At 33.4% G+C, this 288,358-nt stretch overlaps 1 protein-coding gene across 4 annotated transcripts; it reads right to left on the bottom strand.

Moving 5' to 3' along the window:
• Positions 1–55,088: 55,088 nt before the first annotated feature.
• LOC149418536 (neurotrimin-like) lies at positions 55,089–260,858 on the bottom strand. 4 transcript variants are annotated; one of them, XM_089638556.1, is made up of 8 exons: positions 260,641–260,858; positions 260,184–260,544; positions 171,982–172,184; positions 157,447–157,563; positions 153,317–153,410; positions 104,165–104,307; positions 64,084–64,252; positions 55,089–56,079 (listed from the first exon to the last, which is right to left on the bottom strand). In XM_089638556.1, the coding sequence occupies exons 2-8, from the start codon at positions 260,224–260,226 to the stop codon at positions 55,979–55,981; spliced, it is 870 nt and encodes a 289-aa protein (XP_089494682.1). In that variant the 5' UTR covers positions 260,227–260,544; positions 260,641–260,858; the 3' UTR covers positions 55,089–55,978. The 4 variants fall into 4 exon arrangements, with proteins under 4 accessions (XP_089494682.1, XP_089494683.1, XP_089494681.1 ...); XM_089638557.1 differs by having other exon boundaries at positions 260,184–260,475; positions 260,659–260,858; XM_089638555.1 differs by having other exon boundaries at positions 260,184–260,858.
• Between the last annotated feature and the right edge of the window lie 27,500 nt (positions 260,859–288,358).

Raw genomic sequence — 288,358 nt, 5'->3', positions numbered from 1 at the left:
TCTATCTGTCATCTCGCTCTTACACATTCAAAAAGCAGGCGTACCACCTAAAACCTTTCTTACACTTTTGATCGTGCCATGTCTTCCTCGGGCGTCCCCGACTTCTGCTACCATTCGCATTTGCATCACATATCCTCCGTACACTCCTTTTTTTGCTCATTCGCTCTACATGCCCAAACCATCTAAGCGTCCCTTTCTTAATCTTACTCATAACGCACATTAGCCTTAAACTACATTTCCAAATATATTTTTTTCCAGTATTACGTAGTGACGCCATTGTTAACAGTCTAATTCTTTTGAACTGTCAGTCGGCTAATTATAAAATATTAGATTACAAACAATATAATATACAAGTTTAATAAATATACCATGAAGTGTTCAACCAATGAGTATAAAGTGATTCTTCCAAGAAAAAGCATCCTCGTCAAACATTTTTTTCATTTTATTTCATAGTTTAGACATCTTTTGGCGTACGATATTAAAGTATGTTGTTAGTTTATATCGTAATATCCGAGGAGCTTATTCTTTATGACAATAAAACTGGCGCAGCCGGCGTACAAATATTTTCAATGAACAATGAAAATACAGATGCTTAGCTAAAATGCGGTACGACCCAGGGCTAATGTATTTTGGATTAACAAATTATTGTTAATTATATCAATGATAGTATTTTGACCGGTCAGTGGTTGAGTGGGCATAGCGCTTGGGTCTCACCCGAGCGTCGCGTGTTCGATTCCTCGGCTGGCTAAGTCCTCCATCACAACACAAGCAACATTTTCGGCTTTCTGTGGTGGTAGTAGGAGATTTTCAAACATTGTTGGGTTATTCGTAACCCGGGAATGTTTGTCTTTCTTTTAAAAAAAAAAAAAAAAAAAATTATTTTAACAACTTGATATTCATATTCAAATAAATATCAATTAAGCACTATTTAATGATGTATCATATACCGGCAATTCATATTTAACACCTTAGCTAAACAAATTAAAGGAAAAGGAAATTATTTTCTTTTCTTTGTTTAAACTTTAAGATCTGAATATTAGGAAATCACTATTCCAACTGTTGGTGAAAGTTCCTACTCAATAGGGTGTATCGATTTTCAACTTTTTTTTGTTTTAAAATTCCAAGTTGATAAAAAGTTGCTACTAGGTACCACAACTTACCACAAAAAGTTTTGGATTTTTAAAAAAATGTATAGGTCTCCCGCACAAGGCCTAAAGTTTTATTTTTTTTCAAAAAATATCCAATTGTTTTAAATTTAAAAAAATAAAATCGTAACTTTTGTGTTTATCCCAAGTTAAAAAACAGTAATATTAGGACATTAAAATAAGTAAGAAACGATTTTTTTTTATAAAAAATGGATTTTATGTCTCCCGCACAAGCCCTAAAGTTTGTTAATTTTGATGAAACTTTGTAATTTTGTGTACATATATGAACCATGTTTTAACCACCGGAATTAATTTTAATTTTCTTACAGAAGGCATAAAATGAGTTCAGAACACAAAAGTTACGATTTTAATTTTTTAAATTTGAATTTTTTTTTTATATTTTTTGAAAAAAATTAAAACTTTAAGCCTTGTGCGGGAGACCTAGACATTTTTTTAAAAATCCAAAACTTTTTGTGGTAAGTTGTGGTACCTAGTAGCAACTTTTTATCAACTTGGAATTTGAAAACAAAAAAAAGTTAAAAATCGATACACCCTACTACTCAATTTGCGTTTTGATTTGTTTTGTTTATTACCTTCCATGTTCATAGGTATATGTATAACATATTTATGATATAAGTGCACTTTTCGGATTTCCAAGCAGTGCCCGTAGCAGCAAAACAAAAAGGAGCTTCAAAGTTATGCGACCTGAGGGTTGGAAGTTAACCAAGAACTCTTCTGTGTTCAAAACATTTTGAAAAACGTTTCGTTAACAAAACATTAATAAGTAACTAGATAGATGAAGCAGTTCCCATAACATTATATGTCGGTATAATTAAGTTTATTAAGTTATGGAGTAAAAAATAAATAGTACGAAAAATTATATATCCACGTTTAGAAAATTGATTATTATCTTGATTTCTTCGACGGCTCTAAGCTTCTCAGAAAAAATATTAAACTTAAATGCAATTTTGTAGGAACAAAAATTAGTTTTATTTAAATGGGATGGGTTATGATAAGAAAGTCATAATTGTTGTTTCCCCCAAATGTCAATCCACTGTATAATAACCATGGAATCTATCTGGAATTGCCGCTTTCTGGGCAGTCATTTTTGTTATACCGTTTAGACAGAGTTTTTTTTATTGGTACGCCAAGTCCTCTCTTGGAGTATTTTCTTTATTCATAGTAATAGATTGGCAAAATATTGATACAATGTTGCAAATTTCATTCAGTTAGGTATTCCAAACTGTCAGATATGGACAGGTGATTGGGTAAGAGAATGCATGAACATACGTTTGTGGAAGATGCATATTTGCCTCAACACTTATTATAACACATGTTTTCCAGATTGAATTGAGATTTCATGAAAATATGGAATTTTTTAAGATATTGAAATTATTTTGTATTCACGAATGAGCAGGTAAATAATAATTATTGGCTTACTGATTTTTTACTGATCTCTCCAAAGAAACCAAAAAGGAGGGATGTGTAAATCGTAAAAGTTTTTGGATAGAGATTCAAAGGAAATCTTATTCAGTGAAATTAAATGCTTACAGAAATGATGAAAAATCACTTTTCGATATTGAGGTGCGTTAATATTGGTTAGAACGTTACAGAACAGGAAAAACGCCTGTGTTTTGTATCTTGTTTTAGTGGTAAACAAGTAAAATCGCGTGCGGTGTGCAGAGATGAGAATCAAGATTTGTTTGTATCAACTGTTTGTAAGCAATTCATAACTATTTTAGAACGGCGAGATTAAACCTACAACCGACTCCATAATCTTCAAGATTCTTGAATAGTTGAAACCTTCGAAAAAAAGTTTCGGTTTTACTTTAATAAATTAAAAAATCAGTGATTCGTTATTGTATTTCAATAAGCAATTCAAAGTTTTTCAGACGGTTTTACCACGACTAAGAAAGGAATATTTCAAGAAATTTTAACAATTCATTAAATTTCAAAGTAATTTTTCAAGTTAAGTGAATGTTCTATTCCAGATATTTTATTATTTCAGTTTTGTGAAGCATCTCGTAATGATATGATAACAGAACTTGAAAAGGGCTTTCACATAACTTGAAAAATGACGTTGAAATTCGATGAATTGTTCAAGTTCTGCGAAACAACCCATCATTAGTACAAAGTTAAGCCTTAACTTCTAGCTAGAGTGCCAAGAAATCCACCGTGGATTAACGATTTTACCGTGGATTTGCAGGAAGTAGCTCACCCATTGATTTTATGGTTTTGACTTTAAAAAATGGTTCTATCGTAGTAAAATATATTTCATTTACTTGGCTAGGAAATTAAATATCTTGTTATTATCCTTCGTACTTATTATATCTATAAAAAAACGTGTAGCAACATTTCGTGTCAAGTGTCATTGTACGGGACGTGTTAGCCTGCACAAGAAAAGACTGTAATTAATAAGCACCAGCACACATTAGTTCTCAACCTGGGTTATGATTTAAGTAAAACACCGTGAGGTGTTCTATCCAAACCATCATAAAAAAAGACGATTCAAATCAAAATTCGCATTTCAATTAGATTTATTGTACTGGTATACAGAACGTACAAAGGGGTGAAGCTTAGAGGTACTACCTATTTCTTACAGCCAACCCAATTCACAAGAAATAGTTATATGTATTTCAATACAACTGGGTTTTAATACACAAATAGAAAATGAAACAATCGGAATTCTTTCAGCAATAATTTAAGATTGGAGCACATTGTGCATCATCGCGCAATACAATACAGCAAATGGCGCAGGCGACTGCTGCTCTAGGTTGTCAGCATCATTGACTAATTCAGTCGGTAGCCAGGTGGAATCAGCCAGCCTCTAGGTTGTCAGCATCAGTGGTTGTCAGTAACAGGGCTGATTCAGTCGGTAGCCAGGAGGAATCGGCCAGCCTCTAGGTTGTCAGCATCAGTGGCTAATTTAGTCGGTAACCAGGAGGAATAAGACAGCCTCTAGGTTGTCAGCATCAATGGTTGTCAGCATTAGTGCTGATTCAGTCGGTAGCCTCTAGGTTGTCAGCATCGATGGCTAGTTCAGTCAGTAGCCAGGAGGAATTGGCCAGCCTCTAGGTTGTCAGCATCAGTGTTGATTCAGTCGGAAGCCAGGAGGAATCGGCCAGCCTCTAGGTTGTCAGCATCAATGGCTAGTTCAGTCAGTAGCCAGTAAGAATTTGCCAGCCTCTAGGTTCAGTCACAGTGGGCAGTTCTGTCCGTAGCCAGCAGGAATTCAGCGGCGGCATGGTCACTTGATTATAAGGGCCGGCACACGGAGACGCCCCATTATTGTAAGGATGACAGATGCGTCTGGCTCAGCTGATAGAGTGCCCGCAGTAAACAGCTCGTTGCATATAGTTGTAATATTTTCAAATGATTGTGCCGTGACGGAGGAACAGAAGCGAATACGGCTTTCAGTTGAAACTCAGGAATTTATAATTTTAAATTATGGCAGATCGCGTTGTAACTGGAGGTGTTCCGTCCACTCGTGGTAATTCTTGAATCCTCTAATTTTTGTTTTTAATGGGCTATATATAATATCTCCTACAAGCCTTTGTGTGACGTCAGCTTGCAAAATTATGTTTACGTTTTCAAAAGTATTGTGGTGCGAATAATATTTCTCCCAGCAACTGGCTTTGTCACTATTTTAATTTTGTTTTAGAAAATAGGGTTATCGAACTGTTTAATGTTCGATCCAGTGTTTTTGCCACCTAGTAACAGATTGATGCATTTTTCAACTGGTAAATATTATATTTGGAAAAAGGGGTCATCAAACTTGAAGGTGTGCAACTTTAGTCACAATTGATATTAAATGCAATAAAATATTTTTTCATGTTCGATACAGTCATAATTTTGATTTTCTAACGTCATAGAAGTATATTAATTTACAAGAAAGCCTCATTTGACTTATTTTTTACGTTAAGAACGATCTTTAGTCTTAAAAAATAATAAAACTCAAGAATGTTTTGGTATTTCTTCATTATAATATATTTTTTATAACATTTGAAAGAAGATAAAAAACATTTCTCTCAACATAAGAAGCTGCCCCGTGGAAACTTCGTATGAAAGATATATACACAAATTACAAAAATATAATTTGAAAAATTATACCGAAAATAGTGTCAGCCGGCTTACGGAGCACTATTGGCATTTAACCCTGGCACACTAAAGATTACAAGTCGCGAGAAGATGGCAATCCAAGGGTTAACATATATTTTATCTTACTGCCTTGGAAGTGTTTATAAGTCAAATGTGTTAATTTTTGAGATTTGTATACATACCTACTTCCATGACTATTTAACAGATCCTTGTCATGTTGCACACTCGCGGTTACACTCACGTTACAGTGCAGAGAGTTATTTACACACACACATACAAATATACACATAAATATATGTATATAAATAACTCTTTTTATTTTTCTTCGAATATTGTTAAACGAGAGAGTGATGTACATTGATTCAGAGAAATATAACGAATGATTCAAATGCGGTGAAGGCAACGAATTGAATAATTTCGCAATAAAATTTATGAGAATAAAAGACGGGAGAGATTTAGTACGAGTACCTACTAACTTTAAATTATTGTGAGCGATTTATCGAGTGTGGGTATATTTTATGTATAATGGTTTTCTTCATGCATGACTTATTGCCTTCTTATAAAATTTAGATGCAAAATGAATATTCTTATATTTGTAAATATAATAAATCCCACTGCACGGCTTCTGGGTAATAAAATGCAATAAAATTATTCACCTGAATATTTTCATAGCTTTAGAAGTCAGCGCCGTTCAACACATTGAGTGGCGTTATGTGGAACTAACATGCAGTTATTTTCTATGGCATTATTAAAGAGTTACCTTAAAAGAGTGCCCCTGCCTGCATTGTTGGGTTAAGGTGAGGGCTGTAGGAAGGGATTTATGAATACGGGTCTTAGAAAGGCCCGGATTATATATGATGGAGGAAAATCAAATGACAGTATTCGTTCCAGATACGTGCCGACTTATACAAAAATGAGTCAAAGAAACGACCTGTTCTGATGAAATAAACATTAACTTCTGTGAACGGGTACTCTGCTCGTATCCTTTGAGTTTTGAGAACGTGCACTGGTATACAGGGGATCAATGCTACTAGCTCCTTGAAGCAGGCTACATTAAAATACCAATGGAACAGATTCGGCATGCCTATATTCCATCTAAGTATTAGAGATGGCAATCGGTCAGTTAACAACGGATTGTCAACCAGACAGACCTCCCTCCTTTGCACAGAATCAAGTGGGTTCATTATTATTTTTTTTTATTTTTTAGTTCATATTTGACAGTGTTAAGAATTAATTATAAGAAATAATTAGTAGCCTGAAATAATACTAATACCTCAGTCAACAATTACTGCTTATTATATTTTTTTCACCTGTAAGCAACAACTAGGAAAAGCTTTGTTAGTGCTAAATTTCCCACTAGATGGCGTCGAGACATATTATATCAACAATTGTTGGTGAAATATTTTGACTTGTCAATTATTATTATTTTTAATGATGAACTAATGTAACATTTATGTCATATTTCAGGCGACTAATTATTGCTTATAATTATTTGTTAACTTTTATGCTATGGATAAAACATTGCCTTATCAACATTAGTTTATCATTAAAAAATAAGTGTCAAGAATTGTTTATACCCCAATAAAATAACGATATATAAAAATAAGACTAAATTTAAAAAAGAAAAAAAACTTAAAAATATAAGAAGTTCTGATAAAATTCAATTACTTAATTTGTTGGAATATTAACTAAGTTAACATTTAAACATTGAGTGGGTATTAATCAGACAAAGAGAGAAAGTATTATTATCCAATTAAATATGCTGTTATTATGCTATTTAAAGTTTTTTTTAAATTCAAACCAAAACGAAAGCAGAACAGGAAAAAAGAAGGATTTGTGATGAAAAAAAGAATATATCAATAAAATAATAAGTTTTCTGAAATATTAATTCAGCAAAGCTGCGTTAGTTCCATGTAGCATTCTATGTTCAATTGAAGTTAATCGTCCTCAATTTTGATGTTCCAAATACATTTTTGTATTTTTTTTTCATGTGATAGTTCACAAGAGCGCCCCTGTCTTTACAGTGAAAAGGCAGGGGACCTATGTATGGAAAACGTCAGAAGTTTATTATTAATATTATAGGGTATTTGCTTATATTAAATGAGACTTAATGAAAACTTTGACATAATCTCTATGGCGCCCTTCATGGCAGCAGGACGCGTCCTAACGCGTCCTCCAACCGCTTTGTATTTTCTTAGTATTTTCAAGGGAAATTAGGCAACATCCCTTTGAAATTATTTTTAAAATCAATCAATCAACATTTTAACTTAAATAAAAATAAACTTAATAACCAGTTATACGAACTTTATAATATGTGATTTGAGTGCAAAGTGAATATTCGGAAATTTTGCTCAAAAATATTGGACATTCGAAACGGACGTCGATCGGTAAATGCACCCCAGATGTTTTCAATGGAATTCTCGGAGTTTTTTTTGTTTGAGAATTCTGAATTTTATTGCGGGCAGAATGCACCACTACAACAATCACCAGGAACAGGATTACATGGAGATGGATGATAGACTTGCCGAACGTCACAGCAGTGCTGCCAGGGTCTATGTGAGATGTCAGCGCTTAATTAACAGCAGACACATACCTGGACGCTGTTGGTGGACGCGGTGGACTCTCTCGCTGCAGCAGCTGGTCCAGTTTCTTGCTGCAGAGTCTCCACCTTCTATTTTCGTCGAACGTCACAGCGGTGCTGCCAAGGTCTGGTATCTGTGAGAGGATAGTGTGTCAGCTCTTTAATAGCAGCAGACCAGACACATACCTGGACGGATGACGAACCTAGTGCTGGCACTGTTGGTGAGCGCGGTGGACCCTTTCGCTGCAGCAGCTGGTTCTTCACCACCTAGAATTCTTGCTGCAGAGTCTCCATCTTCTATCTTCGTGTTACCTGTTCCTATACTTCATTTTACTTAACTTCACTTCACTTTATCAACTTTAAAGCGCCCCTGAGGTGATATCTCACAAAAGCGACGCTATACAAATTATCCAAAAAATAATAATCATAACAAGGTAGGTTGTTCTGTATCTGGCTTCAATACAAATATTAAGGAACAAAACCATTGTTTTTTATGTTTAGTTAGGAAAATAATAAATCAATATCGGGATTCATTTTTATAATAATAGATCTTAGCAGAAGCACCCGCATGCCTTCCACTGAAATTAATTTAAGCTTAAGAAAATATTATTTTAGAGATTAGATAGCTTCGTCTTTTACTGACAGCCGTAATTGATTATTCAGGTGCGAAAACTTTTACTAAAATGTTCATAAATTATATTCACCCGTCCAAATATCACAAAATATTTTTAAGATTTTTTGATTAATGCTTAGCCATATTTCACCTGTTTCAAAGGATACCTCTCACCACCCTACTCAAGACTAGGATACAAAAACGTTTTCTTTGAATCCTAAAGGTTTTTCAAAAAATACTCGACTTCGAACAAAAACTTTCAATTACCACGTCGTACTAGTTTAGCGGCCCCTCATGATAGCAAACAAATTGGGCGCTTTCATAATTTGACAAGGCACGGCAACGGCACGTTACGATATGGAGAAAAATTTATGAGTTTGTATGAAGTGGTTTTTAATTTACTGTCCGTGGAACTGCATGTCGTGGATGTCAACGGCGTACCGTGCCGTTGATGTAGCCCACCTCTGAAAAACGTTGCTGTTTTTTTTTTGAAGTACAGTAGTGTAGTTAAAATAATAATTTTTGATATGTGAGTGAGTCCGAGCCGCCATCCTTGTCCGCTCGCACCGACGAAAGTACCGACACTTGTGTTTGTCGAGCTTTTGAGTCAAATCAAATGCGTGCGGGTGTAAACTAACTTTATCATTGCTGAACAAAAATAATTGAAAAATTAACTGAGTCTTTCTTTGGTTATTCAAATATTAATAATACAATACGATAGTTCTAAGTATTTAACTTATAGCAGCGGATGTTGACAATATTTTCGTCTAAATATTTAAATTTTTCTAGATTCTTTTCTATTAAATTAACGAATGAAGTGGTATCTTGGAACTGAAAACTAACCCACTTCTTGACATCCGATCGAGCTGAAACTCTGCAGATCCGTTGACGATGAACAAGGAATTCTATCATCTTTGTGTGGAATTCATGCGCAATTAATACATAAAAATTTATAGCAGTTAATTTACGAAATAAACGTAGGAATTGGAAATTGGCTTAAGAGGAAGGTTCAATCCTCAGTCAAACAAAAAAATGCAGTGTGTGGCAAGCCTACGCACGACGGAAGTAAAACTTTTAGTATTGTTCTCTCTCTCTTTTCATTTCATATTATTAAAAAAAATCAAAAAAAGAAAAAAAAAATTAGTTAAAGCGGGGATCTAACCTCGGTTCTTCACGACAAGAGTCGGGCGCTCTGCCTCTAGACCGCGAAGCTGAGTTTGGAGTGACCTAAACTAGGTATATAATATTAGCTAGGCTCCTATAGCGAAATGATCACGGTTTTTCGTGACGGTCATGAGTCGGTTTTACTCCGGTCCTCGAAAATGCATAACGCGCGTAAAGAAGTTGCACTTCAAAAAAGTAGTTTTAAATACATCTATTAACTAAAATAGTCGTATAGCAGTAAAAATATGTTTTTTTACGAGTGGTGTTCACGACCACGGCGTAAATTATAAAAACGGTCGACGACACGGCCCGCCCACGGAATGCCGTGACATTTTAAAGTGTCCATTCTTGTAAAAATGTTGCGAAATCTAAGATTCAATCAACAATATTAATTTAATTTTGCAAAAGAAGCAAACACATTGTGACTTGACATTTTAAATAATAAAAAAGAAACCACTTTGTTTAAAGTCACTTTATTGATATTTTAAAGTCTACCGGTTTCGGTACCTCCGTAGATAAGATAAAGAAGATGTTCTTAGCCACTCGGGCGTATATAAAATTAGTTGCAGTGATTGCCCAGCATTCTACATAGGACAAACATCACGCAATGTAGAAACTAGAATAAAAGAACACCTGAGATGTCAAACCAGTTTGGGATTTTCAGAATTTGCAGAACATCTAATTAAAAAAGATCACACTTTTAACCGTGACACAGGTATTAAAGTCCTACACAAAAATGAGATAGGCTTACGACTTAACAATTTGGAAACATTGGAAATAAAAAAAATCAGAGGATTAGAGGAAGATTAATTCAAAGGCTGAAATCATCAATAATCAATTAAATTTAACATTCAGCCCTATAATAAGTATGTTTCCCGCTATCCCAAAATCCCCACCTCCACTTCCTTCCCGCAACTGACACTGTCTCTCTCTGTTTTTTCTATTTCTTTCTCTCTTAACTATTGGTTTATATATATACATATGTGTATTATTCTGCATTTGTTAGTATTTTTATAACAGTCCTGATGATGGTACGGAGGTACCGAAACCGGTAGACTTTAAAATATCAATAAAGTGACTTTAAACAAAGTGTTTTCTTTTTTTATTATTTAATATCAATTTACGCTATAAATCGACAGAGATAAATATTATTTTTATCTTACTCACAGAACTCATTAATTTCAGTTGAGTAATTTATTTTAAACCACATGGTTTTTTCTCCAAAAGCACAAAGCACAACCTGGTTCCAAAAAGATAAATTGATGGAAATTTCTCTAACGTGTTCCTTTTTATTTATTTTTACTTTCAAATTGAGGAACTCCAATCAACATTTTTAAATATGTTTTGAAGTGAAACTTCTTTACGCGCGTTATGCATTTTCGAGGACCGGAGTAAAACCAACTCATGACCGTCATCAAAAACCGTGATCATTTCGCTATAGGAGCCTAGCCAATATTATATACCTACTTTAGGTCGCTTTCCAAACTCAGCTTCGCGGTCTAGAGGCAAAGCGCCCGATTGTCGTCGTGAAGAACCGAGGTTCGATCCCCGCTTTAACTATTTTTTTTTTCTTTTTGTAATTTTTTTAATAATAATTTTTTTTAAAGTGATAAAATGCTCTCGTGCTGCGACTTTTAGATATTTAGACTATATGATATTTTGGTCGAATCCGTAATAACCGCGGTCTAGAGGCAGAGCGTTTGACACTCGTTATGCAGGACCCGGGTTCGAATCCCATATTTTTATAACTTTTAATTTAATTTAATTATCACGTGCTACTTATAAATATGTCAATAGACAGAAAAAAAGAGAGAATGAAATGAAAAGAGAGAGAGAAGAATACTAAAAGCTTCACTTCCGTCGTGCGTAGGCTTGCCACACACTGTATTTTTTTAACAATATTCACCGTCTACCACTAAAAAATAGTTTATTAAAACAGATGCTGAACTTAAAAGCGATGATATTTCTACATAAAATAATAAACAACCTATTGCCAAAAAACTTCAAACAAAATTATATACAACAACGACATTCACAAACATAATACAAAACGTGCAATGAAATTAGGCTACCAAAAAAGACAAAGCCAACACACAAAATACTGTACAAAGGAATTCAATATTATGCTACGTATAAACAGGACAATATTACCACGAGGCGAGTCGCAAATTATGGGAAAGTAACGAAGCAACCGCAGACGGCACGAAACCCGCTTGCGGTTGTTTTGTTCTTTTTCCGTAATTCGTGGATCTGCTCGCAGAAATTTTATAATGTTTATACGCACCCTTGGTTGGTTCAAGCTGTATTGTACAAGCCATATTAATTAAAAGAAAATGTAATTATTAATAAAAATATAACAATTTGCAGTTTATGATTAATTAGATATACTCGTATTTAAATTTGGATATACAAATGGCTAAAATAAAATGAATTAATAAATTAGTATATCTCTCCGCAATGCTACGCAATTAGCAATCAAATTTAATTTTATATTATTTCAAAAAACAAAACCGATTTATCATTTTTTTATATGACAACACAACCTTAAATTTGTCTGTTCATCAACATTTTTCACCGTAGTTCCTTATTGTGTAAAGAGCGGAAGTTACGACTAAACTCAGTATTTACTTTTTCGCAAGCTGGTAAGTTTTTAGATTTTCACGGCCAAAAGCATTTTTGTTGTTTGTTTTTGGGGTGTTATGCCGTGTTGCGCTAACTCCTTCTTTAGCCGAAGTTTCGGACATCGTTGCAGTGAGATCCGGTAGATCCATCGGGGCAGATCCGGTAGATCCGAAGATGTGTTTTCGCAAGCTGTATCAGAAAAAACACCTAGGTATTTTAACGAAGTTTTCGTACGTTGACAACTAGGATGAAATAATTATAGTACATGAAGATCACAGTTTGATCTAATTCTTAAGGCATTTTCCGATTTTAGTAGATAATTTCCCACAAAATGTTACTGAAAAGGTTTTTTTTTTAAATAATTATTTTTATTTGCACAGGAATAGATCCCAAAACCCACACATTCACACTCCATGTTAACCACTTGCGTCCTGAAGTACACTGTATTGTATTATTTTTTTTTCCTGATAATCTCACTATTTTTTTTAAGCTGGCAACACTTTTCATAGACAAATAGTATACATTTCTGCCGCCAGTATTGATCAGTTGTGGTCTTTAAAATTATATAAAATTATATTAATTATATAAAACTTAAAGTCTTGTCAAGTGCATCATATCAAAATGGCGTCTTGTTCTACATCTCACTCGAGAAAGTTAGTGAATTTCTTTTGAAATGTGGAATAAATTAAAGAAATTTAGATTGATTGTAAGTATGAAAGAAACATATTTGTAAAGTAAGACAATTTCACAAAACAATGGTAGGTACTCTGTAGTGTACCTCGAGTCAGTATGGTGACATTTCATATTTGTTTTGTTCTTTCATTTCGGTTTCTGAATTACGAAGATATTTTGAACATACTCTATGAAAGTGATGTTAAAGTGTCTGATGTCTACAAGTCTGATGATGACATGTATTTCTTAGAAATCCCTGAAGCAACCTCTTCATTGCCTCTAAATGTATCACTGGAGGAGCTTTTCGAAGAGGAAGAAAGAATGGATTCGCAGCCCAGACTTTTGCCATGGCTTGTGTTAGTGTAAGGCTATTAGTTATAATAAATGTAGAGTTAATTTGCTAATGTATATATTGTATTCCCATACCATTGACCTAAGTAACACCTTTTATCAATCAAATTTAAAACTCAAGAGTTCAAGCCTTAAGGGTTTTTATTTGTTCCGTCACACTTTATTCAACTATAATTTTGTTTTACTGTTACAGAATGACAGCTATGGGACCAGCCCCATAAGTCTTAATAACCGAAGGATACTCTTCCCAAAATGAATTGCACCTAATTTGCAAGTATTTGGACCTGCAGTTTTGCGAATTAGTAGCGGAGTACACGAATTTATATTTCGTACAAAAATTGCAGCACAGGTCTGGTAATACCAATTCTAGGGTGCTGATTAAATTCCCTGAGGTCCAGGTGCTGATAGGGAGTTTGAAGTTTTCGCAAACTCGGATGTATTGGTCGTTAGATTTAGGTATACCAGTTATAGCAAATTGCATGTCCGGGGATCGATGTTTTGAACTAATTATTAATATGAGTAAGGCTTTGTAAGGCCAGAATTTACCTAAAGCATCTCATTTGTCAAAAGACGAGAAAATAATCCCCTTTTATGGACGTTGCCAGCACCGATAATATGTTCCATCCAAGCCAAACCCTTTAGGCCTGAAAAAAATGTCTCGCTGCAAGGGATGTGCTTGTGTGGGATTTTCATATCTACGTGGGAGCTGGAACGGTCAGCAAAGTTGACGAAAAACTTAAGATCTAGGTGCTGTATTGTACTGTACCTAAGAATATTTAATCAAAGTTTTTAACCAACATCCTGCTGAAGCTTGACTGAAGAAAACCCGGTAGATGTGTGAAAATTAATAAAAACCCGTGGTTATTAAACAAAGTATTTTATTTAAATATAGAATGTCTATTCACAAAGTAATTGCTTCGTACGAAAAAAAAAGTATTATTTACACTGGTAGATTGTTTACAAGCTTGAACCTTGCAGATATGTTATTAGGAGAAAAATATTTAATTATTGAAGACAATATTAGCGATTTCTAAACGAAAATCTGAAACAAAAAAATCAGAAAAGGATACGGTCACATCTAGGACTCGAACCCCGGACTTGCAGAAAAGTCAATAGATGTCGCACATTAAAAATAAAAAATAAAATAAGATAGGTTTATCTAAAAAGACGCTGTATAGATTGCATTTTGTTCGGGTTGAATCTTGCGATCATACATAAAGATAGTTGCCAATAAAAATGTGCGGTGAAAAAATGTAGACAATGTTGGTAGTTCTTATTCGAAGTATGATACAGTTAAAAGTGACCGAGGGGGATAGGGTCCCATTAGCTCAGTTGGTAGAGCAGTGTCCCGGAAAGACAAGGGTCCTGGGTTCGAGTCCTAGATGTGACCGCATCCTTTTCTGATTTTCTGTTTCAGATTTTCGTTTAGAAATCGCTAATATTGTAGGTATTCAATAATTAAATATTACAATTTGAGGTTTTACTCAATAAAGTTATTCGGAAAAATAAATAAAAAAGAAAAAATATTCATTACAGGTACAGAAAGTACCAACAGGATTTGGATGTTGTGAGACAACTGAAACCTGACAAAGGTCTGACGTGGGGAAATTGGGATGCAAAGGTACTTCAAGACGATAAAGTGTGTGTAGTCAAATAGAAAGACAATAAATCTGTACTTTTCCTCTCAACTTCTACGGGGAGCTCCCCATCGGGGGCGTAAACAATGGTCAAAGGAGGAATTTAGAAAAAAAGACGTTCCTCAGCCAGCCACTGTAAAAAATTAAAATACCTAGAATAGAATAACCTAGGGAAGAAATGATCTCTACGATAGGCTCACTGTCACTTACCGTACGGCAATTCGTACGTGAAAATGGCCCGTAAGGTTGCTTAATCACTTTGTAGATTTAGTTATAGTCAATCGTTGGTCGAGATAAGTTGGGATTTTCATCCTCCAGGATGCGAGTAGCCACTGCCATGATCCACTACCAAGGTGGTGATGTACAGTTCACACCACGATCGGGCAGAGGCAGACCTAAAATTGCTTCCCCATCACCTCAATGTGAGCCAAAACCCCAAAAGAAGCACAAAAAGGTTATTCCCTTACCTATTTCATAGATACGTCTTGATAACGTACGACATCTTCCACGTTTTCAATATGAAGCGAATGCCTCAAAATGTTGATTTCTTGGATGTAAATCTAGGTCTAAATTTATTTGAATAAAATGTAATGGTGCGTATACATTTGTATCTCAAATTATGTATTTGCTGTTGCTTCGTTCCTTTCCCATAATTCGAGGCTCAGCTCGCGTTTTGGCTCGAAAATGTATTCGCGCCATTGTATGTTTTTTATGTGTAAAAAATGGTTAGAAAAGTATCATACTGTTAGATTATAATATTTTCACTAATTTTGTTAATGTTGATCCTAGTTTTATGTAGAATTTGTAAATTTTTTTTAAGGAAAGTCAAACATTTCTGAGTTACGAATAATCTGAAAATATTTGAAAATCTCCTACTACCACCACAGTAAGCGGAAAATATTGCTTGTGTTGTGTTGGAGGACTTGTGTTGGAGAGCCAGCCGAGGTATTGAACACACTACGCCTGTGTGCGTCATCTAAACGCGATGTCAACTCAGCATAGGGAATTTTTTTTTCTAGGTTGTGACCTGAGGTGCACTACAATGTACCTTCTGCAATTCAAACTAGGCATGAAAAAAATATTACAAAAATTATTTTTATTTTACCCTTATTATGAAGAATAACAAAATATCTGATGCTTGGTTAAGCCTAACATTTCAAGAGGATGTATATTAAACTTATGTTGTAACTCTGTGATCGTTTTTTCACCAAAAAACGGGATTTACAACAAGTATTATTTTCAATTAATCTTGATTCAATTTATTTCGTAGTTATATAAAATACAGGGTGTTAAAAAATGTAGCCGGCAGACTTTACCCAACGATACCTGAGTTTATTTGTAGCAAAAAAATGTATGGGTAATTTTACATTTCATTTTTCGGAAAGGAGAAAATCTCTTTAAAATATCGCCATTGGTTAAAAACTTTAACATGAATTACTGCCCGCTGCTGTGGGAACGGGACAGTGCATAACCACGTGGTACAAACAGGCTGGCCTAGTGTTTTTCCCGGTGGTGACATGCTTTTTTTAATATCAACGTAGACCAACATATGAACAATTTTTTTTACGCCAATGAGGTCAGGATTTGCTGGTTAAAGTCCATTGGGTACTTTTTAACCCTTAACTGCATAGTGTAACACATCTGATATAATTAGCTTTTTTTATTTTTTTTTCCATTTTGACATCTGTTGGTGGGTTTTGGTATTACAGTATTGTTTTTAAATTATTTCTGCATAATAATGTTGTCGAAAAATTACAGTAGATTACACACAATAATTTGAAATTTTGATTTTAAACTTGAGAGTTGGAGGTTACAGATTGTGTGCATTTTGATGTCCAGTATTATATAAAAATATAGTGTTTTTTCGACGTGTTGGATCGTAATTATATTATTTCACAAATAATAAGGTACGTTTATGTGTTTTAAATATAAATTTTATGTGTATTATGTATTTTGACAGTCTAAATTTTACCAAATCTTATTATATCATATATGTAACACTATGCACTGAGACCATATTTTGACATTTGTATTTAGTCATTACTAATTATAGCATGACGTAGTTTCAAAATGGCAAAGAGGGGTTTATCCGAAAAGGAGTTGGACGAAATAATTAATCGCTTATCTGACAGTGACGATGGAATGGATTTTACGGATGATGACAGTATAGCTGATGAAAATTATTGCGCCATAGAAAATTACGATTCAGGTGATCAAAGTGAACCTGAAGATATCCACTTGGGAGATGGAGACGTTGAGAATCATCTACCAAATAATGTTGACGGTGATAATGTACATAATGTTTTATCTAGTGGCCAAACTTATATTACAACGACAACGCCCGTTTCATCTACTTCAAAAGTTTTGAAATCGTCAATTTTGTGGAGAAAAAAAACCTGCAGCTTGAAGACTCCGACATGGAATTTACAGGAAACAGGCAATTGCCCTTGGATTTGATGGAATTGGAAACCCCATTCGATTTTTTTAAATATATATTTACAGATGCTATTATCAATAAAATACTAGAACAGTCAAATCTCTACGCTCTGCAAAAAGATGTTTCAAGCCTGCAAATAACGGACGGCCGGCATAGTCCAGTGGTAACGCATTGGACTGCCATTCCGAAGGTCGCGGGTTCGAACCCGGCGTGCGCAAATAAATTTTATTTGATTAATTTGTGTTATTTCACAATTAATTAATTAAAATAATATATAGTATATTTGCGGCACGTTCCAGAGTGGAAGATACTACCAGTATCGCCCTGGTGTAAGACCACCATTCAGAATTGAAACGTTGCTCCAAATGGCTTTAGCCGTGTTTAGTGACTAGATCTGAATAGCCAGGTACTTCCCCACCTTCCTCTTTCCCTTCCCCACTTACCTTCGGCCTCACAACATCCCCCAATTGGGGATGCCATAGTCTCACTGGCTCCAGACGGGAACAGTTGGGACTCTTGTGAGGTATTCACTATAAAAAAAAAAAAAATATTAGTACGACTGATTTGCATAGATTTATCGGAATATGTATTTATTCCTCTTTGATGCGTGGACTAAATATTCGATCCAATGGTCGAGTGATTTGTATTTTGAACCAATAGCATCTTTAATTTTGCATTTTTTTAAATTTTAAATTATAAAAAAAATGCAAAAATATATTTTTTTTTTAAATAAAAAAAGTCATGCATTTAAGGGTACATTCCGTCTATCCAGCATACTCTATAAATAAAAACAATGTAACTATGAATAAATTGGGGTTTCGTGTAGGTGTTGTCATTAGTGCTGTGCTTACTTTTTCAAAATTTATCTCCACATCAGATATGATTTTAGATTTTTGCGTCAAATGTATTATCGTGATTAATGTTTGAGTTACTTGCCGTGTTGCGCTTCCTCCTTCTTCCATCGTCAGGGTAAATGTGTAGATTTTTTTTGAATTATGCGTCTTTGTAATACATATAAGTGATACTGTGTTGCAAGCTTTAACCCTTTGAAGTTTTCTGTTTAAAACAATTGATTATGTGTATGAAAAGTCAGCTTCGTAGTAAAACTCTAAAACAACCTATTACGAGGCTCAAGTTTATCATGCCTTTCAAATACCCTTCGCAAATCAATTCACACCCATTAAAAGGATTAACAAGGAGCACTCAAGGTATTTTGTTTGATAACCACCAGAATAATTACGAATTCTTATTTCTTTGTGGCAAACTTGGATCCCTTGTCTCTAATACAACCCTTCTAGCGTGCGAACTTGGTCGCAGTTAAATAATAATAATAATAATAATAATAATTGGATAATTTGTATAGCGCCGTTTTTGTGAAAAATCACCTCAAGGGCGCTGTACAATTTATTTCCTAGGATCTACATTTGTTATTTAGACCAACTGTGCCAGCACGAGGTTCGTCATCCGTTCAGGCATGTGTCTGCCGCCAATATAGCGCTGACATGTATCTGCTGCCAATAAAGAGCGCTGACACAACATCCTCACATAGACAACAAACCTTGGCAGCACCGCTGTGACGCTCGACGAAGACAGAAGATGGAGACTCTGCTGCAAGAGTCCTAGGTAGCGAAGGAACTGTACCAGCTGCTGCAGGGAGAGAGACTACCCCGTCCACCAACTGTGCCAGCACGAGGCTCGTCATCCGTTCAGGCATGTGTCCGCCGCTAATATAGCGCTGACATGTGTCTGCTGCCAATAAAGAGCGCCGACACAATATCTTCACATAGATAACAGACCTTGGCAGCACCGCTGTGCAAAATCACCTCATCCTAGTTTACCTTAGTCTCTCCAGTCACCTCCCAGCCTTTCATGCCACCTAGTGCATCCTCTCGACCCTTTCAGACTCCTTCCTGGCTCCAATACATTCTTTCTATTGTCGTGATCCGACGATTTCACACCTCTGTCTCAGACCCTTAGGGCTCGCTTATCGCAGGCTTTCATAAGCAAAATCTTGAACCAAAGTCAAAGTGAAGTTTATGAGTGTCATCTGTAACAAAATACATAAACAAAAACAGAAAATAAAAACAAAGACAAAAACTTTAAACAAAATATGGCTTATCTGTCCTCCATGCAGACATCCTCGGTTGAAAAGGTCCCGTAATTCCTAACACCACTTGACACTTGAGTCAGGTATAAAATCTTCGACTGCATTGAGAAATCTTCGTTCTAGCTTCACTTTTAAAAATTAATCGGTTTAAAATGCTATAATAATTGCAAATTCCGGCTAAACGGTAGAAGTTACGCACATTTCGTGAAATAAGAAGGTAAGCACTATATAAAACACGGATGCTGAACAATTTTCAGCGATCTCTTAGCAAGGGAAACCTTCTGAAAGGATCAAACAAACCGGAGCGGTTAAAACACGTCCGCAACGAAGAACGGAAGGTCGGGGTCAGATGATTGTAACGACTGTATTCCCTGAAGCCTAAACCTTCGTCTCCATCACTGAAAGCAGTGGTTAGGGTCACATGTGATAGTGATTTGTAGTGCGGGCGGGGATCTGCAATGTCTGCATATTAATAATAGTATGTTATTTAATTTCAATTCATAAAGTTTATTTTATGTTGGTTGAACTAGTTCTATTACCAACCATCTGATAATTTTATCTACAAACATTAATATTACCCCGAATTTTTTTGCTATTTGAGTAAAAACTGTGGCAAAGCGGTAAACTCGTTAGATCAGGCCAGTGACATAAGATGTTCAAATCCTTGCATCTACAAATCATTTATTATTTCAACTTACCATGGCAATAAATAATTTGTTTATGAGAAAGCACTATTCAGAATCTAACTAAATGTGACTTTTTTAAATGCTGCAGCAGGTTTTAGTGCAGATCTGATAAGCCGAGTACGTACACAATCAGACTGAAACTATCTGAGCGGACAATGTCCAAACTCGACCATAAAATGTACTTTAAAGTTTCACGGGAAGTCTAGACTTGAAACACAGTTTTTTTTTAACAAAATACGTTAGGAATATATACAACTGAATTCAAATGTCCTCAAATCTGAATTTAAATACCGAATAAAATGCGTATTTAACCGAATCTACCTGTAAATGTATCCGAAAACTCATTTGAGATATTTCCGGATTGATGAGATTCTTTGGAAAAAACAGGATTTATCTTATTATGGATTCTAATTATTGTAAAACTTATTTTATTTGGTTTTACGCTTAGCCCGGATTTTACATGGATTTGAAAGGAATATACCTTGTGACCTATCGAAAATTATACAAAAAGTTTTTAAAGCATGAAATAACGTTAAACTGATAAACTAAACATTAAACAATATAAGTAAAACATGTAACAGTAACATAAATTCATACAGAAACTAGAACAAAACTACATTTAACCAAATCACTAAAACTACATTACCAACGCCACTATCACACGTAGGATTTATGGGGACTACTTTAACTCGTCCCACATATGATAACACTAAATAATTACTCCGCCGCCTGAAGCCCCGGGAGAGCCAGGTGCGGACGGGAACGCAACTCTCTGCCATTCTAGTTTCAACTTTCGACCAAACCACCACTCTCTACTACCACCGTCTCTGCGTTCACTTAACTTGTAAATTCATTCTCGCAAATAAATTCAACAAAGATCGCAGACCTTTATCTTTCAATCATCAGAATTCCTTGAACACAGATTTACGATACCGGCAGCCATCGTAAATTACGTTTATCCTGCCATACTGGTGATCCCGACTTTACGCCGCCATACTGGTGATCCCGACGTTCACGCTGCCATACTGGTGACCCTCGACATTTGTGGTGATAATAATTTTTAGTGGACACGGTAGGTCGATCGTTGAAGCTGGAATCCTGGACAATCGAGTAAGTAACTTCCAATCTCATTACTTACAATCTCATTTTCAACATTTTCAAGTCCAGTATATTTATTAGAGTCTGATTGTCGAATTATAAAGCACATTTCAAAAAAAAACATTATTGTCCCACCAATTCTAATACTTAAGTATATCAAATATACCCACTAATCTGAACCAAAAAAACTCGTATATTCGAATAGTATAGTGCCAAAAAATCTCAATTTCAGTGAAACACCGCACCAGCAGCTGCAGACCAAGCATCAAATTCACCGCAGAACGCAACAATCTCTGCAGACCAACATCAATTTCATCGCAGATCAAGGATCTACCGGATTTACTACGCAGGCAGAACTTCAGTTCCGGACCTCGTAACATCCATCACAAATCAATGCCCAGTAATCAACACCAAGTAACGAACCATAATTAATCCTATATCCAGTGATTTTACAGTTAAATTTCCGAAAACGAACATTCTAAAATAACTTTAAAAAAAAAAAATTTTTTTTCAAGTGTATAATATTGTTACATGTTTATTAAATTAAGTGACCAGACAAGTTGAACTCGTCACAGTACGTTCACATTATTTACATTGTATGCACTCTAGATTAAGGGATTTTTGAAATTTCCGGATACCATCAATCTAACATTTTTGAATTTTTAAATTTTTTTTCAAAATCTATATTTACTGTCGTCATTGCTTTTGTTTCCTTGCTATTTTTACACATACATCTGCCTATTTTTATACTGCCTATTGCTTGCCGTATTATCAAAACAATATGTCATTCGAGAATAACCAGACATCGAACGAAATCCACGGTAATAATTCCACAATGGACACAACAATAAACTCTGTCTCGGTTAAACTACCCGCGTGCTGGCGCGACAACATTGCACTTTGGTTCGCACAAGCTGAAAGCCAATTTTCTAACTCAAGACTAAAGGATGACCTCACCAAGTACAACATTATTGTTGCCGCTTTGGATATGGAGACCCTCAGGACCGTAAGCGACATCGTCATCAATCCTCCTGCAGCAGACAAGTACACTCATCTCAAATCAGCACTCATCGAGAGATTACAAGATTCTGAAGAAAAGCGACTCACTCGTCTTCTAACCGGACTACAGCTTGAGGACAGGAAACCTTCTGGACTGCTTCGACTCATCCATGAACTCGCTGGTCCCGGGCTATCGGAGAGCCCAATCGTACGCGTACTTTGGCTACAAAGACTCCCGCAACACATTCAGGCCATACTTACCGCACTACCCGACGACAATCTGTTACAACTAGCATCTGCAGCAGATAAAATCTCGGAAGTTTATCAAAAATCTGAATGTGAAACTATGGACAATAATCATCATAATGGCATCCTGAACTCGAATCCAAACATCAGTGCTATATTACAAAACTTACAAGAACAAATTTCGGCACTCACTCTAGAAGTCAGTCGACTTAAAACAACTCGGAGAGATGATCATGGACAGGCAAACATTAATTTCGAAAACCGAAATCCCAGCACCCGCCGCGAATGGCGTCATCCATCGACATCATACCCAAATTCCGCGCACCGACTTCGTTCCAGGTCACGTGGTAGACCGTTACACACTAATAACACTGTACACGGCTACTGCAGTTACCATGCAAAATTCGGTAACAAATCACATAATTGCATCAAACCATGTACTTTTATTAATAATAAGTCAAGAAACGACAATGGAAAACCCGCAGTAGAGACGTGCGATTTTCCTCAAAAAACTTGTCGTCTCTTCATTCACGAACTCGTGACGCGACAGAAATTTTTAATTGACACTGGTGCCGACGTATTTGTTCTCCCAAGATCATGCGGGAACACGACCAATACGGTCACCACAGATACATGCCCCACCACATTATACAGTGCTAGTGAGAAACATATAAAAACATACGGTACAAAAACCATAAATCTCCAATTTGGCCTCCGCCGCGATATGAAGTGGAAGTTCATCATCGCAGACGTCTCGAAAGCCATTTTAGGAGCAGATTTCTTACACTTCTTCAACTTAAGCGTCAACTTGAAGAAAGGAACCCTAACGGACCAGTCAACAGGATTGCAGATTAGAGGAGTTTCGCTGCAAGGACCCTCATCTGGCATTTCAACGCTGCCACACTGGTATGGAAAACCGATCTACACCGATCGCAAACTGATTACGTTTACGTTCAGCAAGAAACAACGTCAAGCATATCTCCGGTCATCTCAACACCGTAGCAGATTCACCGACGTCAAACACATCTCCGGTCATCACAACACCGTAGCAGATACGCTGTCTCGAATAGAAGAGATAAACAGCCCCTTTGTTCCTCGAGACATGAGAGAACAAGCAATAGCCAACGTACACAACGTATGCCACCCAAGCGCCTCCGGCACCTCCAACAGCATACGTCAGAGATTCGTCTGGCCCAAAATGGCAAAGGAAACCAAAACCTTCGTCAAACAGTGCGTCGCTCGCCAGAAAGCAAAAGTACCACGACACACAACTGCACCCACAGCGACGTACGGAAGAACACTTAGGCTACCATCTGAATTCTTCACCACAACCCACCGCGAAGAACCCGACACCTACGTCGGACGCCTACAAAAAAGGTTTAATGAGATGAAACCCACTCCCGCTAGTAACCACAGCGCTGGAAAATTTTTCATCCACAAGGATTTACCGCATTCATCACACGTTTATTCATCAATAGATCGACTGAAACCTGCATTCTTTCAAAGCACAGAAGAAATCCCATCAAGAAAAACCATCACACAGCCTCTAATAACAAAAATGACAACTCGATCCGGAAGACATGTTCACTTCCCGGACAGATATCAAGCGCAGTAATAATTTGGCAATATCATAAGGCACACTAATTAGCAAAAAAACTAACCAGAAACCTTAGATTGACGTATCCATAAATTTCATAAATTAATTGTAACTATCATATCGCAAATGTCAGACAATCTAATAAATTACTGTTACTAAAACAAAAAAAAAACAATATAAAATTTACTATCAATAATACGCATATATAAGCATCCTACAATAAAATCTTTATTATGTAAATATTCACAATACTATGCACTACGTCAAAAGTGCATGAATAAAAACAACAATAGAACTGTCATAACAAGCTATTTTAAATCATCGTAAACAATCATAGTTTACACAGGTAGCTCACTACTACGCTAAGTACATTGCGACTAGCGCTCGCCGTTTATCAATAATTATGTTACCTGTATATCATTTATGTACCTATTTACTACGGCGAATAAAAATTCGTACGGCCACAGCTACTATGCAACGGCGGCATGGAGCCACTATTATTATTACTTTCCTGTCGCTAACCGAGCGCAATATTATCACAACATTATGTACCTTAGATTATAAATGGACTTGTGTTTTTATAAATTATGATTGACATTGTAAAATATTCATTGTTGTTATTATGTACTATATGTTACTATTGTATCGCGTAGAGACGCTGGTGGGGAGGTATATGGGGACTACTTTAACTCGTCCCACATATGATAACACTAAATAATTACTCCGCCGCCTGAAGCCCCGGGAGAGCCAGGCGCGGACGGGAACGCAACTTTCTGCCATTCTAGTTTCAACTTTCGACCAAACCACCACTCTCTACTACCACCGTCTCTGCGTTCACTTAACTTGTAAATTCATTCTCGTAAATAAATTCAACAAAGATCGCAGACCTTTATCTTTCAATCATCAGAATTCCTTGAACACAGATTTACGATACCGGCAGCCATCGTAAATTACGTTTATCCTGCCATACTGGTGATCCCGACTTTACGCCGCCATACTGGTGATCCCGACGTTCACGCTGCCATAGATTCAACAAAGTGCTGGAATATATTACGCTTATTTCTATAAATGGAGCCAGTTAATATATCTATAGTACCGCAAACTTGTTGCCCAGATCATGCATCGTATTGGTTAGTGAGTGTGTCTGAAAGGTGGTTGTGTATGTATTACAGAAAAATGTTACGTTATGTACTTTTTTCCTAGTCGGCATTCAATTTAATAGTGGCGACTATGGCAGGGCTGTCAATTGATTTGTTAATGACTCTGTGTAACACAACTTGGTCTAATGTCTTTATCATTTTATAGGGGATTCAAAATAATACAAATTGCATAAGGAAATTATAATTAGTATTTATATAAATACTTAGATCAAATTTATTAAGAATAGAAAATAAATTAACGAAAGTAAAATATTTAACGAAGGCATTGAAAGACCACTCATTTTGCTTAAATACTTCAAAATTGGATACATCTTTTTTTAATTAGTGTATTCTTAAGAAGTGAAAAGACGTGCAATGAGTTTTATCATTATTATGAATTATTATTGGACATGTACAATTTAAGACGATGAGTTCCTTACCAGTCTAGGATAAGAAAAATATAATGTTAATGAAAAACTTTAATACTTACAATTCAAATTTTAAAAATACTTTCCACCAAAATTAACAATTTTTACAACATTGATAATATAAATTATGAGTTAATTAAACCATATCCTAAATTATGGTATTTTATTTATTCACTGTCCCAAGGTAATGTTAAGTTCCTTGGTAAGATCGGCTTTTGTCGTTTCAAAATAAATGTTCGTCTGGATTTCAGGGTGATAATCCTGTTTCCTCGTTTGATCCTTTCAAAGGAAGTGTCAACCTCCTTTTTTCTTTGAATTGCTTATAAACGTAATGTACTGTGGACTTCCGGGTGACAAAGAGGCTTTTTTTAGAAAAGGAGAAAACAAAACATTTGCGTACAAAAGATCAAACTCGTTGAAAATTTCAAGGAATTTGTTCTTTATATAACAATTTGTTTACCTACTCTTCTTTTATTTCAAGAGAAAAAATATATAATTAAAATAATTATGTTCTATACTATAGTAAGGTAACTACCTATTTTATAAGGTCTGAATTTGAAAGATTTTTTATAATTTTGAAAATTTTTCAAGATATTCATAGATTCCATTTTTGAAAACTTCACGCTCGCACGGGCAGACGGACGGACAAAGGCATTTACAAAGCAAATTATGTTGTTTACTAACTCAAAGATTTGTGATGCTGAAAGTAATCACAAAAATAAATATCTGCCTCAGGATCATTACCTTTCAAAAGACGATCAGAAAAAAAGGACGAATTTTTTTTTTAAGAATACATCTCGAATCAAAACCGTCTTGAAAAATTTCGACATCTGTGAAAAAATATTACAAAAGAAATACACATTTCCAATAAAGAATTATTATTTAAAGCAACATAAAACTGTTATAACGGGGGTTCGATCGACGTTCACATTTTAATTATTTCGATATATTATATATTTCAATATATTAAAAAAAACTCAAATGTTTCTAGAGGGATCCCTACGGGTGTGAGTTAATTAACCGGTTTGACCGGTCAGTGGCTGAGTGGGCATCGCGTTTGGGTCCCACTCAGGCGTAGTGTGTTCAATTCCTTCTCGATCACAACACAAACAACATTTTCCGCTTACTGTGGTATTAGTAGGAGATTTTCAAATATTGTCAAGTTATTCGTAACCCGGGAATTTTTACCTTTCTTAAAAAAAAATACATACAGGGCCGTACCATAAAAATATTTTATGTAAAACGGTTCGAAAATTTTATAAATCGTTTTTAAACTAGAGAATTAGCAGTAAGCAACAGACTTTTCACTTCAATAAAAATTTATCGAGATTTTTTTTCATTTCAGTGATGTTATTGTTAAAAGACAATTTGTCGGAAAAATAACCTTTTGAAACATTTATTTAAAAACGACATGTTTAAACTTGCCGGAAATATTACTTCGACCGATGTTATTCAATTCACGAGAAAATTTTACTGTAGCTTCTAAATAAAATAATCTGAGGAGATATGTTTGTACAGTTTCATTTTACGTATCATTGTAAACTTTTTTAGTTATTAATTATTTTTTTAAGTTTTGTAATTTCAATGATATTATTATGTATGGCTGAAAACTTTTTGGTTTTTTGTGCCTGGCCAGTTTTGCAAAATAAGAGTTCCGTCTCTCGAGACTCTCTTTGGTGAGCTCGGGCACAACCTATTTATAAAGAAAAGAGTTTTTTTTAAATTTAATTCCACTCGCTGCATTACCCTCAAAAAATGGTTGAAATTAGACTATTTTTCCCCGTTGCTAGAGTAGATAAAAAAAATTATTATCTTATCCCGTTGATACAAGTTTTTGAGTTACTTTTTAATGCGTTAACTTTGTTTGTTCTTAGGTCAATAACCTTAATGTAATTAATTACGAATATTTCCACTACTAAAACCATTGGGAAATTGTATTCGACAATTTAAGATAAGCTTGTTTCTCATGAAAACTCTGAACGTTTAAAGTTATTTTGTCAACCGATTAGTATACACAGCTTGACACGCTGAAAAAAACGTAATACAATCATTTTGTATATATTGTATACATCGCTTGACAAGCTGAAAATACACACTATATGTTCTTCCTTTTTTCACATGAAAAACGTCTAAAGTTGCAGTAATTCTTAAGTTCATAATTCGTATAATTTGTGTAATCCAGGCATCTTTTTATCCGAGCACTTAAAAAATAATATGGAACTTTTTTTTTACATAAATCACACACAAGAGGCCCTGAGGAAAAAAATAATTTATATATCATCTTTGGCGACACGCGTTGCGTACTCGGTTTCATAGCAATATTTTCCCTTGTTTCTATAATTTATAGTAGGTAAACAAAAAATGCATGTTGGTGATTTTTTGCATATACTAATTTTACGTCTTAAGGCCCCGTAGTGAGCGTTCAACGATGGTTTGGTAGGTAAATACGATTGTTAGAGGGAGAACGTTAATATATAAAATTTTAAATATATATAGAATTAAGCGAAAATGGTGAAATTATTTATCTAAACACGACTCGTTTGAAATAAAACAAAAACCTATTGACAAATGCTTAAGTTGCATTTAAAGATACACTGTGACTTTTTCATACCTATCAAATATTTAATAACAGAACAAAACGTGTTTTTAATATTTTCGGAGCTAACTTGGTGATTTTTTTATATGGAGGGAATTTCATATAATTACAGTTTCGGCTTTATAATATTCAACTTTACAATCTTCAAAAATGACGTAAAAACTTGAAGTGTTGTTATAAATCGATAGAAATTCGGAATGCGGGGGCTTGAAAAAGGCAGCTGTGGTGAAAGGAAATATCCTAGTAAATTGTCCTTTACAGAGAGGGTTTTTAGGGTTGGGGTTGATACGTGACTACATTTTTTGTCAGAGGTGGTCATAGTTTAATTTGGAGGGAGAGTGAAGGAGGGTTGTGGAATATTTACACAAAAAAATAGTTGGAAAGTATTGATGTTTCTGAACCAAATTTGTTATTGTTTGTGGTGGCTGAAATCTTTATTTTTCACTTTGTAAAAATAATCGTGTTTCGCATAATTTTTCAGGAGACATTTTATTTTTATTTTTAACGAAACAATAAAAATAAAATATTCCAATTTTTGTTTATGATTGTAATAATACAATATAAGAATAAGAATAAAAAACACTCTCTCTATCTCAATGTTATAACCATATTCTGTATAAGCTTGTTAACTTTTTTATATTTTTATGGGAATAACACGCAAGTGCCAATTGTACGACGTCAGCAGAACTATAGCAACCACATTTTGGTTTGTTGTGAGGCTAAATAGAGGGCAGAGAGGAAGAAGATGGAAGATGGTTCTCTCATCATGGTGATACACTACACCTATACCTGTATGGAACGAGCCGTCCATATGATTTGTAGCAATTTATTTGTTATTAAAATATATAGCCATAGATAAAATATATTTTTAATATTATTTTTATAATTATTGTTTTCATTATTTTATTAAAGATAAACTTACGTTTATCAGACATGTTTTTTTATTCATGGCACAACGGATAACAAATATTAAAATCAATAATTAATTGCCAGAAATATCCATACAAATTGAAAATATCTCCCGAGTAAAAATAAATGCTGCTGAGAGGAATTGAGCCCACACCTTCTGACTGCAAGTCAGGTGCTCTGAACCATTAAAAAATATTACAGGTATTACAGGTTTTTTTTTTTTTCTTATTATTTCTGGCTTTCACCCTTCAAGGGTGTTAAAAGGTTAAAAAATATAATTAGCAATAATTTTTGATTGAAATACTAGTACAAATTGAATTATTTGGCCGGTTGCGAATAAGCCGATGTAGCTTAGTGCTTCAGAGCACCTGACCGGCAATCAGTTTTTCAAATCAATATTTTCAATTTGAATGGATTTTTAAGGCGAGTAATTATAGCGTATAATGATTTGTTATTATTATCATATCTACTCCTGTGAGACGGATTCAAAATTATGGAAACAAATTCTCGGAGTTTGTTGATATATTTAGTTCATAAATATAGCAAAAAAAGCTTCATTTAAGACGGTTTTTTTATCTAGTAGAGCTGATTGATTTGATAAAATTGTGTGAGCAAAAGAGCATTAGTTCGGGTGTTAAATTGTATTGATCCTTTTATGTTACTTCCAACTACGTACAAATATTTTTTTCTTGTACAATAGTTTAAAATATGTTTATGTCAGTCATACTTAAAATACGGGAATGTACGCGTAAAAACCTTTTTAACTGGAGGAAATAAATAAATAAATATTTGTCCACTGTAATGTGCTTTGGGTGGGTTTGAAATGATTGCAAAACGAATAGTACCTTCCTATCATAGAAAATATATCGATACATAACGAATGAAAAAAATAAATCTGATATTATTTGACGGCCTCCGTGGTCGAAGATAAGGCTCTCGACTAGCAATTCAAATCCCGGCGTGCGCAAGTAAATTTTATTCGATTAATTTGTGTTATTTTTGAGTGGAAGATACTCTCAGGATCGCCCTGGTGTAAGACTTCCATTCAGATTTGAAACGATCCTTCCGTGCTTTCTGCACCTTCCTCTTCCCTATCTCTTTCCCCTATCCGCTACGTTCAGCTACACAACATGCCCCGATTGGAAATGCCATAGTCTTTATGGCTTCAGATGGTTGAGAGCTGTTGAGAGTCTTGTGCGGTATTTAGGTATATTAAAAAGTCTAAGAGTTTTTGTTTCTTTTTATATTTTTTGTAGATCCATTGAAAAGATTCTTTGTTTCTGACGGCACCCATCCGAAAACCAAGAAAATGTAAGATTTATGCTTTCAACCAAGAAATGGCTTGACTGAATCTCATCTTGAGACAAAATAAATTCTTGACTCGATTAAAACGAATTAAGATCTCGTGGAACTTTATAGTTGAAGTCGTAAAACTTTGTGACTGAAGATTAGTTGCTTTTGGTCTAGTCACACTAAATTTGTTAAGGTTATTGGTCTCTGAAGCACTTGAAATGTGCAATCGATTTTAATCAATCTTCGTCTACGCTAATTCTTATTTATTTTTAGTATCTTGCACTAAGCAATTCTAAATATTTTCAAGAAACAAATAAAGATATTTAATATACGCCGTTAGATCTCATTCCCACAATCTTCAAAAGTGGTGTATTTTTTTACTTAATCCCACAAAGGAAGCCCTGAGCAAAATAATTTCTCTCAGGCGTATGTCATCTTTGAGGATGCTGTTTGAAGGTTCTTTTTAAGGAAATAAAAGAGAGGAAATTAAACTACGAATTATTGTTTTTATTAGTTTTGAATAAAATTAAATAAAGTTGGTACCTACTTTACTACTTGTCTGATATGATTTAACCCTGCGTTATATCAGTTACAAAATTTGAAAATTAAAAGTTTGTTGAACTTCAATAACTTTACGCATTACACAGGGCTTATTTCACAATTCTAATGCACCGACAACCGAAATTATGACCCATGTCATCTTTGGGGATGCTGTGTGAAGGGTTTTTTTTAGGAAAGGAAGGAAATGAAGTTCTGCCGGTTCGGTAGGAATCTAGGGATCAGCGAGTCCAGGTGTGACGGATGATATCCTTCTCACCGCGACACAAGGCAATAGTAATAATAATATTTGGATGATTTCAATTGCGCCGTTTTTATTCAAAATTACCTCAAGGGCGCTGTACAAATGTGTGATACATTTCTACAAATGTTAATATACAGTACCATACTTACCATATTAGAAATTAACATGAAGATGGGTCGAGAGACCAGAGGTCAAAAGGTCTCTCCCCAAACCAGCCCACACACACACACACTCACACATACATTACACACACAACCACATTACACACACACCTACATACTACACACGTCACGTGATAATTAAGGAGTAAACATTCCATAGACATTACAAGGAAACATATTATAGGTACCCAACATGAAGTATCTAATTCCTGTATATTGTTTCATCACTGTAAATCATTTACGGTTTGTTTCTATAATATAAAATTGTGGCGTCGAGAAGAATCCAGATTGACTAATTAATAATAAACCGCTCGACCTACTTAGGTACGTACTTGCAGGTACGTACTGACAGCCGAATGGTAAACAAAGCAACCTATCTGTTACAAGAACCTACTTGCCTATCGGCGACAATACGATCGCGCAGTCGGTCTGGCACATTACGAGAACTCTTTAGAAGGTTCGAGTCTACCGCCTATGCATAATTGCCGCGCCGCCGAAACTTCCCGAAAGGCCCAAACAAAATCAAAATAAAAAAATAACCAATTGAAAGACAACAATACATAATCGAAACGTTGCTTTAAATGGCTTTTGCCATGTTTAGTGACCAAATCTAAATAGCCACATACTTTCCAACCTTCCTCTTATTCATATTTTTCACTTACCGACTCCCCTCAGCCTCGCACCATAACCCAATTGGGGTGTGTACATTGTGAGATCTCGTACAGAGAGCAGCTCGATTCAAATCTTGAACTGAGAATTATAAATTATTTAAACAGATCAAACATTTTCACTTATGTTAACAAAAGATGTTTAGGGCATAGGAATCGAATGGTCATCTCTGGAAATGGTTATTTGGTAAATAATATGTAAATTAAGGGAAGCTTAATGCGATGCATTACGTCGTGTAATATTTTAAATTGAGCCGCTATCAATAACAACCCTTACGTAGATGGCGATAAGGTTTAAATTCCCGCTTAACACCATCCGCCTGTTTTGATTTATGCAAGAAAAAAACATGGCCAAAAAGTGCCTTTTATTTTTTTTGTGGATGTTCAGGCATAATTATTTAATTTTTTTTTCTATCATTTTATAAATAACTTAATTTGCCACATTATATAATAAAATTATAACCGAAAATGGGTTTGTAAGTAGGATATTTTGAACTTTAAAGCAGTTTTCATAGGCCTTATACATTTTTTTTTCTGGGCTTATAAAAAGACTTATTTAAAAAATACTCGATTATTTCAAATGCCAAGATGAATTCTACTCGCAGTATTTAATTAAAGCATCTGAAACATTTCTAGGCGAACAAATTTTCAAACCAAAAACACATGATTTTGCATTACTACGTATGGCATCGCCTTAACTAGATTTCTGTTTTCCTATAATATATTAGCTTCTTTTCAAAGGTGATATACAAAAACGATTTTTAAAACTAACTTTTACCCTTTACCACATAAACAATCCTGAAATGTTTTTTACTTAGATTGAATTGAATAATTTATTTTAGGAAGTTGTTTAATAATAGACGGATTATGCATAGTTTACGAGATGAATTATAAATTATAATGAAAATTCTGAGAAACTTTGACAGCACGTGGCGCTGAATTAAAAATGTACTTATAGGAAATGGTGTTTGCATAAAACCAATTGAGGGTTCACCTTTTATATTTTTTATATCGTTTTCGATATTCTGTGCAAGTTATGAGGATGTAATTAATTCAATATAAGACCCTCACTAGCTTGCCGGCTATATGTTTTTTGTTAGTAGGTATGTGCAACATTTAAATAATTTGAAACGAAAACCTATCAAATCCCTTTGGAAAACAATATTGCGGAGATATGAATTATTTTGTATTCATTGAAAATTACTAGGCTATTTTAACTTTGGTCCTCCCCAATATGAAAAAATCTTTTAACCCTGGAGCCTCTGATATTTTGCAATGTGTTATAATATGTATGGTTTGCTACGTTTGGTGACTTAGGGGTGCCTAGACTGCCTAGGTCTTGGCGGCGAATGTATTTCCTCACCTACTTAGTGGGGGGTGGAATCGAGAGAAACTGGTTAGGAAGACCTTTTGACCTCTCCAGCTGGACTGTCTCTCGAGCCATCGCAGTGGGTGAGATGGATTCATAAGTCTGTTACTCCTAGACACCCAGATTCCTACCCTTCTTACTTTTTTCCTTCTCACAACTTCTTCTCCGTCCTTTCCTTTTAAAGACCCTCCACACAGCATCCCCAAAGATGACACAGGTCGTGAGGGATTTTTTTCCTCTTAGGGACTCCTGTAAGGAGATATTTAAAAAAATGTACTTTTAAGAAAACTTTAATGTTTATTTCGTGGGGAGTATTTTCGCATTACATTCGATTTCAGATAAATTCGTTGTTTTCAAACGTATTTCATATTAAATGCTATTTCTGAAAGCGGATGAAAAGCTTTTCAATTTTTTTAAAATGACAAATCGACATATTTATGCAATTAAAAATATTAAAATTTTTAACGAAAACAAAGATATAGTTTTAAAAGTCGTTTACCAATGGTTTTACCACTTTTTAAAAGTAATTACAAATATGTTTCAAATGCTAAATAATGTTGTTTCGTATAAATTATTTAACTTTTTTCGAGAGTATTTAAAGTAAACCTTAGTATTCAAACTGAAAGCGTCGTGTTCTCTCTGTCTAACACTGTTTGAACCATATATCTCACCCTAGTACAAAATGATATATCGTGAATTTATGAGTCCACATTAAGCTGGGAGAAATGTCTCCCAAAAAGACTACGGTTATGATGCCTGGGAGAAATATCTCGTGAAATTGCTCTGGAACTCTAGGGGTTAATGCGACCAATTAATAGCATACATGCGATATTGTCAATATTTTACATTGGTGTACATTTTAGGTGCCCACATGAAATTTTAGACAGGAATATTGAATTTTGTATAGTACAGGGTTTTCCAATAAGAGGTGTTATTTTGAATAGCCGACTATTTCGGTAGATGTTACTTTTGAAGCTGTCATTTTTTTAAATTTGACAAATAGGAACTACGCCATTAATAAAAAAAGAACGATACACGCTTCAACAACGCATTGAAATTATTAAAATTCACTTGAGTGAATCAAATGCAAATCATCTTGAGTGATGAGGCCCATTTCCACCTCGGTGGCTTGGTCAACAAGCAAAATTGTCGCAACTGGGGCTCGGAAAACCCAAAAATTATTATTGAAAAGCCTCTCTATCCTTAACGTATGACTGTTTGGTGCGGTTTATGGTCCGGCGGAGTCATTGGACCTTACTTTTTCGAAAATGAGGCTGGAGCAACAGTTACGGTGAATGGATTGCGCTATCGAGAGATGATTAATGATTTTTTATGGCCGGATTAATGGAATTGGATGGTATTGATCTGGACAACGTTTAATTTCAACAAGACGCTACGTGCCACACAAGCAACGAAACCATTGATCTTTACGATTGAATATCAAAATAACACCTCTTATTGGAAAACCCTGTATAATTATTTCGTCACGACCGACGTTTAGTCACCGGTAGGTTCGTTCGACTTCCCAGTCAACCATAACCAGAGCTAGGGCTCATGTTTTTAATTGAGCCCGCTCTTGATTTGTACCTAAACGCCACACGGTGTCTTCGTCCCATAGAACCACTGACTAAATACAACTATCAAAGGATAGAACCGATGTGACATCGTGGATTTTTACGATATGTTAAATTAACACCTGTGATTTAAAATATTTTTGATATAATCTTGTTGGAATTCGAATGTAATTTTTTATGCAACCTGCTTGGACGTAGTCGTGGGTCAAGCTTGGATCTATTTGAAGTATTAACGTATTTGTTTTTTTGGGGTATTATGCCGTGTTGGGCTAAACCCTTCTTTAATATTTCCTTCTCTAATAGTCCTTCTTATGATGGACACTGCAACGCTGTCCGAAACGTTGGCTAAAGAAGGGGGTAGCGCAACACGGCATAATACCCCAAAAACAAATCACTATAATACTTCACCTCAAATCATTCCTATTTTAAGTAATTTAAATGTTGATTTCTAAGGACGGGTTGTTTCGGAGAATTTGAACAATTCATCAAATTTCAGCGTTCATTTTCAAGTTCTGTGAGAGATTTTTTCAAGTTCTGGTTTTATTTCAGTTTTGTCAATCAACTAGCCTATAATGATATAATAACAGAACTTGAATTGGACTTTCACAGAACCCAAAAATGAACGTTGAAATTTGATGAATTGTTCAAATTCTCCGAAACAACCCGTCCTAAGGCTCGTATCGATAAGGCGATGCACTACGTCGTGTAATATTTTAAATTCAGCCGCTATCAATAACAACCCTTACGTAGATGGCGATAATGTTTAAATTCCCGCTTAACACCATCCGCCTGTTTTGATTTATGTAAGAAAAAAACATGGCCAAAAAGTGCCTTTTATTTCATTTTGTGGATGTTCAGGCATAAATATTTAATTTTTTTTCGATAATTTTATAAATAACTTAATTTGCTACATTATATAATAAAATCATAACCGAAAATGTGTTCGTAAGTAGGAGATTTTGAACTTTAAAGCAGTTTTCATAGGCCTTATACATTATTTTTTTCTGGGCTTATAAAAATACTTGTTTATTTCAAAGGCCAAGATGTATTCTACTCGCAGTATTTAATTAAAGCATTTGAAACATTTCTAGGCAAACAAATTTTCAAACCAAAAACACATGATTTTGCATTACTACGTATGGCATCGACTTAATATTGATTATTTTCAATTTTCAACATCTTTTGGTTTTTATTATACATATTTTTTTCAACATTTCTAAATATTTTTTTTTTATTTTCTTATTTCACGCTTTATGTATTGTTCATGGTGTCAAAACCGACATTAATTTTTTTAAAAACTAAAATATAGTTTGTCTACCTGGATTCTCTATATCACCTGTGTATAGGAAATATATAATAAACTAGTGAGGTAAGTGGTTTTATTAACTTTACTCTCTTTTGATACATCATTTTTACTATTTACTAGCTGTACCCCGATACGTGCGGCTGTGGCTCAGTATGTCTGTTCAGATAAATCGACATGAAATTGCACCGTATCACAATAATTAATGCTACAAAGAAAGCTCTATTTTTGCCAGCTATTTTCAGTATTTTTTAAATATAAATCATAATTTATTGCGACACATATTGGACAAAGAGAAATTAAAAACTGTCTATTTTGCGTTAGTCCAATCTTGACTTTCTTATAACTAAGTATGCTGGGGATCATGTCTAAAGTCCAATGTTGAACCACTAAATATTACTCAAAAATTGATCCTTAAAGTAATTTACAAAAAAAAATTCTGTTATCCATCCAACCTACTTTATAAGGAATGTAATGTTATGTGTATAAAACAGCTATATATCACTCAAATACTTTGTCGATTTTTTATCAATATTAAATTTGCTGAAAGAACTTTGTGGCTGTACATACTAAAACTTCTTTTGGTCAAAGAAATTATTTATAACAGGCACCACTTATGTTTAATATTCTTCCAAATCATATTAAGTCTACCAATTCCTTAGTTAAATTTTAAAAGTAAATTAAGATTTTTGTATTGACAGACGATTGTCTTAATATTTTTTCATCCTTGTCCTTTCTTAAATGATAAGATTTTATATAAGTCCCATTTACTAAAAACTGAATGTCACCCTACCTGTCTTTATTATCTACTTTGCTTCTTCTTTTGAATAATGATTAATGATTAGTTATGGTTCAAATATTGTTACAATATACTGTCAAATTACCCATCTTGTAGCACATCTAATACTTATTATTTCTTTAATTTTGAAATATTTTGTGTTTGTATGTAGAATTACTTTATGTTTTTCATTACTCTTATGTTTGCTTCACTCAAATGTAAATTGTTAACCTCGATACAGGCTCAGTCCTAGTGTGGTTGATTTTTATCCGAAAAAAAGTGTTTTATGTATAGTGAGATGTAATAAATAAATAAATTGCTTTTCATTTCTTTCATTCAGATTTTCACCCAATCCTTTACAAAAGATGCAGTTGCATTCAAGTACTCATGATTATTTAAATTTGACCATGTTAAAACCATTAGCATGTTTTTTCAAGTATATCTATTTTATTCAAATTATTACCACATAATTCCACGGTAACAATATGAGAATAGTAACAAAAGTTTTCATATTTGGGTTCCTCTCTACCTGAAATCAAAAGCCACGAAGTTGTTTGAAGAGTTGTTAAATTAGTTCTCCTGTTTTGGAATAATATTATCACATGATCACAAAATAAATAGTTGCTCAAAACCAAAGGCAAATACATTTATCAATGTATATTACCTTTGGCACACATTTAAGCATTAACTTATTGTGATGATTACAATATATTCCAGTAATAAAATTGAGGGCGTTATAAAAAATTTCGCGTAATTTACATTTTTTTATTACTATTACTGAAACTGCAATATATTCATCAGTAAAAAGTAAAGATTGCATTGCTGTGTTAAAATCTGTATGTTGGATAAGCATAGAAGTATTTATATGTGGGGTACTAGGAAAAAATACTTGTTTAAGAACTGAACACGAGCTAAACAATAGTCAGTTGTTGTTGTCACCAGCTATTCGCTTCCCCGCCGCGGGTATTATGTACAGAGAGAACACCAAACTCTACCAAAATCTCCTCAAATCAGGCCTGGACACTGCATCAAGCTTTTTTTGTTTGTTTTTAATTTATTAATACAAATTTTTTTTTATGTCTATTGACTACTAGATTAGGAACATACCAGTATTATGGTATTCGATTTTTATATAAAATCCTCTTACTTACGTTTAGTAGTTACGGAAGAATGGCTTATAACCCGGGTTCGAAGTAAATAAATGTAATAATAATAGTTGCGCGTGAGGTTCTAAAATTGAATAGCCTTAAAATGTGTACCCTTCACCCCCCCTTTGCCCCTTGTCCCCTTTCCTTGATCCGAGCCAAAGACAAGGAGCATTGTTATCGTTGCATCTTACCGCGAACATTTGTGTCATCTTGAATACCCGCATATGTTGTTGAACTCCGCTGTGACTGTTTTTTTGGAGCATCACAATCGTCCAGTGAAACGTTTTTTTACCCGCCGCAGTGAATGTCACTGTTTTTGTTTTGTGTTAAGTGAGCGAATGTTAAAAGGGAATTGCAAGCTGAGAAGTGAAAGGAAACCAGCGGCTAAGGAGAACGAGACCAGGGTAAGTCTTTGGCCTTTCCCACTCATTTTCCTCTTGCAAACACTAGGGCAAAATTCAATTCGTTTTTTTTTGTCTTAGCCTTTATCGCACCACCGCATCCAACCCCGCACAGTTGCGAACGAAGGATTTGCGCACCACCAAATAATAATAATTTTATGTTACATAATATAACGGTAATAACGATGTTAAATTATTACTATGATTTTTTTTTTGCCGATCAACTATCGTTTACTATTAAGTTTCTGCGTTTGTTTTTTCGTGTTATTGACGTGTTTTTCACATGTTAGCCTCTACTGTAATACCACGTTCATCAAGTAGAACTTTTTAGCATTATTACGCATGATAGCTGTTTCGACTTCTAGAGGGATGGGCACTTCCAGATGATGTATTTATAATACCACTATACCGGTACTTGCAATGAACAACACAGTGATCTAATTTTTATAACGTATGCTATGGGTAAAATAAGGATATAAAAATCTGAAATTATTAATGGTTAATCATATTAACCCTTTAAAGTTTCCCCAATTATTGTTTTGTTTAAATTTGACTGGAGGTCGTGAAAGTAACGTGTTTCCAAATAATTTCGATGATTTGGTTGTTTCATTTTTTTGCATAATTATTTGCAAACTTTTATTTTTTTCTTCTATGATAAATGAACTCAGTTTAAAAATACCTAGGAATTGCGAGTGAATAATATTTTCTGTTCATTTATCATACTAGCTTTGGGATTATGGGATTTTTTATTACTTTCCTACTGGTCTAAAATATTGAATTTACGGAATTTATTTTTTATGCGCAACGTAGTTGTTTTATTATAATAAAAACATAAGCCATTTATGGTTTTACTTCAAGGTTTTGGTAAGGTAGTTTCAGCAACTTCTGTGACGATATTTTTTAAATTCTGGTCAGTTCTTTGGCTATTTTTATAAATCTTTAAGCCAAGATTTGCTTGAATTAATGATTTTATTAATTGATTTAATTTGTTTGATACTAGGTGGTAGTTTGTTGTATAACCGACTTTACCAAATACACCATTTTACCGCAAAAACATCGGAACATCTTTGCCAAAGGTAGTTCCTATTACACGTAGGTATTATCTATTTGCTTTGTTTTGGTTTTATGTTTTATGATTATGTGAGGTGCTTGCCTTTTTTATTTTTTTTTTATTTATGACAGATTCTTATACGTAGACTATCAATCCATGAGGACCTTTAAAATGATCTTTATGGTATATTTATAATTTGTTTTTATTTATTTAGTGGTTTTATATAATTTGATGTTACAGAGCCCTTTACCACGCTTCCAAATGAGAGTTTCACAATATACTATTTTAATATCTTAGTTGAAAAGATATTTCAAATTTTTTATATGCATTTTAATATCTATTTCCCCCTGGAAAATAATAATGATTACTACTCGCGTAACATTCACACACCACGACAAAGTGTAACAAGGAGTGGGGGTCTTTTTCAAATCACTCAGTATTCTTAGTAAACTCAGTCTCGGCCTTCAGACTCGACGCTCAACGCTTCTACCCTGGACTTGACTGTCACTCCCTTGGACCCCAATTTCTCTTGAATACTCGAGGCAGCAGCGAACTCGCACCCCGTGATCAGGCCCATTTTAAACAGCGGTTATCCCAGGACTGTGTGCAATGTTAGACTACGTGAGAGACGTGAAAACGTCTCTTACAATATTTATATAAATATCGTGGTATTTTTAAACCCGCTTATAACATATTTAAAAACTTATTTATTTATGTTACTTTGAATATGCACATATTTATCTATTTCCTAATACAATTCTTATTTAAGTATTATTAATTTTAATTTTTATAAATATATCCTTCTTATGTTTTCATAATAAAAGTTTATTTGTTTATGTTTTATTTCTTCTGGTAATTTGCCAGATATCTTCACTGCTCCATACATCAACGACTTCAACTTGTTTCTTTTCCTCCTCTCATATGTGTATTTGTGCTGCAGGTTATAAATTATTATTAAGTAGTTTAAAAATAAAGTATTGAAGTAAATAATTCATTTAAATGATAAAATTTTTAAATCCTTCAACATTTCCTTGTTTTTGTTTCTTCGGTTATTTTTCTTCGGTTTATTTCTGTAACTTAACTTTAAATTGAATTCAGTGTCTTGGCCTGTGTTGAGGTAGTTTAGATTCCGCAAGGATGAAAATATATGACTACAGGGGAAAGAAAAAAAACGTTCGGCATTGTCTGTCAAGATAAAAGAGCGTAGAAAAAAGTTTGAAATGGGCTGTGGGTTTTGAAGCATTGAAATAATGGAAGGACATGCATGCGAGTGTTACGTCAATGTATATACGAACATATCAACTGGTATTTTCGAGCAAATAATACATCTTAGTTAAAGTCGCACATTTAGGTTAGGTATTTTTTGTGTTTAAAAATTTATTTTTTAATTTAAAACAAACACAAATGAATCAGTTAATTTGAAAATTTACTATTAACCCTGCTCTTCATACCTTCAATATATTTTTTTTGTTTTTTTCAATCAATTATAATTTGTATATTTTTAGTAAAATAATTCAAACACTTTGTTTTTACCACGATAATCTTTATTTTTTATATAAAGTCAACATTTTTCGAGAACGATGTTCTCTTCATCAGGACAATCAATGTACTAAAAACTAAATTGTCCTAATTTCTATATATTTAAAAATGTCAATAGAAATTTAAATATTATTAATAATCAAACTAATTTTGTGAATAACCCTGTCTTAAACATATTTCCATTGTAATTTTTTGTCTTTGATCTTCTAAGCACCTCCCCTTTCCACCTCTCACCCCTCCCCCCAACCACCCCCCTAACTACTTCCTTTTCTACCCACACCTGTCTCTATATACTTGACAATTTAGTTTTTAGTACATTGATTGTCCTGATGAAGAGAACATCGTTCTCGAAACATGTTGACTTTATATAAAAAATAAAGATTATCGTGGTAAAAACAAAGTGTTTTAATTATTTTATTAATAAAATGGTGCCACAAAGTGAAATTGCAAAATTTGAAGAAGTGTATATTTGTAGTTTTAGTTTTTTCTTTTACATGTATTCAATAGTATTATTTTTAATAAAAAATAAACAGCTCACTTTAAACAAGTTCTGCTGTATAATTATTATAACGCGTGACAGCTGTTTCGCCTTCTGAGGCATAATTAAATCATAAAACTCAAAATAGTTGTCAAGGCGAAACAACTCTCACGCGCAATAACAATACAACATTAGAACTTGTTTACAAAATAACTGTGTTTTATTATTATATAAATTGGATTAAATTATTGAATACATATAATAAACCTTCAAAAAGTATTTTTATCGATTTAAAAATCGACATTTTCTGATTCCCTGTTCTCTTGAAAAACGTGTCAAAGACATAACCGATGCACACGCATATCTCCTCACTAAAATGACTGCCTTTCACACTTCACGCTACAAATACACGCAAACTTATACAGGGTGCATCCGGGCTCACTTACCCCAAAGCCTTGTACCTGATTCACTCCACTGATCTACTGATTCCCGAGTAAAAAATATAGATGACATTTTGCCATCCAATGATATTTTTACAATTACGGACAAAAATATTTTTCTATTACACGTCACCACTGATCACACTGCCACACGTTGTAATGGATCACGGGGTACGTACTCGTTTATACGGTGCTCTAGAACGAGACGGATTGCGTATCACGTGATTAGCCATGTCGAACCTATACTTTTTTCAAAATTATATAAACGTAAATAATGATTTCTTCTTCTTGGCTCCTCTGATAATGCGATTTGCAGCCTGTTTTTTTCAAGAACAAATAGCTTACTGAGCTATGGATGAGAAAACATATTTTCTACCTCGTAAATTATATCTAGATTATTTTGTGATTTGATTCTGTCTAGTTTTCAGTGCAATACAGACCTACCTAATATTATCAACAAACAAACTACTAACCGTTATTTTTCTCAAATCTTCCAACCTCTACTTAAGTCACCCTAACTTTTTTTATAGCAAGATTAAAGTCCCCCGCGTTACCCGGGCTTTACACATAGTTTTTCGAAATCAGATTTGGACAGTATTTTAAGGGTTATTTTGTGCAATAATTAAATTTAAGAAATATGACAAACATCGTTGGCGCGTTTTCACCGCACTGCCAATACGTATACAGACCTTTTTGATATTTTCAAAACCTCACCGTCTTGCATCAAGGCAAAAATACTTGGTTGTGAATGTAACTGATATGTTTGTGAAATGTTAAATGTCTGTTTGTACTGCATCATACTGACTGTTGTGTTCTTCTTTATGTGTAACATATATATGGTGTTCTATACATATACATTCCACATATATACATATATGTGAAATGTATATGTATAGCATCAATAAAAACTGCTTGTGGATGTATTATTTTAATGAAAAATGCTATTTCTAATTGTCAAGTCTCTGACAGCCCTGAACTGTGTACTTATAATCCAATGTTTCACATTACTGTAAAAGCCTTTTATGGCGTTTAATAAATAAATAAATAAATTCTTGGGCTATGAAAAATTTGAAGATAATTTGTAAATCTCCTACTGCCACCCCAGTAAGAGGAAAATGTTGCTTGTGTCGTGATGGAGAACTTAGTCAACCAAGGTCAACGACGCCTGGATGGGACCCAGACGCGATGCCAACCCAGCCCCTGACCAGTCAAGTGTCAGTCATTTCATCAATACGTAAAACAAAAGCGCTGTGATTGATGTTAAGTTTTTTTTAAATTTCATGTTGACAGTGACCTTCCTCCTGTTTTGAAGGTCAAGTGTGCAAAATTTCACCAATCTCGAAATAAAACTGTAGATTTTTTTAGAAACAACCCAAAAAGCCACACCAGGGAAATTTTAAATCTATAATGTACATAGATTTTCGGGACTGTCTTCCCCAGTCGTGATGAGTCAGCCGCGTTGTTCAGGATTTCATCACCGTAAAATCGTAGAAATTCCGCTGACGTACTATTTTTACAAAAAATTCACACTTTGGTGATTGATTGCTTTGAGTTACTTGAACGAATTCAATTAAGAGTGCCAATAATACAAACCATACATAAACACAAGTTAAATATTCCTTAGTGTAACTCCTATTCAAAACAAAATACATTCATTCCTCGCGGTTCATACATTTTTAACATTTTGAATATTGAATTCTTCGGTTTATTTAACGCGACACTAGTGCGGGCCGCTACAAAATGCCGAAACAAGTCTTATTTCAATACGTGCTAGTGATAAAAAGTTGTAATGTCTTTAATGTTAATAACAAATAATAATAATTATTGTTATCATCCTAAAGTTCCCTCAAACGATTGAAAATTAGTTCAAAAAACGATTTTTGTGAATCATTCCCAAGTAGTGAGGAAAGAGTTATAATCACAAATAACAATTTATTTGCTATCAAAAACAGTTTCAACATTTAGAATTGCAGACATAATTAATGAATTAATGAATATATAAATGTGATCAAATATTCCGAAGTGAAATAACGTATTGTTTCAATTTTCCAAGAGTTTATGGTCGAAGTAATAAAACCTTCCCTGATTTTCTTGCCATTCACGTTCTAAAATGCTTCAGTCATAACCTTAACACAACGTTCAACCGATTGTGTATAACAGGGCAACCTGTCAAATTTGATGAATATGGAACTGACTTTTGATATTAGGAATTCCTCTAATTCTTCTTTCGTTACATCTTTCAAAATGGGAGGATATATGATTGGCGTTTCTTTTCCAGAAATCATATCAATGTAGGTTTGTGCATCGAAATTTTAAGACGTCACTTTAAATGTTCTCTCCTGGATAACTAAGCCCGTCGTCCCACTGGTCCGTAAGCAATAGATATAAAATATATGCTGTAAGACCCTGCGCAGAAAAATTCCTCACAAAAAATTCCTCCTCACTACAGACCGTTACCTTACTAAAACGAACTTAATTTTCTGTGCGGGGTCTTACAGCACTCTGTTGCTTACCGGCCCGTGGGACAACGAGCTAATTTTCTGGCTTCCTTCCAATATAGCCTTATCCCAAGTTCTTTGGTGGTAGGCGATTCATCGGTTATGATCGAAATAAAGAGTACATTTTCTGGATGAAAGTAGTAAGTATTGTTGTATTATTACAGATTTGCCGTCAACTTTTACTAAAATATATAAATAAATAAAAGTATTTTGGTTAATCACATGATTAATGTTATTTTTATTTCGTCTGGAACATAGCAATAATAGTTTATCATATTAAAAATATGCCTTGCTCATGACAAATGTTGTTAATGTGACCAAATTTTCTGATGTGTTTACGCTTTCAATACAAAGTTGTAGGATACGACTCGATGGAGAAAGCCACCGTACTTGTGACACCACTCCTGAACTCCTGGATTCCTTATCCACTCGAGTGCTTGCGTCAATAACTGGAATATTAGTTGAATGAAGGACGTTCGAATTGGAAATTTCTCGCACTTATTTAAAAAAAAACATACCTGTGAATTTAAATACGGAGACATATAAACTGAAAGTGCTATATACTCAATGAGTTTACCTATATTTCACCGTTATTTTTTTTATTTTTTAGATTAATAACATAATAGTTTTCCATTATAATTGGCGCTTCAACGTGGTGATCCTGTTGGAATTTTGTAGATATTTTTTTTGTTGAAGCATTTTAGGGGGAGTTCTCAACGGGCGGCCAGCTGAAACGGTCATATTTAGAGACTTCTGGCAGGTGAACTCATGGCGGCGTGGAAATTGTGTTAGTTAAAATTTCAATACTGGACATTGTCCCTAGTTTACTTATAAATTTTGTGAGAGCATTTTGTTTCTCACTGGCGCCCTATTCTCTAACCTAGGTCAGTTATTCATTTATGATAATGTCACTTATACGATTTTTTTGTTTCGCAATATAAATTCCATCACACTGATAATCCTTCGGACCTATTGCATGATCCTGAGATTAATTATTTTCAATATCTTAACTATAGAGTCACTCACGTTTTCTTGTTTACATAATTTGCATATTATAAAATGATCGTTTGGGCGAGTATTGTTAACTTAAGTAACTATGGCATATGAATACAAAAATAAAAAATGTTAGTGGTATCTACCCAAGCTATTGATTTTATTAAACAAGATCTCATAAAAAAACGTCATTTACTGAACCAGAGTATTTTATAAAGACACTGAAAACATCGAAGATTTAGCGTCTTTTCTCTTTCTTCGACCAGACTTCTCAGAAAAGATATTTTTTCTAAACTATTTTGTTTTGATGGTTTAAATTAAAGACAATTTTTTTTTACCAGCACCACATGAAATTCTGAAGATAAAAAATCGGCCCACACTACTCAACACCTCACAACCTCAAACCAAAAATCAACAAATAACATTCATTCAATATGTATTACTCTACGACCAGTGTGGCGGCTTGTGAATTTTAGGTGTATTAGAGTGTTAAAATGACACTGTTAATGTTGTTGTAGCTGAAAACGTTTTTTTTATCGGTTTTTTGTACGAAGATTTTCAGGAAATCAATTCAAAGTGAAATTTCCTGAAAATCTTTTATTCTCCTGAAAATTTAATTTTCTAAAATAAATTAAAACTCATTTTGGACTAAACAACATCCATAACGTCGAATTTTTCAAGCTAAGCACTCTATCACACTCAAAAATCACGAGCCGCCACTGTTTACGACTAGATCCCTTTCCTTCTCTCCCACCATCCTATCCCAAAGCTATTGTGATTTTTTCTCTTTTATATTCACTAACAATTGAAACATCATTGAAAAATTCTTATTGAAAAAATTATTACTGATTCAATTATTTTATTTACTTTGCCATGCATTATAAAATATTATAACTTGTTGGTTTTTCTAAAAAGATAAAATCAAATGTACATAACTTAATTAAAGTTTACCACTTTCCTAAATCAACGGAATGATGTCTTAAATGTATCATTCACGACATTATCTCGAAACAAAACATTCTCATTTCATTCCAGGCCTATTTCACAATCTTCCCGAAAACAAATAACGGTCTAACTCGTCCTCGGAAACGGAAAAAAATAACTTCAACGTCTGACGTGTTAAGTGACTCGAGACCATAAACTATCTCGCTTGGGCGAATTCGCTTCCCCTGGCGATGGCGCCGAGGAACGACAGAATACGACTAAAGCAAGACAAGGGCTCAGTCACACGGGACGATTTTGTCGCTGCTATTATGTGATGTACACTTCTTGTAGATTCTAGTGGATAACATTACTACTGCCAGAGCTACTGGAATATACTTCAGAACAGGGTACACCTAGTGAGGCATATAGTACCTACTAATATTATTTTTTTTTGAATTAAACCGTGAAAAATATTTTTAAATAAACGTCGATTTATCGGGACGCAAATGTACTGATAAGAACTCGAAAACGGGAATAGCGACTAGCTTAACTAAATTGTTCTTATTATCTGCTATTATCACTTTCAGCGAGTACCTTGTCACATAAAGAGATTTTTTGCTACCATTAATTCAAGTAGCAGCGACAAAATCGCCCCGTGTGATCGAGACTCAAATCTCAAAGACAACGGTTTCAATTTCTGTAACGAAATGAAGTCAAACACTCTTTTCTATAAACAAAAACTGTTGATGTTAAATTGGCAAAAAAATAGAACCTCCAGTATTGATTTGTCAACCCTTGATTTTTAGGACTCTTCGGTCGCCACACCTGCGATCGGATCACAAAATCTGAGGAGTTCCAATCGAAGCAGGATGCATACCTTGTTCAAGAGCTCAGATCAGTTGTCATTCTTTTGGCTGGTGACCGATGAATCCGCTCGATTTCGTCATAATTAAATTTAACAAACTGGAGTTTCCTTTCTTGGACGAGGAGAAATCGAAAAGCATCTTCCGATTTTACCACGGGCTTTTGTCTCAGAGACAAGATGATTATTTGCTGCATTGCAGGCCGATCATCTCGTGTGATTGGTGTCATATTTGTAAAGTTACCATATTATTTAATTCATCTCAAAATATAAAATAAATATTGAAACATATGAAACTGCTTACTGCTTTTTAAAGTCAATGAATTCACCTAGATTTCACGGTTTGTCCCATATTTTTAGATTCTATAAATTTGGCACATTATGGCAAGCAAACTTGGCATTATATGACAAATATCGCCAGAGTGGATTTGAGTTGCATGAAATGGCATAAGCCGTGTTTGGTGACCAGATCTGAATAGCCAAGTATTCCCCCATATTTTTATACCTATCTTCTTCCTCTCACCACTACCTTTAGCCTCAAAACATACCCCGATTGGGAGCAGTTGTGATTCTTGTACGGTATTCTATACTATCAAATATATAGCGATTGTGTAATGTAATGAACATATTTTAAATGTATTCTTAGATAAACTGGCTTATTTTCTATGGAAACGTGATCGCACGCAGAATTAAATATATAATATAACACAAACCAACAGCGGCATTTCGTGATTTTTTTCTAATTTATTCTTCTGTATTTAGTAATACCGTCAACACAAAGTATAAGTGGGATATCTTGAAAAAACCTTTTAAGTTTAAAATTAAAAAAAAAAACATTTTCTTTTATTTAAGTTAAATATTTTACTCATTTAATATCATGGCGTTAATTTACCTAAGGGAATCCTCCCACGGATTGGTATGGAATTAACAAAAACAGAACTGTGAGGAGGCGGGTAATGTTTGTTGCATGGTCTCTGCTCACGACAGACAAGCTATGTAGCTTGTAGCTCATTAAGCTTTTTTACATTAATTTCCCTGAGGACCTATGTCATCAGAATGCTGTGTGGAGGGTCTGTTTTAAGGAACGGAAGAATAGGATGTTCTGGCAAAGCAAAATGTAGGAGAGTTGGGTAGGAATCTACGGATCAGTGTGTTCGGGAGTGACGGATTTATGAACATATCCTTACCAATGCATCACAAGGCGATAGGTCGAGTCCAGTTGGAAAATTTAAAGAGTCTCCCCAAACTAGCCTCTCCCGATCGGCACGCCACGTAGCTGGAGGGCAGGTCCATCCTGAACACACCATCATCGGATAAACCTAGACACCCCTGCTAAATTACCAAACATAGCGAACCACTATGAGTAACCTATGGCAGGGGTATTGGTTATCCAATAATTTTTTTTTTTTTAATGTTAACTCCACACAGGAGGCCCTGAAGAAAATAATTTCCCTCAGGGCCTATGTCATCTTTGGGGATGCTGTATGGAGGGTCTTTTTGTGGAGAGGAAGGAGTGAACATGGGTCTTGAAGAGTCCCATGTTGTAGGAGGGAGGAAATACAACAGCCGAGCTGTTGAACTTAAGAACGAATCGTAGAAGCGACCCGTTCTCATGTGACAGATGTCAACCGTGTACAAATGTTGGGCGCGCGTTTGGCGTGTATCCCGACTACGCACCGGTGCCGAAGGGATCAATGACGCTAGTTCCTCAGAGCATCTTCCATTGTAATACCGATAGAACAAGGACAGCATACCTACCTGACGCCTGTGCTCTAAAGATTGCAGTCCGTTTGTTAAGATTAGGGAATCTATCAAACGGATAGCCCGTTTTTGAGTCGAGGATTTTTTTCAGGTATTTAGGGGCTCCGGACCAGAGATGGCTGCCAAATTCGACAGTAGGGCGCACTTGCGATTTGTACAGGGTCAGCAGTTGTGTACTATGGGCCGTTGCCCAGTTATATAGCAGTTGTATCTGCGGGCCCTGTACAGTACGCCTAGCTTCTGAGAGGCCAACTTTACTCTGGCTTCGATGGAGCCGCCGTACCTGAGCTGGTCACTTATAGTTACACCAAGCATATCAATGGAAGGCCTGTTCCCAATGATTCCCTGTACCCCCACCCACCTCCCAAATTAGCTGTCGGTATTGCAGACAGATCGCGAACAAGGCCGAATGTGCTAATTGGCCGTCAACGGTAACAGTAAATTTAAAGCGTCATACGAACATATTTCATACGAACCCATACATTTTGCTTTCCTATTATGCAAGTCATGCAGTGTCTTTCCGTGGCCATCCCGTTGCCATAGTAATTATAAAAGCGCCCATTTTGTTAAAGTAATAATTTACAATGATGTATATATTTTTATTTGCTTTCTAGGTTATTCTATTGTGATTCCTTTATAATTATTTCTGTTAATTTGCATTATTATTACTTAATTGCAGCTTTTGTCATAGTCATTCCAAGTAGCGCAGAAAAGAAACGCCTGCAGGCGTCTTCGATGCGTAGGGTCCCCGCATACATAAACCGACCACCCTGAACCAAACAGGACATTTTTTTATTCTCACTTGACACGGCAGGTTGTGTACTGCACACTCCACACAACCAGGCCATAAATAAAACAAATATGTTGCCATCACGGGACGCCTGGTAGATGTGAAATATCGATATTGTTTTTCACTAAAGGAAGTGAAAAGGTAAGTAAACAAGTCTTCTTATTATTTTTTTTTTAATATACAGAGACAAACAGTAAATGATTTACAGAGATGAAACAATATACAGGAATAAGAAGTACATATACCTATTATTTAATTATTATTTTAATACTACACTTATCAAACAACTTATCAAAATGTTAATTCTCATCCTAATTTGACTGTCCTAAAACGGGAATCCTCCTAGTTGGACAGTTAAAACATTTCTTAAATAATGTATATAAATGTATAATCTTTTACTAAATAAAACAAAATAAAATAAAAAGATTCTTCATGTTGGGTACCTATTATATGTTTCCTTGTAATGTCTGCTAAGTGGTATGTTTATTCCTTAATTACCATATGACGTGTGTAGTATATAAGTGTGTGTGTGTAATTTATGTGTGAGTGTTTGTGTGTGTGTGTGTCTGTATGTATGCGCATTGAACAGTTTAAATTATCGACATGATGATACGTTTGAATTTGGGCAGTGAATCCGAAAAAATGTCAATGTTAAAGTTTAGACAAATATTATTTACAGTTGAAGAGCTCGGTTAATTGGCAAATTAGATGCTGCGTTTGTTTTATAATTAAACGTGTGGAATAGCACTGTATGTCGTGTACGTCTCAAAGATACGTTAAAATTAATAAGGGACAGGAGTTCGGTACAGTCGATGTTATTGTTTAAAATTCTGAGTTAATTAACCATTTGGGTGCCAATCGTCGATTTTCGTCGATTCGTGTTTTAACGAAGATTGCCGATCGTTGATTTCCGTCGATTGCGTCAGTCGTGTTCTGATTCGCGCGTACGTCTGTACGTAAAATTCTCATTTTTTCGAAACGCCTGGACTTCGGGATCCTCCTCCGCGTGATTCTAAACCAATATTCTTTAATAAAACACCGAAAAAATCATCGAAATCCTTGAAAATTCAAAGAATTTATGGGGTTTTAAAAAAATATATAGTTTCATAAAAAATAATGTTTTTTTGGTGGCATTTTACAAGCAACTGTATGAATTTTTTTGGCACTCAAACGGTTAATATTGAGTCAGCTACTACCCATCTTTAAATGTACATTACAAGTTATTGTTGAATTTGGAGGTACTATATTTAATAAATTTGTTTTGGATACGTTCTATACTATATATGTGAATTGATAACATAACAATTATTTTTAAAATATACCTACACAAAGAAATACATTGCAAATTGAAAATTTTACTTAATTGAGAATAAATCCGTTGCTAATTTTAGTGAAAATATAAGCAAATGTAATGCACAGAGTTTTGGCGGCCGGGCGGAATAAGCCACTGAGACACGATACTGGCCAAATGAAGTGTAGTTCCATCCAAAAGCGTCGTCCAATATTTGCCACATTTACTACGCAAGAGTCGGTTTTACCCCCGTTGGAGAGCCAAAAGATGTTTCATATCAAACTATCATTGCTGGATTTTATTTGTTCGATGTAATGGAATCTTTACCCTGACCAAGATCCAGTTCTTTACGATGAACTTGAGGCCTGAGGTATAAAAAGCACGAACACAATTTTTCATTAACAAAACTTTTGGGGTGTTCACCGAGACTTGAATTTACGCAAAAGAATTAGTTTCGTTTTCGGATTCATTTTCAGAGTTTTGTGAAAGCGGCTCAAAATTACAAAGGAAAAGTTATAAATGTTTTTTTACAGTGTGAATTGTTAAATTTTTGGTTCCATGGAAAAAATAACGGGTTTTCAACTTTTAACGCTTACCCGAAATTTCATCCAAAATGGTTTCATATTTTAACTAATATTTTTTTCCTATTACCACCAGCTTTAAACATCAATTATGATAGATAATATTTTTCAGGGTAGTTGAAATGCTTTTATTAAATTTCGACATCATTAAAACTATATGAGATGATGATTTAATTATTATTAAGACAACCTTTGTTTATCTTGTTACGTAGGATATTATGAGAACATTATTAATTAGATAGAAGATCTTATGTGAAGTAAACAAGTTTGTGTGGTTTTAGAACTGATATGCCGTAATTACTAATTACATACAAAGCTAATGGATTTAATATTAATAATTGATTTTGTTACTTCAAATTGGGAGGCGGTTTTGGGTACTACCGCCCCGGGAACCATTTATCGGATAACCAACTCTGCCATAGGTCACCCCAAATGGTTCGCTGCGTTTGGTGATTTCGCAGGGGTGCCCGGGGTTCATCGGGTGATGTGTGTTCAGATTGGGAGAGGCTGATCTGGGGTGACTCTTTGACCTCTCCATCTCCTGTGGGGTGGGAGGGGTATATTCATACGTCCGTCACACCCTGATCCCTAGATTCCTACCCAACCATCATACATTTTACCTTCCCACAACTTTCTCTCCTTTCTTTCCATAAAAAACCCCTTCACACGGCATCCACAAAGATAACATAGGCCATGAGTGAAATTATTTTTTTCAGGGCCTCCTGTGACAGGTTATTGTAAAAATATATTCGCTAGGTAAAATTTTACGAAACAGTTTGATTGTAGAAAATCTGACAGTTTGCAAACAGACTGCTTTTTTTCGAAATGGTTGTCCCCTTTTAGGTCAGCAGGGAATGCGATAAACATTTTTTTCTCTTTGTTTAATGTATTTCGCGACAAATGGGGTAATTTTCATATCCTGTATTTTTGTGCTTCTGTGCGTCGAGAGCAGTGATGTGTTTCACAGTCCTGTGGTTTTTTGAGTTCTGTGCACCAGAATATATCCAAACTGGCATTTTTAATCGATTCTAACATGCACGGGGTGCACGGAATGCAAAGAAAATATATTCAGAGGGTGCTTAAAAAATCTTTTTTTTGTATTGTCTGCATTAATTTTCAAAAACTGAGTTATAAAATATCATTGAAGAAGAAGATAATAACATTAAATCTTAACGAAACATGAAACAGAAAAAAGACAGAAAAATAAAAAAGGTAACGGTCTTAACTGTGAATCGAACCCAAGATCTCTGTCTTACCGGGACAATGCCTCACCCAACTCGACCATTAGGACCTAATTTTCAACGTAACTTGAGTTATAATCTTAATTGATAATATCTTTTGGTGGCTTTTAAATTTAGTCCATTGTTATTTGTGATCGATTCAGCGTAGTATAGTTGGATTAAAAAATAAAAAAAATGTACTCTGGTAAAAACATTCTGAAAAAGCTCATAGCTTATTCTAATGAACTAATATTAAAAACAACGTATATTATTACTACAGTTCTTGGTACGTTGTGTTTACGTCTACCAACAGTCGTATAAATCTTTAAAAACACTAACTTTTTCGCACAGTTTTCTTAGGTATCCATGCAAAGTTTATTTTAATTTTATTTATATTGATAGTAGGCTTTGGTGAAAGTCATTTTCCTCACTATCCTGACTTTCGCCTTCTTTGGGATGCTGTACGAAGTGTCTTCAGGAAAGGAGGGAGTGTACCTTGGTTTTGAAAGTCTAATAGCCTAAGACCCGGGTTTATGTTTGTTATACATTTTTATATCACTTTTAACAAGCCACAAAATCATTTGTATCCAATAATTATTTAGTTTTGGAATAATTTAATGAGTAAAAACTCAAATTGTAATATTTAATTATAGAAGACAATATTTGTGATTACTAAACAAAAATTTGAAACAGTAAAATTAAAAAACGATACGGACATATCCGGGACTTGAACCCAGGACCGTTGGCTTGCCGGGGCACAGCTCTACCATCTGAGCTAATGGGACCCTATCTCCTTCGGTCATATTTAACGGTATCATAATTTGAATAAAAACTACTAACATTGTCTTCATTTTCTCACAGCACATTTTTATTGACTGCTGTCTTTATGTATGATCGCAAAGGTTCCATGCGAACTCAACACACTATTCAACACACCTTTAAAAAGTGATATAAAGTCATTAAAAACGATGGAAAAAAATGTAACCTAACCTAACCTTACCCACTTAACCTAGTTAATAAAGTTTTTGTTTCATTTTTGTAGCTGTGGTTAATAAATGATCAATCCATGTACCTTTGAACACCTTAATGTAAATTCCCGAACTCTTTCTTTTTAGTGAGGTGCATTAGATATATTATGTATTTACAATTACTCGCTAGAAATATATTTTGCGAATGTCTGCAATAAAATAAAATCTGTGAAATGTACCCACTTAGAAATAAGACTTACTCATGTACACATAATCATACAATGTTATAGACATAGACTTAAGATATTTTGATTCGGTGGATCCTGCAGACAAGCTGGCATGTGACAGCTTTGTTGGTCTACCTATTTTGTTAAATAAAAATGTGTTAAAAAAAAAATAAAAAACAAATTAAAAAAAAAAAATTAAAAAAAATAAAAAATCACTTTACATTTAAATAACCTTTTAAAGATGTGATGAATAATCATTTTGATGATTTATCGGATTTATCCGGTCACCGATCGCAAAATATACCTATCTTTTCTGATTTGAAATAATTTCGTTTAGGAATCGGTAATATTGTCTTCAATAATTCAATAATTACTGTAGCAAATAAATTTAAAGCACACATTTAACTAACCTAACAGAAACCAGAACATTTTAGTTCAGCATAATATCATGTTTGAGCTAAAGATTCAGCCTATAAGAGATATTATGTATTTTAAATATTAAGTAAAGCTAAGTTAGGAGATAATTTTCTCTTTTTATATAATTTATGAAATACATGATATTTAATTGACAATTACAAGATACATTGAATCAACAAACTGTTTCATAAAGTGTCAACAATGTAATGTAAGATTTTGAGCTTTACCAATTAAAAAATATGTGGCTTGACAGGAAAAGATTTGTTCGTGAGATTTTTGCGATAAAAATCCGTTTTGAACCTAATACTACAGTAAAACACAAGTAAAATATTTTAATGTTTATTGTACATCAAATATGTTATAATTTATTTACATTGAATCTCAAAATACTTAAACATAATATTAATAACATTCATTTTACTTCGTAACAATAGATACTTAGATTAATTTGATCGTTTTTATAATGTTTTTAATCATTTGAGAAAACGTACAATATATAAATATGTATATACCCTTTACTTCAAAACACAATAATATTTACAGATGTTTGTAGAATTAATACATTTTTACCACTAGACTTATTTTCATCGTTAAACAGTTTCGGAAGAACCATTTTATCTTCAACGAAACGGAATTTTATTAAGGTAAAAAAAAAAAATCTTCAACTTCCACAAAAATGGTGCTGGTTATACTAGAGTTGACACAAACTTTCTACTGGTGCAATGTACCCGACACTTCCGGCAGTGATATTTTTGTTATGCGTCAATGAGAAACAGCATGTCTTTCGTACACTAACTTATTTTTTTTAGGATCTGCAAGTATATATGTTGTTCGAATTCAATGAATTCGAATAACAAATTTGACATTTTATGCTGTATTCAAGCAATGCATATGTGCGAGTACTTTGTGTCAACTCTCGCTGCGATACTTATAATACGAGCATCATTTTTTTTTATTTAAAAGAAACGTCATATTATGATAAATTTAAGTAAAGATGGTGGGTTAATCAATTTTTACATCATATGTATTCAAAATTAGGTAACATTTTGAGGAAAGAAAAATAATTGTTATATAATTCTAAGAATAACCAAAAATATCAATTTTTGTTGTCATCTTTAGAAATCATTCGTCACATTTTTAAAAAGTTTTGAAAACTTGTCAAACTATGATAAATTTGTAGATGATTGGTAAATCATTTTTTAAATCGAATCGTATTCTAATTTTTTTGTGACGTTTTGAGATGGTAAAAAATTCCGTTGTAATTCCATGAATCACCATTAATATGAATTTTACCGGTATTTCGCATTGTCTAAGATTTACCAACCTACCAAAGCTAATACGAGTCCGAATAAAAATATCATTATGGGATGGTCCATTCTCAGCTTCACCCCGTGCTGTATGGCTGCCGGTTGCTCACCTGAAAGAAATAAAAAACTTTTAATATATGGTGAATTTTAAATCCGGCATTCAAAAATAAAGGACAGGCCTGATATTAACCCCTCAAAACAATTTAAAAAAATACTACACCACGAAGTTCCAATCCATTTAGGAAATAAATTTTAAATATGCCTATTTGAATTTCACTACTGCAATAAATGTCGGTCTCATCCAATCGGGATTTGGCTCAGATGGTAGAGCTACTGACTCCAATTACTGAGAGGAAGGATCAATTCTCAGTGAAAGTTTTTTTTTATATTTTAAAAGATATTTGAAAATAGATGTATCGTAAAAAAATGTTTTTTTAATATTTTTATTATTTATTATACTCTTTTTATAATATGAATTATTATTTGACAATGTGAGCCTCACTGGATGCTTTAAATGTAGTAAGTCCCCCATTTTACAGTTTAATATTATATAACCATAGATGATAGAAACTACGGAAATGTGCCATGAACAATTATTATTATTAAACAGCGGGCACAACGCGAGTCGGTAACATCCTTCACAATTACTTACCTACCTACAAAACGGATCTACTTACAGCAGGATCCCCTCATTTTTTCTACTTAAAGGTAATGTATTATAATATTTTTGGTTTCTACCTTATTCTAGAAGCAGTATTTTTTCCAATTTTTAAAATGACCTAGGATGAGTTGTTTCATAGGATTTGAACAATTCCTCAAATTTCAATGTACATTTTCGGGTTCCGTGAGAGTCCTATTCAAGTTCTATTATTATATCATTTTAGTTCAGTTACTTGACAGAACTGAAATAATAATAGAACCTGAAATGAACTTTCACAGAACTTGAAAATTCTGTGAAACGACCCATTCTTAAAGTTTGTATACTCAGTTTTTTTTTCGTTATGTGCCTCGAATTATTTGCGTCAAATAAATTGTCGTCGTAATGATAGGATATTTTTACCGTAGAAGAAAATCAAGAGAGTAATGAAAATTTAACATTTTACTGAGGTTGTTTGTATCGTCACACCGGCAAACATTTGTAGGCGAACCCGGGTTCCGGTAACAGCTGTTTTATTATTATCTGAATAACACAAACATATAGTACATATCTCTCATTTGTTAACATACCCCATAGCGAGCGTTTAATCGTAGGTGTCGAAGCGTAGGCGTTGAAGTGTGGCCGAAGATATTTAGTATCCCAGGTGAGTTTGTTTTATGAGAAGGTCACGCAAGAATTTAAAAAATAGTATTGTGTTATGTTTTCGTGCCACAGTTTTGAAGGGAAAGAAAGAACAAATGGAAAACGAACGTTGGATAAACTTGGTCATCCAGATATGGAAAACGTGCTTAAGTGCGACTGCCAAACGTATTCCATTAAATATAACGCGTGGGTAACTCATTTTATGGTATTGCTGACCGTCGCCCTTTGATGAGGGAGGCTTACAAATAGGTTTTATTACAATGTGAAAATACTAAAAACTATAAACAAAATCGCTTTTGAATTGTTTATTTTGCATTATACCTACATACCTACTTTGTTTTACATGTGCGAATGGGCCACTGAGACACGCGCGCACTCTTAACCAATATTTGTATTTATTTGATAAAACTGTGTAGAGGGTCTTTTTGAGGAGAGGAAGGAGTGAACATGGGTTTTGACCAGTGGCGGCTTGTATTCACAAAAATGGGTAGTTCACTAAAAATATTGCCAATCTATTTCTACCCACTGGAATGATCAGTATGCGAACTGCAAACTAAAGTGGCGCCATCTCACTGAAGATTTTATGAGGCATTGGCGAGCACCGTTCCTGTTTCGGAGAAATTTCAATGAATTATACCTATGAATGTTTTACAAGTTTTCGATGAACATAAGGTTTCCATTATCGTCATTGTATTTTAATTTGATTTAGCGAAGGGAACTTTTGAAGTTGAGTGAATACGGGCTAAAAGAAACCCAGATTTTATAACCTAGAGACTGCTTAATAGTGACGGACCATCGCGTCGTAGCAAGGGGCAACTGAGAACAATAACAAACCCTACCATTAGTTAACTAGACGCAGAATATACACGTGGCGACAATCTCACCCGACATTGAACAATGTCAGTGCGATGATAAGCCACAATGAATAATTATTATCACCCTTCCTATATATAGATGACTGTCAGAGCGATCAAGATAATCATCTGGGCACCACCAAATGAGTCCAAAACAAAGCCTCGAACTTAATTTAGATTAATGAAAAAGTAAAATAGGCGAATACAAAAGACGGTAGACCGTTCCAGGGCCGACCTTTTGAACATGATAAAGAATTTATTGTACCAGCGACCAATATTCAAGTAGCAAATGATTAACGCCTAATGCGCATGATGGTGACATATTTTCAATGCTCCCGGCTACAAAATGGATTACTAGAACATGTGCTTTACTACTAGTCTTGATCACTTAAATATACCCAAATAAAACACACACTTAACAATTATTCCATAGAAAACGCAAGGGATATTTAAGAGGAATTGAACGAGATCAAATTTAAAAATTAAAGATACCTGTAGTAAAAATGGCACGAAAAGTACCTTACCCTTAAATGCATACTTTTTCAAAACTGCAACATACCGTTCAAACCACCTTTAACTCTTTGGTGTATACTAAATGCATGCCGTTTTAAAATTTTCAAGTTCACGGTAATATATTTTATCGAGTGGCATCACCTTTTTTTTCTTTCGCGAATGTCAAATGTTACTTTTTCTTTAACAAACTGAAGACTCTCGAAAATTGGTTGGAGGTTAGAATTACAGTTTTGTTTTGCTCTTATTATTTTGATTTTCTTAAGTAAATACTAATACAATACTTATATGTAATAACTCGTATTTTCCCGGTACACTTATTTATTTTGAGAATTATTTTTAGGTTTTTTATTTTTTTTTTCGTACGTATATTGTTAATATTAATTTTTATTAAATACACGGTGTTGTAAATCTGCAACAATTTTTTTAATCAAATATCATTAAAAAATTACAAAAAAAATAAATTCTTTATATTTACTTGCATATGCATGAAAATATCTACAAAATATTTTTTTTCCAGAAAAATAAATAAATCATGCATTTAAGGGTTAAGTTCGATTTTTATGTGTACCCATCAGCGCTGCTTGTGTTTTTAGGTGGGTCTGTATGTACCCATCACCACTGCTTGTATTTGATTTGTCCCACCAGAGCCGGCGTGTACTGTATATGGCATTGACTTGACTGCAATTCGTCTATTGATGGAACCTATCAAACGCTCGTTATTGCTTTGAGTCAAAGGCTTTATCAACGTGTCTGGGAACCTCAGGCCAAACGTGTCACTAGTCAACTCAGTAGTCACACTTGCAATGTGTAATTTACACAGTTGAAGTTAACATTTGTGCTCCACATGTATTCTAATAGTTATTTGTATTAAACCCTGCTTCTTAGAAGCACACTTTCGTCTGGAAGTCAATAATAATACATCAGCCGTGCACAAGCTGAGATCTAGCGCGGTCGTATCGACAATTACACAGAATAGATTCGACAAACTATCGTTTGCAGGCATTGCCCCCTAGAACGAACACGTCCATAAGGTTTTATCGATTTTCTCGGTGACGTGTTTTCGTTCACAAGCACGACTATAGATCAAACTCATAACAACAATTCACGTTGACTAAATAAATAATTCGCGAACTATCGTGTGTTCGTTGGCTATCCGCAGTTGTGTTCGGAAACGAAAATGGCTTACCGATATAATTTAAATGTTTAAAATTGGTTTCATTAATTCTTATTTCGACGGCTCACACAAAACCGAATGATCAATTTACGACACCAAACATATTTTTATTTTATGCTACGTATACGTACGCGAGCCGAACTGCCGAACTGAACCTCAACTTATGGGAAAGGAACAAAGCAACTGCAAATGGAGCGAAACGCCAATTGCAGTTTCTTCGGTCCTTCCCCGTAATTTTTGGCTCGGTTCAATTGACTTTTTCTGCAAGTCTAGGATGAATATTTAATTTTTGAAATAACTTAATGAGTAAAAACTCTGATTGAGTGAGAGAGTCCTAGATGTGACCGTATATGTATAGATTTTTCTGTTTAAAATTTTCGTTTAAGAAGCGTTAATATTGTCTTCAATAATTAAATATTACAATTTGAGGTTTTACTCATAAAATATTAACAAAAAATTATAATATATATTTAACCTTTTTTATATAACCAATAAGATATTTCTTCAAAGTAGTAAGAAAATGTATTGAAAAACTCTTTTTGAAACACTAGCTGTAGTAATCATTTCAATTTTTTTTTTGCAAAAATATTGTTCGACAAAACATATATTATATCTATATTACGTTAAAATTAATTGCATATTAAAGTACAAACCTGACGCTTCAATAATTTTCTCATTTTAAAATAGGACGAGCCAGTAAATCGAGAGAAGTAATATTGGCATCGCGAAAAATAGACAGTGAGTCAGGAGCAACTAAGTAATATTGGCATTGCGAAAAATAGACAGTGAATCAGGAGCAACTAAGTAATATTGCCATTGCGAAAAATAGACAGTGAATCAGGAGCAATTAAGTAGTGTTGGCATCGCGAAAAATAGACAGTGAATCAGGAGCAACTAAGTAATATTGGCATCGCGAAAAATAGACAGTGAATCAGGAGCAACTAAGTAATATTGGCATCGCGAAAAATAGACAGTGAATCAGGAGCAACTAAGTAATATTGGCATCGCGAAAAATAGACAGTGAATCAGGAGCAACTAAGTAATATTGGGATCGCGAAAAATAGACAGTGAATCAGGAGCAATTAAGTTATATTGGCTTCGCGAAAAATATACAGTGAATCAGGAGCAACTAAGTAGTGTTGGCATCGCGAAAAATAGACAGTGAATCAGGATCAATTAAGTTATATTGGCTTCGCGAAAAATAGACAGTGAATCAGGAGCAACTGAGTAATATTGGCATCGCGAAAAATAGACAGTGAATCAGGAACAACTAAGTAATATTGGCATCGCGAAAAATAGACGGTGAATCAGGAGCAATTAAGTTATATTGGCTTCGCGAAAAATAGACAGTGAATCAGGAGCAACTAAGCAATATTGGCATCGCGATAAATAACTCGAATTTGAACGCATGTGCATACTATCGGGTTGCGTTCACACAATAAATTATTTTAGTTCATTTTGAACTGGTTTATATAGAAAGTTTCAAATGTATTTATGATTAGTTTGAAGACAGTGCTTTTACCTGTTTGGCGCAGTAATTTTCTTTGGCCGTTCTTACGTGCGGCCTTCCACCAAGGAAACACTTGAAAAAATAGCTAGGTATTTAGATTAACTTTTTTAATGCAAGTCTTACTTAAATACTTTAAAAATTAAACGAGGTAGAAAAAATTAATGCCATCCTTATTTCAGATGCTTGCCGTTTTATATATTATACAAAACGAGCTTACAAACGACTCATTTTTATGAAAATGCTCCTGGCATTAAACTTGAACGATATCGTGTTATATTATGTTATTACATTCGATTTCAAATAAGAAAAAAAAAATCGTTTACACCAAAAAAGATTCTTCCAATTTCGCACGTTTTTTTCATACACAGGATGTCTCAAAACTCAACGTTATCTTTTGGACTACTGATAGGTCAATTCATGACAGACCGGAACATCATAATATTGTGATTTTAGTAAAAAGTTGTTAGTTATTGAAAAATTGACACTTACATATATGAATTGCGCGACACCTGAGATCAGTTTTTCGAGTGCCACGACTAATCCCAATTACAGCCCCTTTTGCAGTATATTTTTTAATAAAGTGGCAAATTTTATACCGTTTTATAAACTACATAAAATGAGCATATTTTAAAAATGATTTGCCAAGAGCTTAGAGCATTTTAAAGTGTTTGATCGTTTTAAATTTTTTATATGGTATGAGGAGTCGAAGTTAGCTAAAAAAATATATATATTTATTTTATTTTTGGAATAACTTACTGAGTAAAACCTCAAATTATAATATTTAATTATTGAAGACAATATAAGCGATTATTAAACGAAAATTTGAAAAATAAAAATCAGAAAAAAAGGTACCGTCACATCTAGGACATGAACCCAGGACCCTTGCTTTACCGGGGCGCCGCACTACCAACTGAGCTAATGGGACCTTCGACCATATTTAACTGTATCACACTTAAAGTGATACAGTTAAAGAACAATCATAATCACAAGAGCTAACAATATTGTCTTCATTTCTCACCGCACATTTTTATTGGCTGCTATCTTTAGGTATGATTGCTCAACGATCATACCTAAGATTCAACTCGAACTAAATGCAATCTAGACAGTGTCTTGGATAAATATATACTATTTTTATTTTAATGTGCGACATCTCTTGACTTTTTCTACAAGTCTTGGATGAATATTTTATTTTTGGAATAACTTAATGAGTAAAACCTCAAATTGTAATATTTAATTATTGAAGAAAATATTAGCGATTTCTAAACGAAAATTTGAAACAGAAAAAGATACGGTCACATCTAGGACTTATCTTTTTCTGATTTTTCTGTTTCAAATTTTCATTCATTAATCGCTAATATCGTCTTCAATAATCAAGTAAATATAAGTCGAACTGGACAAACAAATTTTATTTATATTTTCCAAGATATAGCTAAAATTAAATTTATTTTGCACTGCGATCAATGGCAAAGCTATTCAGGGGTGAAGAATTTAAAATAGACTATTTGAATATGAAATTTAGTAGCTGTGACACCTGAAAAACTGAAACTGTAATGTTTAGATTTTCACGAACTCATAAAAGTGCCAATATCTCGAAAACTAACGACCTTTTATTACAGTCATTTTATGATATTCTGGTCGGTCGTGAGTTGGCCTCCAGAAGATAAAGTTGAGTTTTGGGACACCCTTTATACTATGTATTATACATCCAACCCCTACATAATTTGATCACGTTCCGGCCAACAAAGGTATTCAGCTTATATTGACATGCTGGATATATGCCCACCCCTATCGCCCGGTTTCACACCCCCGTGTTTTGAGTGTATTAGAGGGATGGATGCGTTTCAGGAACAAATAGGGGTTGGGTGTGGCGTAGAACATCGGTTGTTTGTATGGCGGCCGACGTAGATTGTGCGAAGTCTGTGTTAGACCGACACTAACCCGCACAAAGCAAATACACCGGAGGTCCAATCAATAGAATTGATTAGTCTTGTATTTGTAGAAATCGACTAATCTTCATTATTGTACCCTGATTAAATGAAATAACTCAAAAATGACCTGCAGTAGTCTTTTTCAAGAATTATGAAATGTGATAAAAAAATATTTGTGGATGTAACATCATCACTCCTCAACCCAGACCTCTAAACCCTGAGTTTCCAGGCCTGGGTTGAGGAGTGATAACCGCTCATTCATATTATTTATAAGACTAGCTGAATCCCGAACGTCGCTTGGGTTTTACACATTTATATGCCATTATCTTTATTCATTCACTCCTTCATTAAAACATTTTATAACGATTTCAACTTGATGTATTGTTCTGGCCTGGATTGTGTTGGTTCTGGTGTAAGATATGACATACCCGACTGACTTTAACCATCGATTCCTGAGCTTACTTACTAGAAAGTAAAAGATTTGCATTAGCACCATCGCTGACTATCCAATGTTGCAGGAAAGGGAACGAGGTACAACAAAATTCCTCAACATGGGCGTTATAATACGTGTGCTTCATACATTCCATTCTTTACTTCATCCAAATTACAGACACTATTAATCTGATTAATTTAAAAACTTTTTTTTTCTAATTATCTTCGAGTTTATTATTTACATTATTTCTAAATTTCAAGGTTTCAAAACAAATTTAGCAAACGACTCAGGATATAATTTTTACAGCAATGGTCAACTTTCTATCTCTGCCATTCATTATGATGATGAGGTGCCACGAGATTACAAACGTGTATTTAATGAGGCTAATGATTAAAGCCTTACCATTGAGCACATGGACCACGACCGTGCGTGGGTTGGCGTTGGATGGACTGCATGTGTACTTGCCCGAATCGGGGCCGCGCGCACGCTGGATCAGAAGGTAGGAGGTTGTGATGTCACCCTTCTCTGTGATGACGCTCACCCCACCGCGGGGCGAGTCGTAGTTTATATCCTGGGGAAGACAAATAAATACAATTAGACGCTTAAAGTTGCAGATAGCTAAAGTGTCTCTTTCTCCGTATCATAGATTGAATCAGAAGGTAGGAGGTTGTGATGTCACCCTTCTCTGTGATGACGCTCACCCCAACGCGGGGTAGTTTATATCCTGGGGAAGACAAATAAATACAATTAGACGCTTTAAGTTGCAGATAGCTAAAGTGTCTCTTTCTCCCTATCATAGATTGAATCAGAAGGTAGGAGGTTGTGATGTCACCCTTCTCTGTGAAGACGCTCACCCCAACGCGGGGTAGTTTATATCCTGGGGAAGACAAATAAATACAATTAGACGCTTTAAGTTGCAGATAGCTAAAGTGTCTCTTTCTCCGTATCATAGATTGAATCAGAAGGTAGGAGGTTGTGATGTCACCCTTGTCTGTGATGACGCTCACCGCAACGCGGGGTAGTTTATATCCTGGGAAAGACAAATAAATACAATTAGACGCTTTAAGTTGCAGATAGCTAAAGTGTCTCTTTCTCCGTATCATAGATTGAATCAGAAGGTAGGAGGTTGTGATGTCACCCTTCTCTGTGATGACGCTCACCTCAATGCGGGGTATTTTATATCCTGGGGAAGGCAAATAAATACAATTACAGGCTTAAAGTTGCATATAGCTAAAAATCTCCATATTGCATCATGTACAGGATAAGCAGGTAGAAGGCAGTGGGAGACCGGATAACTCATGACAATTAATGACAATCAATGACAATTCTACACACATTTAAAAGGTGATATAAAGTGATGAAACAAAAACTAGATTAAATAGGTAAAGTGGGTAAGATTTATATGTTAGATTTTTTTATCACCTTCAATGACTTTATATCACTTTTTAAAGGTGTGTTGAGTTATAAAGTTTTATTTTTCTGCCTTACAATCATATAAAACTATCTATTCATAATTTAATATGTTTTCAACTTTAGAATAGGTTTGAAAGCATAATTGCTTCTAGGGCAAATATTTTCACCGTCGAGAAATATTGGGTGGTAACATTGTGAGGTATTTTGTACAGAAAATTACCATTTTCAGATCTCTATGAGCTTCCAATGAATAATTGCATTACTCGTAGCAAAACAACGCACGTAAATAAATTTGCAAAAGCTCCATAAATTGAAAGTTTCTTCAGAAGTCTCGTCATGTTTTCCCATATTAAATAAACGTCAACATAAACTAACTCTAACGAACGCCCCACGCCTTCATAAAGTGCCGGAAATTTTCATTAGACGTAATCAGCTCTTAACTTATTTAGTCTCATGTTATTTTGCTTTGAGGACTTGGATCCCCATACGAAAAAGTTGAAAGCGCGAACGTAGAAGTAAATTCTTCGCGTGACTGAATGTCACTTCAGTACACTATAAAACATATTAGCATGTATTATGTTAAAGCATGTTAATATGCGAGATGAATTTAGTAGTCCTCCAAACATAATTCACAAAAGCGGGTAAATAAACTATATTTTCAAGGTAACGTAGTTTTTGAATAATTCTTTCCAACCAGTGAACTTTTTGATAAATTTAAGGTCCTACCGGTTGTAAAACTTTTGAAAAAAAATTTATCTTATCAGAGTGAAATTTAACACTTTTTGTCAATGAGATTTTGTTGTAATGTTGTATTTAATGACATATCAAAAGGATGACTTCTTCTTCTTCTTCAATGGCGCTACAGCCCATTTCGAGCCTTGGCCTCCTTTAACATGAGCCTCCACCGCCCTCTGTTCTCGGCCGTCGTCTTCCAATCTGCAACATGGAGTAGTCCTCTGGCATCTTTCCTGACATCGTCCTCCCATCTCAGCCTAGGTCTGCCCGCCTTTCGTTTGCCTCCCGGGTGTCCTGTTAGAACCTTCTTTGGTACACGTGTGCTTGGCATTCGGTGCACATGTCCGGCCCATCTTAGTCTTTGGAGCCGTAAATAAGTAGAGAGTCTGGGAGCTTGGTATATGTCATATAGCTCCTTATTGTGGCGGGTTCTCCATGCCTCTCCCTCTCGCACCGCTCCTAAGATTCTTCGAAGTACCTTTCTTTCGAAGGTGTCCAGCCGTTCCGCAGACTTTGCTGTCAGTGTTCCCGCCTCACATCCATAGGCCAAGACCGTTCTAATAATTGTTTTATACAGGATTATTTTGGTTTTCCTATGGACGTTTCGGGATTTGAACACTGGCAGCAACGCGAAGTAAGTGTTGTTAGCGGCTGTGATGCGCTTTCTTACTTCTACTGGGTCTTCGTTGTCCTGCGTTATTATGGAGCCCAGGTAGGCAAACTCTTCGACCACTTCAAAGTTATAGGAGTTTTTAAAATTCACTTTATCTTTTATTCTGCGGTGTGGGGTTCTGGTTTGCATCATGATTTTAGTTTTCATTGATTTGCGCGCCCACCTCTCTTGCTGCAGTCTCCAAAGGGTCAAACACCTCTCTTACAGCCTGTAAGGATCTTCCGACAATGTTAAGGTCGTCTGCATATCCAACTATTTAATTGCTTTTGTAGCAGATGTTTGAGTCGGTAGCAATCATTGTCTTCCTCACGACGTGCTCCAGAACAATATTGAAAAGAGTGGGAACTAAGCCATCACCTTTTTTCAGCCCCTGGGAGACGTTAAAATCCTCCGTTGATCAAAAGGATGACTAATGAGCGATATATTACAAATAAATAACTGTTGTTGAAATTATCACAAAATTAAATTTAAAAGTTTTTAAAGAATCCAAACTGTCCTCAACGCAAATTGTAGGACCTAGAAGATCAGGGAATATAATATATATACTCGTATGTATCTAAATGCAACACAACAGCGTCACAACACCAGTGCGAGTACTTGGGCCCAAAGCTATTTAACGATTTACCGGATGCAATAATTAAAAGTGAAAAAGCTATTCCAAAACTTAATAAAAAACTATTGTTACGTTTTATCTAAAAGCAAAAGACAGATATTTTTCCGATGATTTTCAGATATATTCTTTTGCTATTCTGTCATTTATTTACTGTCCAGTATTATTAATATTTAAGAAAATACTCTGGTGAAAATTTCATAACTCGATATACCTACTATTTTGTACATACACCATTATTGTTTTTTTTGAAATATGTAAATATACTAGCCCCCCAGTTGGACCCGAGTATATTTCTCCACTGACTCCACTAGTTAAATATAGATGCCATGTGACATTTATAATCAATGTGTATCCTTTCTTAATAATTTCAATAAATAATTTTTTAAATTTACGTATGTTTAACTAAAGAGATTTATTTAAAAAATTATTGTAAGCAATAATTATAAGCCTGAAACACAACTATAAATTGAAAAAATAAATGTCGCCGACGGGAATTAACCCGCACCTTCTAATTGCCGGTCAGGTGCACGGAACCACTGTGCTACTATAATATTGTGTTATCCTTTGTGCTTTGCATAAAACCTTGTCTTATAAACAAATGTTTACCTTCAATAAATATTAATGAGATTTATTTACTTTATTTCAACGGAACGTTAGCACGTTTTAATAAACCGAGAGAAGTGTGTTATCGGGCCGTATATCCAAAGTAAGATCAGTTATTCTCTACTTCTGGTGGAGCCGGTAACTGGTGACAATTGTTTACTTTCTATATTATTGTAGAAAGCAATCACTCTGTGGTTTGACATATTTAATAAAATAAAATAAAATACTTTTGTTTAAAAACCACAAGTTTATAATAATTTTTAGAACCGACCGGTTTCGCTTCACTCAAGCATCTTCAGGGTACATCTTATTACTAGTAATAATTTCTACCCTGAAGATGCTTGAATAAAGCGAAACCGGTCGGTTCTAAAAATTATTAAAAAGTCGTGGTTTTAAAACAAAAAGTATTTTATTTTATTTTATGTTTACTTTCTAATCATTATACTTCTATCTATAATCTGTTCATAGTATCGCACCGGTAAAATAACGTCATTAAGGATACAAACGTTGCTGGAAATGATTTTCGTCGTTTAGTGACTACATCTGAATAGCCAGATTATTCCTACCCTCGTTGGTGATGGCATAATACCCCTGACTTGGGACATCTGGGAGCAGTATTCACATTTAAAAAAAATAGTATGCCCACCAAGTTAAGTAAGTGTGTCAAATTTTCAAATTTCATTACAAAAAAAACAGTTCATTATTCCTTCACCTGTTATGCCTGAATTACACCTCTCGAGTGCTCGGTCAAATATTTCATTCTTCCTTATTTCTCTTTTGCTATTTCCCGATCGAGAAACTTATTGGAGAGTAGAGGTGATCACATGTAGAAGAAACAGTGGGCGAGAATCAGTTCATTAAGATTAGTTTAAAGTTCTATTAACAACAGACGAACACCCTTTAATATTTCTCGATACTTACTCGACCGAGTCATTGGGTCTTGCTTCTATCCACTATCTCGCTTGAATCACTCGCCTACTAGGCCAAGTCCTGACTGTACTGATCACACCAGGATTTTTAATTCAGGCATAAATGTTATTTTTTATTTATTTTTTTATTTAATGCAATAAACAACATAATATATTATAATTTTACTGGTCTTCCATTAAAAGCCTTAGCTTGTGGATGGAAGAAGAGTTAACATTTCACATATTATGTACAAATAAAGTCACGTGTACAGTTAATACAATGCAGTTAATACAGTTAATACATTTCATATAATTACAATTACTATTTACTATAATCATGTATTTCAATATATATGTATGTGTAGGTAATATAGACACATGGCAATCAGACCCGTTAACTAAAATATGTAAACATATATGTATTCAGTAAGAAGAAAAACAAGTAAGATTTTTAGTGTGACATTCTCTAAAATACTTTTTGATGGAGTTCAACAATTGAATTTTGTTCCTAATGCTTCTGATTTCTATTGGTAGGTTATTGAAAAAGAATTTTCCTTGGTGAGTATAATGGTGTTGTGCAAAAGAAGTGTTTAATTTGGGGCACACAAATACATGTTTAAGTCTAGTACGATTTTCAGTTATGAATGCGTATTTATCTTTTTCTTTTATAATTTGTATAATTGAATTTTTTATAAATAAGTTTTTAAATGTTGGAACTTTGAATTCTTCGAATATGCTGTCAGTTGGGAAGTCTGGAGGTTTTTTTAGTATAATTTTTATTATTAGTTTTTGAACAATTTCTATGGGGGTCAGATTAGTTTTGTAAGCTGCTCCCCAACTGATAATGGCATACTGAAGAATAGACTGTACTAATGCGTAGTATATTGAGTATAGGTTTTTCGTTGATAAGAAGTTTCGTATTCGTAAGAATATATGAATTAACTTCCTAACTCTTTTTATTGTATGGTCGATGTGATCTTTCCATTTTAGGTTTTTATCTATGATTATTCCAAGATATGTAATTTTATCCGCTATTTTCAGAAGTGAACATTTTTGTTGGCAGTGATTAGTATCGTGTTGTGCGAGAGAATGATTATGTAAGAATATTTGAAGATTTGGAGGTACAATGTTAGTGTTAATTTCGAAAGGAATGACATATGTTTTATCACTATTTAACGACAAGAGGTTATTGTCAAACCATATTTTTAGATTATTTATGTCTTCTGTAGCTTTTAGATTAATTTTTTCCCAAGTTTTTTCTTTTATTATAAGGACTGTATCATCAGCGTAAGAGATAATTTGGCCATGCAATGGTTGAATAAATATGTCGTTTACATACAAAATGAACAATATTGGTCCAAGCACGGTGCCCTGTGGGATACCAAAATTTGATGTTTCTTGGTCGCTAGTTTGGTCATTTATTTTAACAAATTGTGCACGATTGTTCAAATAACTTTCTATCCATTGGACGGCTTTATCATTGATGTTATTTAATTTCAGTTTTTTGATAAGCTTTGCGTGTGAGATACTATCGAATGCTTTTCTTAGGTCTATGAATATTCCTGCGCATTTATTTCCTTCGTCAAGTGCAGAGTATATAAATGATGTTACATTTGCTATTGCATCTTGTGTGCTTTTTGTTTTTAAGAATCCGAATTGATTGGAATGTAATATTTTATTGTTTTCTAGAAAATCAACAACCCTTTTTTTCACAATCTTTTCAAATATTTTTGCTATATTCGATATTAGTGATATCGGTCGATAATTTGAAACATTTTGCGGGTCGCCGGTTTTAAAGATAGGGGATATTATAGATTTTTTATAATTTGTTGGGAATATGCCTTTAGTCAGACTGAGATTGATAAGGTGGTTTAGTGGTTTCAGTAGATACATTTTCATTTCTTTAAGAATTTTCACAGAAATGTGGTCAAAACCTGGAGAGGATCCGTCTTTCATGCTTTCTATTACAAGTTGTATTTCAGTTTCGGTAGTTTTTTTAAAAGTGGATAGTGTATTTTGTTTTTGGGTATTAGTTGTTATAGTTTTTGGTGTGTGTACAGATTTAGTGATTTTATCAGCGAGATTGTTTCCTACTTTAGAGAAATAAGAATTAAAAATGTTTGCTGTTAGTTTTGGGTCTTTGGATACATCTATGATATTATTTTCATGTTTTAAATATTTTATAGAATTATTTTTTTTCTTATTTTCAATTGCATAATTTACCGTTTTCCAAATAACTTTTAGATTGTTTTCTGAAGTAGAGATTATTTTTTTAAAGGAGTCGTCTTTACTTTTTTTAATTAAAGCTGTTAATTTATTTCTATATTTTTTGAGAACTATCTTAGCATTTTCATCGTGTGGATTTTTAATTGTATTTTTATATAGCCTTTCTTTTTCTCTGATAGATTTTATTAGGCCACAAGTGATCCAAGGTTTTATACGTCTGAATTTTGAATTCGTGTATAATGAGACCTCTGTTGTGGAGGTTTCAATATGATCCATAATTTGTTTTTCAAACATATTTGAGCATTGTTCGACATCGTTAGATTGTAGTATCGTACACCAAGTTTCTGCTTTCAATTTCTTCTCTAAAGTGGCAATATTTGTGGTTTTTTTAATAGTAATTGGAGCCTTAATTTGTGATTTTATTTCATTATTATACAATAATAAGCAAGTGTGGTGGTCAGTAATATTCGTTTGCCAAATCATTGTTTTGATTTTATATAGGTTTTGTAATTTTATGTTTATCCAAATATGATCTAAGCAAGACGATTTTTGTCCGTGCATTTCTCTAGTATTTTTATTTATGCATGATTTAAAATCTAATTCAGTCATACAATTTAGGAACTCATTTTTGAAAATATTTTCTGATTTTTCGTTAATGTTAATATTAAAATCACCCGCGATAAAACAGGTTTTATTTTTAAGCGGTAGTAATATATTTTTCAGTTGAGTTATAAAATGTGAAATATTTGATTCGTGTGTTCTGTAAATGGCAATTATGTGGTAAATATATTTATCGAGTTTAATTTCGATTTGAATACAGTTAGTCAGTAATATTGGGTGTTCTAAAGTCGTGACAATACTGAATTTGGTGTGAACGAATATTGCGATTCCACTATTTTTATTGATATTTATTTTAGTTGGGATGTATGTATAGTTAGGAAGTTGAAAAGCTGGTGACTCATCATTTGTAAATGTCTCTGTTAATATTATACAGTCTGGTTGTAATATTAGATTATTGATTTTAATAATAAATTCATCAAAATTTTGAAACATACTACGAATATTTTGGTGTAATATGAATAAACCGTTAAATTTGTGTGGGAAAAATTCATTACATGTCTCTGTGCTTGCACATTCGTATTCATGGATTCTGTAGAAATTTTCTATTTGGCTAGCTATAAAATCATCCATTAAAAATTAATTTTAATTCATTTAGAGCAATTGATAGCACATACATCCATAAGCTTGCCAAAACTATGAAGAATTAAATTAAAAGAATTACGCTCCGTTATTATAATTATATCGGTATAGTGTCTATTAGTGAATAAAGTGTACTTATATCTGTTGCGAATGTATAACATGAGCATATAAATAATACATAACATAAGCATATAAATAATATAAAATATAAGCATAAAGAGAAAATAAAACATGAGCTTAAAGAGATTAAAAAACATAAGCATATAAAGAAAATAAAACATAAGCATATAAAGTATACCAGTGATATATGGATTTGGTTGTTGCGGATATTTAACATAAGCGTGAAAAGTATGCATAACATTGGCATAAGTATACAGAGTATGCATATAGTTGTTGCGAGTATATATCACGAGCATATAAAGCATAAGCATATAAAGCATATAGAACATAAGTATATAGAGAAAATAAAACATAAGCATAAGCATGTAAAGTACACAGGTGTTATAGGGATTTAGTTGTTGTAAGTATTTTACATAATTATAGCAGGTATATAGTGTAACTATGAATTGAAGATACATAGTACATGATTTATATTGGTTACTGCTAAAACTAAATGTAGTGTTTGGGTAAAGAGATAAAAGAAAACTAGAGAAATACAAATTAAATAATTTAAATTCCCCTGTAACCATATACCTGTGCCCTTCTGTTTCATATAATAGGTTGAGATTAATAGTTAAAATAGTGATGTTAATGAATTTTGAGTAAAGTAAAAAATATTTTATCAACATAAATACAATAGTTACAGTTCTTTTACAAGTTATTGGGTGTGTGAGATAAGATGTGTTTGTTTTTGTCATTGATAATAATGACTGGTGTTCCAATATCTCTACGGACGTACACTTGCCCTCCACGGGTCCAGGCGAATTTATATAATTTTTCCCGTGTAGCCTTACGTGCAAGGAACCACAAGTGTTTCGCACGAAACGTCAGGTGTTCCGAGACGTATATGTGAGAGCGAGGTCCTGCAATTCCGACGAGGGTGGTGTTGAGTTTTTCCTCTCTATTGTTAGCTTGTTTGTTGAACTTTTTTATGTCTGACAGGAAAACATCACGGTCAATACTGGTTTTAAATGATATGATTATGGGCCTACATTGGTCTTTAGGTATTTTTTGGGAGATGCGGTAAGCTGCGTCAATCCTGTTCATTTCCACGTTTGAATTAGTAGTTTTTTGGATGTTGAATATGAGGTTATTTAAGTTTTCCCCATTATTTTCCGGGATCCCCCTGATTTCAGCGTTTTTAGACCTATTTAGCCTGTCTATTTGCTCCATTTGGTTTTCTAATACTTCAATTCTTGCTTCGAGGCCGGTGTTCTTTTTCTCAAGCTTGTTATTAGTGTCCTCAAGCTCGTGGACGCGAAGAAGAATGTCCTCATATTGCTTGCTCATCCCCGCTAGAGTGGCAAGAATTTGCGTGTTTTGTTCGAGTAGTTTGGCGAGTAGTTCACTATCAATAAGTGAACTGCCACTGGGTTTGACAGTCGGTGTGACACAAATGCATTGTTTACATTTTATGAGGGCACGCCGCTCCTTAGAGAGTCGACGGTAGGTACTTTCCGTCACACCTCCACATTGCAGATGGAATGTCTCCTTGCAGGTTACGCACACAAAAATAGACTCGTCTGAAAGTGTTGGTTCGGAACATTTTTGACAGGTATTATTCATGTTGATGATGTATGATATGTTGATGATGTTTCACTGTTATTTTACGTTATTTGTAATAGGCAGTAAAAGTTTTGCTATAAGCAGTCACAGTTCTTAGCACAGATAAACACTGGATTGAACTGTCACTGTCAAATGTCACTTGATCGAAAATTAAGACACTTGTAATCGCTGTAGAATTAATGAATTATAACCAAGTTTGAAGTTTGTACACTAAATGTGACCCAAGGAATCACCTCCAATACATTTAATTTTCAATATGACGGTTTTAAATATAGATTTTATGATTTTATCGGTAGAGCAAATATCGTGGTATACACTGTTTATTGTTGTATTGTTAACTTGATACAATTAGTTATACTTGGCTTCCAGGAGCAAACGAAAAACGCTTAAAAACGGAATAAAATGAAATCAAGCCAAATGTGGAAGGTGTTTACCAGCGCCTGTAGGCAGAAAGGATAATTTAACACTTTATTATATTATTATTGTTTGAGCAATATTATTCTTGTGGCCTTGTTAACACTGTACCGTGGGGTTAATTTACCGTAACCGTGATATTCCCGGCGTTAAGGTCGGGGTTTGAAGTTACCGCGCGGGTTGGTATAGAGGAGAGAGTCACTTTGAAGTTGACAAAGTTGCTTAATTTGATTAAATATCTCGCAGCGCCACCCACTTCATCGCTGAGATCTAAGAAGCAGTGCAATTTTTTAATCAACAGTAGCCTAATCATTTTCTTATCTAGTAAATGAGTTAAGAAAATCGTATCGTTGAAATTACGCTTCGTATTTTCTTTGTTGGTGCCACAGAGTATTGGCATAAGAGTAGAAGAAAACGTACGTAAGTATATTTATGTCCGATCGTTTTTTAACAAAAAATCCATTCTAAATACGTAATCATTATTGTAAACTACAATTAGTTATTACCTCTGAAAATCAAGGAATGTAACTTGACTTACCAAGATGAAAACTGAGAGATTTAATTACTTCAGAATCAAAAATATAAAGCATTTCAAATATACAAGTAGTAAAAATAAATGTTTTTTTATTTATTTTACAATGGAGAAAATACAGAAACAAACGGTTATTTTATAGACAAAACAATATTTTTTATTTAATTTTAATACACATAAAAATATATTTTTTACACACAAAAATAAACTAGGGTTAAAAGATAATTAACAATATTTTTCTTAATTCTCCTCACAAAGGATTCTTGTGCAGAGGCGGAATAGATTTTACTTAAGTATTGTCTGTTTGCTTCTTTCAGATCCTCTGACATGTTTTAAAAGTTCTCTAATTCCTCTTTTTGATTTCTTAAATCCTGGTTTTGAACTGTTTTTAGAAATCATTCGCATTATCTTTTTTTAAATTGTTGTTGGAAGTGAATTATAAAGCTTAGCGTAGGGGTATTTGAAGTTACTTTGTCCAAAAGCAGCTTTAAATTTCGGTATTTGTTTATTTATTTATTTATTATTCATTAACGCCCTATCGGACTTTCACAGAGGAAATTGATAATTTATGTTTGTAAGTGTAACATAATACATGGATAATAGCATAACTATTTACAAAAAAATAAAAATCAAATGCTAATACTAAGATTAACGTCAAATCCAAATAATAACACCTAATATTGTAAATAAAGCAAAATATAAAGTAAGTATGTACATTGTACATTCATAAATGCATATAATTATTCATGTTTGTTGAAAACCAGTATAATCATAATGTATTTTTCTGTATTGTGAAAATATGTTTTGTTCATTTATTTACTGTGCTAAATTTTACACGAAACATAAACTGTAGAACTCACCTCCATCTAAACTAGTTTACACGGAAAATGAGCAGTAAAGATAACTTGACACGTAAATTTATAGGTAACAGAACGTTATTAAAAATCGTGCCATACAGATAGTGTATATTTCATGGGTATTTTATAGCTCGTCTGGATTAGAAAAGATTATTTTAATAATTTGATAATTTTCAGAATACATATGCCAGTTCCTATTTTTAAAACAATGAAGGAAATTATATTGTGTAAAATGTGGATCAATTTTAAAGAATCATTAAAAAACCAACACTTTAAATTGCCTCCGACTTCATGATAAACCGATTGCAGCATCATTGCAAAGCACGTGCAAAGATTGACAAATATTGTGATGTCATTTGATTTAAAATCGTATTGAAGTCATTAACTTCAAATCTCGCCCGTTTTTCGAGCAAAAAATCTATTTCCTCGAGGCTATTACCACGTTAGTTACAAAGTATAATTTTAAGATTTATTTAAAAACATTACCGCTCGGCTTCAATTTCAAATAATTTCGATGTTTTTTTTGTGTGAACTTTTAAATGCAAAGTAAAGTTTTTTTTACATTCATTTTCCTCAGGGCCTATGTCATCTTTGGATGAAATGTGTGGAGGGTTTTTTTAAATGAAAGGAGAGAGAGGAAGATCTAGGAATGAAAAATGTATGAGTGGTGGGTAGGAATCTGGGTGTCGGTGTGTCCAGGAGTGACAGACATCCCTGCCACTGCAGTTCAAAACGATGGGTTGAGAGAGTCTTGCTGGAGAGGTAAACATATCTCCCTCAACCAGTCTCTCCAAATTCGGCCCGCTACACATTAGGTAGGCAGACCCATCCGCCGCCAAGACATAGACAATATTCACTCCATGAACCCAGACTACCTCTGCTAAGTTACCAAACGTAACGAACCTTTGGGGATACATATGACAGAGGTGTTGGTTATCCAATGAATGGTTCCCTGGTCAGTGGTAACCATAACCGTCTCCCAAATTGAGAATGGTATTGAATCTTTTATAAAACTGTTTATACAATAACATGCATGTCTGACCATAATAGGAAAGAAGAATGAACGAATTTCATAGTTTTGGTTGAACGTGTAATTTGGTGGCACATATTATATATGGCACAACCTGACTCAACAGCTACTGATGTTGCGTAACGTAAACGGCACTAAGTGATCCGGCGACGCGCGACGGGTTAAAAACGTATTTAATAATTGAAAAAAGAATTTGAATGGAGTCATTAATATGTCCATTCCAGATCTGGGAAAGTGATTATTATATTTTTGGTAATTATTGATTTTTTGTTATTGGCGAGTATTTCGCTAACCCCAAGATAAGGTATGATAAACGAAGTGTTTTTGCTGGGTTATTCCAGTTAGACACTTATATATTATTTTATATAATTACGTGATGTCAATCACTTAGAAGGTAGCCTTTAAGATCATATTGAATTGGGTACGTTGGACTATTATTGAAGATTAGCTAGATTTTCATTTTAATGTTAATTCAATCACTTAAAAATTTACACAATTTAGTGAGTTACTACTTTTTTTTCATTTACTTACATGTTAGATATGAAAATGCTCCAGAAGAACAAACAACTGTTACGCCTGAAAAAGTAACTGTAGAACTTTGGTATCAAATTTGATTTAAACAATAATCCATGCTTTTATAAATAGAAAAACGTTTTGTTTGTTTTTATAATTATTGAAAACTTTCGAACATGAAATTAATGTTTGCAGATTTTTTCTTTTTGTGGTTTTTGTAGATTGTAAATCTAGACGGAGCTTTCAAATAGTCAATGAACTGTAAAAAGGTTCAACAATATGCTGTATCATTTATACTTTGTTTTCTATTGATCAGAATGAAAAGGGGTGACTGGTGACCACTGAATGTTTAGTTATATATACCAATAGTTCATTATTGCATTACTTGAGTGCTGTCTTACCTGCCCAGAGCCACTGTGACTAAAGAATCCTCAATCGGGTATGTTGTAAGGCTCAAAGGAGTGGGGAGAGGAAGGATATTAGGATATCTGGTCACTAAACAATGGGTAAAGCTATTTCAAGCAACATTCCAATTCTGAATGCTGGTCTTATAAACAGAGCGATATTGAGGGTGTTTGGCAATATGAAATATACCGCAAATACACTTTGTATTACTTTATTTGCGAAAGAGCACAAAGTCATGCTTACCCAGAATTTTTGAATAGTCGCTAATCTGTAGAAAAGTTTAACAAAATGCCATACCGTTTATTCCTTGTTTTCAAAGAGGTTATTTCACAAAGAAACTCCATTCTGGATTGGTAGACACTTTCACCTGATAAAAAAACCACACACAGAATCGAAATAGCAATATCAAAATAGCCTGATAAAAAAATTTCTCTTCCCTATCTTCTCATCCTCATTCGCTTCTGCCTCACCATATATTCGAAATGGGAATGCAATAGTGTCACTGACTCCGGGCAGTTACAATTCAATATTACAGGCAGTACAATATTGACACTACATGTAATATATTTATAAAATAATATGTTACATACAAAAATATATAGATTTACACATAATTTTAAGTAAAATTGAATATTTCTATAATTTTAAGTCGAATAGTATAAAGTGGAATAAATCTAGAATACTTCGACTTATTTTAACTATACTAACTAACAAACCATTACGCCGTTTCCCTGCAGGGATAGGCAAAAGGGACGGTCTTGGCGCACACTCCTTGCCTCATTGACATTCATACATCAGCTGGACTCAAGTATCTGATTAACTTGATCGTGCCATGTCTTCCTCAGGCGTACCCGAATTCTGCTAACTTTCACAAATTCGTCATCCTTACACTCCTTTCTTCTCTCATTCGGTTCTTCATGCCCAAACCATCTAAGCGTCCCTTTCTTAATCTTACTCATTACGCTTGCATCAGCCTTGCATTCTTTGCGGATCTCAACATTTCTCACACGATTATACTTGGTTTTACAGCACATACGCCTCAGGGATCTCATTTCTACAGCTTTCAGTCTTTTACTGTGATAATATAGGATTTTCCAATAAGAGGTGTTATTTTGAATATCCCGCTATTTCGGTAGATGTTACTTTTGAAGCTGTCATTTTTTGACATTTGACAATATAAAACTACGCCATTAATAAAAATGGAACGATACACGCTTCAACAACGCATTGAAATTATTAAAATTCACTCGAGTGAATCAAATGCAAATCATCTTGAGAGATGAGGTCCATTTCCACCTCGGTGGCTTCGTCAACAAGCAAAATTGTCGCATCTGGGGCTCGGAAAACCCAAGAATTATTGTTGAAAAGCCTCTCTATCCTCAACTTGTGACTGTTTGGTACAGTTTATGGTCCGGCGAAGTCATTGGACCTCACTTTTTCGAAAATGAGGCTAGAGCAACAGTTACGGTGAATGGATTGCGCTATCGAGAGACGATTAATGATTTTTTATCTCCGGAATTAGATGGTATTAATTAACGACAACGTTTAATTTCAACAAAACGGTGCTACGTGCCACACAAGCAACGAAACCATCTACTAACTTTCTGGCTCTGAAGGTAGCGTTAAAAATATTTCGTGGATTAAGTAGCTTTAAAAAATATTTAATATGCTCTTCCGTAAATATCTGCTACATCTGCATATTGGTTAGCTAAGCTTTTAAGCTACTATAATGTTTATATTTTTTATTAAAGTTCTTTTTTATTTGGTTTCACTGTTATATTGCTGCATTGTGTTTTGTATTAGATGCTTTTGTGCTGATTATTTTTATTTTAAACGTATTATAAAAATAAAGCTCAATTTTTATCAATTTGAAGCTCAAAGATGTAAATGAATAAGTTATAGGTAATTTTTGTTGTTTGTTTTGGGGGTGTTATGCCGTTTTGCGCTAACTCCTTCTTTAGCCGACGTTTCGGAGAGCGTTGCAGTGTCCATCATCAGGGCAGATCCGGTAGATCCGAAGATGTGTACTCCTGTAATCCTGATGATGGACACTGCAACGCTGTCCGAAACGTCGGCTAAAGAAGGAGTTAGCGCAACACGGCATAGCACCCCAAAAACAAACAACAAAAATGCTTTTGGCCGTGAGAATCTAAAAACTTACCAAGTTATAGGTAATTTTATATTTTTTTATCGTCAAATATGAAGAAGACGTTTGAAGTCGAGTATTACCAAAACACAATTAAAATTTATAAATTTTGTTATTACATTTAGCTTTTTATTGTTATCAAGTTTAAATTGTAGAACTCCATTCTGATTTTTGATTTTTCTTTTATATATTCAATAGTGTATAAGCGTGACAGCTGTTTCGCCCACTGAAGGTATTATAAAACTGTGTTTAATATATTGACAGTTTGATAATGCCTTCATTGGGTAATAATAATTACACAGCAGAACTTGTTTAATAATAAACTGTTTTTTGTAAATTTGATAATAATACTATGATATTTTAATATTGAAACATCTGTTAATGAAAAAATAAGAAAATACACAGATTTAGGAAATGAAATAAAAAGAATTTGACATTCTCAGACTATAAAAATATTACCATTCGTTATTTCGGCTACTGGCATTATACCTAGCTCTCTCATTAAACATTTAGGCGTATTAGATCTATCAAAAAATTTATACATAAAGATGCAAAAGTCGGTCATTTTGAATACATGTAGGATAACGAAAGATTTTTAAATATTTATATTGAGGGATCAGTAGGATTTATAGGCCCTGTTAGAAGTTCTACCGAGCCGAACCCTCTGATATGAAAATATCTGGAGTCGGTGAATTATTTTCCCATTTGATCTCTGGTGAGTTGACGTGTTGTTCTTGTATTGTTTTGTATTTATTTTACTTATATAATGCACTTACATAATGTTGATTGACTAGATGATCATTTGTGGAAAAGTGTGTGGAAGGGTTTAGTTTTTCCTTTGGGGAAGATTTAACCCGGACAGTAAAATCGGAAGTTTATAAAAATACAAACGAATAATAATAAAAAAATCATTTATTACTTCATAAAATTTACATGCATATCTTTGACGCAAATATAAAACTTTAATTAAAACATCAAAGTGGTCCCAAACGTTTGTATTAACACACTAAATAATACAAATTTGTTTATTAAGCTCACGTTTTACAGGGTGGAAATTTCCCACATTCTCAGAATTACGGAGAAAATACTTCCCTTGATCCTAGCAACCCCGACTAAGACACGTTCACAATATACTTCTCATACACCTTTATGTTATACCCACCTCATGATTCGAGTCTGCTTTCATTATATTTACTATGATACAATAAACCCAACATATGAAGAAATAGAATATTCTATTTCACACAAGAAAAGCCTCTTACAGTTTGGAAATAGAGGAACAAATTGGAGAGCGTATGGAAAATCACTGATCACCTAAAAATAGGATCAACCAATTTTCAACTTTTTTTATAAAAAACATTTTTATAAGCAATAATTAGTCGCCTGAAATATCAATACAAATTGAAAATATCTCCCGAGTAAAAATAAATGCCGCCAACAGGAATTGAACCCGTGCCTTCTGATGTTCGGTCAGGTGCTCTGAAACCCCTGAGCTATGTCGGCTTATTTCCAACCCGCCAAATGACTCAATATGTACTAGTACCCCAATCAACAATTACTGCCAATTATATTTTTTCCACCTGTAAACAACCAACTTTATTTTCTTTTTGTATTGATATTTCAGGCGACTAATTATTGCTTATAATCATTCGTTATCCTTTATCCTATACATTATTGTCTTATAAACATTAGCTTATCATTAAAAAATAAATAAAAACATTTGTGTTGTAACTCCACCCTTCCTTAAATTTCCTCAAATCTTCCTTAAATTTTTTTATTCGTTCATTTTAATAATACGCCAATCCCCAGAAAATTTAAATAATGCGAGTATGCAAATATTCATGTAGTTATCCAATCGCCAATCGTTAAAAAATCAATAAATTTTACGATATAAATGACAGGACATTAATAATCGTTGAAGATTTTATTTATTTGATTTCCGCCACTGAAGATATCTGAAAACGGCTTCGCAATCCAACCGGCATTATATTCGAATGTAATCTTAAAATATTTCGTAACATTAAGTCCATTTCCGATCATCAACTACCTTTACCTTTTAAACTTTACTAGAAATAGAATATAAAAGATTTTTCCTTTGTTATTAATAATTCTATTCTTAAAAAGTGTCTTCCATAAGAGATACAGGAATCAGTCTTGATTTTAAATTCATATTTGATGTAAACATTAATGACATTAAGATCAAATCACTTAAAATGATGGGGTTCATTCATAGAATATGTAAACCTTTCAAAGACCCTCAATTAATTTTAACCCTTTTACAATGCCTTAATTAGAAGTCAACTTAAATTTGGAAGCACAATTTATAATCCGAAAATTGTGCTTAAATACGAAATTACAAAACAATTCGGTTAAAAAAGACTAATGTTTTAAATGTGGTCTGCATAACCATCTTGGATCATACGACGTACGTCTTGAATACTTCAAGATTTATACACATAAAATTAAAAGGCAACTGACTGATCTAATATGTTTACACGGAATAATTCACGGCCATCTTGATACTGCATTATGTCTTAGATAATATTGAAATAAATGTTCTTAATTTCCATTGTTTAAGACGTCATAGCATGTTTCACCTGAATATATTAAAAAATAATATCGCCTATTTTAGCCCTCTAACCCAAATTTTTAGACTAAATGATAATATAGAGTGTGCTGAAGTGGACATTTTCGTCGATAATTTGAATGGATTTAGAAAAAACTGTTCTGCGTTTGCTATAAAATATGTTGCGCTGATTATATGAAGTATTACTTATTTTTGTATCTATTTGTTTAACATCGGCCTTATTTGTGTCTCTATTTGTTTAAAATCAGGTAATCCAATATATCTAGTCATGGGTCATGGCTTACAACAAATGAAAAATTCTTTTTATGTTCACACTGCACAAAGGTCCTAACAGTTCGGATCAGGTGTTACTATGTCATCTCCAATAATTGGGGTATGTTGTAAGATTGAAGGGATTGTTGAAGAGATTGGTAAGATAAAGATTGGGAATTACAGTTGTCTCTTGGTATTAAGTCAGCAATTGCACAAAATAGACATTTTAAACGTTGTTTAAAATATATTTTACTTTCATAGGAAGCAATCTCTTTGTGGTTAGATATGGTTATAAGTTAATGAAAAAACCAACTACGTAGTTTCAGTTCAGCCCGAACCTTCATCAGATTTGTATAAATACATTCCTAATGAAGATTTCAGCTGATCTGAAATAAATTGCTTTTATATTCAAATAAAGTGAGATTAAACTTATCATTTTTTTGCTTAAATTATGTTTATAAATTCTTGTGTCGTCAAATATTGTGTTTACCGCATTTAGGCATTAAATGCCTAAATCGTCGGCTCTTTTTTTGTTTTATCTCTTTCTTTGTGAGAATACCACACAAGAGTTTTACCACCTGGATCCAGTAGTGGTACTATGTATGTGTATTACACCCAATTTGGCAATTAGTGTTGAGATGTGAAATAAGTGATAAGGAAACGGAAAAAAAACAGATACTAAAATTCTAAAACCATTGCGGAAAACGTTTCTATTCAAAACAGTGATCTGTCTGTTTATGCGCTTAGTTCTTCCAAACTACGAAACGGATTTTGATAGGGTTTTCAAATCAAGGAAAATATCAACACCAATTTAACTCCACAGTTATAGTGTTTACATACAGTGAACAGAGTATTCTATTTAAAAGTACAAAAACTCCTATACCTCATAAAAACGCTCTTATATTAGGTCCACAGCGATGCCACATGAACACTATAGAATGGCAGAAATGTGGTTTACCACATTTTTATCTGCTGCTGTGGTTAGTAAATAAAATTATACCTGATCAAATTGACAGCGCTATTTCAGCGGATTTTTCGAATAATGAAGATCCAACCCTGTACAAATTTAATAATAAAAAAAAACCAAATGGTCCACGGCCCTGGAGGAGACCTAAATCTTAATTCTTCAAGTGTGCGGAATGGCAAATGTATTAAAAAAATCTAAATCATTCCAGAACCAGACATCTACCAGCGACGACGGATATCATAAATATGGACTATCTGTCGCTGTGCGAAACCATGAAATTGACAACCGGTAGACCGTTCCCTATAACTCAATACTTTTTAAAATTTTCGACGCTCACATCAACGTTGAGTTGTGCAGTTCAATAAAATCAATCCAATACATTATTAAATATATAAATAAAGGTACCGATCAAGCTAAGTTCAGCATACAATCACCAAATGAAGTCAATAAATATCAATATGGTCATTACATATACAGCTCCAAAGCAGTATGGAGGATTTTATCATTCAACGTGGATGACCAAGCACCCACAATTATTCACCTTGCCGTTAATTTATACAATTTTACAGAGTGTTTCTTTCACTGTTGTTAATCCACAAAATACCGTTATGTGCTCAAGACAATTTCACAAAAAGACCGACATATGACGAAGTTCCAAGCTATTATACGTGGAAGTAGACTGCCAAAACCTTCCAACGTAGAAAGCAAAGAACCCCAGTTGACAGCTTTCATGGAGTTAAAAAACGTTTAAAAAAGTTTGGAGGGTTTACGTGGTTCATCTCAACAATAGCCATTGTTTTTACTTGAGAATGTTACTTCATGTTGTAAAAAGCACAACATCTTTGCACACATCAACAAGGTACAAGGAGTTACTTATAACACCTATCAAGCAGCATGCAAAGAAAAAATTCTATTCAAATTCTCGCTAAACATTGCTACTAATGATACTAACAGTTTTTGTGGTATTTCCATGCAATGCAATGTTGGAAAATTGATGCGCGACTGCTCATTAATAGTTTCGGATGAAGCTACCATGTCGAACAAGACTTTGTGGAAGCATTAGACAGAACTATGTTCGATTTGCGCAGCGAAAACTCACCTGGGTGTACAATTTTTTTCTCATGTGACTTTCCTCAAATCTTAACGGGTGTGACGAGCCGTACTTAAATATATTGGATATTAAAACCAAAATCTTTGAAAGTTTCGTTGTCTTCTTGTGAAAACAGGCTTTTTGCAGAGTTTTTGCTGAAAATTGGTAACGAGTAGCTACCACAAGACAGTGGAAGAATTGATCTCGTCAATGAAAACCTTTGCGTTTTGGTAAATTACCTTCAATAATAATTGGTTGTTAATAGGCTGTTCAGTTTCCTACAGAATTCTTCAATTCCTTACAGCCCTCTGTAGAAAGTAGGGAGTTCTATTATTTTATTACGTAATCTCAATCCACCCAAATTTTGCAATGGTACACGTTTGCAGTTAAAACATTGAAAAAAATCATAATAGAGTGTAAAATACTGACCGGATTTGGAACTGGAGAAGGTATTTTAATTCCCAGAATCCTTTAATACCAACGGATTTACCGTTTCAATTTAAACGACTGCAATTTTCAGTAAAATAATGTTTTCAATGACCATTAATAAGTCACTGGATCAAACATTCAATGTTGCAGGTTTAGATTTGAACGTTAAGTGTTTTTCACATGTACAACTATATGTAACCCTTTCGCGTGTAACTTCTAAGAAAATTTGTTTAAGCTGTCTAATAAAAGGACAACTGGAAACATTTTTTTTTTTGTAATTATTTTTTTATTTTTAATAATATGTTTACATGGTTCATAATTCATTTTACATCTTGGGTCTTTTTACTACTCTTCCATTGAAAGCATTTGCTTGTGTATGGAAGAGGAGTGTACATAAATGTTGTTGTTAGTTAGTACTTAAATAATTCATTTTACATAAATGTATGTTTGCTGTAGTATTTTTTTGATAGTAGTGAAGGATAATATATTAATATAATAAATTCAAAAAAAGAAAGGAAGTTATGGAAAACTAAGAATATTTGTGAGATTAATTAAGTGACAGTAGTTTTTTTTTTCAGAATATTTTTTAAGTGTCTCTTGACAGAGAGCAGTATTCGGGTTTTATCATTAATGCTTCTGATTTCTTCTGGTAGACGATTGAAAAAAGTTCTTCCCTGGTAAGTATAATGATGTTGTGGAAAAGACGTATTTAGTTTTGGGCATAGAAAAACATGTCTAAGTCGCGTTCTGTTTTCATTTAAAAATTGATATTTATCTTTTTCTTTTATAATTTGGATTAATGAGTTTTTAATATGAGGTCTTTAAATGTAGGTACTTGAAATTCTTCAAACAGGCGTTCTGTTGGGTAGTCAAAGGATTTTTTAAATATAATTTTAATAATTGTTCTTTGTATAATTTCAATTGGAAGAAGGTTACATTTATACATTACATTGTATATAAAGACATTCTGTAGTGACTAGCAGTATAGTCTGATACAAGATAAAAATTGATATTTACAGCTAATATGTATGTAACCTGCGTGTAACTTCCAATTGAAATTTGTTTGTGCTTTCATATGAAGAGAAAATGAACAAAATGCAAATACTAAAATAAAGCAATGATTATTCTCATTGTTTGTTTTGCAGTATTTGCGTTTTGAACAAGGGCAGAACTATTTGTCTCGGGGGTACCAGTCAGAGCCGCGATGAAGTAAATATTTTTAAAATGTTTTTTCTGTTTCATTATGTGAATGTTATTAATATTTTACTAGTCTTTGTAATGTCTACTAATACTATTTTTGTAACAATTTATTGCGGAATATTATTGCAGGGTTGCTGGTAAGGATGATCGAAAGAGGAAGCGCAACAGAAGGAGGAAGCGCAACACGGTATTATAACTCAAATATAAATAACGATATTACTTTTTGTCATGAAAATCTACAATAATATCAAAAGAAATACGCATTTAAAATAAAGAATTATTAATTAATTACGTAATAAAAATAATTTTTGGACCTACTTTATCGCTTGTCTGAATTGTTCGCACAAACAGATTCAATTTACAGAATGCCACTTAAATTCAAAGCAAATCTAAATTTTAGAGGTCATTGAACCAGAATCAGAATTTATTATTTTTAATTTTTAAAATTTACTTTGAACCTGTGACCTCTAGAATCGGAATCGAGGATCTTAACTGTCAAGGTATAATATCGAAATGAAGTATGTAATTTTTCTATTTTTGAGACCGATTATTCGTGGTGGAATTCCATTATAATATATTATAATAAAACAAATAAAAAACTTTATTCCACTTAATTTTATTTTGACCGTAACCGGTTTCAGCTCGTCAAAGCCATCTTCAGACTGGTACACAAAATTCTTAGTCTACGTTTTATATACACAACATATGGGGGAGAGGGGTAGTTTATAGGGTTTTAATCAATTTTATTTGTTACTAAGTCGTTTAAGATTGTGGAATTTCTAAATATTTTCTTATTATTTAGAAATTCCACAATCTTAAACGACTTAGTAACAAATAAAATTGATTAAAACCCTATAAACTACTCCTCTCTCCTCTCCCCCATATGTTGTGTATATAAACCGTAGACTAAGAATTTTGTGTACCAGTCTGAAGATGGCTTTGACGAGCTGAAACCGGTTACGGTCAAAATAAAATTAAGTGGAATAAAGTTTTTTATTTGTTTTATTATAATATATTAAATATGTAATTGTTCAATAATGGATTATTTTCTATTAAAAGACCTAAAAGCAACTTCCCCCACGCGCGCTAAACACCGTGTAAAGGAGGACTTTGTGTTTCTTATCATCTTGCCAAACTTCGAACCGTCTATGTATGTGGGCTCCGAGGCGCATGTAATAATACCCTTGCTGAGTAAAGGAGCCTGTTGACAGTGGTAGCCAACTGTCGGTAAAGAATATCTACACAAATCTCCAAGAAAATATAGCATTTTATTTATATTTTTTTAATCAACTCCACACAGGAGGTCCTGAAGAAAATAATTTCCCTCAGGGCCTATGTCATCTTTGGGGATGCTGTGTGGAGGGTCTGTTTGTGGAGAGGAAGGAGTGAACATGGGTCTTGAAAAGTCCCATGTTGTAGGAGGGAGGAAACACAGAGGCCGGCAGTTCGTTCCACAGTCAAGCTGTTGAACTTAAGAACGAATCGTAGAAGCGACCCGTTCTCATGTGACAAATGTCAACCGTGTACAAATGTTGGGCGCGCGTTTGGCGTGTATCCCGACTACGCACCGGTGCCGAAGGGATCAATGACGCTAGTTCCTCAGAGCATCTTCCATTGTAATACCGAGAGAACAAGGACAGCATACCTACCTGACGCCTGTGCTCTAAAGATTGCAGTCCGTTTGTTAAGATTGGGAAATCTATCAAACGGACCGCCCGTTTCTGCACAGAGTCAAGGGTTTTTTCAGGTATTTAGGGGCTCCGGACCAGAGATGGCTGCCAAATTCGACAGTAGGGCGCACTTGCGATTTGTACAGGGTCAGCAGTTGTGTACTATTAAAGTATCTTTTTTTTTTATAGTGAATACCTCACAAGAGTCCCAACTGCTCCCGTCTGGAGCCAGTGAGACTATGGCATCCCCAATTGGGGGATGTTGTGAGGCTGAAGGTAAGTGGGGAAGGGAAAGAGGAAGGTGGGGAAGTACCTGGCTATTCAGATCTAGTCACTAAACACGGCTAAAGCCATTTGGAGCAACGTTTCAATTCTGAATGGTGGTCTTACACCAGGGCGATACTGGTAGTATCTTCCACTCTGGAACGTGCCGCAAATATACTATATATTATTTTAATTAATTAATTGTGAAATAACACAAATAATTCAAATAAAATTCATTTGCGCACGCCGGGTTCGAACCCGCGACCTTCGGAATGGCAGTCCAATGCGTTACCACTGGACTATGCCGGCCATCTATCTATCTATCTATCTGCGGGCCCTGTACAGTAAGCCCAGCTTCTGAGAGGCCAACTTTACTCTGGCTTCGATGGAGCCCCCGTACATGAACTGGTCACTTATAGTTACACCAAGCATATAAATGGAAGGCCTGTTCGGAAGATTGCTTCCGTTGAAGGAGACTAGATTAACATTTGGATCCCTTTTAGACGTAATCAGATAGGCTTGGGTCTTTAAAACATTAAATTCGACGAGATTATTTTTACTCCAGGAGGAAATACTCTCGAGATAACCGTCCATTCTCTGCTTCAAAGCCCTCCGAGCCGTTGGAGTTTGTGTGCCCTTTGGGGGCTTGTCAAACAAAAAGCTATCATGAACTGTACTGTCATCCGCGTAACAATGAATCGGTGCACATGTCAAAAGGTCATTGATGTGCAACAAAAACAAAGTCGGAGACAGAACCGATCCCTGTGGGACGCCAGCATTTATGGAGTGTGAGGAAGAGGTGAAACCGTCAGCAACTGCCTGAATCGACCTATCCCTTAAAAAGTCAGCAATCCACGTACACAGGGATGCGGGAAGTCCGAAAGAAGGCAATTTGTTGACAAGTCCTCGGTGCCAGACCCGGTCAAAGGCCTTGGATATGTCTAGTGCGACCGTTTGGGTCTCACCATGACGTCGTTCCAGGCACCGCCCCCAAACATGCGTAACATACGCGAGAAGATTACCGCACGAGTGGTTCCGCCGGAATCCGTATTGACGGTCGTTGATAATTTTGTTCTTCTCGAGGTATGTGAGCAGTTTGTCGTTGATCACACGTTCCATCACTTTGGACAGAACTTATGTGATCGCATGACGTTATACACAAATAATAATTAATTCTAAACAGTGAGGGCGCCAGCAGACGAGAGAGTCGCGGCGACAGTTGGAAACTATTCAAGCCTATTGAAGTGGTTGACAACACTCTGTAGAGAATATCTACACAAGTGGTCAAGAAAATATAGCATGACGTAAGTTTTTTTTTAAAGCGGAGACGGTTTACACGTAGTTGCCGTGAGCACTTAGGCCATAGGCCCATTGTGCTATCTCTCATTTTACCTCAATCCTTTAACAACTACCCAGTCCCTTTAATAAATTTCACCAGGGTTGTCATTGGGAATGTGGCTATGTCTTCTGGTTCTACTGTATGTCTCTCCAGGTATCTGAGCCTAGTTCCCACCAGGGCAGGACATTGGCACCATAGGTGAATTGGAGTCTCTTCATCCTCTTCACATTTCCTGCATCTATTGGTATTTTCCACTCCCAATATCTGCATGTGTCTCCTGAGATGGCAGTGTCCCGTTAGTAGTCCTCCCAGTTCACTCAGCGAGTTTCTGTCTATCGAGTAGTTTCTTGGTTCGTCTAGGGTCTGGTCCTTTTATGAGTACTTTCTATTGTTTCATTCCAGGTGCCCTCTCCCATTCTTTGCGGTGCTGGGATTTGTCCCACCTTTCAATATGTAATTTTGTGTGGCAAGCTGCTACTCCTACGGCCGGCTCAGATCCTACAAGTGGTGCTTTCGCCCATTTACTTGCTAGTTTGTCAGCCCGCCCGTTGGCCTCAATACATTTATGTCCTGTAACATGACGTAATACTTTTTTTAGACGTTGAATTTGATCATGAATGGTTCTAAACCCCTGAAATGTGAGTTCAAACAACATGGTTGTCTTTTAAGGGCATTTCGGCTGTTATGTGCTAACGTTGCTTGCGGAATTTGGAGCATGTCAAATAATACTACCGCCACAGGCAGGCTAGTGCTCTAAACGGAGTAGGAAGAAATGGTTTTGCACTTATTAAATACGCTTTTTTCCGATGGAAGGTTTCGAAGACCTTTGGAGACATGTCGATTGTCAAATATAATGTCTCAGTGTGTAATGATCTGTACTTTTCAAACTTTTCTTTCTGCAATGAATTTTCTTTAAGTTCCATAGGTAGCTTTTCCATAAGGCTTTGATTATGTATATATCCGGGGTAGGAATATCCTCCCTGCTGTCTGTACAAGCCTTTGCTTCCCTCTCTTGATTACACACCCATTCGAGTGTGTGCACCCTAGTTTGTCTACGTGTTTTACGAACTTGAACGTAATTATTTCACGTGACGGTTCAGTATAAAAAAGTTTCACCGAACGTTGTGTTGTTTTTTTGTTTCTTGGTATAGAAACCTAACTATCTATGTATGTGGTATCCCTCGGTTCTTTTGAGATAGAGTGAGTTGAATCCATTACCGATGTGTTTTAAAGCCATTTCATAAACCTTATTTTCTGTCTCGCCTGCTCCCCAACTAGCTACGTGATTCTATCTGTCGTAGGGTGATATGTAGGTATGATAAAGTGTTAGATTTTATATATGTGATATACATACGATAAATTCATGGTGTTAGTTGTCGGCGCCATCCATATGTATATTTTGGAAGGGAAAGGAGAACCGGAAATGAATTTGTTCAAGCTAAATTGGCTCCTCCGCTTACCAAACAAATCTGATGGATGATAATTAGAACAAGGCAATCGATCTCTACGTGTCTGGATATCCGAGCCGGCCGGGTCTCCCCTTGTTCCAAATTGGCAACCTTCACGCCAGAATAAAGAAAACCACGTCTTCATACCAATTTCAAAAATGCCCCAACCTCATTACACCTCCAGGAAAATCTACTTTACTGAATGTAGAAGGGGAAAACCATGACATCCCTTGTCATGAATCTAGTCGTGAAAATGTGACACGTAAGGTCTCAATTTACAAGCCGCCTCCAGAAAACGCTGTAAATTCCACGTCGTCGGAAACTTACATCCCTTTCTAGATCAATAACACAGATAACACACGAAGATCTTGTCGACATTATGTCTGCTTCTATGGATAAGTTGTGTGCTTACCCATTCAGCTAATTATCATGTAAGATATATGTAAGGTTTACTCGAAATGTCAAATTTAGGATGAGGACTGTCTGTTTTTTAATATTTAGTTCCAGTAATTATTTTATGGGGTTACTAGTTCCCTCGTGTATTAGGTATGGGTATCTTCTATTGAATACCTATCCTCTCAGGTAGGTATAAACGGATAATTGGTTTGATTTTGGCATTTAATTTTATGAGGCTGCCTACCTCACGAAAAGGGACCTGTTGAGAAAAGTTGTTCGGTTGGTAGTTTTATTTCGGAGATTACCATCTCCCCTTTTTGACTCTAGATTTGTTCTTTTGTATCCCAATTTGTAAATTAGAAAGTCAAATAACAGATGATAAGTATTCATTTTTGTTCTGTTTGGTTGCATCCGATCGCTTTTATTCGGGCGGTCATACGCTAGCAAAACTCCATCCCTTTCAACTGACTGTACTTTGCGGCTCTTGTCTCGGCCGCATGTCAGGTATTATAAACCTTGTTCCTGTTCCACGGTTGCACCCGTCCTTTAAAAGGTCTTCTGGAATTTAATAAATAATATAAAAAACTCACCCTGTCAGCCATTTTCCCAATCCCAGTATGAAGCTTACTTGGTTCCACCCTACATAGCTAAATCAGTTTAGTTTAACTTCTCCCTCTCGGCATTCCTTCCTCCTTTTAGCGAAGTTCCTACAATTTGCTCAGTTTTATGGTCTCCTCCCTAAGTCTATAGAAGAGTAATTAAATAATTCTGTAAATAAAATTGTACCTCCCTAAAATCTCTGTCAGGATTCGAACCCGCAGTCTTACGATCTATCCCAGAGCTTCATAACTTCTCATTTAATGATTTTTTTAAATTCTTTGGTTTACGGTCCCTGAAGATAGGACGCCATCTCGCTAATTATTTATTCCTCCCTAGCTCGATTAACCGATATGGTAAACACTTCCTGCTGCTAAATACGTTCACTTTATTTTAAAACGCAATTATTATTATTATTATTTCTATGTTTTTAAGATAGGTAATTTAGTTTGAACTGTTTACGAAATCACGTTTAAATTAACACATTTTATAATATAATCGCGATCGCACAACATCTTACTGCATCCTCACTGAGTCCAATCATTTTCACTTCACCGGTACAATAATATTTCACTTTAATTTAATATTTAACAATAATTTTTAACACAGGTTCAATAATATTTCACTTTAATTTAATATTTAACAATAATTTTTAACACCATCTGAATTCACTAACTAAGCGTAATTTCACACATTACTACTGATTTTAATTGATTTCTCGGAGCTCTCTCCATATTCAAATCTAAACACTCACTGTCCGTATTTTCAAACACGCTGCAAGGTCTACAATTCCGTGGTAAAGAACTCATAACTCTGTTCGAAGGGCCTGCCTGTCGTATTTTATGTTGTTAATCTAAACAAAAAAATTTTTTGGAGTACGTTCGTCTCGTTTATATTATGTAAGTGTTCAAACCATCACAAGTCTCAATATGATTGTATTATAATCACAGAACAAATATTCCTTTGAAGTATTATCTACACCAATATGAAAATAATCGCCAATTCCACATTTTTACCCTCCAGATAAAAATAGAATTGATTATATGAACATAATGATGATACAACAAATAGCTTTTCGATATTTGAAAAGGTTTTGCAAGAAAGAACACGGAGAAAACTTGCTGATAAAATATATATGCTCATTTATTAAGAATCTCTTCAAATTATTTGTAGTCCGGTAAAAACGGGATTGCTGGCCATTAACGAATGAATTGATAAGTATCCTGATAAACTTTTAGTAAATTGCCAATATTTTGTCGCGATGTCGGAACACGTGTTCATAAAAATCAAAACGTTTTCGCATTTCGTTATTATATATTATTAAGCCAAACGCAGGTTCATGAACACATGTTCCGATATTAATACGAATTTACTACAAACTTATCTGGATTCAGTCTTATTTTTAACCGGATTACCAGTAATTTGAAGAGATTTAAAAAAAAATCAGCAATACTCTACAATTACCGTGCTCGAAATTACAGTTTTCGGGCACACAAGTAACGTCCACAAAACTATTCTTTTAACTTACGCTTCCGTGGATATGGTGTTATTATTCTTCAGTCAAAGCGTAACAATATTAAAATGAAAGCATTCTAGTTTTCATGTTTCGAGAATTAAAAAATTATTGGACTTCTGATTTTAGTGGCTACGTTTATGGACTGTGCGCGACAAGTTTTTTCGACGCGAGTACAGAATTTTAATTTTTATATATTTAGTGATATTACGTTTCTGAACAATAACAATGATAATTAAAACATATTATCAAAAAAAAACTCATTTCTGGAAAAACAACATTAATTAAACAAGAGAAACTTATTTTTAAATAAGAAAACGAATTTTAAAGGGAGTTCAATGAACAGTGTACATAGATTTTATAAAACAGACTAGACAGACTTAACACAGTTAAATAAATTAAAATAAATAAACATGAAGTTCTTTTGGAGTTCCAACTGCTGAGCAAATAGCTTTTAAGGCACCGTAGTGAGCATTCAACAATGGTTTGAAACGGAGATATTTAAACACGAATGTTAGCTAATATTAAAAAAAACGATTATAACTAAGCGAAAATGGTGATTATTTATAATAAAACATTACTAGTTTGAAATAGACCAAAAATCTCTCGAAACTTTAAATGAACTTAAAGATACACTGGGATTTTTTTCATGCCCATAACATATTAAATAACACAACATGTTTTTAATATTTTTCGGAGCTTACTTTGCGATTTTGTTGTATCGAGGGAATTTAATATAATTACCGTTTTGGCATAGAAAATGTATTATCTTCAAATAATAACAGTTTTTTTTGATATTTCTATTTTTGAGACCGATTTTTTTGATCTTAAGAACTTCAGGAGTGAGTGACAAATATGTTATAAATTGGTAGAAATTGGGTTTGCGTGGGCTTAAAAGAAAGCTACAAGCCAAAAATGTGTATATTCTTGGTATACCTTATATTGTAGGTAATAGGCATTAAAATCGCTTGACAAACGGAGTATAGAAACGTTCGATTTCAAGCACAAAACTGGTTTTTATTTATTTTGTAAATAATTTTAGAAGAAAGCAAAAAAGTCAATCAAGTGAAACTGTCACAAATAATCTTAGCAATAATACTGTATTTTTTAAAGTTGTTTATGTGTTCATACATTTCTATTAAAAAATTTTTTTTTTTGGTAGTTTACATTTATATTTTTTATTAAGTATTTTATTTTTTTATTTGTATTCTACTCAAGCGAAACGATAGGAAAACCTTAAATTTATCTAATGCAAATTTTTTGGTATTCATAATGTACACCGATTCGTTATAAATATTAATCAAAATAGTTATTTGGCATAAAGAGCTTAGCCTTAAAAGAGCTTTTGCCTAATTTTTTTGTTTGTTGCTGGAAGTTTTAGGTTCCTAGGTAATGCGTTGTATTGCTTATATTCAATGTATTGTAAAGAGTTAATTCCAAATTTAGTCGTGTAAGTAGAAAATTACTATGGAAGAAGGGCCTAAATGTAGGGAGAAACACAATGGCAATGAGAAATTTGTTACTGGTTATATACCCAAATATATAATTATTTTAGAACATTTCCCGTAGAAAACCATCACTGTATAAAATAAAGTAATGTAACCCATTTTTATGGATGAATCTCCTAATTTTTTTTTTTACTGAGTTTTAGATAATTTTAGCATCGCCCCGTTGAAAAACCACCGTTCAGAATTGCAAAATATTATTGGAAAAGACTTATTTTTGTAAATAGTTGTGAACAGCCAGGTATTTCTACAGCTTCTCTTTTCCCACCCAACTACTTTTACTCTCACAGCATAATAAGTGAATTGAAGGTCTATTAAATAAAGGAACTATTTGTTATGTCAATCACATTTATTATACAAACCTTTTCCTTTTGTAATGATAAAAGAAAATAACGCTTCAGTCACCAGCTGTTATTTGATTAGTTCGAAAATTTGAAGAGAAAAAATATATAATAAAACAAAGGAAAAATGGTTACTATAGTAAAAAAGGAATCTACTAAATATCGTTGTATTGATATATGGCAGGAACAAAAGATACATCTGTTGACAAAATTAGTTGTTGAAATTCTTGAGCAAATCTTCATATCATAATTATCATTTCGTACATACCCTTAAAAAACAGATACAATAGAACTACTGGCTCTAAATAGTTGAAAGCAGTTGGATTCCATGTACGGTATCCATGTAAAAGTGATTATATTTTTTTTCAACAAATTATTATAAGCATTAATTCCTCTCCTAAAATATCCATACAAATTGTTAATATTTCCCGAGTAAATATAAATGCCACCGACGGGAATTGAACCCGTACCTTCTGATGTCCGGTCAGGTGCTATGGACCACTGAGATACGTCGGTTTATTCCCAACCCGCCAAACAATTCAATATGTAGAAGTACTTCAAACGACAATTGAAAAATGAAATTAACGAGAAATGAAAAATGAATCTGAAATATCCATACAAATTGAAAATTCAATAAGCAGTAATTATCGATTGAAGTAACATATTAAATTATTTGGTGGGTTGGGAATAAGCCGAAGTTGCTCAGTGGTCCAGAGCACCTGAGCGGACTTCAGAAGGTACGGATTCAATTTCCGTCGGCGGCATTTATTTTTACTCGGGAGACATTTTCAATTTGTATGGATATTTCAGGCGACTAATAAATTGTTATCATTTGTTCTCTGCATAAAAACCTTGTCTTAAAAACATTACTTTATCATTAAAAAATTATATTTTTTTAAACTACGAAAATAATTAGCATTAATTACTTCGGTCGGTAATTATTATTTCATGAAAGCGGCTGTGTCGTCCACCATTTTCAGGAAAAAAAACCTTCGTTGTATTCTACAACACGACGTAGATCTATGAGATTATGTCTCTTCTAACAAGATGACTGTGAGAATCAATAAATCACTCCTGGTGAAAGTCAGAGTTATCAATCTAAAGTATTCAAGCCGTCTATTTAGAATGCTTTTGTTTCATGAATTCTTTAAAACTCAAATCTTTATTTTAACCATGGTGATTCTATTAGGACGAGCCTGGACTTGCCTCCCTAAAAGAATACAGGTTACGCCGAATAAATTCAATTAAAAATCAATTTGTCGTCCCTTGTTCGCGTTCATAAGTCAAATTTTGTCGGTTGATTGATGTCAGCTGGGTGTTGGCTGTTAAATAGAAAAGAGAGTTTTGATTACAACCAATGAAAGGAGTACTCGGAAATAGTTGTCCGCAATGGCGAAATTCCTTGGATAATAACTTCACGAAATAATTATTGTTGTTTGAAAATCGGCAACAAGATGTTTCAAATGATTTTTACAACATCTTTAAGTTTCTTTTCAGCGGATTATATTATATGTTTCAACTTTTCCAGGGGTTGAGGATAAAAATCTTTGAGATACTAAAGATAGATGAGACGCAAAAATCCATTTACTTGCTGAGGGACTTCTGCAGTTAAGAATACTAAGCAAAATAATCAACCTGCTAATCTACAAAACGAAAATCAGATCGATTGTTACATTTGGTTGTTAGACATGGGGTGTAATGTAAAATGATGAGAACAAGCTAGCAGTCTTTAAGCGTATAATCTTACGTCCAACGCTGGAAAATTAATCTTACAGTATGATACTGAATCATGAACTTGACAACTTAATATATCGTGATACCATTGTGATGTTCTGACTAACTAATTAACTAACTAACCATCACGCCGTTTCCCCGCAGGGGTAGGCATAGAGGGCGGACCGCCAAACAACTCGGTCTTGGCACACACTTCTTGTCTCATTCACATTCATACATACTCTTCTATTATTCTGACTCTTGACATGGCCCGACTCGATTATCTGATTCACTTGATCGTGCCATGTCTTCCTCGGGCGTCCCCGACTTCTGCTACCATTGGCATTTGCATCATATATCCTCCTTTCACTCCTATCTTCGCTCATTCGCTCTACAGGCCCAAACAATCTAAGCGTCCCTTTTTTAATCTTACTCTTTACGCTTACATCAGCCTTGCACTCTTTGCAGATCTCCACATTCCTCACACGATCAAACATGGTTTTACCACACATGCGCCTCAGGGATCTCATTTCAACAGCATTTAATCTACTTTCATCCTTTCTTTGCCAGTTCCATGCTTCACTTCCATACATCAAGGTAGGTACCAGCACTCCGTTGTGGACTGTTAACTTCGCTTATTTGGACATTTTTTTGTTAGCGCCAACGGCGTTCAGTCCTCCATTAACGGAATTACCTTCATTTAACCTTCTTTCAATATCTTTGTCAGCCTTCCCATCTCTCGTAAACATACTTCCTAAATACACAAACTCATCCACCTACTCCAAGTATTTCTCATTCATGTTCTGTATGTCCCGAAATTGCTATGGGCGGGTCATGTGAAAAGAATGTCAGATTATAGGATGCCAGAAGTAATGACCAAGTTGGTGCTCCAGTGAAAGCGATTCATAGACAGACCAAAGAAGAGATGACTACATAGACTGCGTGGAAGGTTGAATACAGACAGGAAGGACGGGAGTGATGTGGGATTCCACCCGGTGTAAATTATATGTGGTGAAATCAAATCCAATCCCCACCCTGGAAAGTAGCACACATTGGTGATAGTGATGTTGCTAGGTGAGATACCAAAATTGAAAATCGAGTCATCGGTCTCCATAAAATGCATTCACTCCTGCAGTGCTACAGAGTTATAAGCACTCTCAGTATCGTGATGGTGAACCACCATTATGAATCGAAATGTTGGTTGAACTGTTTTTAGCCATGTTAAGTGTTTAGTGACCAGATGAGAAAATCCTGAAACTTCCCAAACTTCTTCTTCTCTACCTTATTTTTCCCTCACACTTCTCGACCCCACAAAATGCCCCAATTGTTCATGAAATATTCCCACTAGCTCAGATCAGTTGGGACTCGTTGGGTCGCTTTTGGTGTGCAATGTTCACATCAAAAGCGACTCTGAGAAAAATCTCTTATGTCCTTATATTAGTATAGGTAAATTGGAGTTTTATTAATATCGAAATGCGTGGATTCATGAAACCTTGGCAGTATAAACGAAGATTGGCCGATTGGATTGAAGTCCGTCCAAATAGTAATAGAGCACCCTCTATGGGTAAAGGGAGAAGGGGAATTTTTGAAAAATTGATTTCTACAAAACAAATTCGTTTACTATGTTTATAAATAAGTCCGAAATATAAAAGAATCTTATTTTGTAGACGGCTTTCTTCCAACCTTGCTCGTATCATATTTCACGGCGCGGTACCAATTTTAAGAATATTCTTATTTAAGACTTTTATAAAACAATAATGATTGGCGTAGCTCGTAGTTGGACATTATCAGCCAGATGCCATTTTTTAAATTACTACAAACGTTATTATCAGGTTCTTCGTCTCAATGATAACCAGTATACATTATCTAGTACCCCTCCTCTGCACCATTAATTCTCCACGGGTACACATCCGTAGATTAGTGCTGGTCCGACGAGTGTTTTATGGAGATTAGTTTTGGTCCTTCTAGGGAGGAGGCTTCGCTTTGAATCGCAAGTATATTTGCAGACCGTAGTGGCATCTATTAGCTAGAGTGAATATTATCTTATGTCAGCCAATATTTGAAGCTTTAGAAATACCGTGCAACAGTTTTTAAATAAGAAAAATCCACGAAAGAAATTTAAATTCATCGTGTGACTGGCTCAAATTAAACAGCCATCTATGCTATCCGTGGATCATTTTTTCGTGAATTCCCTGCAAGAGTTCTGACTGTTTTTCACTGGCGGGAGTCATTAGGAGTGTAGCCGTGTGCCGTCGCCATATCGATTTAATCATTGCGATGCCTATTGTCATCGAGAGGTGGCAACACCGAATCAACGTCAATGATGATAGGTTAATATGACGCTAATTGTCAAATTTCAGACCATAACAGGACTATGGCATCTCAATCGTGGATTGCTTTTGGTCTGAAAGGAGTGGAGAAGAGAAAAGGAAGATTTTAAAGCTCCTGGCTGTTAGATCTATATAGAGCTAGATATGACTATTGCCATTTTAAGAATTTAGAATCTGAAAGGTATACTTTTTATGTATTAAGAGAATTTTGTATTAACAAGAATTAAAAAAAATATATATAATTACGGAATTAAAGGATATCGGCTAAAAAAATAATAAAACAGACGGTTTTTCTAATGTGAAGTTGTGGGTTTTCCCTAAATGATTAAAATGCAATGTTTTTATCTTGATCTCAGATTTTGCCTTTGATTTATATTTTATACACAAGAATATGATACATACATAATGAAATAGTTCCAATTCGAATAGTTAAACAAGATCTGACTGAAGTTACTAATAAACTATCTGAGAATACCCGTCTTTGGAATTAATTTTACGCACCTATGTAATGCTGAGAGTGAAACGTTGCTGGAACTGACTTTAATCATATTAAATGATAATATCTGAATAGCCTGGAATTTTCCAACCTTAATATTTCCCATCTAATTACCCTCCTCAATGTCTTCAGCCCCACAATATACACCAATTGGGGATACTCTAGTCTCACTGGTATCAGACGGTAAGGAGCAGTTGAGGGAATATTGTGTGGTTTTATCATAAGCTTAAAGCTTCTATTGACCTAATTAGATGAACGCATTTGTAATACTCACTCAAACAATACATACATAATTTACACACATACACGCGTCTAAAAAAATTTCCTAAAAAGGACATATCCTTTATGAGTTACATGAACGACTTTTCTATTAGTTTAATTCGTGTCCTGACAAAGGAACAGCACTTTTGAAAAGGCTCGACATTTTAAATACTTGCATATTGGATTTAAACAACGCAATATATCTTATTAAGGAAAACCACAAAGCATCTGTTTAATTGAATTTAACGGTAGCCACATTTATTAGCCTAGCAAACAATTACAAAAAAGCTAATTATCACATTCTCAGTATACATTAATGTTATATGTTATTGTAATGTTTTATATTATATTTTGTTCTTTGTTATTGTTAAATATTATGTTGTTTAAAATGTTTCTTTACGCCATATTCTTCAAAAACTACTTGTATATTTTTTTAAAATTCTTCACTTTTATAACTCTTAGTATAAATTCTAACTCGATAACTTATGTAAAACTTATTTATAATCTATGTAAAAGCCCCTATGGGCGTATAACAACAACAATAAACAATAAACAATAAACAATACATCTAAACGTACCCTCCACACCAAATTATTCTACACATCAAACGCTTCAGAAAACCCACCAATTTCCCCTGATCTCCAAAAATTCGGTAATCTTTGTTCAAACTCAACTTTAATTTATTTTTTTTACTCCTGCCGTAATTTAAGAAAAACATTACTGGTAACTTAATCGGTGCGCACTCACAACGCTTCACCACTCAATAAAATTCAGGCACACATGTACACAAACACCTTCAAATATACACAGTCACATACACTTATTATACATCAAATGTATTTTTTAAATATATCGTTTATCTATTTACTGATCCCGCCAGGAAAAATGTATCACCCCAGATATTTCAAAGAGAGATGTCATAGGTACTGATCCTAGTAATTATTTATAAAACATTTTATACATGTACTGTATGTTTCGAAAATAATGAAAATAAAATAAATGAAACAATTTCCATTCCTTTCCCTCCCTAATTCTCAAGTTGTGGTAATCAACTTAACTTATTGAATTCCATTAAGTCTAAACTAAAATTTTATGGCTTAACTTAACTTAAGTAAGTTTTAATTGTGGAGCTTCTTAATACATAATAAATGAATCATTAGAGACAATATTAACGACCCTCGAACGAAAGATGTGAAGCATAAAAAACAGAAAAAATATTCAGTCCCATCTAGAATTTGAACCAAGTACGTCTTACTTACCTGGGAATTACTCTGATCACTGAGCTAATTCGACCATCTCAAATTATGTCATTTTTAACTGTATCATACTTCGACTGAGAGCTACCAACATTATCTTCATTTTTTTAAAGCATATTTTTGGCTGCCATCTTTTTTCATGATTGTAAGATTCTACCTGAACTAAATGCAATCTAGGTAGTGTTTTGGATAAATTTATAAAAGGACATAACCAATGAAATAGAAAAGCAAACAATACAAATGATATACGCAACATCTGGACTTGAAACCTGATCTGCCGCTTGGCGCGTTCATTTTACGCCACGTTATATCTTGTCAAGAAATCATCCATCATCTTAGTCTACCGTGATGATGGATACTGTAAAGCTGTCCAAAACTGTAGCTCATGAAGAAGGAAGCGCAACACGGCGTAGTGACCCAAAAATTAATCACGATAATAAATACATAATAATATAGAAATAAACTCTATTTGGAAAATAGGAGATGCGGTGTAATTGAGAACACGGCTATAATGTAAACAGTAGCTACGGGTTCAAGTTTAAATAATTAAACAATCCCTTGGGTATTTTGTGCCTTTTAGTATACGGTACCTACATCGATAGCAGTAGAGTATTGTTGTGTACTTTACGGCACAAACTGAGACAGAGTCTTATTTTGTATTATTGTGAGATTATGATTTAGACAGTGATAGAAAGTAGCAATACCACCCCTTGTATTTGCATTTCATAATTTACCATAGACACTTCCTAATAATTGTAATATATTCCAAAAGTCATCGAGCGCCGAAAAGATTACTAAAAATTTGAAATTTTTTTACTGGTGTTTATGTAAAAAATGAACTGACAAAGCCCTTCATAATACGTTTGTGTAAATTAATACTGTTCTTGAGTTACTTAAAACTGGTACTTTTAAAGTTTACGTGAAATAAACAATGGATTTAAAAATTTAATATTTTATGTTGGATATAATTTTTGTTTGTGATATTTATGTCTGAAAGTGAAATACTGTTTTCAAAAGCAGTATTTCATTTTGGGATACGTTCAAAAATGGAGAACCTACTGTAAAATTAGTGTCATCTGGGAATATTTCAAAATAAATAAATCTGTCAGATAATTTTTAAAGTAATTTGACTAAAACTCAAGTAGATATTTTTTTTAGTTTCAATAAAAGGTGACGTGGTGTATTTAGGAACACAGCCACAAGGCAAGCAGTAGATCTTGGTTCAAGTCCGGATGTCACCCCACCTTTTAACTTTTTGCCTTGTTTTTCAATTTGGTTGTATTGATGATATTAAGCCCCTGTTTGCAAATAAATCCAAAATTGATTTCTGACTTTTGTACCCTTCTCGCGTGTGCCCGCGAATCCACCGTGGATTTGCTAGTTGCTCACCGCACTTGTCTCGATTTTATGGTATTTTGAACCTTAAAAAATCCTCCTAGCATACAAAAATATATTGATTTTTCACTTGTAGAAAACACTTTGTGGGTATACATAATTATAATAATTAAAATAAAATAACTTTGTTTGAATACCACTTTATTGTATATATTTATAACCAACCGGTTTCAGTTCAACCCAAACCTTCATCAGGGTTAATAAAAACATATTAAATTAATAACAGAGGTGTATGGGTACTTATAGTTAAGCTGGAAGAGGGAGATAGAACATCAACTTTGGTAGGGGTGGGAGACTAAGGTAGGAGAGAGGGGGTAAGCATAGGTGCAGGGAATGGAAATATATTTAAAATGGGGCTATGAATAAATTTATGAATTTGCAACACATTTAATAGATAAAGATCACTCATTTGATAAACCTTCAGGTATAGATGTATTACATAGAAACGGGATAGGTCTACGCCTCAACAATTTAGAAGCACTCGAGATAAAAAAAATCCCTTACAGTCAATAAAATCAATTTATTAAATAAACAATTAGATTTAACAAACAGCCCCATTTTAAATATATTTCCATTCCCTGCACCTATGTTTACCCCCTCTCTCCTACCTAAGTCTCCCACCCCCACCAAAGTAGATGTTCTCTCTCCCTCTTCCAGCTTAACTATAAGTACCCATACACCTCTGTAATTAATTTAATATGTTTTTATTAACCCTGATGAAGGTTCGGGTTGAACTGAAACCGGTTGGTTATAAATATATACAATAAAGTGGTATTCAAACAAAGTTATTATATTTCAATTATTATAAAATATATTGTATTCGCTTGGCATGGAAATGGTGTAATATATTTATTTTATTAAAAATTTTCTATTTTTTCACTTTCAATTTTTTTTCTGTGAAAAAGCGCGTCGAAAAGTTCCGAATCAAATTTCTAATACTATTCTATACTTTTTTTTTCCAACTTACATTGTAGAATATTTTCTTTTGTGATGTTAAGCTGATTCGGATGTTCTTTCTGTTAAAAATAAGCTGGCCGTGAAATTTAAATTAAGTAAATAAATATTTACAATTTACATTGTATTCATTTACAGGAAAGTCGAATTTGACTTTTTTTATTGTAAAGAACGCTTATTTATCTAGAAAATGTAACAAAATTGTAGAACATTTTCGAATGTCTTCATCATACTATAATCTTTATAACATTAGAAAGAAAGAAAAACATTTCTCTTAATATAATTAGCCATCCTGGAAAAACTAAGCAAGATAGGATAGTATTTACTTTTTTTATAAATACTATTTTGCCAAAAAATAAGTAAGTTACTATGAAAATAGTGTCAGCCGGCGTAAAAATGGCATATACACCAAGGAGTACTATGGCGTTCTAAGGGTTAATACAGTCTCAATCAAAATGAAATGAATTATTCAGAAATGGTAACTAACCGTGGGTTTATTTACCTGGTTGTCATGGGTCCAGAAGATCTGCGGCGGAGGCTCCGGGGAATGCCGGACGATGCAGGTGAGGTTCAGGGTGCTTCCTGTGTTGATGTACAGATCTGGCCCGCCCACAATCATTGTGATGGGCTCTGCAAAAAAACATTTTTCAACTTAGTTTATTAGGTAAACAAAAGTTACATTTGTTTTTTTTTTTTAAATTGCATACCTACTTACTTGGTTGCATAAACCGGTGAAGTGTCGGCACAAGATACATAGAATTACATACAAAAAATAAATAAAGTGGAATTGATAGAAAAAAATCTTAAAATTAGAAAACACAGAATTTAAGTACGTAGATAGATGTGGTAAATTTAAAAACGACATAAAAGTAATACACACATTATAAAATAATAATTTTAATGAAATGATCTAAGATAAACAAAATTAGGAAAGAAAAACAACATAGAGAAAATGATAAATAACAAATATTGAACTCCATCAATTATATTTTAGAGCAATCATTATCAAAACAAATGCTTCTCCTATTTCTTCCCGGAAATCAATTAATTAATCAATAATATTCAATTCATCTTCCATATTTTTTCCCTTCTTCTGTCCTAATATATTTATTTTTATCGATAAAAGTAAGTAAGAACATCAGTAAGTGTATAGAAGATTGAGGGTTAATAAATTAAGAAAATTACACCATGACGGTGTACAACAGTATGTCATTTGAAATGATCTTCATAAGGGTAAGTAAAAAACATAATATGTTCCAAGCTCTTAATTAATACCTCCCTAATTGAGAATAACTCGTGTTTAGTGAGGGAACATAACATAAATATGTATGTCCTTATTTAATAATCATTATTACCATGTAACATTTAAAAAATCTTTAATTCCTTCACAAATGTATACTACTTCACAAAAATACCCATGTAAAAAAATATATTGTTTAACTGTTTTTTTTAAATACCTGCATTTTTTCCGTTTTCAAGGTTTCTTCTTAAAACATTTTAGGCAATTATTGGTGACATACATTTACCATATTATTTGATCAATACCATTCCTCAAAATATTAATTTCAAAACACATCAAACTGCTTGCTGCCGCTTAAAGCCAATGAATTCGTCTAGATTTCGCTATTTATCTCATATTTTTAGGTTCTATACATATGGCACATTATTACAAGCGATCTCTCAAAAACGTTTTTGGTTATTTTGGCTGTGGCATAAGGATACCTCTGTCAGTTGCCTGAAATAAAAGTTAGAAAAGAACCATCTGCCATCGAAATAGATTCTTATTTTTCTTTTAAAAGTTTATTTCTGCCAGACAGTTACTTTTTCCATAGAAAATAATATTGATTTTTACAAATGGTACCCCAGCTTTGTATTCAAATTTATATCTTATAAGTCACATTTGGTATGAATTACAATATCTTCATATTATACACGATAGTCTATTTTTTTCTGATTTTCAGTGCAAGTAGTAAGTTGTTGATGTCGGTGCTTATCGGTTGACGTGATTTGTTAATTTAAATTTAATCAAAATATTTCATGTGATCTAATTGATGCGAGACCGGTTGAAAAACGGCGGGGATACAAAGGTAAGAAAAATATACGTCAAGTTTTTAATGTTTCGAGGTAAAGAAAAGGTACACGTTTGTCGTATTTTTTTATTTTTTTATGGCCACATTTGTTATTAATAATCATAATAATAACACAACATTTATAAAGCGCAGTTAAGTGCGCCTTACCATAGCAAACTTAAAAATTGTGATTTAGTATAAATGGTCATGAACTTAAAATTATTTCTACAGTGCGCCTGACCCAACATAGATCTAATAAAATAACATAAATATCTAAGAAAACAATATAAGATGCAATATGCAATAAAAAAAACCATTACACGCGTGATTAATACATCGGAAATGCGAGGAAAGCGCACTCCAAATAATAAAATATCTTTTGTGACGAAACCAGATATTTTATATCATATTAGATCGTGGAAAGCCATTACTCTAGAAGTCGGTCTTCCAAAAAATATTTTCACTCAGATTTGAATGTGACGAAAATGTTTAAGGCTTATTGCGTTACTTATCGAAAATGTTACCTGTGGGGTATGATGTTTACCTTAATATGTTTCACTCCGAAAGTTTGTGTTTTAAACACGCGTACAATGACATTGTGATGTGTGAAGAGGAGATAAATATTCTTAAGGCTATATGCATGATAGGTATGCCAGTGATGCCTATGAATCTAAAAGAAAAAACCAAGGAAGATTCTCTTGTAGGAGCCAACGAAAATGTATTAGTTATTATTATGACTTTCAGAACAGAATACAAAAAAAGGGTTTTTTCTCCATAATTTTGTTATTCTTTGAATAATTTGATCCAAATAATCCAAAGAAAATTCAATTTTCCGAACTCACCCACCCACACGACGGTCGGCACTATCTTCATACAACTCAAAATGTATTTGTTCTCAAGAATTACTAGCATAAAATTTTATAATTTTTTTTTTATATATTCAATAATATTGTTATTGGGTTTATGAAAAAACTTTATTTTTAAATTAGTTCTGCTGTGTAATTATTATTACGCGTTACAGCTGTTTCGCCCTCTGCAGAATTAGTTTAAAAATAAAATGTTTTTATAAACCCAATAACAATATTATTGAATATATAAAAAATTAAAATTAAAATGGAGTTCTACAAATTAAACTTAATAACAATAAAAAAAAGAAAAAAACATAAAATTTGAATAAGAATATTTTTGTTTGCAAAATTAATATTTACTATAGAAGAATTCGAAAACTACTTGGATTTAGGGAGAAATAATTGAAAACAGTGTTTATTTCGTGAATTACTTAAATATGTATATTGGTTTTTATAAATAACTTACGAGGCATAGATTTGCTTCGTTATTGGCGCAACATAATTGACAGCTTGTAATGATGCCCCTAGCGGTAAATTCCAAGAACATAGGCCAGTACGGTTTAAATATAAGCCCACACGATCATTGTGGGCTGGAATACAGCGGGAAATTCAAAATTATTTTCAGGAAATAGTTTTATAAACGCACTCTCACGATCCGCCAATTGTGAACGGTAACTTGTGATGATATAATTGTAATAAAATTGGATGATATAATTGTGATACAATTCAATGATATAATTTTGATCAACGTACAATTTAACTGTTCACAATTTGGGTACAAATTGATGGTGGAATTTGAAAAATTGCAGACACTTGAAAAATTACCAAACTAATTTGATTGCAAAAGAGCCCATTTGCAATTTCCGGAGTGGTCACCTTGATAGGCCTTTCTGGCCGTGGGTCGTCTTCAAGCGACTCCCGGCCTCGTTTAAAGAGGGTATGCCACTTGTAAACCATAGTTTTACTTGGAAAAGAGTCCCCGTAAATGGATGACATCTCTTCCAGTATGATCTGAACTGATTTTTCTTGCTTGGTAAGGAATTTTATAACAGCGCGAAGCTCGATTTTCTCCATATTAACAATTTTCCCATTGATTGACTTGTTTGGTAGACGATAGCTCAAAGATAAATGATCTAATTACGATAAATAATACCGCGGTATTTATACTAATAATGAGTTGCTCAATCAGTAACTTATTCAGCGATACGCCCACTAATCACCTACCTACCCGTTCCGAGAACTTAAAAACGTTCCCTCGTATTGTCAAAAATCGCCACATTAATTTTGTTTTATTTTAAAGCTTAATATATATCACCTTAAGCGCTATATAAATTAGTTTAAAACTAGATAATTGGCATAGCGTGTCGGTTGGATTACTTGATAGAAATCATATTTTTGCTCTCCCGAACGGTATTGAAATTAACAGATGGTTTCGCCACATAAATACTGAAATGAATATTTTCCGCGGAACCTGTATTCTAAGAGAAATACATTGCAAAATGTCAAAGGCTTTAGGGGTTAAAGTTATAATGTTCAATGAATCGTAGTGGTTTGTCTTTCGCGACTAAAGTATTGGAATGAATCACTTGGTTTTTGTTTGTTTTACGACCTTCTTCAACAACACTGTTATTTCGATGTCTGAGCCAAACAAAAACACAATAACGATCTTACGCCATTGTTGTAAAATTTACACTACATTTTTGAAAACTATAATCATATTTTTATAGACTTTTTATTTGTTACATACTTCCCAGCCCTATAGTAATTTTCTTTCTCGATCGTAAAATATAACACAAAAAACCTTAGTCTGGTAAACATATTACATTATTCATGAAAGGTTAAGTCCTTTCTTACAATCTCGATGAAATTACTTTGACTTCGTAGAACCTACTGCATTGAAAAACTTCTATTTCCAGACTACGAAACCATCACTACGTAGGAATAAGGCTAAAAACATTTTTTGTCGTTGTTAAGTTCTAATTATTTATTTTTATCAAACCCAATCACGCACCAGTCGCCTCAAACACTTCCAGTATTAATACCGTTTATAACTTCTCACGACCTCTATGGTCGAGCAGTGTAGATCCTTGGCTACAATTCAAAAGGTCTAGGGATCGAAACCTCACGGAGAAAAACCACTTCTCACAATTTATTCAGAATCTCTTAAAATTTTTGGAAATCCGATTAAAAACGGGATTGCAGACCATTTCCTTATAAACTTTTAGTATACGCGTAATATTTCGAAACACGTGTTCATGCATCTACATTTGCCTTAATAATTCATAGTGAAAAAATGCGACCATATTGTGATTTTTATGAACCCATATTCCGACATCGTGATAAAACATTCCTCTTTTACTAAAAGTTTAACATGAAATCCATGAATTCATTGGTTGCGGGCTTGCAATACCGTTTTTAACCGGATAATGAATAATTTTAAGAGATTCTTAATAAATTAGCGATATTAATTTTGACACCACTATTTTCGATTAATCTTTAACACCAAAAAATATGCTTCGGATAAATTGTTTTTCCTATCGTGAGTCAAATTGAATTAAAAAATAAATTAAAAAAAAATTGCACTAAAATCGACGTTTCTAGACTCAGCGATTTTTATGCCTATTACTCAAGTTCATGGTGATATAATGCACTTTAAGTTTGTACACGTTTTTGATTTCTATTTTACGTTACATCGTCATAGATTAGATCCTATGGCACCGGCAAAAAGTAAAAAGGTTTTTTGTTTCCAAATCAAATCTTTTTATTCCCAACCAATCCTCGTTAACAGGTACTTCAAAAAATAACAAACAATTGTTTTTAATTGCGAAACAAAACAATAGTATTCGAGGGTTTTTTAATCTCTTGTTTAAAAGAGCATTATTCCCGACCCGTTATAAGTAATATTATTTCAATATAACAAAAAAAATGGTTTTCATTCATAATTGAATAGTTTAACTTCGCCTTGTTCAACAAAGCGGTGAGTTTAAAACAATTTTTAGCCCCAAACCGGGTCGTTCGCATTTTGTAATAATATTCCGATAAAATATGCGTTCATAATTCCAGTCTATTGTATTTTAAGCACTGTGTTCCATACTCGGCCGAATTTATACTGGAATTGCTACTTTGTATGGACGTGCACGATGGCACAAGTACGATCCTAAATGGTAATGTTCCTTCCTTTCAAGCAGTGAGATGGAATACATCAGATGGGTTAACCTATTAAAAATAATATCAAAGGAAGATATGGCATGGAAGCGTGCTGAATGTTCTCGATATACGACTACCAAAACGGCGAATCCAATGAAAGTTATGTGTTTGATGTGGAGGTAAAAATAAAGGCGAGGCGCCGCTATGAATATTCGCCATTTGCAGTAAAGGGTGAACGATGTCGGCCACACGTGTTTTGCGCGTTGTATCTAATAATGGTTCGTGGTCCATCTCTCTTGTTGCTATTTATTATCTGTGAACTAACCTTACCTAATTACACAATAATAACACATGTATACAGGGAGCTAAGAGAAGAACTGACTTTATTTAACCGTTATTTGGAGAAAGATATGTTAAAAAAATTTGATCTACGGCGACATTTTTTTTCTTCTTTGACGGTCACTCTACCAAGCAACCAAACCACCAAATCCTCATTCCGATCTTAAATATCCTTATGATTTTAGTATGTTTTAGTTTAAGAAAATAATAATTAATGACCCCGAAGACCAAAATATCATCTACATTTTTTACTCCAAATAATCCAAAGAATCTCTGGAGAGTCAAATAAATAATATATATCTCCTGTTAATCTTTGTGCATTAGTGAAATGTATTCAAGAAAAGATGTTATTTTACTGTAGAAATTAGAAATGCGATCAATATTTATTGAACAGATTTTAACGGCCCTATTTCTTTCTCCCCAAAAATTTATTCAGCCCCGCAAAATAACACAATTATTGTTGACTCCTGTGGCGAAATTCATAAAATAATAATTTCAAAAGGTTTCAGATTTTTATAATGGGAGTAAGGCGGTAATAAAAATAAAATGGCTAAACATGTCCATGTATTTGGTAACCCGATATAGCGTCTTTCCTATCAATTTTGAATGATTTGTTGTATTTACAACTATTATTTCCGTCGACTTAACAGGTTAGTTGGTAAAAATAGCCACCAGACGATACGCCTGCCAATAATATCATGAATTAATATTTTATTTATTTATAAAATTTAACATTTTATATCTATTATATACCTATTCTAAAACTACTTCAATAATATTCTATTACTCATATTTGGACTTCACAACATTGAGACATAACGCACGAAAAGCTGCAAGACTTTTAACTTCCTTAAAATTTACGGGGAGTTTATTGAATATTTTTAAACCTGTATTATTTTTTAATCTGTATATCTGTACTATTTTTAAATCTGTATATCACTCGAGTGCTTGCGTCAACTGGAATACGAGTTGAGTGATTGGCTTTCGAGATGAAAATTTTTTGCCCTTATTCAAATCATAGCTCTGAATTTTTATACGGAGACATATAAACTGATTATATTGCTATAAAGCTATTGAAAACAAAATATCTATCTAATGCTTCTGTAGAAATTATTTTTTGTTTTCCAACGAATTCACCTATATTTTACCGCTTATCCTATATTTTTAAGATTTATAAATAAATTATTAAAAAATCGTTAATGCGCGAATTTTGCTAGTCAAAAATAGCATATTAAGGCATGCGATCACTCACACGTTTTGAAAACTCATTGCCGAAAATCACTCGAGTGATTAATATTTTTTTATCGATTTCAATAATTTATATATACGCGTCTTGGAAATAATCTCATAAAATTTTTTTTTGTTTAAATTTGCATGGAGAAAAATGGGTACAGCTAATTTATGAAGAATGTCTTCAAATTATTGGTAATCCGGATAAAAACGGAATTGCAAGCCGTTTTCTAGGAAAGGAATGGAGCAACTGCAATCGGCGTTTCGCGCCATTTGCGGTTGCTTCGTTCCTTTCACAATAAGTTGAGGTTAAGCCCGGCAGGTCAGCTCGAGTATGTATACGTAATATATTATATCAAAACACGCGTTTATGCTCTGCATTTGGCTTGATTATATATAATAATGAAATGCGAAAATTTTAGGATTTTTATGAACATGTGTTCCGATATAGAGATTTTGCTAAAAGAAACCTATTAATTCATTCGTAACGGGCCTGCAATCCCGTTTCTATACAGATTACCAATATTTTTTTAATAAATTCTTAACAAATTAGCAATATTAATTTTTCTCCATATATTTTACATTCAATTGGGAACACCTACATTAAGAAACTGAATATGAAAATCGTTGTTTTACTCTTATTAAGAACGGTGACCGGATAAATCATCACAATGATAATTCATCACATATTTATAAAGTTATATAAAGTCATGGAAAGTTATGAAACAAAAACTTTATTTACTGGGTTAAGTAGGTAGGTTAGGTGAGGTTAGGTTTGGTTAAAAATTATATCATCGTTTTTAATGGCTTTTTATCACTTTTTAAAAGTGTGTTGAATTGTCACTGTGTTGAGTTATCATGGAACCATAAAGAACATACCAAACCCTTTTATAAAAGCGTAATGCATTAAATTAATAAAAAAACACCCAATTTCAAACGATCTTACAGTAAGTGGATATTTATCGTTAAGAAACTTTTATCTTATGCTTTTGTAGAAATTTTTTTTTTTTTTTAAATTCTTGTATGTTCGTTTAACGTCGAATAAAATAAAGCAGAGAAAAAGATTAATATCTTTTTACGTCGCATGCTTCGAATAGCAAATATGCTTTTTTACGTCTTACGCCTAAAAGTAATAAATATTATGTCAAAACAAACGGAATAACATATTTTCAACCTAAATTCCTTGCTTTCCCTCACTTGACAGATTATTTACTTTTTTATTGAAGTTTGAACATCAATAAAAGTATTCGCTTGGCTTAAGCTGTGACGAAATTATTTTTTTTTACAAATGGTTTCAAATTCTTATTTTTTTGTAATTTCGTTCAAAGAAAACAATCAAAGTTCACAACAGCAACATCTAAAATACCCAAATGATTAATTTCTACAATTCCCATTTCAAACAAATAAATGATCAAAACCAATCGTTTTTTATTGAGAAAATAAGCCATAAAAATAATTTATTTCCTTGAGGGAGAGTTTCCATTGTATGTCCCCTATTTAAGTATCCTTATAGTGTGTAACTATTGGGTGCCAATCTGGAGGCTGGTTTTCCCTTAAAACTCAAGTTAACTGTAAGCACAGGGTTCTTTCTGTTAAGGCAAATTAAAGCAACGCAACGCAGAGAAATCGGCCAATAGTGTCAAGTTAACATAGGCGACTAAATTAAATAATTATTAATAATAATAATTTGTATTGTTTTTGTATCTATTTTGCTTATATAATGCACTTGCATAATGTTGATTGACAAGATGATCATTTGTGGAAAAGTGTGTGGAAGGGTTTAGTTTTTCCTATGGGGAAGATTTAACCCGGACATAAAATCGGAAAATAACTTATTACAGAATGTATGCAGGGGTAGTGCAATGCAATACATTCCATATTTGAAATAATAAACATAATTAGCTTAAGAAAAAGCGGAATTTAAGTGAAAAAATATAAAATATAAACACAAAAATGAGTGTAAACAGCCGTTTATGGAGGATATTTGCACATCTCCCGTCTCCAGAGGGCCATCAGAGGGGACTCCATCCAGGCAACCATGGCAGTGATGATTTTGTTACTTGATTGGCGTAGTCTGCGCCATAAACTTCCCATGTGATGACGGAGAAGCGCTCTGAAAGGGTGTACTCGTCCCTCCAGGAACATTTCCGTGGCGCTGCAATATCTCAGTATCTCGGTATGCGGAATAGTTGGCGATAAGCATTATTGTAAGCGACTTTTAGCTTATGCCATTGGCATTGTAAAAGTATCCAATATGCAGTTTTTTGCTCTGCGTGTGATATCGTATATTCTTCAAGCTTATGCTCTCTAATAAAACTATGTTTTATCTGATGTGACCTGCCAGGTAAGTATTATTTCTGCCTTTGTTCGCACATAATTAGATAGAGCTAAGGAAGTCACATTTGTACAGCGCACTTGAGGTAACTTTGACAAAAACTTCACAAATATCCAATTGTTATGATTGTGTAATGTTTGCGAAATGAGATACATAATACAATAAAGTATTAAGCTCAAAAAATATCAATGTAGGCAATAGGTACCAATGTACAGGTGTAATGAGAGGTAATTAACCAATTTAAATCAGTGATTCCTGACATTATTTTAAGTCTTCGGTGACAATTTTAATGTTTTATTTTTTTCAAATAAAAATGACAATAACAAAGAATCATTAGTGTGACCAGTGACGGCCTGTGAAAAAATATTTTTTTTAGTTTATGTTTGAAAAAAAAACATTAAAAGTTTCACGGCGACAAAAATTTATATATTTTACTTAAAATAATGTTGATTAAAGTATGTCAAGTAAATATTTAAAAAATATATATTTTCTAGATTACACAAGGAAAACACGGATATCTGGACCACATAACAGATAATTCCACGAAGTGTGATCTGCACGACGTTGAAAGAATCTTTCGTAGAGATTCCTCGGCACCAGGCAGGCAAATGAAATTTATTACCTGTTCGAGAAATAATTTCGATGTTAAAAAATTTATATCAATTTTTCCAGAAGTATGATTCGTGCACACGGGCGGATCCACAGTAAACTTCCATCTGGTTATCTCTTAGTTAATACGTTTTATCAATTTGATGACCTACTTGATTCTAAAGAAAGCAGTATAATTGATAGCAAAATATAAATATTTTATCCATAATATAGCCAGCGAAAGGAAGCGGAGCGGAGGAAGCACGAAATGTAGTGCTGAAGAAAAATACTCAAGATTCCATGAACAGCTAGACGCATACTACAAGAACTAGTCGTCCACTACATACTGTCTGCCTACATCCTACCATTCATAAATCTGAACTTCTTTTCAATGTTTTATAATAAGCCATATTCTCAAACTTCCGCTAATTGTTTGCTTTCGGTTGCCTCCTTGTTTTAATGTCTACTCAGAATATTCTCATTTTTTAGAAAAAACTGCCTCCTGTTTTATATTATGTTTTAGTTTTAATGTTCTTGTTTTGTCCTGTGCTATAATTGCACTGTTATTGTTATTCCTTGTTTCGTCATCGCTTTGTATAAACTGTACATTTAATGTTATATTATTAGATCTGTATTGGATAAGACGCACTGTAGGAATAATTTTAAGAACATGACCACTAATACTCAATTTCCTTTTTAAGTTTGTTGTATTAAAGTGCACTTGAAGTGAAATGAAAAACTGCGCTATGTAATAATAATTATTATTAATATATTTTAAGATACGTTGGACCTGGAGAAACTCATAGTCACTGGCATAGTGGAAGACAGGAGAAGCAGAGGAAGGTAACGCTGGAGTGACCAAGTGTCTCTGGCGTCTGGTACGTCGGTGAACTTGGCTTTCCACGCAGTAAAGAACCGCGATAAGTGGAAAAGCCTTATCCACCATGAAAACTGGAGTAGGAGTCACGATCCTCATCAGCGAGGAAGCGACTTAAGAATAAATGACTTATATTTTTTATTTATCCATTTTATACAGCGTAGTCCTACCTCTCGAAGCCATTACATTGAAGTGACTCTCCTCTCCAACCCTCCACTGCATTGGGTAATCAGGGCTGGTTGGAAATGCCGGGTTCCGTTTTTTCGCACAAAAGAAAAGAAATCGACTACAACCCTGAGACGAGAAAGAGGCGGCACTTAGCTGAGAAAGGAAGCAACAATGTACCTTAGAAGGAGGTATAAACAAGTCGCGACATTTTATTTTCCTCCTTAAGCTTTGATTTATCGCTTTTCTTTAAGTAGCTATCTAAACGCTTCCACGATGGCTTTCAAAGTTAACCCTTATTTCTGTGAATTAGGTATTTTACAAAGCTTAATATGTTTAACATCTTACGAAGTAATTTCGTATAATTTGGCAAAATCGATAACCCATTTCGGCTACCATAACATAGAAAACCCTTTTCCATCGATATCCTCTTCTTAAGGCTGGCCGCATACATACGTTTTCCGTATTCCATTTCCGAATTCGTTTTCCGTATTCGGAATTCCGTGAGACTAGCGCAAACGTTCGTTTTTCTTCATTCGGAATGTATAAACGTCAGTACCAGTGTTGCCAACAAGGGCGATATATCGCCATTTAGGCTACTCAGAGCGAGAATCTAAGTGAAGTAGCTTAAAAGGCGACTGATCGCCAATTAAGCTACTTCAAAAACATCAATTTTAAACGGCGATATTAGGTCAAGATCCGTTGGCAACACTGAATTACGAACGGAAATATCCGTACGTTTGCGTCGGCACAAACAAACTGTATGCAATAGCTGCGTTCCACATGACGTGATTAGGTTTTTTCCATTCGGTTTCTCCGAACGCGCCGGCTCCCATTCGGAACGTGCGTAAGGAATTTGTTCCGTTCGGAACTAAAACGAACGTGTGCGGCAGTTAATGTATTTTCTACTGATTCCGTGCATTCGGATGTCCGAAAACGGAAAACGAATTCGGAAATCGAATACGAAAAACGTATGTATGCGGCCAGCCTTATAAGGTGTAAGAAAGTTTAGAGGTGTTTAGGTTATTCAACCAGTCGACGGCCATTGATTGAAAAAAGATTTTCTGATTGAGCGAAATTCTAACATGACGTGTTTAGAGGATTAAATTTGTCCAAATCACAAAGTTTAGAAGTTCAGAAACTGTATCTGTACCAGACACGGTTATATGAGGTCAACACTTCCGAGGGAGATAGAACCCTGACAGTTTAGTAGTTGGGTCTATCATTGTATTTCCCGCCCGAGGTCTGCCAGAATCGAGTTCGCCGCAAATCTTCACGAGAATTTCGTGACTTGTACCTGATTTTCAAAAGGGTTTCCAAGATTTCAGGCGGTTGGCTGAGAGGTTTACAAGATCGTCGCTAAATGGAATGTTACTATTAATTGCCATTCGTATTTCTAGAGTGTTGCTTTCTCTAATAATATTAATAAATAACGTCATTTTTATATTAATAGTTGAATACCAACAATCATAAAAGTAAATATTTATTTTTAAATTTTTGATTCTGAAGCATCTTGGAAATAATGAAAAACAAATAATGAGATTGCCGTAACAATAAGGAACAGCAGTAAAATATATTATGGCTTAAAATATACATTCATCTAGATCAACAAATGCTGATGTTGAATATATAAGTTTTATTATATACGTAGAATTTATGAATCGTCATTCAAAAACAAATAAAACACCATCCCATTAAAACACGCCGTTTGGTTAATACGACTAAACCTGCATTTTTATCACAATCATAAATATATTATACAGTCGTCGATTACGTGAGTAATATATCTATGCCCTGTAAAATTTATATCAGGGTTGCCACTTCGCGGAAAAAACCCCAAATTGCGGGAATTTCTAAGTCATTTAAAGAATTTGGTTTTTCGAGAACTTTTTAGTAGGGAAAATGCGGGGATTCTGGGTATTATTTTATCCAACTATTTTCCTTCGCAGTAATTTTATTAATTTTTCAAAAAAAAATTATTTTTAAAGCGTGATCGAAAAAGAAAATCCAAAAATAAAAAACAAGGCTAATTTCAATAGAATTTAGTTTCATTTTGGAAGCAAAGGAACTTGTGGGGGAGTGAAAAATCTCCTATATAATGGAAAATATATGTAATAGCAAAATATTTTCATCGAAACGAATTTCATGCAGGTTTTTAAATGCCGGTAAATTGTTTATCAGGTTCGGTCTTGGATGCATTTTTTTAAGATAATTTTTAACCTTTGATTCAAAACGATAGTATTAGTAACGAGATGATCACATTTTACCCAGTGTTCTTCGATATAATCTTAAAAAAAAAACGTCTCAACTCCCAAACAAAATACAGTGCTGGTTGTAGACTTTTTGAGACTTGTCACACGGGTCACGTCCATAGATGAAGTGCGTTTTTTGGAGACCCGAATTAAAACTTCACCGATTTTTAACTTTTAAAAGTAATTATATCAATTAAAAAATATTTTAATATTTAAGTGAAAAGGTTATTTTTGTTTTAATTTTTTTTTAAATGGACTTAATTTCCTTTAATTCCATTCAGTTGAAAACCCTTTTGTATGGAGGTTGATATCTACCTACATAATTTGGTTTCGATAGTAATGTATGTATTACATTTTCCTCCTTGAAGTTCAATTTCTTTAAAATTAATCAAACTATGATCTGAATATCTATAACATGTGAAAATAACGTTATTAGATGAACGATATAGTTATTAAACAATCTGCTTTCACTATTTTGAGTCAGAATAAATTTATTGGCATTACTAAATTAATGCAAGTTTGACATTTCAATTCATCTCCAAAGGTCAAATCGTTGCAAAGGTAAGGAGCAAACGTCGATATGTGCAGGTAGATTTACTGTTGAAATGTCGACTAATGTCAGAGGTTAAATAGCAAAAACCTTTATATGCACTTTAAAGTGCAATTCTCTAAAGTCACTTTTTAACCTTCACGAAATCTGAAGTAGGTGTGTGCGTGGAAATATTCTGGATGTACGGAAGTACATACAACGGAAGTACTCGTATGTTTCCCGTTGTATGTGAAAAAACTGGGTTAAATTTAATTGAATGACATACACAGCCGTCTAGGACGAAAAAGGTTAAATCAGAAAATTCAAACGATGAATGTAATGATATCTATACGTAAAAGAGTACACAAAGCGCTGTGTAATATAGTTTATAAATGGTTGACCCTGGAGCGAGAAAATTCAGTAAACGAGTTTGTTTGGGAAAAACTGGAGATATGGACTGAAAAGAACATTTACAAAAGAGTAAATTCCGACAAATGACAAACTAAGTGTAATGAAATTCGCTTTAAAATCATGTCAAAGGAAACAAAACTCTCAGTCCACGACGGACTTATAATATCAATCCTAATACATAGCAATGAGGCATGATAAATAAAACTAGCAAAGGATGGTAAAACAATGAAAATAGACTAATAGTCGGTATTTCAATATACTTGAGTGGAGCGTTATTGGTCGGATTAGGATATCAGTACTCCTAAAAGAGAGCAAATTGACTAACTTAAGCCGAGCTTAAAAATCAAATGAGATATTAGCCCCTGAATGCAGCAAAAACGATATCTCTAAAACGTGTCAATGGTTTAACTAATTATACACGAAAAAAATTGAGAGGATCATAAAGTAAAGCAGTCTTAAAATGACTAAAATGATTTTTCGGAAAATAAATGTGCGAGTACTCAACTTAACTCGTCGTTGAACAGTGAAAATAATTTAGCAACCAGGCTTACTGATTTAGAATGAAAAATATGAAAAAAGAAACATATTGTCTTCGAAAAAAAGAGGCCCGTATGTCGGGTACCATACTGCCATTTATCGGGTACCCGGTGACAGATATAAAAATTGTTAGTACAGTTATTTGGAAAAAACACAGAAAATTGTTGTAATAAAACGCATTAAATTAAGTTTTCAAAATATTTATTACATTACGATGGGAATGTGTTCAAATTATTTCTTGTGCAATCAAACACAGATAAAGAAATTGCAAATAATTCAATCGCGAGCAATATTGAATTGTTGTGGGTATTCTAAGATAATTATTATGGAGAAAAAATTAGGAATGTTAAGTGTGAGACAGCGAATAATTTACAATACCCTAATATTTAAATTTAAGTTAAAAAATAAGATGCTCCCAAAATACATGTTTAAGAATTTTCATTTTAATTTCGGAATACATGGCTACCCCACGAGAAACTGTGGAAATTTTAGACTTCCAAAAACAAATTTGTCGGGAACTCAAACTAATCTCTATTTTAAAGGATTAAAGATTTTTAATGAATTACCGACAAATGTTAAAGAAACTAAAAGCCTTGCTGCTTTTCGTGGGTTATGCCTAAATACGACAAAGAACAAGTTTTAGATGTATTGTAAAGTGTCCTCAATGTAATAGAAATAAGTAAAAAAAGGTTTATACTAGATATAAAATGTAATTTTATAACTAAATAAAAAACATACAAAAAAATTCTTTACCGAAGACAAATATCACAAATAAAATCTAAGTAATCATTACTACAACATTCTAAGTAAGGCCATTTTTTGTATGCACTATTTTCCTCTGAAATTAGATGAATATGCATATATTCTAAATAAATACGAACTGAATAACTGAAGACTATTATCAGGTACCCGAAGATGAGCAAAGCCCGGTACCCGGTGTTAAGCCCCCGCATATCCAATTTCTACCCATTTATAACAAGTATGCCGAAACGTTGATTATATGAAATTCTCTCGATAAACAAAAATCGCAAAGTAAGCTCCGAAAATTATTAAAAACACGTATTGTTATGTTATATAATATGTTATTGGCATGAAAAAAATCACAGTGTATCTTTAATTGCAACTAAAGCATTTGTCGAGAGATTTTTGCTCTATTTCAAACGAGTTATGTTTTATAAAAGCATTTTCACCATTTTCGCTTAATTATTAAATATCTCACTTTCATACATCTTTGAACGCTTACTGCGGCTTTAAATGCTGGAATATCATCCAATTTCAGAGAAATGCGTATATATCCACGTGTGTATGCGAGGTTACCACCGAAATAGTTTGTCCGAAATCGTAATCTAATAAATATTTGCATTAATTCAATTCACGCGCAATTTAAAAGGTTTTTATTTTAAAAAATTTATGGAAAATTGGTCTTATTTGTGTTTTAAATAATAAAAAACAGGCCGTAAATTGTTCATGATACGAGTAACGGGGCCTTAAGCATAACACAATCCTTTCATACAAGTCGCAACAGAAATGCAACAGAGCGAAGACATGTCAACACAAAACACGTTGTATGATGTTAAAACACCGGTTATTATTCAAAATAATAATATTCCTAAACACTCTAATATTCTATTATTAAAATATGTATTGTAAAGACTACCTTGGTGTAAAGTTATTAGATTTTCCACAAAAATGCCTCCCAGTTGACGAATGTGCGAGTGACGTTCGTCACTTGTCAATCTTCGCCTCGTAATGACTGGTTTCGAGTCATGGGGGTACCTGGCATTGGGCATCCTGGATAATGGCGACTTTACTCTACTGCTAGGAAAATAAAGTATCGAGAAAAAATATAATAAAGCGTTTATGTTACAGAGTGGTGGATAATGTAGACAAGCACCATAACAAATTATTTAAAAACATTCTTATGCTTGCCACATTATTTATCCGATCTGTGGCGGCGCCGCGCAACTCCGCTGATTCTTGACAGTCCTTATCTCATCGTGGTCCCCAACTACAAGACATGGCAATTTGCCAGCATTTAGATTAAAATATTCTAAAGATTGTATATTAATCTGAAATAAACAAGCTAGAAACACTTTCATTATAATCCACTTCTTTACAACCGTCCATTGATGTATTATACTAGATTAGCCCAGTCTAGTTAAATTAATTTTAAAAATAACGCCACGTAGCCTACGTCACAAATATGGAGATGAACTTAACAACCCAACTCTGTTTAAACTCCTTGTACAAGCGTTTAAACTCGTAAGCGAAACCACGAAGAATTTGTTGTCAGAGGTGTTGTAATATGGACATAATTCAAATTTAAATATTTGGAACTCGGTTATTTTTGTTATTGAAAAAATGAACTTGCCCAGCATAGCTGAGAAGCAAAATAGACCAACAAAAGGTAAAACGTAATGCACAATGCCCATTTCGCATTGCGACATAATGCGTGGGCCTTTTCATAAATGTGCATGTGAACCAAACCAAAATTGTGTTGGGGTTATTTTTAAATGAATATGCCGTGTCTAGTCTAATTTAGTCTATGCAACCGTCCCATCGTCGTGGATATGGTACGGACTGTTAAATAAATTGTAAAGGTGCTTGGATACAGTACCTATTCTTATTATCGACATGTTGAAATACCATTATTTAGTGACCAGATCTGAATATATAGCAGATATTTTCCACATTGTTCATTCTTTCTCCCTCCCTTTCCCACTCCTATCATCCTCACAACATACCCCGATTGCGGATGCTATAGCTCCACTAACTTGAAGACGAGTCGAACATAATTAAAATAAGTAGTAGTTCTGTGAAAACTTGACTTCTAATAATGTTATTTATTCCGAATTGAAAGCTTGCGCGATAGAGCGGAATTAAAAGATACTAACAAACACGGCTACCATATTGACAGGATTGGCCGGATCCGAAACACAGAAACAAATTTACAGACAGGCAATTTACAATGCAAAGTAGTCGAGATGAAACAGAACTTTCTACGCTCAGTCAATTATTAATATTATATGTTAAAATCGGAATAAATAGAGATTTAGTTTGAGCACGTGTTTATGTCGATAAAGCAATTATTATTAAGACCATGCATTCCGAATTTCTACCGAATAACACAATCACAATAAGCTCTTAAAAATATAATGTACGTTATTTTATATGGTAACGCTGAGCTGAAAAATAATGTATATCGAATTCCCTCTATAGAAAACAAATCGCAAAGTATGGTTCGAAAATTATATTAAACATGTTTGGATCTGTTATGTAACATGTTAAAGATATGAAAACATGTTTGCATATATTTTTTAACAAGTCATAAATATAAAAATATGTTTGGATTTGTTATTTAACATGTTATAGGTATAAAGACATATTTAACATGTTATTCATATAAAAAATTAGTGTTTCATTAAATGCTACTGAAAACATTTGTCTAGAGATTTTTTTCTATTTTATATGTCATGCTTCATTAAATATTTTCTCTAACGTCTATTAATATACTTTTTTATATTAGCGCGCTTCCTCTAACATTAATATTTACATATCTCAATTTCATGTCATCTTCTTCTTCTTGAACATTTACTACGGAGCCTTAAAGGTGCTAAGAGAGAGTTGTACGTCGTTAGTTAAATGAAATCACTGAATTGTTATATTTTTTTACGCTACTCCTATATTTTGACCTTTAATAAACAAAAGCCGAATGTTGAAATGCTAAAATAAACAGCAAGATTAACGAAAAACGTGATTAAACATTATTTAATTTGTCACTAAGACGTTCGAAGGTAAAACTCGCGACGAACTGTATTTATGTAACTGGGCATATAATTAAATTTTCCTTCGAACCGACAATATTTACCCCGGTTGGTTAAAGGCGTGCTGGGTTTTCCTAGGTAGCAGTAAATTAATTATTATATTTATGAAGGTATAAAGCGTAACTCCAATGTGATTTCTTACTAAGAAATTTAATAAAGTACTCTTTTGGTCAGCTACAAACGAAGGTGGAAGTTGTGTATTATACCTTTAATAACCATCATTAAAATCAAACAAAATTTAGCGGATCTCCACTCTAGCCACCAAATTTTTGGACGAATTTTAACATTCACTAGAAAACGATAGCTATAAATTAAAAATCCAAAAAAAATTCAATATTTTTTTTTACATATTTTATTATTTTTCTTTTCTAACTTACAAAATTTTTTATTTTCAATTTATATTGTTAGTATTACATGGAACTCGTTAGATTGCTCCACTCCCCCGAGATCTGGAATGAAATAGTAAAAAAAAAATGATCATAAAAATCGAAAAAGATCTCTACTGAGAATAAGTTATTTTCCCAAAGCTTTTTTATTTTTTTGTCTATCCCGACGCCTTTGACCACTGTCCGAATACGAGTAACAACTGTCTGAAAGTGGTAGGACTGTAGAATCTCCAATTAAGGAAAGTTGCGAGGCTGAAGGAACTGGGGAGCGGAAGAAGATGATAAGAAGAAGGTTGGGAAGTACGTGGGTATTTAGATATGCTCACTAAAGAGCTTCAAGCAACGTTTCGACTATTATAAATGGTGGTCTTTCTTCAGGACAATATAATGAGTAGATAGATTCTTATCACATTCTCAGGAACTAGCTGCAAACACACTGAATATTATTTTAATTTTAATTAAACAATATGTTATAAAATTACAAATATAAAAAAAAAATATCCCGTAAAAAAACAAAGTTTTGTCGTTATAATACATCTATTTTTAAATGTCTTTCAAAATTTTTTTTTGGTTTGAAGACTGTACCTTCCTTCCAAGAGACTGGAGTAAACCGCGCTAGTAAATGTCGCGTAGATCTGATATTTATTTCAAATTGACTATGAAATTGTATCGACATTCTACATACGAGTCTATCTGCAGAGTTTTACCTTGATCGGATGTCGGGAAGTGGGTTAATTTTTACTTCCAAGATTTGCATTCATTCATTTCAGAAAACAAAAGTGAAAATCAATAGATGTGTTAAAAAAAACAAACAATTCGAATCGGCGACCTCTAAATCCGGAGTCAAGGGTCTAAACCGTTCAACAACGCAGTTCGTTATTTATTACGTAAACTGCTTTTTTTCTTGTGCCAAAAATTTTACAGGTTTTAAGAAATACAAATCATAATTAATAATTAAATATATTCAGAAAAAAAGATTGGCATAAAGCAAATTTTTTTTGGACATACAGAAGTGTTAACTTAGAAATCATCCCATTAGTAAACATATGCTTAAATTTAAGGGTGTGTAACAAACAACATGCGCTGAATTTTATGTTATGCCCAGCCAACACGAATGTGTTCCCAACTCCCAACATTAAGACCGCCATTATTATTTTATCTTTCAACCCACAATACGAAATTACTGTCATGTTTTCTAATGTGTGGAACACTGCTTTTATAGTATGTAATTATAATGTAAGTTTTATCATATTGCGGATAACGGGTCTTACACTAACAACAAAATTCTTGTAACATTGTTACGAATTCTGTGTTTCAATCGAACTTATAAATTGTAAATTACCCAAAAATCGAAACTACAACTGTGCTCCTATCATTAACCTAAAAAAAAAATTATCTTCATCTATAGTATTTTCATTTTATTTTTACTTTGTTATTTTATTTTATCCATTTGTATATCTAAGTTTTTTCCTAGGCTCCCTGATAACAAACAATAACAACACTACAGAGGAGATCCAGAAGCGCATCGTGAATGCAAACCGCTGCTATTTCCGCCTACAAAAACAAATAAAATCCAGACTGCTTTCCAGAACCACCAAGGTATTAGTGTACAAAACACTGATTAGACCAGTGCTTACGTACGCAGCCGAGACGTGGGTTCTAACTAAGAAGAATGAGCGAGCACTGGACGTTTTTGAAAGGAAAATTTTTAGGCGCATCTTCGGACCGGTTCTAGAAAATGGATTTTGGCGCAGACGTTATAACAATTAGCTCTATACTCTGTTTAAGGAGCTAAACGTCACGAAGTTCATAAAACTGGGAAGACTTTGGTGGCTAGGTCATGTGGAGAGAATGACCGAGCATCAAGAACCAAAGTCCCTGCTGAGCTCAAGACCGATAGGGAGAAGGAGCCTGGGAAGGCGAAGGTTAAGATGGAGCGACAACGTCCTCAAAGATTTGTCTGCCCTGGAGTTTCGAAACTGGAGAGAGCTGGCGCGGGACCGAGATGAGTGGAGGAAGACTCTTGAGGAGGCCAAGACCCACCAGGGGTTGTAGAGCCAAAAGTGATGATGATGATGATATCTAAGTTTACAAATGTCTGATTTATTACATTTTCTATTGATTTACATGGCACCTACAATCCAGCAATTTGGGAGGCGTGTTTGGGTACCGTCGCTCAGGTAACCATTTATTGGATAACCAACACCTCTGCCATTGGTCACCCAAAGTAGTTCACTACATTTGATGATTTAGCAGTGGTACCCGGGTTCATTGGGCGAAGTGTGTTAAGGATGCGGCTGCCCACCAGCTACGTGACGTGCCAGATCGAGAGAGCTCGATTGGGGCGCTCCTTTGACCTCTCCAACTGGGTTCTCGACCCATCGCCTTGCGACGCAGGAAGAGGGATATATATACATACATCCGTCACTCCTGGGCAAACTGATCCCTAGATTCAGACCCTATTCATTCCAAAAACTTCTTCTTCTTCCTTTAATCTATGAATTGGCGCAGTCTGCATATTTTCCCGCACCGCATTATAATATTTGATTATTTTGTGTAATAACCTGTTTTGTATATTGGCTTATTCTTTTTTGGCAACCTTATTTCATTGCACGTCCTTGTGTTATATCTGTGCATGTCATTGTTGTATATAGTTTTGTTTGAAAAATTTTTCGGTAACATGTTGTTTATTATTTTATGAAATAATATCATCGCGTTTAAGGTCAGCACTGTTAGCAACATTATTTTATTTTATTCAACAATATTAAAAGTTATTATTCTATGTTTCAAATTTATATTTTCTTTATTGTCATTTTTAACAAATTTAAATCTCAATTATGAGTTTTAAAGTTTACTAACGGTGTTCATTCGAATGATAAAGTTTTGAAGATCTCTAATAATTTTTTTGATGGCGATAATCCTAAGAGAAATATTTTATTAACATTTTTAGCTTTACAAATTCTACAATTAAAATGTCCCGTAATTTTTCTCGGGGCTTCGTTAGTTTGTAATAGTGTTTTCGAATAGTGAAAATGGTTTTAAAGTTTTCGGGAAGTCGGGCATTAACTTCTTTGATTTGGTTTTTTCATAGACTTATTTTTATTTTTGATTATTTTAAAAGCTGAGTAGTAGGTCGTCTCATACAGTATTCCGTATTCTTCTTAGTGTAAGCAAGTAAGCGTATATTATCGTCTCAGTCACACCTGTGATGTAAAATCAGGGAGGAATATGTAATTTGTAGTATTCGACGCAACTTTTAAACGCATTGAAATTGACTAAACGGGTGATTGAGATTTTAGTATAGTTTTATTGGAATGTCTTGGACAGCGTGAATACCCTTCCATTTTATGTCATTTTGCTTATCAAGTCTTAAGGCTACAAATATGTCATACAAATATTAAAGGGGTCACCCAAAAACCCTTTGGGAATAAGGGATAGCTCCGTGGGAACCATCCATAAACACAATACGCTACTGATTTATGAACCTTTTATCTAAGTAAATAAAAATATGTTTTCTTTGTTCCAGTAAGTGCTTGAGAGATTATTTCGGAGAAAAATATTTTTTCTCACTATTTCTTTCAACTATTATATAAAGGTTTACTTCCTGAGATTTTAGATGATTGATAAAATAAAGCTCTTCCACTTACGGCCAATGGAATTTTTAAAATTTTTCTGTAATTTGTCAATAATTAGAAAAATGTGTAGGGGAATTTCTTTCCATTTGCATGTACTCAAAAATCAATTATTCACAATGCTTTTGGCTATCTGAAAACGTTAAACGTCGAATAAACTGAGACAGCGAACGCAGAAACACATAAGTGAATGAAGGACAACCTAATGACAGTTCGTTCGTCGTATTCTACTACTCTGCTCACTCTTTTGTTCGTAGAGAAGTAGAAGGAAAGCTGCTTACTGAAGGGCGAGCATGTCCGCGGCGAGTAGTTTAGGCATGAAGTCACGCAATTTATCCGGCTGACATCCATTCAAAAATGCTAGTCGCTCGCCTATGACGTCATTCTTATCGCGACCATGCTTGCCCGTCAGTGGGCCGCACTGGTGTCGCCAGAAACACATACAGAAACGAGGGGCGCGTTCATAATAATATAACTGTTTCACCCGTACGCATATTCTGTGAAAAGCGATCTCTTTCTAATGCATTCCATTCCATTATGCTATGAATTATTTTCTTAAACTATACGTTATTCTATATCAATCTAGAAACAGTAACGGGATATATTTTTTGTTGGTATAGTATGAACATGATGCGTATCTGTATTTATGTCAATGGATAATGGTAACACTTGTATTCAATTTGATTGGAAAGATTTCATAAAGTTTTACCCACAAAAGTACCTTATATTAATCATTAAAGAAGAATAATAAATATTAATGAAACTAAAAGAAACGTGAAATAAACAATAGACAGAAAAAAATGTACATTCTCATGCGACCGTTATCTTTTTAAATCTTCTGCGTCTTATACTATTTCATGTTTCGTTTCGATTTATTCGTATTATACTATTCTTCAATGAGCAATACAACTTTTTATTTATTTTTATATTGACGAAAAAAATTTCTATAGGTACGTTACGCCGACCGACGTCGGTGACAGTCGTCTTACCAACACCAACCAGTAGCGATATCTATATCATAATGACATTGTAGCCAATTTGAACTTTTGTGGAATGTGGGATCTAAGTTCGTTATTTAAATCAATAATAATAATATTTAAGATTTTTAGTAATTTGTATCAGAAAAATAAGCCTTTATTCTCATATTTATTTTAAATGGTATACATAGTTTGAGAAAATACCCGGTTGCGTTTCGTCCTTTCCCGATTAATGGTAGTTTTCTCAAGTCGGACATAGAGACACGTGCGGCAGTAACACATTAGCCTCAAAATGCCACGGAATATCTACGAGGAGAAGACGGAAAATGGGTGTTTTCCGACCGCACGCGTAAACGGATATCGCTACTACCAGTCCCACCGCGCTCGGGCCAAACCAAAGCCTGATGATACGGCCTGAGTTATGGGAAAATAATAGCGCTCGCGTGTACCTACACAAATATACATACATAAAAAAGGTTTCTTGAAGTAGGTAAAGAGCTTGGCAAACTTCTTGAAGATATTTTTCTTCGTCTCACAACCATCCAGGAAAATTCCATCGATTTTAAATAAAGATTAAAAAAAAAAAATTATGTTAGTACTGAACAAAAGTCCCAACTGCTCACAACCATCTAGAACCTGTGAAACTATAATATCTCAATTTTAGGTGCATTACGAGGCTGAAGGTAGGGTAAGGGGAGAAGAACGGGATTTGAAGAGGAAGGTGCGTAAATATTGAAAAAAAAATTACATTTTTTATTTCATTAGGTCCCAGCTGCTCAACGATAAGAGAAATTTTGTAAGGGAGTAGAAGAAAGAGAGTAGAGAAAAGGAAGAAGATGGGCAAGAAGAAGCTTAATAAGTAAAATGCTACAAAAATAATATTTAACATAAGCTTTAAGCATTCTTTAAGTCTTTTTTGTTATATGTTTTTGGGGTGTTATGCCGTGTTGCGCTAACTCCTTCTTTGTTGGCTAAAGAAGGAGTTAGCGCAACACGGCATAACACCCCAAAAACATATAACAAAAATACTTTTAGCCGTGAAAATCTTAAATCATATTCTTTAAGTCGCTGAGAAAAAAAAATCGATAGAAAAGCTTCGATCAATCGTTCGAATTGTACAAAATGTTTGAGTTTACGTGATCACTAGGTGGAGAAATTATGATTAATTAGTATTAATTACACTGTCCTTCAATGCATCCCAGGTATCATCGGGTAGTACTCCTGCTTCGCCCTATCCATCAACCGCTCTCGAGAAATGATTTATGGTCTTGCCACTGAGAGCTTTTATTATAACCTTTCTTCCGTTACATTTTGCGATGGCAAACCATCATCACATCACCGCGCACCTAAATTGTACTAAATTGCCTTTCCATGTTTCAATTAACATACGAGGAAGAACCAATAAGCAGGAAAAGGAAAATAAATATGAAAAGAAAAAGAACATGCGATATTCCTAATTTGGCGCTGGATTGATATAAGAGTATATATGTTTATCGCATTATTGATCGCATTTTATTTACGCACGAATGGCGATTTAGTGACAATGTATTTAAAGAGTCTGTAAATTTTAATTCGAAAAAGAGGATAGAAAAGGATGAAGTCTTACCTTTAATGGATTGCACATCTCACAATACACATAATACACGATACGATGATATTCAATTTGAGACGTTGGCCAATATCCAATAAAAACGATTGAATATTTTTACACAAAAAGATTTCGAGTGCAACGAGAATAACTATCCATTCTAAGCAATGACAAATGTGTGTAAATAATTTGCCATCTTTCTGGCCGAGTAGGTAGTTAATTTTTCAGTATTTTATTTCCAGGTAATATTTTAAAAGAAAATGAAGAACAAGAGAGATGAAAATATTCTAGACAGGACCTTGGGATATGGAATAATCCCAAAGCCGTTTCAATATTTAATATCCCAACTTCCTATCCCCAGAGTACGTGTTCCGATTCATATCATCAAATAATTGTCCCTGGTATTCCAGTCGCACCGGACAGCCGTAATGTGGTTTACTCATATCGTATCGTAAAGTAATTGTCATAGAAAGCAAATAGTTTCACAGCATATCTCAAACGCTCTACGCCATCTTGAAATCGCTGCTGGTCAATTAGCCAAATTTGATGTACGTACTGATGTATTGCCATTGTCGTAAGGAAAAGAAGGTTACGTTATAACGGATTTAACAACACAACGGAATTCCCATAAATATCGCCTACTTTACTTTGGGAATCTTTGGTCTATCAGCTTATTACTAATGTATTCAAGGGATTTGCGTGTACCAACGTAAATCCCCAAGTTCACCTATAAGACGGATTTTCTTTGGAGCGTCTTAATTTTAATTTGAATGGGAGTTCGAATGAAGTAGGTGGAATTAATGATAGAGAAAACGGGCTAGCTAGGAAATAATGCCCTAATGAATTGGTTCGTGAAAGCTTCTGGGGATTTGGCGTACCATGATATATAAGAAAATCATCCTTTTTTAATGGGCTTGAAATTTCAGGCAGGTTCTTTCTGGTTAAAGTGTTAAAGGAGGATTCTTGCTTATCTCCTTACTAACTAACTAACACATCTGGTCATAACGGAGTCCTTATTTCTTCCACACTCATTGTCCCCTTCTCTTCTGTTATATCTTAAAAGGAACGGCTGCGCGGCTTTTTTGACAAAAAAAATCATTTTTGATTTGAGGACAAAATACAGTCAAAGTAAATAATTAAAAAATTAAAGCAGTAAAAAAAAGCCGTTTTTCAATACAATACATCCACTTTCATTAATAGGTGTATTTAAAATAATATTTTTTATTTCGTTGGACTGAAGATTAAACCTTCCACTTTATTTCGTATATTAAGCCCCCGCATAAACAATTTCAACCGATTTATATAAAGTTTCTCGTCAAATCTTTAAGTTGTTAAATTCCAAAAAAATATATATTGTAGATAATATCCATACATTTGTTATGCCAAAACGTCAATAATATGAAATTCCCTCCATAGAAAAAATTTTCAAAGTAAACTCCGAAAATATTATTAATATGTTATAGGCATGAAAATATTCACAGTGTATCTTTAAATGCAACTAAAGCTTTTTTTTATTTGTCGAGAGAGTTTTGCTCTATTTCAAACGAGTCGTGTTTTACTAAATATTTTCACCATTTTTGCTTAAGTATTATATTTTTTTGTTATTAGCGCGCTCCCTCTAACATTGGTATTTACATATCTTCCTTTTAAACCATCATCCGTGTGTGTATGTGTGATTACCACCAAAATAGTTTGTCCGAAATCAAAATCTAAATGCATTGTCATCGACAACGAGTCTATCTGTCGAGTTTCAGCTCGACCGGATATCGGAATGTGTGTTAATTTCCACTACCAATATTTGCATTAATTCAATTCACGAAAAAATAATCGAAATTCAAATGGATTTATTCAAAAATAAAATTCATAGCAAATTATTATTATTTATGTTTTATTATTAAAAACAGGCGATGAAGAATTCGATTGTTCATGGTTTTAGGGTCATTTTGGCAATTATTTGTGTATCGGATTGTTTTGCTGTGTTTGGCTAGATATAATTTTGCATGACGGCCTTTTACACATTTAAAGATTCCGAAATGCTGGAATAGCAGAATAATATTCAACCACTTTAATTAACACAATTTATCATTCCGGATGACAGGTACTGACGAAAACGGACTGGACAACCTTGCTCACTTTTGCATTTGTACCTACATTGTTGATTGTATTTCTTACTGTACGCTATACAAAAAACCCTCTTCTCAAATAAATTGAGGTATATTATACCGCTTTCAAGAGCAAATTATTTTGAAATCAGAAGCAATTTTTTGCAAAACAATAATATGAACATAAATAATAGCCATTTCTACATTGCCAACATAAGTGAAAAGTTATGTCGGTCAGAATCCAGTAAACCGAACGAAATCTAGAGAAATGTTTGTTTAGTCTGTGAATTCAAGTAGGTAATATAAAACTCTTTGGGTATTTGGGGGAAATGTACTGCAAATAACAGTGTTTACGAAGCCACATGTTTGCTATTGGATATAAAAATCATTTCTGGTGCGTAGTAACAGGTAACTACGTTAGGAAAACATCGAAATCTCATAATTTTGTTTAAGAAACAACCCAAAACTCTGCGAGTAGAATACATAAATATCGACGCGGGAAAGTCAAAAGGGCGTAAGAGACAACTTAGTAAGAATTGAGTTAAGTATACAGTTTTTATAACACAAAAATTCTAATCAAAACTGTATGATTGACTAATTTTTGACCAAGTTGTCGCTTACGCCCTTTTGCATTTCCGGCATCGATATTATTATTTCATGATATTTGTAACTTTTTCGTATTTTTTTGTTACCTTTATTATTATTGGGATGGCCGAATTCGAGACTTTAATTTTTAACACTATGTATTTATTTCGTGTATTGTCGCAAGGGGGAGAGGGATTAGGGATTCTAACCCCTCCCGGAAAATTCGTATGTTTTCGTGCTAAATCGTGCAACAGCGCGCTCTCGCTCGGTTGCTACTTGACATACTTGAAATATTTTCGCCTATGTCATTTTTAGGAATGCTGTGTGGAGGGTATTTTTAAGAAAAGGAAAGAAACGAAGTTCTGTGAAGGAAAAAGGTGTGATGGGTGGGTAGGAATGACAATGTGTCCAGGAGTGACAGACGAATGATCTATCCCTCCCGATGAGGCGTAAGGCGATGGGTCAAGAGAGAACAGTTGGAGAGGTCAAAGGGTCTTCCCAAACCAGCCTCTCCTGATCCGGCACACCCCGCAGCTGATGGGCAGATGCATCCTTAACACACCTCACCCGATGATACCGAGCACCCCTGCTTAATCACCTAAAGTAGCGAACCACTTCGAGTCACCTATGGCAGAGGTTTTGGTTATTCAATACATGGTTCCCAGGGCGGCGGTACCCAAAACTGCTTCCTGAATCCCAACTACCAACTGAGTTCATTATTTGATTGGACGAGGTTATTTTATCATTTTTATTTGTGAATTGTAACATTTAAGTATAATTTTTATCCCCGTGAACAAATTGCAATTATTTTTAACTGTGACATTACTTGCTCTATTAGCGCAGGAAGGAGCACGTAAGTACGGTTCAAAAAGATTCTGACAAATGACAAAATGCATTCATGAAACTTTGGTCATACATTCATCTCGGTAGTATAAATGAAAATCTGCAAAGTCCGTCGAAAAACTTGGTGGAAAAGAGAGGGAGGGGTAATTTTATTAAAAATACATGTTTACAAACTTTGTCAAGTGAGGTATCGTTTACTGAGTTTTCGTTCGTTCTGAATTTAATAAAACCACTCCTAACTCGAATTTATTACGATTTGTTGAGATAGTCTGTATTAAAATATTCGTTTATATTAAAATATTTTATTCGTTTGTATTATTTTGTTTCTTTAAACAAGAAAATAACAAGGTTTAACCTCCAAGAGGTTTGTTCTATCACTTTATTTTGAACAAACTCTGCAGATTTTCATTTCTATTGCAGAATCCAACAGTTTTTTTTAACATTTAATAAAAAATAGAAGAAAAAAAATTCTCCCCACTTGTGCTACGAGTATCCGGACACCGTATGTAATGTAGCCAAAAGGTGTAAATTAGATCTGTTGAACTTGATTTTCAGAAAAAAAAATACAGAAATTGATAGAAAATGTATTTGGTGACATGAAGGTATTATCGCCATGTTTACAATTCATAAAATTTATTGACCAGTTGGTTATAGAGGCCATTGAAGTCAGGCTCACGATTATAATGAAAAGATAAATCACTACTTTTTTCCAAATATAACCGAATTATCTTGGATCAGATCGTTATTTTATTCAAAAAATCATTTATCCCTTTTTAAAAAAATGCAGAGCATTACTGCACGAGAGGTTAAACTCAATCGATTATTCAAAGCATTAATAAAAAGTTTAAATGATCGATGTGACGTCACAGATAATCGCAGCCGTTGACACTGATCGATTTCCCTACGTTTGACCTGAAAATTTCATAAGTCGAATAAATATATACGCACTATGATATTCGAGAAAAAACAATGGTGCATGGGAATCACTTGGTGTTGCGTGGGCTGCTTCACCGAAAATTTGAACCGTGGTCTTGACGCGACCCCGGTTTTTTTATTTTTATTTTTTATTACAAGATAGTACATTACAAAATGATAACAAAGTTATAATGTAATATTCCCAGTGAGTTTATAAAACTCATTTCGGGAAAGACAACATTAGAATGGACAAGGCAAATAAATAAAATACATTAAAATAAATAAACGAGATGTTATTATGGAGTTCCAGAGAAAGATTGTGTTAGTCATTAGTAAAACTGTTGAGGAAATAGCTTTTAAGAGCTTTTGCCAATGTTTTTTTGTTCGTTGCCGAATGTTTTAAATTACTAGGTAATGCGTTGTATTGCTTATGTGCAATGTATTGTAAGGAGATAATTCCAAATTTAGTCGTGTAAGTAGATGACGATTTGTGTATTTGATTTTGTGATCGTGTTTTGTGCTGGTGTATGTCAGAATTAAAAACTGGTTTAGTGTTGGTGTGTCAGGAGTGTTGAATTATTTGTAGAATGGCAGTAGTGGTGTTATACTTTGGCAGGACCGTAAAAGGAAGTATTTGTGTCTGTGAGTATATATCTTTGACATGTGTATCCCATGGCAGATTATATATATTCCGTACGGTTCTATTTTGTATTACTTGTATTTCGGAACTTTTTTTTGGTAATGGTGCCCCAGATACTAACTAGATAACTCAGGTGGGAGTGGATCATAGCATAATATGTTGCACGCAGTTTTCCTTGTAATAAGAATTCCTAAAAACAACCGACAATGATGGTTTGAGGATGAGCCTGTTTCAGAGTGGAAGATACTCTCAGTAACGCCTTGGTTAAAAACCGCCATTCAGACTCATTGCTTGAAATTTCTTTAGCCATGTTTGAAAACATGTTCTTAATAGTTACTTAGTTAATAGGCACTTCTCAACCCTCCTCTTCCCAATTCAATTTTTTTCTCAAAACATACAACGATATGTTCATCGCACACTGGCTCTAACAGTTGGAATTCGTTCAGGACTCTTTGTATTATTATTTTATTTGGGTTAATAATGTAGGTACACAACAGAGGATTAAAAAAACAAGTAATCAATAACAACCATCCAATATCAATGTATATGTAATAACATTAACAATAAGGGCCTAACTAATAAACCTGTTATACATTTTCTTTTCAATATTTTATAATAAGCCATATTTTAAAACTTCCGGTAATTGTTTGGTTTCGGTTGTCTCTTTATTGTACCTTTTTAAAGTGTCTGCTCAGAAAATTCTCATTTCTGAGCATAAACTGCCTCCTGTTTTATATTATGTTTTAATTTTAATATTCGTGTTTTGTCCTGTCCTGCTGTTATTGTTATTCTAAGTTTTGTTATCACTTTGTATAAACAGTGTATTGTTATAATATTAGATCTGTATTTGGGTAAAGCACAATGTAGGAATAATTTTAAGAACCACTAATACTGAATTAACATTTTTTAAAGTTTGTTATACGAGTAGGTAAGCGCACTTAAAGTGAAATGACACTAAACTGCGCTATATAATCGCCATGTTATTATTATTGTTATCAACCCAACTGCTTAAACAATCATTAATGTATGGTAAATGATTGTTCAGCTGTTTTGTAAAATTCAAAACTTGTTAATTAGTAAAGGGGTAAGTACGAAAAAGAAACCAAAATTTGGTAAAATGAAGTCAAATAAAGTCAAGTGAAGTCAAGTGAAGACGGGTGAAGTCAAGTGAAAAAAGATTCGAGGAATTTAGTTAAGTTGAAGGGCAATCGATAAATATGTCCGGGATCTTACAACTAAATTGGATTTTATGTAGTCGGCACATTTGTACAAGAGTTTGTAGGTATTTCCTGTACGGTATTCACATAAATACAAACCATTTCTAATTGGTTGACTGTCAAATCCATGAGAAATATTATGAAAAATGATCATGCTTCACTGAATAAAAAAGAGGGATGACAATATTATCATTTTTGGTCTGTCGGATCATGTCAGTCGAAAAAAAATTCAATGTAAGCCACTGTGACATGACCCATATAATGAAGTTATCCAAAATTTTCAGCGTTATCCGAAAAATAGAATGTATTCTACGGGGTATATATTTTCCCTGCATTATTATCACACGACAAAGTCCTTTATCTAATTTGTATTCGTATTTTTCCCCTCAATTCACCTGGGAGAAAAAAGCTCTTACGAGATTACAAAAGGAATACATCGTCACGCACACCCACCGTAAAAAAATAGTTTTTATAATATATGTATAATGTCTTTTATCTATATTCAAGATATGGGTAGGAAAGGGGTGCTAAATAATTTGGTAAAATGGATTAATTTCATTCATTTTGTTATTTTTCTTGTACACTCTTGAAGAATAATTATTATATATATTTTTTTAAATATTTTCTTCTTCTTTGTTTACCGGAGGAGAGATAGAAACTCAAAGTGAGCGATGAGCACGGAAGTGTCTCAGGAATCCAATGCAACATAAACCAATTTTTTAAGTAAATTATAACTGCTACATTTTTAAAACTCCATACAAGATGCCAATTTTCCCGACAATGCACCGGTGCCGAAGGGATCAATGATGCTAGTTCCTTGGAGCACCTTCCATTGTAATACCAGTAATACAAGGACAGTTTACCTACCTGACGCTTATGCTCTAAATATACATATATATAAATATTCGTATTGAAGCTGGTAGTATTTCAATATACGATTTAAAAAAATGGTCTTACAATAATACTAACACATGTCGTCTACAGAGGAAGTCATTCGTCGTTTAGGTCAAATAAATGCCAGTAAATAAATTAGTTTTGCAAAACTGATTTCGTGAATGTATTTTACTGGTCGTTTTTTGACAAATAATCCTGAATATCTATCGAAACTGTGTCGAGTCTCAGTTAATTTAAAATAAGCAAATAGTATTATTGAATAGATGAATTATAAATATAATTAGTTTGTGAAAGTGACAACCTTGTCAACAGAACAACCTTATCAAGGGCGTGCAACGCTATGCTAACCACATAGATTTTAGTCGATGACAACTATCCTGATTGCGTACGTGTTAACGAAAGTCGACTAAATACCGATAACGTTGATGAAACCCCATATCGTGTTAATATCGACAATTATTAGGCGGTCATAAAATGCCGTTTGGTTACACTGCACATAGCGAGTTATCGTGTTAAATGCCCTTTGCATATAAATAAGCATTTCTTTAACCGATTAGTCCAATGGAGACGAGAACATAAGAGTGACGAATAATGAACATGTTATATAGATTCTCTTGATTAAACATACCTCATTGACGTAAGAAAGAAAAAAATAACAATGAATTAAAAGCCAATATAAATCTGATAACATTATCATTATCATCTGTCTATCAGAAGCCCTAATGAAAAATCCATACTTGAGGATTGATTGATTTGTAGTTGTTGTCCATCAGCCGCGTCAGTGACAAGATAAATGATTTATTTAGATATATAAAGAATAAAGTACTTGGATAGTCAAAAAAGCTTCATTTATGGTAAAACCGTTTCAAATGTAGTTTTGCAATAAATCAAATACGATCATCCAAATTGGAAAAAGTCATTTCCAATATACACATTATTAGCAAATTAAAACAACATTTTTGTTTTAGAATATAATTAAATCAAATATATGTAATTAATTGAGCTTATCATAGCAATAGATCACAAGAAAAACCTTTTTTTTATCATAAAACAAAAACACTTGAAAATGAAACTAAAGTTCAAAGCAAAAGTTCTAGAGTTCATTGAACCGAAGTTACAGACGGAAGCACAACCGATATTATTACGTTTATATCATTCCCGTGTAATAATAATAATAATAAATAATAATACTTGGATGACTTGTAAAGCGCTGTTTTTGTGCAAAAACCTCAAGGGCGCACAATAAACACGCAAAAAGTAAGTTGCACTCAAATTGTGTTAGAATAGCTTTATTTAGTAATGTATGAAGGTAATTCTGTGCAATCCCTAATAATAATAAAGGAAAATATTTTTCAACTTCATTACTATATACACCTTTAATCCTCCACTGTGTAATATTTTTGTAACATTTTTAAAAATAATTAATAATCCAGAAATAATTATCATCGGTACGCTAACCCTTTAAATTTTTTCCTTCTTTGGTAAGTCAATAAAATGTTTACCATAAAAAATTTTCAGGCGTTGTTATTTTGTAACGAAATAATATGATAGGTATAAGAGTTTTCAGGGAGAAATATAATCCCAATATCATCCTGGTGAGAGTCCACCAGTCTTGATATTTTTTGCTGAAATAGCTTTGGATGTTTAGTGGCCAGGCCTTAAAAGCCACGTTTTCCAAACTTTCATCCTCATTTACCCTTTGTATTTATATTCTCAAATATCTGTCAACGTCTCAACACTCACTAAGGAATGATGCGGGTAAAAACGCAGATTTTAAAATTAAAAATTTAAACATTGCTTGAAATGTGTTGAAAATGTATATTTTCACTGATTGGGTAGTTGGGTATTTTTGTGGTACCTACCAATTTTATTTATTTTAATTTTAGAATTGGCTAAAGTTACGAATATGATTCGATTTTTTTAATACAAGGTGTGTCTGTGTGAAGCGCATTAACTTCGGGAGGTGATTTAAAATTAAAATAAAATTAACTATTTTCTAAATTCTAAATAGTTTTCAGGTCAAAAAATCAAATCGCATGCATGGAAAAAAAATATATTGAACGTAATTTTGTGTGCAAAAAAAATTAATAAAAAAAACTCGCATTATGTTATTTATCTTTATTGCTTTTACTGTCATGTAAAATCACCTGCCGAAGTTGGTTCACTTTATCCTCAGACATTCTGTATATATATGCCCATAGGGCTTTTAGACGACAATTAAGTGTAGGTACTATGAACTAATAGTAGTGAATAACTAATCAGTAAGAAATAATACAAATTTCAAAATGGAAAATAATAACTCATATTCGTTTTAAACCAACCTTTTTACACACATTTCAAAGTGCACTTCTGCCACTTAATATCACGAACAGAAAAATGGGTGTATATTCCTAGATGAAGTAACGACGTGGAGCTTTATATGCAGAACCAAAGCCAGCTTTCCTCGCTTGGCTTGGGGCGAGAAAACCACTCACAGTAAGTTGTGGTGGGAATGAAGAAATACTTAAGATTTTCCAAGTGACTCCACCTAACATATATTTATATTATACATAAAATCTTAACATTTATATTCGTAAGTGATATAACGAAACGATATTAAACAGTAAATATAACGATAGTAAATATTAACTGTAACAATTAAAAAATATTAAAAGATGTGTGTCACCATAATAACCTCGGAACTTATTGACCTATCAGAGCTAAACATTAACTATTAATACATTGCACAAAAACATAAGAAGTATCAGAAAAAACTTTGATGAATTGTAAATTCTAAAATGGAAAACACAAAAATTCCCGTATACATATTTAAAAAATTAATTAATTTAATTAATTAATTTACCTTTAAAAAATCTGTTTTTTTTTATATTACAGTATAAACTAAGCCTGTCTTTATATTTGATTGTCTCAAAACGGGACATTGTCCTAGTTGATTACCCCATTTGATAAATAAAGTAAAATAAAATAAACGTATTTGTTTTTAAAACTTCTTTAACGTCTTCACATTGAATGATAAATTACTCGCTATGCCAATGAGATAAGAATAGTGGTCGCCAACGCATTTTCCAATAATCCCCCTTGCTTCTTGCCCAAGTGATCAATAAGCCGTGTTTTTTCACCGTTTAGTATGACAAATGCGGTCAGGCTTCGTGGGTTCAATTCTCTGCTGGCTAAATCCTCCCACATCGCACAAGGCACATTTTCTACTTAAAAAAGTGGGAAAATTAAAAATATTGTAAGGTTATTCCTAACCCAAAATTTTTTGTCTTTTTATGATTGTATTATGGAAGTTGGCGAAGTTATTCGGAACATGATTTTACCTAAAAAATCCAAATAAATAATTTCATTTTTTTTTATGTCTTAAGAATGGACCTCTGATTTTCTAAATAATATATTGCTTATCGTGAATATGTCATTTTGAGATTACTGTGACAATTTGATCCTTTCATGATAAATAAATATTGTTGAATATCTCTCTCCTCTGTCGTATCAAGAATAAAAGAAAAAAATGTATATAATAATTTCTGGCCAACTGAGCACAAAGAAAATCAATTTGCCTCTGTTGACAAGTGATTTGGTGGTATTTTCATTACGAGAAACAGTAATCCAATTCAAACAAAGGAAGTCGCTATACAATATTGTACATACCATTATATTATAGATTGAAGTACGGAGTCTGATGATGGTATGCCATAAAAATCAAATACTTGCGAAAGTATCATAAAAATTTACAAACTAGGCACGTTCTCAGGTAATTATTGTGAATTTGTAAGGCAAGGAGAAATATTAATAATAATAAATATTTTACTCTCTCTTTTATACGAAGTTGAAATAATGATATCTTCACTGGAATTTCCCGTGCTGTAGATATCGTTTACACAATTTTTTTTTATGTAAAAGAATTGCACATATAATCACGTTTGTTTTCGGTTTGTTTTATGTGTTTTCTAGAGATATTTCATATCTCACTTTTTGTGAATCACACCTTTTATTTGAATTTCAAATATAATTATGATGTTGTATTTAATACCACAGTATAATTAGCTTTTTTGACCAAAAGTTGTATTCGTAGTTGCTTGTTTGATATGGAGTGATTTTGATGTTAGTATGTACAACGAATGTAAAGAAGTATTGTTTTAGAATGGAGTGGTTTATTATTATTTTAAACAATAAACCAATGTTTATAAGACAGGGTTTTATGAATATTATAAAGGATAACAAATAATAATAAGAAATAATTAGTCGACTGAAATATCAATACAAATTGAAAATATCTCCAGAGTAAAAATAAATACCGCCAACGGGAATTGGACCCGTACCTTCTGATGTCCGATTTTGATAGAGGTACTAGTACATATTGAATTATTTTGCGGGTTGGAAATAAGCCGAACTAAAGGAGGGTTGGAAATAAAGCTCAGTGGTTCAGAGCACCTGACCGGACATCAGAAGGTAAGGGTTCAATTCCCGTTGGAGGTATTTATTTTTACTCGGGAGGTATTTTCAATTTGCATTGATATTTCAGGCGACTAATTATTGCTTGTAATTATTTGGAGTTGTTTAATTGACATGATGTTAACATTGTTGAAAAATTCATCAGTACTAGTCCTTACAGAGACTTTCAGCACAATTAATGCTACCTTTTTGAGTTCTAATGAGTGAGTTAACCACTGGAGCGATTTTTGGCGTACTATGCCAAGTTTGCATAAACGTTTTTAACCAATCGCTTGTCAAAATGTGCCATATTTATAGAACCTAAACACATAGGATATACGGCAAATTCTGTGTGGATTGATCGGCTTTAAAGCTATTTTTATACAGGGTGTCCGGGGGTAAAGTGCACTAACTTGCACAGATAAATTACTTCCCTACCCCTTTCCCATAACTTCCCTATTTATATATTATTTTATACTAATTAATAATTTTCTAGACCAAAAAAATTAAGCTTATTTATTTTTCATGGTCTCCATAAAACAGTTATACACCAATACAGAGAAAATTAGAATTTCAGTACTCATAAAGGTACAGTAAATGAGAAATGGAAGCAATAGATAACAAGTAGTTGCAATAACAGATAGTAGAAGTAAGTTAATAACAGCGCCCTTGAGGTGATTTCTCACGAAAACGGCGCTATATAAATTAGCCAAATATTATGAGTATATTGTTTTAAAAATACCACAGACAACGATATCAGATGAGCATGAAGAATCTATTTCCGAAGTTAGTGCACTTTACCACCCGATACCCTGCATATGACACCAATCGTCCTAGTGGAGAATATTATTATTTGCACTGCCCCATCTGATAATAACGTATCGAGCCGTTCAGATTTTGAAAAATAAATCTGCATACATCGCCGATTGTTTAAAAGTATTTATTTTAAGTAACTATGTACCTATGGGGTTTAATTTTTGAATTATCTAGATTGGCTATGATGTACAAATTCGTAAACTTCGGAGCATTATGTAGGTTGACTATAATGTACAGATTCGTAAACTTCTTGGCATTATCTAGATTTTCCTATAACGTACAGATTCGTTAACTTCGGAACATTGAAAACTCTAAATCGTGATTGTCAAAATATCAATCATCGTCAAAAATAAAGCAAAACACCGTTTTGGTTGTTCAAATATTCTCTAAATGTTAAGTGTTGGAAATATCCGTACGAAACCACAATTATCTGAGGTGACAGCCATAAATCTAACTCACTCACTGCTAGTGCGATTTTAACCAACTGCCAATACATATACCTACAGACCTTTCAGAACCTCTCCATACTGCACGAAAGGTAAAATAATTACTTGTTTATCTAACCGATATGTATTTCTGAATTTTGTTTATTAATTATAAGTATTTATTGTACATCAAATGTGTAATACGCAGTAATATGTTATTTGTTAGTAAAATAACTACATGTATTATGTTTGTGTAAACCTTACAGGACACGGGCGTTCAACAAATTAAAAAAATAAATATTTATGCATAGTGTTATGCTTTAGTTATTAAAAATATTACTTATTTTTCTTATAAACAATATAATATGTAGTTAGAGATTTCTCGACTAACTGGATAATTGAAATGTTCAATGAATATCATGTATAATCGTTAATTTACTTTATATATACAAATAAAAAAAATTAAATGCTTTTTTTCTGTGAAACTGATCATTTTGTCAATTTTAGTCTTCCAATAGATCAGGGGTTTCCAACCTTTTTGTACTCTAGAGCACATTCTAAAATATTGGTAGGGTGGCGGGCACCACCTATTTTTAATCGATAAACTCGGGGCAGCAATCGCAATCAAAATGACAACAACGCGGTTCCAGGCGGGGAATGCTATTTGCACATCACTCCTTGTACACGCCGAAAACCTGAAGTGAGCCGATGATCGCCGAACCGATCGGTATGGTACGAGCACGTGACTACTGTCAGTTTGGCTGTCGGGGCCATGCTTATTGCATAGTCATGTACCATGTGTTTTGGTGCCTTCGGCGATCATCGGCTCAGTTCGTTCACTTCGGGTTTTCTGCGTTTACAAGGAGTGATGTGCAAATAGAACTCTCTGTTTCTGGCTAGGGTGAAGAGTGCAGTCTGGCTCGCCGCTAAACAGGTTGCGACAAGTACTGTCAGCAAAGGAACCACTCATATATACAAACGTATTAAATAAACCGAGGTTCTTAAAAAAAATTAAACCTCTGACAAATAAAACCCTAATAAAAATAATTCACATTTTTAATTACTGTTTGTGATTATTTCAATGTCAAATAGTGGCGGTCACATATGAATCGTTCCGCGGGTGCCATGGTGCCCGCGTGCACGGGGTTGGGAACCCCTGCACTAGATCAAAGGGATTCGCAGTTTTTATACGCATATTTATGTATCTTAAAACACGATTTTTTTTTTAGCTGTGGAACCACGGAAAAAAGACATAAATGTCTCATATTCAAGAAATAATGTTGTCAAAGCGTGTATTTCAATTCTGTAACAACTGAAAAAACTTTCTTTGTCCACCTTTTTATTATTTGCGATTTCAATGCGCGCCATTCTCACGGAATAAAATAGGTATATTAACAATGCGGTATTCAAATGGCAAATTTATTTTTATCTCCATAGAGCCAGCTGTAACGTATGAAGCTTTTGTGAGTTTCTATGGTCGTAAAATTGTAGAGGATTCAGCCTTTTAAATAATCGACCGTTCAACATCGTACACCAGCCACTCTCAGAGAAGAGTCGCAAATAAGGTGGCTTGGAAATTGCATACTTTATATTTATATTGTTATTAATTTGCCTTTTTTCAACACCATTTCTCATATAGATAGCTCAATAAATGCAACAAAATACTCCTTGTTCCATTCAATGTAATTGCTGCTCGTACTTATACGTACACCGGTCGGTGGCCGAACTGACATCGCGTTTGGGTCCCACCCAGGCGTAGTGTGTTCAATTCCTCGGCTGCTTAAGTCCTCCACCACAACACAAGCAACATTTTCCGCTTACTGTGGTGGTAGTAGGAGATTTTCAAATATTGTCAGGTTATTCGTAACCCGGGAATGTTTGTCTTTCATTTTAAAAAATAAAATAAAAAATATGTAAAATTTTTCACATCTCTTCTTCTTGTTCACATAGATTGTGCGGGGATTGAAACTATATCAATATCATTCAATTTTATTTACATTCTTTCATTTAAAATACAAATCTACCTGCAGGTATACAATAATCCTTGAGTACATCAGTTTGTTTAGGTTATTGTTCTAAAAATAATAATGTGTTTATTCCGGAATGTGGGAAGGTTTGTGCAATCTCACGCATCCCATAAAGCACATACAATAATAGTGGACAGCAAAATAATTGACTAGCAAATTTTCGCAATATATTATATACTTAGAACAAACAAAGACTTTAAATCATTCGAACTTTTTCCAATGTGCTACAATGCTTGAATCTGGAATCTGGCGGGATTCCATGGTAAGTTTATAAGGTTATTATTACTCATTGTGTACGTATATTCTTCACATGCTTTTGTATCTACGTATGTAAAAGTCCAATGGGCATGTAAATAAATAAATACATTACTTAGAATGCCAGAAGACCGACTTTCGCATAAAATACTGGTGTTATTTACAAAGGCTAGACGTCCTGTGGGGCGCCTTACTATTTTTTGGGGGGAAAGCAACTTCAGCAGCTGTGCAAAGATAGGCAGGGACTTTAAGGAATGCATGCCGATGAAGTAACCAGTGACAGAAGCACTTAGCTACCTTGTTGAAGCGATAGGAACTGAACCGAGCGATAGAAGCTGACTTTCGCATACCATACTGGTGGCATTTACAAAGGGTACGATTTTTTTTGGGGAAAGCTACTTCAGCAGCTGTGCAAAGATAGGCAGGGCCTTCAATGAATGCATTCCGCTGAAGTTACCAGTGACATAAGCACTTAGGTACCTTCTCGAAGCGATAGGAACCTGACCCGCAAAGGACAAGGTGAAGAATATGAGGTGAGAAAAATGTTTAAGATTACTGACCGTTTATATGCTAACAGCAATACAGAGTGTAAAAAGACGTACCGACAGACTTCAATGAACAATTCCTTAACTTATTTGAAGTAAAAAATGCAGATATCTTTAGTTCTCCAGTGGAACTATTTGTTCAAATAAAACACAAATATATATTTCTTCACGTGTCGTTCCATTGGTCTGTAGACCGGGGCTTGCGAGCTACGCGCCGCTCTCTGTCTGTACGTTTGCGGCTCATGTTCTAATAGTATTTAATTTACTAAATGGCACTGTTTCCCTGACAACTTGACTCATCTCTGTGATAGTCTATTGTACATGTACGCAGTTTGGAGGATTCCTTCAAGGTACGCACAGTCTCGTTTACGCTGCATTTTACAGTGAGTACTGTAAGCAGGTCTGAGAATTAACTTGAATACAACATACGAATCCCAATTCCCCAGAGACTGTGAGACTATGGCTTCCTTATTTTGTGAGGCTGATAGGCGAGGCGATGGGAAGAACATGCAGGGTAGAAGGTTGGGAAGTACTTCGCTATGTAGATTTGATCACTGAACACGATTAAAGCAATTTCATGAATCATTCGACTAAGTATTTTATCAGGAGGATACTTAAAGTATCTACAACTCGGAGACGTGATATATAAAAAACCTCAGAGACGTGATATATAAAAAAACTCGGAGACGTGAAATATAAAAAACTCGGAGACGTGATTTATCAAAAACTCGGAGACGTGATATATAAAAAACTCGGACACCTAATATTTAAAAACTGATACAATGACCGGTCGGTGGCCGAGTTGACATCGTGCTTGGGTCTCACCCAGGCGTAGTGTATTCAATTCCTCGACTGGCTAAGTCCTCCATCACAACACAAGCAACATTTTCCGCTTACTGTGGTGGTAGTAGGAGATTTTCAAATATTTTCAGGATATTCGTAACCTGGGAATGTTTGTCTTTCTTTTAAAAAAAAAATAAAAAAATGTTTTTCCTACCCTTAACCTCTGGATTCGCACGTAGAAAACTTACTGATATTAAATATTGTTATTTTATTAAGAATATAATATTTCGTCACTATATTTATCAGGAGATGCTGCACGAACTTATATTTTATTGGGAAATGGAATGATACGAGCACGATTTTAATAAATCAGCAATACTCATTTTTATTTGAGGTCGCCGAACCAAAAAAATGAAAGTCTTTTTCTCAACAATATCGTTATTTTCGTAAGTACCTAGTAAAACATTCTTCTCCTATATTCTCTTAACTTCTATTGTCATTGAATTTTTCCTGTATTCGGCCTCCGACGGAAATGGTGGCTTTAAAAGCGAATGGGGAACATTATACCTTAGTTTACGTGAAATCTCTTGATGCGTATTATTATTTTAAATTGTTTCAGCCGTTGGAACTTTTGCCCTTAAAGCGTACGAATTTTCACACGGATGTTCGAAGAATGATGGAATGCCAGTGGTCTTTTGTAAACCCCACATAAGTCCCAACTGCTCCCAACCGCCTGGAGTTCGTGAGACTATGGAATACCCAATTGAGGTATGTTGTGAGGCTGAAGGTAATGGCAATGAGGGGAAGGAGATGGAGATCTGGTCACCAAACATAACTTAATCCATTTAAAGCAACGTTACTCTTCTGAATGGTGGTCTTTCACCAGGGCGATACTGAGAGTATATTCCACTTTGAAATATTCCGCTTGGAGACTTGCCCCTTGCGACAACGGAAAAGGGTATATCTATGGATTATTTATTCATTTATTTTGTAAGAAACAAACAGCTTTTATATAATATACGAGATAAATAATATACAAGTTAACTGAAGTCAAGCCACAGAAGTTTCTTATGTTAAAGTGCATTAGAGATGAAGTTTTAGTATCTTAAAATTAATTTGGTGTTAAAGGAAGGGGAGAGGAAGAGGAAAATAGGAAGAGGATAGGAGATGCTGCTGATACATTCCATACTCTCATATTAATAATCGATCGTACGCATTACTTCATATCGATATTTCTTTAGGTTATTACCAAAAATTTCAATGCTGTAAAATTTTGTATTATATTGTGCACATATTATACGAGGAATTGGGAAATTTTTTCGAAAGTTTGTTCTACACAAGGGTAGATAAAATAAATCATATTGTCGGGTTGATCTAGACGGAATATGAAGATTTATTAAATTGGTAAGTTCTGGTGAGTCCAGACAATTATTATTAATTAGGTAGGTATACTAGTCCCAGCGGGATATCGTACGTGATATATATTCAATTCTATATATTCAAGGGTGTAAAATTATTTAATAAATTACCCCTTGATATACGATCGGAAGAAAACTACGAAAAAAAAAAAAATTAAATTAAAATACTCTTGTACCACCTCATAACTTTACTTATTGTTAAGAAAAATGTTTTTGCCTTTTCAATTCTTTGAATCATTTATTAACTAACCTATATTTTTATTACTTTTATTGTTATTTTTTGTTTTATTTCTAATATTTTTTGTTTAATTTAAACAAATGTAAAAATATTTTTGCTGTCCTCTCCTAAACACAAGCAGCTGCTTTATTAGGAGAGTGATTGAAATATTGGTGTTTATATTGTTAAAAAATTGTAACCTTGTTTATATGTTTCAATAAAAATTAAAAAAAATATATATATATGTCATCGTTCTAGGTCTTCGGTATTTTTCGTTTTCATACGAGACGCTTGAAAAAGAAGAGAATGATCGTTAAGATCGTACAAGCTCTCGCTGGAACTAGTATATTTAAGTACCTACTTACAAATCCTACGATTTCATACGAAATTTTGGTTATTACGTAAAAGAAAATTAGAAAAATACTTTTTGGACACGAGGTCTACCTGTTCACAGAACTACTAGTTATTGTAATGGCCAAATGTTTCGAGTTAAATACAATGTTCACCATAGATAATAGATATAAAGTGTTTTATATTTTTATACACACTCAATAAAGTGGTTTAAAACACAAAATATTTTTTTAATAAATTGTAGATTTAAAAAAAATGCGCCATGAACGATTATTATTATAATATAATAACAGGAACAAAGGTGTTGCTGGCATTGTTCACCTACAGCAAAATCGACCTAAAATTAGAAAAATCTGATCTTTTTTCGTTCCAATAACTTTCAGACTTAGCATTCTCCACGGTTCTAATATTATATTCTTCCCGAATTGCGAATTCTCCAAAATTCGTGAACGCGTCTTTGTCGTATTCGTTTCTATTATAGTCACATTCGTCATAATAACTGTAAGCGACGTTTTACTCCTGGAGATGGAGGCAGTCTTTTCAGACACGTAACAAGTCTTATTAAAAGCGATATCAAAAACGGAATGAGAAACGAAACAATAAAATTTGAAGAAATGAAAAAATGCCATTTTGCGAAAACGAGGATTTTCAGAGTGAAAAACGAAAGATTTTATTTGAACATTTTTTCATTGAAGGAGCCCACGCAGAAATGGGATACATTTTTAAAATCTTTTAAACGTTTTTGTTAAACAGTGTAGTTTGTTTTACCGGCCAATAACGGTAAAATATTATTGTACCATGAGAACTTTAAATGTTTGGTGTTTGATATTTCGAAAACATTTTCAGCATATTTAATTTTTTAATTGTATTATATTGAAGTTTTTAAGGCACAAACAAGGCTGGACAAATAATCCTAGAAGCATGATCTTTACCAATTTTAAATAAAATTAATGTAACCAATTTACATTTTTCTCCACCTTTAGCTTTTAGCTAAAGGTGGAGAAAAAGCTCTGTAACTTTGTCCTTGGCTTACTCCTTTTTAAATTTATGTTTAAAAATGATATAACCCGTATGATATAACCCATGACCATATAGAAAAGACGGTCAATAAACTGAGATACCTAAGTTACATTTTCAAACGAATGAGCAACATTGTCAATATAAGAACCATGAAACTTGTTTATGACGCGTTAGTGCTTTCATCTATTTCCTATGGAATAATTGCCTGGGGAGGAACTTACAATAATCACGTAAAACCCTTAGAAATCGCTCAGAAATCCATCATTAAAATAATGTACCAAAGGACCAAGACATATCCCACCAACCAGTTATTTCAAGAAACAGAAATCATGGAACTAAGACGGATCTATTGTATTCAATGTCTCAAATTTATATTTACGCGTCCTATCAATTTCACCAAAAACACAAATCGCTCGAGCCAGAGACATACCACATGCGTGTTCACAGTCCCTCACTGCAAAACTAGGCTGGGCCAAAGGCACATCAACTATATTGCCCCAAAATTGTTCAATTCTTTACCCAATTCCATCAACATGTGTCAAAACCTGAACTTATATAAGAAAAATGTTAAAAGTTGGATAAGAAATAATTTCAAAGCGAGTAACTTTTTTCTATAATTTAAGACATCGGTTTCTAAATAACTAAACAACCACAGGTCTTTCTGTACATTAAAGATTAATTTCTTTAAATCAAAGAAATATATACATGCATCTATGTCTTATGTGTGTGTGTGGGTGTGTGTGTGTGTGTGTGCGTGAGTGTGTGTGCGTGTGTCTGTGTGTCTGTGTGTCTGTGTGTGTGTGTATATGTTTGTAAATTTAAAAAAAAAGAAGAAAAAATAAAAACTTCTCTAAAAAAAAAACCAGTCACATTGATCTCTATAGATACATTTAACAAGTTTAAAAAAATATATATTTTAAACACCACTGTTTTATCCTTACACTATAATACCCACGCTCAGGCTTCGCCTTTGTGGGATTTTTTTGTTACTCTTTCATTCTATATTACTATGTATGTACCTGAATTGTATATGTATCAAAAATTTTGTTAATAAAAAAAAAATAATAAAAAAATAAAAATAGTGTTAGTGATTTTTTTTGTTTTTTAATCCCCGAATCTAGACAAACGGTAAAGTACTCACCTGTTGAAGGTGTACCATTTTTCGGAGGATTATTTATGTACTATATTTGAAATGTGTAATATGTCATATATCAAGTTACATTCCGTAATGTTAACAAATATCATTTAGTGTGTTATAGTTTCATCACGATAATTTACAAATTTTGGGCACCCCACTGATTTCAAATAAGGCACAATAGGGATAACGAGCAAATATTATTTGTAATTTTATACGCATGATAGTATGTGTGACTGTGTGTTTGTGTGTGTACTCATTTGGATGGAAGGTAACATTTTCCAATCAATTGCTTACATAGGATTTCGTGAAATATATTTTCGGTTTGGACTTTACAATATTGAAAATTCCAATGTCCAACCTTAAATATCCTGGTCGAACCCAATTATGGAATACGAAATTTCCTATCAAATTAATTTATCGTTCTGTATAATTTTCCATACAATTAATCAATTAATTACATCAAAGGCAGCATCGGCAGGTGGTTACAAATAATGCACGCTGATCCAATTAAATATATAATGGTAAACAAGTTCAGTTTAAATTAATAAACGTATTTTAAAGCTAATAAAACTATATGACCTCCGTGGCGGATGAGCGGAACGTCCTTGACTACGATTCCAGAAGTCACGGGTTTACAAAAATAAACATTTTATTCACTCTGACAGAAGACCACCATTCAGAGCAGAGACGTTACTTGAAATGGCTTAAGTCATGTTTAGTTACCATTACTGAACTGAACCATTTCCTTGAACCTCTTCCCCATTTCCTTCCGTCAAACTCACTCCCACCTCACGAAATACCCCAATTGGGGATGCCACAGTCCCACTAGCTCCGGGCAGTTGGGAAAGTAGCAGTTGGGACATGGGCAGTTGGGACTGTGGCAGTTGGCACAGTGGCAGTTGGGACAGTGGCAGTTGGAACAGTGGCAGTTGGGGCAGTGACAGTTGGGACAGTGGCAGTTGTGACAGTGGCAGACGGGACAGTGGTAGTTGGGACAGTGGCAGTTGGAACAGTGGCAGTTGGGGCAGTGAAAGTTGGCACAGTGGCAGTTGGGACAGTGGCAGTTGGAACAGTGGCAGTTGGGGCAGTGACAGTTGGTACAGTGGCAGTTGTGACAGTGGCAGACGGGACAGTCGTAGTTGGGACAGTGGCAGTTGAGATAGTGGCCGTTGGGACAGTGGCAGTTGGGACAGTGACAGTTGGGACAGTGGCAGTTGGGACAGTGGCAGTTGGGACACTGCAATCTTGAGCAGTTATAACATAATTTTTTTTAATGAAAATAGATCATTGTTTTTTTGTGTTTTTTTTTAAGGTTCCATCAATTTAATATATCGCTATATTGAACTCCAACACTATTTTAAATTAAATGAATGTGCTTAAATTTTCTAAAGGAAAGATTTTCCCTAACTTAAATTCTAAATGATGCATTTGATAGTTCAGAATTGCTTGCATTGATAAGCTTTTGGATTCCACTACGTAATGCTAGAAGTCGGGATTTATTTCAGTTCAAAAATGTTGGTACTAACAACCATATGTATTCCTCATTACCCCGAATACTTACGGAGGGAAATAATTATATCGAGTCAGCGGACTTTAATTTATCACTTTGTTACTGAGGCAGTTAAGTTATGTATAATAAATATGCACTGAATTATAACACAATTTTTACTATTCATGTGTAAAAGCCCCTAAAACGAGCAATATTAAAGAAATACATAAATCAAAAACAGAAATCAATCTTCAGTAATTTGATTTTTAATTATGGAAACAATACCAAAGGATAAGAACTTCCGACTGCCAGGTAATCGTCAAATCATTGTTTATTATTCGATATCACGGGAGAAAAATCAAGGCAACATTGTTGTGTGACACGCTACAAGTTTTGATCTGTTACCATGTAAATGTATGTTGGTATCGGTTACCATGTTAATTTATGTTCGTTAAATACGATGAGAAGTGCGGATACTAATATATAATTCAGTCAGCTAAGATACTCATTCCAAATTAGTTTGTGAAAATAATCAGAAATTAAAACATGTAAAAATATATTCATAATAAAGGTAACAATGATTTTTAATGCTCGAATGACGGTTAAGTAGACTGTAAATGAAAATAGATGTTCATTCGATCGGATTCAAATCACCAGGAAAACGAGGAGAGATGGAGAAAGTCTTACCTTTCGACTCATGAAAATTCCATCGCATGGATTACTTAAAATTTAAAGGAGTACACCTCATCTAATCAAAATTAATTTTGCAATGTTTGGCACTAAACCAAGAACCAATACTTTTATGAATGACTATTGGACCTCGCAATGCTTTGCTATTGCAAACGTTTTTCTCAGGCGTCTCCGATTTCTCCGAACCATTCATTCCTGTCAGGACCGGCACTGTGCCAAACGGCACCTGGCGCAAGTAAATAATAATAATACTATTTGGATGATTTTTATAGCGCCGTTTTTGTACAAAATCACCTCAAGGCCGCTGTTAAAATATAAAATACATTTCTACAATGATCTACGTTATTACTAACTATATATGGAGATAATATACAGTACAATACTTACCTGGTAGGTCACTTGAGATTAACACTTAATTAACATTAACTAATGGTTTATTGCGAAATTTAGAAACAGGATTTACGACATAATTGGAAAATTGGATATAACTGGACTTTCTCTCATGAATGGTATAGATAATTTAAGGGTATGACGGCTTAAAAAGGTAAGTTTTTAGTTTAAACCTGAATTCTGTTGGACAGTTAGATAGTTAGTTGGATAGTTAGTTCCAGTAAAATGTTGGTGCTCCTTGTCAAAACCAAGATATCAATAATATTCTTATGATTTGTATTTTTGTGTATCGCCGTGTATATGAAAAATAATCACAAAGGCAATGTGTTAGGACTGTTAAGTTCTTGATTGATTTCTTTAATTCAAAATATTGATTCGGGTTCAAAGACGAAAATGCGAGAAAAGCAATGATAATATTTATTCGAATATCTATATTATGATACATGTGTTACAATAACAGTCATATCACTGGCGTACGTAGGTAATCATGAGTCTTCTTTCTCAGGTAAGACTTTGCGGAAGAAGAGGAATAGAGGAAATGACAATATTATGAACAGGACCATGGGATATAGAATAGTCCCAAAACTGTTTTAATATTAAACAAATACTGCATTCTAACAATATAAACATACACAGCAATGTATACAAAATAATTGAACATTAATAATGCATAACATATACTTGATATTGTAATAGAATGCGGCTTTGACTTACCTACAACCAATAAGGACATGGAATTTCCCATGGGAGGAGTAGTGCTGACTTGACACTCGTAGGTGCCAGAATCTCTATGTTGCGGTGACAGCACCTGAAATACGCATAAACAAGCTATTTATTAACTATACTTCCTTAAGGGTATTATAGTTGGCAGCCCTCTATTCTTACGACCAAATTATTTTTAAAGTTTCACTTTCAGTTTCACACTATTGAGGATATTATATCCTATCATTTTTTTTTCTATTGGTTCCAAAATCAATAATAAAAAATGGAAATCAGAAATGAATGCGATAAAACTTTTACAGGAATTGAGATTTCGCGTGCGTTCTAACATTTAAAAAAAAAATATTTAAAGACCATAGGGCTTTTATACAATATCTAGGAGATAAAACTTTAACATGACAAAAAATAAGTATAAACATGAGAAAAGAAAATAATAATTATTATTTTAATAAAATTATAGTATTTTCAAAGAAAAGTTTACCAACTAATCATCACGTCGTTTTCACAGGGTAGGCAGAGAAGACGGACCGCCAAACAACTCGGTTTAGACACACACTCCTTGCCTCATCCACATTCATACATACTCTTCTATTATTCTGACTTATGGCCCGACTCAATTATCTGGTTCACTTGATCGCGTCATGTCTTCCTCGAGCGTCCCCGACTCATTTAACCATTCACATTCGCGTAATATATTCTCCTTAGGCTCATACATTCGTTCATTACGCTTACATAAGCCTTGCATTCTTTGCAAATCTTCACATAATCGTATGTGATTTTCACACATACGCCTCAGGGATCTTATTTATACAACATTTAGTCTCGTTTATTTTCCATATATCTTTTTAAAAAATTTGTTGCCTCTGTATGTTTACAGAATTTAAGAAGATAGGATGATTTGTGTTTTCTAGCGGGATATTTAATTTTGTTATTTTTTTTTATTCCCCGATGTTGTTAACGAGGAACTTGAGTGAAAAATATTATATCTTTAAAACAGATATTCATATATATAGATCAACAAACGCTGATTCTGAATATATATGTTTTATTTCATATAGTCAGACGTAGAATTAATATATATCCATTTAAAAACGATTAAAACCGTGAGAAACTCAAACGCACTGTGATTGGTTGGCGGGTTCTGACACCACTTAAACCGCGTTATTAGTATTTCTAAAGGTCTCGTGTTTTTTCTAAATCTCTCTATGTATATTAGGTTTTGTTTGTTTTCATGCCGGCCCGAGTGGGATTGACCTAACTGTTATCTGGCAAAACCGAGGTACGTATGACGTCACGCGTGCCCCATCAGATTTCGGTTGTTTAGGCGGGCTTTGAAAAAGGTAAACATTGAAAATTATTCTAACAATGAAATCGACATTTGTAAAAATATGTTTTGTATGTACTTAGTTTATTTTTATTAAATTTTAGACATATTATCTGCTATTTTACCGACACAATCAAATTATTTACAAGCAGTGAATAAAATCAAAACAAAAACAAGAAATAAATAAAATTTTCTTTTTAATATTCCGGTTAATTTTATATGGGATTTTCTCCTTCACCCTACAGATTTCAATTTACAACCTCAGTCCTGAAAAAATACCAGATATTTTCCTCCAACTTAATTAATTATGAAATCGTGTATGTTTCAGGAAAAAAAATCTTGAATTCGACGAACGCAGTGTTCGAGTATTTGCAGGAAATTAAATTACTCGTTTCTCGCTACCCGTGTAAATAACTCATGTTTTGTACAATAATATGCATCCGGCACATCTCCAGCAATTTTTCATTTTCTTAGTATTATATAAAATATAAATTATTAATTAAATAAAAATATTAATATTTAATTAAATTTCCACAACTGAAACCGAATTTATATTGCTTCGTTAGCATAATTTACAGTGGTCGAATTACAATCAAAACGCTTTCGTCACGATCAGCATTTTACGTATAAAGCTTGTTACACACGAGGGATATAGGATATAGGATATTGGCGTGGCCAAAAAATCACCTGCAACCGTCACCATAGAAAAAACATGAAGATTAGAAGTGCCTTCCATAAAAAAATTAATAGAAACAAATTTTGCCATTGATGAAGTAAGTTTTTATGATTCTACAACATTTAACACGGTATCTGTCTCTTTTACACTTGCCTGACACGTATATCGCTATCCCACTAGAATTTCATCATAATGCAACAAAGATTTGTAATGAAAATTTATGGCCCGATTGGCCAGACTTTTGGATAGCGAAACACGCCAACATGGCATTTCTTGTTTTCTTGTATATTCTATAGCTGTCACGGATATAATATTATAATACCAGACACAGATGATGATCTCTAGATGTGTGCTCTATGTAATAAGTATACAAAATCTCAATTTACATAAGACTTTTTTACCTATCTTGGGAGGCACACGGATATGCCCACAACCACCATCTATTTACCAAAATTTGTCATGTCGCCAATCTACATCAGACCATTCAATTTCTACGCCCCAGCAGCCCAATGAAATTATTTCAAAACAAGTAAGGAAATTTACTACTTATTTTAAGCACGGGGACGCGTCCACATCATATTTTTGTTTGAGTTTATGCCTTCAGTGGTTGGGAGGTTTTACCTCAAATTATCACTACGAGTGAAACACAACTCTGGAAGCGTGTGGTTGGCTTATTAACTTAATTATCCATGCCACGAGCTCATTTTCTGGTTGCAAGTCATTGCTTGCTTCAGACAAGGGATAGGTATTCATGATGTTGGAAGGACTTAGAAATTCGAAACATTTCACAGTTGTCTAATATTGAAGTCAGTTGGAGTTTTAACAATAATTACCAGAGTAACTGAACGTAGTCAGGAGTAGGTACAAAAGTACAGAAAGAACGAATATTGTACAATTCATACAAAGACAAGAGAGAATAAATAATTATGCTATTTTCTGGTCCGTTTTTCTAAAGGTCCACGCTCAATCTTACTTGCACGAACTCTAATTTGTACTATTATAACTTTTTATGGCTAATATAATAAGATCTACTTGGCACAATACGCATAATGACCTGTTTCACTCTTACTGTTCACAAATAATTATGTATCAAATTCGCCAATTCCTCGTACCCATAGTTCAGAAAACGAATTTACCAATATTATTGACATTTTTAACGTAGCAAACTCGATTTTAATGCATACTTAAGCAAATCTTTTACGTCAAAGAATTATTTCTGGAAATGTTTTGCAAATAATACTGTTTTAATGGTCGCTGTCGAATGGACGCAGCATAGTGTTTTTTTGCGCATGCAAGTCGCTGCTTTTAGACGGACCTTTACACGTTTAATAGTGTGCGAGTATTAACTATGGTTTTTGTAATAATTGTGAAGATAAAGTTTTGTATCATTAAAAAGAAGAATTTACTTATAAATCTAAAGTAAACGTGAAACAGAACAAGACACAGAAAAATAAAAACGTAACGGCCTCAACTGGGAATCGTAACCATTGTTTCTTTCTATGAGAAAAAAATGCATTTTGCTGCCTTGAACGCAATACCAGATGAATACCTTATTGTACATAAAACAATTCAAATCAAAAAATGCCCAAAACTCTTTACTCAGACGTACCTGCAAAACTTACAATTTCCTAAGAGATATTGATATTTTCCACTGTATCCTTAAATATAAAATCTAAATAAACCTTTCAATGTACTTAAAGGTAAAAAACTTTTTTATTGTTTGTCTACCCTTTTCATTTTTTTTTCTTTCACTTATATCTTTAAATATCTACTTTCTTCCTATCTTGTAACCATAAAAAATATTGTAAATGGAACTGAACTGGTTAATTTTATACTCAACATCTTAAATACAAAAATTAATTCACATGTATGTTTCATAAATATACTCGAAAAAAAAAACAATAAAAGAGATAAGTCTTTTTTTTCGATCTTATATTTGAAATTCAAAATTGAAAATATTATCTTACAACTAAACTTTTCTATTTTATACAGTAAAGATCATTTATAATGATGATGAAAGGATTTTTTCAGGTTTGATCACAAAATATCCCACTTCGTATTTCTTGTGTTCTTCTTTGTTAAATTAGTAATGAAAATTTAAACAGAAATTTCCTTTATTCTCACCCTTAAGATCCAATCTTCCGTCTGTGGATTGTGAACACTCTGAAATCTCTGGTCCGACGTGTAGGTGGACCTCCCCACTGTTAGCAAGTGAAGATCCCTGTGTCGTATCCAAGAAACCTGAAAACAAATAATATCATTCTGAACCCTCGACATGACTGACTTAAGAAAGAATATGGAAGAATACGAATATAAAATATAATAATTTCGATAGCAAATTTAACTATGGTAAAAAAAAACGAAATTGCGCTATTGATGTAGTTATGAATAATTGTGCTGTCTCAATAGAAAAAAAACAGAAATTGGTTAGTGATGTAGTCATGAATAATTGTGCTGTCTCAATAGAAAAAAAAAAACAGAAATTGGTTAGTGTTTTTTTTTTTTTTTTTTTCCATTATTTCTGGCTTTCACCCTTCAAGGGTGTTCTTGGCCATCATTTAAAATTATTGAGAAAGGTGTATTGAAAGTTGAATTTAAATATTAATTTTATTTAAATAGGCAAATTTCAAAATTATAATGAAAATTGGAGTCGAGTTCAGACTTAAAAGAGATGAAATGTTGAATGGAGGGGAGGCAATTTTAGTAAAGGCTTGATAGAAGAGAGGATATTTGTTTAGAGAGGGACAACCAAAAAATATGTGATCTAAAGTTCCCACTTCTAGACCACAGAATGTACAATCTGGGGAGTCAAGGACGTGAATTTTAAAAAGATGGGAAGGAACGGAACAATGACCGATCCTTATTCGAATGAGTGAAGAAATTTATTTTTTGGAAAAATGAGGGAATTGCTGAAACCACGGTTTTGATGGAATAGTCCTTTGTATTGAGGCATAGCAGGCTCCCTTGGATTGACTAGCAATGTGCCAATACTCTGACCAAACATTGCGGGATCTTTCTTTGATGATGGAAAAAATGTCAGATAAGGGAATGTGGTTTACGAGGGTAACAACAGGGTTGGACGCTCCTTGTTTTGCCAAGGCATCCGCAATATCATTACCCATGATACCAACATGTCCAGGAATCCAAATCAGAGTTACAGATTTACCAGAGCTTTGAATGGATGCTATCATCTCTCGAATAAGGCATACAAAATGATCATCAGGATGAAGAGGAGGACTGGATTTAAGTTTTTGGAGGGAACTGAGAGAGTCAGAGAGAACGAGGGAATGTTCAAAATTATTTTTGATTATATATTTGAGAGATTCTATTATTGCAATGCACTCAGCTGAAAATAATGAAAATTGATTTGAAATTGAATGAAATATTCTATCATTAGAATTATTGTGGTAAACGTTAATACCTATACCACAGTTAGGAGAGTCGGGAGATTTGGATCCATCAGTAAATAAAAGAGAAAAGTTGGGCCATTTAGATAAAATAATGTCATTGAACATATTATTGACAGTTCGGGCCGGGAGATTGGAATGACTTTTAAAGATTCCGATCCCTTCTAATATTGTAAGGGATAGGGTGACGTGACTATATTTTAGTTTGTATAAGGGAAGTAGATCATTTTGGATGATGTGGAGCTCTGAGAGAGACTTAAAATTTTTACAGATGTCAGGAATAGGTTTAGTTGAAGCTCTGATTGTAGATGAATGGTTTGAGTCAATGAACAACGAGACGCTGGGGATAACCCGATGACATTTAGAATTTAAACATTTAAGAACAAATTTGTCAGCAAATAGTTGACGCCTTAAATAAAGAGGAGGATCAGAACATTCTACTTGAAGGGAATTGATGGGTGACGATTGCATCGCTCCAGTTATTATTCGCAAAGATTTAGATTGAATTTTGTCTAATTTATTAAGTACATTTTTTGAGGCGGTACTAAAAAGTGGGCAGGCATAGTCGAGATGGCTTCGAATAAGTGCATTGTAAAGCAACTTAATGCAAGTAGGGTGAGCTCCCCACCAAACGCCAGATAATGATCTGATGATATTTAAATTTTTTTCGCATTTAGTAACTAAATTATTAATATGGGAAGACCATTTAAGTTTCCTATCAAATGTTACTCCCAAAAATTTTACTTCAGAAGCGTTGGAGATTGGAGAATTTTTAAATAAAATTTGAACGGGGGGGTTTTTATGGCGGTTTGAGAAGGTGACACACTGAGTCTTTTGGATTGAAAGTTCAAGACCATGTAACGTGAGCCATGTGCAAAGGGCATTCATGGCTTCGTTAAGATATTTGACGGCGAGAGGGATGATTTTGGATGATAAGAAGAAAGCTATGTCATCTGCGAACTCGATAATTTTTATTTGTGGGGGAATAGTGACATGCATATCATATGTGTATATATTATACAGTAAGGGGGACAATACATCGCCTTGTGGTAAACCCTTCCAAATAGACCTACTTTGAGGAGAAATATCTGGAAGTTCAATGAAAATTTTTCTATCTAGAAATAGATTAATAATTGATTGGACAAACATGGGGGGAAGGCCAAGGCCTAGAAGTTTTTTTTTCAGGATTGGGATGGAAACATTGTCAAAGGCGCCTTCTATATCTATAAAGACGGCAAGACAAACTTCCTGTTTAGAAATTGATAAATTAATATCAGTGCTGATGATGGCAAGGTTATCTTGAGTGGATTTTTTTTTCCTAAATCCAAATTGAGATGGAGAGAGAAGCTGTTTACTCTCGACAAAAAATTCTAATCGGTTTTTAATTAATTTTTCATAAAGTTTACTGAGGGTGGATGAAAGAGCGATTGGCCTGTAGTTGGATCCAAAATTTGGAGATTTGTTTGTTTTTAAAATAGGGATGATTATTTGAGAACTCCAGTCATCAGGCATTATACCAGTCTGGAAGATTTTATTTAAGATGCTTAAGAAGTGGTTTAGAACATTATCATTACTATTTTTGATTATGCTGTAAGGTATACCATCTCTGCCTGGAGATGAGTCCATGACTGTTGATAAACAATTTTTTAGCTCAATTAAGGTGAATGGAGAGTCTAGCCAATGATTAGACATGGGAGTATTATAGATGGGCGTTATTTCATCTAAGTTAGAAACAGAAGGGGGGGCAATTTTGTCCAAGAATTCATCTATCCATTTAGAATGGGACGCTCGAGGAGATGGTGAACTGAAGGAGGATCGAAATCTTCGGATCATAGACCAAACTTCCGAAATTGGAGTGTTCGGAGATACTGAACTGCAAAAGTTGTACCACCCGGATCTTTTTTTTGACCTCAATACCCTTTTGGCATTGGATTCAGCGTTTTTGTATATAAGATAGTTCTCCATAGTCATATTGTAACGATAGGAAAGAGATTTAGCTTTCCGAATTCTTACTACTTTGGAACATTCCTCATCCCACCAGGGAGTTGGAGGGAGTTTTTTGAGAGATTTAGTTTTAGGGGGAGGATTTGATTTATTTATTGCAGTTATGAGCATTGATTTGAAGTTATTATAATCATCTTTGACGGAAAATATATCGGTGGCGGGTGAATTTAGTAGGAACTTGTCCATATGAGAGTTAAATTCATCCCATTTGGTGTGTTTCGTTTTAATCTTTGTCGAAATATGAGACTTGTCCGATTGGAAAGAAGTTTGATAAGTAATGATGATCGGGAAATGATCACTGGAGCAAGGGTCGGGGGACACCACCCACGAGGAGAGAGAAGCCAGACTAGTAGAACATATCGAGAGATCCACTGCACTGGGGTTTGTGCTGGGGCGTGAGATCCTAGTAGGAGATCCGTCATTCAAAAGGAAAAGGTTGGATTGATCTAGGAAATCCATCACACTTCGACCATCTCGGTCGGAGAAAGCAGAACCCCAGACGGAGGAATGGGCATTAAAATCGCCTAATATAAAGAAAGGAGGGCTTAGTTGACTTACAATTTGCAACCAAGTTTGTTTATTGAAGTGGGCTGTTGGGGGAAGATAGACTGAAATAAAGGATGTGTCCTTTATTTTAGCTGCAACCATTTGGAAGTCAGCATTGGGGGGTTTGATATTATTTATTGGGGAAAATGATATGGATTTTTTAATAAAAAGGGCAGCACCGCCGCCCGAACCTTCCGGGCGATCGTCGCGGAGACAGGAATACCCTCCCACATTAAAGTGGGTGGATGGAGTAAACCAAGTCTCCGAGATAGCAGCCAAAGAAATAAAGTTGGAATTTAATAGGTTAAGGAGATCAGATTTGTTAGAAATAGCACTTCGGCTATTCCACTGAAGTATTCTGACATTCTGAAGAGCCATTTTGAATAAATGATTTTAATGTGGAAATAATAGTAGCAGCGTTGGACGGTAGATTAGTTTGAGAAGAAATAAGGTCAATTAGAAGCATAATAAGAGTTTGGATAAATGAAGAATTGTCTTGGGAGAGTTTTTCAGAAAGTTTAAGAGAGTTCATTGAGGACGGATTATAATTATTTGCACACCCATTTGTGGCATTTGAAAGAGGTGAACCATTGGGATTTAAGAGCAGTGAGTTGTGTTGTTGCTGATCGTATCCAGGAGCCGGTTTAGAGATAGCGTTTTTGTATGTGAATTTAGTTGAACGAGAAGAAGTTGTTGTAGTGGAGGGAAGAGGGTTGGATGAGGAGTTGCTGGATAAAGCCTCAGCAAATGATTTTTTGACAGGCGGGAATAATTTAGAAGCCTGCAGAAAAGACAAGTTCTGAGAGGCCATTGAAATTTTAATATTTTTTTGGCGAGATTGTTCTGGGCAAGATGTGTTGATAGCTGTATGTGAGCCTGAGCAGTTAAAACATTTAGGTGAGGAGGAAGAAGGACATTGGTCAGCTGCGTGGTTTTCTCCACATTTAAAACATCTGGGTTGAGATCTGCATGCAGCTTTGGTATGACCAAAACGGCAGCAATTGAAACATTGAGTGGTGGGATATGTATACATTTCAACTGGTAATGAGTTGAAGAATAAATATATATGGGAGGGAAGAGATTGACCTTCAAAGGTGATAACAACAGATTGGGAGGGCTTCCAGGTAATTATACCCTCAGAGGAGTCCTTGTAATTTAGCCTCCTGGCTTTTATGGGATTGCCAATATGTTGGGGGGTTGAAAGTGAAGACAGAATTTCTTCGATGGACAGATCGGTCGAGATACCTCTGACCAGGCCCATGCGAGTGACATTAAAAGTAGGGATATATGCCTTGAACTTTGAATTAGATGAAATGAAGATATTTTTGATGAAACTGTTGGCAGCTGGCCCTGAGAGGAATTCGACGGAGATTCGGAAGCGACCCTCGGCTTTTACACCTCCAGATTTGATTGAAAGATTCTTGCTATTTGATAGGAATTTGCCATATTCAAGAGGGTGGATGGTTTTTCCTTGCTCAGTTTTTTGGGCGTATGCTATGAATGGGCCACGGGAATGAGGAGAATAAAAGTTTGTTGGAGGAAGTTGAGAAAGTGCTGGTGGGGACAGTGAAGTCGAAGGCAAGTCAAGTTTTATTGGGGAAGAAGGAGTAAATTTCCTTTTTTTGGTAGAAGTCAAGATGACAGAATCACTGTCAGAAATTTCTACATTTTCCCCGTCTGGGGGGTCTGGAGAGGGATCTGGGGGCTTTGTAGGGGCTCCAGGGGGGAAATCTTCCTCCATTATTCACAACAGTAAACAACTACAATAATAGTATGAAAAATGACAGAAGTAAAAAAGTTTATAAATATCTGGAAATCAGCAGCGAAAAGTGACTCCTGGAAGATCAGGAGGGAGAAGAAACCTCAAGGCACAACACACTACACTTTTTTTTTGCCAGAAAACAAAAAAGAATGGTAAAAAATTAATTTTAGATAGAGCAAAACAAAACAACTGATGACAGCCAAATGTTATTGTTGCCCATTGGTTAGTGTTGTAGTCATGAATAATTGTGCTGTCTCAATAGAAACAAAAAAAAAAACAGAAATTGCGCTAGTGATGTAGTTATGAATAATTTGGCTTTTTCTCATTAGAAAAACATCTCAATATTATCTAATTTAGTAAGGAAAGCATGTTATGACGAATGTTGCACAGAAACCAAAAAACTAAATCAGTGCGTAAATGACACGCACCAATATTATACACTGCCAGAATTACACACGAACAGAATTACACACGGACAGAATTAAACATGGACAGAATTGCACATGGTCGAAAACTTAAGGTGAAAATTAAACCTACTGTAATTCCATACATAAAAAGGCTGTTTCTACTAGGCTGAAATTTCAGAATGTTTGAATCTGTGCTAAATATGTAAGTTTCATATTTTTTAAATTAAAGAAAGTTAGGTTAGATAAACCTTCGAGAATTACACAAGTTAAATTAAATGTTATTTAATATGTTTAGGATTAAGAATGTGTGTGTGCTAAATATGATAGTTTCACATTTAAAAAAAAACTGTAAAATTCCGCTAGATTACTGTAAACCTACTGTAATTGCGCATGTAAATAAATAACAGTGATTTTAAAAGGTTCAGGTTTTAGAATCTTTAAATATATGCGAATTTTGTAAGTTATATTTGAAAAAAAAAAATTAATCTCGGTTAGGTAAAGTTAGCTTTACACACGTGCGAAATAACACAACGTGAAATTACACCTACTCTAATTGTATGCTTAAGACGAAATAAGATCCTAAAAAAATATCAGTTATGGGCGTGAACGCGATTTAAGTGGGCGAAGCAAATTAGTTTCACACGCGCTCCGCTCGAATTAAATATTATAATATTTCGGGGTGCAGATGAATGAAGTACGTTGCAATGGGGAACACCCGACACCACGAACAGTTCGAAGTCAGAGCAGCGATGAAATCCACTAGATGGTACCCATGAGTAAGGTTTGAACATGAAATGCTTAATAATGGGCGTCTTTCAAACTATGTGAATAGTAATATTAAGTTGAATGTGCATGTTTTAGGCAAATTTCGATAGAAACGTTACCTATTGCAGAAGGAGCTCATGATTTTATGATTCTTATCAGATTTCTGTAACCATACTGCTAGACGGTAGGCAGTAACTTATGACTCGTAACCGACGTGTTCTTCATTGACAGATGTCAAAGCAATACGGTATTCAATCACGAATCATTTTCATAATATCTGATCATAATTATATCTGAATATATTGACAAGATAAATAAAATATCAGTCATTTTCAATATTTATTATTATCGTTTACAAAAAGTTACATAAAACAAATAATTATGTAATGTAAAAAGCATAAGATGCAACTTTTTTTGTATAAAGGCCATCATTTATTGTAATATAAGTTAGAAATAGTAAAAATAATTTTATATAAAAAACGAAAATAATTATTCAATAAATAGCATTTCGTCGAAATCTAAACGACGATTTCCAAATTGACGTTCTTTACATACAATATCTAAGATATGTGGAGGATCACGAACATTCATAGACCTTGTGACTCCAGGATCGATAAGCTCGACAAGAATGCAATCCATTTAAAAATTAGTTAATTTAATAAGCATTTTTTCTTCCCAGAACTTGTCATCTCGAAGTATACGCTCAACTATCTCTAAGTTAGATAATTACAATCATAAAAAGAGTCGTGCTGCGAAATTCTATTTAATACAGTTAAAGAAAAAATATGTTTTCTATTCTCCTTCCTTCCAGAATAACGGGTTTCTTCTCTTCCTGTGTAAACAAAACTTTTACTTTATTTACGTCATTTTTTTTTTTTTTTTTTAATTTTTTTTATTAAAAGTATACAATACAGAATATAGTATATTATATAAAGCATTGTACTCCCAGGAGTTAATAAACTCATTGCGGGAATGATACGCATTACATGAAACATATAGCTGTATGTATTAAATGGACATATGATGGGACATACACAACATTATTATTTCAGATAGTCATTAATAAGATGAAGTTTGAGCATGTTAGTTTGGGTCTTTTTACATTGACTTGCACATTTGATCTCGTTGGGTAGTTGATTATATTTTGTGTGAGCTATGTATTCCAGGGATCTTAGTCCATATTTTGTTGATTTGATTTTTGGTATATGTAGTTTGTTGTGATTTCTTGTGTTGTGTTGGTGTACGTCGTAATTGTAATAGAGTGTAGTGTTGGAATGTGCCGAGTGTTGAATTACTTTTAATATAGTTTTCGTTATTTCAAAAGTGGGAATGGTATTAAAATGAAGTATTTGGGTGTTTCTGTAGATGTCTTTGACATGTGTGTCCCAAGGTAAACTGAAAATATTTCGCAGGGCTCTATTTTGGACGACTTGGACTTCTGAAATCATTTTTTTTGTAGCAAATCCCCAGATTCCGGCGATATATATTAGATGTGAGTGAATCATAGCATGGTAAATCGATTTTAATAGAGAGGGAGGAAGTAACCCGCGAAGTCTATATAAAACACCAGTTATATGAGTAATTTTGGATAGAACATGTTTAAATTGGTGATTCCATGTGAGTTGTGAATCAATGAAAAGGCCAAGATATTTTGTAACATCAGCCCTTTCAAGGCGGTTATTATCAAGACTTATATTAAGACATACATTTTTTTATTTGCAAACAGTATGTAATGTGTTTTTTTTTATGTTTAGGCTAAGTTTGTTTAATCGCAGCCAGTTTGCCAGGCAAGCTACATCACTTTCCATTTCCTTTTCAAGTTCGTTTAAATCATTATTGTGATAAAGAATCACTGTATCATCTGCATAGAGTTGTATTGTACCCTTAAGTCCCCATTTAGCAATATCATTTATATATATTAAAAATAGTAATGGTCCAAGTACGGAGCCCTGAGGCACGCCACATTTTATCGTTCCCATGCTGCTTGTCCCCTTTCCAACAAAGGTCTGAGAGTGTCGGTTAGAGAGGTAGCTACACAGTAACTTCAGGGGAGTGCCTACTATGCCTAGGTGTTCTAGCTTCTTTAGTAGTATCCCATGGTCAACCGTATCGAAAGCCTTTTTTAAATCTATAAATAATCCTGCAGCATGCTTACCCTGGTCTATATGCTTTTGGAGGGCGTATACAAAATCGAAGGCAGCACATGTTGTGTTAGATTGGTTTCTGAATCCATACTGTTGGGATGCGAGTAAATTGTTTGATAGGAGATATTTAGTGAGCCTAAGCTTAATAACCTTTTCAAAAACTTTAGAGACGACAAAGAGGATGGATATAGGACGGTAATTAGAAGGATTTTTTTTGCAATCATCTTTGTAAATCGGAATTATTTTTGCTATCTTTAGTTGATCTGGGAAGATTCCACTATTCAGGGATTGATTAATAAGAAAAACAAGGTGGTCAGCTAATATATCTTTGCGAAAGTTCAGGTACACTGGTGTAATTCCATCTAAACCTGGAGATGCATTAGACTTTAGTTGAGAGATGATACTGAGAACTTCTGTTTTATTTGTTTTGGCCATGTATAAGGACTGGATTGCTTTTTGATCCGTGTTTATAGTGATAGAATCATCTGGATATGATGCAATTGTAGCTGCTAAGTTTTCCCCAACTGATATAAAGAAGTTGTTAAAAGTTGAAGCTATCTGTGTTGGGCATGTTATTTCTTCATTCTTAATGAGAAGACATTCAATTTCATCTTTCTGGGGTGTCGAGCTATTTGTTAGAATTGCATTTATTATTTTCCATGTCTGTCGCGGATTACGCAGGTTTTCTTTAAATATAGTCGTGTAGTATTTGGTTTTAGCATATCTTCTATAGTTGGTAACTTGATTTCTTGTTTTATTTCTCAGTGCTGTGAATATATCACTTTGCTGATTTTTTTTCCAGATTTTAAACGCATTGTTGCGCTGTTTGATAAGTGCATTTAATTTTGCATCAAACCATGGAGTATTACCCCTCCGTTGGTCTCCTATGCGTAACTCAGATTTATGTTGGGATGATTTTATTGCTGTTTTGATGTATTCATTAAAATTATTATAGATTTCATTGGCATTACTGGTGGTTTCGTGTGGAAAGTTGTGGGATTCTACATATGTTTTTAACATGTTTTTATCGGTTTTGGTGTTGTTTGAAAAAGAATGTATTCTATTATTAGTGTGATGTTTCAAAATGTTTTGGTAATCTAATATCAAAATGTTATGATCACTTAGGTAGGCATCTATATTTGCAGTAGTTGAGGAAATATTTTGTCTGTTTGAGATGATATGGTCTATTAGAGAAGTAGAGGTATCTGTTACTCGTGTAGGATATGATGTGTTACATATGAAACAGTTGTATGAGTCTAGCGTGTTGATGTATTTAAGAGATGTATTATTTTTTTGAAGAATGTCAATGTTGAAATCACCAAAGATAAGGGTATCATCTATACAGTTATTTAAAATAGATTCATGATACATTAAGAATTCGTTAATGTTTGAGGTAGGCTTTCTGTTTATAACATAAATATTTAACGGTTTAAAATTTCTATTACGGATATATAATTGAAAACAATATGTATGGGAAATATGTATTTGAAAATTTTTTACGACTTCAATACGTTCATAATAAAATTATATGTTTAAATCAGAATTTTTCTCCGGTGAAATCGGTCCTTTCGGCATCGGATTATTGATATATTAAGTATTTTCGTGATTAAATAAAAACAATATTAGAAACATTATGTTAATTCACTTTTCAATCAAATTTTGGAATTATACACACGAGCGTATAAGTACGTATAGACGGGTATATACAAGTGTATAAATTGCCTGCTGTAATATAGATAGAGTCTAGAAGCAAGCATTAATTGCACATTTTTTCTGTGTTCTTTATTCTGCCTTTGATTTTTTTCACCCTGCTTACTAGCGGATACCTGTTCTTTTTCTCTTTGTTGCCATATGCCTTTGCCTTTGTTGTTATATGATATTGGTCGGTTTTTGTATTGATTTGTTGATTATAAACGTACTTACATGTTATCTGGGTTATAAATGTGAGAATGGTCGATATATTTGGGGATTCCGTATTATAGGCCAGTACACATAGCGCCAAAAAGGGGGTTGCGATCGTAATTATTCCGGTAGTCCCAATTTTTTTATATGTTTTATAAACTGATCCCATGATGTATAATCTGAATTTCCGACCATGGCGCACCTGTGCTCGCGCCACCATTTAAAAAAAAACCGGCTGTAATCGCGCCAAAATCCAGTTTTTCCAAAATATCTCATTCTCAATGCAAATTTTGGCTAAATTAGCTAGATAATTAAAGTAAAACATAAAATTACCTACAACTTTTGTGAAACCAATTTTCTTCAATCTCTAATAGGTACCGAGGTAGAAAGTCGTAAAGGTGCGTATATTTTTGAAAAAAACAAGTTTTTTGCGCGACTAGCTTTGATTTTTTGTAAATATCTCGTTTCCAGTACAATTTTGTGTAAAAATTATTGATACTAATTTTGTAGAAAATAAAATTTCATAAAATAAATAGGTATATAATTTATGTGTTTTAATTCTAATACGTATCCAAGCTCTAATCCACCAAAACCAGGCCAAAAATTGAAACAGAGGTAAAGTGTTTTAAATTTCATTCCTTAATTTTATTTTTCTTCAACAATTATTGTTGTAAGAACATATCAGTTGACAACAATCGTCATGCCTGCGTCAGACCTAGCTATAAGGGGCTGGAAACGGCATGCACGTTAGTGTCATAAGAACTAGAGCCAGCAAATAGTGAAAACTTTTCAGGTTCATTCATCTCTGGTCCGTGCTGAAAAATAATGTCAGTTTTTGTTAATTTTTTTAGAGCGCTTATTTAATCATATAAAATTAATATTATTTACTTTATATTTACAGAAATTGTGAAAAAATTACCATGTTGAGTGTCGGTATAGTGTTTAACACAATACTCGTATTTTCTTTATTATTTGCAATATTATCTGGATGAAGTCTTGCGGAATTTTTCCTAAAATGAGAAATATTGTTAATTATTTATACTGTCTCTATTCCCTAATTATTTAGAGATGTATTAAGACATGCCCGACAAACTTTCACCAACAATTCCTGAGCTTATTTGGTGTAAAAAATGCATTTCGGTAAAAATAAAAATATGTCACCGGAAATCAAAATTAATTTACTTCTTATATTCCAAATTCAATATGCTCAGAAGTTTATCGACTGCGTATATATGTATATATCTACATATATAAAATTATTTAAGCTGACATTGTACAATTATGTTCTGTAAAAAACGTATCCCAAAGATCTATTTTTATGTGTGTATTTAAGTAGTACCTTCTCCATTCCGTTAAACATTTTCCTTGGTGCCGTAATTTTGTTCGGGATAAAACTCCTTTTGTCTTCTGTTTTCCCATATTTAACTGAAACGTAAGTATATATTAGCCAAGAGATTTATTATAAATTGGTTCAATTTTACCTTAAATTTGAAAATCATTTCAACTTAAGTAAGTGCAGTAACTTGGGGAGATAATTGCACAATTCTATCTACAACAAATGATCTAACAATCTAAACTTAAAAGATTAATGACTCTTTTTAATATTCGAATGACTTTAGGTACTTTATAGGTGACATATGTCTAATTGTCTGTATGGAGAAAAAATTTCGATGTAGAGTTTTTGTTTTATGGAAAAAAACTTTCGAATTTCAAAAATTTGTTGTTGGGTAATTTAACTGGTTTTGGTGGATAAGAGCTTGGATACATATTAGAGTTAAAACACATAAATTAAATACCTATTTATTTTATGAAATTTTATTTTCTACAAAATTAGTATCAATAATTTTTTCACAAAATTGTACTGGAAACGAGATATTTACAAAAAACAAAAGCTAGTCGCGCAAAAAACTTGTTTTTTTCAAAAATATACGCACCTTTACGACTTTCTACCTCGGTACCTATTAGAGATTGAAGAAAATTGTTTTTAAAAAAGTAGTAAGTAATTGTATGTTCTACTTTAATTGTTTAGCTAATTTAGCCGAAATTTGCATTGGGAATGAGATATTTTGGAAAAACTAGATTTTGGAGCGATTTCGGCCGGTTTTTTTCAAAATGGCGGCGCGAGCACAGGTGTGCCAAGGTCGGAAACTCAGATTTTACATCAGGGGACCAGTTTATAAAACATATAAAAAAATTGGGACTACCGGAATAATTACGATCGCGAATCGGTAATTGCCCTGGAGTATTAGTAATGAAACGAACTCTTCACAAACACTTTATTGAAATATAAGAGAATACCACTCCTTAGTAAAAAAACTCCTTTTATTTTACCATAATTTATTAGATATTCCATTGTTACAACTAACATGACTGTATAATTAGAAATTAATGTAAAAGCCCAGTAGGGTGTAAATAAATAAAACTAGGAAAACGATTCTAGTGAAGGGGCACTCTATAACATTCTGTGCCGCTGGTTGTGACAACCGGACAGACAGCCGCGTCGCGTGAAAAAAAGATTAATAGTAAAAAAGTCTACTTGGGCTAGAAATGATATATAATAACATAACGACAATACTTTAGTGTCATCTTTTTTCTCAAGTGCCTACACATTTACGCATTTAACAATGTATTCTTTTGTATTGGTTATTATTTATATTTATATTTATTATTTATATAAAAAACCTTTACTCACTTGAGGAAGAAGTTAAATTATAAAAAACAGAAAATTTCACTAATAGATTTCAAAGTAATCGTTTGATTAAATAAAAAAATACGTAAAAGAAATGACCGAAGCGACGGGCCGGGTGACACAACCTTACAGGCCGGAACTTTCGCGGCGTCTGAATCAATACGTAGTAACTCCTTGTCAACCCGCACACAAATATACTACGCACAATAGAGAGTTTTGAAGTACTGGCGGTCGTTTTTCGTGTATCTGGCCAGAAATTGGATTTTCGCGAGTGTTTTAATTTTAATTAATTCTTATGAATACATTAATAAAATCTCTAATCTTTTGTAAGGGAGTCGTCGGGAAGTTACTAATTCATCGTCTAGAAAAATAAAATCTGGTACTTGCCGCTTATCTTACAACATTTTACATTTACAAATATAATTATAATTAATAAAATGTACTTATCGTTTTACATAATATATTTAATTGTAAGGTCCTGTTTTTATTAATCTTAAATATAAATAACTTGCATCCCTTTGAATCCCTCTAGAAACATTTAAGATTTTAGTAATAAGCTCATCAGAAATAATTAAAATGTGAGCGTCGGGGCAAATCCCCGTTATCAGGGTATTGTGTCGCCTTAAAACAACTGTTTTTGATAACGCTAAGCTTTTAAAACATTCGATTGTGTGATAAATATACAATTTTCGAAAGATGTCAAAGTACCTATATAATATTTTAATAGTATCAGTTTTAAGGATGTGTGTGTGTTAAATATGTAAGTTTCACATTTTAAAAAAATCGGTCAGCTGTTACTTTAGGTTTTTTAACTTTTGTAATTCCAGTAGATATAATTTAAGTAGGTGTAATTCCGTCCATACATTATGATGTCAGTGTAATTTTGTCATCAACCCATTTAATTTTACCCGAGTATTTCATGTTGAAAAATACGTAGGTACGCGGGGTTTTGCTTTACGACAAAAATTGTCAGGATATAAAACTGTTGTATTTTTATTATTTACAAATTTAATAGTAGGTCCTGTGCACTTACTGTTTTGTTTCCAAGGTTCCTAATCTTACAGTTAAGGTAGGACGTCTTGCCCACCAGGGCTGTGACGTTCTTCGAGACGGAAGTGTCGAAGTAGGGTCCGTGGTCCGCGTGGACCAGGTTTTCTTCGATCTCGTCGAACCCCTCGCTCTGGTGATCAGGGTACATCGGCGGCTCCTCCGTGTAGATGTAGTTTCCAGAGGAATCTAAAAAAAGATATTTAATTAAATTTTTATTCACACATACAACATTAATAATGATCAAATATTATAAATTAGACAAATAATACATCAAAATAAAAAAAAGATTATTAATTTTTGAATATCAACCACAACTATCGAAATAATATAATATAACACAGACTAATAAGGACGGGTTGTTTCGGAGAATTTGAACAATTCATCAAATTTCAACGTTCATTTGCGGGTCCTGTGAAAGATTTATTCAAGTTCTGTTTTTATATCATTGTAGGCTAGTTGCTTGACAAAACTGAAATAAAAACAGAACTTGAAAAAATCTTTCACAGAACTTGAAAATGAACGTTGAAATTTGATGATTTGTTTAGATTCTCCGAAACAACCCGTCCTTAGACACAAAAATAAAAAAAAAGGTAACGATAGCAACTGGGACTCAAACTGAGATCCTCAAGTCTCCAGTCTTATCAGAACTAGAAATGGAAGAATGAGATTGATAAAAATTACTGTATGTAGTGAGATGGCAATAGCTCAAACGGAAAACATTCCAATACAAGTAAGACTATGCGATCTAGGTTTGACTCCCAATTGCGATCGTTACCTTTGTATTATCTGTGTCATTTTCTGTGTTCATATTTTAATCGAGAATTGTTAAAAAATGAAATATTACAACTGAGGTTAAAAACATTCTAGAAGTAATTCCTAACAAAATAGATTTTTATGCAACCGATAACAGAGTTCAACAAACGAATATTTTATGGAGCTCGGAGAAAATTGATATTGCTAATTTATTAATAATCTGGTCAAATTATTTAATATTTCGTTTAAAAACAGGACTGCGGGACTTTAACGAATAATTTGAGAGACTTCCTAACAAAGTGTAAGTAAAACGTGAATGCGTTAAGAGGACGGAGAAACACGTATTGATAAAAATACTAAAATTTTCTTCATTATATTTATCAGGAAAAGCACAATTACATGAATACGTGTTCCAATATATACTGAATGAACTTGATGATTTTATCAGGATTCGCCAGATTGCAGAAGATTGCTATCACTTTTTCAAAAGGATTTCAATACATCAGCCATAATCAGTTTTCTCCGTGTGGCGGAAAACAGCAATACTATCAATTATTATTTTTCTAATTGGGAATGTGCGATGTGCTTTATGTGTACTGTCTGAAAGAAGCTATTGGCTTGTCTGGGGCCTAGGAGTCGAAAGTTGAAGAAAAATGAATATCAGTTTAATCTCAAATCAGTATAGTTTATCCTCGGAATTATTTATCCAGACTCTTTCTTGCTTTGAAAACAAGCTTTGGACAAATTGTACAATTCCTTATTTGAAATTTTAAAAAATGTAAGGGAGTTTTGAATTATAATTAACTAATGAATTCAGAGATTGTGTTGTGGTTTCGATTCATTATATAAGAAAAAATTAACAACCTATTTTTTGGATGCGGGGTCAGCTTTTCACAAAACTCTAGAATAACATTTAACATTAAAAAAGCAGTAATTATTCTTGTTAAACTATTTCCAATAGTCCTCTCTATATTATTTTCTCGTGAATTTTGTCCAAAGTCTATGACGTCAAAAGGGTTCACACCAAGGTCGAAATGTGGGTTCCCCGATAGAACCGATGATTTATGCAGAAAGGGCGCCTTCATTATCGTCTATTTCTCTGAGAGAATATAGCAATGGCGTGATAGACCTATCAAAATGTTAATCGACCCAAGTGAGGCACAATGGGCCGTACTTTGTAATGTTGTCTGTGATGTTTTTTCGCTAGGCAATTATTACAGCTTTACTTGTTATTATTGACAAAATAAAATGAATAATCGAACAATAGGCTAAGTACCCTGCTTGATGTTCGACAGAAATTTACAATAAGACAGAGCGTCTTGGGTCAAGCTGCTCGAGCGTGTGGACGCAACGACGTGATTGTGCTTCCAAGTCAACATGTTCGATCGAGCCAAACCGTCTAGCACGAATATATTCGTGAAACAACCTACCTTTAAGGTTTAGAAAATATACTTTTCTCTTTTTTATCTTCGCTGTGTTTTTCTAATTCGTATTGTCTTAAAAATATTTAAATAATTATGAATCGAATAATATGGCGATTAGCTGTAAGAATTAATCTAATTTAAAGCATAAAATTTTCGTTTACTTCATCTGACAACGAAATAACAACTAAACGAAAATATTCCGTTTTCCGCGTTTTATAAATTGGATTGGAAAATTCAGAACATTGGCAAGAACATGTGTTATTTTCATTCCACAAAGCATAGAATATTTTCATAAATTCTGTTTATCGAATGAACCCATCTGTTTTACTGTTATATTCCTCTGTGATATGAGAGAAGTATACAGTGAGCTCAGCCTTATTAAAGCCTTTGTTGGCCACCAACAGCAGATCGAAAAGAAATCAATGCTCAAGCGGTTCTGTTTGGAGTTTCTAGACCGACGCGACGCAAGCAAAGTCATTTCCACTCTAGGGCTATGAAATATCTTTAAAAAAACACACACCTTTAGAATAAATTTTTTGTTTTCAATAAGTTTTTAAAAACATAGAATAGGGTGAAGTCGGGAAAGCTCTACATTTTTATCAGATTCACGTCATAGCCTTGATCAATAACATTGTCTTTAAAATCTTGTTCCCGCCTTTTCTTATTTTTTGTTAACTTGTTGATACAATAATATATCAATTTGTAAATTTACACCATTATATTGTCATATTTTTGTGGTTTTCCATCCCAAGGGTGGCTAGTAAAAATGATAAATAGACTTGAATTATTTCAAATCATATCAACACACGAGAAAAACTAAACGGATTAGGTTTTTCTACGTGACATCATTCATTGTAAACAAAAATAGTTGGGAATTTGATACGTGAGAAAGAAAACTTATGAATCCACCAATCGTGTCACTTTTATTAATGTATTTGTCTTTCACTCTTGTGGGATGTTTTTCGTTAATCGTTTGAAAAGATATAGAAGTGGAAGGTTAATTTATATTTTTATATTATTTATTTTCCCCATATTTTAAAAAAATTATAAAAAATTGAAATGGTGTTCAGGCTAAAATGGAGAAAAAGAATTTTTTTAAATCTTTGTAATCGCTTCTTCGGCGATCACGTGAAAAAATGAAGTAATTAACTAGTTATGGTACTAATTACGGATTCGAGATTTCCAGAGTTGTTCTTTGTTCATTCCTCATAAAAAAATATTAAACTTATTCCATATTCCAAAGTCATAATTTGCACGAAAGCGATAATATTGTAGGTTTCGAGGACATTGATTCAATTACACTTGTGTGTTTATATTTCACAGAAGAGTAGGTACCTATGTATGTGTTAAATGATGCATGAGTGTAGATGAAGCAAATAGTCTCCATCTTATAAAATTCACATTAACAACATTGAGCGAATACAAAAAAAATTTCTACGTTTTATAAATTTTAAATTAAATATCCCTGTCGAAGACTTAAAATACAATTTCTTACTAAATACTCTAAAAATACATACATTAGAAGATAGACGTAAAATAAACGATTTAACGTTCTTATTCAAAATACTTAACTCTAAATTCGACTGTTGTGAACTCCTGCAACTTATAAACATACATACACCCACAGTAACAACACGACAAAATATAATATTCTACAGCAGCACACATAAGCGTAACTACATTGCCCACTCTCCGATACAACGACTTCACACCATGGGAAATCATTACTTGGGTGATGTTGACATATTCAATACCAACTTGGCAAGTTTTGTGGATCATTTAAAACATTTATTTCAACAATACTCCTAAACACATCATGTAAACCAACAAATAGCTGTAATTTTCTGTTTTTGTTTCTTGTGTTTGTATGACTTGTTGCATAGCTTTTATCAAATGTAATTTTATTCTTATTTTTTATTTTTGAAAGTATTTGTCAAATTAAAATTATACTACCAACCATGTAAAAGCCCTCTGGGCGTTAAATAAATAAATAAAAAATAAAATAATTATGTGACGTTTTCATCTTCTAATCTAAGCCTCCGGGAAACGATGTGTTAACGATGGTTAGTTACTTAGTTGTATTAATTTTACTGCTGAAACTTACATCGCTCATAGACTGTCCGAACCAAAACGATCCCGGCAACTACACCGATGTGGATGGTTCAGAAACCTTCCTGGGGAGCCATGTTCAGGAACCACGAGATATTTCCAAACACACAATGACTTCCTCGGAGAACTCAAAGACTTTCAAGACTGTCAAAGAAATACGGAGAAACATGGGATAAACTTATTCATTTTGTCCATTCTTAACAATTTTGATTAAAAAAATATACACAGACCTCAAACGTATTAAAATAACTCATTATAACGAATACAACGAAGTATTTAAAAAGCATTTTTATGTACATTCAATGAAATTATCACACAAAATCCAAACAGTCACACGTCACGAATGCCAAATTCGGCTTTAAAATTATAATGATTTTCCTATTGAACGTTAAAATTATTTAGACCTTTCCTTTTTATGTGCGACTTTCTGGAGCGAGGTGGTGAATTTATCAGCAGTCTAAATATAATAATTTTATTACTATTGGTACGGGCAAAACTGAAAGTCTAATAATAAGTATTAACGTCTCAGATACAAGAGAATTTTACGTACCTACATAAAAAGTTCCTGGATTATATATATGTTTAAGCCACTCATGCCTTTTACAGGTCAATCAATGGCTTCGAGTAAAAATATTGTATCTCCATAAAACACAATATTAAGAAACTGAGTTTAAAAATTTGCAAACCTGATGACATTCGATGTATGCTTTATTGGTATTATAATTTTAACGTTTGTTTGATAAAAGCCGCCGAGCGGCCGAGAGCCAGAATAACAGAATAATATGAATAAAGCGATGTATCAACGTCAGAATACAGATTCCGCGGAAACATTTTCCCATTACTTACTACAATAATAAATTCGCTGTTTTTGAACGTATTTCAAAATAAAATTTTGTTTTTGAAAGCACATGAAAGACTTTTTCAGATTTAAGTATTGTAAATCGACGTATATGCAACTAAAAATTTTAAAATTTTGAACTAAAAAAAAAATCATGTTTTGAAAGTCACTTACCGATGGTTTTGTTATCATGTAAACTGTAATTATTACTACTATAGACGGAACTGAATGGTTCAACGTTTGCAAAGGACAAGAATCATTGATACTTTCGGTAGGTCGATACGTCTCCCCCGAACCGCTTCCCCCGATACGGCTCCTCCGATACGGCTCCCCAGATTCGTTTCCAAGCTCTCAGCGTAGCACATGAATGATGGTACGACTCTTGGTACCGGAACGCGCCGCCTCATATCATGACAAAAATAAGTAGCAAAGTAGTTAGTAGGTATAGGTATATACTCATATATATGTCTAGGTGTCGGACAGTCTGCACAGTAGATCATCTAAAACAAGGCTGCCCAACCCCAGACCCGCGGGCCACATTGTGGCCCGCGAACGAATTATAAGTGGCCCGCGTGAACCATTTTCAAAAAACCCGCCAATTTGAAAAAGTGTCGCTTGCCCACGGTAAAACAAACAATGCAGCTTGTGCGCGGTCATCAGTGTTGCCAACGAAGGCGATTTATCGCTATTTAGGCTACTCAGAACGAGAATCAGCGACGAAAAAATCTAACCTCTTGAACTTACTTTTTAAGCAAAAATACACCGGTTTTTGATATAATATTTTTTGCGTCCGAAATGGAATCTTGTAGCCACCCCCCCCCCCTCCCATGGAATTGTGTGCGGAATATTTTTCTCAGCGAAGTTCCGTAACAACCCCCCCGCCCATGGATTTAAAATATTTTGTGGGGAGCACTCATTTTGAATTTTTTTTTGTGGGGAATTATGTTTTATAGAAATTCTCTAACAACCTACCCCCATGGAAATAGGAACTGTAAGTATTCAGTGGCCCGCCAGTGATTTTTAAAACGTCAATTTGGCCCAACTGTTAAAAAGGTTGGGCAGCCTTGCTCTAGAACAAGCCAGCTTGACAAAAAAAAAATTATTGTCTTTTATTGCAAATTATACGGTCATTTATGAAGTGCCATAATTAAAAGCATTTATGCTAGTTTTTTGTTTTAATAATGTAGATTACATTTTATGAGTGTATTTTTAATGGGGAAAAGTTATAATTTCGAAACTAAAATGATTCCAAGCTGTATATTTATCATCTAGATGATTTTATCTATATGAGTAGGTAAATATTGAAATAAAAAAGTTAAATAAATGCACAATGTTTTATTTATTTTAAAATATAATAATTATAAAATAAAATCACTATTTTTTAATATTTCGCTAAAAATATATCAAATTAAATAAAGTTGCATATAAATTATAAAGCATCCGCACACTTATAATCATTTGTAACGATATCGAATTGCACTACAAATAAATTGTGCTTAAAAATAAAAATACCATTTACACAATTCACATTTGCACTGTATTAAAACAGTGGGAAAAAGAGCATTTTAAATACTTGAAAAATAAAACAACCTTCACAAAACCGAAAAAATGCAAAATAGTTTTACCAGGGTACATTCGAGTGCAAGTCGCGGAATATGAATTATAGTTAACAATAAGGTGTTTTTTTATTTGAACACAAAATTCAGCTGAGGTAGTATGGGATAAATATAGTAAATGTCTTTTTAATTCACATCTTTTTAATTACCAAGTTAGATACGACATTGTCTTATAAAGTTGAATATTTAATTTACCAATTAATTGATATTAACAAGATTATTTTAGGTACATATCCTTTGTAATAATATCCATAGCAAAATTTTAATCAAAGCACTAAGCAAAATCCAACCAAAAGGCAAGCGAAAATTTGAATATCTCAACTTTGTGTAAAACTTAGAATGTGTTCTATCCAACTATCCCAAGGCGATGGACTACGTAGTAATTTAAAATCACGTGTTTTTGGTTTGAAAATTTGGTCGCCTAGAAATGTTTCAAATACTTCAATTAAATACTTCGAGTATAATACATCCTGGCCTTTGAAATAATCGAGTATTTTTTAGATAAGTCTTTTTATAAGCCCAGAAAAAAATAATGTATAGTCCTATTAAAACTGCTTGAAAATTCAAAATCTCTTTCTTATGAACCCATTTTCGGTTATGGTTTTATTGTATAACGTGGCAAATAAAGTTATGTATAAAATGATCAAAAAACATTTAAATATTTGTGCCTGAACATCCACAAAATAAAATAAAAGGCACTCTTTGGCTATGTTTTTTTCTTGCATAAATTAAAACAGGTCGATGGTGTGAAGCGGGAATTTAAGCCTTATCGCCATCTAGGTAAAGTGTGTTATTGATAGTGGCTCGATTAAAAATATTACACGACGTAGTGCATCGCCTTCGTGTTTCAATAATCGATTTGTTAATATCGTATACGACTTTTATCGAGCTTGCTCGTTCTACACGGTCTTCTGTGCATTGACGTCACGCCTGGCGACTTTGCTACCAAACATTTGTATATGTCATATCGGCGTTGTAACCAGTTGGAACCGTTTCGAAGTAAGCGGTTTTAGATTTTGAAGCTAATAATTTAATAACTTATTTTTCATATTATATTTATTCATACATAGAAAAATAAACTTTTAATCTTCCACAAATTTAAAAGGTTATTTATTCATAGTTATAAATACTTTATTGGGGATGCCACATTCTCACTAACTCCAGACTGTTCTTCAATCAATCAATCTTTAAAAAAATTCCTTATTTAATAGTTGGCTAAGAAATTAAATACTATTTTATAGTTGGCTAAAATGTAAAATATATTTTTAAATGGTTGGCTTAGATTTTAAATATTATTTATTGGTTGGATAAGATAATAAATATTATTTAATGGTTGGCTATGATGTTAAATATTATTTAATGGTTGGCTATGATGTTAAATATTATTTAATAGTTGTCTAAGATGTTAAACAGTATTATATACTGGTAGTTCTGTAAATAGTAGGCGTGGACCTGGCATCCAAAAAAATACGTTTCTAAATATTCTTATTTAATCAAAACCAAAATATCCTTTGAAAACATAAGATTAAGGGTATAAAGTGTTAAAGTATTTATTTTAATACGTACAAAGTTAATTATAAACCATATATTAAACGAAATATTTTCTAAAATTTCTAATGAGGAATTATACAATTTGTCCTAGAAAATGTCAGTATCTCAATGACAATCTTTTTTTAAAACTTTCTTCCTTTGCTCTTTACTGGTAGACAAAATAATATTGAAAAAAAGTGATTAAGAAGGTCCAAATAAACACATTTTCACATTTCAAAAAATCTTTACTAGACTATTAAAATGGCCGCCATCTTGAAACGAAAACGGAACATACACAAACTAATGTATGGACAAACGATCTGCAAATCGGCCTAGTTAACATAGAACTTCGCTAAGCTCAGTGAATTAGAAATTAAACCAATGAAATCAACGATAAACATGTTTGAACTTGTTCTAAAAAAAGCATTTAATTTTTTTTTGTTTAGAGCTTAGATTTTCATTTCTAAAGCTCATAAATACAAGAAATTTTGTCCCTAGTGTGGATGGTTGTTAACATCGGATTTTCAATCAGACAAGTCGCCCTCTACTCCATGTATTCAAGCACGTTAATTAAGTACTTTAGGTCTCAAGCCCAGGGGCTGTGACAAAATTCAATTATCGGACGTACTTGAGATATCTGGAGGGTCAACATCTGGTCACTATTGAAGAAGCTGCTGCCTTGTCTACAATTTCATGTATTTGCCAAGTTTTTCAATGTCAGAAATACTTGGAATTCACTGAAGCCTTCACCAAAAGGATTTTTTAAAACTTAAAAGACAACATCAGAAAGAGCAATTACTTTTTTTGAGAAACAAAACAGTTTAATATAAATATTTTATATAATAGTATATGTAAATTGGGTTACAAAAACTGGTGAAGTTTCCGCATAAATGAAGATAAATATACGTAATTTCAGCGGAATTGAGAGATACGTGAAAATTTAAATAATTATATTTAGATACTCGTACATTAGGTACTTTTTAAATTTGGAAATGGTTTTTCAATTCAATGTTAATAAAAGTGTTTTACGTCACGTGTTAAGGTCTGGAAAAAAAATCTTTTCCACGGAACTCAAATAAATCTCTCAAATATCTTAAAATTTCTCCAATCATTCAATACAAATCGCACTTGTGCAAGCTTTTAATAGATTGGGTACTTATATATAATAAAACTATTTCAAACATAAAAAATATTAAGATTAAAATAACTTCGTGCCCAGCGGAAACCAATCATTTATTTTGTTACTAAATTCTTTCTATAAAAAACTCATCATTAGGATCCTGAATAACTAAGAAAAGCAATTGGTAGTTAGGCCCAAATAATTTGAGAGGCCTGTATGGGAACCATTTATTGAATAACCGACACACCTGCCAAAGGTCACCCCAAAAGATTCGCTACGTTTAGCGAGTTAGCAGGGGTACACGGGTTCGTATGGTGAGGTTTCAGGAGATACTTTTGTCCTCCTACTGGGTGGCGGGCTGGATCGGGAAGGGCTGCTTGAGGGAAACCCTTTGACCTTGAACCGTATTGGGAGGGATGGATTCATACGTCCGTCCTGGACAAATTGACTCCCAGATTCCTACACACCCCTCACATCTTTATTGTTCCCAGAACTTTCTCTCCTTTCTTTCCATAAAAATATCCATCACACACCATCCCCAAAGATGACACAGGCCTTGAGGGATTTTTTTTCTCAGGGCCTCTTGTGTGAAGCTAATGCTAAAAAAAGATTTGATAAATGTTTTAATTCGTTCTGTTGACCACTTCAACCAACCAACCAACACGCCGTTACACTGCAAGGCAAGGCAGATAAAATAGACCGCCACACAACTCTATCTTGGTGCACATTTTTTGCTTCATTCACATACATGCGTATCGTCTTGTAGATACAAACTCTTTTTATAAGCAATAATTAGTCGCCTGAAATATCCATACAAATTGAAAATATCTCCCGAGTAAAAATAAATGCCGCCGACGGGAATTGAACCCGCACCTTCAGATGTCCGATCAGGTGCTCTGGACCACTGAGCTACGTCGGATTATTTCCAACCCGCCAAATAATTCAATATGTACTAGTCCTTCAATCAACAATTACTGCTTATTTTATGTTAATTATTATATTTTTCAATTCGGGGTCAGAGTTTCATTTCAGGCGACTAATTATTGCTTAGAATAATTTGTTATCCTTTGTGCTATACATAAGAAACCTTGTCTTATAAACATTAGTTTATCATTAAAAAATTACAAACCCTTCTTTTATTCTGACTCACTTCTGCGTCAAATATTCTCTTTACACTTCTTTCTTCGTGTGTCCATTCTAGACGCCCAAACCATATAAGGGTCCCTTTCATTTACCTTAAGGTTATAAACGATAAATAATGTCAAAATAAACTAGTAAAAAGGAAGTAAGTACTTATATTATAATATGTAGATAATAAAAGGGCAGATTTCAAGACATCACAAAGTGTTCAGATAAAATTTAGAAATGGACGTTTAACCGTTTTGCCATTCAAATAATTAACAACGCTTAAGTGTATAATTAAATTGGCGTAAAGAGAAAAGCACTTAAGCGGGTCGTTTTAGCGACAGTACTGGTCCTTTATTCTTGTATTTCATTGAAAATTTCCACTTGACACTTGGAATTACGGGATTTGAAAATAGTACTCTGTTCACAACTTACAACTTTATCATATATACAGGATATTAAGAGACGTATTTGACTTACTTTGACCAGTTCTTCGTGAGCTTATTTGAAGTAAAACATGTAAATGGCATGTTAACAATGTAATGATGAACAACATGATATTATTAGAGAAGAAGAAAATACTTTTAAATATAAACCAAACATGAAACGGAACATGTTTCGTTTGTTGATAGGCTAGTTACTATTTCTAGGATACGGTTGTGTTCAGAAGGGTGTTGAAATAATGGAACTATATTTCAGGATACTGCAAACAAGGGCTTCATATATGTTCTCCGTATTGCGATACCGTTAGTAAATGATTTTTCATCAAATCCAAGCATTTTGTCGGCGCTGGAGAATATGTCAGATATATGAGATTTGAAAGAGAGATTTACTTAAAAAATCTCGCCAAGATCTCATTTTCGCATGTTAATATATTTTTATTAATGTGGTAGGGGAACAGGAACGTATCTTTGGATTTTGTAAATTTGACGACACTGCATTTTTGGATGCTGAACGGTAAGTTGTTAAGTTTCAATAATTTGACAAGTAAATCGAGGTCATTCCGGAGGATAATGGAATCAATGTTACTTTTAATAGCTTTGAAAAGTTTTATATCGTCAGAAAAAAGGATATATGAATGGTTAATGGTCTTGCCAGCGTAGTAAATGATTGGAAGAAAGAGGAGGGAACCTAGGTTCGATCCCTGGGGAATAACGGAGTTTGTGTATATTCCGTAGAAAGATATTTTCTGTAACCGACATACTGACGACGACTGTGTAAGTAGCAAATGCGAGAAAATTCTGGGAAAATCCGATGTCACTCAAAGTCTGTCACATCAACATGTACAAAATTTTCAAATAAATTATTAATATAGGTAGTGAGATTCATAAGGTTTTTTGAAGGCGATAGAGATATAGGTTGAGTGCATGTTTGGTTTGATTATATATTTGTACATAAATGATGATTTCTAAAAGCTTTGAGTGTGCTGATGAGACAAAAGGTCTATAATTATCGACTTTTTTGTGTATTGGTGCGACTATTGTTAGTTTCCAAATATCAGGGATGATATTATTACAAAGTGAAAGGTTAAAAATGTGCTTCAGAGGTTAAATTAAATAATTTGAGTATCTTTTGAGCATGACAGGTGGTATACAATCTAGGCCGACGGAGTATTTTAATCTTGAAAAGCGGTAACAATATCGTTTTCGTCAATTTCGTGTTTATGTGTAGGTAAAGTATTGTATGATGAGGAAACAATGGAGGAAATGTCATGTTTGGGAACCTTTTCGCTAAATACCGATTTAAAATAATCTGCGAAACCGTCCAGAAATACAGAACATTCATTAACATGATTAAGTTTATCAGAACCGCGGCGTCAATTTGTCCGTGTAAGACCAAAATCTAGTGGTGTCTGTTATTATAGTATTCTCTTCATCACGTACAAAGTCAGTGTATATATGTCATATTCGGATTAAGTTTTTTCCAGAGATAGCACATCTTATTTTTCTCTCATATGCATTATAAAACATTTCGACAGTTGCGTGTACATAAAGCCAGTCATAATTATTCCAGTCATGTTGTTCCAAGGTATTTCTAAGAGTCTGATCTGAATTTTCGTGGAAAATCCAACCCACGTTTATATCCGGAGGCAATATATCTGAATTTTGTTTATGTGACTTAGTTGTGTTATCGAATTTGAATGGAAGTCAAGGGCTATTAATGTCTTCCCTGACTAGTGAGGAATCGGGTGGCGGATAACAGTATTATTACATTTTATGTTACTTAATGCTACGTTAAACATGTATGTATTTTTGTTATAAATGTACGGTGACCAGGTATGTCACCAAAATGACAATTTAACACACCTACAAAAAGTTATGAAAAGTGATGAAACAAAAACTCGGTTACATAGTTTAATCACTTTTAATATTACTATATCACTTTTTTAAAGGGGTGTAGAATTTTCATTTTGATGAAATATCATGGAACCGAATTACGGAAATGAAGTTTGTTAGATTGTTTATTGTTTGGTAAAAAAATAGTCAACACCATATTATGTTATTTATGTTTATCATCTAGGCTTATTGATATTATGTACCTACTTCAATTAATGTGTTTTTTCGCAATTCCCAAATTTTTACCAATAACACTGGTTATTTTAATCCTATGTCTAGAATATTATTTATTTATTTATAAATTACCTCCCAGTTGGGCTTTTACACCATACATCGATATTGCTAAAACACATGCTTGCATAGATATTTTCGTAAATAATATAACTTGTTTCAAGAGATATCTCCACAATTTCTATACCTTATAAAAAAATAAAAACTAAATATTGTTTTTTGATTTTTGATGGTTTGATATTTTCTATTATATACCTAATTTAAACATATTTTTAAAATTATTATGTCTTGTAATTTTAAGCTTTGTATAAAAAAGTACTGATATTGTTGTGTTTCCTTCAGTGAATGTGCAAATGTGATTGCTGCAGACACATTAGTCTAGAGACATTTATATTTGTATATAAATTTATTATATACTAACCATAAGAATTTACTTTAAATGTCCTGTTTGTGTCTCAAATAAAATAAATAATTAGAAGGATCGGTACCTTATATCTTTGATCAGTACCAATAACATGTCCCTACGAAATATCTGGTGAGTGATTGCATATATTTTGCAGTGCGGTTTGTAAATTCTAGGTAATATACCGAAAAAGATGTGGTGTATAAGTTTATGTGATAAGTATTGGAGAGTTATGAGTGCGCATTGAATTAATTGAACCAGTGAACCAACTTGACGGCCGGCATAGTCCAGTGGTAACGCATTGGACTGCCATTCCGAAGGTCGCGGGTTCGAACCCGGCGTGCGCAAATAAATTTTATTTGATTAATTTGTGTTATTTCACAATTAATTAATTAAAATAAATTAATTAAAATAATATATAGTATATTTGCGGCACGTTCCAGAGTGGAAGATACTACCAGTATCGCCCTGGTGTAAGACCACCATTCAGAATTGAAACGTTGCTCCAAATGGCTTTAGCCGTGTTTAGTGACTAGATCTGAATAGCCAGGTACTTCCCCACCTTCCTCTTTCTCTTCCCCACTTACCTTCAGCCTCACAACATCCCCAATTGGGGATGCCATAGTCTCACTGGCTCCAGACGGGAGCAGTTGGGACTCTTGTGAGGCATTCACTGTAAAAAAAAAAAAAAAGTAATTTGAATCAAAAATGATTTTTATCCGTTATGATTTTATCTAGTTTGCTGATTTATATGATAGATATACAGGTTTTCCAATAAGAGGTGTTATTTTGAACAGCCCGCTATTTCGGTAGATGTTACTTTTGAAGCTGTCATTTTTTGACATTTGACAAGTAGAAACTACGCCATTAATAAAAAAAACGATACACGCTTCAACAACGGATTGAAATTATTATAATTCACTTGAGTGAATCGAATGCAAATCATCTTGAGTGATGAGGCCCATTTCCACCTCGGTGGCTTCGTCAACAAGCAAAATTGTCACATCTGGGGCTCGGAAAACCCAATAGTTATTGTTGAAAAGCCTCTTTATCCTCAACGTGTGACTGTTTGGTGCGGTTTATGGTCCGGAGGATTCATTGGACCTTACTTTTTCGAAAATGAGGCTGGAGCAACAGTTACGGTGAATGGATTGCGCTATCGAGAGATGATTAATGATTTTTTATGGCCGGAATTGGATGGTATTGATCTGGACAACGTTTACTTTCAACAAGACGGCGCTATGTGCCACACAAGCAACGAAACCGTTGATCTTTTACGATTGACTATCAAAATAATACCTCTTATTGGAAAACCCTGTATATTCTTACTATGCCTTTCGGATATATTTGTACCTTCACACATTATAACGAAAGACTGAAAGCACTTTTCACTTTACTCCATTCAGAAGCGAGGGGAAAAAGCATGTTTGCACAATTGTTTTTCTCTCCTCCTTCGCTCAATATCGTTGTCATCTCGTTGTTCTTCCCTGAAAGCGACTTACATGGTTTACTGAAAAAAAGGGTTCGGACGGAACGACCTCCCATCTGATTCCCTTGTTCTTGTTTTCTATAGGTATCATGCCATCCAGAAAGTTGATAAGCGCGTTAGCGAACGAATTTCACCAAAGCTCACGGCTTACGTGGTCAAAATACTTAGTTTGGTTTTAAAGTTTTCATGGGATTGTATATAAGGTTTATGCACGAAAAAAAAATTCAAAGATTTAATCGAAAATCTAAGCTGTTCCCTGAAACATTATGCAATTTCCATAAGATAAATACCTTAAAACAAAAACTTGAATTCAATGAGCTCTCCCGGATAGATTCAGAGTGGTAGTGGTGCTTGACGTGGCTGTAGATGTGTTAGGTAACAAGATCTGAATAATCATGTTTTTTCCGAACTTTCTTCTTTCTCTTCTTCCTTTATGTTCTTCCATCAGTCTCACAACATACCCTAATTGGGGATGACATAGTTCTACTGACTCCAGACAGTCGGGAGCGGTTGGGACTCTTAGAGCAAAAACCATTACAGATATCTCCAAAAATTATGATGCTATTTGTGAACACTGTATGAAGTTGTATCACGTGACGTCACTCGCCGTACAATATTTCATAATTTCAATAACAGTGTTTCAGTACTACCGCACATGTATCGCCGCCCCGGAAACCATTTATTCGATAACCAATAACTCCTCCTTCGGTCATCCTAAGTGATTCGCCATATTTGGTGACTTAGCAAGGGTGCCCGGGTTCATAGGGTGAAATTTTTACAGGTATTTGCAGCAGATGCATGACGGAATGACCCCTGATACATTTTTTCTTCGCAAAATTTCTTCTCCTTCGTTTTCTTATAATAACGTCCAAACAGCATTCCCAAAGATGATGTAGGCCCTGAGGGAAACTGTTTCCATTATAGGATTAATTTCATTTTAGGAGACTACCTCATTGTTGTACATTAATTATATAAGTCCAACTCTCCAACTAAGTGGTACAAAACGCAAAAGCCTAAGTGTGAATAAACTTCTAAATGTGTTTTATTCTGTTATTTTCGTCCAACAGTCCTAATCTCCGATTACTTTTAGGGGTAGATCAGTCCGCTACCCCTACTTAAACCTAAATCCTCCAGGAATGTTGCAGGGAAGTGGGTCGTTCTGTATCCTTCTTGTCCTGGGTCGTAAAACCAGAGGACTCAATGACGACAAAACGTGAAAAGCGGATAAAACATGCGTCACTTTCAAGTAGGCCCTTTTACTTGTGTGTGCAACGAGTTATAAAATATAGGGTTCCATGACAAACAAAAATGTGACAAAACGGAAAGGCAACATCGAAGAAAAGTTATCAAAACTCAATGCAACCTAAACTAACCTAACCTGAATTATTTTATGTTCTGTATTATCCAGTTACCATAACATAGAGAAGTCAGCCAAATCAATACAGACCAAGCCTTTAAACCGTATTCCATCAGATCCACCTAGATTCAATTTTGCAGGCGGGTTTGGGTCCCGCTACCCCGGGACCCATTTATTGGATAACCAACACCTCTGCCACAGGTCACCCAAGTGGTTCGCTACGTTTGGTGATTTAGCAGGGGTACCCGGGTTCATCGGGTGAAATGAGTTCAGGATGCGCCTATCCTCTAGCTGCGTGGCGTAACAGATCAGAATAGGCTGGTTTGGGTAGACCCTTTGACCTCTTCAACTGATCTCTCGACTCATCGCCTTGCGCCGCAGTGAGAGGGATATATTCATATGTCCGTCACTCCTGTACACACTGATCCGTAGATTTACACCTAACCCTCATCCCTTTTACCTTCCCAAAATTTCCTCTCTTTCATTATCTTAAGAAAGACGAACATATCAAAAGATGACATAGGCCCTGATGAAAATTAGTTTTGGGGTTAGTGTACAGAAGAAAAGATCACAAGGTTGGGACATTTTGTCAAAATGGCTTCCTAACTTGTATATGAATTTCAAATGACAACATTTTCAAAGGTTTTAATTAAATATAAAAACCGTTTTGGAGGTATTCATTACTCATAGTTAGGTGGTTGATATTATTCAGTTTCCTGGCCATGTGATCTAGGTGTTTTTGATTTCATTTGAGTTCGCCAGTCGAGTGTTAATCACGGGAAGTTAGTCGAACCTTGCTAATACATCGTGTAACAGTTGTATCTTGCGATCTTAAAATTTTAGACAGTAAACTATTCATAATTAGCAGTAATTTTAATGGTAGCTATTAAAACCCACTTTCTTCTAGATATTCAATGAAAAACAAAACAAAACAAAGCACCAAGTCATTTCGATATAGGGATAAGTTCAACACAGACGAGGTTCATAAACAACGCTGTTGACGATTACTATCCTCCAGTAAACATTAATTTCCACTGTCCAGTATGAATTGCACACGTTCCAACCAACTACTCCACTTCCCACACTCAAAAACCAACTGCACACAACATTCATTTTTCAGAAAAGAACGTGCGCCAAACACAATAACATGTCCACTTTTCTTCAGGTTAATTTACTAAGTTTCCGAAGTTAACTCCCTAGCCCTGCAGTGGTAGGTCATTTTTCTCATTTTCATCGACTTGTTTTGTTATTTATTTTCTTTTAACATTTTTTTTATTAATATTTATGACCCATATATTATTATTTAACATTTAATTATCACGTTGTTTAATTCTACTTATCTACGTCTATATTTTGAATCCGTTTTTCTCATGAATTTTTTCAGCCAAAAAAAAAGTTTTGGTTTATCCGTACGTGGGGTGTGACTTTTTTTTAATTGTTGCCAATTTTTAAAACTAACTAATTAACCGTAACCCTAAGGAGTAGGCAGAGAGGACTGACCATTAAACTACTCAGTCTTTACACACACTCCTTGCCTCATTCACATTCATACATCGTCTAATACATACTCTTCTATTATTCTGGCTCTTGAAATGGCCCGACTCAAGTATCTGATTCATTTGATCGTACCATGTCTACCTTGGGCGTCCACTACTTGCCATTCACATTTGTGTCATATATTTTCCTTACACTCCTTTCTTTGCTCTTTTGCTCTACGTCCCTCTATATTTTGCTCTATCACACACATGCCTCAGGGATCTCATTTCTATAGCATTTAGTCAACTTTCTTCCTTCCTCTGCCAATTCAAAATTTATATATTTTTTTAAACATATTATAGTAGTTTTTAATTTAAAAAAAACGTAAACGACATCAATCAACTTAAAGTGAGTTTTTTGTAATAAAAACTAAAATATTTTTAATATGAGAGCGTTTGGAGAGGTATATATTATGTTTTTCTTAAAATGTATTTTATGCGGAAACTACACAATTTTATGCCACCCAGTAAACATGTAAGTTTATGCAAAATATCTATATAGAACTGTTAGTTTCCCAAATAAAGTCAAATAAAAATAAATAAATAAAATTTGATGTACCGAAGTACGTCAAAGCGGAGTCACTTTTTGCGAGCGTGTCTCATCTAATAAGAATATGTCTATGGCTACGGTAAGGGCTGGTATGTTTGAGTGTATGAGTGGATAACGGTAGGAAAGGGGTGTTTGCTTTGAAGGTGCTGGGGAGTACGTTTAAAGGCTTTGTACTTGCTCCTAGTACGGCTTTAAAGGATGTAAAAACTGCTTTCATTAAAATGATAAACAGAGCGCAAACAATTTTACTGCTGCGTATTATAGTTGATCCTTATATATTGTGATTTTGTTGAGTTTGGTCAAATATCCAAATATTACATTTATAATACACTTAAATTAATTCTTAAGTTTTTTCACTTTTTGTAATATTTGTAATTTGGATTGCAGAGCATATAGGAGATAGTAAAGTTATTTTTTTTCACTAAGGGAATGAAAATCGATTAACTTAAATAAATATCAAATAACAGTGCAGTTTCCTGGTAAGGCACGATTCAGTGTTTACAAATTTAGCTCTTCAGCCAACGCAATTACGGAGATTGTTTTACTATGTAAACAATAATGGAAGTTTGAATTGCATTAGGATGGCGTACCTTACAGTTACAAAAATGTAAATATGTCTACCATGTTAATAACTGAGTTAATTGTGATTTAAAAATATTTATACATAAACTCGAGTAATTGATATAAATCTATATAATTGGTTTATATTGGTATTACTCGAGTTTATGTATTATATTCTTACTTCCGATTTTATGTCCGGGTTAAATCTTCCCAATAGGAAAGACTAAACCCTTTCACACACTTTTCATTATGTAATATCAATCAACATTATACAAGTGCATTATATAAGCAAAATAAATACATAAAAAATACAAGAACAACACGTCAACCCACCAGAGATCAAATGGGAAAATAATTCACCGACTCCAGATATTTTTATATCAGAGGGTTCGGCTCGGTAGAACTTCTAAAAGGGCCTATAAATCCTACTGATCCCTCAACATAAATATTTTAAAAATCTTTCGTTATCCTACATGTATTCAAAATGACCGACTTTTGCATCTTTATAAATAAATTTTTTGATAGATCTAATACGCCTTAATTTTTTATGAGAGAGCTAGGTATAATGCCAGTAGCCGAAATAACGAATGGTAATATTTTTATAGTCTGAGAATGCCAAATTCTTTTAATCTCATTTCCTAAATCTGTGTATTTTCTTATTTTTTCATTAATGGATTTTTTATATAATTTTATTTTTATAATTATTACTCGATAAAGTTTACTTTTTAGAGCTGGATATTATTTTTTTACGTTTTATACTATTATTTAATTAAAAAAATGCAATAAAAATAAAAAGAACTTGTCCAAAGATTTTCAACATAAGCACATGTAAAGGTTGTCCGGGGGTAAAGTGCACTAACTTCGGAAGGGGATTCTACATGATGGAAGAAGTTAAAAAAATAACTTTTTGCGAAATTTCAACATTTGCGGTACTTTTTAGGTAAAAACGTAAAATTGGTCTGCCGTGTGGGACTGGCATTATTATCATGCGCTCCTGCTAAATCTACCATCCCGCGCCACCCGCTGCCGTTCCATCAGTACTTACTCGCCCTGCTTCGTGTAAATAATTTTTTTATGTTTTTCGCAAAGATCTGATAATTTAATGTATCTAGCAGAGTTTAATTTTAAAAACTTGATTTTTTTAGTCAAAATATGTTAATGTAGTTTCTTTTATCTAGTGTGCATTTATTAAGACTTGCTTGAAAGAACATCTTCATTCAGTGCGTATTATTTCCAAAGACTTACTTTCAGCATTGTATTTATTTTGTGTAGTTTTTAATAACTGTGATAATGCCTGGCTTCACCTAAAAGAAAAGGCAAACATTCATTTGGTTTACGGGCTACATGATGTAAATACACGTGGAAAGTGGACATTTTGAAAATTTATTGAATTAGTCAAAAGCAATGAAGTTAGTTAAGGGATTAATAATGAGATGATTTTATCGTTAAAAGTATAAAAACATTTTGTTATTTTTAGTATAGTTCTCTTTTTAATTTGGTTTAAAACTTACGAAATTGTAGCATATTGTATACGTCAAATTCTGGATATGTTATTGTTTACATGCGGTTTCAATGGATGCGGACCAATTACAACGTTGGCACACTCGTTTTCACAAGCTCAAAGCGAATTTATCGGGTAAGTTTGTACCTCACACTAAGGATTTTTAGTAGGTATATCTTTTTGAATGGGAAAACAGAGTTAGAATTTCGGTAAAAGTTTTTTATCCTTTTTAGTTATGTAGAATCAACTCGTGAAGTAAGTGCGCTTTACTCCCGGACACCTTTATAACGAAATAATATAAATAACTGGCTTTATATAATTAGTGGCTTTGATAATGCCCTCGGAAGGCGGAAGAGCTGAAACGCGCAGTAATAATTACGCTTGAACTTGTTTATAATTTTTTTTTAATAATAATGTCATGTATAATAATGCCAAAGTATTTTTTTTTTAAAATTGAAATTAAATTATATGTCGTTCTGATATCTGAAACAATATATTATAACATTGGAAAACCGTAAAGGAAAAAATAAATAATGTGCGAAAGGGTTTTTAAACCGTGCATTTTTACATTAATGTATATTGTACACGAGCCACCCTAACCGCAAAACGGAGGCTTTTCGGTGCACAATTGCAACAAAGGTGTAGCAAGAGAGATACAAGCCATTCCCTGGTAACTTTAGCAGCAAAGCGTCGCAACGGCCAAACTTTGTTCGGGATTATATTAAGATAATGCCTGCTCTGATGTGTCAGTCACGCTCTGAATATGAGCCTCAAGTTACTTGATGTAGTTTGCTATCGCTGCAATATCATATCTTGTACCTACGTAACTAGGTCAAGTTAATTTTGTTTTAAGACACAAATTATCAATGCGGATTGATGTTAACGTGATTACGTAAACGGATTTAAGCCTTAATTGGACACATCATGAAACATTTTTTAACAAAACAGGTTTACAAACATATTTTTTGTGATAGTTATTTTGATAAAAATGTATTCAAACTACAAAAAATATTTATTTTTCCTTTTACAAATCTCAAATACGTAAGACAGTTGCATTTTAGACCCATTCCTTGGCCAGAGTTTCCAAATACTTGATTAAGCTGCTCAATTATGATCAAAAGCGAGTTTGTCTACTTAACAATGCAGTCGTTTCTTGTGTTTGAGTCAGATGCTACTGACATCCGTCTTTCCTCCTTCATTTGTTCCAGATCTATTCAAGATCACCATACATAAACACTTCCCATTAGACAGTCCCCTCCACCCGCCTCACAACGTTCCTTAACCGGGTTTCGATGTGGTTCCCCTGTATGTACACCATTTAGACTAATATAATCATTTCAAAGTCAAATTTCTAGGTGTATTTCAGACGATAGCTTATATATTGAGTCGCAAATCTCAAAGGCTGTGTGTTCTGGTTTTCTTCAACAATATCAGATAAATCAAAGTTGCCTTCCCTCTGATGGAACTATCTTACCACTTATATTAAAGCCTTTGTTGTCTCACGTATGGACCATTGTAATCGTGCTTATGCTGGCCTCCCCATATATAAGTCAACAGAATTTACTAAAAGAATATTCTAAAGAGAGCTTTAATTTATCGTAAAACTTCTTAAAAATTGAATTTTTTGCGTTAATACTTCACGAGAGTACCGACTGATCGGAGCCAGTGGAACCAAGGGACTAAAACTTTTATTTCTTGATAGAGCAATTCCGATGAGTGGTAAAATTCATTGTAGGACGAGAGGAACTTACAAAACATAGGTGAGAGTTAATAAGTACAATTTTACATTGGTATTTTGATATCAAAATTATAAGTTTCACATAAGAAACAGTACAAAAATAGAAAAATATCATAATTATAAGTTTCATATACAAAACACTACACAAATAGAAAAGGGGAGGTTAAGTAGAACTTACAATAAGAAACAAAAAAGGAAACAGACAGGGATATAAACATAAGCACAGAGCAAAAGAAAATTAGAGGAAGGTACTTACCAACTAATGCATTGGTAAAAATAGATAATACTCAATTACAAATACAGGGGATAGAAGAGGAGAGGGAAAGAAACAAAACAAGAGAAGGGGAGGGAGATGGAATAGAGAAAGTTTGAGAAGTATTAGTTTTCCGAATGGTGATATTTTACCAAGGTAAAGTATCTACCACCTGGAATTAGTTGTCAATATACTTGAATTAAACATTAACTCCACACACTCCAGCGTAAAATATTGTCTCTCGAGGCCTGTGTCGGGACATCTCTCATCAATTGTTGACCGTGCTCGCAAATATCGCTAACTTACCATATGTGACGAATATAGTCAATAACATATTGATAAAGGGCTTTATCGATCATCCATGCCTGACCTCCAAAACAATGTAAGAACATATAATTGCTTATAAGACAAGAACTAAGCACTAAACAGCATCTGAGGTCAGCAAATCTTGGTTCTATAATCAATTAGTCGAACCTTCTCGTTAAATTAGATCCCTCTGCCTAAGCCAAATTCTAACGGGTCTTGAAACTAAATTGTTAATGACATCTATTTGTACAACAATATTATTAATAATAAGGGTAACTCTTCCGTAGACTTTTCTGCACAAAAATTTCGATTGAAAAATAAATATTCATTCTAGACTTGCAGAAAAGTCAATAGATGTTGCACATTAAAAATAAAAAATAAGATAGGTTTATCTAAAAAGACGCTGTCTAGATTGCATTTAGTTCGGGTTGAATCTTGCGATCATACATAAAGATAGTTGCCAATAAAAATATGCGGTGAAAAAATGAAGAAAATGTTGGTAGTTCTTATTCGAAGTATGATACAGTTAAAAGTAACCGAGGGGGATAGGGTCCCATTAGCTCAGTTGGTAAGGCGGTGTCCCGGAAAGACAAGGGTCCTGGGTTCGAGTCCTAAATGTGACCGTATCCTTTTCTGATTTTTCTGTTTCAGATTTTCGTTTGGAAATCGCTAATATTGTCTTCAATAATTCAAAAAACATTTTAGTAGAACTGTTGAGAATTGTTTTTCACGCTAGAGTCATCAAAATGCTGAAACATAAAAACATTTAGAAAACTGTTTAAAATTTTATTTTTAATGTAGTTTAAATTTTAAAATGAAAAGACAAGTGAGGTTATCGTACCTAGGTAACTTTTGAGATCCTAAAGAAAAAGAAAACCTTCATAATCGCATAGTTCATTGTGCAGTACACGTGTAAGATGGCTGGGGAGAGTAAAGCTGGGTTCAGCGGGGTTAAATTGTCACAGCGGGTTTTGGAAGCATCTGGAAAGGCTTTTAATAATAATAACACTTCTTGGTTAATTTTCATAGCCCCATTTGTGTAAAATACCACCACAGGGGTGCTTTGCAAAGCTAGAAAATACCTTCAAACTGTAGTTAAATAGCCTTAAACATCCCTAAATTATACTCACGTGGAATAAACGTGGTATTATAATTTCCATAAAAATCAGTTATTTGTATATAGTATGTCGCTGTGAATGCAAACAGGTTTGAAATGTTGGAATAAATATCAAAATAAAAATTAGAAAAATTACATTGGTATTCGAAATTTTTTTTCCAATAAAACAATAACTTTGTTTTTTTTTTTAATTTAATTAAAATAAAATTAATTGGTATTATTATTAAGTTCTGCGAGTATTTTTTGGTTTTTGTTATTGTTACAGCTGTTTCGGCTTTCGATGCCATTTTCAAATTGTGCTTATAACCACTTTTAGACGACTTATTTATATGATCCTATTTTACCCCCTCCCAATTTAAAATGATTTATTACCGGTTGAAACGATTTTCTAATTAAATAATTGTATCAAATTCTGTGGGGTTATTTTGAAGTCTGCTTTCACCACATTAATGTTTTCAAACTTTTTTAATAATGATGTGGCCTGCTATTAATATATTTAATTTAATATTACACATTTTACAAATAGCTGTAATAATAACAAAAGCCAAAAATACTTCCAGAACTTAATAATTGTACTATTAAATTTGGTTTTAATTATTTTTTTTAATGGAGTTCTACGAATTAAACAGAAAAACAAAAATAACTTTGTAAGCACCGCTTTAATTTTTTCGAGCAAGGTTCTCTAAAGCCATAAACTAGTTTTGTTGGGCAGTATTATACGTTAGAATACACGAACTGAGCTTCAGTGGGGGAAGCGTGCTCTTTATAATAGTGAACAGCTTAAATATCTGACATTTATTTAGGTTTATTTGATTTTTAATGACGTATTTAGTCTATGACTTTAATATAATTTTTTTGGTTTTCCTCATCTCTAACAGTTCCATTTTGAACTAATGCCTGTTTTATTATTAAAAGCGTGGTATCTTTGTATTAGGTAGTTGTAAAATTTCGTTAAGCCATTATTATTTAGACATTTTATACTGCGTATAAAAGCCGTTTGTGGTTGTTTCGTTACTTGCTTCAACTGTCAACATATTGGTAACTCAAGCAATGCTGTCATATATACAACAATCTTAAATATGGCATGTTATGCATATCTAGTAATAGATGAATCTCCGGACTAGTTTCTGTTGGAGATTACTAAATACATGTCGTTATCTCTCGGGAATAGTACGATTCATTTCAACTTGAAGTAAGCGCTTTCCTGAGAGAGCAGAGACCACGTACAACATACTAGACCTACGTGTGGTGTAATTAGAGAAATTATTATGAAAATATCTTCTATCTGGCTTTAAAAATGCTGACAGGAGATAATGTTTATTGGATAAGCAAGTAAAACTAATTACAGTATTCTTCTTCCTGTATTAATTCCTATTGGAGATTGTCAATCACATTGCTGCAGCCTGTCACAACGTTGCCGTACTAGAATCCCACCATTCATGTTGATTTCGAAGCCATGAAGTACGACGTCTTATTCTACTACGTCTTCCATTAATGTTCCCGGGAATACCAATAACCTGTTAATCTTTTCACAATTGTTTGTACCTAATTCGATGAAGAACTTGTTACCTTTGTTACATTTTGTTACCATATGTCCATTGTATTGTGAGGATGTGCCTATTATACAAGACTTCCTGTTAGCTATGGATCAAACAAAGTGAAGTGGTAGGGGGTGTTATTTACAATCGAAGTGACGAAATTCGTTGTTGTCCAATTCTTAAACCTGTCAATTTTATATCAATTGTCGTGTTAAAAAAATTCCCCATAATACGCTATCTAAAAAGAATATCACTAAAAAAATGTGTTAACAAGACTAATTATAGTATTTTTACGAACTCTGTATCCGAATACAATTATCCAAATCTATCTAATCTCTGTATCCGAATTAATCAAATTTTTTCAAATATCATTTATTTCTTTGAAAATAAGATTACGCAAAAAATGTACACCATGGAAAGTTGAACCACAACTTTAAGAACTTTTGCAGCTTAGGCTGATTCCAATAATCAATTCATTGATAACTCTCCAACGAATTATTTAATTTTAAAAAGGAATATCTTAAGGCGATGCCATACGTAGTAATGCAAAATCATGGGTTTTTGGTTTGAAAATTTGGTCGCCTAGAAATGTTTCAGATGCTTTAATTGAATACTGCGTTTAGAATAAATCTTGGCCTTTGAAATAATCGAGTATTTTTTAGATAAGTCTTTTTATAAGCCCAGAAAACAAATAGTGTAAAGGCCTATGAAAACTGCTTTAAAGTTCAAATTCACCTACTTATGAACCCATTTTTGGTTATGATTTCATTGTATAGTGTGGCAAATTAAGTTATTTATAAAATGATCGAAAAAAATTAAATATTTATGCCTGAGCATCCACAAAATAAAATAAAAGGTACTTTTTGGCCTTGTTTTTTTCTTGGATAAATCAAAACGATGGTGTTAAGCGGGAATTTAAACCATATCGCCATATACGTAAGGGTTGTTATTGATAGCGGCTCAATTTAAAATACTACACGACGTAGTGTATCGCCTTAAAAGCGTTGGAAATTTAGTATCATTTTACTTTTCAAGTTTATAGTTTGTTACATTTCTACATTTTAAAGGTCTTTATCTTCCGTGTTAATGTTTGTTTTACACATATATAATATACACTGCAAAATTATTTTATTTGGTACCCAATGACCGGATATTGGAAATCGTTTAGATATTACTCAGTTTAGATATTAATCAGAAGGAATTTTCGACGTCCAATCTGCTTTCTTTTGTAGAGATATTCCAGTCAACGCTTCCCTCTGATATTTTTCACTCGAAACTCAATCATGTGATGCTGATTGCTACTTGGAAATTATTTTTTAATCGAAGCATTCTGTGCTTAGCAATCTTAAAGTTAATCTCAGGAAGTAGGCACGCTTTGCTAGTAAGTACGGTAGGTGGAAAACAAATTTTAAAAAAAAGTCTTTGTAGACTTACGAAAGTGTTGTTCGGTCGCTGTTAATTGAAAGATGTACGGGTGTCCGAAAGTAAAGTGCATTACGGTGATTTTTCAAAATAGTCAAAGTTAAAAGGATAAAAAAATTGAAATTCTATTGTTTTTTTTCTTATTCATTTTTTTCTTTAAACAGTGTAATTTTCAGGTAAAAATATTTTTTTCATCCGATAACTACTCTAAAACGTTGGAGTTCCGAAAACGGTTACTTACATTTTTTTTCTTGTACTGTAGCATCATGTAGAATAACCTCCCGAAGTAAGAACACTTTACCCCCGGACACATTGTATAATTATTGATTTTCAAATTCCTGATTTCTGGATTGTCCCTTTGAGCAATGATCGCACTGCCCGAAGCCAGTAGAACTTTATAATCCCGATTTGGATAAATAAAGAAAACGATAACGGAAAATCAAAGACTAGTTAGGATCTGACTTGTCGAATGCGGTCAAAAAGCATAGCTTAAACCATTTCAAATGAAACTTTTCGATTCTTTAAATGATAATAGAAGTCCGGCGGGCGGCTACCCCAAGCAATGTGATGTAAAGCAACTCGAGAGACTTTGCAAGGAGAGACTGGGCTTGGAACGGACAGATACCGCTGATGTAGTCCAGGATAAATATGACTGGAGGCGCTTGTCACGACAAATTGAATAATAGCATCTCCAATTACACGGTGTTTCCGACCATGTCCTGTATGAGGAACTGTATCTGAATTTATCTAATAAACAATTAAAATTGATAATCTTAAGTGACCTGACAGGTAAGTATGGTCCTGTATAATATTGTATGCCTGTTCATAACATAAATAAATAATATGAAGGTAAATTGTAACGCAACATTACGTGCATTGGTCAAATGCATTATCTTAGCAAAAATTGTTTTTTTTTTAATTGCCGGCAACCCGTGCGTTTATTGCAATAACATTATCAAAATTACAAACATGAAAGTAACCCGCCTCACTAGAATATTTCTGTTCTGAGGCAGGTATATATATATATATATATATGCTTACACATACATTTATACAAATATATATATCAATATATACATGGAGCATTCGATATATAGTTACATAAAAACAGGAATTTCGTAGGAACTTTGAATTTACATAAATGGTAGCGTCTAAATCTCATAATAATAACATATCAAAAAATAGTTTAAACAACAGTATGCATCATTAGATTTGAATCTTAGCTGTGGTATTCTACAAAGGAGCTCTTTCTACTGCAAATCTACATCTCTTTAAGCATGAACAAGGTGCGAGCTGAAGCTGACAAATTGTGAAGAAAGACTGAAGAGCAGAAATCTGAATAAAACGCACGCCTACGATAGATAAACGCAGTCCACGATGAGTTTATAGTGGGTGGCTGTGTGTTGCCATTCCCGTACGAAGGCTTATCAGCCGTAGCAGCTTTTCCGACATACAGTTTCAAAAGACATACAGTTCTTATGGTATCGCCCGAACTTTACTCACTCCACGTTGGCCACCTCTACATGTAAACGTATGACGTGTTAAAATCAAACCCAATTTCAGAACATTAAAACCACATTTTAATCATCCTCGACCGCAGAGAAAAAAAAATTCGGCCCTTCAACACAATTAGACGTAAATGATTCAAACCTCAAGAAAATGAATACGTTATGCTTATAATGTAGAATTACTTCTCAAAGTTATGTAGATACCAACACGTTAAACATCACCCCCTTTTTTACTTTAGATTTTTTATCTTCACTGGGTAACACGATAACCTAACCTAACCCAACCTAACCTAACCTAACCTAACCTAACTTAACCTAACTTAACCTAACCTAACCTAGCCTCACCTAACCTAACTAAACCCAACCTAACCTTACCTAACCTAACCTACTTTTTTTTAAATATTTCTTTATTTACAAAATATTCCTAATTACCTTAATTTCATTTTTAGAGTTCTGCCAAAATATTACCTACGTAATTTGCATAGAGTAAATGGTAAAAATTTTAGCCACTCATATGGTATCACGAATACCAACATAAGAAAATGTCATCAACATAAATTGTTTTTGCTGTCATCCCATACAGCGGAAGCGAATTTTCATTTTACGTAATTAAAAATTTAAATGCTTAAGTAAAAAATTTCCCAAATGCAGTCAGTTTCCTTTTATAGTAATTAAGTTATAAAAGGTTTTATTTTAAAATATTTTGTGTTAGCCGTGGCCAGCGATCCCGAATATTTAAATTTGTTATTATTAAATATATTTTATTCGCCTACTCATTTTATAATCTATGGCATGTTTGAGACTGCACAGACCTCCCCGCTTGCCGAAATAAATACATCATTATTATTATAACACCAATTATTCCGAAGAACAAAGCGAGTTTTGTGTGGGTTCTTATGGCTTCACTTCCGTTGCTAGAAGTTCATCGGAGAATTCGTGCGTCGGTGTACGTAACTTGCGACACTCTTATAAAACAAATATGCTTTTTTGAAACAACAGTGGTTTGTGCGATTTAATGGGAGTTGTCCCTCCATTTGTCGCTGGATACATTATGCAATGGAAAATGGCTGCCATTGCCGTACATCCATTAGGGTGGTTGTTGTTTTAAAAAAACTGCTTCAAAGTAGACACAGCAATTTATTGCATGTTCGCGCAGTCGGTAACGACACATTAGCAGCACCGGTGGCATAATAAAAAGTTCTTTTTCAATTTACGATTTAAACTTTAGTCAAAATAAATTCTATAAATTCAAATAACACAGATGATTCCTGAGCTTCTTTCATAAACATATCGATAAAAGTTTTATAAGGTTAATCAGATCGCCAAAGAAAAAACAACAGTTCACATCAACTAAATTAAGTTTAATTTTATTTAGTTGGTCAGTTTAGTTTAGTCGACGTGAATTATTGCTTGATCGGAAGTCATGCTTGGCAATAGTTGACAAATAACCGACGCTGTCAATAAAAGTCAGGACGCACGCGGATTCCCACTCTTGCTCGCTCTAGTTTATGCTAAAGATAAAATAGTAAATTTCTTAGCTAAGGATAAAGAACGGGATTGTCTACAGGTGTCCTTGCAAATCTTTTAAAGATCCTTTCTTGGTCTGATTTTATGATTAAAAAAAATTGGCACTATGCTTAGAATATAATTCGATGATATTCGAGGATATGATGGTGTATTTATATCATATATACGTATTTTAATACTGTTTATGCACAGATTATATTATACGTTGCATAAATGAAATGTGTCTATGGTAGTGATCTAAAATAACCAGGTTAAAAAACGTAAAAGGATGGTAATAATGATAAAACAATGGAATATAACAGACCTATAGTAATAAGAGTGGAAGATACTCTCAACATCGTTCTGTTGCGTTTCTTGCAACGGCTTTAGCCGTGTTTAGTGTTCAGATCTGAATGGTTGAATGCCCAATCCCAAACCATATTCCCACTGACTCTGCGGATTTGTCTTGTGCTTTATTTTATATCTGCCGATCTTTGTGGGAGGACAACTCCTTTATTAAAAAAAAGTTGTTCTTGTGGCAATTTTTGTACAAAAAAATTATCTTTCCAGACGACGACCCAGTTAAACAAAAATACGTCAAAAGTTTTCTTTTGACCTATATTAAATTAAACTCCATACGTATATTACGTATGTGTTGGCAAAGCTAATCTATTCATAAAATATTATAACATTTGAAGTAGCTCACATGTCATAAAATTTTAAGAGTAAGAATAGAGTTTTAAACATTCTATATAACATGTTACTTTTGTAATGCATCAATTGAAAAAATGGCTCACTTGAAAAAGTTTGAAGGAAGTGTTACAATATATAACAACAAAACAGAAACAAATATTGACTGAATTTAAATAGGAAACATGAATCAATTTGTATTGGTAAAGCGTTTAATATACCTCTAATACCTTTATTTCAGTACCCATTGCCACGCTAATTTCTTTAATGTTGGTATTTTTTTTTAATTGCATTAGAAAGCGTATTTTTTCATCCCGAATGAAAAGGGGTTCCTCCGAAACAGGTCAACAGTTAAATTGTATGATTAAAAGATTATTTTATTTTGTTAAAATTACGTCAATTCAGCAAGCCGCAAAAATTGCTTATAACGAACATAAAATAATTATTCCTATTTTATAAGAATCACATTTTTTTATATTTTATACTGATTGAAGCTATCGTTTTTAGGCAATTTATAATCTAAATTATTTCATTAAAAATACCATTTCATATTTTAATGTTGAAACAATATAAAATATCATTGAAGAAGAAGATACTACTAATAAATATAAACGAAACATGAAACTGAACAAGACATAGAAAAATAAAAAGTTAACGGCCTCAACTAGGAATCGAACCAAGGATCTCTGTTTTACTCGGAAAACGACTCTAACCACTCGGCCATCGGGGCCTAATTATTATACGTCATTTTTGTAGATCTCATATTTAAAATAGACTCAGACTTAACAATATTATCTTGCAACTAATTTTTGGCAGCTATCTTTTTGAATGATTTCAAAGTTATAAAGAATTAGTTTGAAACCTAGATAGCGTCTCGGATAAACATAACCGAGTCTTATTTATATGGGATACCTTTTTGATAAATACATCAATTTAAAATATTTTACTTTTAAAGAATTATCCTAATTTAAGCCGGTGAGGGATAGGTAGACACATCATCGTGCTTTAGATGCGTATAGAAAAGAGTTAGGTTTATAACTATCTTATATTCCGATATTCCGATCTGATCTGATATTGATAATCAAAAGCATCACATAAATGTATTATTCCTGTATAGATTTTTTAATAATAATATTACATGCCCAGAGTTGCTAAATAAGATCTAATTTAATGTACCTTCCCCCACACGCTCTGTTCAAAGTAGATCAATTCTTTTTTTATTATTATTTTTTAAATATTTTTTTACAAGTGTTGAAAATAATGTGTCCTTACTGGGGTACCCTGTTCTAAGTACATGGTTATTTATGTGCGTTTTAAATTTGGTTAGGTTTTTTTGGATTTAATTTTTTTGAAGTAATTTTGGTAAGCTTGTCAAACTATAACAAAAGGTAAATTAAACAATTTAAAACCAACTATAAACAAAATTATTGCTTTATCAGACAGAAATAACTACAATAACGTCAAATGTTTTTTGAGTAAAGTAGATTCCAGTAAAGATTTTCTTTGTCAGTTGTTGTGCAGATTCTTTATGTTTACCGCTTTTTATTATAATCATCAACCACGGGAAATTTTCCTGAATTGTGAAAAGAGACACATGTGGTACTAGTATTCAAACCAGGTGACCAATCTTTAATAAAAAATATAGACCAATCAGTATACTATCATGTGCCAAGGTTTTTGAATCTCGGATATATAATAATATTTTTCACATCTTGAACCCTTTCTCTGCGTCGGTCAACACGGGTTTGTTCCTCAAAGATCTGATAATTCAAATCTTTTGGGATTTTGTAATTTTGTGTTTAATTCTTTTAATGAAAAATCTCAAGTAGAAGAAAATACAAGGCTTCTAAGTCTATAATAGCCAGGTAACATTTTAAACACCCATATGAGGTAAAAATTGTGAGGCGCATATGACGCCGTTCTATTTGTATAAAGAACATTAACTTTAAAATCAGTAAATTAAAATGATTCTGACCTCATGGAAAATAAGAATCTATAAAATGAAAAAAAAATGCAATTTATACCGGTTTCCAAAAAGCTTTTGATAAAGATAATCACTTCATCTTACTAAAAACGCTTGATAAAATAGGAATACATGGATACCTATTTCGCTGGGTAAAATCATATTGATATAACAGAACACACTAGTGCTTATGGATACAAATCGTCCACCATATTTGTAACTTCTAGTGTACCACAGGGGTCTAATCTTTCCCCCTGAATTTTTTAACATTCATAAATGACTTAAGGCGATGCACTACGCAGTAATGCAAAATCAAGTGTTTTTGGTTTGAAAATTTGATCGCCTAGAAATGTTTCAGATGTTTTAATTAAATACTGATCGGAAAAAATTAAATATTTATGCCTGAACATCAACAAAAAAAAATAAAAGTCACTTTTTGGCCATGTTATTTCTTGCATAAATCAAAACAGGCGGATGGTGTTAAGCGGGAATTTAAACCTTATCGCCATCTACGTAAGGGGTGTCATTGAAAGCGGTTCGATTTAAAATATTACACGACGTAGTGCATCCATCGCCTCAAGTTCAAAATTAAACTGTGATTATACTTTTTAGTCTGTGATCATAATTTTTTTCCTAAAAATAAGTCGGTTTCCGATCATCTACTGCTTCAAAATGACCTCGTCACACTCAATAACTGGTTTACTGTCAATTATATACACTTAAATGTTGAAAAATGTGACAATTTGAACTTTACTCGAAATAGAAATATTAAGGATTTTTCCTTTGTTATTAATAATTATATTCTTTAAAAAGACAGATCTAGTAATCAGTCTTGATTGCAAATGCAAAACTTGAAGTGCAAATCACTTAAAATGAAGGGATTTCATCACAGAATATGTAAACCTTTCAAAGACCCTCAATCAATTCTAACCCTTTACAGTGCCTTAATGAGAAGTAAACTTGAATATAAAAGCACCATTTGGAATCCACATTACCGTAAATATGAAACCATTGTAGAATCGGTTTAAAAGAATGCTAAGACTGTTATAACCATCTTAGATCATATAAAGTACGTCATTCAAGATGAGTACACTTAAAATTAGAAGGCAACTGAATGACCTGATTTGTTTACACAGTATTCAACTGATTTTCAACTGATTACATTAAAAATTAATATCTCCTATTTTAGCCCTACGACCCAAATGTGTATGTATGAACATTAATATATACACAACGTGAGCATCTGAAGGAGAAATTTAATAAGTAGAAAGTTGATAAATACAATGGAGATTGAGTAGATTTTTGTAATTGTTGTACCTATTTGTATATTAACTGAGTTTTTATAACTTGAATTTACTCACATAACTGAGATCGTCCGTAAAAACCCAGTACAAATAAAATAACTTATTATCAAAAACGGATAATTTCAATTTCAGTCGACAAATATAAAAAGTCCATAAATGATTATTTCAAGAGCTTGTTGTACTTTTGTGTATTTTTTTTAATAATTATGATTTTGTAATGAATTGAATTTGTTTTTATGTTGCTTCGTCTTATCTTCTTATTGTTTTAAATAAATGATAACCTTGACCCAGTGGCAGCTCTTGACTTTTGAGTGTGGTAGAGTGCTAAGTTAAAAAAATCGACATTATTGATGATGTTTAAGAAAAATATTTTTTTTCTAAAATCGGTTTTCTGTAATAAGATTTTCAGGAAATCGGGGCAGTGCACTGCTAGGCTGAAATTTCCTGAAAATCTTTATACGAAAAACAGCAGCCACAACGATATTAATAATTCCATTTTTTTAATTTTAAAACTCAAAACACAAAAGTCACGAGGCGCCACTCACCTTGACTATACTTGAGGTATGCATAAAAAAAATGTTCTGAATTATTATTATCATGAGCGAGTTTTTGTTGTTGTTGTTTTATATAATTCTGTATTGAACTTAATTAATATTAATCCCTGTCTTATATTTATTATAATATGATATCTTGTCTTAATACGTCATCTTCAATTACAGATAAAAATAATCTCTATAAATAAATGTTTTTCTTAGCTTTCACGAGCAATTTTTTGCTGTTATATAATTTACTTATTAATTTCATTCTTTTTTATTCATGTTATGTTGACTTAGTAAAGTATCAAGTAGTAAATCCATAATTGGTTTTATTTTGGCTTGTACAAACTGATAAAAAATAAACTGTCGATTTTCCGAAAGTAAATAAATAAATATTACAGTAGAAGCAAAACAATCTCCTTTTATGGAATACTAAAAGGGATTTTAACAGATAAGTGGTTTGTTTAGTCGATCAAACAACCTGAACACTTAAGTCGTCATTGTTCATCATAATCGTTAATGATTTGATGTAGGTACATAAATTAGCTAATGACTAAGCTGATTTGTTGCGTTCGTGCGTATAAAATACGACGACCGATAAAACATTCGACTGCCTTCTTGGTTGGGTGGTTACGATCCTCGACCACGAATCCGGAAGTCGCGGGTTCAAATGCACCACGTGCTAGTAAATTTTATTTGATTCATTTGTTTTATTTCACAATCAATTCATTTTAAGAATCAAAACTAATAATTTGATTTTTTTTTGTTTTATTTCACAAATAATTTATTAAAAATAATAATTAGATAGACAATTGTGAAAGACCACCATTCAGAATTGAAAAGTTGCTTGAAATGACTTTAGTCTGCTTGATGCTTAAATTTGAAGAGCCAGGCACTTTCCAGCCTTTGTCTTCCCCATGTCCTTCCCCTCCCCTTGTTATTATTGTTACATTCGATGATTTCACACGGTATTGGTGTTTTATTGTACCTAGCACTATTATTTTTTTTTATTTGAATTCTGTACAGAAGTCCCAACTGCCAGAGTCCAGTGGGACTGCGGCATCTGCAAATGGGGTATGTTTAGAGTCTGAAGGAGTAGGAAGAGAAAAAAATGTAAGATGAAGGTTTAGCTAATTTGATACAAACATGATTTAAAATTGACTAAAGAATGAGTTAGCGCAACACGGCATAACACCCCAAAAACAAATAACTAAAATATTTTGATAAAGTTATCAACTCCAAGTAAGATAATTTTTTTTTTAATATATATATATGTGAAGAGACGCGAAGAGAAAAGTCTCTCGAGTCCGTTCTGTTAGTTAGTTGAGCTAATCTAACCTAACCTAACCTACTTATCTTAGTTGATAAAGTTTTTGTTTCATCACTTTGCATGACTTTATATAACTTTTTAAAGATGTGATGAATTATCATTTTGATGATTTATCCGGTCACCTAAAAAAAATATCCATTTTAGGTCACCGAAAAGGTATCAGGATTTTTTTAAAATATTTTTCCTTGCAATCCTCTTCTATTGGTCTCCTGTGTACTACTAGTACAAAGTTAGAATAAAGCTTCGACATGTATTCCAAGATCAGGTTCCCTCAAAACTTCGTCCGTTGATTATAATATCATGCGGCGAAATAAAATATCTAGGCGAAGTTCATAATGAACTAAGGTATTTATAAGAAGGTTCAGCCTCTTTTGGCGGAAAATTGAGTTTTCCAAACTCAATCTATCTCCAAGTGGCAAAACTTCTCAAATTTTCCGGATTATTTTACACAATTCAGATGTTTTTTTTAATTAAACTCAGATAATATTTTTCGTGCGATTTGTAATCCCTAATTTGAAAGTCCGAGTGATTCAATAATTTTATTTAAATGAGCAAATTGAGAATTAGCTAAGACTTCAACATAAACTTCAAGTTGACGATCTTCGTGACCGAGTGGCTTCGATCCTTGGCTACTTATTCGGAGGTCGCGGCTTCATATCCCGACGTACGCAAGAAAACTGATTAATTTTAATAATGTATAGTTTATTTTATACACATTGAAGAGTGCTAGATACTTTCAGTATCACCCCGATGTAAGACCAGCATTCAGAATCGAAACTTTGATTGAAATGATTTTTGTCGTGTTTGGTGACCAGATCTGAATAGCCAGGTACTTTCTAACCTCCGTCTTTCCGATCTTCCTCTCCTCTCCATTACCTTCAGCCTCATGACATATCCCAATAATTGGGGATGCCATAGTCTCACTGGCTCCAGACGGTAAGGAGTAGTCGGTAGGAATCTCACTCGATACTCCCCGAAAAAGTGAGAATGTCGGCGCACTGGGTAATAAAATGAATATTCAAAATTGGTAATAAGTTTGCTAGTTAGTAATTAATCTTCCCATAAGATTGTTCACAAAACTCTCTGAAGAGGTTAGTTTTGCCAAGTAGATAACGGTGTGATTTACCATTAAATGCTTAACATTTCGAGTAACAATATAAATATAAACTAACCACCGTCCTGTCATTGTTTTGAATGGATACACAGTAGATTATTCGCTACAGACTTTTTTATGTTGTGATAGCTTTTTTCAGTATCGCCCTGGAAGAATACCATAGATAAATGATTTTTTAAATGGCGACCAGATCTGGATAACCAGGATTTTTCCAACATTCTTCATCCCTTCTCAACTCATTTTAACCTCAAAATATATCCCGGGGATGCCATAGTCTTACAGGGACATTTGGAAGTATTTGGGACTCTTGCGCTGTATCCATTAAAAATAATACACACAAAATTTTTAAAACAAATAAATACCGATTTAAAACCCTTTATGTTTTGTTTATAAATAGTGGTTTGAACATTACACAAGTTTTCAATACTATACAGGGTGTCCAAAAAAGAAGGTCTCAGTTTCAATGATGTATTAAAACAGGAAAACTTTTTCTTTTTGACTTTATCAATGATCAAGTTGGTTTAAACTCCATTCCCGGTAAGACAAGAGATTCTGGGTTCAATTCCTAGTTGTGACCGTTATCATTTTATGTTTTTGTGTATCGTACTATTTCGTTTTTCATTCAGATTTATTAGTATTATCTTCTTCTTCAATGGTATATCATAACACTTTGATTATGACTATTTACAAAAAATCATACATCAAACTGAAGGTAAACTAACCTAGTTGTGGTGTTTAGTTATGAGCCAACTTTTCAGATTCAAAATAGGAAGGTGAATACCCATAATTTTCGTGTCTGGGTGTCAGAACATCCTTATGAACTTGTAGAACACCAAAGAGATTCCACAAAATTAAACGTTTTCTGCGCTGTGCCTTGACGTCAGGTGTGTGGACCATTTTTTTCGCTGAAGCTACCGTAACGGGGCTGATATTATATTGGCAACAGGATGGAAAATCTCTTTGTACAAGAGTGGTTGAACGTCGAAAATCCCTGACCGTTGTTGAGTTGTTGAGTTGTTTTCTCGACTATTACGAAAAAGAGTTGTTTTCTCGTAATAGTCGAGAAAACAACTCTTTTTCGCTAGCCTCTACGTTCACCTGTCATAACGCCATGCAAGTTTTTCCTTTGGGGCTTTATAAAAGAGCGTTTCAACCTTTCACTGCTACCTAATGATCTACCAGAGGTGAGACACATAACCGTTGACAATATTGCTTCCATTACTCAGGACTTGTTAAACAAAATGTGGGCAGAATTGGACTTTCAGTTGGATGTGTGCCGTATAACTAAAGGTGGACATATTTAACAATTCAATGTATGATTTTTTTGTAAATAGCCTAATTTATACCATTCAAACTGGTAAATTATTTTATGAACACCCTGTATTATATTATAAATGGATATTTAAATTTTTGCATGGATCGTGCTTTTTTCACTTTTTTTCGACTTTTTTTCTAATCTCTCCGTTCTTTGTGAGCTTCTCTACAAATCCCACCATCGTAAAACCCTTTTTTGATATTGCGTCATTTTTAATCACCTCGTTAATCATATTTTTTACGCATGTAAACTAAGTAAACTCACATACCAAACAAACCAAAAAATAATAAACAGACACTTTTCTTCCGCAAACTCGCGAAAATCGAGCAAAAAGTCATAACACGTTCCTGCAAACTCTGTTCTTTCAAGACGTCACTTATAATAAGTACAAGTCGGTATATTATATATAATGTATACCCGTCAGCTGTAGCATTCTCTTGCGGTGCAAGTTTTGCAATAAATCATGGACAGACTTCAAAAGAATTTTCATCATATATCCAACTTTCCAGCATCATTCAATGAAACGTTGCCATCTTAGAGCATGTTTGTATTGTACTCTTTACAAGCAAACTTATGTTTTATTGAAAGCCACCACTTCTTGGGAAACTTCCAAACCATTCAAGACATGTTCATTAATTAGAGTGTTTTAGCGAGAAATTTAATTTTAACATGTTTACTGTTATTTGTTCTTCTCTGAGCACCATTTTGTAACATTTTGTTTTGTAATATTCATTTTGATCTCATTCTAAAGTATATTTCCTTTTCCAATCAGATGTTGGTTACTATCGGAACAATTTTAATCATGTAAACTAGACTCCATAAAGTAGGTACCTCGTTTTGTTCACATTTCGAAGATATTCATTTTATTTTATTGTATTGGGTTAGTTCGTGTAACATTACTGTAAGTTACGGTGTAAGGCGTCTTCCGGAAAGCTTCCTCTTTGTCTAGTTTTTTACACCATTTATATTTTTTATGCATTGTCTGGGGCTATTCAAAATATTTTTGCAACACGATAAAGAACCTCAAAATTTTGTTAAAAAAAATTTAAAAATTCAGAGTTGTAGATACTCTCAGTATCGCCTTTTAAAGATCACCTTTCAGAATTGAAATATTTGTAGCTTGAAACGTAAAATTTTGTTTATTAACAGAGATGAATGAGCAGATATAAATAGCCAGGTGCTGCTCAACATATTTATATCTAATCTCTACTTCCGTCGGCTTACCAACATACCCCAAACGTGAGAAATCACTCTCTCATTATTAGCTGCGAGCAGTTGAGAATCCAGTGCTGTAATCACATTTAAAAAAATCAGAATGCCAAACTTATATTTTTTTCTTGAATATAGGCAATTGCGATAGGTATTTTATAAACCGTAAAATTATTATACTGTAGAAAAGTTAGGTTCTAAAACCACACAAACTAACTTACAAACTAGTGTATAATAAAATAGATTTAAAAAGCGGAATATCCTTTTAGATTAAAAAGCCGAGTTGGCAGACAGTTATCATAATTTCCATTCCAAGTAATGCAAATCACTGCCGTTTTATATTCCGGCCTACTCGCTTGGCTACTGTTAAACGGGAACAATTCTCTAACTTCGGAATCCAACATTTCAATTAAATATTAGCTAAAGTTTCAAAGCTTCGGAAGGCTTCGCGGGCCAAATCGACCGCGGGAAATCCTGATATTGAGAAATTCACGGTACATTGCTCCAATTAGCCAACTTTATTGAAATTTTAATTAAGGGCTCGGGCGGATTGGAAAAAGAGGAAATACCCTTTTGTCGACACTTAATCAAGCCCATAAATCTAACGAATGTTATAATTTCAACTCATTTCGGTGGAACATTATTTCTTGGAGGCTTACGTGAATTGGATTTGATTCTTAAAACCACAGTTAGCGGCGGAATTGGAACGCTTGGATTTAATCTTCACAGTAAGATCTTCTGGCCTTCTAACATATAGATACAATGCAACTTCAAGTTTAGAAATGTATTTAACAGCTTAATTTGACTTGGTTTCTTTTCTTTTTTGTGTTTTTACTTTTACAACTTCACCACCTACCAGCGATGTATCATTAAAATCATGTAAATATGCAATACAAGTATCTTTCTGAAAATCTCTCCAATTTATTCTTAATGTCAAAAATATTGAAGTGAAACTTCTTTACGCGCGTTATGCATTTTCGGGAACCGGAGTAAAACCGACTCATGACCGTCACGAAAAACCGTGATCATTTCGCTATAGGAGCCTAGCTAATATTATATACCTAGTTTAGGTCACTCTCTAAACTCAGCTTTGCGGTCTAGAGGCAGAACGCCCGACTGTCGTCGTGAAGAACCGAGGTTCGATCCCCGCTTTAACTATTTTTTTTTTCTTTTTGTGATTTTTTTAATACGAAGAAAAGTGATAAAATGCTCTCGTGCTGCGACTTTTTCAGGCATACATATAAGAAGATATCCACATGATTGTTGTCTAAAATGCACATTTATTTTTTTTTTTGAGTAGGTAATTTATTTTTAGAATTTTTGCGATCGAACCTTCTAATTCTGTTTGAACCGATCGAGTGAAGGAAGCGAATTTTGTATCGTAATATAATATCATATACAAACTCCGTTATAAAAATAAGCGCGGGACAAGTCAATTGAGGAGTACACGTTGTATACGCGGTTCTCGTCGCGCGAGATACCTCTCCCCGCGGTCTAGAGGCAGAGCGTTCGACACTCGTTATGCAGGACCCGGGTTCGAATCCCATATTTTTATAACTTTTAATTTTTTTTATCACATGCTACTTATAAATATGTCAATATTAGGAATCTAATTAAACGTTCATTTGTTAACAACACGCCTATAAATAAATTTATGCTTTTTAAAACTATAATGTACAGCATTTTGATAATATGAAGTGAAAAGAGAGAGAGAAGAACACTAAAAGTTTCACTTCCGTCGTGCGTAGGCTTGCCACACACTGTATTTTTTTCTCTTAGAACAGTTTACAGATGTCAGCGCCTTAGCAGAAGATTCCTGCAGTGATTTTATAGCGGCAGCTACTAGTAGGTTCTAGAAATCAATAAATGCAAGATACTTCACATTGGAACCTACGCGACGTGCGGCGATAGTACGCTGCATCTACCTATTCGCGATCACCGGTTTGTTCTTGAACAAGTGTGCCCTAATAACGCATCGACATCGAGGTACCTAGGGGCAGTCAATCTTAAGCACTCAATCAGTAAGTGTGTCCTTTGCAGGACCACTTTCTCAAGTAGGTAGTAAGCAAATCATTCTGAATGCTTTTTTACCCACGAACTAGTCTCTTCTTATCCTCCAAAAATGCCCAAACTTGCACGAATCACGAGTATAAATGACTCATGATTCAATTCGACTAGTGTTCGTTTCGTTTTATGTGTTTTTTTTCATTTTCAGCATCCCGAAAAAAAAAATTATATGTAATTATTTTTTATTCGTCCAGTACACAACTACACAAGCAAGTATCTCTTGGTATTATAACTGCCAACATGTTATATTTTCTTTGCACCTATTATTTGCGCAATTTTTTTAATATATTACATAGCGATACATGTGTATGTATCTGTATAGATATTTTGAAAGGAAATTAAACTTTTCCAATAACCAGGCAGAGTAAATGATTTATTTAACGGAAGTCGGATTGTACAAATTGCAGGAAATAAAGGTTTGTAATTAAAACAGAAAATTATACAGCTTATAATATATTTTTTCTCTAGTTTTTCACCATTGTATTATCGTGAACTGATATGTTGTTATCGGGTGTATAGTAAATTTTTTTTATTTATTTGGTTTTAGGCATTTCACCCCGAAAAGAGTGCTTTGTGCCGGTAACAGTTAAAGTGGATAAAAAAATCGGTTAATCTATTGGGAGAATAATAAAACAAATTAAATATTGGACTCATTTAGATCACTAAATCAAATTAAATGTTGAATTCATTCAGGTTAATAAACTTACATAAAGCTGTATGAACACGAGAATTGTTAAGAGATAAAAGGTATGAAATGTTAAGGGGGGACTGGTGTGTGATTTTAATAAGCCGACGGTATATGTTCTTGAAAGATGAATAGTTTTTACAGTTAAAGAAAACGTGGTCGAGGGTTTCCTCTTCCACACCGCACTGGCAGACCGGATCATCCAAAACTCTAATTCTAGCCAAGTGAGATGCAATTGAACAGTGACCAATTTTCATTCTCGAAATACATGAAATGAATCGTTTTGAAAGTTTTTTACCGTGAAACCATGGCTTAGCAGGGATATGCTTTTGAATTCCAGCATAGAAAGATCCAGTTTTCTTCCCAGGCATGAGTCATGTTGGATTTTAGAATCAAGAAGACATCGGAGATAGGAATTCTAAAATTTAGTGGGATAGTTCCGGAATCTCAACCAGATTTGGCGAGAGATAAAGTTTTTACACTTTAGTGAAAACGCAATTATCTTCTATTTAAATTTGAATGGTTGGCGTTTTTCTTTTATGTTAATACAGCTTGTGTCTTTCAAAACGCAAGTGTTTTGTAAATATCTTAAGACGAGACAATACTCTAAAAAAAAGCCAGAAACTTTACGACATAAGTGAAGTAGCCGTGCACAAATATATGCGACGCGCGGCCCTGGTTTATTGGTCAGACCAGGGGGTCTAGCACAGTGATGTCAATAACTTTATAATTTCGGATTGATAGGCGTAACTACCGACGATTTTAAGCCGATCCACAAATCCCTACGTCAATACGACATTGACGAAATCTGTCATCAATGGTCAGTAAGCGATCTTCACGAGCATGGTCAAAATATGATTCCGATAGTCGGTAAAAAAAGCCACTGCTTTTAGCGAGGCCTTCAAGGTGACGGATAAGCTGCCAATATGCACGACTTTTTTTAAAATGTCGTTGGTTAGATAAAATAACTGGCTAATTAATGAATGGAGGTGAATTAACTAAGCCCTCAACCCTTTTAATTCCAAAGTTCCTCTTGAGGAACACGAACAAATTTTATTTTTATTTATTTTGTGAAAAAAATAGTCCCGTACTTTGTGTATCGCTTGTGAAGGATATTCTTAATGGCGTCTATTTTTTATGCTAGATAACGTTTATTCCAGTAAAAAATACTGTTAACATAATGACAGATCCCGTTTTGAGTGTTTTGCTTGGACTCGCATTCATTATTATATACCTATGTACATTTTTTATGTTACCTTTATATTCATGCATGTTAAACTGTTCATGAATAAAATTTAAATAAGTAAACAAAACAAAAACAAAAAATATGCACAATAAAATTTCAAATAATTATTCAAGGTGTTATTAAAATTAAAATACGGTATAAATGTGGAAATGAAAATGAGGTACTGAAAAGGTTAAGTTGAAAAAAATTATTTACACGATCCATGACGGTCGAAACGCAATCAATTGATACCGTTTCAACTTGGAAGAACAAAAGTTGTTGGTCATAACTAAAGACCTCATGAATTAATTAACTTCCTTTTAGTGCCAAAAAGTATATGCGGACTTGCCATTGTGTATTAAATTTATTTTTTTTCTTCTTCCGATTTTATTGTCCGGGTTAAATCTTCCCCATAGGAAACACTAAACCCTTCCACACACTTTTCCACAAATGATTATCTAGTCAATTAACATTATGCAAGTGCATTATATAAGTAAAATAAATACAAAACAATACAATAACATCAACACGTCAACTCACCAGAGATCAAATGGGAAATAAAAATTCACCGACTCCAGATATTTTCATATCAGAGGGTTCGGCTCGGTAGAACTTCTAACAGGGCCTATAAATCCTACTGATCCCTCAACATAAATATTTAAAAAATCTTTCGTTATCCTACATTTATTCAAAATGACCTACTTTTGCATCTTTATATATAATTTTTTTGATAGATCTAATACGCCTAAATTTTTAATGAGAAAGCTAGGTATAATGCCAGTAGCCGAAATATCGAATGGTAATATTTTTATAGTCTGAGAATGAGAAATTCTTTTTATTTCATTTCTTAAATCTGTGTATGTTCTTATTTTTTCATTAACAGATTTTTGAATATTACAGGAATTTGGAATAGCGACATCAATGATATAAGTTTTTTTTTTTAATTTTGTCATGTAAAACTATATCAGGTCTATTATGACTAATCGTTCGGTCTGTTAGTATAGTTTATCATAATATATTTTATAAAATTCTTTTTCTAAAAATGAATTTGGTTCGTATTCATAACATGGTACTATATTACGGCAGTCAATCAAGTTATGTTTAACTACCAAATTTTGGTGAATTATTTTTAAAACTTGATTGTGCCTAAATGTATACTCGGACGGTGCTAATATAGAACATCCCGATATAAAATTGTTCTATAGTTTCCGGAAAAGCCAAACATTTTCTACACAAATAATTTTGCGTAAAGTCTGAAGTTAATTCATTTCCCAGCTGCCAGTATTGCCAGCGTACATCGATTTGCATTACAAAATCCGTTGGCGTATTAATAGTTCGCGCATGGTAGCTAAATCGCTTGAAATTCGTCGTTTGTTCGACCTATCGATCCGATATTGTAAAGTTATTGATATTTACTGGCAACACTAGAGTAATTTGACAATTCAAATCATCAAACGTCATATATTTACGTAAAAAAATGACTAAATGGGAATTTCGAATTGAATTACTAACCTCAATATGCATTGGCTGTCCGTATTTACTTTTTAAAATTATTTATTTATTAATTAACGCCCCTTTTCGGCTTTTACATATGAATCTTTAAAAAAAACCATTATTTATTGTACAAAACTGAATTGCTTCATTAAGGCGATGCACTACGTCGTATAATATTTTAAATTGAGCCGCTATCAATAACAACCCTTACGTAGATGGCGATAAGGTTTAAATTCCCGCTTAACACCCTCCGTCAGTTTTGATTTATGCAAGAAAAAAACATGGCCAAAAAGTGCCTTATATTTTATTTTGTGGATGTTCAGGCATAAATTTTTTTTTCGATCATTTTATAAATAACTTAATTTTCCATATTATACAATAAAATCATAACCGAAAATGGGTTCGTAAGTAGGAGATTTTGAACTTTAAAGCAGTTTTCATAGGCCTTTACATTATTTTTTCTAGGCTTATAAAAAGACTTATCTAAAAAATACTCGATTATTTCAAAGGCCAAGATGTATTCTACTCGCAGTATTCAATTAAAGCATCTGTAACATTTCTAGGCGACCAAATTTTCAAACCAAAAACACATGATTTTTAATTACTACGTATGGCATCGCCTTAACCACATTTTATATTTGTTTAAACATAAATTGAAGATGTCCACTGACTTGGTATAATTGTTTCCCTCCATTAGTATTCTGGGCAAAGAGGAATACACATGGTAGTTAGTCCCAGAATTTCTGCACTGAAATAAATTCTGACTTTTAGTATTACGTCGTGGAATCCGGAAGCTAATCAATTCTAGCAATACCGGACTATCAACTAAATCATTTAGAATTTTATATAGAAATACCAAGTCAGTGAAAATTCTTATGAGTTAGTTGTTCAATGAGATATTTAGCTATAATACTACATTTACGAAACAAGTGTCTGAATTTCGTCTCTCCAAATCCAAACGGATTTAATTGGTCTCATAAATGACGTCTTACAATGCTAGGAGTTTCGTTAATAGTTAATTGGATAAAAAACGATAATCTTGCGTATGTATTAAAATTGCGTATGTCAACAGTCATCCAAATTTAACTGACAGGCAAGAAGATTTGGCGGGATTTTTTTGAAGGAATTTCTCATCAATAGTTGACCGTGCTAGGGAATGTTGCTAACTGACAATAGATCACGAATTTAGTCAATATTGTATTGATATAGGGCTTTATCGATCGTTCGTACTAAACCTCCAAAAGTTGTTTTTGCCCTATCAAATCTTCAAAATAAAGTTGGAATCTTAAGGACATAAATGATGACAAAACAATATTCGGCGCTCTACACATACAATACAACATCGAGTTTGCCCTAGCAGTCCTAGAAAATCGATTTTTCCGTGGGGTTTATTATTATTATTTCTAAAGAACGTATTACTAAAATCTCAAAGGTTTCTAGAGAGATCCCTTGGTAAATTAATAATTCATTGTCTAGAAAAATAAAATCTGGTGCTTACCGCTAAGTTTATAGATGAAAAACATTTTATAAAATTTTAAAATCATTTTACATAAAAAAATTTAATGCTACGGTCATATTTTTATTAATCTTACAATTAAATAACTTACACTTGTAGAGATCCCTCTAAAAACATTTCAGATTTTAGTAATTCGTTCATCAGAAATAATTAAAATGTGAGCGTCGAGCAAATCCGCGGTAATATAGTCTTTTGTCGCCTTTCATTTATGTTTCTGATTACTTACGTCCTACTCGAAGTGCAAGTGTTAATAATTTGTTCAAATTAAAATATCTCGATACTTGAGTGGTTTATTGCACTGGATGCATAGTTCTGTTTTAAAATAATGGTTCTCTTCTTTCATTTTCTATTTAATTGTGTTCTCTTCGTTTCGATACCGATATAAATGTCACGTAAGCATACTCCTAAATAACAACAAAAATAATTAACAGAAATGTGTTAGTAAACAAACCCTATGGGGGTTAAATTGGATCATTTTCCACGCACATTGAACTCCACTCTGGCTTCCTTCTACGATTGCGTCAAAACGGTTTCACAACTCCCCTTTGACAAGTACCCAGAAACGTTCAATTTATTGGAATTCTGTAAATCAAAAGAACAGCCAGTCTTGCAATATTAAAGTGGCTTCTCAATTTTGATTGAATTTCGCACACGTAACGTCATGTTTACGATTTTCCGTGTGGTTACAATTTTGATACAAATAATTTAAATTTTGAAACAAAACCTTCACATATATTACAAAGCTCACCAGGAACATAAAAAAGTTTTAATCTTTACACGAGAAATAATTTAAAAATAAAATTACACGAGAAATAATGAAAAAAATACAAGAAATAAAAACCAAGTATTCAGGTAAGTTAACAGAATTTTTTTTGGAATTGGTTTGGAATAAGTATTTTGTATGGTTTATTATTTAGCATTCAAAAATATTTTTATGCCACTTGAGAGGCAGCATTTGAATACATATTTTTAAAAATTAAACATTTAAGATTTCAGGAATTATTAGTATCTCGACACAATAAAAAAGCATTAAATTTTCATAATTTTGTTTTTCGCTTTCCTGAATATTTGTATTTATCATTGTTTGAATGTCAATTACATTGATTCAATAATTAATTCAATTAAAATGTTTTGGTGGGACAGTAAATTAAAATTAACATATTCGAAAATTAACCTTTTTAATAACAACTTTACACATGACAAATACAAAAAAATCATTCTTGCAATATATTATTTAGTACAAATTTGGTGTTAACAAATCTCATAGTCGCGGCGCACTTTGGCATTCCTAAATTTGGCACGCTCGCACGGTTTTCCGTTGAAGCGCCACTAGTATGTTTTGAATGCACTATTTCTTGGAACAGAATGTCTCATAGGTGCTGAATTCATAACGCATGTATGGAATTCATTTCGGACTCGCTCTCGGGCAGAAATTATACGAAAGGTTGGAATTTTTAGCGCGGAATTTGAATAGCGCACCGTTTAACCCCTTCAGCGTTTGAAGGTCATATATGACCGGGCGTCCATATTTTATAAAAGTATTTTTATCTTTTTTCCATCATGCGAAATACTTTACGTTAGAAAGAGAAATATTTTTTCTTTCCACTTTGCCCCAAATATTTATACTGAAATCCAATAATAAAATCCTAAAAATAGTCAAAATGAATAATTCATATTTCGCGCCGCTATCATAACAATAGGTTTCACTTTAAAAATTATTTATTATTTTTTTTACTATATGAACGAGATTAAATTGAATGTACAGTTTTCTAACAACTTCCCCACATAAAAAAATGTGTTTTCGAAATATCGACCTTTCTCAATTTTTTATATGATTGGAGTAAAAAATTAATCAAAAATGTGTTTTGCGTTTTTGACAACATTTTTCACGTTAATATTTTATTATTTAAAAATAGCGATGTTTATTTGATAATTTTATCTAGTTTCTAAAACAGTATTTGTGTTTCCGCAAAATTAAAATATAAGATGTATATATCGTATTTGAAATAGAAATAAAAAAAATGCAACCGGACAAATTTGATGAATGTACTGAAGGGTTAAAGTGTAGTAAAATAATGATATCACAGTTTTATTATCTTATTTTTTAATGGGTGTTCATTGTACTTCATAGAAAACCGCCACTGGTTTATTACATTATTCTAAAAATATGTGCACAATTTGTTTGATCACACGCCCATCATCCATGATGGCCGTGGGCAGATATTTTGCCACCATTTTGAAAGGGCCTCATTTATCTAGTAAATTAGGTAAGGACGAATATTCTTTCATGTCTTTGTCATTTGTCGAGTAATAGGAAAGTTTGTCTTTTCTAAATATATGATTGACGTTGTATAATAACTCCAGCGAAAAATAAGTTTGGCATAAAGATCAAAATAAGATATAATCAAGATAAGCGAAAATCTGCAACTCTTCAACGTCTTGAAACATTCAAGTGTTTCCTGATTTTATTTTTTATTTGAATACCGCACAAGAGTCCGAACTGCTCCCAACCGTCTGGAGCTAGTGAGACTATGGCATCTCCAATTTTGATATGTTATGAGACTGAAGATATTGGGGAGGGGAAAGGAGATGGGGAAAAGGAAGAATTTTGAGTACCTAGGTATTTAGAGGTGGTCGCTAAATACGGCTAAAGCCATTTCAAACATCGTTTCAAATCTGAATGGATGTCTTATATCAGGGCGATCCTGAGATTATCTACAACTAAAAAATAACACAAATTAATCAAATAAAAATTTTCTAGCGCACGTGGGATTTGAACCAGCGACCTTCACATTGCTGGTCGAGAGTCTTACCTCTCGACCACGGAGGCCGTCAAATGTAATAAAGAACTTATTTTTTTATATATTTTGGTTATTCGTATTTTAAAAACCAACGGATCAACATGCCCTGACGTCATTCTAACCTGTTTGCAATATAATTACGGAACAATGTAGAGAGATTGACAACTATTTTGACGTAATCGGATTCAATACTTATCGTCCTGAAAATAATTTTTTATTTTATTTATTTTTATTTTATTAATTTATTTGTTAAGAGCGTTGTTTTCGCGGACGAAATTTCGACTCCCGCAAAAATAATTATTGTCCTGTGTCCCTCTCTAACGGAGCGTGCAGCGGGGAACGGAGAGGGAGTACCTGGCTTTTAGTACGGCTGACGTTGCAAGCGATCAAAAAAAGTTAGATAATATGAGATTAAATAAAAAAGAAATTAAGTTCAATGATTGAATATTTGCACGAAGTCGGTGAAATGTCCCTTTCGTTTAGTTCATTCCATTATCAGACACAGACATACAAGGGCTTCCGACCTATTCTTTAATAGTATTGGTATATGCGCATGTACACGTTAGGCACTGACAATATCACCACTGCCGTCTCTATTACATGGCAGTGATATCACGCATTGAAGGCCAGTAAAAGAGAAATGCTTTTTTTCTTTTGTGCGTGAATATATTTGCATCAAAACGGGGAATCACCCTTTTGTTTAGTTCATTTAAATTAGCAGATACGTGTATTATTGTATGAGATACGGAAATTGTACACGTGCATTGTACATGTGGCGACAGACGAAATTATAATAATAGTAATAATAGGTGTATAAGTTTATAAATTAGATAAGTACATTAACAAATTAACAGCCGTAAATAATATATGAACAGTAAGTAATATAATTGTAGAGAATAGAAATATACACTTACTTAAAATTTGTGTAAGTGCACCGGTAAAGGCCTTACCGTTACTGTTGACATAATATTTTATTTTTTAATTTTTACATTACCTTTGAAATTTTATTGTGAATCACATTTTTTTTATTTTATCTGGAAGAAAGTTATAAAGTCGTGTCGCTGTGTATATAATTCCGAACACGCACTGACTTTATCACTGGGATTTTGGTCGAGATTATTTTTAAGTGTTGTCTAAGAAGAATATTATGTGAACAACAAAATTAAGTAATACAACTATAAATAAAAATAACCATAAAAATAGCAGCACAATAACAGCAAGAATAATAGCAACAAGCATATTTTATTAAAAATGTTCAATGAATCGGTATAATTATTTCCGTCCATTCTAGGCAGTGAGGAATACATTTATGGTAGTTAGTCCCAGATTTTTTATACTGAAAAAAATCCTATTTTATAATCTACACAATACATGTGCACAAGGTGAAAAATAAAAAAAAGTCGGACAGGTAGTAGTTGTATAGTAAGAACAGACTCCAATATAAACAAGCAAATAAATAATTACATAAATAAAATTTAATTAAAAATTTAATTTCATAAAATTTGTCAGTCAACCACAAAATTTTCCAAATTTTCTAACTAAAGGCATTACTTATATGGTTATATGTTATATAATGTCGGGTGATACGTCTGACATTTTCTGCGACGATATTTCGGGTTCAATCACATCGGTACTAAAAGAAAAAAAATCAGGCATCAAACCGTGAAAACAAAAGACCGCATATTATACTGTCAAGGTATGATCAATATGTGTAGTGATTTTACTTACAAATTCGACAAAATAGTACAAGCAATTATAGGCAAAAATGGAGGACGGTTTTTATTCTTAAATTTAATCACTTTTAATTAAAGATCGTCGGTGTAATATTGAATTGTACCAATGTGTAAAAACACTGTCATCAAAACTAAAAGCTGAACGGCAATAAAATGAAACTCTCACTACAACCAAAAGATGGTATCTTGATGTTATTGTGTATATTCTCGAGAGTTTGTTCTTGTGAAAATAAAATTATTTGCTTACCGTTTGCTCAAAATCCCACAATTCACATCGATGTTAGCATCGAAAAAATCCTTGTTGGCAAATTTAGCCTGACAATCTTTAACATCATTTACGGAACTGAAAACAACAAAAAAACATTACATTTTTACCGTAAAAAATAAATACTTATAATAAATATTGATTTAAATATTGCATTTAATTTTCACCTGTTCCGAGTTCTTTCTGTCTTTTTGACATTGCACTTCCTCTTTTTCCGGTGCATACTGGGTGGCTTACCACGTATCCACTTTCGACCTAAAACACAAATAACATTTTATAAAAATCAATAACGTAAGTACCCTAATTCATAACCTAATTATCATTGTTAAAAATGCTCAAATAATGATTACTTACCCATGTTGAATGAAATAAATTATTTGGGGATGCTTCGGTTAAAAACTGTGGAGTTTAAAAATAATATTATTCGTAAACAAAGTAACAAATTCGTCAATTATATGTCCGCGCGGGCCGACTGCGAATGTCACATATACATACACTAGCAATAATAATAAAAAATGACTCTAAGGACGATTGACGTAGGTATGTATGCATGTATTTGTTAGGCGGGCGATCTCACCCGAGCCCCTGCCCCCCGGCCCGTGCTTCACCTACTCTAGCCAGCCCGACTCAAGAAAGTGCGAATGAGACAATAACAAAAAAGCTAGTTAAATATACGTTGAATTTGTGGCCACCAAATTCGGCTTTTGAAGCAAATAAAACTTTTTTCAGTGAAGATTCAAATTTTATTGTATAGTTCATTATATGCCTGAGACGGGATATGTGAGATTTTTTCAAAAAATATCTTCCATTTGGTCACAAAAAATTGCCAAAGATGCCTCGTAAAATCATGTAAAATCGTCATCTTCTGGGGCCTATATTCTATAATTTAAGGCAAAAATCGAAAATCTGATCCATATGCGTACTTTATATATACCATGTCTTTTAACTAAAAAAAAAAAAAAACAGTTTACTCTAGTATTTTAGCCGTAAATCCAAATTAAAATTTTGTATGAAACAGGCACCGCAGCCGTTCCTCTTAAGTCACACACAGTACAATAAGATACAGTTAGATATTTTTAGTTATTACATAGTTGTAGTACACCTGTTACGTATGTTCATAAAATATCATTACCTAATTTCGCCTGAGATTGTTATGAAAGGAAGGAAGTGTGTGGATAGATAATAATAAATGAATTGAAAACAAGAATTATAATAAGCTCACGAATTGTAATTGACTGTTAATACATAAAAGTTTTGAAAAATGATGTGAAAATATTTTTGAAATATGTCATGCTAAGAAATTTAATAAGTTAGTTTTGTATGTTAGAAAGGAATCATGAAAGATGTCTAAATGTAGTAATTTTTTGTAATGGGTGTATGTTGTGATTGCGCGAGTAATTACTGAGTTGTTTGCTGCATTGGTATTGTTGGCTTCAATATGAAATAGTGTAGTGTGCCTGGTACGCCTCGTTGGAACATTTAAACCAATGACGGATAGCAATTCATTTTTACACCGCTTGCAGCGCAATTCCTGATCAACGCGAGGAGTTTTTGTTCAAACTATTGCGGTGTAATCTTACACAAAATCGTATGGAGATGGAAACACTTTATTCAAGGAAAAAAATCATGTATCCCACGTAGTGTAATATCATTATTTTATCGCGTTATGGGGATAAACAGAGAGTGATTGCATTTCAGGGAAACAGAGTTGCATATTATCTAAATCTAAATAGATTTAGATAATATCAATAATAATAATATTTGGATGATTTAAATAGCACCGTTTTCGTGCAAAATCACCTTAAGGGCGCTGAAAAAATATATAATACACTTCTACAATGATCTACAAACTATATATGAAGATAATAAACAGCAAAATACTTACCTGGTAGGTCACTTGAGACAAACACTTAATTATGTCGATGTAGCTTAAATCATCGATGGAATCATAGATTTCTACAAGAGCGTATATAAGGAGGTTTAGGGAGTTCAACCCCCCTCCTTCATCCTCCGTGTTGTGCAATTAAAAAAGTGAATAATCGTAGATTACATTCCTGGAAAATGCAATAATATTATTTTTATCATCGCTTTTATCAATGTGATGTAAATAGTATGTTATGTTAAGTATGGATCCCAAAAAACGTTCTAATAATTTTTTAAGCCATTTCTTCTTTTCCGAACCCTCCATACCTCCTCACGTATGCGTCATTGCTAGAATCTGAACCGAAACGGGAATCTCTGATGAGGGCATTCTACGGGGTACGCATGAGAGCAGAATAGGATACTCCCCATCCGTAACCCGCATGCTCAAGTGCTGTAACTCCAACTACTCACTCCTTAATTGTAGTGAAAGATACTACAAAATATCTAAGCAAATTGAAATATAAACAATACGCAAGCAATCCACATATATGTTATGTCCTGAATATGGAATTTCATAAGAAATTGAAATATAAACAATATGCAAGTAATTCTCATTCATGTTGTGCCTTGTACCTGTCGCTACAGGAATCACAAGACCCGCGTCGCCACCAATCGTTGTTGAACTCTCGATAGTCTCGATACGTCAAAACTAGAAAACTGGAGATTAGCGTGTTAGAACACAGTGACACGTTATATTTTATGTATTAAGATTAATAATTGTATTGCCAAATTAGTTTTGCACAATTCACACACTAGTTTTCTTTTCATATCTGTCTTTACATAGTTTTTTTTTCGTATCGAAGTAACAACTGATTTAACCAGCCTCTCTCAATGAATAGTAGTTAATATTTCCTTAGCACACAGCTTCTCCATTGAAAATGTGAAAAATAAACTTTTTCTCTAAAAAAACATGTAGCATAAAAAAAGTTTGGAAGTCGGGAGAAAAGTCACGATACGCCGTTGGTTAACTTTCCTTGCTGTTTCATTGTGAATTTTCTTGACAATGAAAGAATCTTGTGAAGCTATTTGTCGTTTGATGTGACACGTTTGATTGTAACATGTGACATGTTATATGGACAGAAACAGACGTTAAAGAAATACAATTCTTAGCTTTTATTGGAAACAAAAACTTGTTAATTCATCAAAATTTTGATAATAGCAATCATTATTACTTACACGCAATCATACGCATAGAAGAGGTTAGATTATATATGATTGACTGGTGATATAACTGAGACCTTGCCAGAAATAACGTGATTTCCTACAATATTCTAGTTTTGAGAAAAATTATAATAAAATACAATTCTTGAGTATTTGAAATGAAAAGTGGTAAACAAGACAATGAAATTAAATGTTATGACAAAAATCGTTTCTGAATTAGTGGAAAAATGTTGCGTATGAAAATTTTACGCACAACATTATTCCACAAAATGCTGTTTTAATCTAATTCACTCAATAGAGCCTTATGGAAAGCAGCATGTCATTGAGGTATTCTCATCTAATATCATTTTACACATGTCATTGGGGTATTCTCATCTAACATCATTTTACACATGTCATTGGGGTATTCTCATCTGACATCATTTTACACATGTCATTGAGGTATTTGAGCATAGCAGCAAATTACAACATGAATAAGTCAAACAATTTACGTTCAAAATATTGCTGTGAGATCAACTTACAACATTATTGAATATAACTGTCTTGATGGGTAAAACGCAGGCTTAGTAATATTTTTTCCGGACAAATACTACTTTCCTACAACCGTCAGCTTCTTGGCTTTGATGACTCCAGTTTAAAACATAAAATATCCGTTTTCTCCCTTTATTCACATGAATTATACCACATTCCGTGACTTTGACAGACAGCATCCACAACATTTTTCCGTTAACCAATGTCTTTAAGATGCTGTCACAGACCGAAATATTTCTTAAATACTATTAAAGCCCTACCTAAAAAGATGATTAATAACATACTTAACATTATTTCGTCAATAACTCAATACTGATTTTTTTCTTTGCAATATTATTCCGGTCAACTATTGTTTTGATTGGTGATATTACCGTTTGTTTGATTTGTTTTTTTTTGTACTCTTCCTATTTGATATTCTAAAGAATGTTGTGGCGGTATACATACAATATCGAGCATATTACTTGTGGCTAGTTTTGGTTAGTTGCCTACCTTGAAAGAATGTATAAGTTTGTGTGTGTATTTGTATTAACCCTCTGTCAAACTCACTGAATGATGTTTTTTAGAAAATAGTGTAGGTTGTAGGTAATAAACATATTTTTTGTGAATTCCGCACAATAGTTCCAACCGCCTGGAGTCAATGAGACTATGGCATTTCCAATAGGGGTGTGCTGTGAAACTGAAGGTAGTGGAAAGGGGAAGAAAATGGGGAGAGGAAGGTCGGAGGTAGCCGGCCATTCAAATCTGGTGACCAAGCAAGGCTACAGCCATTTCAAGCAGATACTGAAACTATTAACGACTGGAATATGTTGCAAATATGCCATGTATTATTTTAATGAATTAATACAAAATGAAACAACACAAAATAACTCACGCCGGGATTTGAACGGGTTTTGTGGTCAAGAGCCTTACCCCTCGACCATTTAGTTTAATTAATTTTATGTTTATATGTTTACTTTGTATGTTATTCAATATGATTGCGGATGAACAAAAATTAAAAGGGACAATTGTTTTTACCAATATCGTTTTATTTTTAATTCAACCAATAACCATCTCTCTAAGAAATATATTGGTAAATAAACGTTTACGTGAATCATTTCGGTATTATGCCAAATTTTCAAAGCTAAGTGTTTCCAAGAAACTGGCCATTTGACCAGTGTGTTCGATTCCTCGGCTGGCTGAGTTCTCCATCACAACACAAGCAACATTCTCCGCTTACTGTGGTGGTAGTAAGAGATTTTCAAATATTGTGAGGTTATTCGTAACCCGGGAATGTTTATCATTCTTTGAAAAAAAAAATTGTACTTATCTAATCCTAAAATACTGGGACTAACTAACTAACTAAAATAGCAATACAAATCTACAATCAACATTAAATTAACTTTTATATGGACTCATTCAACACTTATAGTAACAGGCTTTTGATAGTTGTTCCAAAAGTACTAAATTCTCCATAACATATTTTAAGGTTATTTATAACCCGAGAAGTTTATAGTACGTTAATATAACATTAAGTTGGTACACTTAAATATATTGTTCCACATAATTGCTACTAATTAATTGCTACTAATTAATTGCTACTAATAATTGTTGTTCCAAAAGTACTAAATTCTCCATAACATATTTTAAGGTTATTTATAACCCGAGAAGTTTATAGTACGTTAATATAACATTAAGTTGGTACACTTAAATATATTGTTCCACATAATTGCTACGAATTAATTTAATACCTTATGAAGAGTTTTCAGCATATTTGATTTGAGGAAAGCACACGCAACCATTACGGTATAACTGTCACGTATCACGTTATTTAACCCCGAAACCAAAAAGGTTAGAAACAATGGTAATGCGTTGAAATTTAGAACTTTGTCAAAATTGGCGTTTTTGATAATTTATGTTTTATTTACGTGGCCTAGTACATAATATTAAATAAATGATTCACAAAATAGGTTTCCAATAAATTTGTAGAATTTTACTACTCTTCTGTTTGAACCATAGAATCATGATATACAGAAAAGAGATATTTGCAAGAACAAATATAGAAATATCGTTTTAAAGCAATAATCAATACGTCGTTATGTATATAATTTATTTATTTATTAATGGACATCGTCCAAATTACAAAATAATAACACGAATACAGTAAAATGAAAAATACAGGATTAGACAAAGGTAGATGAAAGCAAAGACATAAGGCAGATATAATATAATAAAATAAAGTGACAAGTCGAATCAAGTCAAGACTACGTCGTGGGTCAGGACCACGGAACACTTATAATATTCCGTCACTTGTTTAGCGACCGGCAAAAATCAATCAGACTTATCCCAAAAAAGTTAAGGTTTTGACTTGAGTTGACCAATCTACACATTCTGGACAATGGTGAATAATATCCATAATTTTTCGAATGATGGTTGAGGAAGAGCAGTTCATTATTTCTGAGTCTGTGCAAGGGGATGTTGAAGGGAATGAGTTGCAGTAGAGTAGGTGAATCAATAATACAATTTATAATTTTGAAGAAGCAAATGAGGTCATTTCTTTCCCGATGGACTTCCAAAGGAGAGAGGTTTAGAGTTAGTTCAATTTCATCATATGAGTATTTTCCTTTTTCTAATCCTAGCCTCCTAGCAATCCCTCTTAAGAACCGATGTTGAACGGATTCAATGCGTCGAATGTGGACAGCATAAAAAGGAGACCAGATAACATAATATTTTATTATCGGCACACTTCGACCGGTTTCGGTTGATCTCTATTTCAAAACCGGTTGACGTGCATAACTCACTGAAAGTGGTTTAAAACAAAGAACTTTTTTGAATTGTATATCATAATTATATTGAAGCAATGAAATAAAAATATATTAGAATTATTATGGAAAGTAGATAAAGCAGAGCTTCTGAATGAACAAGTCAAACTCAATTTTTAATTGCAGTTTAAAATACCTTCATAATATTTTTTAACGGAGTTATTTTTTATCAATAGTGATTCTAATTTTTCCCGGCAGTCGATTGAAAAAAAATCTTCCTTGGTGTTGTACAAATGAAGTATTTATTTTGGCATTGAAATACAAACCAGGTATCTACGTTTTTGAGTTAAAAGTAGGTATTTTTATTTTATTAATTTACTGAATTTATTATGTAAAGATGTTTAAATAATAATGTAAGTATATGATAAACTTTCCGATCAAAAAACATGTTTTTTGTTGTACCTACGCCCGTTCTTGGACTTCGAACTTTTGACATTTATTTGAAAGTTTGAATAATGGAGACAATCAATATGTTAATAGTTTTTCCTTGCAAACACGCGAACATATTGAAAACGACATTCTCAATATTATTGAAAATTGGTATAATTTTAAATTATTCATGGAAAATTGATGGACTGGGTCATAATGGTTGTCGTAATAGTAACATAAATATTTATTATAAGTGCCAATAAACAAAAGACCCCGTATACAAACGATCAAAAGATTGTATGCAATTAAAAAGATTCAATTGAAGATTGAAGCCATAAATCTACAGATATAATTAGAGATGTTCATGGCCAAAAGTTATTATCGAGTGTCCATCATCATCACAGGAAGTAGGGCAACATGGCATAATACCCCAAATATAAATCTGTTTCGTAAATCTACAATTCAATGTAGTTGAACATAGTTGTTCCTTCCTGAATAAACGTTTTTTATCGATTTTTTAAACTCATTTAACTAAACATTTCATCGTTTATCCAGAATGGGTGAACCACAACACAACTCTGCCTTGATACACAGTCCTTGCTTCATTAACATTCATACGTACATACGAGACTTACCTTTCAGCCACGGAGGCCGTCATTAATTCTTAATCAATAGTTGAAATGGGAGTGTACTTCATTTGAATTTTGTGATGTTAACTTAAAAGTCACATAACAACAAGAACCTTACTTTGGATGATAACATTTTAGACGAATGAAGAGCATTCAAAGTATTACGTTCACTGACTAACCTCACATTTCATAAAATTGCCAACGATTTTTGAACTCTTGCAGTGATGGCGTATCTTGCTGACGTAGATTTCTGTTGGTTAGCATTGTAATTTTATCGATTTTGGTGAATCAGGAAAAAAAAGTAATTCGGTAATGTTAAAATACTCAACTGAATAATAATTGCCGTATAAAAGTTACAATCCAATTACGTTATTTTCCCGATCTTATGCACAATGAGCGAACCGAATGGGAACAAATGCGATTTAGCGAAATTCAATGATCGTTATACCCATTCCAAACGACCCACCTTTCGTAATATAAATGGGTAATTTATTCGGAGGACCACAAATCGCAGGGGGAGGCCTCTACTAACCCAACTTCAAAATCGATTTTGAACATTATTGAAGGAACGATAAAGTTAAGGGTTTTATATCGAAGAGCTTATATTTTGGTGTCTGAGTAATGTTTATAATAAATATTTATAATAATAATTTTGTTTTAAATACCTCATGTACAGGGTTTTCCAATAAGAGGTGTTATTTTGATATTCAACAGTAAAAGATCAATGATTTAGTTGCTTGTGTGGCGCGTAGCGCCGTCTTGTTGCAATTAAACGTAGTCCAGATCAATACCATCCAATTCCGGCCATAAAAAATCATTAATCATCTCTCGATAGCGCAATCCATTCACCGTAACTGTTGCTCCAGCCTCATTTTCGAAAAAGTAAGGTCCAATGACTACACCGGACTATAAACCGCACCAAACAGTCACACGTTGAGGATAGAGAGGCTTTTCAACAATAATTCTTGGGTTTTCCGAGCCCCAGATGCGACAATTTTGCTTGTTGACGAAGCCACCGAGGTGGAAATGGGCCTCGTCACTCATAATGATTTGCATTTGATTCACTCAAGTAAATTCTTATAATTTTAATGCGTTGTTGAAGCGTGTATCGTTCTATTTTTATTAATGGCATAGTTTTTACTTGTCAAATGTTAAAAAATGACAGCTTCCAAAGTAACATCTACCGAAATAACGGGCTATTCAAAATAACACCTCTTATTAGAAAACCCTGTAGAATTCTGCCAGAGTCCAGATTGCAATTTCAAAGAACACTGGAGAGAATTATTGGCCCATACAATCTTGAAATCCGGTTAAAAATGGTATTGCAGGCCTTTAGTGAATGAGTTAACAGGTTTCCTGGCAAACTTTTAGTAAATTTCGAACGTATTATCACAATTTCAGAAGACGTATACAAAAACGCATCCGGGAATAATAATTATTATTAAATTAAGACTTACCCCCAAATCAGATTATTATAGACATTCTAATTATGGATAAACGAAAGGCAAGCAAGGTAAAGAGATGTGGCTCGTACAAGTCGGGTTTTCCAAATACGTCTTCGGGATAGGTTATTTCAAATGGCGCTAGGAACGCTAGTGCGAAGTAAATATTTATTATAAGTTGGCACGGTATATACTGGTAGTTCTGGGAACAGTAGACCTCACGTACTGTTGATTACTCCGATTTGACAGCTTGTAACGCTACGCGAACACAGGTGGAGTAAAAACGTACTCTCCAACACGGCTACCATCTTGAAAACAGGACTTCGCTGCGCTTGCTCAATCAATTATGTCTGGCCAGTATTGGCAACACGAGCATTTGGCAAGCATTTTAATATGATGTTCTTCAATCTTCAGTATATACTCGTACGTAAGTGGTGAATTGTATAACTATGTAGCTAAATCTGTATATCTCTTTGTTTTCTTATCCTATTGGAAGCTTCAATCTTTCAAGATATGGATAAATCGCGATTCAGTTTCAGTTTTAGTGCCGATAAATCGGCGTTTATTGAAAGAAAGTATTTTTACGGTTTCGTACAATATAATTACCATTTTATAGAATTATAAGAATTAAATTAGAATGTTTATCATTTTAGGACATTTTACAAAAAATTGTCCAGTCCTAAAACCGAGTAATAAAAAATTCACTATCGGCTTTTGCCAGTAATCTTATGATAAATTTAATTTCCGTTTACGGAAAAAATAAGTATTGCTAATTTATTAAGAATATCTCCAAACTATTGGTTTTATTAATTATTTATCCGATGAAAAACGGGTTTGCAGGCTGTTTCCTGAAAAACTTTTATCAAATTTCTAATATACAATAATTTATCGGAATACATGCATTTGCCTTGATAATATATGATAACGAAATTCTACGATAAGTATTTTTATGAACACGTGTTAATACATTTGTATTTTTCTAAAAGTTTATCAGGAAACCTATATATTCAATGGTTGAGGGCCTGCAATCCCGTTTTTGACTGGATTACGAATAATTTGAATAGATCAGCAATACTTTTTTTTCTCCGTGTAGAAGAGAGGATAAAATGAAAAATGTCAGAGAATGTGAAGTATTTTTAATGTTGTGTCTTCTGCGTTCAAAATCGTATAGTTATGTCTATACGAATTGACCTACGTAGTATATTTTCTGTATCTCTTATTACATTATTAAGTCACATTAAGCGGCCCCAATACAAACTATCAAACACTATTATTATTAGGTCATTCGGCGAATATAAAAAAAAAAAAAAAATTTCATTCGAAAATAATTTTTGGTAGTTTAGCAAAGTTGCACTTTCGATTTTAATGCAATTTAAACAGTCAATAAAATTTCATAATTTCTGATATGATTTCTACTTTAGTTAAACGTTTAATGAATTCTTTACTTTCAAAGCAGATCAGTATTAATGCTTCTTCTGGTGCTCTCTCTCTTATCGGAGTTAGACTATCATCGAGGAAATATTCCCCTGCATGATGTTGCTCAGAACAACTCCCAAACTTGTCTCATCAGTTTCGAAGTCATTAGGTGTCACGTCTTCCGCTACCAAGTCATCAATCATTCCCTAGATAATCAGTTGAGTAATATTATACTTGTCGCCGCCCATGATGTGAACAAGCTATTTGAGATTTTCTCGTTTTTATGTGTAGTACGGTTTCACAATTTTAATCAACGTTTAATTACTACACAACTTGTGGTTACATTCTTTGGAAATGCTCGATAACATATTCCTTCGTTGTATAAAGGTTAATTACAATGACTTTGTAAATGATATGTTTTGACATACCTATTTGAAATTGACAAGGATGTCTCAAAATAAATAAATATATCAATTATTAGATAACATATTACAACGCCTGGAGCATGAAATATAATCTGAAGACAAAATAGCTTTCCCGGAATGAAGGGTTTCATTCGAGACAATTCCAAGATCAATATGATGTGAACAATAATTATTACAATTTTTTTTTGTTTAAGAATGGTAGACCCTCCCAGTGTCGCTCAGGTGAAACACCATTTATAATCAAAATGTCGCACAATGAGAGAAATGCTGATTCGGATAAATCTAATAAATTTGGATAAATACAAAATTTATAAAATTGTTCATTGTAATGCGATTTTAATAAATTATGTTGGAACTCATTATACATTAGTTCGGTGCTTTGGCTAGGAAAAAACATCTGCCGCTAACCACCCTATTTTGCACTTAATTTTTTTTTGTTAGAGCCTTTTACTTCCCAAACATCCTCTTCACCGTCTTCTGCCCCTTCTCTCTACACTCTCTCTGTACCTCCAAAAAGCTAGTTTTGAGATGAATGACTTCTTTTTTAAACATTTTGTTACTTTACTTTGCAAACTAAGAGTAGGGATAATTAAATATTTGGTGAATAATGAAATTAACCCTTAATTTGAAAAAAAATTGTTAAAAATAAAAAATATATCGGGTATTTTTAAATGCATGGTATTTTTTTTTAAATATTTAAAATGAATTCTAAATCATACCTTCCACCAAATTGTATATTGCTACTACTGTTAATTTTCAGGGGAAATGGGAAAAAAATTAACGTTGTTCATCTCAAAATTAGTTTTGAGGAGATACAGCACATTAACACAACCTGAAAAATCCTGTCTCCCGCACGGCAACAGCGTATTTGTGGAATTGTCCTGGCAGAATGCTGTATTTTATTGCAACTTTCTGCCATAAAGTATAAATATATTTAAGTATAGTTATAATCACTTTTATTTATTGCTGTTTATGGTAGGCATATTATAGGTTTATCGTTTGTTGAATTTACATTCGTATTATTATTTTTCTTATTTGCTGCGTTATTCTGTTTTTTTTTTCTATTTTTATTAAATATTCTAGTTTACAGGTTATTTTTATGTTTCTGAATATCTATATGTAAACATTAATAATTGGTCTGTTTTTTTTTTGTTATCCTCTTATATAAATATATTGTATTACTAAGACTGTTTATGTTCCTCAAAGAAATAAATAAAGTGTTCTTTTTTGAAGTTGTTTTTTTTTGCATAGTTCCATTGTGAATTCCTTGGGAAGTAACTAGAATAAACAATTAAAAGTAATTTATATGATGTAACTTGACTAATGGAATTGATTGATTGAGCGCTGCAAAGCGAAAATGCTATATCCATATATACAACATATTGCTATTTTATGAACGTTCAACCTCACAACATATGTAGACAAATTGGAGGTGCCATATATCACCACCTAAATTTGATATTCTTAACCTTATTCATTACACTCACACTGGCCTTGGTTTTTCGGATCTTCACATTCGTAATACGGTCGTTATAACACAACATTATTAATGTTGCCAAATGTGTATACCCCCAAAGCCCATTTCCTCGGCAAAATATTACCAACATTAGCTACCAGAGAACAAAGGAAAAACATTACTTATTTGATTAAATGGTGATAACGAAAGATTTTGAAGTAGATTTATGACTTGCCAACATAAAAACTTACCTTAAATTACCTTAATCATGTTTTCGAATTTATTATTTTTATGTTCTGAAAGAATAAATGGAAGAGGGGAAGCTGGTAGGAAAGATGAACGTTAAAAAGAAGAAAGTACCAGGCTATTCAGATCTAGCTACTTAACATGGCTTAACCCATTTCAAGCAAAGATCGATTCAGAATAACAATAAAAATTAAGCATAACAATAGGAAAGTTATTAATGGCAGCCGTTCACAGAATGATCAAAAGCTAAAACGAGCCAGAAATCTGATTTTACGGTTTTGGTGAAATTATTTATTCAATTTTATAAATGATTTTTCCATTTTTAGACGCATTTTTAATTATCTTACTAACTTTTGAGATTTCCTTCAAATACTCTATAAAACATGTATGTTTTAAAGTAATTTGTTAAGCAAAATAATCTTTAGTATCACGGAACTTAGTGGGGATGAAAGTCGACGTTGTAGAAGGTGAATGCTGTAGAAATGAAATCTCTGAGGTGTACACCAAGGCAGAACTTTGTGTAACCATCTTAAAAATGAGGAGATCAAGACTGAACGCAAGACTGATGTATGCATTAAGGGTTAAGATTAAGAAAAGGACGCTTAGATGTTTTGGGCATGTAGACTGAATGAACGAAAAAGGAGTGTAATGAAAATATATAAAATTGTGAAGCGGAATTTAATGTTTAATGAATAAGTTGGGACTCACAGCAGAGTATTTATGATACGATGAATGTATACTTTTAAAGTAAGGATTTTGTACAGAGACAGAATTTTGTGGCAGTCTATCTTTTCTGCCTACCCCTGCGATGAAAAGACGTGATGGTTAGTTAGTTACTAGTGTAAAGTTACTTCACTATTCATCAGCAGTTTATAGGGTTAATTTTACGATTAATGAAACTTTTGGAAGGTCAAGTTTTTTATTTTTATTTTGTTAGTCTACGACAAGCCTGGGTTCAACCAAAACCTCTTAGATCACATTATAGAAGTTTAATAGTTACTTACTTCCAGGCCACTAACAAATATTTACTATACCCACGCAACTTTAAAACTAATCCTTTAAAACTTTAAATGTTGACATAAAGGCTAGAACCATAACAGTTAATTACCTGTGAAAGGGGCATCAAAGCAAAGAAAAAAATATGAAGAGAAATAAAACAATAAAATTCATAAAATTATTTTTTGACTTCTATCACAAAATATTGCAGACATCTTTTTCGTATAATTTTTTTTTATCTACCTTACTGTTGTTGAATAACTCTTTGGTAAAATATTTTACGCAAAAATATATGTTTTTAATGTATATAATTTGTATCAAGTTCGGCTTATAATTCATACGCTTTGCTGCCATTTTTAATTTTTTACAGTATAGTTAATTTCGTTATTTTTCTTACTAGTACCTACAGACTTAAACACGGAACAACCACTACTCGGGGCTTATCATACTAGCTCGTCTTGATACTTGGAACAACTGTTACAAGTAAGAATAAATACTTATTCCAAATACATGTTCCCTAGTATTTTGCACTTGTACCTACTTACAATTAGTGACGGTATGCAATTTTTTTATTTCATGATGCGCGATACTTATATCTGTTCCAAACATCTGTTCTTGTATATACGCTTCACCTCTACCACGTACCAATCACTTTGGATTGCATATCAAAAACTTCGACATCTTTTGATCTTCACCTACCAAGGACGGGTTGTTACACAAATTGAATAATTCATCGAATTTCAAAATATAAAATTCAAGTTTTGTGAAAGTTCTTTTCTAGTTCTGTTATTATTTCACGGTTATTTCACAGTACTTCGATAGTAACAAAACTTGAATAGAACTTTCACAGAACTTTAAAAAAGATGAATTGTACAAAATCAATCTCCCACTAAACTTTAAACGGGACATAATGCCCACAACAGTGTGTTCAATTAAGACTCAATCGAAGATCCAAGTTATAAATTGTCTACCAATAACAATGCAGCCCCGCTACTCTAAGGACTTTTTTCAATGAATTTGAACAATTCTTCAAATTTTAACCATAATTTTCAAGTTCTGTTAATATTTCAGTTCAGTGAAGTAACTGGCCTATACTTATATAATAACAGAACTCGAATAGAACTTTCACAGAACTCTAAAATGAACATGAATTGATGAATTATTCAAATTCTATGAAACATCCCATCCTAACATAATACATTTTATATACCATCGATGTCTATGTTTTGATTTCAACTTTATAATAGGCAAATATTTCATAATGAACATATAAACGTTTACGTACATTAATCGGCCGTTAAAATATTAAAAACACTAATTAATTTCAACTCTGAAAAGTCACAAAACAAATATATGAAGATAACCTCCCAAATTAAATCTAACTTTCGCAGACAAAATATTAAAGTTGTATGTTCACCAAAAGAATGGCCTATGATGTGTATTTAGTTTCGCTTGGCTTTTCGTTCCCTCGTTAGGCATATTAAAATAATAATCTATGTGCTTAGTTCATCCCTTGTGTATTCTGAATTACAAGTAACAATATAAGGCGGCCTTCGTAAAGAAATCCTTCGGTTCGCAGCTAAGTCACTCGTTCGCAATTGAGCAACTTTTACTTTTATTGAACTTAGCGGGTTTTATCCCGGTGGAAACGTTTTGACGTTCAACTCAAATAAGGAAGAGAAATGTATAAATTTCGAGTTAAAAGGAAGAAAGATATAAATTTTGGCTTAAAAAAAACTAATTTAAACTGACTTACAGAAAAAGACTCGCTTCAAAATTACAATAAGAAAATAATGAATACGAAGTAACTTCTATATCCTGGTAATTCCGGAGAAATGAATAATTAAGAGCCAAACAATGTTTTCTTCTTTATTCTTTTCAATAATAATTAAATAGAATGAAACAAAAACGCTTTTTTCTTATTTTAAAGTTTGGACGGGCCACGGAAATATTACAAAGCCCAATTTGAAATGTAGGTACAACGTTGAATACAATCTTGGCCTAACTTTTGACTAATATAATTTAAAAAGTTGTAATGTGGTGTGGCGTTATGATTGAGTATCGAAAAGTCACCTTGAATTTCTTTGTTTTAAGCGGGTGAATTCTTTTATAAATTCTAACATTTTGGGAAAGTTAAATCGTAAAAAAATCGTTTTTAGGGGGACGGAAAGAGAGAATGGAAAGAATGAGTTAGAATTGTAAAGACTGTCTTTTCAGATTTGAAAATCAACTCGTTTTTTTTATTTACATTTATTTAAATGAATAAATTTAATTGATAAGAAAAAATGTATAAAAGGTGCCCAGAGCAAATGCAGTATGAGTATCCCATTAGGGGTTCCATGATAACTCAACACAGTGACAATTCAACACACCCATAAAAAGTTATATAAAGTCATTAGAAAAGATGAAAAAAAATTAAACCTTACCTAACCTACTTAACCCCCCATTAGGATATGTTGTTAGGGTGATGAGTGGGGGGAGGTGAAGAAGAAATAAGATGTTGAGCGGAAGATTATGAAATATTAATGAAGTATTCGTACGGCCAGGATGGAAATTCTAGACTTAAATAATTTTCACACATGAAGCAGCAAAAACTCTTAAAATCAACTAAACATGTTCCATGATCATATGTTAACTGTCAAAAAGCAAAATAATTTTGGCCATGAGTCATGTGGAAATACCTACATCTCCTTTAACCGGGATTTACCATGTGTCTCTGTGTCTCTGTGTCTGTGTGTACCTCCGGTTCAACGACCTCTAAAAGTGGTATTTACTCTGTATTTTAAAATTGGAACTGATTGTGGGAATTTTTTATTTATTTTAATTTAAGTACATAAAACAGGCATGGTGCCCAAAAATGATTGAACGAATGATTCAGACAAGCGATAAGGTAGGTACCAAAATCATTTTATTAATTAATATATAAATAACGCGATGTCAACTCGGCCACCGGTCGGTGGCCGAGTGGACATCGCGTTTGGGTCCCACCCTGGCATAGTGAGTTCAATTCCTCGGCTGGCTAAGTCCTCCATCACAACACAATCAACATTTTCAGCTTACTGTGGTGGTAGTAGGAGATTTTCAAATATTGTCAGGTTATTCGTAACCTGGGAATGTTTGACTTTCTTTTTAAACAAAATAAAGAAAATCATTCTGTATTTGAAATGTGCGTGTATTTATTTTGTTATTTTTTTAGAGATGTAGCAATTGTTCAAGATAACTAACAGTTTTCATTCGAAAGTTAAACTTCTGATCGTCGCTAAAGGTAGGCAATGATCATGATTGAATGTTATTTTTACAAATACTTTTAGCTTCACAAACCTAGACTATTTTTCTCGGGTCCGAGATTAGATCAAGGAGACGTGCTTTTGGCCGGTTATTGATTTTATTTCACCAATGATTTCGATATTTCAGCAATGCTCAATTTTTTTTTGTAAAATATGTTTGTATTTATTACAAAACTAGTAAATTACGGGATATAATAATTGTAGGATTTGTGAAGCTTTAAGTATTTATAAAAAAATACATTTCTCTAAGAATCAATTGCATTTCTAAAGAAAAAAATTACATTACGAAAGTTTTTTTTAATATTTATTTTTTATGTGAATAACGTCCCAACTGATCCCTAACCGTCTGGAGCCAGTGTGACTATGATATCCACAATGTTAGTAAACTTGGAAAATTACGATTTATCCAATGATATTATCAAAATACAAGACACGTCGTATTCATACTAATGAAATTAAAAATAATATAGCACCGCTTATGAAAGGGATATCCAATCAAAGAATATGTGTGCATGTATGAAATAGTCATATGAACGGCCCGCAATAATTTTACACATTACCCAGGAATACACTTTCAAATCACGCACTCATCCACCGAGAACTGAAATTAGTATGTTTAATAATAACTAATACAAAATGTTACAACATTAAAAATCGGTTGAAGGTTACTTGTTACTTGTGGGTCAGTCGGTCAGTGGCTGAGTTGGCATCGAGTCCCACCTACATCGCGATTTCGATTCCTCAGCTGCCTAAGTACTTCATTACGACAAAATAAACGTTTTTCCACTTATTGTGGTAGTAGTAGGAGATTTTCAAATATTGTCAGATTATTCGTAACGCGGGAATGTTTGTTTTTAATTAAAAGAAAATATCTAGTTTATTTGCGACATATTCTAGAGTGGAACGTGGTCTCTGTGGTCGAGGGGTAAGGCTCTCAACTGGCAAGCCTAAGGACGCGGGTTAAAATTCGGGCGTGCGCAGGTAAATTCTATTTGAAAACAATTTATTGAACTAAAATAATATTTTATTTTATTTATTTATTCACGTCATGAAGGTTTTTGCACGTATACAATGTTTAAGGTAAGCTGTTCAGGAGTACAAAACACGATCACAAAATCAAATACACAAATCGTCATCTACTTACACGACTAAATTTGGAATTATCTCCTTACAATACATTGCACATAAGCAATATAACGCATTACCTAGTAATTTAAAACTTCCGGCAACGAAAAAAAACCATTGGCAAAAGCTCTTAAAAGCTATTTCCTCAGCAGTTTTATTAATGACTAACACCATCATTCTTTGAAACTCCATAATAACATCTGCGTTTATTTATTTTAATGTATTTATGTTTTCTTGTCAATCGTAATTGTAATTGCTATTGTAATCTAATGTTGTCTGTGAGTTAAACTCACTGGGAATAATACATTATAACTTTGTTATTATCTTGTAACTTGTAATACATAAAATAAACAATAATTACATAAGAAGGCCGAGTACGGACAATATAAGCAGGTAAAATACAAGTTATCGCTGAGAGTTATTATACATTGAAGTAATAGTGGTTCAAAAAATAGTATATAGATACTAATATATAAGATAGGTACAAGGTACTATTAAAATAGTAGCGGAACAATATTTGGTAACTTCGTTGATGTTAGCAAAATGAATATGAAACGTTTATTGTTAAGTATTTAGTAAATCTTTATAATGCACGATTGGGTACTATACACAACATACACTATACTTGAGAAATGATATCCCTGAGGTGTATGTGTGTAATAAGTAAGATCAAGAAAGTGACGCTTAGATGATTTGGGCATGGAGAGCGAATGAGAGAAGGAAGGAGTGTAAGGAATTCTTCTTATGATGCAAAGGTGAATGATAGCAGAAGTCGGGGGCGCCCGAGGAAGACATGGCACGACCAAGTGAATTAGATACTTGAGTCGGGCCATGTAAAAAGTCAGAATAATAGAAGAGTTTATATGAGACGATGTATGAATGTGAATGAGGCAAGGAGTTGTGCTAAGACCGATTTGTTTGGCGGTATGTCCTCTTTAGACTGACCATCATGCCGCTACCCCATTTGTTAGTTAGTTAGTTATAGTATACTTGCGGCACGTTGTTGGCAGCTAAGTCACTCGTCCGCAATTGAGCAACTTTTACTTTTATTGAACTTGGCGGGCTTTATCCCGGTGGAAACGTTTTGATGTTCAGATATAGTATCTTCCAGAGTGGAAGATACTATATATTATGTACAATCTTTGTGTCAGATCACAATTACGAATTGAAACGTTGCTTGAAATGTCTTTAGCCGTGTTTGATGACCTGATCTGAATATTCCCCCACCTTTCTCGTCTCTTTCTCACTCTCCTCCTCGCTTACTTCAGCTTCACAACGAACCCCAATTGGAGATGCCAATAGGACGTTGTTCTCATGTTGAATCAGTATTATAATTATTTAATATCGATACTGTCGACTCTCCGAGATGTGTATATAACCAATTTCATCCAATTTCATGGAACAAAGCGCCTTCTCCGAAATAGATAAACGAAATAATACTATTTGAAATTGTGAATTATCTTTGAGAGCAAAATATAATTCGGGTTTTCCTTTTGAAATCCAAATAACGGGGCTTGTGCTTTATTCTCGCATTTGAAGCTTTTCTAAGGATATTGATTTCTTAATAGAATGCCTTTTTTCCTCTTCCGTTTATCTTTTTCTTCTGATTATACGAACGCCTAAGAAATGATGTAGAAGTTTAATTATGGGAAAACAATGAACCCATTGTTCTCAAGTATAAGGATGCTTAGATCGAAAAACGATATTTTTATGGTGAGTTCCAACTGTCTTAAGCCAGTAAAACTATAATATCCTATTTATTTTTGGGGAATTTCGTGAGGTTGAATGAAGTGTGAAGAGGTAAGGGGCTGACCAAAACTAATTTATCGGATCCCCTAACTTAGAACTGGTTGTTTTGCAAAATTTAAACATTTCACATAATTTCAAACTTAAGATTCAAGTTCTGTGAAAGTCCTACTCAATTTATCTTAAGATAAAAGTACTGTGAAACAAATAGCTCACGGTGAAATAATAACAAAACTTGAATAGTACATTCACAAAACTTATTTTTTTTAAGATACTTAATATGCTGAACTAGTTCAGGTTTTTCAGAGTTCGCGAAACATATAATTATTAAAGATCATACTTTTAACCGTGATACAGGAATTAAAGTCCTAGAAAAAAATGGAAAAGGTTTAAGACTGAACAATTTAGAAGCTTTGGAAATAAAAAAAATCGGTAAATTCAAAGGTTGAAATCATTCATAACCAATTAAATTTAACTATCAGCCCAATTCAAGTATGTTCCCCATTACTTCACTTCTCCCACCTTCCCCTCCTCTCCCCCACCTCTCTCCAATAACTGATGCACTGTCCCACTCTTGTATATTTTATAATATGTGTATACATATATATACTTCTGTATTTAATAGCTGAATTTTTATAACAGTCCTAATGATATACTATGACAGTAAAATATATCAATAAAGTGATTTAAAACTAAGTATTTTTGTTTCATTTATTGAATTATATCTTTGAAATTTGATGAATTGCTCTACTGCTGTGATGCAACCTAACCTTTGACCATACCTCTTAAACTACTATCTTTAAAAAAACTAATTTAAATACACACTGCGACGCACGATGGGTTAATTCACTAGGATATTACAATTCAGTTTTCACTATTTCCACATTGTTAGATTAAAAATGCAATTTTTAATCTTGTCAAAGTCTAAAAATAGTGGTGGATTTTAGCTTATTCCATTTTAAAGCAACATTCCATTTCTAAATGCTATCTGGGCTTACCGTTTTAACGATGTCTTTTTATTGATATCGTCTTTAGTATTCAGTGATGAAATATTTTGAATAAAAAAATTGTGCCAATTTAATGATGCTTTAGTTTCACCCCTCCAGCGTTTGAGGGTCATATATGACCGGGCGTCCATATTTTTTAAAAGTATTTTAATCTTTTTTTCACGCGGAAATCCGCATTTTCTTGAGGTTACAAAGAAAAATAATAATTCGTTCCAGTTTGTCTCAAATATATTTATTAAAGATGTCATTAATAAAATTCTAAATTTTTTTTTTTACTTTATGAACGAGATAAAAGTGATGTTACAGTTTTCTTACTAATTCCTCGAACAAAACGAATATGTTTTCGAAATATCGATTTTTGTCTCAATTTTTTTACGATTCGGGTAAAAAATTAAGTAAAAATGTGGTTAGTTTTTTCGACAACATTTTTCACATTTGATGTAAAAATTTTATTATTTAGAAATAATAATGTTTATTTTAATTGAACATAACATAACAATAAAACAGTATTTAAAATAAGATGTATAAAGCGCATTTAAAATACACAGAAAATATTGCAAACTGAACAAAAAGTACTGAAGGGTAGAGTTTTAATGAAGTAGTTATGTACGGTTTAATGGTTTATAAACTTAATTTACAGGAGAAGCACATATAAATAGTATTGGCAACTTTATTTGTTGAGTGCCACTGAGAGATTTTCAAGAACGAAAATAAGTTTTCTCCAGTTATACTGCTACCAATTTGATCAAAATCGTGGCGAGGCTTGCTACATTTAATGAATACATTATTCTGGTTGATGGAACAAATAATAATGTATTGGTTTGTGTCATGTATCCATTGCGCTTATTGGTGTCATCCAATTTCGATAACAAATCGGTGTTCAACAAAAACATCTCCCACGCAGAAATACATCCAAATAAACGTGCCACTGAAATATTTACTAATATACGAACCACTGAAGTATTTACCAATATACGTGCACTGAAATAATTTTGACTTTTGTCGAGCACATTTTACAAAAAAAATTAACTCGAAATACATTTATGAAAAAAATATTTTTTTACCTTTCTATATTTGAATAAATACTCGTATGTGTAACCAACGATTCCATTTCTGCACTGATAAGTTGTTTTAAAATGTAATCCGAAGAGTTAATATTTGAACATTTACTGTTTTGTCAACTGTAATAATTATTCAACCTGAAAAATCCTTGAAAATTCGTACTAAAATCTGTACCAGGAACTTCTGAAAATTTTATAAATAATGCTTTGCCGTTTTGAAAGTTCACATTGTAATACTTTATGAACTAGCTTGAAGGTAATTGAAAACAATTTTAAATATAATAAAACTTCCCAACGCACTGGCAGAATCTACTTCTTCCCACAACTACTAAAAATAAAACCGAGTAAAACAAACTAGAAATGGAGATTTGATGTTTTATTAAAACGCTATCCTTCAAATCTATGTTTTTTTTAAATATTTATTAATATATAGGTATTTATTGCCGTAAAAATAAATTTATTAATATGTTTTTGTGATTTTGCCTGAAATATATCTTGCAAATGACTATGAAAGTGTAACAGCATTCAATTGTTAGTTTTCATTATTTTTTACATTTAAAAATGATGGCTGATCTTTAGACCCTGTAATAAATATTTAAGGGTGGTTTGAAAGGGAGATATATAGGGTGTCCGGAAACTCGTAGTACAAGCGGGAAACTGGTGAATCTACATCACATTTGGAGTCGATTTTGTAGTATATATTTTTTTTATTTGAGCTTTCGTTATCGAGTAAATCGAGTTTGAAGTTGATTTTTTTTTTTTTTTTTTTTAATTAAATTCTTATAAATTATTACTGAAGATCAAAGTACCCAACTGATTAAAACTATTTGAAAGTAAAACAAATGAAGAAACTCGGATTTGAAGCATTATTTTGAAATCACAATTCATTTAACCCGGTGTAATCATAAAATATTTCTGCTCTGCAGGGTTAAAACATCTGTTATTCAACCCTAAACACCAGAAAAAACTTTAACCCTAAAATAGTCGAAAAATATTTTTTTTTGTTTTTTTTTTTTTTTTGAAAATACTCAAATCAAAAAACTTTATGTTTTTTTGGGTTCCCCATGTGGTGTAGATTCTCCAGTTTCCCGCTTGTACTACGAGTTTCCGGACACCGTGTATAAATAAAAATGTAAGAGGGAGCGTGATAATATTAAAAACGACAATAATTAAGCGAAAATTGTGAAAATATTTCATAATTCATTCATTCATTCACGGCCGGCATAGTCCAGTGGTAACGCATTGGACTGCCATTCCGAAGGTCGCGGGTTTGAACCCGGCGTGCGCAAATAAATTTTATTTGATTAATTTGTGTTATTTCACAATTAATTAATTAAAATAATATATAGTATATTTGCGGCACGTTCCAGAGTGGAAGATACTACCAGTATCGCCCTGGTGTAAGACCACCATTCAGAATTGAAACGTTGCTCCAAATGGCTTTAGCCGTGTTTAGTGTCTAGATCTGAATAGCCAGGTACTTCCCCACCTTCCTCTTTCCCTTCCCCACTTACCTTCAGCCTCACAACATCCCCCAATTGGGGATGCCATAGTCTCACTGGCTCCAGACGGGAGCAATTGGGACTCTTGTGAGGTATTCACTATAAAAAAAAAATAAAAAATAAAACACGACTGGTTTGAAATAGTGCAAAAATCTTTCGTGAAATGCTTTAGTTGTATTTAAAGATACACTGTGATTTTTTTCATGCCTATAACATATTAAATAGCAGAAAAAAACGTGTTTTTAAAAATATTCGGAGCTTACTTTGATTTTTCTTTTCTATATGGAGAATTTCATATAATTATCGTTTCGGCATAACAATTGTATAGATATTATCTTCAAAAATTACTTTTTTTTAAACTTAAAAACTTAAGGAGTTATCGAGAAACTTGTTATAAATCGGTAGAAATTGGGTATGCGGGGGATTAAAATGGTGCGCACTAACTGTTTATTGCGGCGTTTGACCAATAGTACCGATTCTCTGTATTAAATTATAAGTCTATATTATTTTATACATCTAACCTTCACGAACCAACCTCAAAATTCAATATTACAGCAGTTATTGTTGTAAAAGCTTATATATTTACGTTCGGCAGGATCAGGGCCGGCCTGTACGGGCACAATTGGAGCAGTCTACTCCGAACGCCGAATTGTCAAAGCGTTAAGGCGCTGATAATACCTAACACCTAACAGTCCAAAACAAATCGACTTGAGATATTTTTTAACAAAAATGGCGCTAAACAAAATACGAATATGATTGATCACATCGGTCACCTACCTAGGCGTCTACTGGTTTCAATAAGGGGCGTCAAAATTTTACTAGCGCCAAACGCAGTTACCGGACTATCAAAAGTAAAACTTGGAGCATGGCTTAATTTATATAAGGTGTCATAAGGTCATTTTCTGCGGTTTTTGTTGGAAAAGTGTAAAAGTTCCAATAATCACGTAAAAAATGTGAAAAAGTCAATAACGCATTTTTTTGGCCCCTAGTTATTTATGTTCAAAATTATAATACTTTTGGCGATCATCATAGTTTGATATGTCAATATGCTGCTATTTGAATTCCGTAACCCGTCCAAACCAATTATTTCAACCTTGTTAATATGAATGTTGCCCGTAGCTGGTTTTGCAATCTTAATTGGAATTCTTGAACGTACTGGCTTCGAGCAGTTGGGATTAAAGCAAAAATTGTTAAAAAAGTGTCCAATTCGGACTAGGAAACAATCTATAAGATTCAAATCCGCCACCGATGCTATACTTTGTGCAGAGTACGTATTATAGCTGATGTTTGAATCGCTGTTTGTATTTGCTACATATACTCGAACATACTCGAGCCGAACTGCCAAACTGAACATCAACTTTTGAGAAAGGAACGAAGCAGCAGTAAATGGCGCGAAACGCGGCTTGCAGTTGCTTCGTTCCATTCCCGTAATTCGTGGCTCGGTTAGGAAATAAATACGTACCAAAACATATAACTTGACTCGACACGGAACTGTAAATCCAGGATCTTTTGTTTCCTTTTCAAAATGCTTTCTGGCACTCATCTGTCTATGAAAACAATTAGAACTTCTTAAGTCTTCATTTCTCAAATACTTATTCAACTTTACTTCGCCGAAGGTTTTCAAGAGCTTCTGCCATCTCAATAAATTCGAAACAACAGTTTTCTTTGTTCTATAACATTACACCGTGAATCAAACTATTTGTACAAACCTGAATTTTGAAAAGGGACTCCTTCAACCCTACCTATTTACTACCTACCTACAACCCTTTTTCTAACAAATAACATATGTTTTTATGGTTGAATCGATTCGCAAACGAGGGAAAGAAAAGGTTGTGGACGACACGACGTGATCATTGATAAAACAAATAATTTCTCAAGAGCAATAATGAGTATGTAATAAGTATCTTACGAGTATGTTTATGTAGTTCTGTGAACATAATTGATTATTCCTATATGACAGCTTGTAATGCACGCATGAACTCTGGCGGAATAAAAAGGTACTTAAAGTTAGTAGGTTCGGAGTAAAATGGAACTATCCATCACAGCTACCATCTCGAATGGATTGACCGAATATTAAACACAGAAACAAATTTACAGACAGTCGAAATGCAAGGCATACGCTCTGTTAATAATTGAATGCGGGTTAAGCATAAGGGGTGCGCCATTTTAAAAATAGTGGGTAATTACCAATACGTTTTAAGGTAAAATAATAAAGGTATTGTAATTTGTTTTGGGCCTGTTCCAGAGTTTACACTATCAGTGTAGCATTGCTGAAAGACCACCATTCAGAATTGAAACTATGAGGAAAATAATTCCTTTCATGACCTATGTCATCTTTGGGGATGCTGTGTGGAGGGTATTTTTAAGGACGGAAAGAATTTCTGGGAAGGATAAAAATATGAGGGTTGAGTAGAATCTGTGGGTCAGTGTGTCCATGAGTGACGAATATATTTAACCATCACTTCCATTGCGGTGCACGGCGATGTTCTGAGAGTCATGCTGGAGAGTCATAAGGTCTCCCTCAACCAGTCTCTTCCGATTCGGCCTGCCACGCTGTTGGTGAGCAGATGAATCTGTCGCCAAGACCGGGACAAATCTCACCCCATGAACCCGGACACTCCTGCTAAGTCACTAAACGTAGCGAACGTCTCTTGGGGTGACCTATGGCAGAGGTTTTGGTTATCCAATAAATGGTTCCCGGGGTGACGCTACCCGTACCCGCTTCTCAATTTTTCGTCGTGTTTATTGACCAGATCCGAATCACCAGGTACTTCACAATCTTTTACTTACCCATCTCCCTCCCTCCCCCGCTCCCTAAAGCCTTAAAAAATATCTCGATTGAGGATCTCATAGTTCCGCTGGAACCAGACAGTTGTGAGCAGTTGGGACTATTTTGCGGAAGGTATTCACTTCAAAAAGTTCTGGAGAGAAATACTGTAAAAAAAGGAAGGAAGAAACAAGATAACCGAGCAAACCGATAGTAACGATTTTTTTTCAATCATTTCGAATTTGTTTGGTAAGCACGCCCGTAGTCCCCTCTTACTTGGTGCGTAGCTACGCTTATATTTAACGATGTAAATTCAAAATCATTTTTCACCTTGCACCAATATATAAATCGTTTAAATTTTGGCTTGTGACTTATATGGGACATCTTTTAAAATTTTCTACAAGTCTATATTGAATTTTCAATTGACTTATTGACGCTTATAAACCTAATTTTATCTATTCAATATTTAGCTGCATTGAGAGAAGTTGATATTTTTATTTTCTTTAATAATTCAATTTAACAATGAGATTCATAAACATCTTTAAATAAATACTAATGAAAATATTTTCGAAAGATAATTTATTTTTTCTGAGTACACCACGTCGACTGTAAGACCCCAGATAAACCCAAGCAAACAAATTCACGACGAGAATGTAGATGGAATACGTCGGACCGGTTCAACCTTGTGAATTCTCTCATAAAATCGAACTGACAAAGGTGGTGGAAGCTGTCAAAAAAGACAAGAAGTATAATGCTATACACGGAGAAACTTACTTACTCAAATTATTCGTATTACTCTTAAAAACGGGACTGCAGGCCTTTATCAAATGACTTGATAGATTTCATAAGAAAATATCAATAAAACGCGAATCTCTTATGAGGACGGTGGAACACGTGTTCAAAAAAATACTAATATTGTCGCATGTCATCATTATATTATTATCCTCATCACATTATGTTATGAAAAGAACACCCGGCAGACTATTTTTTATGAGATTTTCCGTCTTCCTCATAACAGTTTGTTATGAAATTTATACAGTCTTATTTTTACCAGGAAAACGAATAATTTTACCAGATTTTTAATAAATTAACAATATTTTATATCAGACAGTTTTCACCGTTCAATAGCTCCATAGAGCGATAATAGTTACTTAATAGTTCCATACTTTTCATACATCGAGTGGACAAAGCTATCTCCTTGAAGAAAGTGTTATGCACAATTTGATCATTTCCGAGTCATGGAACAGCTTTTTGTTGTTGCCCCCTAAAAAAAAATTGACACTCTTACGGCCCGCCATCAAAACTAATTGCCGGCCACTGAACTAGTATCTGTCCCAGTTGTGTCCGTTACGTTTTTATTTTGTCTTTTTCTCTTTCACATTTACATCGATAGTTGTTCACCTTCTACAACGATTAAATAATATATTATTTTTAGTCTCTTTAGTAAAATCAGTATTGGCCTGGTAAAATATCTCAGATTTGAAAAGCTAAATACTTCCCAATCTTCCTCTTCCCCATCCCAATTCCCTCAGCTTCACAACACACCGCAATCGGGATGGAGATTCTGTAGTTCCAATGGCTCCGGGCTATTGGTACTCTATTGCAGGATGTACATCAAAATGAACTATAGCACTCGAATGGTGACCTCAGGCGATGTGAGAATTGAACCGTTTTATCTGTCAACGTTTATGCGATGATTTTGCTAAAATGAAGATAAACTTTACTGAATGAAAAAGTTTTGTGTTTTAAACCACTCTTTTTTATTATATATGTCGACCAGTTTCGGTTGTTCCCAACCTTCTTCAGGACAATAAATATATAAACTAATAAAGTGGTTTAAAACAAAAAAAAAACTTTTTCATTTTGTAAAATGTCAAGCCACAAAGTGTTTGCTTTCTTCGATAATTTAATAAACTTTAATATTTGTGTGTTACATGATTGCGAATTCTCGCTAACTGTGATATCTGGTGTCATGCAATTTTTGCCGCTCTCTCGGTTACGAATATCTACCAACAAGGGAATAACGTCCGAAAAGCATTTGAACGAACCGAGGTTGATAATCCAACTATATAACTTTTACAACATGAGCTATGCTTAAAAAAATATATCTATGTACTCTTAGGACGGGTTTTTTATGAGAATTTGAACAATTCATCAAAATTCAAAGTTCATTTTCGGGGTCTGTGTAAGTCTTATTCAGTTCTGTTATTATATCATTTTAAGCTATAGAGTTTTAAATACATAAACGGCTATACTGCCTTTTATAAATAAACATATAATAGAGTACAAAGTAACAAAATAATATTATTACATTATAGTAGTTTTAAACTTAAAAATAACATACAATTATTTTGTGTATCACAACCAAAAATAAAAAAAAAGAACAATGAGAAATATCATCATTTCATTTCAACAAGTCCATATTGCGTATATAACGTTACATTATGGAAAAATAAGTTTTGAGTGCATGTTTATATTGCGCTAATTTTAAGAAATAAATGTCGCCGATGTTGGCATGTTCATTTCCCAAAATGTGTAATCGACTGATTGGTGAGTAATAATGTGATAATGTATGTGTGTTATTATAGTAGAACGGTAGAGTCAGTCTATTGTTAGCGCGACCAGGGCAATGAAATCGTATTTTTTTTATTTTTTATTTTTATTTTTTTTTATTATTTTTATTTATTACATTTATTATATAAGTACATTTTTGTTTGTTTGTTACAATATAAGATAAAATATTTCAGGACCCCTCTTCCATAGAAGCATTAGCTTGTGGCTGGAAGAGGAGTGTACATTGTTTTATTGCAATAAGTAAGTAATTAAAAATTAAATGATTTTAAACTTATTTATGAAGTGAGTTATTTTTCATGAAGTGAGTTATTCTAAAGATTAATTCAATTGGAAACATTTTTATTTTTTGTGAGTTTGTCTTTAAAATATTTTTTTACAGTGTTTATTATTTTGATGTTATCATTAATGTTTCTAATTTCTTCAGGTAGTCGATTGAAAAAAATTCTTGCCCGGTAAGTGTAATAATTTTGTGCAAAGGAAGTGTTTAATTTTGGGCATGGAAAAATATATTTAAGTCTAGTACGGTTTTCAGTTAGAAATTGATACTTGTCTTTTTCTTTTATGATTTGAATTAGTGCATTTTTAATATAAAGATCTTTAAATGAAGGCACTTGAAATTCTTCGAATAATCGATCCGTTGGGTAATCGGAAGGTTTTCGTAATATTATTTTAATTATTAACCTTTGTACCACTTCTATTGGAGTAAGGTTAGTTTTGTATGTGGATCCTCAACTAATGATACCATATTGTAGCGTTGATTGGACCAAGGCATAATATATTAAATATAGGTTTTTTAAAGACAAAAAATTTCTGATTCTTAAAAATACATATATCAGTTTTCTGATTTTTTTTACAATTTGACATATTTGTTCCTTCCAATTCAAATTTTTATCGATAATTACTCCTAGATATTTGATTGTGTTTGTGTTTTTTAGTATTGTGCAGTTTTGGAGACAGTAATTTTTATTATGTATTTTGGAATTGTCATGAATGATAATGTTAAAATTTTTAGGGATGTCTTTTGTGTGTATTGCAAATGGAATTACATATGTTTTATCGCTATTTAGTGATAGCAAATTAATGTCGAAGAAATTCTTAAGAGTATTTATGTCTTCAGTGGCTTTAAGTATTACGTTTTCCCAAGTTTTTTCGCTTATTATTAGAACTGTGTCGTCGGCATACGAAGTAATTTGGCCATGTAGTGGTTGAAAGAAAATGTCGTTAACATATATGGTGAAAAGAATTGGTCCAAGCACTGTACCTTGCGGGATTCCAAAGTCAGAATGTTCTTTATCGCTATTGACATTATTTATTTTTACGACTTGTGGTCGATTTTTTAGGTAGTTTGAAATCCATTTAATCGCATTGTCTTTTATGCCTATATTATTCATTTTTTTTAGTAGAATCTTATGCGATATGCTATCAAAGGCTTTCCTTAGATCAATAAATATACCTGCACATTTTTTACTTTTATCTAAAGATTCGTAAATGTATGAAGTTACGTTAGCAATAGCATCTTGTGTGCTGAGAGATTTTATAAATCCAAACTGGTTTTTGTGTAGTATTTTATTATTATTTAGGAAATTGACTAATTGTTTTTTTACTATTTTTTCAAAGATTTTTCCTATATTTGAAATTAAACAGATTGGTCGATAATTTGTTACTTGATGTGGATCTCCAGATTTGTAAATAGGTGAGATTATTGTATTTTTGTAGTTCGTTGGAAATATTCCTTTTGTTAAACTTAGGTTTATTAAATGAGTGATTGGTTTTATTAAATAAGGTTTCATAGATTTTAACATATGTGCCGTAATAGAATCAAAACCGGGAGACGAACCTACTTTCATATTATCTATTATTTTTATGATTTCACATTCTGTTGTCGTTTCAAACGTTGAGAGTATATTACGTTCCTGTAAGTTTTCATTATTATGATTTTCCGGGATAAAAGATTTTTGGATATTTTTCGCAAGATTTTTTCCGACATTAGCAAAAAAAGAGTTAAATATGTTTGCACATTGTTTAGGTTGCATATTGGCATCTATAATTTTGTTATCATGCTCAATATATTTTACGTTTTGTGTTTTTTTTGTATTGTCAATAGCCAAATTAACTGTTTTCCACATTTGTTTTTGGTTATTTTCTGAGGATAATATTTTATTTTTAAAAAAATCTTCTTTACTTTTTTTAATATAGGCTGTTAATTTATTTTTATATTTTTTATATAAAATATATGCATTTTCATTTTGGGGATTTTTTAAAGTTGTCTTGTAAAGTTTTTCTTTGTTTCTAATAGATATTATAAGTCCTTGTGTAATCCAAGGCTTTAAACATCTTAATTTAGATTTTATGTGTGTTGTTGTTTCATTTGTTGAATTTTTAATGTGTTGCGACAGGGTATTTTCAAAGTTAGTCGAACATGTTTCAGTGTCATTACTGTTTAAAACATTGTTCCAATCCTCTTTTTTTAGCTTTTCAGTGAGAATGGTCATATTAATGGTGGATTTTTTAGTTATTATATTATGTTTTTTTTTGTTTAATATTGTTATTATATAGAAGTAAGCATGAATGATGGTCAGTTATGTTAGTTTTCCAAACAATTGATTTTAATTTGTGAAGATTTTTAATATTTACGTTTGTCCAGATATGATCTAAGCAGGATGGAGTATGTTCTTTTATTTCTCTTGTGTTTTTATTTATGCAAGATATGAAGTTTTGTTCAGTCATACAGTTAATGTATTCATTTTTACAACCATTTTCAATTTTGTCATTAATGTTTAAGTTAAAATCACCTACAATGAAACAAAGCTTATTTTTAAATTTCGATAATATGCATTTAAGGTCATTAATAAACGTAATTATATTCGAGCCGTGCGTTCTATAGATAGCTATTAGATGGTACATTGATTTGCCGAGTTTAAAATGTATTTCGATGCAGTTAACTAAATGTATTGGGTGTTCAATTATTTTAATAATACTAAATTTATTACTTGCAAATATTACTATTCCACTATTTTTATTGATATCTATTTTGGTAGAAATATAATTGTATTCGGGTAAGCAATAAGAAGGTGACTCAGCATTTGTAAATGTTTCGGATAATACTATGAAGTCCGGTTTTTTTATTAAATTATTTATTTTTAGAGTTAGCTCTTCAAAATTTTTTTGAACACTACGAATATTTAGGTGCATAATAATTATATCACTGTTGTTTTTAGAAATAATTTTGTTACATGAATCAGTGGATATGCATTCATATTCTTGAATTTTAATATTTTTTTCTAATTCATTATTTATGAAATCATCTGAAATCATCATGAAATATTGTGTTACAGATGAATGAGTGTGCAAATAAATATGTTCGGAAGTATATTTTGTTAGTAATTAAGAACTCGTTTCTATTAATAACGTCATAATTGGGCGGAACAATAATAATCATATACTTATAAATAATAATGTAACTCGACTATGAGTTGTTAGTACTTAAGTAGATACTGCAAATTTGAACAGGCGCTATTAAACAGGGTGTCGACATTGATATGCTGTAAACAAAGTATAGTTGAGATATTAATTTCTTACTTGTTTTTTTTAATGAATATAGCATTTTTATTATAGTCAATTTTCTGGTAAGCAGATTCTGTCATTTTCTTGACGTAGTGGCACTTGCTGTCATTCGCTCGATGGTTAGAATTTATTTTCCCATTTCTTTTTTTATTAAAGGCTAGACAATTGTAGCACTTTGGTGTTTGATTTTTATTTGGGCAGTTTGCTAGAATGTGTTCTTCTGCGCAGTGGAGACATTTGGGTTTTTCTGTTTTCTTTCGGCACTTGTTGGCAGTATGTTCGAACCACAGGCAGTGGTAGCATTGGGACAATGGGTTGGAGTCCTCTACGTGAACCCGCATAAATCCCAGGTTTATTCTTCCTTTTTCGATTAAAAGTTTTCTCATTTGACCGGTTGTTTCTAGGATGTAGTTGGATAGTTGATCGCTTCTTTTGTTTTTTATTTTTGCCATTATTTTGGGCATGTGTTTGCTATCTTCTTTGGTAAGTTGATAAATGTCTTCATTTTGTTCTATAAAATCTTCGTTAAAATCTTGAATGTTGTAGTCTTTATGTATTCCTTTGATGATAACGTTCGGTTTACGTTTTTTTATTTCTGATGCAGATATGCTGTTATTTTCTTTTTTGTTTATTTCTTTCATAATTTTATCAGCGTCTTTTTTTTTGGGGCAAGTGATGATAACATTGTTATTAATTGTTTTTTTATTCCAGAAACTTCAACTCCCAATTTCCCGACTCTAATTTGTTTTTGTATGTTTATTTTTATTTGGTCAGTGTTTTCATTATTATTCGAAATTATCTTAATTGTATGCAGCTCTTCTTTTGGCAAGTTTGATTTTCCTTTTTCAATTACGCTAGCGTACGTTTTTTTGTCGTCCGCCGTTGATTGTTGCGGGGGTTGAGAGACAATTTTTTCATATGTCATTAATTTACCCTCAATTATTCCAACCTTGGTACCAACGTCAATCATTTTGCTTGAAAGGGTAGATAATTTTGTCAAAAGTTTAGCCATTTGGTCTTTAGTAATTTTGAGAGATGGATCCGTAATGGCATTATGGATGCCGTCAATGAGTTCTTTTGCTTCATTAATAGATATGAGGGCGTTGTCGTTAGTATTCATGTTGTTGTGTGTGACAGCCCTGCTTGAGTACACAATGTAATTTATTTGATGCGGTAGTATATTTGCATCATGTTGTGCGCACCGTTACACCGATACATGCGAGGTAGGTACTGTGAACTGTGATTGTATGCGTCCAAAATGAAATGTTATTATCACTTGTTCTGTCACTGTCACTGAAAATTTTAATTTCACTTTAAAATATTTAAATATTGTTCGGTTTTAACCAACTATTAATCTTGTTTATTAGTTGTCCCTCAAGGGACTACTTTCGATTTAAATATATGCTTTAAGCGGACTTTTTACCGGGTTTAGTACAAATTTAACACGGAGCAAAGACAACGTGTGTCTTCCGATATTATTGAAAATTTACTTTATTACTTTGTATTTACTTTGTATTAGTTCTATTAAATCAGGGGTATCCAGGACCGAGTGAATTATTTTATATAATATTAATAGAGTTTTCCAATAAGAGGTGTTATTTTGATATTCAATTGTAAAAGATCAATGATTTCGTTGCTTGTGTGGCACGTATTGCCATTTTGTTGAAAGTAAACATTGTCCAGATTAATACCATCCAATTCTGGCCATAAAAAAAAATCATTAATCATCTTTCGATAGCGATCCATTCACCGTAACTGTTGCTCGAGCCTCATTTTATAAAAAGTAAGGTCCAATTACTCCGCCGGACCATAAACTGCACCAAAAAATCACATGTTGAAGGTAGAAAGTCTTTTTAACAATAACTCTTGGGTTTTTCGAGCCCCAGATGCGACAATTTTGCTTGTTGACGAAGCCACCGAGGTGGAAATGGGCCTCATCACTCAATATGATTTGCATTTTATTCACCCAAGTGAATTTTAATAATTTTAGTGCGTTGTCGAAGTGTGTATCGTTCCATTTTTATTAATGGCGTTGTTTCTATTTGTCAAATGTCAAAAAATAACAGCTTTAAAAGTAACATCTACCGAAATAGCGGGCTATTCAAAATAACACCCATTATTGGAAAACCCTGTAGTTGCTTGAAATAACTGAAATAATAATAGAACTTGAAAAATCTTTCACAGAACTTTAAAATTAACTTTGGAATTTAAAGAATTGTTTAAATTTTTCGAAACAACCTGTCGAAAAAGCTTGCAATGTCGTTTACAACGAAAGTTAAGAGCTTTTAAATATAATGTTAAATCTAACAAATAAAATAAGACGCCATATTGTTTGCTATTAAAATAAATCTTTGAAACATAGGAAAAGCAGGACAGTGAAGCCAATTATTCTATAAATAAATCAGGCCTATTAATATGGAGGCTTCATACCGTCATAACCATAATCCGTTTTCCGCATTGAGCCTCCGCATTATTTAAGGGTCGTAGCTCTGTAGAGCTTTATTTGTTTTATTGAAGACGTAGTGCCAGGGGGTAGGTAGTCGCAGGACTTCTGGGTCCCAGTGGAGTACCCTACCAGTTAAACCACTAACCGGTAATGAGGGTTGACGATCTCTGATATTATCACTTCAAGTTTAACTACGTTTTAACTACAAAACTAAACGACCCGATTATAACTCAGTTTTAATTATCAAGTTCTTACTTTTCTCGTGTGATAATTTTATTTCTGTTTTCTAAATGTAAACGAAGAAAAAAGTCTAATGAGAATATTTTACGTGAAAGTGAAATGCAGAAGAAGTTGTATACGCCTTACATGGCGTGATCAAGTGAATCAAATAGTTTAGCCAGACAATGTCAAGAGTCAGAATAACAGAGTACTGCTACTGCTAACTGCTATCTCCACGGGAAAGTGAAGAGATGTTAAGTTGGTGAGTTAATTTAACTTTTATGTGATTTTGTTTCGCAGATATTTAAAAGTCTATGAAATAACCCTCGGTTACAGTTGACAATCACTTTATTTAATATATCTGTTTAACCAAACATATATTTCTTTATTAAACTTTGCTCTGTTCCCTCTCACCTTTAAAAAGTAACATGCTGGACTCCCAGCATCGTCCTTTCTGTGGTCTAAAAGTGAGAACTTTCGATCACATATTTTTTGCGGTTCTACTCTATAAATTTCTATAAAGCCTTATCCAACACACCCTCCTATCTTTTCAAAATTCAATCTCTTCCATGTTTGAAATCTTCTCTCTTTGAAATAATAATACAAACATAAATATATGAACTCGCCTTCCCTTTCTCCATCTATTGAAATGATTGCCAAGAATTGCCCTCTAAGAAACAGTTTTAAGGGGTCAGATAATTAATACATTTATTTCTTACTAAGAAAATAATAGAAGATAAGCGATGAGTAGAGATCTGAAATATTCGCGTTTGCGATAAAGAGAATTATCAATTTTCTGAAACAATGCGATTTTTCTAGCGGTTTTCTGGTATTAAAATAATAAAGCTATATTATTATTGTATAATAAATATTTCTTTGTCCACGGGTTTGATAAGCTTCAATTGCCATAATATTAAGTGCACCTAACATAACATCGAAAACGTTGATGTCGTTCATTTTCTGAAATTAAAAAAATAACGTCCATTCCTCCACTGTTTCCCAAAAAATATCACGAATTTCGCTAAAAAATTACACGAAATTTTTAGGCCCTAAGCGACGGGTGTTGCTATAAATGAGGCGTGCGACATTTCATTATCTGTGCCTACCCTCACAGAGTAAGGCTGTGATATTTTGTTGGTTAGATTTTTTATTATTATTGTGTTGTTAAAAATAGAATCACGCAATTAATTCACAACGTTTCAGACATTATATTATTTTGACGTAATACATTACACTGTTATAACATCAAGGACGCAATGAACGCGCAAAATATTTGATCTTCACTTTAGCCAACGCGAAGGGGCAATGCGCTGGCCCAACAGGACCATTTGGCGTATATTGGCCGTTGCGGCCGCCAACGTTGGCCGGCCGACCGATTATTGTCGTTTTTTCGTGCACACATCAAAGGATCTTCGCGCCAACCCACCAACAGCGTTCACACATTGGTGAGTTAGGGCTTACGTTGGCCCTGCGTGTATTTGCATCTTAACGTAAGTTCATTATGAACATCTGAACATATGCAAAACATTTATTATTTTAAGAAGAATGGGTGGATTTATCTACATTAATTGACGAAATTAAAGTTTTATCGGGATACCAACCTCTTTTTGAAGGGTTCTGCATTTTTAAATCTGCAAGCAAACTTTTTAATAATCATTTTGACAAAGTCCTAGGGCAAATACGGTGAAAATAAAATTTCAGGCGAATGTATGATGTGTAAGAGGATGAAATAAGAAGTCAGTAATCACAGAGCTTACATACATGAGACAACCATGATATGGAATGAAGCGATGAATTTGTGCCATTACAGAAATGTGTGGTTTTCCTACTGATCTGCTTATCCTTTTTCCATGTCAATACCACACAAGAGTCACAACTGCTCCCAACTGTCTGGAGCCAGGGGGACTATGGCATCCCCAATTGAGGTATGTCGTGAGGCTGATGGTAGTGAGGCGAAGAAAGAGATGGGGGAGAGGAAGGTGTGAGAGTACCTGGCTATTCTGATCTGGTCACCAAACACGGCTAAAACCATTTCAAGAAACGTTTTAATTCTGAATGGTGGTCTTACACCGGGGCGATACTCATAGTATCTATGACTCTGGAACTCTGGAATATTATTTTAATTTAATAAATTGTAAGTTATCACAAATTAATCAAATAAAATTTAGTAGCGCACGCCTGGATTTGAACCCGGGACCTTCGGCTTGCTTGTGGAGAATCTTACCCCTCGACCACGGAGGCCGATCCTTTAAGGAAATGGCACTGTGGACTGAGTTTGCGGCAGTACCATGTGATGGGGATGTCTTGTCAAAGCGATGGGGTACCGAGGACACCGGGAAAACAAATGCTAATGATTTTTTAAGAATAGAATAGATTACTTACATGTTCTTATATACAGCATCATCAAAAGCATTACTTTCTGCATTGTAGGGAGTGTTTAAACCAACGTTGGTTGTCCACTTCAATGTCAAATCACTATATTCATTATTTTAAATAACCGCATCCTCGTTAAGTTAAGACATGACATCTCGACATCGAATCATTAAACTGTTTGCTTCCACTAATGTTTCATTTATACATTCGTACGAGTCGTTCACACAATCTCAATAAATTACATTAAACTTTGACATTTATTAAGGACACTACCTATTTTATATTCGTATACACTTATTGTCTATAAAAAAATATGTTAAATTGAATCTTGCTATAAATTTGCACTACTGTTGTTAGATAATCCTTATTTCTAAAATAAAATACAAAACACTAATTTAAAAAAAGTTTTTAAATCTTTTCACAATTTTTCAAAAATAGCGATAAATCACAAATTGCATAATCTTACTATCACTAAAAAAATCACCGGAATAATGTCGATGAACACTGCCGATTATAGTTTTAAATTTGTTCCTTGTATTTTTTTTCAATGTTTTTATCTCATCTGATTATATTGGCTCACTCCGTGAAAAAAAAACTCCGAAGATTAATGTGGGGTTATTCGTTGATTAAAGTAATGTTTACGCACGGACCCTGGTTGGGGTATGACGTGGTCGCGTGTTTGAGTGGGGACGTCGCGACGCCTACTGGAGGAAATGGGAGCGACGCGCGCCCCTCCCCCCGCCCTCCCAATACCCCGCTCACCCAGCATACATCCCCCGAACCGACCGACCCTTCCCTCCACAGCCCTCTGCCGCAGCTACGGTTTCTTCTACCCCCGTGGTTGGTTTTTAAGAGGTTGTTCTATTTTTCTGAAAACTATCAACTTCAAAAAAAAAAGAAAACCATTTTTGCTCATTTTTTTATTAGAGTTATATTAAAAATTGAAATTTATAACAAAGATTTTTGATCAAAAACAAATTAATAATCTTGACAAAAATAGTACACATTATTCGACGTTGACAAAAATAAATATATTATCTTCCTTTTGAGATTCTAAAGTCAGAATCTTAATAATATGCAATGCACGGTCTCGGCGTATTGGACAAACCTACGGTCAAATTTGTTCTGGTAAGTACTCAATAAAAAATGGGAATCTTAACGACGTAAGAGTACAAACTGTGTAAAACAATTATCAGCGCGCGGCCCAACGTATTGGAAAACCTAAGGTCTAATTTACTTGGTCTAGTTTATTTAAATTAATTCTTAAAAGCGTGTTACTAAAATTTCAGATGTTCTAATTGAATATCTCGGGATGTTAGCAGTTCATCGCTTAGAAAAATAAAATTTGGTGCTTAGCGCTAATTTTATGGACCGTTTTATGTAAAATATTTCAATGTTAAGGTATTGAAATTATCAATCTTAAATATAAATAATTACATCTATGGGTATCGGTGTAAAAAAACGTATTTTTGCTACGCATTCATGGGAATTAATTAAAATTTGAGTCTCGAGTAAACGTCCGCTATTAGAGTCTTGTATTGCGTTAAACCAACCTAACACTTGGTTTAACTATGATGCACAACACCAGCGATCAGATTCAGATTGTAAAATTGTAGAGCAATCAGCTGATCGCAAAAAAAATCACAAATTTTGCAGCTCTGCTTCCGTAGAATTAAAACATTTTTCGTCTATTTCTTGTTTTTGATTTTATAATTAATTACCTATTTGGTGAATATCTTATAATTTGTCTGAATAATATGATATATTCAGTAGGGTCTTTTAGGTAGTCGGGAAATATAAATACAGTAAAATAAAATATTCTGAATAAAAAATGGAGGTTTATTTTAATTTAACTCTTTAGCGTTTCTAAATTTTATTTTATTTTTGTTTCTAATTTGGAGTTAACTAAATGGGACAAAAAGATTTTCTAATTTAGATGACGCATGACTCTTTTTTATTCGACTGTATGAAAGAAGTAGAAATAAAACACATTTAAAAGTACCTATCTCTATCTAAGCATAACTTCCTTTAACAACCTTCCTTTAAATCTTAAAATTTCTATCTCCATCTAGGTATAACTGACTTTAACAACCTTCCTTTAACTTTAATAACATCCAAATAATAAACACTGTGAAAAAATATTTTAAAGACAAACTTACAAAAAATAAAAATGTTTCTAATTGAATTAATCTTAAGAATAACTCATCTCAATTAGTTTTCTTAAGTAACATTCAATTCTTCAAATAAGTTTAAAATCATTTTATTTTTAATTACCTACATACTGTAATAAAACAATGTACACTCCTCTTCCAGCCACAAGCTAATGCTTCTATGGAAGAGGGGTCTTGAAATATTTGATCATATATTGTAACAAATAAACAAAAATGTACTTATATAATAATAAAAAAAATGATCCAACTGAATTCAATTCAAAATTCCTTCGAATTTTAAAATATCTATCTCTCTCTAGGTATAACTGACTTTAACAACCTTCCTTTAAATCTAAAAATTATCGAAAATATTCATGAATTTCAGCTAAAATTGAAGAACTATCTTAGACTACTATAAAAGTTCACATATTTTTTTATATTTAAATCTCATACTGATAAATCTTGCGTTTTTCTTACGTATCTTTTTATTATTATTTATAATATTCAATTAATTACTTATATGCATTTTTAGAATTGAGCTAGATTCCCTTACCAAACACACGTCTATTTAAGGTGAGGAAAGGCTAATTTTTATTTACATTATAATACTGTATGACACGTAAACATTTCACATTTTTTGTAAAAAATACAAAATTTAAATAAATATTAATGTATGTGTAAAAATAAGATTTAGGCTAAGCATTGAAAACATTTTATAAACCTGCCGTTTAAGCCCGTGACGCCTCCTCATATCGCGATATCTGAGATACAGGCTAGAGAAAGAACTATGACTAACCCGGACGAAAAAATTAAGCTTCCGTCGGAAAATATTCTATGTACCCTTAACTAACGAGCGCTACGGAAGTCATACATGGATTGCTGAGAGTTCGTTTTCCGTCTTTATTATTCAAACCAGATTTTTTTACGTGATATAATAGCACAAATAAATGTCTAGTATAATACAACTTAACAAGAATGGAATCATTTATTAATACTCTTCCTTTTATCATTGCTTAATATGGTTTTGCGCACGGAAAAAACTTACTGATATGAAGTATTATTAATTTATTGTTATATCAGTATTCTTTGCAGATTTAAAGGTTGGGAAATCTTTGTTAAAAAGTAAAAGGTTTTACTTAAAGTTGTGTTTATTTACGTTCACTACCCGAGGGTTGGCAATTCTCTGGTTCGAGAAGGTGGTTCTCTGGTTCCCTGTATAACCTCACAAGCATCTTTTACACTCTAGCGACATCTGACGGACTCTGGAGTAATCTTTATGACTAGCGCCATCTATCGCTTAAATACTCAACTTATTACCATACATCACATTTATCAAACAACTTTTCAAATTATTCCTTTTTCCTGTTAAAAACGGGATTGGATGCCTATAACCAATGATATTTTAACGAACAAATTTCATAACAGTACAGCACGAATATGTTATGAGGAAGTCAAACACGTGTTTCTTAAATTAATAATAATTTCGAATGTCGTCCGTGTATTTGTTCGGGCAAGGCAACCTGCGTTAAACATTAGCTCAGATATATTCTGAATGACTAACATTTAAATAGAAAATGATCATACGGTTACATTTTTAAGAGTATAAAAGATTTTTAAATGTGGTAAAAAAGCCGTTCTCATTTTTTGCTCAAATAGATTTATTTGAAGGAAATCATAATCTCTAATCTATTTTCTGTGAAATTCTTACATCACGTCAAGAAACTTTTAGCAATTTCGGTTGAGAAGTCTCTAAGGCGTATCTGGGGTAAAACTTTGCATGACCGTGTTAAAATTAGGAGATCTGAAAATAATGTAAGGCTAGGCTAAGGTTAAGATTACGATAGGGACACTTAGTTGGTTTGAGCATGTAGAGTGAATCAACGGAGAAAGGAATGTAAAAAGAATATAATAAGATGTTGAAGTTTAGTGGAAGAAATCGGGGACGCCCGAGGAAGGCATGATATTTAATTATTACTTTTTAGGTATGTGATGATACTTGAATAGGAAAGAAGCAATGAGTGTTTGTTGAGACAAAATTGTGTAGTGATTCAACCTAGCTGCCTAACCCTACTGTGATAGTTGCTTAGTTATTTACTTAGATAATTTACAAATAATGTATTATAGAATATTTGCGGAACGTTCTAAAAGTCTGGAGGGATATTCTCAATATCACCGTGGTGATAAATGGCAGATGTAAATACCCAAATACCACAGAACCTCTCTCTTCCCAATCTCCTTCCCCTCCTCATCCTCAATGCTTACGGTGCTTTTTTAAACTGTGTTGTTTCTGTGGTGATATTGAAACCAATTTTAAAATATTTACATATTTAATATACATTCTTTAACCAAAACTACTCATTTTTAACGCTGTTCCATCACATTTAACTGGCTATGGTATAATTATGGTTATAAATAATGACTTAAGTAAATTATATTCAGATATCATAAAAAAAAATTTAAGCTGAAAAAGATTGGGTTGCATTTAGGAATTGAACCCTGGACCTCAGCCTCGCAAGGTTTTGCTCTATCACGGAGCTAATTCAACCTTATCTCCTTCGCTCATACTTATCTGTATCAAAACAAAGAATTACCAACGTCCAATATTATCTTAATTTTCTTACAACATATTTTTATTGGCTGTTTGTTATCTTTATGTATGATTGCAAAATATTCGTACTACTGGAGCTAAATGCAATCTAGATAGTGTCATTAATAAATTTATCATTTTTTATTCTAATGTGCGACATCTATTGACTGGACTACAAGTCGGAGATGAATATTTTGATAATGTATAGAATAAATTAATGAGTAATAATTTAAATTACAATCTTTAACCATGGAAGACGGTGTTAACAACTCTCAAATTAAAAATGGCGAACAGAAAAAGATTTACAATAAAAGATATAAATTTGTTTTAGACCACTTTAATTTTAATTGTACTCTACCGGTTTCGGAAGCACCCTTCCTTCGTCAGGAGAATATTAAAACTAACCTATGACACAAAATGTTGACAGATATATACGATTATAATATAATTTAGGTGTTTGAGTGGGATGTTAACAAAAGGGGAGGAGTAATTGCGGAAATTCCGGCAATAACGAGTACTGGAAATACTCGTATATCTAGAATGGGACTAAACGAAAAATTAATTTACTTATTCAATACGCTAGCGTTTTCATTTAGGGATTTTTTGATTTCAAGTGCTTCTAAGTTATCTAATTGTTTTCCTTTAATTGTTATGGTGAAGAATCCTAACCCCTGTGTCCTTATTAAAAGTATGATTGGTGTAAATAAGATGATCGACAAACTCCGAAAAATTATTGTTATCTAAACATCTTAAATGTTCCGTGATTCTTATATTTATATTTCTGGTTGTCTTAACTATTTAGAACGATGGACAATCATTGCAACATAGTAAATGCCCGAGTGACTCAAATTATGATCTTTATCTTTACTGTTTTTTGGAAGAAAGGAAGGGTGCTTTCGAAACCGGTAGAGTGTAATTAAAATTAAAGTTGTATAAAACAAATTTATATCTTCATTATGATGAGCCACAAAGTAAATGCTTATTACAAATAGAAAAAGATTTGGTCGTATTTAGGATTTGAACTCAGGATCTTTGCCGGGACTTTGTTCTACCACTGTGTTATTAATTATCCCCTTCGGCTGTATCATATCTCGCTACTTCGACTAAGAGCTACAAAAATTATCTTCATTTTCTTAATAAATATTTTTTATTAGCTGCTGCTTTATGTATGATTGCAATCATTTTTTATGTTGTCTTCAATTATTAGGTATTTCGTTTTGAGGTTTTACAAATTATAATCAAAAAATAAATTAATGAAATCATATTATCGCCCCTTCATGTTTAACGATACAAACGTGAAACATATTGCGTTATTATTTTCGAGTATAGCATACTATTACAAACTATTTTTTATAATCTCACTCTAATTTTAGAAAACGAAAAGCAATTATTGATGCTTTAATTTATAACCTTACTAGTTGGACGCGTTCAACTGTTCTCAACACATACCTAATCCCTCGGAACTCCCCTGTCATGCAAATAACATCAAAGTAACTTCTGAGCGATCACAACGCTGAAGTATCGACTGAAGTTAAGAATGACTGCACATATTATTATGAACTGTGAAAACGCTGGAAGTTCAGAAAGAAATTCAGTGAACTGTGGAACTGCGAACCGTGGAACTGCGAACTGTGGAACCGGAAACAGTGGAATGCGGAACATGTAAGGAAGACAAATAAGTTAAATCCGGACCAGCGAGGCGGGTCGTGAAGGTCATCCGTTCGTTGTTCGTTGCGATATGTGCCTTGTGAAGATTTGTTGCATTTTATCTACACCCAAAATCATGAAATTCATTGTTTTTTTGTAATGTAAATACTCTGTTTATTTTATGTGAGTACCCAAAAGAGTCCCAACTACTCTCATCTGGAGCCAGTAAGACCATGGCATCCCTAAACGGGGTGTTTTGTGAGGCTGAAGGTAGTGGGACGGGAAAGAGATAGAGAAAAAGAGGTGGGGAAGTAACCTGGTTATTAAAATATGGTCAACAAACACGGCCAAAGCTATTTCAAGCAACGTTTCGACTTTCATGAAAAACTTTTCAATTAATTGTAAAATAACACAAATAATTAAAATAATAGTTATTAAGTACGGTGGGATTAGAACACGCGACCTCCAGTTTCCTAGCCACGAATTGTAGCCATAGAAGCCATGGATGATTAGTTATTAAAGCAATCTAAGATTCAATAGAAGATTTAAGTCGGAAATTGCAGGAAAATCTGAAAAACCTTTGTGCTACCCTAAATATATCTAATTATAATTTTCGGACGAATTCGATGTAGAAAAATATATTTTTTATTGTTTTTACGAACTTTTGTCTTCTTTACCGGAAAAATAATACGGAAATCGATGGAACAAAAGTAATTGTATAAAAAAGTAGTATAGCTGCGGCGAATATTCTATTGTTTTTTGTAATGTATAACTTAGAATAATAAATGTCCGATTAAACCATAGAATTTTTAAGCCCAAATATGAGGGCTGTTAGCGCTTAATTGATTGGAGTTTTGTGAATCATATTTGAACTTAATGGGTTTGTTAGAAAATATTGATTTTGAAGGTATAATAATATGACACTTGATAATAAGTATTATTCATAATAAAACATAAACTAATCAACCCAATATTTCACTTTTTGTCATGCTACGTTGAATAACATGTTAGAAATCGAAATATGAATGTGTTTTTGTATAAGATAATTAAAGCGAGTATTTTTGATAAAAGAAACAAATTTATATAAAAATTAAACGAACAAGAAAGTTGAAATAAACCCACTCTCCATTCGGCACGTGTATTTTTAAAGCACAAACAACTTCTTGCAACTGTTCGATATTTTATACCTCAACGCCAACAACACATAATATTCGTTTCGTATATGCCGTTTCCGCATACAAAATGTATTGCAGCAATTTCCTGCGGCGATGTTTCCAATTGGAAAACAACGAAAAACCACAACATCCCCTTTTTGCGGGTTTTCAATTTTGCCTCAGCTAAAACTTATTTATTGTGTGTATATCGCCTGCCTCATTACGTATATGAAGTACTTGTTTATATTACACAACACATTTGTCCCAATTCCGTTATTTTCCGTATCAGAATGGTTTCCATTTTCTGAAACGCTCCGCACATAAATAATCGTCGCTCCCCATGCGAACGCTTTATTGCCATTTTTATGCTTAGTCATTTCTTGTTATAGTTTAACGGAAGGCAAGCACACTTCTCATACCGCGCTGTGACAAGATTTTCATCTCTGCAGAGACTATTCGGCTGTCCAAAGCTCTTAAAGAATACTAAGAAGTCTGTTCCTAAGTTGTTTTTTTTTCTGAAACCTTCTTTTGAGCATACTACATCCCTGGAGCAAAAAATGTCAATAGACTATCCTATGAGCTGTCAACTTCATATTTACACGCAACTAAATTTGGTCGTGAACACTACTAAGATTTTTAAAAAGTTGTTTTTTCAAAAATCAACCATACTTGAAAATAGTTAACAGTAAAGTAAAATTTGACAGAGACATTTTTGTGTAAATCTATCATATATATATGACAATATTTTTCATAGATTATAAAATCACTAAACGCGACCTGATAATAACTACTGTTTTAATTTAAAGGATAAATGGATGATTGAAGAAATCGCCTTCAGTATAAGACAAGATTTATTTATAATTACGCGATACCATATGTAAAGTAACATTGGATATTCCGAGAAATAACATTGGATCTAGTGGAGTTCTGGGTTTAAAAGAGAATAATCAAGCATGCACTACTGCATATAAGCATTTGTCTGTTGCCCTCTAAGTCTAACGCTGCAGAAGTCAACCTGTCAACTTTATTATTCCACAACTACCAATTGATATCCCAAGTGGTAGAGTCAAAACGTTGCTTGAAATGGCAATAGCGTTGTGTTTAGTGAAGAAGAATCTGAATATGCAGATACTTCGAAATCTTGATCTCTTTTCCTCTCAACTCTTTTGAGCTATAAAATATACTCAAAATGGGGATTATACTCACTGGATTCGGAGTTGGGAGCATTTAGCTATCTTGCGGAATTCACATGAAAATTAGACAGATTTCCACTACTAAGACATATTGCAAAGATATTTCCACCACCATCAAACTGCACAGACTATCAAAGCAGCAGAGCCAATAAAAATTATGCGATTTGTGTGTAGGTAGAAAAAAGCGCGGGAACCGCTGAGCGTAGATGAGTTTTTCAGTAATAGTGTGAACCGCACTGGCAATACTTTTGTGCACGCGGTTTCATTCTTATTATTCATGGCACATCTCCTTTTTTCTATTTTCTTTTGAAAGTAATACAGAAAAATGGTTTACACATACATTCATAAAACATAATATCCTGGAAATAGTGCCAAATGTACTGTCGGTCGACCGACGATGCCGCGACTCAGCGCTGACTAGCAGGACCGATGGTCCTCTACTCAGCGCGTGGCACTACAGCTCTTCATTAATTCACTTACATATTACCGCACGCTATACGTGACCAACGTATGTGTCGCACCATAACCAGCATAAAAGTTTAAAACAAAATCACGTATAGACAGTAAATAAAACTAGAAATTTTTCATTCAAGCGTGTCTCGAAATCTACTTGGCATGGTCAAACCTCAAAACGGCAACTTCGGCCAAAGTAATTTGCGTAAGTTTGCCTTGAGAGGAGTATAAACAAGAATTGACCTTGTATCACTTATTTTAGTTAAACCACCTTTATCGGCAAATATATCTGGCCATTTCGGCCAAACAAGACAGCCTCATTTGATGGACCGGGCGATAGGGGCTTTATGTGGCCGTGTTACTCCTACTAGGGATACTGGCGCGACGGGACACGGGCATAAAGCCCGAAAGGTCGTTAGTAAAATTAATTATATCTCTGGAGTTCAGAAGAGACACATTCAATAAAAAACAATATTTGAATAATTTATATATCGCCGTTTTTGAGCAAAATAACCTCAATGGCGCTGTTTATGGTGGTTAATACTATAAAAATTGCTTTAGAAAAACAGAACTGTTTCAAATTATGCAGTAAACTAATTCCTGTTTTATTTATAAAAGGGTGATCTGTTAATTTGAGATGCTTAGAAAATTCAGCAAACCTTTTTGTTATTTAGGCTCTCTTCATTATTTTGTTGTTGTTTAAATTTCGAAATGCGACAGATATGGGTAGGAACTCGCATACATTACGCAAATATTTAAATGATTTCTTACAGTATATCTGTTGAAAAGTCATATCGTTGACCCATGATATTAATTTTATAATTATTTTTTTAACCGTTCCATTGAGAAGTTTGTATATTACGTAACTTAAAATGTACGTTAACGCAACACAGTGAAAAAATGCAGCGACACGTCAAATTCTGCTTTATATTTTGGCCTGTAGTCCCGTCCACGGGTAGAGTCCTCACTCAAGTTGGCGAAACTTTCCAAATCCCGATACGAGACTTGGTCCAACTCGTGATGTTAGCTGGGCACCCCGCGATGGACCATTTGTCGGTCTATAATAAATTTAATCCCCTCCCCCTCTCCCCGGAATACGAATCTTCGCGATTATGCCTCGGATTTTTTTCTTGTTTTCCCAGTCGACTCGGGAAATGTCCGCGATAATCAAATTAGGAAATATTTAAGGGTCCTTGCTTTTGATCATTTCTTATCGGCGTGGTAATGTGCGAAAAACGCCGAATTAGTTTCTGGCATCTTTTCGTTTTGGGAGAAAACAATACGCCTATGTCATTGGACTATATTCCTCAAGATTGGGCTTTACCAAAAAAACATATACTCAGTTTCGATTTCAAAAACTCTTTCTACACTTTTGTAATATCTTATGAGAGAAAAGTACTTTTTATTTTTAGACAAAGTTTGAAATTTAAACGTACAGATAAATTTTATAAAGTATACTGAAAGGACGAGAGGTGTTTTCAACTCATGCCTTTTTTTAGACCCTAAAAAAGGACTGTATTAAATTGATTTATATTGATTTCACCAATGCAATACATGTTATATTGTTGTTTATTACATACATACTTTAAGAGAGAAATTACTGGTGAACATGAGAGCTTTCAACTCCTAGGAATTAGACAGGCATATTAATGTGTTTATATGTGAGAAATTTTTTATCAATTTCACTCAAAGTAATGGCAAATCGACCTTACATTTGGCACACAGACACGCCCACACAATAATTACATCAGTTGTTCTCTTCAGTATCCATGTGTAGTTCCCGTGGAACAATTGTTCTGTCCAGTTTCTGTTCTCAACAACTTGTTGTGTTCTCAATGGTCGAGTGCTTAAAGACGTTGTCCCATTAAGACAGAGATGCTGGTTTTAATTTCCAGATGAGATCGTTATATTTTATTTATTTTTCAGTGTCTTGTTCTTTTTCATGTTTCGTTCAGATTTATTGGTATTATTTTCTTCTTCCGTGATATATTACATCAATGATTAAAACATTTAAAAGTTTTTAAATAAAAGTTTTTCCAGTAAAAAATTAAAGATTCTTTTTATTTAAAAATGTTTTTTTGGTAAGTTGAAAAATAATATTTTTGAAGATATGAAAAAAAAAATCTAAACTCATTGAAAAAACAAAGGAGTGCTCAAAAATATATTTGGCTGAATTTTTCTACGAAATTCATTTTATAAAGTATGCATTTCGCTCAAAAAAGGTTCCACAAACTTCAGTATCACTTAATTGATCTATTGATTGATTCTTATTGGTTAATCTGTCGTTTTCTATACCATTGGCTTGCGTATACAAAATAAAATTTAACGGGTATTGGTGGAAAACAAAAATCTTCGTTTAAGACTTGGATAAGAATCTTCCCGATGGAACTCCGGAATAATAAGATCGTTAAGTGAAAAAAAATCCACATTTCTGTAGCGCCATTAGCACCTTCCCTGCAAATATTTACATTTAAATTTAACGGCGACTCTTTCAAGTTGTTAATTTAATTTAATTATTTTGTATTAATTAATTAATAATAAATAGGTTATAAGGAATTTGAGTAAATACATTGGTTAAAAAAATATATTCTTACAGATTAACAAACTCTGAATCTGATTATAGTGATTATACATGTTTTACTATATCTATGTAATTCCACGTCGAATCGTTTATCAGGAAGCCAATCAATTCTTTGCCTGCAATCGAAAGAGTAATGTTAGAGATTCTTAATAAGTTATCAATATATTATTTCAGTAAATTTTCTCCGCTTACTATTTTTTTGTTAGCTAAACATCAAAAAAACTCTTGTTGTTTCCATACCAAGCAAAATGTTAAGCCGTGTTAAAGCTCTTCGGGGCTAATGAATACAATCAAACATCAATAAATACATGAAATTGCAACAATAACGGTGAACGTAATACAAAACAAATGCTGTTACCACTGCATTCTAAAAATAATACAATAACCGGTCAGTGGCCGAGTTGACATCGCGCTTGGGTCCCACTCAGGCGTAATTTGACCGGTCAGTGGTTGAGTGGGCATAGCGCTTGGGTCTCACCCGAGCGTCGCGTGTTCGATTCCTCGGCTGGCTAAGTCCTCCATCACAACACAAGCAACATTTTCGGCTTTCTGTGGTGGTAGTAGGAGATTTTCAAACATTGTTGGGTTATTCGTAACCCGGGAATGTTTGTCTTTCTTTTTAAAAAAAATTTTTTTTTTTTTTTTTTTTTTTAATTATAAAATTGAATTATTTTCAGCTTACCGTGGTGATAGTAGGAGATTTTCAAATATTGTCAGGTTATTCGTAACCCGGGAATGTTTGTCTTACTTTTTAAAAATAAAAATTAAAAAAATAAAAATTGAGTGCATGGATGCGGAGTATGAGAAAAGCGTGAGGATTAATTACAAAAAATGCGTAGTTTACGTGTTTCGTGAACACCTTATACTCATAACAAATATAACATGTACCGAGTTATTTTTTATATGCATGTTAAAATTATATATCTATGTTTTGTTACCTTTTCGTAATAAAAAAGTCTTCTAGTATACTTTAAATTCGTTAATTTCCGATTTCAGAAGGTTTGATAATTTTATCAAATGTTTTTCAGTTATAAAATGAGCGGTGAACAACAGATTTTCTTTTTCTAGACGATAAACTTCCTGGAGGATCCCTCTAAAAACTTTTGATATTTTAGTAATACGTTCATCAGAAATTATTAAAATAAACCCCACGGAATGATCGATTTTCTAGGCCTGCTAGGGCAAAGTCGACCGTAGGTCCATCCATTACGCCGGACCCCGCACTGAATATTGTTTTACATGACTTCATCACTTATGTCGTTAAGATAGCCTTTTTATTAATTCTTAGAGATTTGACAGGGCAAATTCAGCCACAGTTCTGCCCAATACACCAGGGCCACGCGTCGTATATTTTTGTGCACGGCTGCTTCACTTGTCTATATTAGATTCTGGCTTTATTTTAGGGTATTGTCTCATCTAGTGTTCATGCCTGCCGACTGCCGATGCGGCCAGCTCTAAATAATAAACGTACTTCTGCGTTTCTTAAAAATCTTTTATCATCAAACTGAGTCGATTTCTTTTGATACGATTATCCCTTAAATTATCGCTAACTACGTATTCAGGGAAATTCATTCCCTGCCCTTTCTCACGTTCGGTCACCCCTAACGACCAGGGATCTAATTGCATTGAGCTGAGCGAAATTTCCTTCAAGTCTTGAATTAATTCGAACCGATTTATTCGTGAGGTAGCCTGATGGGTGTAATTTCATTCCATTTGGAGCAGATTTATTTTATTGCGTTAATATTTTTTCTTAAATAATGGAAAGGATTACTTAGTTATTTCTCGTTATGCCTTCACGTGTACAATCTATATTGTGTACGGGTGCTTTGGAATAAATATTTAACGGCTTTAGACATGTTTAAGGAACTTTTCCAGCTTCTTATTTGATATTTCCTTCCCCTCCTCACCTACTTCAACCTCACAACATACCCAAAATAGGAATGCCATGTTCTCACTGGCTCCGGCAGTCGGGGCTTTTCGAAGAAATAAGGGAAAAAATCGTCCCAAACCGTACGTTATTATTTTTTTTTTGTTGAAAAAATTCTGTTAATCCGACGTGATAGTAGACGGAAACATTATCTTACATTGACGTAATTTGGGAGGCGGATTTGGGTACCGACGCCCCGGGAAACATTTATTGAATAACAAACACCTCTGCCATGGGTCATCCCAAGTTGTTTGCTACGTTTGGTGACTAAGCAGGGGTACCCGGGTTCATCCAATGAGGTGTATTCAAGATGCGTCTGTCCACCAGATGCGTGGTATACCAAATTGGTGGGTTGGGGAAATCCTGTTCAAATAGTCTCTTTTGACCCATCACCTTGCTTGAGGGATAGATTCATATGTCCGTCACTTCTGTATACAAGATCCCTCCCTCCCCTCATACTTTTTTTCTTTATCCGAACTTCATATTTTACTTTCCTTTAAAAAAACCCTCCATACAGCATCCCCAAAGAAGAAATAGGCTCGGAGGCAAATTATTTTCCTCAGGTCCTCTTGTGTAGGATTAAGGTAAAAAAAATTACCTACATTAAATAAAAATAAATTGTACTGCACCTTCGTTAAAATCAATTCTAGCTTTCCATTGATTGGTTAAATTTAAAAATGCTCACTACAAATACTCGTACGAATAAAGCTGGAAATCAAAGTAGGGGGCGGAGAACTCAAGCCTTGAATTATTTAACACCCATTTTCCTGAAAAGAACCACTGTCAACCTATCCTGTACTATGGTACTAAATCCTACAGCTAAATCCCACTCTCATTTAAAAATTACAACAATAATAAAACATTCGAACCTCAAATAAAAAGCTGGATACAAAACATGGGTAGATCAGACATAGAATACATATTAACACCAAATACAGACTCAAACTGAAACCCCTCGACTGCATTCAAAAAACACCAAGTAATAACATATATTTTGACCCGTTAGTAGCTGAGTTGGCATCGCGTTTGGTTCCCACCCAGGCGTCGCACGTTCAATTCCTCGGCTGGCTAAGGTCCTCCATAACAACACAAGCAATATTTTCCGCTTACTATGGTGGTAGTAGGAGATTTTCAAATATTTTCAGGTTATTATAAACCGGTATAAATTAAAAAAAAAAAAATTAAAAAAACAATTACCTATTTCAGAAAAAAATACTAATTTCAATCAAACTAATTTTTAATAATGTGTAAATGAAATCCTCAGCAGGGGAGATTCTCAGTGAGGATATCATTATTAATTTATTTATTTACGCCCTTAGGGCTTTCACATAATAATAATTCATCAATTATATTGCATAGTGCATTTAAATTAACATAATAACAAGAAAAAAAATTAAATTCCATGTTGCATAAATTGTCCACAATTTAATTTATCCATATTGGCGGTATGTCATCAACAAAACATAAAAAAAACAAGTTACAAACAAAATAAAACAATGTAATGCACGTATATACAACAAATGCGAAGAAGAGAGAAAAAATATATTGATACCTGCCTTAAGTAAATAGCCAAAATCTAAATTAGAAGAAAAAGGTATAATAATTGTTGGTGATGTCATAGTCTCTCGTATTTATATTAAAACCAAAACAAAACTAATATAACTGTCCATATAATAAAACAAGATTTTTTTGTTCCATGTTATCAATTTAATCAAATTCATGTTTTCAATTTAAATAAATTCGTGTTTTCAATTTAATGAAGTTCATGTTTTCAATTCAGTGAAAGCTTTGATGCTTTAATTTCTACTTTTAATCATTTAATGTTAAGAAAACTCAATAAAAATAATAACTTTATAATCAATATTTAAATTCCGGGTGTTGTTTCTATCTTACTGTGACACCAGTTAGCCGATCCGTTTCCCCGCACACCTTCTATGAATATGAATGAATATTTTTGCCGTCACCCACTTCGATACAATGAAAATTATTTTTAATATTTCATTATGCATACATTGGTCGTTAGTTTAACATTTGTCCTGATAACGGAAGGGTGCTTCTGAAATCGGTAGACAGGATGAATAAATTTCGTATTCAGGTATCCGTGAAACATGAGGGAATTTGAAAAATAACACAGATAAACAAGATTCAATATGGGTAAAGCCGTACTAAAACTATTTGTACATATAATACTTATAACCACTAAAATGGCTATGTTGCATCCCAAACTGCTTACGAATTATAGCTTCCGATAAACATGAAAGTGGACTGTAAATAATTTAAACGGGACGAAATGAAATGGTGTTTGTTGGAATTGGATGATAGTATGTGTAAGGATGAATAATGTATGGAAAACAGGATGACCAATCACTTACCACTGTATCTCCGAGAAGGAACACACAACACATCTAATACAGTCCACAATATAGTGAGTTCCTCCATGATACCTCGAGGTAGTTATTGCCACAACAAAACGATATTAAACACTTCCAAGATGGTCAACTTCATTCTTTGTGCTTTTAAACGAGATTATGTAAACGAAAAACACCAACAACTTGCTTTCAAGGTAGTCCCAATCGTTCTTCAGTTTTAAAAACGAATGCACTTGAATTTGCACAATGTACTTGCCATTGCTCCAAATTTGAAATACTTTTCCTGCAGAGTGATGGTTAGGGTGAGGTAGGAACTGGACTTAAAAAATCCCGGTAGGAACTAAGCATATTCTCATTTCAAAACCAAACAGGCTCTGTTGATCATAAGACACGGTCAGGGCCCAAAATGTATTACACGAGCTACCCTTTACCTCCCGAAGGTGAATAATCACCATTAATCTGATGGTTAGAGACGATATTGATAGGCAAAACGGGCTGTCGGCGATAAAGCGAATATGATCAGCAGAATATTTTGCATTCGAAGTAGCACTGTGAAGAGGACTATCTTCCTTGCCTTCTGCGCACCATTGTATTTTTGTGCAAACTTTGGGAAAACTACAAAAAGAGCAGTATACAAAAAATTTGTATGCAATAAATTGTTACTCCGGGTTTGTCTCACAAACTATTTAAATTTAACTACGGGGTCAACAAAACCTTTGATTTTATTTGTGAATGTTAGTAGTTTGATAATTATTTCGGATTATTATTAAGATGTTGTAGGAATAGTTCTAGGCCTCGATCATGAAGTTGCAAACGTACCTATTTATGATTATCTCAATCACTGCATTATAGACAGCCTTGGGCAATCTATGGGTAACCTCTTAAACTAATATCTAGAATATCACACAATAACAACGTCTTCCGCGTGATGTTTGCCCTCACCAAATACTGCACCGTTTCTATTATGTTCACTGAAGGACGTGTTTCCTGTTTTGCACACCTTCTAAGATCCAGGGTGGCGAGATTGAGGGAGAGGATAAACAGCTCTGGGAATATCATCATGATGGATCCCACTTCAGTCCATCCTTCAGCAACGATGTTTACTAAAGAAAGATACCCTCACAATCTAAATGCCACATGTCCCTAAAGAATTTATTTTCATATAGGTATTTAAAGCTTTTCATTGTGTTTCATTGCGTTAGTACCGAATTATTTTATAATTCAATGTATGGATACTCCATATTATGGAATTTCTGGGACTGCATTAACCTCCCCTCATAGCCGATTATATAATAATTATTATCATTATATAACATACCATAACCCCCAGTTTGTTGTATATCCTTATCACGAGGCTGAATGTTTTTTACTTGGAATTTATTGGTCCGTTTTTATTTTACATAGATCTTACAAAACTAAATATATCAGATTGGTGGTATTTAATCTCAGGGTGTCATGATCCACAAATCTAATAGTCCTTACTGATTACGCTCCCGTGCCATTTATAAGCCTCCAGCCCTCAGTCCTTCCTGTTTTGTTACCATCCTCTTCCACGCGGCCAGTCACCTATTCCTCCTTCTTCTGCTGGGTCTCTTCCGCTGGGGCACCCACTCGATTATGATTTATTTATTTATTTATTGGATGATTTATATAGCGCCGCTTTTGTGAGATATCACCTCAGGGGCGCTTAGATTATTGGTATCCTGTCCTCTGATAATCTTTTCATAAGCCCAGCCCAAAACTTTCAAATCTACAGATACATACAGTGGTCTCTTGGTCAGGATTCGGGGTTTATTGATCCATTACTATCTAAATTATCCATTTTCTAGCGCAAAGTTAAAAGTTTTTTCATATGTTTTATGTTGCTGCTAATTCCATTTCCTCCTTTGGTATTAAGTTTAGCGCTAGTATATTTTGTCTACTCTATTGGCGCTAAATTTAATATTATGATACTGAAACGTATTTGCCCTTAGAAGTTTTCAAATCCTCCATTTTCAACAGATCACCTTTCAAAAGCGCTACTCCGTTTTTTTAAACTGTGTTCTTTTTTTAACACTGAAATAATCTTTTCATTCCTTGTAATATCTGCTCTATAGTCTCCCAAACACTGAAGAGATATACCGATAGAAACATGCTGTGGGCGTGTCCGTGTGCCCGAAGTAAGCTCAATTTTTACCAACTTCTTCTGTCCTGTTTTAATTCGACCGTTTTGGACTTCGTATATGTGTAAATTTGTTGGGTTCCGTTTCTGTTTCCGGAAATCTGATGGATCAAATTTATTATTCAATCACGCCTTTCTATAACTTTTACGGTGGCTAACTCAAAATGTGTTTCAATAAAGATTCTTTTTTCAAATTTGAATTCGTCGTATTTATTTGGACTCTTTCGTAGCGCCGCAGACGAGAAACTTTAGTCACGGCGAAACGACAAAAAATCCATTACGGCCATAAACTTTAATTTGTTTGAATTTTGGGATAGTTTTCAACACTCTCGCCGTGACTAAAGTCTCTCGTATTCACATTTTTTTTTCAATATGATGGTATATACCATCCTGAAGAAAGTAAAAAAAAACAACAATTTTTATTGAGATAGTGACTTTTCTTTTGAAAAATACGCTTTACATGGCACAAAAATTTATTTTAATAACGAATCTACTTACGCCAAATACATATTCATCAGAACTTCTGTTTGAGAATTTAAAGTTTGATAAATAAATACATTATACTTTAACTATGCAATAATTTAAATTTACAAAGATGACGTTCTAAATAAAACTGCACCATTTAAAAACAATAGAAAACTCAGACAAGTGTCAATTTTCAGAACATTGGGGCAATTCAACTATAAATTTCTTGCAGTAATGCTTTTTAATACATTACCAGAAAGTATCGGGAACATAAATTAAGATTATTTCGCCTTATAAAATACACTGAAAATCGAAACTGAATACTTTAACATATACATAATGAACATTATAACATATTCCCCAAACACATAAGCCTAGCTTGACTATGGTGGAACATCTAATAAGTAACAATTTGTGAACCATTATAATAAACGTAATGACATATTTTCTATAAATGATGTAACATTATCAGTCTTACTTCTTATTGCCTAATACGCCGCTGCAGTGTTGGTATAGTTATACAGTGAATTGGGCCGTATACTGCTTGGGGTAAAATCTTTACTCATAATAATATTAATGAAAGATTTGTTTAGACTGGCGCCACTTTGTTCCAATCCTCATAAACACGGTCATTTTCGCATTTCGCGTTTTCTTCAGATGACGTTTGCGATATCATAAACCCGGTCTGTTTTAAATTGCTTCTAAATTCGATTATGCGTTCCGTATTCGCTTTGATAAATCCATATTACGATTTAAAATATTCCTCTGAGAGTGCTGAAAATGGGTATTATTCTTATTACCATTTTCATTGCGCGACAGATCGATATTTATCAAATCAGCCAGATTGTTAATAAAGTCCGCGATTTCCGTCTTAATACTATCGTAATACGTCCCTTATCCTAGAGGTCGGGCGGTTTAAAAATCTGTCAGCCACTAATGCTGCTGTATTATGATGACTGGTGTACGCAGTACACATTCGCGTGATTATGAGTAACGATTTATACTAACCAGATCTCATCCCTTCGTCTATTATGAGTAGGACGGTATATGTTTATTAATAAATAAATAATTTTAAAAAATTAAGAATTGTGTAATTCCATATTTGATATTAAAAAAAATGTTACATAATTTGTATTGAAGTAGGTAGGTATTTAAGTACCCACTTCCTGATAAAAAATATTTCTTATTTATTAAGAATCTCTTCAAATTATTCGTATTTCTTTTAAACAGGATTTTTGGCCATTAACGAATAATTATAGGTATTATGATAAACTTTAACTAAAATACCAATTTTGTCTATCATGATTTCCGAATACGAGTTCATAAAAATCCTTACATTTTTGCATTTCGTCGTGATATATTATTAGTACAAACACAGGTGCTCGAACGCTTGTTCCGATATTATGATGAATTTACTAACAATTTATCAGAAAGCGGCTTGCAGTCTTGTTTTTAACAGGCTTACCGATAATTTGAAGAGATTTTTAATAAATCAGCAATATTCATTTTTCTCCTCCTAGTTAAAAACTCGTTCTTGGTCAAAAACAATATTTTAATCGGTCTATCTGCTGTCTAGATCATTGCGGGGTTTTATGTTTTCCTTCATTTCTGTATGGATCACGAAAAGAACACTTTACTGTACTATATAAATGCAATTTTATTATTATCAGACCTCTAGAGAATGGCTCATCAGTGTTACTAAAGAACATAGACAGTTTAATTAAGTTTGAAAATGAGGAGACGCAGTGCTCGCTTCTCTCTTTATGAATACATTTTCAAGGCACCCGTTTCTACTTCAATGCAACTAATTGGGTAGAATTATGCTTTGGAATGAAACGAAATAAGGCTAGAGATGGGGGATGTTTTGTATGCACCAATTGTAATATAAACTGAATAAGCTCCTTACGTATTTTCTCTCATCACTCAGTTAGTTAAATATACAGTTAATTGTCTTTGAAAAACAGGTCAAGTCGTTTCGTAGAAATTCACTTGTAACAGTCATGAAATGACCATTCAGTTCCATTTTGTTTTTTTTTTTTTTTTACATTTGAATGGCTCTAACCGCCGATTCTAGGTGAGTTTCAGCCTTCCACCAAATCGTAATAAACTGAAAAAAGTTATCCCCTTCTCCTGTTCACAATTTGTTCAAAGCTAAAACGATGTTTATATGGATGGGATGTTTCACAGAATTTGACTAATTCATCAAATTTAAAAGATAATTTTCAAGTTTTGTAAAGGTTCTATTCAAGTTTTGTCATTATTTTAGTTTTTTGAAAAAAATAATTTTATAACAGAACTTGAATAGAACCTTCACAGAACTTGAAAATCAACTTTTAAATTTGATGAATTGTTCAAATTCTGTGAAACAACCCGCCCTTAGAATCGGCATTTAACGGGGACCTACCAACTTCCAAAAAAAAGGCGCTAATTTTCCATTTGATGATGAATTTTAGTGTGATGTATGGTAATAAGTTGGGTATTCAAGTGATAGATGGCACTAGTCATAAAGCTTACTCCAGAGTCCGACAGATGTCGCTAGAGTGTAGCAATTGCCTGTGGGATATTATTGACAGACAACAAGCTTCTAGAAACAGAGAATTACCAACCCTCGGGTAATGAATGGTGTAGCTAAATCCAGACTTTTTAATTGTTACGTAAATAAACACAATTATAGTAAAATAACCTTTTACTTTATGAAAGAGTTCCCAACACAGAAATCTCCAAGTAAAGCAGAGACATAACAGTTAGGTTTGAATTTCTGTGAAACAACACGTCATAAGTATCAGTGATAATTTGATTGCCTCAGAAGGACATTACTAGCCACAAACATTATATTCCATTAGAGGCACTGAAGGACAGATCTGACCAGGGCGTCCATAAATTGTTAAAGTATCTTAATATTTTTTTTCTATAATGACTAGACACGTGATTTGTTCGTCATTGGAAAGATAAATAATTATTCTTCTCAGTTTATCTCAAATATTCATACTTTATTTAATGGATAAAATAAATATTGTCAAAGTTCATGATCACGAATTGGCCGAATTTTTTCCTTGACAGTTGAAAGTTTAAAAAAGTATTTATATTTTTTATTGCATAAACGGCATAAAAAGAGAAGTGATAATTTTCTTACTAATTACCTACACAATAGGAGTGTGGTTTATAAATATCGAATTCTTCAAAAATTTTGGACATTTCGTGTCAAAATGTTTCGATAAGTTTTTTTGTTAATATTTTTCTTTTCTGATATAAAAAAAAATTATTATATAGAATTGCCAAAGTTAATTTAATCTTGTTTCAAAAACGGCACTTCTTTTTAATAAGCAATATGTACCATATTTTACATAACTCGTGAGCTTACCGAAATTTCATGTAATATCACCATGTCGTGAGGACTTGTTGGTAAAAATATTTTAAATGCTGAAGTATTAATTCTATTCCAGTAGCACTGTGAAATAGAATTGAGTAAAAACTCCAGCCGTGTTGTGTGTTTGTACGCGGTTTGGCGTTTTAAACTATTCCAAAACCGACTTACAGCTTAAGACCCTCGACCGGAAACCTTCTATGATACACAAATACAATTGAGGTTTTACATGGAATGGTACATTTAAATTTTTTAAGTTTATTTTGATTGACGGCCTCCGTGGTCGAAGGGTAAGGTTCTCGACTAACAATCTGGAGATCGCGGGTTCAAATCCTGGTGTGCGCAATTAAATTTTATTTGTTATTTCACAAATTACTCATTTAATATGATACATAATATAATTGTACCACATTCCAAAGAGGAAGATATACTCTAAGTATCGCTCTACTGAAGCCGGGTACTTCCCCACCTTATTATTTATCATCTCCTTACCTCCCCACTACCTTCAGCCTCACAACATACCCCGATTGGGGATGCCATAGTCTCACTGGCTCCAGACGGTTGAGAGCAGTTGGGACACTTGTGCGGTTTCACATTAAAAAAAATAATATATTAATGTATTTTAGAAATACCATAGACAACGTATCAGTGACGGTTTTTGGTCTAAGTAACCCGTTTTAGGAAATTAAAAATATATGCGTTTGCCTGGTGATCATAACCTCACTATAAGAAAAATATTTGATTGAATCATAAGACTTCATTTTAATTTTACGAAAATATGTTCGCTAGAATAAGAAGTTCTGGCCACCTAAGGCTGGCCAATTCCTGCTGGACACCGACTGAACTACACACCGCTGCTGGCCACCTAAAGCTGGCCAATTCGCTGGTGTCGCCCAAACCTCCAACGGTGTTGGACGCGAGTGAGCGCCGCAAGCGGTGAATAAATAAAATAACACCTTCAATCCAAGACAAATTATATAAATACATAAATTTACGGAAAATAATTTTTTTTAACCTGAAAAAAAGGAGGAAGCGGTTGATCCGCATGCCTTCATAACAAAGGCGAAACAAAACATAAGTGACTTACATACAATCATCGAAGAAAATAAACTTACCAAAGAAACCAAATCAAAAATGATGAAAGAAATAAATAACATCATGGAAATGATATCGCACATGGCAATAGAATTAGCTAAATTACAAGAAAAGTGTGATATTCAAGAAAAAAACCAATCACAAAAATACCCATTTTCATACTCTTCTGCAGTAAAAAACTTAATATCACAAACGCAAGAAAAACGATTTCCTATAATAATTAAAAGCTTAAAAGAAGAAGACACTGAAAAAATAAGAGAGAAAATACAAAAGATTAAAATATCGCAGTTGGGAATTCGAGTATGCGAAATTAAAAAAACAAAAAAAAACCTTATAATAACATGCCCAGAAAAAGAAGACGCAAAAAAATTAAAAGATAAGATAAATGAAGTCGACAAAACCATAATAGCGGAGGTACTTCTGAAAACGGATCCATGCGTAATATTCAAAGGTCTTGACAAAGACTATACCGAAAAAGAATTCTTAGAAGACATCATTGAACAAAACAACGACATCAAAATGATATGTGAAAAATACCAAGACAAAGAAATATTACAAGTTAAGGCCATCATTACAAACAAAAAAACTAACAGCAAAAACTTAATACTACAAACAAATCCCGAAATGAGACTACATCTTATTAATAAAAAAAAAATTCATCTAGGATTCATGAGAATCTATGTAGAAGACTGCAGTCCTCTTACCCAATGTTTCCACTGTCAAAGATTTGGACACACAGCACAAAAATGCTACAATAGAATGAATAAACCAACATGCAAGCACTGTTCAGAAGATCATCCCATCTCCGAGTGTAAATCCCTGGAACTGCCACCCAAATGCGCTAACTGCAACTCAGCTAACAAGAAGAAAGAAATAAACTCCTTGAACAGTAAAATGAATGAAGTAGACCACCGAACAAACAGCGAAACATGTAAGTTCCGATCTTACATGCTTAAATTAGCCAAAGAAAGAATTAACTACGACATTGAATAAAAATCTTTTAAATAATTTTGTAAAATACAACCGAAAATGCATTAAATGGATGATTTCTTAAGTAACGAATTAGATTTAAATATTAAAATTCAAGAATATGAATGTATATGTACCGATTCGTGTAACAAAATTATTTCTAAAAACATCAATGATATAATTATTATGCACATAAACATCCGTTCAATTCAAAAAAATTTTGATGAATTAATTCTAAATATAAATAATTTAATTAAAAAACCGGACTTTATAGTGTTATCCGAAACATTTACGAACGCTGAGTCACCGTCTTACCACTTACCTGAGTACAACTATATTTCTACCAAAGTAGACATCAATAAAAATTCGGGAATAATAATATTTGCAAGCAATAAATTTAGTATTGTTAACATAATAGAACATCCAATACACTTAGTAAACTGCATCGAAGTACATTTCAAACTCGGCAAATCCATATACCATCTAATAGCTATCTATAGAACGCATGGCTCGAGTATTATTACATTTATTAATGACCTCAAATACATATTATTAAAATTAAAAAATAAACTTTGTTTCGTCGTAGGAGATTTTAACGTTAATATTAATGAAAAAATAGAAAATAATAACAAAAATGAATACATCAATTGTATGACTGAACAAAATTTTATATCTTGCATAAATAAAAATACTAGGGAAATAAAAGAACATACTCCATCTTGTTTAGACCACATTTGGACAAATGTAAACATTAAAGATCTTCACAAAATAAAATCAATTGTTTGGAAAACTAACATAACTGATCATCACTCATGCTTACTTCTGTATAATAATAATATTAAACATAAAAAACATAATTTAATAACCAAAAAATCAACAATAGATATGACTATTCTCTCTGAAAAATTAAAAAAGGAAGATTGGAATAATGTTTTAAACAGTGATGATACTGAAATTTGTTCGACTAACTTCGAAAATATTATGTCACAACACATTAAAAATTCGACAACTGAGATAACAACATACATAAAATCAAAATTAAGATGTTTAAAACCTTGGATTACCAAAGGACTTATTATATCTATCAGAAATAAAGAAAAACTTTACAAAATAACTTTAAAAAATCCCCAAGATGAAAAAGCATATATTTTCTATAAAAAATATAAAAATAAATTAACATCTTATACTAAAAAAAGTAAAGAAGAGTATTTTAAAAATAAAATATTATCTTCAGAAAATAACCATAAACAAATGTGGAAAACTGTTAATTTCGCCATAGAAAATACAAAAAAAACACAAAACATTAAGTACATTGAACATGATAAAAAAATTATAGATGCCAATATACAGCCTAAACAATGTGCAAACATATTTAATTCCTTCTTTGCAAATGTTGGGAAAAATCTTGCGAAAAATATTCATAAGCCTTCAAACCAAGAAAACCATAAAAATAAAAATATACAGAAACGTAATATACTTTCAATGTTTGAAACAACAACAGAATGTGAAATCTCGAAAATAATAGAAAATATGAAAGGAGGTTCGTCCCCCGGTTTTGATTCTATTACGACACACATGTTAAAAACTATGAAACCTCACTTAATAAAACCTATCACTCATTTAATAAACTTAAGTTTAACAAATGGAATTTTTCCAATGAACTACAAAACCACAATAATCTCACCTATTTACAAATCTGGAGATCCACATCAAGCAACGAATTATCGCCCAATATGTCTAATTTCTAATATAGGAAAGATCTTTGAAAAAATAGTAAAAAAACAATTGGTAAAATTTCTAGATAATAATAAAATATTACACAAAAACCAGTTTGGCTTTATAAAATCACTCAGCACACAAGATGCTATTGCTAACGTAACTTCATACATTTACGAATCATTAGATAAAGGTAAAAAATGTGCGGGTATATTTATTGACCTTAGAAAGGCATTCGATAGCATATCCCATGAGATGTTATTAAAAAAATTGAATAATATTGGCATAAAAGGCAACGCAATTAAATGGATCACCGACTACTTAAAAAACCGTCCTCAAGTAGTAAAAATCAATCGTGTTAATAGTGATCAAGAGATTACAAGCTTTGGAATCCCCCAAGGTACAGTGCTTGGACCAATTCTATTTACTATATATGTAAACGATATTTTTTTTCAACCCTTACATGGTCAAATTACGTCATACGCCGATGATACAGTATTAATAATAAGTGATACGACTTGGGAAAATGTAGAATTAAAGGCCACAGAAGACATCAACACGATCAAGAATTTTTTCGACACTAATTTACTGTCACTTAATAAAGAAAAGACATTTGTAATTCCATTTGCAATCCATACAAATGATACTCCTAAAAATTTTAACATTGTCATACATAATAATACTAAAATTCACAGCCAAAACTATTGCAAATCAAACTGTACAGTACTAAAAACAACAAATAAAATTAAATATCTAGGAGTAATTATTGATAAAAATCTGAAATGGAAGGAACAAATATGTCAAGTAGTAAACAAAATTAGAAAATTAATATATATATTTTTAAGAATTAGAAACTTTCTGTCGATAAAAAATCTATATTTAATTTACTATGCCTTAGTTCAATCCACTTTACAATACGCTATTATTAGTTGGGGATCCGCGTATAAATGTAACCTTCTTCGAATTGAAATTATACAAAGAACAATTATTAAAATTATATTAAAAAAATCCTTTGACTACCCAACAGAACGCCTGTTTGAAGAATTGCAAGTACCTACATTTAAAGACCTATATATTAAAAACTCATTAATCCAAATTATAAAAGAAAAAGATAAATATCAATTTTTAAATGAAAACAGAACGCGACTTAGACATGTTTTTCTATGCCCAAAACTAAATACGTCTTTTGCACAACATCATTATACTTACCAGGGAAGAACTTTTTTCAATCGTCTACCAGAAGAAATCAGAAGCATTAATGATAAAACCCGAATACTGCTCTCTGTCAAGAGACATTTTAAAAATATTCTGAAAAAAAAAACTACTGTATTAGACGATCTATGAATGTGAATGAGGCAAGAAGTGTGTGCCAAGACCGAGTTGTTTGGCGGTCCGTCCTCATTGCCTACCCCTGCGGGGAAACGGCATGATGGTTAGTTAGTTAGATATCCTCTAATTTCTTTAAAACAATATGTCTTCAATAATTAAATTTTATGCAATTAATTTATTTTAATTTAAATACATTTGAATGTCCATTTGTCATAGACTAAATAATTAGACTAGACACGGCATATTCATTTAAAAATAACCCCAACACAATTTTGGTTTGGTTCACATGCACATTTATGTAAAGGCCCACGCATTATGTCGCAATGCGAAATGGGCACTGTGCATTGCGTTTTACCTTTTGTTGGTCTATTTTGCTTCTCAGCTATGCTGGGCAAGTTCATTTTTTCAATCACAAAAATAACCGAGTTCCAAATATTTAAATTTGAATTATGTCCATATTACAACACCTCTGACATCGAATTCTCCGTGGTTTCGCTTACGAGTTTGAACGCTTGTACAAGGAGTTTAAACAGAGTTGGGTTGTTAAGTTCATCTCCATATTTTTGACGTACGCGGCGTGATTTTTAAAATGAATTTAACTAGACAGGGCTAATCTAGTATAATACAACAATGCCATTTGTAATTGATTTCAATTAACGGTAATGGCATAATTGTACGTATTTATTTTTTTTATTAAAAATTATTCCAACTAATATTTGAATTGCCCGATTATTTTATTTCACCAATTTATATGGTTTTCAGGACAAAAATCGTGCAAAATTGAAAAAGTTTACTGCGCTAAAATGCTAAATCCTTCACTATTCAAATATACCCATAGTAGAGTCCGTACAATATTTTTTACGCGGAGACTCAAGTGAAATGCCCCAATTCCGTGAAAATCGTTAAAATTATTACGGAGGAAGTAAATGTTGCATATTTCGACTATTTTTTTTGCCTAGATTCGCTCATATGTGTGATATTTATTTGTATTTATAAATATATATTCTTTTATTCCTTGCATGAT

Source organism: Hesperophylax consimilis, chromosome 13 (genome assembly GCF_061612785.1).
Source record: "Hesperophylax consimilis isolate HC1 chromosome 13, BYU_Hcon_1.0, whole genome shotgun sequence".
Lineage (NCBI taxonomy): Eukaryota > Metazoa > Arthropoda > Insecta > Trichoptera > Limnephilidae > Hesperophylax > Hesperophylax consimilis.
The sequence above is the reverse complement of the archived record's forward strand: the minus strand, read 5'-3'. Positions and strand labels throughout refer to the sequence as shown.

Excerpts from the sequence above, each read along its gene's own strand:
- LOC149418536 (XM_089638555.1), bottom strand. The coding sequence starts at position 260,226 with ATGCAGAAAGTAATGCTTTTGATGATGCTGTATATAAGAACAT. Across the intron at positions 104,308-153,316 it reads CATGTCCTTATTGGTTGTAG|AGCCCATCACAATGATTGTG; the intron begins GTAAGTCAAAGC and ends GTTTTTTTGCAG. Across the intron at positions 64,253-104,164 it reads ACCAGGTAAATAAACCCACG|GATATAAACTACGACTCGCC; the intron begins GTTAGTTACCAT and ends TGTCTTCCCCAG.